Here is a 288,358-nt window from a genome sequence, read left to right on the forward strand (position 1 = left end):
TCTGTTCCATGAGGCCTGTTCCTGTGGCAGCAGAGATTGGGCAGCAGGTGGTGGGCTTGGGCACTGGTTAATGGCACCGGAGGAGTAAAGCCCATGTATTAATATCCCCATGCAGAGGGTGCTCAGTACCCCAGCAGCTGTCCCGGAGACAGACTGCTGTGTCTCGGCAGCACAGCTCCCTGGTCAGGACTGATCACTGAGCCAGAGGAACATAGGACAGACCAGATAGGACCTGCAGGGCTTGGGGCTGGGACATGCACAACAGTGGGAAAGGACTCTGGCAGCATGGGCTGGACTGCTGCAGGCGTAACATGGTCACAAATGGCTGGGTGCTCCAAGAAAGGAAAGTGGTCTAACGAGGCTCATTATCTCCACTATTATAATCAGCTGCGCACAGGGGGAAGAGTAAGTGCCATGACTACATTTTGTTACACACCTGACTGGAGGCTTGTCCAGCTCAAGCGTGATAATGGAACTAGGACAGCATTTATCCCACTCACCCTTCAGACATCTGCCAGCTACTTCCTAGTCACAGCGAGAAGAAAACACACGCACCAGCCCTGTTCACACAGCAGGGGCTGTACTGTGCTGTGGAAAAGGACACACCGTCTTCTGCACCTTTATTTGAGCACAAAAGGTTAAAGGAAGAGCTACTGAAAAGAACCTCCTTGTCTGCTCTGCGTGATGCTAAGAGAACAGCAGTAAAGCTTTTAGCACTGGGGAGCACCAAGGGAAGGCTTTAAAGCTCCTCTGGATTCAATTTTGGTCCAGGAGTAACATAGTCTTAACGCAGCTTTGTCGTTTCATCAGCACAGATCAGTCTGTAAAAGCCCCCATCTGGCTTTCATTCGACAGGAGGCCCGGCTGGAGCTGGTGTCCCCTGGGTCTGCATTAGACATAAAGAGGTCACTGTGCGATGGTCCCTTACGTAGGCCACAGTAAATAATGCAATGCTCACAAACACTGTCCCGTCTCACAGGCAGCGCTCCCCGTCAGCCGGGCACTTGTGCAGCCACTGGGGAGAGATTCCAGTGCCGGCCAGCTGACTGGCAGAGCGCCCAGCGCTGGGCTTTTGTTTCAACAGGTGATGCATGTTCACATGTCTCAGTGCAGACTTTGCTCCAGCCGTGTGGGGAATATTGCTCACAAGTGGCGCATTCAGGCTGTAGGGCTGGTGGTGCTGCGCTGCATTGACACTCTGCAGGCACAGGGGGGCTTTCAAGGCAGGCTCTCTACCCTGATGTGAACAGGAAACATATTACCCCGTCTTGCTGTGGCATGGTGAAGCAACATGCCTAGCCCGAACTCACACAGACAGTGAGTTGGCTGCAGAGTGGCAGGCAGCTTTCTCTAACCACTAGCCCACACTCTCTGAGGTGAGAGGCAGTGTAAAGTTCCTGGAGCAGCCGGGTAGAGGTGTGGGAGCCCTGCAGCCAACGGGATGGACACCCCCTTGTATGGGACTCTGGGGTGCCCGCTTCACTAGCTGCTGCCCCATCACTGAAAGGCAGCCCTGCCCCCAGCAGGCAGCCTAGTCCTCCGGGATGGGCGTGTTGCAGTTCCCGTGGTAGATTCTGACCTGGCCGTCACAGCGGAAGTACTGATCGAACACGTCGCTGTACCCGTGGTCCCTCCACCAGGTGCAGAGCTGCCGGTTCCAGGTGCAGTCCAGCACATGGAACAGCTCGGGATGCTCCATGCCAATCATGGTGAAGAAATCCTGGTCCCCCAGGTGGCCCTTGAAGTGGTACTTCTCTGTGAGCTGCCGCACCATGTCTGGCTCCAGCAACTGGTTGTAGAGCTGGGACTGGCGCATGGCTTCCAAGTTGAGCAGCATGACCCCGCTGTTAAAGCCGGGCAGCCCATCAGGCGGGGGTTCACCCACGTTGGTCTGGGGGTTCTCACGGCGGAACTGCCAGAATGTGTGCCTGAAGAAGGGAGAAAAGCACAGCATGCACAGGTTATGGACCATACAGCAGGTGAGCTTAGCACAAGCTCAGCAAGAAGCTACAACTCCACCCTCTACAATCACATGCTCTGCCCTTGGGAAACTCACTCCCCCTTGGTATTGCCACCTGCAGGCATGACACAAAACACCACAGCTGGCACATTGCTTGCAACCCACCCTTTGCTGGGCTCCATGGGCACAAGGAATACAAGCCTGAGCTCACACCTACCTCCAAAGGCTTTAGACTTTAAGGCCAGAAGGGACTCTGGGAATGCTGGGCTGGAACGGACCCTGAGAATTGATCAAGCTCAGCCCCTGGTACAGAGCAGAGCCAAGTAAAACTGGACCATCCCCGACAGGGTTTGTCCGGCCTGTTCTCAAACACCCCCAGTGCCAGGAGCCCAGAAACCCCCTTGGACGCCCTGCCAGAGCTCAGCCAGCCTGACATCTAACCAAAACCTCCCTGGCTGCTGAGCGATCCCATCACTCCTTGTCCTGCCTTCAGTGAACACGGAGACTGGGATGTTACGGCCATTTAGTCAGACCGTGAGGAGACAGGCCAGAAAGCCTCCCCCAGTAATCTCTCTGTCAAACCCATACACCTTGGCTAAGGCAGAGCAGGACTTTTGGGAAGACATGCTGTCTTTGTTCAAACCAGTGGGTGATGAGGAATCCACCCCTGCCCTGGGTCAGTCACGCCAACCATTAATTACCCTCACACCATTTAAAAACGTCCATCTTGTTTGTAGTTATAACGTATCTAGCCTCAACTTCCAACCAGGGATTACATTAAGCCCTGTGCCAACCAAGTACAGAGCCCTCTGCTATCAGAAATCACTTGTGTCAAGCACCTGGCCCTCTGCCACCCTGGGATGCTCTCACACACCCAGGTGTTTCCCAAGATGTGGGTCTCAATGCCCGGTGCCTAACTTGAGCCACCAAAGCTTAAGCATCCAAATTCACTAGGTGCGTTTGGACTCGGCAAATGTCTTTGTGCCACAGCATCCCCAGCTGTCAGCATAATGCCCCTCTGATGGGGGTGGCGTGGTGTGGCACAGGCTGATTAGGAATCTTGTGGCAGAAGACTGCTATAGTACAGAGATGCTCTCTGAGCAGAGTTGGGTGCACCTGACAAAAGCCCTAAGAGGAGAAGCTAAACCCATTCTGCTGCCAGCACTTTATTAAATCACTGTAGCGTTTGCCTGTGGGTCTGTGCAGTGGGGGCCGCCGAGATGACCCCAGAACAATAACAGCCAGTGCACCCAAACTCAATGCAAGTCGAAAAAGCAAGCAGGATGCTAGGGAATCACTAAAAAAAGAGGATAGAGAATAAGATGGAGAACATCTTATTGCCCTCGCATATAGCCACGGCAGCCCCACATCTCTAATGCTGCGTACAGATGCGCTCACTGCATCTCAAAAAAGAAATACTGGCATTAGAAAAGATTCAGAAAAGGGCAACTAAGGGGATTAGGGTTTGGAACGGGTCCCCTATGGAGAGAGATGAAAGCGGCTAGGACTTTTCAGCTTAGAAAAGAGGATACTAAGGGGGGACATGATAGAGGTATATAAAATTACGAGCGGTGTGGAGAAAGTGAACAAGGACAAACTATTTACTTGTTCCCATAATATCAGAACTAGAGGACACCAAATGAAATTAATAGGCAGCAGGTTTAAAACAAATAAAGGCAAATCTTCATACAGCGCACAGTCAAAATGTGGAACTCCTTGCCAGAGGCAGCTGTGAAGGGCAGAACTATGATACGGTTTAAAGAAGAGCTAGATAAGGTCATGGAGGTTAGGTCCGTCAATGGCTATTAGTCAGGATGGGTAAGCAATGGTGTCCCAGCCTCTGTCTGTCAGAAGCTGGAGATGGTTGGCAGGAGAGAGATCGTTACCTGATCAGTTCACTCCTTCTGGGGCACCTACCACTGTTGGCAGACAGGATACTGCACTAGATGGACCTTTGGTGTGACCCAGTGTGGCTGTTCTTAACTGCCCTGGGAAATTTTCACACTGTTAGGAGTTTTTATTTTGGAAGGTTGTCAAAATGTCTACACGTTTGTCAACTGAAAGCCACAGATAAGCCCTGTGGCTGGTCAAACCAAACCTCGGGTCTCAGGGTGACAAGGGCTCACTGTTGACAGGGGGAGGGGCTTGCTGAAAAAAAAAAAAAATCACACGTTTGACAAATGTTTGTCACATGGGGAAACTGGGCCACTTTCAGCAGCACCAGCAGTTATGGAGCAGGATCACGCTGGAGATACACAAAGAGAATGAGGTCTTATTCTCTGCAGAGGGTCAGATCATGGCAAATGGGGACCAAACACCTGTCTGTGCAAGAGTGCCTATGCAATTCCACATGCAAGGGGAGGTGACGGCTCCGCACACAAGCCAGCCTGGCCGGCCGGCGAATAACACACACACTTGTTTTATGACAGGATTATGAATGATGTAACTCTTCCTGCTCCCACTGATGGGCATGAAGGAAACATCACCATTGCTCACAGCCAAATCAGACAGCAGCTTTCCCACGTAACCACGGCCCTGGGCACCCGTCCTGCACGGCACAAGAGTGGGGCCACACCTACCTCAAGGTGCCAGGGCTAGATCTGTTCTCGCAGACACCCCTGCCTGCCTGCCGGGGGGCCACGTAGCCCTGCTCTGCTATCCAGCTGCAGGTGGCCACCGCGCTCACCGCCACCATCAGCAGTGACCGAAAAACTGGTTTCCCTCCCCTGCGCAGCCGAAATGCTGGCGCTGCCCTGGAGACGGCCCTTCGGAAGCTTCCCTTCCCCGGCGTGTGGTTGGTCTGTGCAGGGGATAGCAGCAGTGCCAGCGTGGGAGCGCTGCACAGGGCCTGGGCTGCCACCATGCTCAGCCTTGTGGGGCAGAGCTCAGGCCTGCTCAGCGGAAGGGGCCGCTCGGACAAACAGAAGGGATGAGGTTCTCTCTCCACCTGCGCTGTGGAATCGGCAAAATGCCACTTTAAAAGACGTCACCTCCAGTGAGCTGCTTTTGTTTTCCAAGAGCCTCTTCCCCCACGACTGAGAGCTCCCCTGCATTCACCCCGCCCAAGACTAATGATGTGCACACAGAACGGGCCCTGTGAGGTAGCACTGAAAGCAAAGAGCGCGCTGGCTGGTAGTACTGCGAGGGAATTAGTGGGGCACCACCACGTATGAAGTTGTGATTTCCCACATGACATTACAGCGCGCGTTCAAGCTGGGCAGCCCCTCTGTGGCACACGCTGTTAAACAGCCCGTTCTCAACACAGGAACATGGGCCCATGTTAGTGGCAAAAAGGGACCTCAAGACAGCAGAGGAAGAGGGGGCAGGAGACAGAACAATTTGCACTTCAGCAAACAAGCAGAGGAAGCATGGAGCCTCCTTCACCAGCAGATCCCAAGTAGCCTGCCTCACATCTTGAATTACCCTTTCCTTGGGGAGCAGCCTTCAGGGGAATCCACTTCCTGGTTCAACCAAGGGGCCAGAGGAGCCCAAATTCTCAATTTCACCAAAGGAGAAAAAGGCACCAGCTCCTGTGGGGTGTTGGGAGAGACCCAGCTGAGACAGGAGTCCACCACCAGTGTGGTGGCAGCACAGCCAGCTAAGCTTTGAACCAAACTTACCAGATTAAGTTTTAGATATATAGACGTTTCTCCCTTGTATTGCAGGAGCCATTTCTAACTTGCTCTCTTACCCCAGAACTCACTCAGAAGTTCAACCTTCCTTTATTAATGAACTTGTTTTATTTTTATTCTAAACCCACAGTGCATCGTTTGAACTGACTGGTTTGGTAACTCCTGTTATCGCAGCAAACTGTTGAATATTGACTCCTTAAAGGGGCAGCAAAGTGTAACACACCTGTTTGTTCCAGGGCAGGGCCGAACATTTCAGAACACAGAACATTTTGGGGAAATTCAGGGCTGGGGAGCGTGGTGTCATCTCAACAAGTGTAACTAAGGCTGGTGGAAGCCCATGGAAGACTGGTAGTGTGAGCAGGCTTCAGGGTCCAAAGCACTGGAGCCCAGGACACGGCATGATGGTTGCTGACAGGGGTATCCCAGGCAGAGCTGTTGTAGCCAGGCATCATGCTGTATCCCAGGTTATAGGGCAAGAGGGAACAACTCTTCCCTGACGTGTATCCAGAACGTGACAACCACCACGCTGCCCCGCCCTCTCTCTGTGGCATGCGGGGTTGGACACTAAGTCCTGTGTTTCACAGGTCTTTTCCATCTCTAATTTCTATTTGGTCCTCCAGCCAACCCTCTGCTGGAGCCAAGAGGAGGGGATGGGGAATTTGGGATGCTAGAGCATAAGGGCATGACAGAGGTTTATGAAATCACGGCTGGTGCAGAGAAAGCCAATGAAGAAGTGTTATTTACCACTTCACTTAACACAGGAACCAAAAGTCACCCAATGAAATCAACCTGCCATGGTTTACAACAAACAGAAGGGAGTGTTTTATCACACAATTCACAGTCACTTGGAAACTCCTTGCCAGGGGATGCTGTGAAGGCCAAAAGCATCTAACAGGATTCATAAAATAATCAGGTACGTTCCTGGAGGTCAGAGCCACCAATGGCTCTTAGCCAGGATGGGCAGGGATGCAACCCCACACTCCGTGGTCCCTAAGCCCCTGACGGGCAGATGCTTGGGAGGGGGTGACGGGCTGCATAGCATGATACTCACCCAGTGTGCTGGCAGACAAGGGTGCACTGACAGGCACCCCGGTGCTTGCAGAGCAATGCTGAGGGGCCCATCTATTGTGCTGGCATCAAGAAACACTCCTGCTTCACCTGGACTCAATGGGGAACTAAGGGTGTCCCAAGGTGCCCAGGCCTAAAACACCCTGTAGATTTAGGACTCCCCTCAGGAGGGTGTCAGGACCACGCTGACTGTAGGCTGCTCCACAGGGCAGCTCTACTGATCTGCTGCTCTGGGTCCCTGTATGCTGCTGTCAAAGGGTGCTTCAAGTCACACTGGATCTCAGATAAAAGGAGGCCACAAATATGGCCCAAAAGTAGCTGCTCATTCAGGACAACAGCACTTCACATGGAGAGGCTGATGCCCAGTGAGTGGGACAGGTGAGGACTCTCTCTGGAACAGGGAGCAGAGTTGCCGGTTAACACTCCCACAGCTAACGCACAGACCTTTCCTCTGACAGAGCACGAGAAATACCCAGCTTTGCTCTCACCAGGCCCTTCCCAGGAGTCCAGCGTGGGTCAAACATGGCACTTACACTTCACGGACACTGGGAGTCATTGCTTCTTGCCTCCCTTCCCAAACCCCGAGACACTGCCTGCAGGAGAGTGCGGGGTGTCAGCCCCCAGGGGACCACCAAGGGCTAGGAACTGACCTGAGACTGTCCCAGGCATCCCCAGGCACCCCTGGAAAGGCACCAGGAAGGGAACAATTGTGACTGCTGTTGGCTGGGGCTGACAGCCAGTGAACCTGGTGGTGACTGAAGATAGAGAAGTTACTCACCGTAGTAACGGTGGTTCTTCGAGATGTGTCCCCGTGGGTGCTCCACAATAGGTGACGGCTTGGCCGGCGCCGCAGATCGGATCTTCCAAGCAGTTTCTGCCGGACCGCGCATGCGCCGGCGCGCGCCGCTCCCTGGCGCGCTCCTGGCCATGTGCGCGATCCGGTCCCCGCCAGTTCCTCGACCAACCGCCTCGGGTGCCCCTGCAAAACACTAACAGAGATCCGAAGCGGGGAGGATGGGCGGGAAGTGGAGCACCCACGGGGACACATCTCGAAGAACCACCGTTACTATGGTGAGTAACTTCTCTTTCTTCTTCGAGTGTCCCCGTGGGTGCTCCACAATAGGTGACTACCCAGCAGTAACCCAAGATAGGTGGTGGGTAATCGGATTAAGTGCAGCTGGTCCCCGAGAGGACCGCTGCGGAGAGACGGGTATCCTCTTGGAATACCCTGTAAAGGGCGTAATGTTTGGCGAAGGTGTCGTAGGATGACCAGGTCGCCGCTCTGCAAATGTCTTTCAATGCAACGCCCTTGAAAAAGGCTGTTGATGCTGCCACCGCCCTGGTGGAATGAGCCCTGGGAGTGGCCGACAAAGGAGTCTTTTTGAGCTCGTAGCACATTTTTATGCAGGATACAATGTGCTTTGAAATTCTCTGCGATGAGAGACCTTCTCCTTTTGATTTGGGAGCGAGGGAGACCAGGAGTCTATCCGTTTTCCGGAAGGACTTGGTCCTGTCTACGTAGAAGGCTAGCGCCCTCCTCACGTCCAGGAGGTGTAGGCGCGCCTCTTCACTGGAGGTATGAGGCTTTGGATAAAACGAGGGTAGAACAATAGGTTCATTGATGTGAAACTCGGAAGAAACTTTGGGAACAAAGGCTGGATGCAGCCGTATGGTTACCGCCTCCTTGGAAAAGACAGTGCAGGGTGGCTTTGCCATGACTGCCACAAGCTCGCTCACCCGACGAGCCGATGTAATTGCAAGAAGAAAGGTCGTCTTTATCGTAAGGAGGCGAAGGGGAACCGTGGCCAAGGGCTCAAACGGTGGTCCCATGAGTGTGGTAAGCACCAGGTCCAAGCTCCACGAGGGTGGAATCGGTTTCCGAGGGGGGTAGAGGTTTACCAACCCTTTGAGGAACCTGGTAACCATAGGGTGGGCGAACACCGTGTGCCCCCCATCCTCATGTCTGAACGCCGAGATGGCGGCAAGGTGGACCTTTAACGAGGATAGCGAGAGTCCTGCTCTCTTGAGGTCCAGTAAATACTCTAGAATTGTAGGTATAGGCACCGAAAGGGGGGCCAGCTGCTTGGTAGAACACCAAGCCATGAAGCGAGTCCATTTTTGTTTGTAGATTTTCCTAGTGGAAGTCCTCCTGCTACTTTCTAGGACTTGCTGTACTTCCACTGTGCATGTGCTCTCTAGGGAGCTGAGCCATGGATTAGCCACGCTTGCAGTCGCAGGCTTTCGGGGTGCGGATGCACTATGGACCCTTGGGCTTGCGTGAGCAGATCCGGCGCCACCGGAAGAGGCATCGGTGGGCAGTCCGACATGCGCAGGAGTAGGGGGAACCATTGTTGGCGATCCCACGTTGGGACTATCAGGATCATCCGAGCCTTTTCTCTCCTGGCTTTTTGCAGAACCTTGTGGATCAGCACTGCGGGGGGAAACGCGCAAAGCAGGGGGCCCCCCCCACGGGATCGCGAACGCGTCCCCCAGGGACCCCCGGCCCAGCCCTGCTCTGGAGGAGAATCATGGGCACTGTTTGTTGTGCTGAGTGGCAAACAGATCTATTTGGGGAAACCCCCATGCGTGGAAAATCGGCCGTAGTAGATCGGGATGGATCTGCCACTCGTGGGTGAGCGCAAAACGCCTGCTCAACTGGTCTGCCTTCACGTTGTGCGCGCCCGGCAAGTATGAGGCTCTCAGGATTATATCGTGGGCGATGCACCAGTTCCATAGGCGGATTGCTTCCGCGCATAAGGTATGGGATCGAGCTCCTCCTTGCCTGTTTATGTAAAACATGGTGGAGGTATTGTCCGTACTGATCCCGACGGCTTTGCCTCGTATAAGGTCTCGAAAGTGTTTGCAGGTGTTGAACACTGCTCTGAGCTCCAGTACATTGATATGTGGAGACTGTTCCGTGGGTGACCACAGTCCTTGAGCCACCTCTTCGCCCATGTGCGCTCCCCACCCTATGAGGGAGGCATCCGTAGTGAGGAAAACCGATATTTGCGGCTGATGGAAGGGTACCCCTGTTAGCAAGTTCCCGGGGTTTACCCACCATTGCAGGGATTCGCGCACCCCAGGTGAGGGCGACACCACCCTGTGAACGGTGTGTACTGCCGGCTTCTATACACTTGCCAGCCAGTGTTGCATGCTGCGCATGTGCAACCTGGCGTTCTGTACCACAAACGTCGCCGCTGCCATGTGGCCCAGCAGCTGCAAGCACGTCAAGACCGGCACTGTAGGGCTGAAGGTGATGACCTGCACGAGGGAACCGATGGCTCGAAAGCGAGCCTCTGGTAGGTATACTCTCGCCGAGACCGAGTTTATGCGAGCCCCTATGAACTCTATGTCCTGTGAGGGGTCTATCTTTGATTTTGCCAGATTGATAACCAGGCCAAGTGAGGAGAACGTGTTTGCTGTGACGCGTATCATGCGGAGGACCTCCCTTTTCGAGGTCCCTTTGAGCAGGCAGTCGTCCAGATACGGGAAGATAAACACCCCGTCTGTGCAGGTAGGCTGACACCACTGCCAAGGTCTTGGTGAAGACTCTGGGGGCCGAGGAAAGGCCAAACGGTAGGACCTTGTATTGGAAGTGTTCGTTGCCCACCATGAACCGGAGAAAACGCCGGTGAGCCGGATGGATGGTTATGTGGAAGTACGCGTCTTGTAGATCGAGGGCTGCGAACCAGTCTCCATCGTCCAGTGCTGTAAGGATGGAGGCAATCGTGATCATCCGAAAACGTTGCTTGCATAGATACCTGTTGAGGCCACGAAGGTCTAAGATGGGCCTCCAGCCTCCTGTCTTTTTCTCCGTCAGGAAATACCGAGAGTAGAACCCTTTCCCTTGCAGTTGCTCCGGCACCTTCTCCACCGCCCCTAAGAACTCGAGGTGGGCCACCTCCTGCCTGAGCCTGGCTACATGGGAGGCCTCCTGAGGGTGGGGCTTGGGCGGGGGTCGCGGCGGCGGGAGCGACTGGAAGGGGATGGCGTACCCCGTGGCTATGATCTCCAGCACCCATTTGTCTGTGGTGATCCTTTGCCACTGGTCGTAGAATGGTCGGAGGCGATGGTGAAAAAGCCGTTTCGGATGATCTTGTGCAATGGTGGTGATGGCGCAGCCCTGGATCTGTATGTCAAACTTGTGGCCTTTGGCCCCGCCCCGAGGACGGACGGCCCTGTTGTGAGCGTCGCCTGGGGGTTCTGTACTGCTGGTGCTGCTGATGCCGCCCTTGCTTGTAACCCCTGTGATACTGGGGGCGCTGTTGCTGGTACTGGTACCGCCTTTGCTGTGGGTAGTACCTTTTCTTTGAGTATGGAGGGGTGTAAATCCCCAGGGTCCTGAGTGTGGCTCTTGAATCTTTACTGGAATGAAGGACCGAGTCAGTTGATTCAGCAAACAGCTTCTGCAAGTCGAAGGGAAGGTCGACTATCTTCGCTTGCAGATCTCTCGGTATACCCGAGGTCTGGAGCCAGGACTCCCGTCGCATCACCACTGCAGTTGCTGTGGAACGTGCTGCCGTGTCCGCAACATCCAAAGCAATCTGAACTTCCATCCTCGCAGCCGCGTAGCCCTCTTGCACTATGGCCTTGAGGACCGGCTTTTTGTCCTCTGGAAGCGAGTCCATGAGGGAGGTTAACCTAGTGTAGTTGTCGAAATTGTGGTTCGCTAGATGCGCTGCGTAATTTGCCATGCGCAACGTTAAGGTGGAGGAGGAGTAGACTTTTCTGCCGAACAGCTCTAGTTTCTTGGCATCTCTGTCCGTTCCCCCTGTTTTAAATTGAGATATTTTTAGTCTTTGTTGCGAGGACTCCACCACCAAGGAGTTTGGCTGGGGGTGGCTAAACAAGAACTCCATGCCCTTCGCCGGCACGAAGTATTTCTTCTCCGCTCTCTTTTGAACAGGCGGAATAGTTGCAGGGGTCTGCCATATGGTAGTGGCGGACTCCAAGATCGCTTCATCAAGCGGTATTGCTACTCTGGAGGAGGCCGGGGAGCTCAAATTTTTAAGGAGCTTATGATGTTTCTCTTGCACTTGTGCTGTCTGGATGCCTTGCGTGAAAGCTACCCTCTTAAACAGCTCCTGAAACTGTTTGAGATCGTCCTTAGGATGGACGTCCCCTAAGGCCGTGGCCTCATCCGGGGAGGAAAACGAGGAACCGCTGGGGTACATTTCTTTGGACCCTTCCGGTTCTTGATGGTGATGGTGCGCCCTCTCGCTGGAGGTATGCGAGGGAAAATCTCGTGGGTCTACGGCCAGTCCCCCCTGGGACGTTTGAGTCTCTGTCCCCGATCGCGATTGCCCTCGGGGGTACGAGGTAGTATGTGGGGATCTTTCCCTGGTAGATTGCCGATGGTGTCCATGCCCCACGTGGTAGGGACGACCATGGCAGTATAGGCACTGTTCCTGGGAAGGTGACCTTGACCATTCCCTTTGCACGTACCCCCTGTGTCTGGGAGAGGGGGATCGTCGAGACACTGGAGAGAGCGATTTTGCATAATAGTCCAGCGTTTCAAAACCCAGGAAGGGTGAGGGTGGTGCCAGCCATGGGGAGGCTGATTGCAGGAAAGGAGAAGGGGGCTCCGGGTAGGCTAGGGGGGACCCCTGCCTTCTGGTTGGAGTCTGCAACATGAGCGGAGGGCTGTGAGAAAAGAGCTCCACAGCCCTGTCTGGAGAGGGGCTGCAGTGCCTCCTCTTGTGTGCAGCCTTTCCCCTCCCTAAGGGAGGTAACTCCGCCCCCTGATGGGCGGGGGATCCCGGCCCCGTCCGCACCGTGCTCGGCACGCTCGAAGGCGGTGCCGCACGTGCGGAGTGCTTCTGTGCCTGCAGGCTACGTGCCTGCGCGCTCTGCACCACCGGTTCCCCGGGGGTTGGTGCCGCTGCCTGCGGTGCTGCCGGTACCGGCGCTTGCTTAGCCGCCGCCCTACCTGCGGTGCGGGGCGGCTGGCTGATCATCGGAGGCTGAGCCGCTTCCACGTGGCTCTCCGTGCCGCCGCCGATCAGCTGTTGCTGCGGCTGGGGGCTGCTTGCTCCTCCCGTCCCGCTCACCGTTGCTGCCGGCAGGGATCGGGTTGGAGAAACTCTGCTCCGTTTTTGCGCTGATGGAGCGAGGGAGGCAGCTTTTCTTCTAAGGGCCCCGGAGGGTCCCTCCTGCTGCGGCCGCTCCGGCACGTCTGGCTGGAGGGCCTTGTCAAGAAGCAGCAGTTTAATCCTCATCTCCCTGTCTCTCTGTGCTCTTGTTGTTAATTTTGCACAGAAGGCGCATTTTTGTGCCACATGGGACTCCCCCAGGCACCTTATGCAGAGACTGTGCCCATCGGACACTGGCATCGCCTCTCGGCAGGACTCACATTTTTTAAAGCCTGAGGAGGACATTGTTGGTGAGTCTTTGAGTTTGTTTATGGGTACTTAGCACCCTCTTTGTGCTGTTTCCCCGTCCGATGGCCTGCCTCAGCAGGAGGGCTGATGGCCCTAGCTCCCGGCCTCCGGCGCTTGTTACTGGGACTGGCTTGAGCTGTCCCCCCGTAGCTTGTTTTTTTTTTTTTTTTTTTTCCCCACAAAATAACAACCGGCTACTTATGGTAGCCTAAATAACTGAAAACTTTAAAGAGAAAACAATTAAAGTCGTTGAATACGCTATGTGGCTTTAGCCTAGTCGGATTCCGTCTGCAGCCGACGGCGGTTGAGAGGAACTGGCGGGGACCGGATCGCGCACATGGCCAGGAGCGCGCCAGGGAGCGGCGCGCGCCGGCGCATGCGCGGTCCGGCAGAAACTGCTTGGAAGATCCGATCTGCGGCGCCGGCCAAGCCATCACCTATTGTGGAGCACCCACGGGGACACTCGAAGAAGAACTGCCATGATTCAGCTTCCTCCAGGACTAATCACACGGAGAAGAGGGCAATGGGCTGGACCAACCCAAGCTGTTGATCAGGTATGAACAGCAGTGTGAGGAAGGGAGGCTGCGCTGAATAATGACCGTAGCCCAACCTGGTGTAGAAAGGTGCTGGGACATTGACAAGATTCCCTAGCACTGAAGAGAAAGTCTGGGCAGCCTACAGGGAAAGAATCTATTAGAAATGTGTTGACTGAAGGTGCCTGAAATTCACCTACAGCACGTAAGCGTCACAACATACTCTAGCTGGCTGTGTGGTGTGTTGTAAAGCTCGCTTCACACAGCCAAAAAAGTATTAGTGCACAAAACTGTCAGGCAATTGGAGCAGTACAAACGCATTCCTGCAATTCAGTTCAGACACTACCCAGGCCTGGACATTCGACCTGCTGCAAGCTTGGGTGCATGCCCCATTGGAGCAAAGGTATATCCAGCTCTCTTATGGCCAGATGTCGGGCCTCATGCAGCAGCTCCACAATGCTGCACTGCACCGGGTCAGGTCAGCGTGTGGATGAAAACTCAAAGCGAAATCCCAAGAGTGGGGCTGGTGCTTCGGTCAGGGAGGGGCAGAGGGTGTTAATGCAGCTTCAAGTTAGCAGTGCTGTCCTGCTGAGCAGACAGCCTTGGGATGCAATGTCAGACTGAGGGGCTGGTGCTGGGCTTCCTAGCCGTAAGAGGGCCCCTCTGCCCCATCCCAACGGGCTGAGCCCACACCCACAGCTGAGCCATTGGACAATTTAGGGGTTCAATGACACCTCTGGGGGTATGTGGCTAAAGCAACAGGTGTGTGCTCTGCCTGAGCCCTGGGAGCTCTGGATTTCTGCCCTATTCATCAAAGCGTGTGAAGTCTGATCAGAGAGCTGACCCCTCGGAGCCGCGCACTGCCGGCAGTACGCCCTAGCCCGGCTCTCCTCCCCGTGCGCCGGAGGCTATGAGAGAAGACCCAGACTCCACAGAAGAGGCTGGAGACTAACACCACGTGGGCATCCTTCAGGGCCATGCTCCATCCAACGAGTGAAGCCCAGTGAAACCAGGATCCTTTCCCAGAGGGCCTTGCCAGCTTGGCCCACCCCACCAGCTGAGAGCTGTTCCCTGTGTCCCTTCCCCAGCTTGCTCAAAAGCACACGCTATCAACTGCTAATTGGAGATTAGGGTCATTTGGCATTTCAGCTGGAGCTGGCCCCCAGCCGCCAAAGCTCTCCAGCCAGTCTGGCTGACAGTTCCGGGCTGCCAGCCAAGGGAACGCAGCAGCAGCTTGTGTGTGAGCTGCAGGAAGCTCGAGGGTGGGACTCTTTCCCCGCCCTTGGATCACTGCTCTGGTTAAGGGAACAGATCAGACTGCCCAAGGACCATTGTAAGGAACACGAGCCCCATCCACTGCACCCCCTGACAACCCTGGCAGCAGCACCTCCAACCTCTGCCTCCTTGGACTGTCGCTCTTCAGCTCCAGGCCCTGCCTGACACATGCTCCCTGCTAGATCACTATGCCACAAGCGCTGTACATTACTCCATCCCAGCAGGAACCCCGTCCACAGCTGACCGCCCCTGCGCCCGCACAGACGACGCCCCCGACAAGCGGCAAGTGCTGGCACAATGCCACTCCTGAGAGAGGGGCCTTGCTGCCGTTAGCAGCAGCATCCATGGCGGCAGGTGCACAAGGGTTACCATGCATCTTGGCACACTGCACATACGACAGGTACCCAAGAACCTCCTGGAGTCCAGAAAGGGGGAGATACCTCCTGTCCCCAAAGCAATCCCACCTCTTGTGAGCCGCCAGCGAGGCTCTGAGCGCCAGGCAGGGCAGCAGGGGGTCAGCGCTCCCTCTGGTGACAGCAGCAGTGCAAGGGTCAGTGACGGGGTGTGTGTGTATTGAGGGGGTGACAAAGAATGCGCGCGTCACAGACTGTGGGGATGCGTGAAACAGCCAAGTTTCGTGTGTGTGGTGCGCACACCCCACACGTGCTGGGTAAGTTTCTGAGAAACCCCACGCACTGTCTAAAAACTCCCTGCTGTGCCCCGGAGCTTCGCTTTCTGCCCTCCCTGCTCTGCAGAGATAGGTGCGTGGGCAGGAGGGGCTGGAGAGGGTGCGTGATACAAAGAGCGGGGTTGTGAATACACGTGTGTGAAACAGTGCACTAGTGGTCTCTAAGAAAGGCAGCAGTCACCCACTGATCAGACTGCGCCAGCTTGGAGTTCTCCTGCGCCAGGCTGCATCCCCCGCTCCATGAAGAGGGGGGGACAGGTGCAAAGGGACACCCTGCCATCAGTCTTCGCCTGCCCCCCATACAGCTAGCAGGAGGGAGTAAGGTGCGCGAGGGGGAACTGAACACATGCTGCAGGTGGGGCACTCTGCTAATTGGCTGGGCAGCCAGACGTGCGTGCAGCTTACAGGGAACACAGGTGTGGGCTGGTAACAGGCATCCGTACAGATTTGTACTGCTATTATCAGTGGTGCCAGAGCACAGGCCAAAATCACACCAGGGCAACTGTACTGAAGTCAACGGAGAAGATGTAAAACCCAGCACCCTGCTAGAAATACTGAGAGCCACAGCCCTTCTGCAGCTCAGCTGGTGGGGGCCCCGGGCTGGTGCTGAGCATTCAGCACCATTTTGTGAGCAGCATTACAGCTCTGCCGACCAGATCTCCAGGACAGCTGCATGCGTGACAGCCCACTGGAATCCCCACAGCAGCTATTTCGATCGGGCTGCATGTGCCTGCATACGCACACCTGGACTTGCACTAACTTAAAAGCAAACAGAGCTGAGCTGCAGAACACACAGCCGCCGGGCGAAGCGCGCTCCTTCAGGCTCTGGGGCACTCAGCCAAGGCTGCGGGGCTGGCGAGGGAGAGACACACACCTCCAACAGCTGGAGAACTGGCAAAGGTGCTGAGCTGAGCTCTCCCACGCTGCTCTGGCTCCTCTCCTTGGACTGTGCACCCACCGTAAGTAACCCCCTGCTCCCTCCCACGCAGCATCTTCCCTTTGTCACAGGAGGGCTGGTTTCCAGGACTGGTCCCTGGGTAGCCCCCCCACCCCCTTGCTCTGTGCAGGGGATGAGCGAGGCCCAGGCTGTAAACATTCCTAATTAGCCAGGGTGCAAACCGCCCAGCCTGCACCCCAGCAGCAGCGCCCGCCAGGAGCCCTAGGAGAACACACCAAGAGCTGTCACACACCTGCTTACTCCCAGCACACGCAGGCAGTGGAGAAGCGCGGTGTACCCAGCCACGCACTGCACCCTGCTGTCCCGGGGCACTCCCACTCCGGGGTGGGGGGGCTGCAAGCCCCGATATCAAGCAGAAACCAGCCACCCCGGCACCCTTCCGTGGGAAGTGCGACACGCTGGGGAAAGATACAAATCACTCCCCATCCGCACCTAAAGGGTGAGGGGCTGCACCGTAACAGCCACTTCACTAGCACCCCTGCCGGCCCCCGGCGCTCCAGCAGCTCTCCCACCTGCTCGCGTGTGCAGGCCACTCCGCTGCCCCTGCCTGCCCCGTACACGAGTGGTCCAATGCCCAGGCGCACAGCAGAGCTGACCTCAGGCAGCAACATGGCAAAGCAACAGCACAATCTTGTCCCTGCAGCTAATTAGCATGAGGAGTGAGAAGCACTGAACGGGACCGAGCAATGACCGCCCAGATCCCCACCCTCGCAGAGGTGGGCGGGGGCAGCCCCAGAGAGAGGAGATGATGATGTCCTGAACTGCTGAGAAAAGCAGAGACCTTCGTGCCTGTGTGTTCAACCTGGCCTGTGGCTCTAGGCTGTGACTGGGAACGTACAAGATCCGGCCAGGCCTCGCACCCTCACAACCCAACCCAACCCGGCAAAGCGTCTGCGTGCAGGATCACAGCCCCCGTCTAAAACAGCAGCTCGACTTGCCCAAGCTCTGGCGCACACCCACCCATCCTCTGGAGCTCTCAGCCGGGGGAAGTTTCAGCGTGTACCACCTGGGATCTCCAAAACGGGTCACTGCAATTTTGCCAGAACTGATGGACTCAAACACAGAACATCCTGGCCAGCAGCTCAGACGTGTCCAGGAAGCAATGCCTTGTGGAGAACAGCCCTGGTGCCGGCCACCAGGCACACTTATCACAACCCCAGACCAAGTGTGCATGAGAAGACGTGCACAGCCTGGGCAGGGGGTACATGCAGCTGTGGATTACAAAACAGTCCTAATCCAGGGCCATTGTCAATCAGGAGCTTACAGTCCATCTCCTGCTGCTCTCTGCCAATCAGAGCAGCTCCTGCCAGTTCCCAAAAGCACCGGCTGTTTGTAATTCTGGCTGTCAGTTCTCAGGAGCAAGTGCCCAACAATTCCCAGGCTCCGTTCTGCCCGGCCCACAGAACAGCCACACTGATGGCAAACTGAGCTGCAGCCTTGTGGTAGCTGCTCTCCCTGTCTCTCTCAGGCATGCAGTGAGCTCGTGCAGCCTGTCACGAACCGCCACCCACTCCTGGCAGTGCTCCACAGGAGAAACGGTTGGGAAGTGGGGCTGGCCGCACTCAGACAGGTCGCGGGAGCCGCAGCTGCAGAGGGTCTGTGGCCAGTGCCTGGTGAGAATGCACAACACTGAATACTCCCCGGCAGTGGCACTACCCTGGCCAAACAGTCTGCCAGAGCCCCAGGGGGTTCGCCAGCCCCAAGGTGCACCCTTGAACTGGCTCTGAAGCAATGCCAGAGGAGCCACAATAGCGTGGGTCCCCCGGTCTGCCTCCTGCACAGTCAGAGGGCCCAGCGAAGCGCACACCCCTTACTCCAGCTGCACACTGAATTCAGAGCTGCCAGCTCTCAGGGTTCACACCTGACTGGGGTGAGGGCAGATTTGCCTGTGAAAGGAGCAAGTCACAGAGTGAAATCGGGGCAGGATAAAGGGCAGGAAAGGAAAGGTAGGAACAAGCAGTCAGGTTTCAGAACAGACGGAGGTAAACGGAAGTGTCCTCCGTGGCTCAGTGCAGGGACCAGGGTAGCACCACGGCTTGTTTCAGTCCGGCAGGGTCCCTTTGCTGCTGTGCATTCCCAGCGGACGCTCCTCCACTGCCGTTCAACACAGTCACCAACCAGCTGGAAAAAGGAGCAAACGGTGAGGGGGAAAATGTGCAGCCGATACAAAACTGCTCCAGACAGTTAAGTCCCACACAGACTGAGGAGTTACAAAGGGATCTCGCTGCACTCGGTGACTGGGCAACAAAATGGCAGGTGGGAAATCAATCTTGGCACATGCAAAGTAATCCCCACAGGAAAACACAATCCCTCCTATACCCACAAAATGACGGGGTTTAAATTACTTGTTGCCATTCAAGGAAAAGATCTCTGAAAACAGCCACTGCATGTGCAGTACCAGTTAAAGTGACTAGACTGGTAGGAACCATTAGGAAAGGGATAGAAAAGAGAACGGACATAAAATCTTTAAAAAAAAAAAAAGGGGGGAAGAAGGCAAATCCAGGGAACTCTAGACCTGTCAGTCCCACCTCAGTCCCCAGAAAAACCATGGAGGGGATCACCAAAGCCTCCGTTTTGAAGTACTTGGAAGAGGGCAAAGTGATCAGGATTCACCAAGGGCAAATCATCCCTGACCAATCTGATTGCCTTGACAGGCTCTGTGGATACAGGGAAGGTGGTAGACATGATATACCTTGATGTTAGCAAAGCCTTTGATATGGTCTCCCCCAGTATTCTTGCCAGCAAGTTACAATGGTATGAACTGGACAAACGGACTGTCAGGTGAGTAGAAAGCTGGCTAGATCATTTGGCTCAACAGACAGTGGTCAATGAATCATTGCCTAGTTGACTGTTGGTATCAGAGTGCCCCAACGGCTGGTTCTGGGGCTAGCTTTGCTCAACATCTTTATTAACGAACTGCACGAGATAATGAATTACACCCTCAGCAAATTCACATGACTCTAAGCTAGGGAGAGAGGTAGCTATGTTGGAGGGTAGAGAGAGTTTCCAGAGTGACTTGGACAAATTGGAGGATTGGACCAAAAGAAATCTGAGGGGGCTCAACACAGACAAGTGCGGAGTCCTGCACCTCGGACGGAAAAATCCCAAGCACTGTTATAGTCTGAGGACTGACTGGCTACGTGGCAGTGCAGCAGAAAAGGACCTGGGGATTACAGTGGATGAGAAGCTGGATGTGAGCCAACAGTATACTCTGGTAGCCAAAAAGGCTAACGGCATCTTGGGGTGCATTAGTAGGAGCACTGCCAGCAGAACTCGGGTAGTGATTACTCCCCTTTATTCAGCACTGGAATGAAGCTGCATCTAAAATACCGTGTCCAGTTTAGAAAGCACGTAGATGCATTGGAGAGCGTTCAGGAGAGGGGAATGAAAATGATGAGGGGGCTGGAGCACATGACTTATGAGGAGAGGCTGAGGGATTTGGGCCTTTGGGCTTATTTAGTGTAGAGCAGAGAAGAGCGAGGGGCGATTTGATAGCAGCCTTCAACTTCCTGAAGAAAGGTTCCAAAGAGGATGGAGAGAGGCTGTTCTCAGTAGTGAGGAATGACAGAACAAGGAGCAATGGGCTCAAGCTGTGGTGGAGGTGGTCTAGGTTGGATATTACGAGAAACACTTTTACCAGGAGGTGGTGAAGCACTGGAATGTGTTACCTAGAGAGGTGGTGGAATTCCAACCCCAGAGGTTTTTAAATCCAGGCTTGACAAAGCCCTGGCTGGGATGATTTAGTTGGGATTGGCCCTGCTTCGAGCAGGGGACTGGACTTGATGACCTCGAGTTCTCTTCCTACCCTGTCATTCTGTGATTCTAGGAAAATATCAGAATGCCACATCTTGAGTGCATTCCTGGTCCTTCTCAAGAAGATATATTAGAAATGGGAAACCTACACAGAAGAGGGCACAAATGATTAGAGGCATGGAACAGCTTCCATATGAGAACAGATTAAAAAAGGCAGACTATTCCACTTGGAAGAGATGATTCGGGGGGACAAGACAGAGGTCTGTATGTTCATGACAGGTGTGGAGACAGTGTTTACTCCTTCCCAACACAAGAACCATGAGCTCTCCTCATGGCACTAATAGGCAGTGGATTTAATCAAACCAAAGGAAGTATTTCTTCACAAAATGCACAGTTAACCTGTGGAACTCACTGCCAGGGGATCTCATGACAGCCACAAGTATAACTGGGCTCAAAAAAGGCAATGTTGTGGTCCATCACTGGCTATTAGACAGGCTAGGCAGGGATGCAATGCCATGCTTTGAGTCTCCTAACCCTCTGACAGAAACTGGGACTGAAGGACAGGGGTTGGGTTACTCAATAAGGGCCCTAGTCAGTCCGTCAGAGGCACCTGCCACTGGCTACTGTCACTAGACAGGACTAAGCACGTATGGCCATTCATAATCCCTGCAGACGTGCTCTTAGCCTTCTGCAGGGCACCTCATGCCCTCGCTGAGAGGCCCCGAGGGAAATCTTAACGCCTGGGACTGCAACCAAACATTCCAGACACACCCAGGTCAGATGCTGCCTACCATGCTGCTACAGGGGCCAGCAAAGGCCCACACTCCGAGTCCCCGACTCCAACAGGACATGGGCAGGTCACTGCAGACGTGCTGAGGGCTGGCAGTGTGGGGGTGAACACAAATCACGGGCACAGCCAGCCTGCGTCCAACCCCGGCTCTACCTGGCTCAGGCTCCTCCATCGCATGGGGCCAGTGCCCGCTGCCCCATAGGAGCCACTTGGAGCCTGCACATGCTGTGATGGGACAGCCTGTGCTGGTTGGCTGCAGCCATGCTAATGGCCTTGGCACTGTTCCAGCTTCACAGTTACAAGCCCATCTGTGTATGACTCCACCACAGCCTGGCACTGCTACGCTGGGCCCCCTTCTGTGGCCTGAAGATGCTGGGTGTTTTGTTTGTACCTCCATCCAGACCACGTCACTGGGAGGAAGCTCGTGCAGGGGTAGGGTGCTAGGATCAGCTGGAGCAGGTGACCTATGAAATCAAGGGAGGATCATCACCTTTGAGCCATGAATTGCATTACTCAGCCAGCTCCTGTTACCAGCCTCATGCAGAGCCCCTTGGAACTGTCCACTGGCTTCCAAAGAGCTCCAGCCACATCTTCCTGCTGGAGGCCATGTGATCCAGATCCTGAGAGAGATCCGGAGGGAGCCGTGACATGCAGCAGTTTCTCCAGACAGTCCTGCAGAGCAAGCGGCAGCACAGGCTGCATGCAAGCACCGAGGTCCTGGCAGAGAGAGGACTTCCCACTAGCAGACCCACAAGGTGGCTCTGGAACTCACCCAACTCTTGCCTGTGCTTGAGATTCAGCCAGTGGCGAGCAGCTGCCCCCTAGCAGGCAGGAGCCCTGCTGCCGGTCGCTTTGCCAAGGCTGTCAGTGGGGCGTGCGCCTCACCCCCATCCTTGCCAGAGCCTTCCCACTGCCGAGGTGCAGGTGTCACGTCCCACAGTTGTGCACAGAAGGCTCATCATTGCCTGGGACAGGAATCGCAGCCCACAGACCCATTGCCCCCCCGGCCCTCGTTTGGCAGACACGAGACATGCCAACAGACCAGCTGCGCTACCCCTTGTCCATGGGCTGCCTGCAAAGCAGCACGTCCAGCACAGGGCTCCACGAGCAATTAGCAAGTGTGCTGACACAGGAAGTCGTGCTCTGACCTCTGACTGCTCCATCCCCTCCTCTCCTGGCAGGCTGGGTGCTCCTGACAGAGACGCAGGGCTGGTACTTAACAAAGGAAGCCTTCCGAGGGGAGGGGCGGGGCAGGGCAGGGCAGGGCAGGGCGGGATCCGGGACAGCAGTGCTGGCACAGTGGCTAAGAGCAGCCCCAGCTCTTCCTCAGGGCTGGACGTTTCCCACTCGTGCATCTTTCAGCTCAGCCACGCGGGTGTGGCTCTAACCTGTGCACCAGCAGGAAGAGGTCCCCTCCCCTGCCCCCTTAGCAACGTAATCTCACTGCACAGGGCAGGCTGTGCAGAGACGGCACGGACAGCTCTCTGGGGCTATGCAGAACAGGACATAGCTTATGGAGAAGGGGCCAGGACTGGGCGGTAGCTGAGTCCATGCAGCATGGCCTGGAGAAGCAATATGGCTCCCAGCTCAGTGTAACGCCCTGTTTGGGACGTCCAGGCAGGGGGCAGGGTGTAGCTGCCTCTCAGAGCCTCGCCCGCTCACTACCAGCTGCACGCCTGCAGCCCGTGGCATTTGCCTGCACGTTCACGCTCAAAGCTGTTGATGCAGCCACCTGGACGGACGGTGAGAGGATTTGGAATGATCAGGCTGCTGCCAGCTGAGACCACGGACTCTTGGAGTGACCAGTGTCTCATCGTTTCCCTGGCAGTCTGCCGCTGCAGCCCAGGGCAGCTGAGCATGCTCAGCATCTGGATGGATCAGGGCCTTCCTGTGGCTGGTCTTGCAGGGATATCTGTAATCCCCCACAGTATGTATCTGACCCAAGTGGAGCAGGAAGTGCAGCATGTCTGAGGCATGAGAACAACATGGGTGGACACACGGCAGCTGTGGAAAAGGGTGAGCACAGCCCAGGACACATTTGGCTCTCTCTGTCAATGGTATTTAATACCTTGCTACAGGAGGGACTTGTGCAGTCTCCCCAGACTCTCTCCCATCTGCCGAGGACCCACGCCACACAGAGCAGCATCTGCCCTCCCACTGAGCGCACTGGTGCTGGGCTGGCCACACTATTGCCAAAGCAAAACCTGCCGGGCTACAATGGAGGGACCCCAAGGAGAGCTAAACATGCAGCACTTCCGCTATGAGTAACTAGCTGCAGACGACGGCCCAGGAGAGGTGCTATCCCCAGCCAACACAACAGACCGCTGTACCAGCCCTGGACTCCAGCTATGACAAGGACTCTCCCTTCCCAGGCTGCACCAGAACCCTCAGCAGGTCGCTTGCAGAGGCTGCGAGACTGTCATGCTCTGGGAAAGGCGCCTGTCCAACATAAACATCACCCAGCATTGTTTCAGCCTGAGTCAGGGGCTGGAAACACTCCCGCACCATCCTGTTTTGCTGTTTGGAGGCTTCCCCCCACGCTCTGCAGGATATGAGCCCTGGCTCTGGCCATTTCCTATCTGCTTCTCTCTTACTATCACACTTCCTGCAAGCATGTGCCCTGATACTGCCCAGCTCCGCATCCCAGCTTCTGCACCCAAAGCATTCTACGGTTAGAAAGTCAAAAACCCCAGAGAACAAACATGCAAGAGGCAGGAGTGAGCGGGACACGCGCCCTAGACCATAGGGGGCAAGCAGGGAACATCAGCTTTTCACGTCCCCGTCAAACAAATGTTTCTGATCAACCACCACTCATCTCTTCCGAGGGCGGCTCTGCGTGTAGGCGCATAAATCCCAAGGCCAGAGGGCGTCTAGTGCTGTCAGACCGATCTCTTGTAGAACTCAGGCCAGGGAACTACCCAACACAGAGATGGTCCAGTAGAAAAACAGCCAGTCCTGATCTGTAAACAGTCAGCGGTGGAGGAGCCACCACAGCCCTTGGCAGGCTGTCCCCAGGGTCAATTGCTGTCCTGGTAGAAATGAACAACTTATTTCCAGTCTGCCTTTGTCTAGCTTCCAATTGCAGTTCCTGGATGGTGTTAGACCTGTCCTGGCCAGACTGAAGAGTGCGTATCAAACGTGCTCCCCAGGCTGAGAGCTACAGACTGTGACCAGGTCACTCCTCCCCGCGCTCTTTGTTTAGCAGAACAGATTGAGCTCTTTAGTCTGCTGCTACCTGGCAGCTCGTCTAACTCTTTTCTCACTGACCCCCTCCCCAATTCATCACCACCCTTCTTAACTGTGAGCCCCGGAACTGGAACCAAGTTCCAGCAGCGGGTAGACCAGAGCCACACACAAAGGTAGAACACCCTCTACTTCGATTCGAGATTCTCATCATCCCATGAGCTCCTTGGGTCTCCGCATCACATGGAGTGCTCTGGTTCTGCTGATTATCCACCATGAGCACCAAACTGCTGCCCAGGAGGGTCCCACATCTTGTCCGCTTGGCCCAGAGTCTTTGTTGTTAGAGTTACACTTGCCTTTGGCTGCAGTAAATCACACTGGTTCTCTGCACCCGGATACCAAGTGGTCAGGTGGCTCTGAATCAGTGACCTGGCCCCATCATCATTTATTTATCCTTCAGCTTTAGTAACACTTGCAGACTATCAGTGATGATTTATTGAAAATAAAGTTATACAGCACAGAGCCAAGAATCAGTCTGTGGGATCCCACTAGAACAGAGTCACTCAATGATGATTCCCCATTTATAGCCACAACCTGAGACTTATAAGTTGGCCAGTTTTAAATCCATTTATTGTGTGCCATGTTAATTAACTTAGTTCAGTCAAAATGCTGTGTGGTACCCAAACACCTTACAGAAGTTTAAGAACTTTACATCACCCCTGGAACCTTAATTATCAATTTTTCTGTACATCCACGCTGATTTGCATAAGTCACATCACCTTGCTTTAATTCTGTACTGAGTCTCATATTAGCCATTCTGTCACCTTGCTGACAATCTGTGTCAGACAACAGAGGCAGAACTATCCAGATCATGCAGTTTACTCTGTTTAACTATTCTAGTCTTGTGGAAGTTCCCTCAGGCAGCAAGATTTACGTTAATCTAGTGAACTTGACAGCCAGCTCTTTAAAAATTCTTGGGTGCAAATCACCTGCTGATTGTAAAATGTCTAACTTTAGTGGTGTTGGCTTAACATCCTCTAGAAATACTGGTGAAAAGAAAGACTGTTATCATATATATGATGAGACATACATAATCTCTCATTTTCCCCAAACAAAGAAATTTTGATACATTTTTATATTTCCCACACCATTACTGAAAATTCTACCATTTCCATCTACTAATGGCCAAATACCTTTATTGGGATTCTTTGTTTTTAAATTTTAAAAACTACTTTCTATTGTGATTAACTCTGCTTGCCAGAGGTTTCCCCCTTGCTTCCCTTATCAATTTTCTACTTTGATTTATTTTCATTACTAACAAGTTCCACATTTTTCTATTTGTTGCATAATATTATTTTTATAATTGCCTTCACTTCCCCTCTAAAACAGGCCATTTGTTTAACCAGCATGGCCTTCTTCCTCAACTGCGTGGTTGAGCCTTTGGTGGGGATCTAGTCTGTACTCTTTTATGATTCCCAATTATCATTAGATTTTTTTTTTCTGATAAAAGTATTTCTCCCTGCTAATTTAGCTCAAAACTGTTTTCAGCTTTGTGGTACTGGTCCTATAAACACCATATATCACTGGGCTGGACTTTACTTTGTTTGTACATAATAAATGATAATAAATCCCTCAATCACCTAAGCTACCATTTTAACAAGCTACAGATAACACAGTGATAGCCCACAGGGCACTGGGAACATCACAGACATTGTGGCAGGGGTGATTTAATTCCAGGTGGGTGTGGAGAATGGAGTCAGGGAAAATCTGACAAATATATAGGTAAGGGAAACCCCAGACCCACTAATGGTACAAACTCAGGTATCAGAGGCCTGTCTGTACTAATCATAGAATCTGAGGGCTGGAAGGGACCTCAGAAGGTCATCTACTCCAGCCCCCTGCTTCAAGCAGGATCACCCCAACTAAATCATCCCAGCCAGGACCTTGTCCAGCCAGGATTAAAAACCTCCAGGGATGGAGAATCCACCACCTCTCTAGGCAACACATTCCAGTGCTTCACCACCCTCCTGGTGAAGTAGTTTTTCTTAATATCTAATCTACACCTCTCCCTCTTCAACTTCAGACCATTACTCCTTGTTCTGCCATTTGACACCACTGAGAACAGTTTCTCACCCTCCTCTTTAGAGCTCCCCTTCAGGAAGTTGAAGGCTGCTATTAAATCACCCCTCAGTCTTCTCTTCTGTCAACTAAACAAGCCCAAATCCCTCAGCCTCTCCTCACAGGTCTTGTGCTCCAGCCCCTTTATCATTTTTGCTGCCCTTCACTGAACCTGCTCCAACACATCTGCATCCTTTTTATACTGGGGGGCCCCACAACTGGACACAATATTCCAGATGTGGCCTCACCAGTGCCGAATAGAGGGGAATAACTACTTCTCTAGATCTGCTCGAAATGCTCCTCCTAATGCACCCCAGTATGCCGTTAGCCTTCTTAGCTACAAGGGCACACTGCTTACTCATATCCAGCCTTTCATCCACCATAACCCCTAGGTCCCTTTCCATCGTACTGCTGCTGAGCCAGTCGGTCCCCAGCCTGTAACAATGTTTGGGATTCTTCTGCCCCAGGTGCAGGACTCTACACTCCTCCTTGCTGAACCATATCAGATTTCTTTTGGCTCAGTCCTCCAATTTATCCAGGTCACTCTGGATTCTCTCTCTACCCTCCAACGTATCCACCTCTCTCTCTAGTTTTGTGTCACCCACAAACTTGCTGAGGGTGCAACCCAGTCCCTCATCCAGGTCATTAATAAAGATGTTGAACAACACCGGCCCCAGAACCGAGCCTTGTGGCACTCCGCTTGAAACAGACCACCACCCAGATACCAAGCCACTGACCACTAACCACTGGGCCCGACCCTCAAGCCGTACGAAGGGATTCTGTGTGCTTTTCTGCACAGCTGGGCGTATTCTCGCTTTATTTAGCCTGGCCCAGTGCAGGTTTTTATGATCTGCTGTAAAGATGCCCATGTCCTGTTTGCAATTGTGCTGCCACCCCTGCGAGCACAAGTGCAGCCTACACAAGCAGCACTGCATTTCCTAGCAGCCAGAGCCACAGCACATCATCCTGTGCATGGCCAGCTGCTTGCAAAGTGCTCTGACTCAATGTGAATGTGCACGTTGTTGCAGGACAAGGATCACAGAACTCTGGTGCACACCTGGGGACCATTCTGTGAAATGCATCTCTATCAGCTTTGTTCTGAGGCTGCAGCAGCAGCACAACCACAAGGGCAACATTTCATGGGGAAAGGGGTGTATCATGTGGACCTGTCAAAACTGCAAGGGGGACAAGGAGGGAACCACAAGGAAAAAGTAGAGCCCCTGCAGGCCTCTAGCAAGCTCAGCCTCTGGCACTGCAAGCAGCACTTCCAATCCATCCCTGGGTCACGAGTAAGGACCTGGCTGCCATTCTGATGCCTTGTTTTTCTGTATAGATAATGCACCCTTTTTATCTTGCTCAGAAATGGTTGCAATGACATCAGGCTCCAAGCTACTGCTGTTGTGTGGTTTGTGCATCTGTTTGCCAAAGGGGGTTTCAGTGCTAATGAGTGAGGGGGGTTTGCAGGAGTGGGTTCCTGGTTACCCCAGAGCTCTCCGCACCCTGGATCATTTGAGAATAGGGAGTCAGGCGTTTTAATACAGATAAAAAAGACAATTCAAACCAAACCCAAGAGAATTGGTCAGAAGAGAAAACTGATCTGAAAACATCAAACAGAGAAATAAACGCGCACCAGAGCAGTTACTACTGGTCAGGGCAGCTGCTGCCCTGAATATCTGCTGGGCACCACTCCCCAGTCTGCTGCCATGCTAGGGCTTTCCTCTGCCAGCAGAGAAATGCAAAGCACTACGCCCCTATCCAGCACCCCAAGGAATGGCTCAGCATTCCTGGGCTTGCCCTGGGAATCACAACATTGCACTCACCGGATCACTTGCAGAGAGGGGTAAGCAGGCTGCATCTTCCAGAGCTGCCCCAAAATTCTGCTCCAGCCCAGTCACCATACATCATCTTTTCTCCTGCTGAGGCTTTAATGAGAAACAGTCGCATTTTCTTCCTTGCACATGGACTCGGAGTCTCCTCTGCTCACATGCCAGGACCTCAGTCCGACATTACCCTTGAAATCTGATGCTGTCACTCTGTGGCACTTCTCTGGGCTGGTGGCTGTGGCCTATTACTACGCCTTGATGGGTGGATCTGGATTCACTGCTTTGGACACAGGAATCCCCCACATGCGCCCAGACTGGGTGCAGGAGCACAGCAAGCTCCTCGCACCCCTGATGAGGAGGGGCCCCCAGGGTCTAGGTCCCTATCTGCAGAAACTCCAGATGCAGGGGTGAGAAGTGTTGCACTCAGAATCCAACCCAGAAGGTGCCCTGGGTCATTCACTCTGGCCAGCTCCCTCTCCCAGTGACTCCCATAGCCAGACCAATAGCTAGGGCCTACCACATTCACAGTCCAGATGGATAAATTTCACACTCATCGGCTTTTACGAACTGTACATTTCACGACTGCAGCTATTTACATGTGAAATGCTGGCATGTCCTAATTGTTGGGGTCTTGACACAAGGAGGAGCTGAGGGGCTACCCCTCTGGGGTCAGGACCCCCAGTTTAAGAAATCCCCACGACATCGGTATAGCTCAGGGTAAAAGCATGCAGGAGACTAGATCTCACAGCCCATGACACCTTTTCCATAGCCCGAATGTGGCAGTGTCCTACCTATGGCACATGCAGAAGTGGCTGGGGAGTACCTGCTCACAAGGCCATCGCCATTCCTCTCCCTGAGCTATGAACCCGCTGCACTTCAGTGCCACTCACAAAACTGGTAACAAGCCCAAGGGCATTACAGGGGAACCCTGGCAAGCACAGTGGGTTGTGAACAGTGAGGGGCCCCGGTCCCAAGGCGGGGAGAGATTCGACTGTAGGCAGAGAATAAGTAACACTGTATCTCCACATTCAGACTGTCTCTCACAAGCAGACCCAATTGGCTCGAACTACAACTAACGTATTTTCTCACTGCCTGCCCAGCAAACACGGCCAGGGCCTTGAAAGCCAAGACTGGTCATTCCTGGCCTGTGCATTCTCCCTGGGAACCAGGGCCTGCAGCAGGCACCTGGGTACAGTCTGGTGATCTGCCAGGCAAGCTGTGTGCAGTTCACTCTCCCACGGCTCGTCTCACATCCAGGAGGGTGCAAGCGGGACTTGGCCTTGCACAGTGAAAACGCCCCTTCCTCCACTGAAAGTCACTGTTCAGACTATCCAGCAAAGCTAGCGCCTGCCCTCCGTTCCCATGCCACCCCCAGCACAGGCGTAGGGGAGGAGGTGGGGCCACGCACTCTACCCTCCAGCTAGCCCCCAATGTGCACAGTCCTCACTGGCGAAAGCAGTTCCAGGCCTGGGGGTGGCATGGCTGTGTCCTGACTACTAGGAAGCCCACAGCCTCCTGCCTGCTGCACAGAGACGCGGAGTACGAGAGAATCAGTGTCTTAAATTTCCTACATCAAGAAAAACAGGGTTACCCTTATAAATAACACAACAGTAGCATCAGCACTTTTTCTCTGGGCACAAGCCTGCACCGCCTGCCTGTTGTGCAGCCAGGGCATGGGAACAGAAACCAAACCATGCTGTGCACCCAGGACTGAGTTTATCATGGCTCTGGCCAGCCAGCCGCACATAGAATACAGCTGCACTCTGCTCAGAGGAAGACTTATTTTTTAACACCCATTGCAAACAGTTCGAAGGGCAAGAGGATGAGCCAGGAGGAGCTGTTATTTTTTTATCTAAGCACACAGTAAAACCAGCAACCCCAATTGGGGCAGCTCAGCTCGAGAACCCCCATGCAAGCAGAACGGGCGCAAACAATTCAAGGCATCTTGCTGTGATGATCCGGCTCAGCTGGGATGACAACAAAATGTGAGATTCATCTTTTGAGCAGACAAAGACAAATTAAATAAATTTCCTTCGGTGCATCAGAAGACTCCAGCTCCTCAGAAAACACAAACTCCAAGCAGCCTGGTATTGGCATGAATGTTACTCTAAAGAGGACAGCTTCCAAGGTGCTGGGCAAAGGGCAGCGCAGCAACCTGCTTTCCTAACGTAATCTGAGCGCCTTCTGCAGCCAGTCGGCCAGATGCGTCACCGGCACAAAGGCAATAATGACACTGACCCACTTTGTAAAGCGTTTTGCTTGACACTAGTGTGCAAGAGCCAGGCAGTACTTATTAAAGGCAGGAAGTTAAGGCTGAAATAGATGACACACTTGTGCTCTCCTGCTGTCATCTGCCCCCAGAGCTGCTGTGTGTGTGTGTGTGTGTGGGGGGGGGGAGACACAAACGCCCCAGCTCAAAGCCACTGGCTGGCGCATTTCTTCCCTCCCTCTGCTCTAGGCCTCCCGCAGTCACCAGAAGAGAGCGAGCTTTGTGCTAGCAGCTTGGCTACCATGTGCCTCATGTGTACAGTGGTGCCCTGTGTCCGAGTGGCCAGCCAGCCTCCCCAGGAGGGGCTGGGTCTGAAGTAAGAGAATTTGTAACCCAGAACCTCAGCAGGATGGGGAGGGGCTGGAAGGGACAGGGACAGACCAAGACACATCCACTCCTCTTAAAAAATGGATTAGGTTCCAGTTATACTGGACGGTCACGCACTAACCCTGATGCTGTACCAGTCAGAGCTCCCATGGCTACAGGCCCACGTCACCCTGACCACGCACGGCCAAGCTGCCAGAGGGGCTCAGCTACCAGCATACTGGGCTCTTTGAAAACGTGGCTCGGGGCACTCAGCCCCAGTGAAGCTCTGAGCCTATGGCATGCACACATGGCTCTGGCTGTGATGAGGGGGCCAGAACTCTGCTATGTTCACTTGCGGCCAGCTGGGATTTGTCAAGCTGAAAGGACAGCCCTGGAAAAACCCAGCACCTCCTTATCTACCAGCTTGGCTCAGTCCAAGGAGCGATAACCTCCGTTTCCTATGCCTCACTACTGGCCTGCAACCCAACCCACACTTGTGTCTTGGAAGAGGAAACAGGCCCTCAGGCTGGGCTTCCATCTGAGCACAATCTACTGCCAGTGCTAGAGACCCCCACACCAGACAAATACTTTGTCCTGAGTTCGCTAGAGAGTGAACCCAGATTACAAACCCACTGAGCTCGTGTTGCAAGGAGCTCCAGTGTGATTCCCAGGTGGGAGCTTTGGCACAGCTTGGAGATGGCCCCTGAACACATAGAACAGCCCTGCAGGCGAGTTACAGCTTTCCAGCAAGTGGGCCAACTCCCAGGCAGCGACTTGCCCTGGAAGCAGCCATGTCTCCTCGGAGAAAGCCCAGTGCTTTTGGAAGCTGCCGGCTGTGCTGGAAGCCATGTGACCGTGCCTAGCTCTGGGAAGCAGAGGGGATGTGCACTGGGGACATATAGAAGGGAAAACAGTTTCTCTCCTTCGCTGTGCAGTCGGGGCCTCTGAGTCACCAGCCAGCCAGGGTCCCCACTGATTATGTGGCACAGGGAGAGAAGCCAGTGCACAGACTCTGGAAATGCAGCTCTCTTGCCCCCTTGCAACTGTTTGGGAACATTTCAGCACCGCTGGAGAAGGCTCTAACCTGAACTCCTGGGTTCTGGCCTGGGGAGAGCTGGCAGAGCTGGATTATTGAGGATTTCAGCAATGTACAGGCCTCCCACATTCAAACAAACGTGTCTCAGAGCAAAGAGCATTTTGTAGTACAGTAAACCCTTGAGTTATGCGGGGACTGCATTCCTGCAACCCCCGTGCAACTCAAATTTTCATGCAAGTCGAGGGGAGATGGGAAACTGACCAGCCCCCAAGGGATAGTCAGTTCCTGGCTCTCGGAGTGGCAGGGAGCTTGGAACAAGGGTTCAGCCTGGTTCCTGTCTCCCCACCACTTGTGGGACCCAGAAAACTGACAAACTCATCATGGCTGGTCAGTTTTCCGGTTACTGCCAGAGCAGGGCAGCTGGGAACCAGGCTACTGCTTGGTTTCAAGCTCCCTACCACCTAGGGGATCGGGAAACTGCCAGTCAGTGGAGGGAAGCTGAGAACCAGGGGCAACCTGGCTCTAGCTCTCCTCCACTCCTTGGATCCAGGAAACTGACCAGGGCTGCTGCCCTGGTCAGTTTCCCAGCTCTGCAAGTGGAGGGGAGCCGGGAACCAGGCTCCTGCCTGGTTCCCAGCTCCCCACTGCTCCTGTCAGGGACAGCAGCCTGACACTCACTGCCACCCCTGATAGAAGCGGAGACACCGGTTTCCCCACTCCTGTCAGGGACAGCGGCCTGACCCTCGGCTGCCACCCCTGACAGGTTTTCCACGGTTTCTCCTGTCGGGGCAGCAGTCGTGTTAACCCGAGACGTGCACTATCGAAGATTTACTGTACAAAAATCATCCACTGCAACTGCCAACAGCACCTGCAAGAGCAGCAGCCGGCAGCCCAGGTGGGAAATCCACATGCACCCAACATGCTAGTCAGTATCCACCCAACTCTACGCTCAGCTCTACGTGGCAGCTGGCACCCTTTGGGCAACTCAAAGCCTCACTCTTGCTTGGTGCCAGCAGTGAAAGAAAGGGACTAATCGCACAAGGAGCCACAAGCTGCCCCTCAGAAGGACGTGCTCACAGTGTATACTTCTTCCTCCCTGAGGCTGACATCAGTGATTCCCTGGCTGGGGTGCTTTGCTAGCCCTGGATGGAGTGGATTCAGTGGAGGTATGATGGTGAGTGGGCAGGACAGAATGTGACCCATTTACACCTAGTGTTACCAGGACAGCACGCTCCCCGCCCCAGAGACGCGCAGAGAGGCTGGGGGAGAATGCCTTGCACAAGGCCCGCTGATGACCCTGCTCCTGGGGCTAGCTCTTGGCTCTGCTCTGTAATCGGACTACAAAGCGCGCAGCACCCACTGCAGTCTGAAGGAATGGAAACATCACTGGTCTAATTGGCAGAACTGAAACTTTGCGCCCAAAGTTTTTGGCCATGGATACCCAGAGCTGGGCTCCTAAATTGAGCCTCAGGCACCTAAACAGGAGCAGCCTCAGCACCAAGTCACAGCAACTGCTCTGGGAGCAGCATGGCAGGGAGACAGACAGACCATCGCTGGGGAGCCTAGGTATGGCATTAGATGCCACTCTCGGGAATGCAGCTCTGAAAGTTCTGGCAATTCTGTCCAATGCAATGTGTAGAGCTACGGTCCTAGGCACAGATCAGCCTACTACATGCTTCTCCTCACACAGACATCCGGGCATTCAATGCACTCAGCCACAGACCACAGGACTCCGGGGATCTCTGTGCTCCACTCAGTTAGGCTGCACACGAGCAAAGCCTGTGACCCCAGTGCTGAGTGCCACGTACACACCCTACCTGTAGACGGGCTGCATCTCTCTGGCTATCCCAATGACAGCACCTGGCAGGAAGTGGTCAAACTCCTCAAACAGCTCTCGGATGTTGGTCTTGAATTTCAGGTCCAAGTCCAGCTGGATTATGCGCGTGATCTCTAGAAGAGACAGGAAAATTCAGCAATGCCAGGTGGCAAACTCGAGAGGCTATAGCTCAATGGGGACGTCAGTGGGGCTAGGTAGATTCATTCCACCACTGTAACAGCACCTTGGGGACCAATCTCCCTGGGACAAGCTAGCCACAGCAGTCAGGAAGGTATAAACTAACAGCACAGGGCAGGACAGAGGTGGGGGTAAAAAGTACGAAAACACGAACCTTCAAGGCCACACAAAACCAAGATGTTGAGAAAAGTAATAAAGGAGCCAAAGGCCATTAAGAGAAGCAGCTCTCAAATGGCCCACACAGCAGGCCAGGAGCTGGGTAGCCACCAGAGGAACTGGAAATGCTCATCATAAGCCTAAGTGCCACCAGCTGGCACTGGATGGGTGATGCCCACAACTGGACTGTTCCTGCAACTGCTATCACCTACCGAGGACCAGCTGAGTAGGCAAAAGTGGGATGAGGGGCACTCGGTCAGAAATAGCACCCGGTACAACTGGGCCACTGTTCACTCCGAAGGCAATGCTCCTGAATGCTTACGGATCAGTGGTCAACACAAGATGCAGGGTTAGTTGGTGTCTCTGTTAGCCGGTGGCTTGTAAGGGGGAGACTCTGTCTGGCTACAGTCTCCTATGGACAGTGAGCCACACTGGTAACAACCCACTTCTTATGCACCTCTCTTACAGTGTGGCGGGACTTCACTTTGGCAGACATATGCTGGGGTCTCCTGCTGCCAGGGCTAAAACACCTTTAGACTCTCGACAAGTTAGAGATGACCATTTAACACAAGAGCAGCAGACCAGGTCAGACCAAGTCCATCTGCGTCCTGTCCCCAACAGTGGCCAACGTCAGATGCCCCAAACTCAGTATGAGAGAATTCCTAACGCAACATGGGGGGAAATTCTTTATCAGACTTTGTCCTAACTGATCACAGAACCAAAGGGGAGGCATAGCTCAATGGTTTGAGCATTGGCCTGCTAAAGCAACGCTTCTGAGTTCAGCCCTTGAGGGGGCCATTTAGGGATCTGGGGGAACCAATTAAAAAAAGCTGTCAGGGATGGTGATAAGTTCTGCTATGAGTTCAGGGGACTGGATTCAATGACCTCCCAAGGTCCCTTCCAGCTCTATGAGATAGAAGTTACTGGTAACTTAGGCACAAGTCATTATGACCAGGTCACATTTATAACATCCAAGGCACAATGAAGTGCAAACCAATTAAATATATTAGGTATTCCAATGTGGCCATTTTGATAGAGCTGACAATGATTATGATCCAGATCACAAGGAAGGGAGAATTTCATCAGAAAAATGTGACTGATAATTGGCAATTGTTTAAGAACACCTTAAAAAGCCACAATCCCACAACTGAGGAAGAAGGTTGCGCTGGTTAAAAAAAAAACAACTAGCAGTCATGTAACACTTTAAAGATTAGCAAAATAATCTATTAGGTGATGAGCCTTCATGGGGCAGACCCACTTCTTCAGATCTGGAAATACAGCCTCCTCTGGTTAAAAAAAAGTCCTTTGCTAGAGGGGAAGTGGAGGCAGCTATAAAAATAGTCGATATGTACATTCATACACAGTGAAACAAATGGCAGAAAGGGGAAACTGATAGCAAAGAATATAAATCCGATGTTAGGAACCACAGAAACTGATAAGCAAAGCAAAGGTCCTTAAAAAGTCATCTATGGACAGCGGAGTTAAGAACAAGCTGAAAGAGTTTTTTAAAACATATTATAAACAAAAAGACTCCTGACTGTCATTTTGGTCATTACTAGATGGAAATAGTGGAATTAAGGCAGGAGAGTTCAATAAATATTTCTATTCTGTATTTAGAGAAAAACAGATTTATGCAGTCTCATTGTATGGTGACAACAGCTTTTCCATTCCACCAGCGTATCTGAATGATGTTACACGGAAACTCCTAGGCTGTGTCTATACTTGCATTCCTCTTTCGAAAGAGGCATACAAATGAGGAAAAATGCAAATGAGGTGCAAATTTACATATCTGGCACCTCATTTGCACATTATTCTTTCAAAAGAAGATAAGCAGTACAGATGCAGCTCTTTTGAAAGCAAACCCCACCTTTGAAAGAAGCCTTCTTCCCATTAAAAAAAAAGTTTTTTTTCCAAGATGGGGCTTACTTTCGAAAGAGCTGCATCTACACTGCTTTTCTTCTTTCAAAAGAATATGCAAATGAAGTCTCAGGTATGTAAATATGCACCTCATTTGCATTTTCAATTACTTCATTTGCATGCCACTTTCAAAAGAGGAAAGCTAGTGTAGACACAGGCCAAAGGAAAACATTTTAAATTTAGCAGGTCCAGATAACTTGCATACAAGAGAGTTTTAAAAGAGGCAACTGAGGATATCGTGGAACTGTTTATGCTGATTTTAAATACATCTTGCAAATTTCCATGGGATGGGAAAAAACTAACGTTGTCCTAATTTTTAAAAAGAGTAATTGGATGGCTTGTATAATTATAGGACAATCCCTCTGACATCGATCCTGGGTAAGATCATGGAGTGGTTGATGCAGAACTCGATTAAAAATTAAAGTAGGGCAATGCAAGCAATTCAAATTGACATGGACTTATGAAAAATGGATCTCTCTTTTTCTGATGAGATTACTAGTCCGTCTGATAAATAATAGTATCTACATAATATACATACACAACAAGAAGTCCTGTGGCACCTTATAGACTAACAGATATTTTGGAACAGAAGCTTTCGTGGGCAAAGACCCGCTTTGCCAGAGGCAGATACATAAGGCTTGTCTACACTAGCTCCCTACTTCGAAGGGAGGATGATAATTAGGGTGTTCGGAGTTTATTAATGAAGTACTGCGGTGTATATGCAGCACCTCATTAACCAAATTCCTCCCCACAGCAACTCCAAAGTGTTAGACGTCAAAGTGCCGGCTGGCACGTAGCCGCGACTCACCCGCTGGTACTTCAAAGTCCCTTTACTCCTCAAAACTTTGAAAAGGGAGTAAAGGGACTTTGAAGTTGCCCAGGCACTTTGAAGTACCGGCGGGTGAGCTTTGGAGTTGTCAGGGGAAAAAATTTGCTTAATGAGGTGCTGAATATGCACTGCAGCACTTTATTAATAAACGCCCAACACCCTACTTACCATCCTCTCTTCGAAGTAGGGAGGTAGTGTAGACAAGCCCACAGACTTCTGTAAGGCACTGGACTAGTACTACACAATGCTTTAATTAAAAAGCTAGAATAATACATAAAAGTCAACACTGGGTACATTACATGGATTAAAACTGGCGAATTGACAGATTTGAAAGTATAACTGTAGATGTAGAATGGTTACTGAGTAGGCCTGTTTCACCCCAGGACTGGTTCTTGGTCCTATGCTATTTAATGTTTATTAATGACTTGAAAGCAAACATATCATAACTAGTGAAACTTGCAGACATAAAAACAGGTGGAGTGCGAAACTACAGAGGACACATCACTGATTCAGTACAATTTGAATCATTTGGTAACCAGGGTACAAGCAAGCCCTGTGGGTTGTAATATGGCCCAGTATCCAGTGAGGAACAAAGAAAGCAGCATCCATCACCTGTGCACCCAGTGGGCATGGAGAGCTAGCTCAAGTCACAGCACTGACGGGGCTGCAGCGGAGCTGCCTAATTTTGCAGGGCTGGCGGCTGAAGAACTCTCTCTGCTGGCAGGATGAGCTGATGTGCTCTAGACATCCAAGAAACGAGAGATGCTATTTTCTAGACCTGCGCCGATGACTGCCTGGGGTAGGTTTTGCTCCTCCATGTGAAACACTCCAATCCTGTCAGAAACCATGTGCACTGAGCCACTCAAACCTGGCGACTCACTAAGGCCAGCGGGTGCAGGGTGAAAGCCAGAGGCTGACAGTGTTGAGTGAGGGAGGCTGCCACTTAACCATAGAGGAAGTGCAGGGACAAGTATCTTCCCCTAACTCAGCTACAAGCCCACCCTGACTGGGCTCTAGGCAACCGAGACAGCTGAGTCCCCATGGGCTGCCCAGGCCTTGCCTCCCCTCCTCAGTGACCACTGTGGGGTCCTGTGCCCTTGGAATCGGCCTGAGATCCACCACATCAGCCCTGCAGTGCTCTGCACAGCCACACTGCCAAGAAGGAGAAGAAAAGCTCCCTGGCTCATCCACGATACCAGGACACCAGCTTTCTCACACATGGCCTCACAGAAGGGCACCAGCTGCCCAGCCAGGGAAGAGGGAATGGGAGGGGAGACGGGACTCAGGAGCCTACATGTGTGAGACTGTTCATTGTCCAGCTCTGGGATGACACCATTCAGGGCAAACAGGGAGAAACCCCTTTTCCAGAACATTTGTCCCCTGTATCGGGGGTAGCCGCATTAGCCTGTATCCTCAGAAATAACGAGAAGTCCTGTGGCACCAATGCTCCAAACATGTATTAGTCGATAAGGTGCCACAGGACTTCTCTTTGTTTCGTTTCCTGGGGATTTCATTCCCTGCACTTACACTGCAGCAGACTAAGGGAAACATGGCAAATGCAAACTCAGACAAGACAGAAAGACAGCCTTTCCACTGCCACAGCTGTTTACTGCCCACCTTTAATGCCAGCAGAGCCCTGAAAGGTTCCATGATCCCATGACCATGTGCAGTCACCCTGTAGCTATACCAAATGCTTTGCAGTGGTTGCTTGGTTATGTAACATCACAGCTGCTTAGATTTTAATATAAAGCCAACAACCAACCAGCTGAGCTGCTGAGTGTTCACCACTACCTGGATTAAAAGGACTCTGCTGACTGGTTTCCATATCTACATTTTATGTACAGGTGCCATCATGGAGCAACAAACTGGACCTTAAGAATCCAAGCACCATCTTCAGCATCCCCCAGCTCTACTACCATGGGTCTAGTCACACTTAGCAACCACGGGGGCTCCATCGCAGAATCTACTGTGATAAGCACCAGTACTTTGCACAAGCAATAGTTCAGCACAGCCGGCGGGTGCCAACGCACCAGTCTTTCCCACTATACAGTGGGAAATGGCTCCATGTGCTGGTGAATGACAAGGTCACACACTCAGTCTGTGGCACAGCCAGGGTTAGGATGCAGGTGTTCCTGACTCCCAATCCAGTGCTCACCCCTGCGGCTGTAACATGCTTGCTTCTGTGGCACTGGCCAAGTTACCACCTCTTGTATCTTTTGCCCCACCTATACCCGGGGAGTGGCACACACAAGCCAGCTCCTACCTCACAGGGGACTGCCGGCTCTATTACTTAATGGCCAACGGGGCAAGTGTGCTGATATTGATGACCAGGGAGGGGTGTGTGTGGCGGGGGGTGGACATGTGTAAGCAAAAGGGAGCAGCATCTGCTGCTGCGTTGGTGAACCACATGCAACCCACTGACCAAATGGCCCCCAAGCGCAGAGGGAACGAAATCGCCTGTTTGTTCTCCGAGATCATCTAAATGCCAGTTTAAAAACCAGGAATCAGCGAATTTGGTGCAAGTGCCCTGCCACTGTCGTTTTACCAACTCACAAGGAAGGCATCAGGTCACGGCACTGCCCACTTGTGGCCGACTGCCAACACCCCCCTCTGTACTGACTGTGTCCCTACGAACAGCGTGCAGAGAACACACAACGCCCGCCCAGTGCCTGGCAATGCCTGCGCTGCCGACAAACACCTGCAACTGGTGATGTCTCTCTCTGCATGCCAGGCCCCTCTGCGGGAGCCACCCGCTGCCGTCCACAACTCCTCTAGGCCCCGTCTGACACAGTCCCCAGCACATGGGAACGAGTGACCAGTCCCGCTGCCTCCCCGCCACTCAGGCAGTCTGTGATGGGAACCAGGGTTGGGAGAGTGCTTTGAGAGTCACGTGTTGGGCGAAGAGTGAACACAGCCTCTCCCCCGGGACATGGGGCTAGTCCCTGCTCAGTGCGCTGCTGCAGCACGCCACTGGCACCTGGGGATGGTGTAGGCTTCTCCCAGACCCACAAGCACGCTGCCATGCCCAGCTTGCACCAAGGAGAGAGAAAAGCCAACTGAGCTCAGGCCTCGCTTTCAGCTCCACCCTTCTCAGGGCCACTAGCATCTTCCCGGATCTGCCCATCTCTGCCCCTGCTTCTGGGCAGCAGCCTCAGGGGAGGCTCCCAAGCACCCACCCCATGCTCCAGGGAGTCAGCTCCCCTGCCCTGCTGTATATTCTCCCCCGGTATCGCCTGTCCCAGCCCCCAGAAGCCCTTTCCACGCCCAGGGGTAGTCTATGCCCAGTAACTGGCTGGCTGGGACCCAGCTCCTCTGCACAGGGAGTCCAGGTACCCTGTGGCACAGAGTATGCAGAGAGGAGCTAGGCCCTACGGGCACAGCTGCCGTGAGTTAGCAGAGGGAGCAGAGCTGGCAGCCCCATGGCACACTACAAAGGCTGCAGCCAGGGAGCGAGATGAGCCTAAAGGAAGACAGATCTCATCCCATGTACAAGAATCTCGTTTCAGCATCCAGCAGACCCCAGGGAAGACAGGTCACAGCTGAGCTCTGTTCCTGGAGAGGGCTGAGCTGGGGTCTGCCCCCGTCCTGTCTCTGGCTCTTCGCTCCAGGGCAGACGCCCAGCGCTGTTCTGCTTTCACAACCTGCAGCGTGGGATGCATGGCGCTCACAGCTGGGGTGGCAGAGCCAAACCCAGCACGCTGCACAAAGGGCACCCCAGACTAGCCAGGCCAGGCCAAGCCCTCTACATACACTTGTGACCCCAGCACCTGTGGGTAAAGCCTGAGCTTGCCTTACTGCTTGCCTGCCACGTGGGGCCCTGCACTCCTGCCATGGCCTGATGCTACTTCCAGCACCAACGAGTGCCTATTGGGTCAGGCTGGGTAGCGGTCAGGGCCCCCAGGGGCATGTGGGCTCCACCACGTCTCATTTCATCACTGGGATCCGCAGCCCAGGGCACTGTGTGGGTTAATTATTGCCAAACACGTGCAAACAACATGAGTAACGTGAACGCTCTGGACTCACAGCTCTTCACGCCCCATGTTCATCCTTCTTACATGGCCAGGTGTTCGCTGGCCTGCTGCACGTGGGTCACACCACCACCAGTTACCAGAGCGCTGAGGACAGGAGGAAATCACTGCGGGAAATGAAAGAGGATGCAGGCCGGAGAGGCGGAGAACGTATGGCTCAGGTACATGGTTTTCCCATTTCCAATGCATCCCGCCCCTTCTATCCACATGTCCCCTGCACACCTGGCTCTGTAGCCACACTAATCCCAGCACCTGCCCTGCCCAACACACTAGCCTCACTGTGAAAAAGACTAACAAAAACCTCTCACGCCAGACGAGATCTGCACTTTGCTTGCTGAAGCCCTCAAGGTATCGGTAAATCAGTGCGAAATACCATCAGCCTGCCTGGTGCTGCAGGCTTGTCCAGCCTGCTCTGTCTGCAGGGGAGCGATGTCGTCACTTCAGGCAGCAGCAATGTGATGCCAAGACGCAGCTAGCATGTGCCATCGTCAGAACCCTCTGTTGGCAGAGACTCAAAGTGGGATGCAGTCACCACCCACAGGTCTCAGCTTTCCTGAGTGTGTTAGCATGAAGCAAACAGTGTGTCAAGAGCTGACTCCCTAGAACGGGAACACAAGACACAGACATGAACACCCCACCTGTGGTCAAAAAGCTACTAGACGGGAGCACCTGCAAGACTCTAGCCTACCTCCACCGCCCTCCCACTAAATGACATGGATATTTGCAACAAATCCAGGGTGGCAACCTCACAACTCCACGTTTGCCGCCACACATCAAGCAAGGCGGCTGCAGAAATGGCACTTGGACCTTCTGATCTGAAAGAACAGGCCTCAGTAACTCGTGTGGTTTCCTGTACAGGTGCTATGACGCAGAGTGGGTAATTCCATGCAGCAGAGGACAGTGACTGTTTGTCAGAGAACTTGAGCCATTAATGAGCTTCACCTCCCACGTGCCAGGGGACAGAGGTGCCACTAGCCCTGTGTTACACATGGGGAAACAAAGTGCTTTCCTCAAGGGCACCCAAAGAGTCCTGCTGCACTCAGGATGGAGCCCACAGCCCTGGAGCCCCAGGTCTCTCCTTTAACTATGAGACATTTAAGCAGAATCTCCAAACTGCCTCCAAGGAGATAGGACCGGAGCAAAGATGGGAAATTTCCACCTCTGTCTCTGTGGCAAGTGTACAATCTGCACCACAGCCAACTTTCTTACCCAAGTTACCTTCATGGACCAAGTGAAACCCTGGCATATGGGAGGAACTTGCAGGACCATCTGCCAATGGCCTCCAGCGACACTTGGTCTCCCTTGCCCCAACTAGGGGGCAGAGGCTGGTGTGAAGACTGAATGCAACATGGCTCAGGCCACACAGCCAGCATGAGGCTGCAGAACCAGCTGCACAGGGAAGTGCACCGCCTGCAGCCAGCAGGGATCTGCCTTGCTACGGGCATGAGCAGTCCTGAGCTGTACCCATCCTGCAGACTGTAAATGAGAGAGTCCCATGCTTGGCCGTCACTGTGCCGCCCACCAACCGTGCAAGGGAAAGTGTGGTGCGAGTGTGCGCACTGCCATGCACATTCCCCACCAGCTCACACGCTGGTGCTCCAGCACCTGGGGAGCACTAGGCATAGAAACCAGACGTGTCCACGGGAGCCAGGTGTCAGCAGCTCTTTAGCAGGACACCTCACACCAAAAGTGCACAGCAACAAGAACCCTGGCAGCCGCAGCGCACAGCTCTGCTCCCTCCCCAGTGCAAGAGCTCTTCGCTATCTGTCTGACAGCCCTGACCCGAGGGAAGCTGTCTGCCGGTGCGGGAGGGGCTACCGTGGCTGTGTGACTCTGAGAATGTCCATCGGCCTCTCCATGTCTGTTCTCCTCTGTGCAGTGGGTAGAGGCTCCCCAAGAACTCAGCTCCTGCCATGACATTCTCCAGTGCTCGGTGTCTGCCTGACCCCTGGGCGCCTGGTCTCTGCTCTATGGGACCTGTGGCCACAGGCTGGAAACTCAGAGTTGAATTTAAGACAGGAAGAGAAATGCCTCGTAGTCCCAGATTTCGTCTCCTTCCCTTTCCTGCCTGCAGCCCCTGCCTGGCCACAGTTCCAACTCATCTCCTGCCTCAGGAGTGTGTGGAGAGAGCTGGGGCCTGGGGGAGCAGCCAAAGCCCCGTAGCAACCAGGCAGGCATTACAATCTGTGCAGAGCAAAGCTGCAAACAGCTGTGACCTGCTCCCTGCGTTCCTGGGACTGCGGCAGAGGCAGCAGCAGCCTCCCCTGGTGACGGGGGTCGCTTCTTGCAGGAGATAACTGCCTGGTCTGTAGGGCAGGGTAATGGCGAGCTGCAAAGTCACTCACAGGAGGGGAGAGACCACCACTTGCAGGCTACAGGTGCGCTGCCGGCCAGCCGCCTCCTGTGTGCAGCGGAGAGGGGGTTAGGAACTGGCGTTAAACCACCTGACGAAACAAAGCCCTTTGACTGGGGCTGGGAGCTGCTTCTGTGTCAGCACCAGAGAGTGGGGGAGAACGCTCAGCGCAGAGGTAACACGGCCCCTGAGCTGAGTGGCGCCAGCGTGTGTGCTGGCCAGAAGGCCAGGCAGCCAGCACATGTGGCAGACACACGCTGGGCTGCCTGCTCATGGCCCTATTGTTTATTGACTCCCGACTCCTTTGATGAGTTCTGCTACCTAGGAATTACTGTCCCGACGGGCGAGCAGCAGGTGCTGCGAGTTGAACCTCCAGTCCAGGGCAGATGCCGCCCACAAGAGACAAGCCCCAGGCACCTCCATATGCCACTGCTCATCCTCTTGGCCTTGCGCAATCTCCCACCAGGGTTTGAACCTGGAGGATAGTCCCTTATCTCCACTGGACCCAGAGAAGGGAGCATGCCCAGGCTTTGGTAAGGCCTCACCCTGGTGGGCAGCCATGGTCTGTCGCTGGCTACATGGTGTATGGGCTGTCCTAGAGCCCGCTCTGCACTGCTTGGGTGACTCAGCCTGTGCCTGCAGTGTGCCTGTAACGTAGGTTCACTCCTTCCAGGTCAGTGTGTGATCGTGCGGTGCTGACTACTCCCATCTGCCAGGGAGACCATTGGAAGCACAGCACCACCTCCCAGGATCAAGGCGCCAACTGCACATATCCCGTGCTCCTGCCAGGATGGCCCGATGGACTTCAATGTGTGCCAGAGCGTGCACCCTGGTGGCACACTGCACCGTCCATTTGCACTGGTCAGCCAGCAGGGTGTGAGCACCAGCCCCGGCGACCTGCAGAGAGACCCAGAGAAGAGCACCACCTACGAACCACGCCAGCACACCGCTGCCTGAAGGGAGAAGCGAAGTGGCTGAGGCAGGAGCTCAGTGCAGGGGACAGACGCCATCTTTACCGCACCCAGTGACTCACAAAGGGCCCAGAACATTTTGCAGCACATGTGCGATGCCAACGGCAGTGGGTGGCAGGACACAGGCAAGCAGCCTGAGCCAGCATGGAGCTCCTCAGATCCCCGGGCCCACGGCAAACTCCACACAGCTCTGTGGGTTATTTATGCAAACATGCTCGGTTCCCTGGTCTGCCTTTTGTTCCTCGCTTCCTTTGTTTTTCTAACCTCAGCATTCCTGGCTGTTCCCAGCAGTTTTCCCCTGAGCTTCCCTGAGGGCCATGAGCAGTTTCCTGTTTTGTTGTGTGTTTCCCGGCTCGGGTCCTGTTTTCTCCACGGATAAATTCTCTCCTTCTGCCCTAGGACAAATCCTGCTTCCCATGGGGCAGAGTCCTGCCCACGTCTGAGCCAGGCCAAGAGCCACTGGGAGGCTGCCACCACAGGCAGAAGTGTGAGCAGGCGCAAACACAACTCAGTTCACAGGCCCTGCGGCCAGTGTGAACAGCACACCACGGACAGCCGGCCGAGGAGCTCAAAACACAGTATCACCTCGGGAGCTGCACGCTCCTGGTGCCCCCACGAGGCACGTGCCTTTGGAAAACGCCCACTTCGCAGGGCGGCTGGTGAGATACCACCTGCAAGCCCCGAATGCGCACACAAGGCCTCGGGCCAGGCCCACTGCCACAGCTGAGCTGCACTTGCCTAGAGGAGACCCCTGCAAAGGCCCATGACGGTCCTGAGGTGCTCAGTTCCCAAGCCTGGTGTCAAACAGCCCTCTCGCAGCAGGGCCCCCCAGTCTCCATCTTGGGCTGCACCAAGCCCATCAGTTGAAACTGAATGACCACTCTGGGGCCCTCTGCCTCAGGCCAGAGCACAGGGCTCTGCTGCCCCTGGGGAGAGGCGGGAGGGGCGATGCGTGAAGAGCGACAGGCAGGCAGGCACGTGGGAAATGTGCTGTCCCTCCTTTTGGCCTTGAGGCTGATGCTGCAGTGCCCCCTCCACACCTGGACCAGCAGGGTGTGCGGCGAAGGAGCTGCCCCTCACGCACCTCTGCGCGACAGGCTCTCGTGCCAGACGTGCAATGAGCTGAGGCCTTGGCGTGCTTTCAGCCTCTCACAATCTGGCCCTTCAAGGTTCCTTGCAACCCAGCCTGTTATCCACAGGCACAACCACCCCCTACCCTCAACGGTGCCCACACATACAGTCCCCTGATCCATACACTCCTCAGGCCCCTTGTTCTGCTGTAGTGGTCCTTGCAACGGTCTCTGCCCACGCGCCTGCCTCAGAACCGCCTGCCGCGGGAGCTGAACTCCATCCAGACATGGGTGCACCACGGGAAGGAGCCCTGCCAGCCAGCCGCCACTTCCCCCGCCCCCTCCGCCACAGAGACAGGACTTGCAGCACGCGGCGGGGGCAAGACAAGGGCGTGCCCAGGCACTTCCAGAGTGCCCTGACCCCAGCAGCTGCACTGTGGACACTGCCCAGCACTAGCCCCAGCCTTTCTTTCCTTGCTAGGGGGCAGCAGGTTGGACAGCTCGCAGCCCTGCTCCAGGTTTTATCCCTGTTCCCACAGCACTTTCCAAAGTCAACTAAGAAAACCAGCCCCCAACCCACAGGTTCTGCGTAGTTCACAGCAGTCTCTTAACAGCAGCCCTGGTTCTCCTGTTCTACAGGCAGCCCAGAGCAGTCAGTTAACACCAGCCCCCATCCTCCTGTTCTGCACAGCCCAAGCAGTTAGTCAACACCAGCTCCCTGTCTGCCTGTTCTGAGAACAGCCCAGAGCAGTCAGTTAACACCAGCCCCCATCCGCCTGTTCTGCACAGTCCAAGCAGTTGGCTAACACCAACCCCGAACCATCTGTTCTGCACAGCCCAAAGCAGTTAGTTAACACCAGCCACCGTGCGCCGGTTCTACACAGTTCAGAGCAGTTGATTAACACCAGCACCCGTCCGCCTGTTCTGCACAGTCCAAACAGTCAACACCAGTCCCCGTTCACCTGTTCTGCACAATCCAAATAGTTAACACCAGCTCCCTGTCTGCCTGTTCTGCACAGCCCAGAGCAGTCAGATAACACCATCTGTTCAATAAGCAGAATCCCAGCGTGCTCTTGGCCCCACTAGAGGCATCTGCTGGCCTGCCAGGGAAACGCCTCCAGCAGCACAGAGGAAGGGAAGGGAAGGACGCTCCATAGAGGCAGAACAAGCTCTCCGGGTTAATGTGCCAGCAAACAAATTGCACAAAGCCCCCATGCCCCCAACACAGTAGAGCAGCAGCTCCCACAATGCGATTCCAGCCCATCAGCTAATTAACAAATTAGGGTATGTGCCACCCACTGATGAGAAACTATCAACAGCCCCTGCACCTGGCAGCTTCCTCATGGTTTTATTTCCCAGCTGCACGGCATGATCTCACCTGGCTCGCGCTCAGACCTGCCTGTCTCCTTGGTGCTGCCCTAGTCCCTTAACTGACCAAATGGGAGCAGATGCTCTGGCCCAGGGATGCTGGACCCAGTCTGTGTGGGACAATGCTGCACCCTCTCTTTGCTTGTCCCTAGGCACTGCCACAGACACCAGTGTGGGGCACCCTCCTCGGCTAGGCCAGTGAGACACAGTGGGGTTTGCAGGGATTTTACTCCCTTTGTCATGTTGCACCTGTTTCCTTCTGTCCTGTAGTAACTCCAGGTGGGTGCCTGAAGTACCCTGGCGCTTGTCTGATGGCTCCCCCTCGGGATGGGACCCAGCTCCACAGATCAATCATTCCCTTCCACTGCGGAAATGAGCTGGACTTTGGTGGATTTGCCACAGGGCAGCCCTCTTTTGCACAGCTCGACAATGTCCATTACAGGTCATCTTCCTGTTGTTTCCAGGGACTGCAGGCTCACAAGCTGATGCTTGCAGCTCCCCAGAATTGCCTGGAAGAATCCCTTAAGTGTGCCAGCCCTTAAACTGAGGCCCGGTCTCAGGAGTGCCCTCCATGACAGACCCAGGTAACACCAGCCCCAAACAGAGGGCTGAGAGACAGACATGCTTGTTTAAAACTGCAGCTGAGGAGTGCCTGGCTAGCAGGGGGCTCGTCAGTGAATTGCGTAACTGCAACCAGGCCTAGAGGGTCCTTTCCATCAATCCAACAGAGACGGCTAGACCCCCCTACTCAGTAACCTGGGAAATACTGCACCGCCCCCCCCCCCCCCCCTCCCCCGAGTGCTGGCTTCTGAGGGGCGAACGCTTCCCCTGATGAGTACAGAGTCAGGGCGTAGCATGAACACTTAAAAGAAGAGAGATATGCACCATTCCTCTGTGTGTGTGGGGGGGGGTCCATACTCACTGTACCAGAGCACCAGGCTGCTTGGGAAGGGATTACACATCCCTGAGGCACAACCCTTTCCGTGAACTCATCACTGTCCTGCGACGTGACCCGTGACAGCCACCCCAGGCTGACCCAAACCTAAGACTCCCACCCTGCAATGTCCAGCCAGAGAGCAGCACTGCCCGCCAGAAGCAAACCTCTCTGAGCACACTGCTGGAAGGCACTGCTGTCTTCAGAGCTGACCCTGGCAGCTGCAGCTGCTCTCTGCTCAGCCTGCTGCCCAGCAGGCAGCTCTGAAGGCAGTGCTGCCTGCACAAAGGACTGTGGGCACCTGGCTGCCTGGCACGTTGGTCCATCTTGCACACGACACGCAGTCTGTTCCTCACCTTCCCTGCTCCCTGCCTCTGCCCACCCCACCATCACTGACCACTCCCTCCTTCCAGGGCACGTCTGCAGAACCCTGCCCTGGGGTCAGCCACTCAAACCTCGACATGCTCAAAGCGACAAGAGAACCTGCCCATTTCAGAGCCTCGTGGACGTGACTTTCCGCAGTCTGCATTCTTCCTTCTCGTCTCTTAATGGCAAATGCCAAGTCCATTCTTAGCTGCCCCAGGTGCCCACAGGAAGGATGCTCAGGCTCCAAGAACCTAACAAGTGACTGACCTGTTTGGCCACAGCAGGCAGCTGGGACATACCTGTTTCTCTGATGGAGGAGGACACAGCTGGATGGCAAGAAACACAAGACAGCAGCCTGCTGACCTGCAGAAGAGCAGGACTTTGCCATTTTGGAAATTAACAACTATCAGGGACAGACTGCTGAACAGTGCCCCATCGACTCTCCTGTTCTGCCCCACACTGGGTGCCTGGCCAGGCCAATATAAACACACTCACAACCCGAGGCATTAGGCAGATTCACTTACACCTGGGTGAGTGTTCAACCAATGGAAAAGTCATCACAAACTAACCCGAGACAGCCTTTTTCCTCCGGAGAGCACCCCCTGCAAACCATGCTGTATGCTCATGTGCCAGGGGGCCAACCTCGTCAGGTCACCCGCCTGCCCGATGCTCTGACCATCCTCCAGAAGGTGTCCAGAACAACAGAAGGATGTCAGCGTCTCTCCATTTCCTGCTTGTCTGGAAAGTAACAAGTGCATGTAAATGCTGGTGCTGCAGGACGTACGGTGGGTTTGGGCCAGCCCTTCCCCTTGTGTTAACTCAGCCACAAGGGGCTTTATGGCCGCTCAGAAGCCTCCCGAGCACATTTCAGAATGCCTGCTGAGCCCTGGCAGATACGGCGACGCTGCCATCAGAGGTGTGGCTGTAGCACATGCAGACACACCCAACTCAGCTTCGATCTCAGCAGAGGCAGGGACACCCTAGCAGAATCGGTGTGCAACCTGACCCAGAGCATGGGCAGGCAGATGAGCATCTACTGCCAGTCGATTTGGGGCCCATGGACACTGGGTGCCCAAATCCCTTAGCCAACTTTGGACATCTCAGTCCTGCCCCAGCAGAATGCAGCTTCCCCGTGAGAAGCTCTGGGAGCTTGTCATGGGGGACACTGGCTAGCCAGTTCAGCTCCCAGCCAGCCACTCTGCAATGGCGGGCAGCTGGGCTGGATGGCCTATCAGGCCTTCCCCTTCTCAAATGCAGGGCCTGATTCCCAGCCCCATTCTCACCACTGCAATGCACTTGCCTGCAGAGCAGAGCACAGCCTGAGGGCCCCGCTCAGCAAGGCATACTGCTTGGGGAGCCTCCCCCTTGAAGCCAGCGGGCTCGGCAAATGCAGGTACCTTGTTGAATCAGGGACACAAGACACACAACACCCACGTACTGTGACCAATGTTCCCTCTAATTTTTTCCATTCATGTGCAGAATAAATTGTAGACATGCACCAAGGCCTGGGCCAATGTGCACAGCCAGTAGAAACACAAACCTGGCTATGGGTACCCTATCTATCAATCAGCTGGGTGCCACGGGAATCTCTTCTGAGCAGCTGCACAAGCGTCCAGCGTACAGGGAACACTGCCTCTGACCATCCACCTAACCCAAACATTTCTCAGCCTGTCAGCAGCCCAGCCACTCACTGCAGCCTGGCCCCGCGTGAGATAGAAGAGTTTTAGCACAAAGGGAGAACAGAGCAGGGACGAATCACAGGGCTGGAAAAGACCTTAGGAGGTCATCTAGTCCAGTCCCCTGCCTGAGGCTGGACAAGGACATTTACAGGCTGAGCCCATGGAGAAGACAGGTCCCAGGAGAATGACCCATGGGCTGCAGGAAGGAAAAGGCTGCAGCTTACTGAGCCAAGCCTCTTTTCCACACTTGCTTTGTTTTCCTAGAGATTTATTGCTGTCCGCTGGTCACACAATAAAGGAGAGAGCCAGGCAGGAGAACAACAGATAAAGACAAAATCAATGACCATCAACCAGCAGTGCTTTCCTAGGGGAAAGGCATGCACTAATTGATACACAGCCCTGCTCCCGGCGTCTGCTCATACCGCCAGCCAGCTAGCTGGGGCCGCCAGCTACGGCAGTGCAGTGCATCGCCAGCCGGGCAGGGGTGGAACAGCAGGAAGTTAACGTAACCGGAGAAGTTCCGATGTTGCTGGGTGCAGAGACGAGGCCAGGCAGCCTCCTGCTCCATGCATCTCTGCAGCTCAGGGCTGCTGTCTACTGTCCTTCAGGTCCTCTCAGTGAGCTGCAGGTGCACTATGGACTCTCTGACATCACATGGCAGAGTCCTGGTGTGCTCACTCAACCCGCAACATCACCAGCGGTCCAGCCACACCTCCCAGCTGCTGGCCCATCCACACAACTGAGGCCATCTCTAGCAACACCCCTTTGAACCTGAGTTATGGGGCAGGCTGGCAGGACACAGAGCTCACCCTGGCCTGGGCCCACCCCAGGGCTTGTGTGGACCGTCGGACAGGTCTGTGTCTTTAAAGGCAGGCTCACACAGCTCTCCCTTGCAGGGCCATGGGGACAGCTTCAGCCAACGTGGCCTTTGCCAGGCTCCTGGAGAGCACAGAGCAGAAATCAGGCTCCAAGCCCATCACAGAGAATTACCTCCTCTGGGGACCCTACGAACACATTACAAAGCCTGACTAAGGGGCTCAGCGCTGCTGCGGATGAGCCCAGGCAGTCCCCAGCCACCACCTGGCAAGAACAGCTGCAGCATCGCTCCCTCCAGCTCCTCCCCTGCAATGGGCCGCGGAGCCCAGTCCAGGGCACACGCAGCGGAGGGCGTGCCAGTGATACAGTGCTGGGCGCCAGGCTGCACTGACAGCTCTTGCACTCTACGCTCGGTCAGCGGCTCGCAGCTCGTGGAGGTCAAACCTGATTTCTGCAGGACTAGACACACTCCTGTCAGGGACGGTCTAGAGCAAGGGAGGGCAAATGTTCTGTCCTGGAGGCCACATCAGGTACTTACTGGGGTGGGGGGCTGGGCAGGGAAGGCTAGGAGGGGCTGTGCCTCCCCAGACAGCGAGACATGGCCCAGCCCCTGCCTCCCACCCTAACCCCAGCTGCGCCTCCCGGAGCACCAGGGCCAGTGGCACTGCAGCCCTGCCACCTGCCAGAGCTGCAGCCACAACACCTTTGAGTGCCAGGGCAGGTGGCAAGTGTGCTGCCCTGGCACGGGGGCAGCTGAGGCTTCAGGGCGGGCTGCCCACTCTCACCGCACACCCAGGATCTGGGCTGACTCCTGGGCAAAGCTGTCCTGACCCACTCCTGGGTGGGAGCTCGGGGGCCAGACGGGCTGCACGTGGCCCCTGGACCAGTCTGCCCCCCTCTGAGCTATATGGTGCTTGGGCCTGTTGCGAGCAGGGGCTGGACTCAGTGCGTTCTCAAGGATCCCTCCCAGGCTAACGATCCTCTGGGATCGCGCTCACAGTTCCCATTACAGCAGCCTCTGTGCACGGCACTGACCCGGGTGAAACTGACTGCGTCTCTCCAGCCGCCGCCACCCCACCGCGCTCACCTGGGGGCATGATGCGGTGCATGGCCACCGAGAGGAAGAAGATGGAGTCGCTGTAGTAGGCCCCCGACCCTGCACTGAAGTGTTTCTGCATGGCCTCAACCACTGGGAACAGCTGTTGCGTCAGCTCGTCCACGTCATGGAACGTCACCTGAGGAGACAAACCACCGTCGGGCTCACTGTACAGCAGATAACACCCGCCATCTGCAAGCGGCACGCAAGAGCTGCTACACCGGCAGTCTCCCACACCACGAGGTGGAATAACGGGAGGGATTTAACGGGACGGGACCGGCCGCCAGAGATGGCGCAATGGTGACTTGCAGCTGGAGGAGTTCTCAGTCAGTCAGTCACGTTACAAGTCTGTCAGACTCTTCTTCGGGCAAATGGAAACCCATAGTGCTACCGAAAGCTCAGGAACAAGCAGACCAGTGCAGATAACTACACAAGCCAGGTCTTTCTGTAGCAATGTGCGCCAATGCTGCGTACCGGCCTCTCTGCAACAACCCTCCCTCGAGCCGGGGTTCGCACGGCTGTGGCTGCTGGTGGGGCTCTGCATACCAGCCGGCTCCCAGCCATAGGACTGCTGGAGCTCCTGCCAGCCCTGCAGCAGAGGGGGGGCTGGGTGCAGGAGCCCCAACCATGGGAACCCAGGTGAGCCTACCAAAGAGCTAAAGGCCGATCTGGAGTGGCACAGTCCCTGGCTCCCTCTGTTAAGGAGATTATTAGCAATGACAAGCATCTAAGTGAAGCGAACACACACTAATTAGGTCACACTCTGGAAAACAAAAGTCCTCGCGTCCAAGAAACATAGGTGCAGGGAGCTGAGGCAAGGGAACGCTGCAGTGCGGAGTGGTAAATCCGTCTTGTCTGAGGCTTCAGACCACAGGGCTTCAGGCAGCAACAAGTAGCTCCTACAGACTCACGAGCCCCCTGGCATGATTCTGCCTTCTGCCCTACCCAGGGCGCTCTCCCCAAGTGGGATGGCCCTGCAGTCTACATGGCATCCTTGAAAATAAAAGGCTACCACAACAAAGCATTGGCATAGGACTTAAAATCATAGACTCACAGAACAATCGAACTGGAAGACCCTCAAGAGGTGATGAAGTCCAGTCCCCTGCCCTCATATCAGGATCAAGCACCATCTAGATCATCCCCGTTAGATATTTATCCAACCTGATCTGAAATCTCGCCAATGATGGAGATTCTACAACCTTCCCAGGCAATTTATTCCAGTGGTTAAACACTTTGAGAGTTGGGAAATTTTTCCTCATGTCCAACCTAAACCTCCCTTGCTGCAATTTAAGCCCATTGATTCTTGTCCTATTTTCAGAGGCTATGGAGAATATTTTTCTCCCTCTTCCTCATAACACCCTTTTATGTACCTGTAAATCACTGTCACGCCCCCTCTCAGTTTTCTGTTTTCTAAACTAAACAAGCCCAATTCTTTTAATCTTCTCTCACTGGTCAGATTTTCTAGCCCTTTAATCATTTTAGTTGCTCTTCTCTGAACCCTCTCCAATTTCTCCAGATCTTTCCTAAAATGTGGCACCCAGAACTGGACACAATACTCCAACTGAAGCCTAATCAGCACAAAGTAGAGCAGAAGAATGACTTTGCATGTCTTGCTCAGAATACTCCTGTTAATGTGTCCCAGAATCATGTTTGTTTTTTTCCCCAACAGGGTCACACTGTTGACTCGCACTCAGTTTGTGGTCCACTGTGACCTCTAAATCCCTTTCGGCAGTACTCCTTCCTAGGGAGTCACATCCCATTCTCTACAGGAAAATGAGCGTTCCTCCTTAAGCGCAGCACTTTGCATTTGTCCTTATTAAACTTCATTTTATTTGTCTCAGACCATTCTCCAGTTTGCCCAGATCTTTTTGACTTCTGACCACACTGACTATTACCTACTACCATATGATCTTTCAGATGCTTGCAGATGGATTCCTTAACTGTTTCTTCCATCATCTTTCCTGGTACTGAAGTTAGGCTGACTGGTTTTTAATTCCCTAGGTTACCCTTGTTTCCCTTTTTATAGACGGGCACTACATTTGCCCCAATTTAGTTGGGCTTGTTTCTGCTTTTAGCAAAGGGCTGGAGTCAACGACCTTCTGAAGTCTCTCCCAGCCCAGTGATTCTAAGTCATCCCAGCCAGGGCTTTGTCCAGCTGGGACTTAAAAACCTCAAGGGATGAAAATTCCACCACGTCTCTAGGCAACGCATTCCAGTGCTTCACCACCCTCCTGCAGCCCTGACGGAGCCACCTAGCCCGGGTGTAAAGCATTGCTCTGGGGTAAGAGCTTTAGGTGTTGATGGGTGCTGGGTTAGGGACATTTAAATGAAGTCTGCAAGCACTGCAGGTGAATGGGAGCATGGTAGGAAGCTGGCTGGGTGCTGAGATGACAAGATCAGACAGGAATCCTGGTACCCCGGAGCGGAGCTGCCTCTGTCCTTGGGGTACTCCCTAGCAGTGTCATCACCAGCCTCTGCTTCCTGAATGACTGGCACTCTCCTCTGCACACTGCAGTGCAGCTCTGCTCAGAGGTTTGCGTGTCAGTGCCAGACCTCCACTCCGAAGTCCTGGGAACCAAGCTTTGGTGGGGCAGTAACATGGACAAACCACACCTCCGGGAATGCAGAAACCACCTTCCATTGGCTGCAGCACACCAATGGCAGCGCAGCTGGTCTGAGCCCTGGCTGCTCTGGGGGCCAGTGGGATGCAGGGCAATATGGTTGTCTCCCTGGCTCCAGGGACCTGGCTTCCAGGGCAAGTGTCGGTCCTGCCCTGGAAGGGCAGGGAGAGCTCAGTGCTCTGCCCCCACTTTCCATCCACCAGGGCTAGGATCAGCTCCCTGTCCCACTGGCACTATCCCCCTACCTTGCAGCTTGGAAATGCACCCTCCCCGGCCTGTAAGGGTAGAGCTATGCCTGCCTTCTGCTGGAGGCACACCGAGACCCTGCTCCTGGGCGCGGCGGCGCAGCCAGCACAGCACAGCACCGCACCAAAGGAAGAGGGGGACCGCGGCGGAAGGAGAACGGGGCAGCCGAGGAGAGGCAGGAGGGGTTAGCAAGCAGAAGTGGGGGAAGAGTAAAGCAAGGAAGGCAGCGCTGCCCCTGCCTGCATGGGACTATCCCCCAACACAAGCCTAGCACATGCCCCGCTGCAATCCTCGCCCACCTGCAGGGCTGGCTGCCTGGCTTCCTACCCGCCCCGGCTCAGAGCACAGCCTGGGAGAGGCAAAACCAGAGCCCCCGCTGCTTCTGGTGCCCTGCATGTGCATGGAATGCCTCACCTCTGGGGACAGGCTGCACCACCAGCGAGGAGTCAGCCAACGGCCGGGCAGCTGCATGGGAGCAGTGAGGGACGCCGGACAAGGGTGTGGAGCAGGCCCTGGCAGACCCTCGCACAGCAGAGACACCCAGCCTGCCTGCAGCTGGGTGAGAGAGTCCCTGCAGCACAAGGAGGGCGACAGAGCCAGCACAGCCCACAGCTAGGTGCACCCCAAAGGCAGGGGCAGCTGCAGTCCCCTTGGCAGGGCGGCGGTGCGCGTATCAGAGCCCGGCAGGCAGGAAACACACACCCTGAAGAGCTTCAAGAGAAACATGCTCGAACCCAGCACAGTTTCCAAACACAGAGCCAGGCACCGAGCTAGAGACACTCGCCAGGCCCGTCCACTCAGCCACTTGCCGACCTCCGGCAACACGTTCCTCCGCCACCTCTCCGGCTGCTCTGCCGCTTGGCCACGCAGACTCAGGGTGCAGCAGCAGCGCCACCTGCTGACAGGCTGCAAGGACGACGCCTTCCCGGCCACTAGGCATCCAGGGGCACACCCCCACTTCCTGAGCATCCGGCACCCAGCCAGCGCAGCAACTGATCCGGCCCTGTGCCGCATTCCAGCCCCCACGAATCACCCAGGAGCCCAGCGCCTGCCACAAAGAGCCCCCCAGACACAACCACAGCATGACCAGGGCCCCACCTTGCTCCGGTGAACCCCCTCTGTGCGCTAGTCAGCTCAACTTTACACCTCTTCTGCTAGTTCCATCCCCCACCCATGCCTTCAGACCCACAACTGGTTCAGCACAGTCCCTACTGCCTACCTCCACTGGGTCCCCACTGGGACCCTTTCCCCTTTGCCAGAGCGATAGGTTACCTGGGCTTTCACAGGGTTTCTTCAGCTGTGCTTCAAACGCCTCTCCCAGGCCCACCAGCCTCTGCACTGGCACCTCACACACAACTGCCATGTTTTCACCTCTGGGGGCTGGGCCAAGCGACGGCCAACATAACCTGGCACCAGCCTCACAGCACCCGACCTGGATTGACCCAGCTGAGCACAGAAGCGACCCACGTGGCACAAAGCCAATGACCCAGGCCCCCTGCTGCTCCACAGCCTGCACCATCGCTGCCTGTCAAAGCTCGGGGGGCGGGGGGTATTTCCAGCTTTGGGGCCCAGCCTTGCACCACAGTATATTTACCAACGACCTGGAAGAAAGCATAAGCAAGTCAGGAGAAGCCACACTTCCACTCTACTCTGCGTTCGTTACTTCTCAGCTGGTGTCTTGGGTCCAGTTCAGGGTGCTGCACTGCAGGGAAGCTGTGGACAAATGGGATAAGGCCCAGAGAAAAGCAGCACAAATGATTAAGGGTGTAGACAAGATGACTTCTGAGGTTCAACTGAAAAAAACTGGAGCACAAGGTTTCTTGGGCAAAGAGCCGCTTTGGCAGACGCATCTGGGCCTTTGCCCAGGAAAGCTTATGCTCCAAAAAATATCTGTCTGCCTACAAGGTGCCACAGGACTTCTTGTTGTTTGTGCAGATACAAACTAACATGGCCACCTCTCTAGTCCTGGGGCTTATTTACTCTGGGGAACGGAACGTGAAACTGTGGGGGACACAACAACGGTTTTCAAACCCACAAAAGGTTGTTAGGGGGAGGAGGAGGAAGAAAGATCGCTCTCTTCAACCTCAGAGGACAGGATAAGCAGCAATGGGTGCAAACTGCAATAAGGGAGGTTGAGGTTGGACATTAGGAAAGGTTCCTGTCTGGGCAGCTAAGCACTGGAATACGTTGCCTTGGGAGGCTGGGGAATCCAGGAAGTTCCAGGAGGTTTCAAGAGCAGGCCAGAAAAACACCTATCGGGCGGTTTAGATCAGAGGCAGGGAAACTTCTCCCTATTGCAGCCAATGACAGCACACCCCACTCCCTGAAAAATTCAGTTAGACCACATACAGCCTCCCGGGGGAGGGTGCAGAGGCTCGGGGGCAGGAGGGGGCTCCAATCTGGAGCAGAGAATTGGGATGTGGGCTCTGACTGGGGGTGCTGGGAATGAGGAGTTTGGGGCACAAGAGGGGGCTCCAAGCAAAAGGCTGAGGTGGGGGAGTCTAGGTGGGAGTCAAACTCCTCTCCCCCCCTGCCCCCGGAGCTGGCAGTGCCACCAGGAATAAAGTGCCCACAGCCTGGCTGCATGCCCTGGGCTGGGCTAGCTGTACTGACGAGGGAGGCCCCAGCTAGCGAGACGAGCGACTGCATTACAAGGAGAGCCTGGCACCCTGACAGGACAGCTCCTCAGGCCACTGCGGAAAAGTTAAATGAATTCTTTGCACCTGTATTCCCTGGAGAGGGCAAGGGAGGCGCCCACATGGGAGCCTTTCACTTTGGCAGCAAGTTGGAGGAACCGTCCCAGATGTAGGTGTCAGCAGGGGCAGACTGGGGGTCTGTCTGGCCCTGGGCCACAGGAAGTGGAGGCCCCTCCGCCACACCCCGCAGTCTCTTGCCTCACCCACTACACACACATGTTAGAAAGCAGGGCCTGTGCATGGGGCCTGGCCCTGCACCCCGGGCACTTCTGCTTGGAGCAGTGTCTTCCCCTTTTCCTTGGCAGGAGCACAGGGTGGGTGGGCAGAGCATGGGGCACCCAACTGGCCCCACTGGCTAATCTGCCACTGAAGACAGGTGGTTTTGAAACAAACTGATGAATTAACTGGTAAAAGTGTGACCAGATACATTCACCCAAGAGTTCTAGCAGCACTCCGCTATGGAAGTGCAGAGCCATTCACTGGTATGGTGCTTGTCACTTCAATCAGGCTTGGTACCACATGGCTGGAAGGCAGCCAAGCAACCTTGAGTTTTTAAAAAAGGCACCAGAGAAGATCCTGACAATTACAGGTCAGGAAGCCTTATTCCAGGGCCAAGCAAACAGAGACAACAGCAACGACAGAATGGCCAGACACAGCAAAGAGCACCTCGTAAAGGGAAATTGTGCCTCAGCGATCACTGGGAATTCTCACAGGACGCCAACAAGTATACGCACCGGGAGAGCCAGTGGACGTATGGCACCTGGGCTTTCAGAACGCCTTACACAAGGTCACTCCTGAAAGGCTCTTCAGCAAGGTAAGCAGTCACGGGACCCAAAGTGACAGGGATCGGTAACGGGTTAAAAGACAGGAAGTGAGAGGTAGGAATGGTCAGTTTTCACAATGTAGAGATGTAAACAGTGGGGTCCCCCAAAGGTCTGTACTGGGACCAGCATTCTTCCATGTTTTCCAAAAGGATCTGGATGAGGGAGTGAATAGTAAGGATAGGAAGTGCACAGATGATAATAAACTCTACTAGACTTGACTACCCTGAGTAGGCCACGGAGATATACAAATGGATCTCACAAAACAGTGACTGGGCAACAACAGGGCAGATTAAATTCAATGTTGATAAATGCAAAGTTCTCCGCACTGGAGAAAAACCCCAATCATACATACAAAGTGATGGTGTCTAGAACCAGACCTTGAAGTCATCGTGAACAGTTCTCTGAAAACATTCACCCAATGTGCAGAGGCCATCAGAAATGTACCAGACTGTTAGCAAGGAGCAGTTCTGGTCAACCCACCTCATAAAGGAGACACTAAAATTCGTGAAGGCACAGGGGAAAAGCAACACAAATGCTTGGGGGATGGAACAGCTTCCGTCTGAGGAGAGATTTAAAGACTGGGACTAATCAGCTTGTGATGGAGGACAGTAAAATCAGGAGGGGTTAGGAAGTGAATGGAAAATGTGATTTGTCCCTTCTGGTAACACAGGAACCAGGGCTCACCCACTGAAATTGACACGCAGATGTTTTAAACCAATCCAAAGGATGTGCTTCTTCGCTCTGCGCATGATCAGTCTGTGCAACTCACTGTCAGGAGACATGGTAAAGGCCAAAACCAGAACTGGGTTACCGAACGAATAAGCTCAGCTCACAGAACACAGGTCCACCGGTGATCTTGGCTAAGGTGGTCAAAGACACAACCCCAAGCTTTGGGTGACTCTAAACTTCTGACAGCTGGAAGCTGGGACTGGCTGACAGGGACAGTTTATTTGATATTTGCCCTCTGCTGTTCATTCCTTCTGAAGCACCTGGCACCAGCAGCTGCAAGACGGACCAGTGATCTGACCCCGTGTGGCCAAACTTATGGCGGGGAAGGGGCTAAACCTCACTTCCTGCCTTTTTTAACACCACTAGCCACATGCAGCCCAAGGAAAGGTGCTTAAAGGGACCCCGTGCGCCCCATGTCAGGGCAGAGTTCTGTGTCACTAGCAAGGTGCAGAGGGTCTCCTTGCAATGGGCCCCACCAGTGGTGAGAAGGGATAGAATTGTGGGGGGGGGGGGGGGGGGGTTACTGTTAGGTGAGTAAAAGTATGTTGCTAGATAGAAGCCAGTGCATTGGTGGTGAAAATACAATGCAGAGAGTGGGGCGCTGACTGTACGGGACAGGCTCAGTGTTTGAGTGCTGGCAAAAGTGGTTAGCTCCTGTTTTACACCTCACCTAAACATAAGTGTTTCCCTCGCAAACAGGTGCTGTTAAATGCTGTCCTACGGTGGTCATGTGGCCTGTTCCCAGCGGTTGTGTGGGCATGTACCTTAACTCCATATCTGCTGGATGTGAGAGGTCTGTGTTTTACAGAACTCAGGATTGTGGACGGGCACTGCTGGCCAAGCCGGTCTCTGTACTAACACAACTAAGAGGTGGGGGAAAGCCGACTGGTGCAGAGGAGCACGTGGCTCGGACAGGAACTCCTCTTAGAGGCAAATCCTTCGATAGAGAGACTCTGGGCTTTAGTAAGAAAGAGAGGAGGGGAGATATCAAACTATGGGCTAGATCAGACAAACAATCACGTATAAAAGAATCTGATAGATCTGGGATGGGAAGACAAATAAGCAGAGGCAAATCTTTGAAACGCTTCTACACAAATGCTAGAAGTCTGACTAATAAGATGGGTGAACTAGAGTACCTTGTATTAAAAGGAGGAAACTGACATAATAGGCACCACGGAAACCTGGTGGAATGAAGACAATGTATGGGACACAAATCATACCAGTAAGAGAGGAAGCCGTGCTAGTCTATACACCATTAAAACAAAAAGCAGTCAAGTAGCACTTTAAAGACTAGCAAAATAGTTTACTTTGCTAGTCTTTAAAGTGCTACTTGACTGCTTTTTGTTTTAAAGATATAAAATATATCAGAAAGATAGAATGGGCCGTGTGGGTGGTGGAGTGGCACTGTATGCGAAAGATAATGAGGAATCACATGAAATAAGAATTTTAAATTAATCAAAATGTTCCCTAGAATCACTGTGGATAGTAATTCCAAGCTCTACTAAGAATATAGCAGTAGGGATGTATTATCGACCTCCTGATCAGGACAGTGATAGTGATGTTGAACTGCTAAGGGAGATTAGAGAGGCTACCAAAATAAAACACTCAACAGTAACGGGGGATTTCAATTATCCCCATATTGACTAGGTACATGTCACATCACGAGGAGCTGCAGAAATAAGATTTCTCAATGCCGTTAATGACTGCTTCTTGGAGCAGCTGGTACAGGAACCCACAAGGGGAGAGGCAGTTCTCGATTTAGTATTGAGTGGAGCGCAGGATCTCGTCCACGAGGTCACTGTTACAGGACCGCTTGGGAATAGTGATCATAATGTAACAATATTTAATATTCTTGCGGTGGGAAGAACACCTCAGCAGTCCAACACTCCGGCATTTAATTTCAAAAGCAGGAATTATGCAAAAATGAGGAGGTTAATTGAACAGAAATTAAAAACCAGAGTGACTACAACAAAAACCCTGCAAGCTGCATGGAAGCTTCTCAGAGACACTATAATAGAGGCCCAACTTAAATGTATACCCCAAATTAAAAAACATAGTAAGAGACCAAAAAAAGAGCCACCATGGGTTAACACTGATGTAAAACAAGCAGTGAGGGATAAAAGGCATCTTTCAAAAAGTGGAAGGCAAATCACAGTGAGGTAACTAGAAAGGAACAAACACTACCAAATTAAGGGTAAAACTGTAATAAGGAAAGCCAAAAAAGATTGAGGAACAGCTAGCCAAAAGCTCAAAATGTAATAACAAAATGCTTTTTCAATACATTAGATGCAGGAAGCCTGCTAAAAAAACACTGGGTCCCTTAGACAAGACAAATACAAAAAGAGCAATCAAGGTGACAAAGCCATTGCAGAGACACTAAATGATTTTTTTTGTTTCAGTCTTCACACCTGAGGATGTTGGGGAGATTCCCAAACCTGCACCCTTTTTTTTTTTTGTGGGAAATGAAACTGAGGAGCTGTCCCAGATTGAAGCGTCATTAGAGGTGGCTTTGGAACAAATGGATAAACTTAATGTTAACAAATCACTGGGACCGGATGGCATTCATCCAAGGGTTCTGGAAGAACTCAGATGGGAAATTGCAGAACTATTAACACTGGTTTGTAACCTGTCCTTTGGATCAGCTTCCTTACCTAATGACTGAAAAAGATAGCTAATGTGACACTAATATTTAAAAAGGGCCTAGAGGTGACCTTGGCAATTACAGACTGGTAAGTTTAACTTCAGGTCTGGGCAAGTTAGTTGACACAATAGTACACAATAAAATTGTCAGGCAAAAGTCAATGTGGTTTCTGCAGAGGGAAATCATGTCTTACTAATCTGTTAGAGTTCTTTGAAGGGGTTAACAAACATGCAGACAGGTGAGATGCAGGGGATACAGTATACTTGGATTTCCAGAAAGCCTTTAACAAGGTACCTCACCAAAGGTTCTTATGTAAATTAAGTTGTCATGGGATAAGAGGGAAGGTCCTTTCATAGACTGAGAACTGGTTAAGACAGGAAACAGAGGGTAGGTATAAATGGTAAATTTTCCGAATGGAGAGGGGTAACTAGCGGTGTTCCCCAATGGTCAGTCCTAGGACCAATCCTGTTCAATTTATTCATAAATGATCTGGAGAAAGGGGTGAGCAGTGAGGTGGCAAAGTTTGCAGATGACACTAAACTGTTCAAGATAATCAAGACAAAGGTAGACTGTGAAGAACTTCAAAAAGATCTCATCAAACTGAATGATTAGGCAACAAAATGGCAAATTAAATTTAATGTGGATAACTGTAAGGTAATGCACATTGGAAAAAACAGCCCCAACTATACTTACAATACGATGGGGGCTAATTTACCTATAACTAATCAGTAGAGAGATCTTGGAGTTATCGTGGATCTTTCCTTGAAAACATCCACGCAGTGCGCAGAGGCTGTCAAAAAGGCAAATAGGATGCTAGGTATTATTAAAAAAGGGATAGAAAATAAATCTAGGAGTAGCTTACTGCCCCTATATAAATCTATGGTACGCCCACCTCTTGAATACTGTGTACAGATGTGGTCTCCTCACCTAAAAAGTATATCCTGGCACCGGAAATGATTCAGAAAAGGGCAAGTAAAATGACTAGGGGTGTGGAACAGGTCCCATATGAGGAGAGGCTAACAAGATTGGGACTTCTTGGTTTAGAAAAGAGGAGGCTGAGGGGGGACATGATAGAGGTATATAAAATTATGACAGCTGTGGAAAGGGTGAATAAAAAGTTATTTACTTGCGCCCATAATACAAGAACTAGAGCACACCAAATGAAATTAATGAGTAGCAGGTTTAAAACTAACAAAAAAGAGTTCTTCTTCACTTAAGCACATAGTTAACCTGTGGAACTCCTTGCCAGAGGAGACTGTGAAGGCTAGGACTACAACAGAATTTAAGAAAGAACTAGATAAATTCATGGAGGTTAGGTCCATAAAAGGTTATTAGCCAAGACCTGGCCTCTGATTGTCGGAGGCTGGAGATGGATGGCAGGAGACAAATCGCTTGATCATTGTCTTTGGTCCCCCCACCACCCCAGGGCACCTGGGACTGGCCACTGTCGGCAGACAGGCTGCTGGGCTGGATGGGCCTTTGGTCTGACCAAGTAGGGCCATTCTTATGTTCTTAAAAGTGGTGTCAGAAAATTTCAGCATACCAGGGAGCAGAAAATGTTTCTCTGGCAGCCTGCGGTCTCTATGTACATAGGCTACTGACAGTGTTCTCTGTAATGTGTGCATTTGCGTGCCCGCTCAGAAGAAAGTCAAATGCTGCCCAGCTGATTAGCAGAGAGCCCACAACTAGGTTTTGTGTTCCTACTGGGAAAAGCACAATTGCACAAACCTTGGTGCACATAAAAAAATTATTCTGCACATGGATGGAAAGGATTAAAGGGAACATCAGCTACAGACTAGCCTGAGATAAACCTTAGACCCTATGAGGAGAGGCTGAGAGATTTGGGCTTATTTAAGTTGAAGAAAACTGAGGGGCGATTTGACAGCAGTCTTCAACTTTCCTGAAAGGAAGCTCTAATCAGGATGGAGAGAGACTGTTCTCAGTGGTGACAGGTGGCAGAAAAAGGAGCAATGAATGGTCTGATGTTACAGAGGAAGAGGTGTAGGTTGGCTATTAGGAAAAACTTTCACCAGAAGGGTGACGCTACAGTACAAATCAATGATGGCCTGATCAATACCACACTGACCACTACACTTACCTACACACTTCTAGCTTCCATGCTGCACACACAACATGCTCCCTCATTTACAGTCAAGCCCTTAGGTATGATCGTATCTGCTCTGAACCTACTGACAGAGACCAAAAGCTATAAGATCTCCACAAAACATTCATAAACCTGAATTACCCACTGGGAGAAGTAAAAAAAACAAACTGACAGGGCCAGACGAATACCCAGAAACCAACTATTCCAAGATAGGCCCCAAAAAAGTCAACAACAGAAAACAACTCAAACCGCTGCAATGCATCATTAAAGACCCCCATCCTAAATCAGGATGCCACACTCCAGAAGGCCCAAGCTGACAGGCCTGTTCTCTCCTATAGACAACCTCCCAACCTTAAGTAGTCTCACCAGCAAAAAGAGAAGTTACTCACCGTAGTAACGGTGGTTCTTCGAGATGTGTCCCCACGGGTGCTCCACGTTAGGTGTTGGGCTCGCCCCAGCGCCGCAGGTCGGATCTTCCAAGCAGTTTCTGCCGGACCGCGCATGCGCCGGTGCGCACCGCTCCCTTGCGCGCTCCCGGCCAAGTGCGCAATCTGGTCCCCGCCAGTTCCTTGACCAACCGCCTCGGATGCTCCTGCAAAACACTAAACAGGGATCTGAAGCGGGGAGGATGGACGGGTGGTGGAGCACCCACGGGGACACATCTCGAAGAACCACCGTTACTATGGTGAGTAACTTCTCTTTCTTCTTCGAGTGTCCCCGTGGGTGCTCCACAATAGGTGACTACCCAGCAGTAACCCAAAATAGGAGGTGGGTAATCGGATCATGTGCAGCTTGTCCCCGAGAGGACCGCTGTCGAGAGCTGGGTATCCTCTTGGAATACCCTGTGAAGGGCGTAGTGCTTGGCGAAGGCGTCATAGGATGACCAGGTCGCCGCTCTGCAAATGTCTTTTAGTGCAACGCCCTTGAAAAAGGCTGTTGATGCCGCCACCGCCCCAGTGGAGTGAGCCCTGGGCGGGGCCAGTAAAGGAGTTCGTAGCACATTTTTATGCAGAATACGATGTGCTTTTTGAGTTCGTAGCACATTTTTATGCAGGATACGATGTGCTTCGAGATTCTCTGCGAAGAGAGACCTTCTCCTTTTGATTTGGGAGCGAGAGAGACTAGGAGTCTATCCGTTTTATGGAAGGACTTAGTCCTGTCTCTATAGAAAGCCAGCGCCTGCCTCACGTCCAGGAGGTGTAGGTGCGCCTCTTTGTTAGTTATGAGGCTTTGGATAACGAGGGTAAAACTATAGGTTCGTTAATATGAAACTCTGAAGAAACTTTGGGAACAAAGGCTGGATGCAGCCGTAAGGTTACCACCTCCTTGGAAATTACTGTGCAGGGTGGCGTTGCCATGACTGCCGCAAGCTCGCTCACCCTGCGAGCTGACGTGAATGCAAGAAGGAAGGTCGTCTTTATCGTAAGGAGACGGAGGGAAACCGTGGCTAAGGGTTCAAACGGTGGTCCCGTTAGCGCATTAAGCACCAGGTCCAAGCTCCACGAAGGTGGAAGCGGTTTCAGAGGGGGGTATAGGTTTACCAGCCCTTTGAGGAACCTGGTAACCATGGGATGGGCAACCACTGTGTGCCCTTCCTCTTCATGTCTGAAAGCCGATATAGCGGCAAGGTGGACCCTTCAACGAGGATAGGGAGAGTCCGCCTCTCTTGAGGTCCAGTAAATACTTTAGTATTACAGGTATATGCGCAGCAAGGGGGGCTAATTGCTTGGTAGAACACCATGCAGTGAATCGAGTCCATTTTTGCTTATAGGGCTTCCTGGTGGAAGTCCTCCTGCTACTTTCTAGGACTTGTTGCACTCCCTCCGTACGTGTGCTCTCTAGGGAGCTGAGCCATGGATTAACCATGCTTGCAGTCGCAGGCCTCGGGGGTGTGAATGCACTATGGACCCCTGGGCTACATGATCAGATCCGGCGCCACTGGGAGGGGCATCGGTGGACGGTCCGACATGCACAGGAGTAGGGGGAACCATTGCTGTCGATCCCACGTTGGGACTACTAGGATCATTCAGGCTCCCTCTCTCCTGGCTTTCTGCGAGAGTTTGTGGATCAGCACTGTGGGAGGAAACGCATAAAGCAGGGGGCCTATCCATGGGATCGCGAATGCGTCCCCCAGGGACCCCCGTCCCAGTCCTGCCCTGGAGCAGAATCATGGGCACTTCTTGTCGTGTTGAGTGGCAAACAGGTCTACCTGGGGAAAACCCCATGCACAAAAAAATCAGTCGTAGGAGATCAGAATGGATCTGCTACTCGTGTGTGAGTGCGAAGCGCCTCCTCAGCTGGTCTGCCTTCACATTGTGAGCGCCTGGTAAATACGAGGCTTTCAAGGTTATATTGCTGGCGATGCACCAGTTCCACAACCGGACTGCTTCCGCACATAAGGCACGGGACCGAGCTCTTCCTTGCCGATTTATATAAAACATGGCAGAGGTACTGTCTGTACTGATCCCGACTACTTGCCTCATATATAGTCTCGAAAGTGTTTGCAGGCGTTGAACACTGCTCTGAGCTCCAGTATATTTACGTGCAGTGACTGTTCCGTGGAGGACCACAGTCCTTGCATCACCTTTTCGCCCATGTGTGCTCCCCACCCTATGTGGGAGGCATCGGTAGTGAGAAAAACAGATATTTGTGGTTGGTGAAAGGGCACCCCTGTTAGCATGTACTTGGGGTTCACCCACTATTGCAGGGATCTGCGCACTTCTGTCGTGGGCGACACCACCCTGTGGACAGTGTGTGCTGCCGGTTTGTAGACGCTCACCAGCCAGTGCTGCATGCTGCGCCTAAGCAATCGGGCATTCTGTACCACAAACGTTGCTCCTGCCATGTGGCCCAGCAGCTGTAAGCACGTCAGAACCGGCACCCTAGGGCTGAAGGTGATGACTTGCACGAGGGAACCAATGGCGTGAAAGCGGGCATCTGGTAGATAAACCCTTGCTGTGATGGAATTTATACGTGCCCCTATGAACTCTATGTCCTGTGCGGGGTCTATCTGATTTGCCAGATTGATGACCAGGCCCAGCGAAGAGAACGTGCCTGCTGTGACGCGTATCATGCGAAGTACCTCCTCCTTCGAGGCCCCTTTCAGTAGGCAGTCTTTTTTTTTTTTTTTTTTCCAGATATGGGAATATAAACACCTCCTGTCTGAGCAGGTCGGCTGACACCACTGCCAAGGTCATGGTGAAGACTCTGGGGGCCGAGGAGAGGCCGAACGGCAGAACCTTGTACTGAAAATGTTCTTTGCCTACCATAACCCGAAGAAAACGCCTGTGAGCCGGGTGAATAGTTATGTGGAAATACGCGTCTTGTAAGTCGAGGGCTGTGAACCAATCTCCATCGTCCAGTGCCGTAAGTATAGAGGCGACTGTGATCATCTGAAAGCGTTGCTTGCGCAAGTACCGGTTGAGGCCTCGAAGATCTAGGATGGGCCTCCAGCCTCCTGTCTTTTTCTCTGTGAGGAAGTATCTTGAGTAGAACCCTTTCCCTCGGAGTTGCTCCGGCACTCTTTCCACTGCCCCTATAAGCATAAGATGGCCTACCTCCCGCTTGAGTCTCGCTTCGTGGGAAGCGTCCTTTAGGTGGGGTCTGGGTGGAGGTTGTGATGGTGGGAGCGACTGGAAGGGAATCGCGTAACCCGTGGCCATGATCTCCAGTACGCATTTGTCTGTGGTGATCTTTTGCCACTGGTCGTAGCATGGTCAGAGGCGATGGTGGACCAGTAGCTTTGGATGACATTGCGCGATGGTAGCGATAGTGCAGCCCTCGATCTGTGTGTCAAACTTGTGGCCTTTGGCTCTGCCCCGAGGACGCACGGCGCTGTTGAGAACGTCGCCTGGGAGTTCTGTACTGTTGGTGCTGTTGATGTCGCCCTTGCTCGTAGCCCCTGTGGTACTGGGGACGCTGTGGTTGATACTGCAAACAGCTTCTGCTTGTCAAAGGGGAGATCAACAATCTTCGCCTGCATATCCCTCGGGATACCCGATGTCCAGAGCCAGGACTCCCTGCTCATGACCACTGCCGTAGCTGTTGAGCATGCTCCCGTATCCGCTACGTCTAGGGCGATCTGAACTCCCGTCCTCGAGGCCGTGTAGCCTTCTTGCTCGACAGCCTTGAGCACCGGCTTCTCGTCCTCTGGAAGCGAGTCCATGAGGGAGGTTAAGCTAGAGTAGTTGTTGAAATTGTGGTTCGCTAGATGCGCTGCGTAATTCGCCATTCTCAACAGTAGAGTGGAGGAGAAGTAGACCTTTCTGCCGAACAGCTCTAGTTTCTTGGCATCTTTGTCCGTTCCCCCTGTTTTGTACTGAGACGTTTTTGATCTCTGTTGAGACGATTCTACCACCAGAGAATTTGGTTGTGGGTGGCTGAACAGGAGCTCCATGCCCTTCGCCGGCACGAAGTATTTCTTGTCCGCTCTCTTGTGGACAGGTGGATAGTCGCAGGGGTCTGCCATATCGTGGTGGCGGACTCCAAGATTGCTTCGTCAAGCGGTATGGCTATTTTAGAGGAGGCCGGAGGTCTCAGATTTTTAAGGAGCTTATGGTGCTTCTCTTGCACCTCTGCTGTCTGGATGTCTTGCGTGGAGGCCACCCTTTTAAACAGCTCTTGGAACTGTTTGAGATTGTCCGGAGGATGGACGTCCCCCGAGGCCGTAGCCTCATCCGGGGAGGACAACGAGGAACCGCTAGGGTACGCCTCTCTGGACCCCTCCGGGTCCTGTTGACGGTGGTACATCCGCTCGCTAGAAGCTTGCGAGGGAAAATATCGGGGTTCCAGAACCAACTCCCCCTGAGATATCTGAGTCTCCGTCCTCGTTCGCGATTGCCCTCGGGGATACGGAACCGTCTGTGGGGATCTGTCCCTGGTCGTATGCCTATGGTGTCTATGCCCCGCATGACAGGGGCGACCATGGCAACACAGGCACTGCTCCTGGGGTGGTGACCTGGACCACTCCCTTGGTGCAGACCCCCTACGTCTGGGGGAGCGAGATCTTCTGGAGACCTGGGACGCTGGAGAGACCGATTTGTGATAGTACTCAAGTGGCTCGAAGCCCAAGAAGGGCGAAGGTGGTCCAAGCCATGGGGAGGCTGGCTGTAGAAATGGAGATGGGGGCTCCGGATAGGCTAGGGGTGACCCCTGCCTTCTCGTTGGAGTCCGCAGCACGAGTGGAGGGCTCAGAGAAAGCAGCTCTGCAGCCCTGTCTGGAGAGGGACTGTGGTGCCATGTTTTCTATGATGCCTTTCCCCTCCCCTGTGGGGGTGGGTCCACGCCCTGACGCGTCCGGGATCTCGGCCCCGTAGTCTGCACCACGCTCGGCACGCTCCTCAGCGGTGCCGCGCGGGCCGTCTCCCCCGGTGCCTGCAGGCCGCATGCCTGTGCACTCTGCACTGCCGGTTCCCCAGGGGTCGGTGCCGCTGTTTGCGGTGCCGCCGGTTCCGGCGCTTGCTTGGCCGCCGCCCTGCCCACGGTGCGGGGCGGCTGTTTGATCATCGGAGGCTGAACCTCCGCCACGTGCGTCTCCGCGCCGCCGCCGATCAGCTGTAGCTGCGTCTGGGGGCTGTGCGCTCCACCCGTCCCGCTCGTTGCTGCTGCCGGCAGGGATCGGGTTGGGGAGATTTTCCTCCGTTTTTGCGCTGATGCGGTTAGGGACGCGGCTTTCCTTTTATGGGTCCCGGAGGGTCCCTCCTGCTGCGGCCGCTCTGGCACGTCTGGCTGGAGGGCCTTGTCAAACAGCAGCATTTCCCTGTCCTTCCTTGCTCTGGCTGTTAACTTGGCGCAGAAGGAACATTTCTGAGTGACATGGGATTCCCCCAAGCACCTTATGCACTGACCGTGCCCATCAGACGCTGGCATCGCCTCGCGGCACGACTCACATTTCTTGAATCCTGAAGAGGACATTGTGGTGAGTCTTTGAGTTGTTAATAGGGTACTTAGCACCTTCTCTGTGCTTGTTCCCCTCTCAGATAAAGCCTGCCGTGGCAAGAGGGCTAATGGCCCTAGGCTCCTGGCCTCCGGTGCTCCGCTTGTTCCTAGGATTGGAAGCTTTGAATTCCTTTCCTTTCTTTGTGGTTTTTTTTTTTTTTTTGAAAACAGCCGACTAACTAAATCTAAGACTGAAGAAACTTTAAAACAATTAAAAACGTTAAATACGCTAACTCTGGCTGTAGCCTGAGCGGATTCCGTCTGCAGCTGATGGCGGTTAAAGAGGAACTGGCGGGGACCGGATCGCGCACGTGGCCGGGCGCACGCAAGGGAGCGGCGCACACCAGCGCATGCGCGGTCCGGCAGAAACTGCTTGGAAGATCCGACCTGCGGCGCCGGGGCGAGCCTGACACCTAATGTGGAGCACCCACGGGGATACTCGAAGAACCACCACAGGTTATACCACAATAATACCAGCCCTGGAACTTTTCCTTGAACAAGCCCTGCTGCCAACTTTGTCCACATATCTATTCTGGAAATACCATCATTGGACCTAACCATGTTAATCACAGAATCACAGGGAACATTCTTCTGTTCCTCAACTAACATCATACACGCCATCACGTGCCAACAACGCCCACACACCATGTATATAGGACAGACTGTAAACACTCTTCGACAAAAAACAGACACAAAACAGACAACAAAAAAGTCCAGACACACAAACCTGTCAGTCAGCACTCTAATGGAGTTGGCCATCCTGTTAATGACCTGAAAGTCTGTGTTTTACTGAAAAAGAACTTTAACAACCGTTTGCAGAGCAAATGCTCAGAACTGCCATATATATTCCAATTCAGCACATTAACACATGGTTTGAACCAGGACAGCCATATCCTGACCCATTACTGGGACTCTTTTACATACTTTGTTTTATCTAACTTCTCCACCCCACACCCTCCTCCTGCCACCCCTCTGCTCTTCTAATTTGCCAACCTTGATAACAATTTTTCTGATTTGTCACCTTGATAACAATTTTTGGACCTCTGTGCTTTACATATTGAGTCTGTTCTGATAAGGCTGTGATCTGAAAAAGTGGGTCTGTCCCATGAAAGCTCATCACCTAATAAATTATTTTGTTAGTCTTAGAAGTGCTACATGACTGCTGTTTGGTTTTGATAGACTACAGACTAGCATGGCTATCTCTCTGTCACCAGAAGGGTGGTGAAGCACTGGAACGTATTACCGAGAGAGGGGGTGAAATCTCCGTCCCTAGAGGTTTTTTAAGTCCGGGCTTCATGAAGTCCTGGCTAGGAGGATTTAGTTGGGGTTGATCCTGCTTTAGGCAGGGAGCTGGATTTGATGACCTCCTGAGGTCCCTTCCAGCCCTAAGATTCTACAATTTCCCCAGTGCCAGTTCTGCTCTTAGTCCTTCTCCCCAAAGCTGACAACTCACTAACAGATACCCTGGGCTCAGCACAAGGAAGCTTCCAACAGGAGAGCCAGGCAGCTCTGGCAGCCCCAGGGGCAGCGTTCCCTTTCGGCTGAGCACTGGAGCAGCCACCCAGGAGATTTAGGTGCTGCCCAGCTGGTTAGCAGCATGCCCCCAGCCAGCACAGTGTGAGTTTCTGTTGGTGGTGCACATCGGCACATGCCTTAATGCACAGAACAAAGTTCAACCTGCCCATGGATGGAAACAATTGGAGGAGCCCTGCGCAGGAGTCAGCAGTCCCTCACCCGCTGCAGAGGAGGGGCAATGACCATGTGGACCTGGCCTGGTGTGGAGGTGCCCACTGGCTGTGTTCCAATAAGGGAAAGCGCCCAAGGACACCGACAGCTGACACAGGTGGAGCTCAGACCCAGCTTCAGGCAGCACAGCCTTTGCCGCAGCAATGCGCCCCGGCCCAGAGCATCACAGGGTTCAGCGGGGTCAGCCTTTACGCCCACAAGGCGAAGCTCCACGGCCACGCGAAGGAGGAGGAGGAGGAGGAGGAGGAGGAGGAGGAATGGCGCCTTCCACTCCACCGGCCCTTCGCTCCCGGGAGGGTATCTGAAGACTATTCCCTAGGGGCACGGTCGCTCCCCCGCCCCTCCTCAGTGGAGGTGCTGCAGGGTCCCCTCAAGCAGCAGCACCGCTCCCTTTGGGCCGGGGCTAAGCCCTGGGCAGGGAGCGCAGCACAGAGCTGCCCTGGGCACCTGCCACGAGGGAAACAGCGGGACCAGCCCTGGGGCTTCCAGCCCAGCTGCCCGAGCCCTGGGCCACCCAGCCCACTGCAACCCCAGTGCTACCATGCAGGCTCGGGCCCAGCCCCAGGCTGCCCTGCGCCCCCCTCCAGGGCGGCGCCCCAGGGCCCGGCGCAGACACCCCGCGCCCCCCTCCCAGGGCGGCGCCCCAGGGCCCGGCGCAGACACCCCGCGCCCCCCTCCCAGGGCGGCGCCCCAGGGCCCGGCGCAGACACCCCGCGCCCCCCTCCCAGGGCGGCGCCCCAGGGCCCGGCGCAGACACCCCGCGCCCCCCTCCCAGGGCGGCGCCCCAGGGCCCGGCGCAGACACCCCGCGCCCCCCTCCCAGGGCGGCGCCCCAGGGCCCGGCGCAGACACCCCGCGCCCCCCTCCCAGGGCGGCGCCCCAGGGCCCGGCGCAGACACCCCGCGCCCCCCTCCCAGGGCCGCGCCCCAGGGCCCGGCGCAGACACCCCGCGCCCCCCTCCCAGGGCGGCGCCCCAGGGCCCGGCGCAGACACCCCGCGCCCCCCTCCAGGGCGGCGCCCCAGGGCCCGGCGCAGACACCCCGCGCCCCCCTCCCAGGGCCGCGCCCCAGGGCCCGGCGCAGACACCCCGCGCCCCCCTCCAGGGCCGCGCGCCAGGGCCCGGCGCAGACACCCCGCGCCCCCCTCCCAGGGCCGCGCGCCAGGGCCCGGCGCAGACACCCCGCGCCCCCCTCCAGGGCCGCGCGCCAGGGCCCGGCGCAGACACCCCGCGCCCCCCTCCAGGGCCGCGCGCCAGGGCCCGGCGCAGACACCCCGCGCCCCCCTCCCAGGGCCGCGCCCCAGACACCCGCCCCGGTACCTGGCAGGCGAAGCGCAGCTCCGGCAGCAGCGGGCGCAGCAGCGCGCGGGCGATCTCGCGGCTGGCCGGCTCGCTGACGAAGTGCAGGCGCAGGGCCTGGCCGGGCGGGAGGCGCGCGCCGCGCAGCAGGGAGCTCAGCGCCGCTCGGGCCCGCGCCTGCAGCGCCGGGCTGCGCGCCGCGCGCGTGAACATGAGCAGCAGGTGCAGCGCGGGCGCGGGCGGGGCCGGGGGCGCGCGCGTGGCGCGCAGGCGGCGCGTGGCGCTGGAGAAGGTCTCGCGCCCCCCGCCCAGGTAGTAGAAGGCGCAGACGCCCAGCGCGGCGCCCAACAGCAGCAGCGGGGACCCCGGGCGGGCCATGGCGGCGCGCGGGCAGCGCAGCGGAGACCCCGCCCCACCCCGGTCACGTGGGGAGACGCGGCCCCGCCCCCAGCGTCCCGTGGGATGAGCGCCAAGCGAGACCCCGCCCCGCCCCGGTCACGTGGGGAGACGCGGCCCCGGCCCCGGCGACGAGCGCCAAGCGAGGAGGGGGCGGGGCGCGGCGCGCTCCCGGCGGACGCACGTGCGGAGCAGGGGCCCGGCCTGTGCGAGCCACCCGTGTGCGCCGTTACCGCGGGTCACTGGCGGCCTCCGCCTCCCCGCAGGCTCCGCCGCTGGGTGAATGACGGGATAACCGGGGCACAGCCCAACGGCACCTCCCCCCACAAACAGCCGCCGCGCCCCGCCCCCAGGCCGCCCCGGGGCACCGCTCCCAGCCGCGCCCCAGCAGCTGCCAAGTGTCCGGGCTGAGGGCATTGAAGGCAGCGGCCTAAGCCGGGAAAAGGGGGAAAAAAACCGGGAGAGGAATTCTCCCAAAGCGGCCCGGCGCTCGCCCTTGCACGGCCTGAGAACGTAACCCGGGGAAGTGCAGGCAGAGCCGCCCTCCGTCTTTCCCCCCGGGAACTGAAGTGGTTAAGGAGAAATACAAAAGTAAAGGTCTTAACTGAAACGAACTACGAGGGTTTATTTAGGTAGCGTTTCTTTTACATACAACAGCATACAAAGCAACAACATAAAAAGGAAATAAAACTCATTATATAGTTACTAATTGACTTACAATTAGTTGGTACATTTTGATTACCTTAATCAGGCAGGCTTAATTGCCCTTAGATTTGTCAAGCTGGATTGCCCTTAATAAATAGGACCGCAAGGGGCCACAGCTCTAATGCTTAGAGCCCTTGCACCAGTTGACTGCACTACTTCCGCTGCTGGAGGGTTTGGTGAGGGTGTTCCCTAGCCCCAGGCAGTTATACTTTAAGCACTTTTTAAGCTTAGGCAAATATAGCTCGCTAGCTAGCAAAACATTAACTAACAATAACTACATTAACATTACGTTTAAAAGGGTATTAGCACCTCCAGCTGATTAGCCCAGGAACAGGGCCAATGGCCTTTATTGTTCTGGAAAGTTGTTGTCATCGTGGCCGGCCGCACAGGCGCGAAGACACGCTGCATCAGGCAATGCCGCTCGGTAAAAAGAATAATGCCTCGGGGACATCGGTCAGCGATGTCGGTCGACGCCAGCCGGTGGCAGCGCTCAGCGTCAGGAAGAGGCGTCGTCGTGTGGCGGCGCTAGTCTCCTCCGTTCTCCTCAGCGGCTGTGATGATAGCAGTAGAATGGCGAAGTTGCAGCAGTTAAGGCTCTTCCTAGTGATTTTCAACTTAAGTGATCAGCTCAATTGCCTTCAGCAGGGCATGCACAGAGAGGAAAAGCCAAGTCAAAAGCCAGGCAAGCCTTCCTCCCCTTTTACCAAAGGGTGGCCTTTTATGGCCACATCTCATTAGTATGCAGAAAGGTCGGGAAGGTTGTCCATATATGGTTATTATGTTAGTCCATTTTTTAAAGTATGTGTCCTTATAAATGGTACAATCCAGTGCTGCTTAGGCCAGACCTGATTGAGAACTTCAGATCACTTTACAATTTGAATTTCATGTGGCAGTTATAGCGTCGATAGTGGCTGTGCATTGAGACTAATAGAGCAGTGACTGCATATGATTTAAAATGATTGATAAGGGAAATATTTGCTCAATTTAAATGGTTTCTGTGCTCATGCAATTACATAAAGGATCAGGGACCATCACTTACACCTAGAGTAAACACATTACGCCATTAAGTGATGAGCGTGGTCGGGTTGGAGGAACAGCTCAGCTTAGTTTGACACGAAGGAAAGGGAGGGAGGCCAGCTCAGGCCAATTCATCGGTAAGAAAATCATGCTCAGCTTCTACATATGCACAGGAGTCAATGCACGATCCCTCCTGTGCACCTATACACAGCTCCTGCCTGTATATACCAGTGTAGATGCACACAGAGGTGCATGTATATGCTACATGAATGGTGGCCTAAGTGTAAGCCTCCAGTGCCTAGGCTTTGAAGTGGTGTACTATAACTGGGCTGACTTTGTATGTACTACTCTGGCCCCTCTTCGTTTAGAGAGTGTGGTGAGGATCTAGAGGCAGTGTTTGAGTCTGCAGCTTTTCTCCCGGATTATCCATCTTATATTGAATTTGCAGTTGACTGCACTAACCGCATGTCAGTCTATGTCCAAATTCTGGAGGCAGAGTTTTTCATCTAAGACAAAGCTCTTTTGTGTGCCTTGCACATATGCTATTGAAAGACGATGTGCTCTCTTGTAGCAATCATTGCCAGATATTTTGATCTGATGATGTAGATTTCCAGTATTTTGGATTGATGTTGAACTTTTTCATGGCATTTTTGCATGTATCCTTGACTCTTAGCTTTGGTCTCTCTTTTTCTCAGCCCACATGACAGTTCACTAAAGAGGATTTCTTTGAGAAGACATTAGTCATCCATTCTTCTCACATGACGAAGCCATCGTAGTCTTCTGCTGTTGAGGATTGCTATGAGGATGGGTATGCCAGATCTTGACAGGACATCTGCATTTGAAACTACATCTTGCCAGTTGATAGTCATAATTTTGCGAAGGCAGCAAAGATGGAAACTGTTCAGTTTTTTCTCCTGGTTCAAGAAGGTGGTCTGTGCCTCAGAACCATATAGCAAGGTACACAATACACATGCCTGGTAGATTAGCATCTTAGTTTTCACTGTCTGCTTAGGATTGTTCCATGCTCATTTTGTAAATGTGCCCAAAATCGTAGCTGCCTTCCTGATTCTGATGTTCAGTTCTTCATCCACGGATAGGTTTGTGTTGACAGTAGATCCAAGGTAACAGAATTGCTGAACCACATCTAATGGGCCACGGCTACCTCTCTGATACATATCTAACGGGCTATTATCCAGAATGACATTAGGTCGCTGAGGTATACCTTGAACGAATACAACAGTTTTCTTTATGCTTATGTCAAGGGAAAACAACTTGCAGGCTTTGGATAGAGAATCCGTCAGCGACTGTAGCATGTCTTCATTATAAGCGACAAGAGCTGCATCATCTGTGAAGAGGAGTTCCCTAGTGAGGACTTTTCTTGACCTTAGTTTTGGCCTTGAGTCTTGCCAGGTTGTGGAGAGAGCCATCTAACTGTGTGTGGAGAAATACATCGCTGTGTGAGTTTTGAAATGAGCAATTTAGTAAAACTGAGAAGAATATGCCGAAGAGGGTAGGGACAAGAACAAACCCTTGTCTGACTCTGCTGTTCATTGCAAATGGTTCCTATGTAGATCCATCACATTGTACTGTTGCTTTCAGGTTTTCATGAAAGGATGTTATGAGCTTGAGTAGGGTTGGTGGGCAGCCAATCTTGGTTAACACTCTGTATTGTCCTGATCTACTAACTGTATCAAACACCTTTGTTAAGTCCACAAATGCTATGAATAGCAGCTTTCCTTGTTCTGTACATTTTTCTGTAGTTGTCAAAGTGAGAAAATCAGGTCTGCTGTTGACCTGTCTGCCTTGAAGCCACACTGTGTTTCTGGATAGACTCAATCTGCGAGTTTTTGCAGGCGTTTGAGAATGACATGGGCAAATGTTTTGCTTGTGATGATCACTAATGAGATGCCTCTGTAGTTGTTGCAGTCACCCTTGTCGCCTTTGTTTTTATAGAGGGTGATGTCCCACATGACACAAAGGATGCAAACACCTCCTGCTCTCCAACATTTTAGGAGTAAATCATGGAGGAAGGGGAAGAGCGCAGCCTTATTTGCTTTCAGGACTTCAGCTGGACTTCTGTCGTCATCTGGTGCTTTTCCATTGGAGAGAGCATCAAGACCTTGAGAAAGTTCCTCCTCGGTAGGCTCTGCATGTAGCTCAGATATTTCTGAAAGAGTTGGGGCTTCTTGTCTGTGATCACCTGTCCATTTAAATACTTCAGTGGTGTGACTTTGGTAATGTTTGGTCTTAGTGCTTTCTTCAGTCCATCACACATGATTTTCAGGTCACCCAAATCATGTCATGCCTTTTGAACATTAGAACATAGATCGGCCCAATATTTGTTCGCCCACCACCTGGATTCTCTCTGAAGAACCGATCTTGTGTGTTGATCTCTTGTGCTTTGAGATGGGTTCTTTATGTTACTCAGACATGCCTTGTGTTTTTCTTCAAGAAGAGTCCTAAGAATGTCAGCATTATGTAAAGTGTGCATATGCTCACAATAGTCTTTATGCGTTCCTGAGTGTTGGAGATGTTATTTGCAAGCGTTATGCATATCCCTAGTTTTATTCACTTTTACAGAGCTCAGCATGGATGTGAGTAAGAAAACAGAAGACATTCAACTTGATCCCAGTGCTGAAGGGAGCAGCACAACTCATCAAGCATCCAGGGGAATAAAAAACAACCCGAGGGATTTCAAGAAGACATACAGCACTTTAGTTTTGAATGGAGGGAATTTCCAAGTCTAAGAGGGATTTTTGCATGCAAAAAGTGGGGAATTTCACACTTGTGAGTTGGCTGAACACAGGCTGACCACATTGCCCTATGGCAAATATGGGACACTGGCCTCCAGGGATGGGGGAGCTGCTGTTCCATGCCAGGGCTTCTCAGTGATGGTGGAAGCTTCCCCACGGTGAGGCGCCAGGGATTGGGGCTTCGCAGTCTCCTGATGATCTGGAGTGGGAGAATGGGGATCCACAACCTCCCAGGAGGGTGGTGACAAGGAATGAAGAGGCCACCCTGGGGCAGAGCAGTGGGGGCTGCCTCTGTGGGGCACCAGGGAATGGGGAAGCCAGCCAGTGGAGCAGCTATCTGGCAGTTGAGGCTGCCACTTCGAGACACCAGCTGCCAGGGAACAGGACCTCACAAAAATATGGGACAATTAGCCCATTTTCTTAAAGTCAGGAAGCCTGAGAAACAGCTTAAGTAAGGGATTGTCTCACGAAAATCAGGACAGATGGTCACCCTAACTGAATGCAGCTCATTCCACCCCAACAGGCCCCCCAGAGAGCTCACCCTGGGGTAGCGTTCCTTTCACTTCTGGAAAGCACAGACCACTGAACATTAACATTTTTTTGTGAAACACCAATGACAATTTTCTTCAAAAATTGTCAGACCAAAAAAACCAAACCAAAGCAAACAACTCAATCACACAGCAACACCCAAATGAAGTACTGTACTTTATTCAGGTATCCGAGCACTGATGCAGTAATGCTATCTGGTTTTAACAGCAGAAAATCCAGACCCTCAGTACATGATCTCACAGTGTCTGAAGCTGGAAACCCACCTGCGTGTTGTTCACGGAACAAGTTAAGAGCCCCGACCTACTGTATGCAGTTGTCAGACTGTAAGGTGCTCCAGACCAGCTGGGTTTCCGTGCCGCCACAGTCAAAAAGGCATTCCACAGCTCAGTGGTTAGGGCATTGGCCTTGTAAACCCAGGTTTGTGAGCTCAATCCCTGAGGGAGCCATGTAGTGGTCTTGGGGCAAAGAAAAATATCCATCAGGGATGGTGATAGGTCCTGCTGTGAGTGCAGGGGACTGGACTCAATGACATCTCGAAGTCCCTTCCAGCTCTATAAGACACGTACATCTAGACCAGCCCAAAGGTTCCCCTCATGGCCAGAAGTGCAGGCAGAGCCCTGCCTGCCTCATATTGCCAGAACCAGCCTTTCCCCCCTCTGCTGCCCCTTCCTCCCAGGCTCACCAACCCCTTGTACCAATCCACTCTTGACTTCTCGGCTGGCTTACAGACTGCTTACTCCTCCATGCTGTACAGACACCAGCAAGGAGCTCATGGAGCAGACGAAAGAGAGGGGCTCCCACTGCCCTACCGCACCCTGGTTCAGAGAAGCCGGAACAAAGTCCTTTTGGCCCCATGTCCTACCCCAGGCCACAGCATAATCAGCGACCTCTGACAATGGAGCAGACACATTGTGGTCAGCACTAAGAACTGAGATACTCCAGCATGCTCAGCAAGGAGACAACCTTCAGAGGGCGCAGCTGTCAGAAATCAAAGAGGTCTCCCCCGAACACATGACTTGCTATTTTTTCAAACCCTTATAACTTGCCCAAATTTGGGTGGATTTTCATGGCGAAGGCAAGAGGTACATCCCTCACACAAGCAAAGACCCTCTCCCCCACCATATTCCTACTCGCTAATCCAAAGTATCAGGGATACAAGGGCACTTCAAACAAAAGATCAAGAATATTGTAACACTGGCAAAAAAAATTTCCTTCTGCAAAATTCCTGAGCTCTGCAGGAGAGGCTCCCTCCTGATGCAGCAAGCGACAGCCTAACTGCCACAGCGCCTGCCAGTGCTCAACTCTGACCTGAATGCAATACACCAAGGGTAGGTATAATACACAGGCAAGCTAGCAAGAGAAGGCTGCTTGCTTGTATTATTAGCATATAGTTCCAAGACTCTAGAAGAGCCTTAACAGCTGTACGCATTTCATCACAGTTTGCAGCATACAAAGTTTTTATTCAAGTGTAGTATTCACAATTCTTACATCATGTACATAAAGTAACTATAAAGATAAGGTATTTTTCTCCATTTACAATGAAGCTACAATAAAACTACATTCAAGTTTTTGATATAAAGTCTATAGACTTATTAAATGCAAAGTAGGGCTGATTATACATTCTTTACAATTATGCCTTCAGGAAACAAAAAAAAAAAATCACAAGTGAATATAAGCATTTTCTACTGGAATGGTTCAGAAACACTGTCTCGTACAGAGAGTTACTCAGGGATAGGTACAAAAAGTCATGTATCACTCCAAACAGCCTATCCATCCAGCCTGAGGAAATACAGGTTGATTCCTCAATAGTTACTATTATAACATGGGAAACATTCTGATCTTCTGTTAAAAACCAGGGGGAATTTTCCTCCCTTACCATCTCCTTCCACAGGAGGAGTGAGAAGTAACACAGTATACAAAAAAGTAAAGAAAGAAAAGGGAAGGGGAAAAATGCAAATAAGTACATTCATCTCTTTCCCCCCATCCTATCTATCAATACATAGTTGGGTGACTGTTTTCAAAGGGTCCTTTTGTACAGATATCTATACGAAGACTTGTGCGTGTCAGGCAGAATTCTGCAAAGGGGTATCAACCATGGCATTGTATTTAACTGAAGAAAATATTCTTTATTTATGTTCAAGCAGCTGGATAAGTGGATATTTTCAGAATTGACTTTTAAAATGCTTTCAGTGTCAATCATCAGTTCTGATCTTTTTGATGATGTAAAAATATTTATGCCTTGGACTCAAGGCACTTGTACAGTACTTGGAATTCTATGAAATGGTCCCTTTATGTTCTTGGCACCATTCAAAGCTATTATTAAAATGCATATTTCCCATGTACATTTTTTAGAAAACAGAGTTTCAGTGCATCCCAGCAGCTGTCAATACCCTCTGAGATATTATAACAAATACCATGTTTTTCTAGTTCTCATGTATTTCTTTCATCAGCACTTACAAGTAACTGCTACACATCAAGGGAATTTCTAATAATTCAAACAACATGCTGTCAGTAAAAGACATTTTGCGGAGAGAGACAGACTCCATTTAATATGGAGAATTTACTGATAAACCAACAGCGCTTGGAGGGGGTTTACATGTCAACAGTGTGCACAAGTGAAAGATACAGAAAGTATCTTCCAACAAACTCCCAACAGTATAAATCATTAAGAGCATAATCTGAATCCCAGCAAAGTCAATGGGAAGGCTCCTGTTGATTTCAGTGAGGTTGAGATTAGGTCCCAACCATACAGGAGAGGAAATTAAATTCTACCATGCATCAGTGAACAGAACTGCATGTTCCAATGCAACAAAACGAAAGTAAAGCAAGACTTCTACCATGTACAGGATTCATTCAAACTTAAGAAAAGGATAATAATTTTAATGTGTCAAATAGGAGAGAATTCAGCAGAAAACAGAAATACCTGAATATACAAGCATAGTACCAACTGTTTTAACCAGCAGGTAACATAAGTAAATGATAACAAAAAGTGTGCTAAAATGTATTGTGTGCTTTTCAAATTTATGCATTCCGCAGATCCTCCTACACATCTGGCCTAATGTGATTTGGGTCAAGATGATAACCTTCAGTGGGGTAGCCAGTAAGTCCTAGGTTTCACATCATTTTATAGTGATTCATGTATTTAAACTGTTAAGAAAACAATGCTGCCTTCTCCACAAATTAAGGTCACTTGTATTCCATATCTATATGAAAGCATGGATCAGAATGAAAAACTTCCCTATTACTTGGCACATGATTCAGAAGATACCAAAATGCAATGGAATCTTACTGCATGTGCACAATTCAAGTTATATTCAGAGTCACCTCACAGCCTAAGAGAGAATTTCCTAATACTACTAGCAGACAAGCTGCACGAGTTATAGATTTGCCCATCAAACACAATCTCAAGCTATAGCTCAGCTGCACTTTGTCTTGCTAACCGAAGACTTGACCTTGCAATACACCAGAAATTTTCACAGCATACCCTTTTTTGCCAGCGCGTCACCACAACAATGCTCTTCTGGTGAATGCACATTACACTGCACATCTCAGCATATCCACCAGGCCAAAGAACAAAACTGTATAGCCTGGGCTGCCAAAGCCACAGCCCAAATTTTTACAAATTCTAGGGCGTCTGAGCACACTGACAGGATCTCAAGTTTAGCATAAACACAGTATCAAAAGCTAGGTCACTCACTCCTCTGACTGGTGAGAGCAGGGAATGCAACAGAGGCTCCATACAGCCACAGAAAACTTGCGCAAACTTGAGCAGCAGCCCCGAGTAACTGGTAAGGAAATGCTGGCAGTGGCCACAAAGGTGGAGAGATAGCATGGAGCATCTTAGAACGAAGGCTTCCATTATCTTTCTACCTGTCGTATGGAATGAAGACAGTGATTGCGCCTTGCTGCACAGTCAGTCACTCACTGTGCACTGAGCATTACTTGTAATATAAGAGGACAAGGCATCTCTTGACAAAACGGTATTAGACACATCTTACTCAATATCCCAACTGTACACCTGGATGCGTCTACTCTCTAGGGTCTTCTAATTTACTCAAGATACAATGCTATTTAAATGACATCAGGGCACATGCAATCATTCTACAGGAAACCATTCCTGTTTAAAAAGCTTACAAGACTCATTTGTAAGCAGTAATGTCAAACTTGTTACTGTCCAAAACAAAAGCAGTCAAAATGGGCCCAATTTACCTTGCTTAAAGTAACTGGGCTACAAATCAGTTAATAATGAGACTGTAAAATTCACCCATTTACCACAGTAATCTATTGAACACTTTCTATAGCTTGAAGATCTTGTTCTGGTATCAAAGATCTTCCACCTATTTTATTTTTGATTACATATTTAATGCACAAGAATAACTACCTAAAATATGAAATTCAATATGCCAGGAAAAGCCTGATTTTATCACATATCTACATAAACGTAATAAACCCTTTCTGCATTTGCACAATAGCAAGCTAATTTTTTGAAATCTAACTTATGTCCAATGTAAATATTAGCAGCAGTACAGCATATTATCCTGAATACTTGAGGCAGATTACAGGAACTCAGCAGAAGTTTGGAAGAACTATCTCAAAATCCTTCTTACTCTGTAAGAAGTGCCAGCTAAGGGAGGATCAGTAACAAAGTAAGGCTGCAGTGCTATTGGGGCTCAGTTTGGTATTATCTAGTTCTGTGCTATGAACTGTACATGCGTAGACAAATCTGTACTTCTGCACAGCATGTACATGTGCACAGATAGAATGCAGTGGGAAGCCCAATAAAAAGTTCTTGTTGCTGTTACGGAATACCATTGCAGATTATACTCCTTTTTTTAGAGCAGCAGTACAGTAACACTTTTGTTTTTTCTACAACATGCTCTATTTTAGAGAGGGTAGGTACACATTATGGCAAGTTTTGGTAAAAAGGACCGATTGCAGAGAAAACATTGGCATGTGATGCCAATATTTTTATTGGGAGCAGTACTGACATCTGCTTGGTGAGCAAAATAACCTCCATTTGTGTGGCTGTCTATATTAATGCTCTATGTGGCTCACTTATTTCCTATTCTGTAATTCTAGCTTTTGAGATGCATTTTGATGTGAGTTTAATGCATTAATTTACTCCTAAGGGAAGATTTCACAGAGAATCAGATAAGCAACTTTATTCACAGCAAGTATTATAGTAAGAGAGGAAAGCAGCTGTACTTCTGACATTAGGTCCTCTAGAATACATACCACTGGCCTAATGACCTGCACTGATTAGAAGTTGTCATCTGGGGAAGATCTTGCAACAATGTTGTTTCCTGTTAGTGGCATATAGAAGCAGAGGGGATGGAAGATCATGTGTGTCGTGGGGCAGACGTACAGAAGGGAAGTTCAGGCAGACGAGCATCAGTTTCCCCATCCCCAGACACCGGAGAGAGGAAGGGCAAGCTGGTTTTTGCTCGCCTTCAAGATATATACACTGAAGGGTTATAACAAGGCAGAAGGGGAGATATGGGGCAACTGTGCTGCTAGGGACTGGCTCATAAGCAATGGTGGTTTGGGTTATCCTACAACACTTCTAGGTTCCCAGTCTCTGCAGGCTAGTTTGACTTAAGCAATTCCTGCTTCCACCTGGCAAAACAACACTCTCCACATGGACCCAGTATCTCTTTCGTCTCCAGCTGCTGGGCTATTCACACACAGCAATTCTTTACACTTCCTGCCCAGCCTCAGCTACAGCAGTCACTCAACCCAGACTCCCAAACTGCTAACAACAGGCATATATAGAAAGTAGATTAAAAATAGAAACTGCTGCTTTATATGCATTAGAGAAGGACCAGTTTTACTACTTTTTCTTCTTAGGCACTCAAGACTTCTGTGAATCTGATTGCTGGAAACGGTTTAGCTTCTCTGGATTATTGGATGCCATTTGTGAAAAATCACGAAAAATGTCCTGGTAAGTTTCATCTCCTGGTAGAAGAAACAAAAATTAGGAAAACATATCTAAAATCTCTTATGATGGCTAACACGATGCATCATCTCACAAATGGCCCGGTCACTACAGTATAACATTTATATGTTTGTACAACAGATTGTTCATTATAAGTGACTGGTGACATGAATGCTGACAGAGACTGGTTAACTACATGCACATTCTGTAAAAGTAAATTAAACAAAACCAAACTATACCTGAAAATAGTACCTCAAAGGCAGCCACACAGAGGAAAGTTCAAAGTTAGAGAGAGAGAGAGACGCAAAAAATTTAAAGAAATGTAAAAAAAAAAAAAAAAAGAATAAAATTATTTTAAAAGGGAAATCTAATCAGAGGCTCTCTTGAAAATAGATCTACAGGAGAAAAAGGGGGTGAGAAAAACATCGTAAGCAGCTATTATATGCCAATTATTAGCAAGGAACAGTGTAAATAGGGCCCTACCAAATTTACACCATGAAAATGCATCAGACCATGACATTTCTGATTTAAATAGATGAAATCATAAAATTGATGATTTTTAACATCCTATGACTGAAATTGTTAGGGTCCTAAATATAGGAATAGAGCGCATTCCTATTTTATTGAAGAAACTAAAGTTTGCAAGTGCTTTAGTATTTTAATAGGTAAACTGACATTTTGTTTTATTTTTGAATGCAGTAGTTAGCATGTGTTAGTCTTATATTTGGGAGTCTCACTATGCTAAGACCGTGACCCATTGCCGACAGTATTTTTTCCCCCATCAGTGTCATCCAGGCCCCTTCACTGGGTGCTGAAAATGATTTCACTGATAGGAGATTTGTTTCAAATCTATTCCTGTCCTTTCTATATTAGCAGCTCAGCAGTTTTCAGCCATGGAATGTATGCACATGCTGGACTGCTTTGCAGGAGCAGGGAATATGCTGCCCTCCAAAACTCACCATTTCCCAGCCAGGAAAGGAGTGTGCAGGGCCCAAACAGAGCTACTCCCCGTCTGACACAGCTCCATTGCATGTTGCATGTCACAAAAGAAGGCGGAAACTACATATTTACCTCTCTCACTAACTACACTGCTGTGCAACACACCTTGCTTTCTTTGATTTGGTTTGGTGAGGGGAAGCAGATATTCCCTCTGTTCTCTGCCACATGGCAAGAGTTGAAATAACTTCACAGAGCCTTGAAGGCACAGGGAGTAGGACGTTTCATTGTCATTATGTCTTTTTGACATTTTTATGTATATCTCCAGTGCCAAACCTATTTCACTCCTGTAACTGTGTATTTGTGGTTAGCATGTTAATAATTTGAACAGAGATTCACAGAAACAATAGCTGGCACACAAAACTGTAACCATGCAGAAATCCTCCCTAGTTCTAAAAAATAAGTATAATCACTGGCACATTTATAAAAGGGAACCTGCTTTCTACTGAAATTCCCTTTTCGTTTTTAGGGTTCATTCCAAGCCATTTCTGAGACCCAACCAGACATACAGCAAGTGTTTGCTTGTTACAGCTTCCAATAATTACTTTTCCTGAGAGGCAAGCAGACAATGAAATTGGATTCATGATCATTCACTGGGAGAATTACACTAAAGAATATAAGTCAGAGCTGCCCATGTTTAAAGAGAAGTTACTCACCGTAGTAACGGTGGTTCTTCGAGATGTGTCCCCGTGGGTGCTCCACGTTAGGTGTCGGGCTCGCCCTGGCGCCGCAGGTCGGATCTTTCCAGCAGTTTCTGCCGGACCGCGCATGCGCCGGCGCGCACCGCTCCCTTGCGCGCTCCCGGCCACATGCACGATCTGGTCCCCGCCAGTTCCTTGACCAACCGCCTCGGATACTCCTGCAAAACACTAAACAGAGATCCGAAGCAGGGAGGATGGGCGGGTGGTGGAGCACCCACGGGGACACATCTCGAAGAACCACCGTTATTACGGTGAGTAAGAGTGTCCCCGTGGGTGCTCCACGTTAGGTGACTACCCAGCAGTAACCCAAGATAGGAGGTGGGTAATCGGATTACGTGCAGCTTGTCCCCGAGAGGACCGCTGTCGAGAGATGGGTATCCTCTTGGAATGCCCTGTGAAGGACGTAATGTTTGGCGAAGGTGTCATAGGATGACCAGGTCGCCGCTCTGCAAATGTCTTTTAGCGCAACGCCCTTGAAAAAGGCTGTTGATGCCGCCACTGCCCTAGTGGAATGAGCCCTGGGCGGGGCCAGTAAAGGAGACTTTTTGAGTTCGTAGCACATTTTTATGCAGGATACGATGTGCTTCGATATTCTCTGCGAAGAGAGACCTTCTCCTTTTGATTTGGGAGCAAGAGAGACTAGGAGTCTATCTGTTTTACGGAAGGACTTAGTCCCGTCTCTATACAAAGCCAGCGCCCGCCTCACGTCCAGGAGGTGCAGGCGCGCCTCTTTGTTAGAGTTATGAGGCTGTGGATAAAACAAGGGTAAAACTATAGGTTCGTTAATATGAAACTCTGAAGAAACTTTGGGAACAAAGGCTGAATGCAGCCGTAAGGTTACCGCCTCCTTGGAAAATACTGTGCAGGGTGGCGTTGCCATAACTGCTGCAAGCTCGCTCACCCTGCGAGCTGACGTGATTGCAAGAAGAAAGGTTGTCTTTATCGTAAGGAGACGGAGGGAAACTGTGGCTAAAGGTTCAAACGGTGGTCCCGTTAGCGCACTAAGCACCAGGTCCAAGCTCCACGAAGGTGGAAGCGGTTTCCGAGGGGGGGTATAGGTTTACCAGCCCTTTGAGGAACCTGGTAACCATGGGATGAGCAAACACCGTGTGCCCTTCCTCTTCATGTCTGAAAGCCGAAATAACGAGGATAGGGAGAGTCCTCCTCTCTTGAGGTCCAGTAAATACTCTAATATTACAGGTATAGGCACAGCAAGGGGGGCTAACTGTTTGGTAGAACACCATGCAGTGAAGCGAGTCCATTTCTGCTTGTAGGTCTTCCTGGTGGAAGTCCTCCTGCTACTTTCTAGGACTTGTTGCACTTCCTCCGTACATGTGCTCTCTAGGGAGCTGAGCCATGGATTAACCATGCCTGTAGTCGTAGGCCTCAGGGGTGTGGATGCACTATGGACCCCTGAGCTTGCGTGAGCAGATCCGGCGCCACCGGGAGGGGCATCAGTGGACGGTCCGAGATGCGCAGGAGTAAGGGGAACCATTGCTGTCGATCCCACGTTGGGATTACTAGGATCATTCGGGCTCCCTCTCTCCTGGCTTTCTGCAAGACTTTGTGGATAAGCACTGTGGGAGGAAATGCGTAAAGCAGGGGGCCCCTCCACAAGATCGCGAATGCGTCCCCCAGGGATCCCCGCCCCAGTCCTGCCCTGGAGCAGTGTCGTGGGCACTTCTTGTTGTGTTGAGTGGCAAACAGGTCTATCTGGGGAAAACCCCATGCGTGAAAGATCGGTCGTAGCAGATCGGAACGGATCTGCCACTCATGCGTGAGTGCGAAGCGCCTGCTCAGCTGTTCTGCCTTCACATTGTGAGTGCCTGGTAAGTACGAGGCTTTCAAGGTTATATTGTTGGCGATGCACCAGTTCCACAATCGGACTGCTTCCGCACGTAAGGCACGGGACCGAGCTCCTCCTTGCCTGTTTATATAAAACATGGTGGAGGTATTGTCTGTACTGATCCCGACTACTTTGCCTTGTATATGGTCTCGAAAGTGTCTGCAGGCGTTGAACACTGTTCTGAGCTCCAGTATATTTATGTGCAGTGACTGTTCCGTGGAGGACCACAGTCCTTGCATCACCTCTTCACCCATGTGTGCTCCCCACCCTATGTGGGAGGCGTCGGTAGTGAGAAAAACAGATATTTGTGGTTGGTGAAAGGGCACCCCTGTTAGCATGTACTTGGGGTTCACCCCCTATTGCAGGGATCTGCGCACCTCTGTCGTGGGCGACACCACCCTGTGAACGGTATGTGCTGCCGGTTTGTAGATGCTCGCCAGCCAGTGCTGCATGCTGCGCATGTGTAACCTGGCATTTTGTACTACAAATGTCGCTGCTGCCATGTGGCCCAGCAGCTGTAAGCACGTCAGAACTGGCACCGTAGGGCTGAAGGTGATGACCTGCACGAGGGAACCGATGTCTCGAAAGCGTGTCTTTGGTAGATAAACCCTTGCTGTGATAGAGTTTATGCGTGCCCCTATGAACTCTATGTCCTGTGTGGGGTCTATCTTTGATTTTGCCAGATTGATGACCAGGCCCAGCGAAGAGAACGTGCCTGCTGTGACGCGTATCATGCGAAGTACCTCCTCCTTCGGGGCCCCTTTCAGTAGGCAGTCGTCCAGATATGGGAATATAAACACCCCCTGTCTGTGCAGGTAGGCTGACACCACTGCCAAGGTCTTGGTGAAGACTCTGGGGGCCGAGGAGAGGCCGAACAGTAGGACCTTGTATTGAAAATGTTCTTTGCCTACCATAAACCGGAGAAAGCGTCTGTGAGCCGGGTGGATAGTTATGTGGAAATATGCATCCTGTAAGTCGAGGGCTGCGAACCAATCTCCATCGTCCAGTGCCGTAAGTATAGAGGCGACTGTAATCATCCGAAAGCGTTGCTTGCGCAGGCACCGGTTGAGGCCCCGAAGATCTAGGATGGGCCTCCAGCCTCCTGTCTTTTTCCGTGAGGAAATATCTGGAGTATAACCCTTTCCCTCGAAGTTGCTCCGGCACTCTTTCCACTGCCCCTATGAGTATGAGATGGTCTACCTCCTGCTTGAGTCTCGCTTCGTGGGAGGCATCCTTTAGGTGGGGCCTGGGTGGAGGTTGTGGCGGTGGGAGCGACTGGAAGGGGATCGCGTACCCAGTGGCTGTGATCTCCAGTACCCATTTGTCTGTGGTGATCCTTTGCCACTGGTCGCAGAATGGTCGGAGGCGATGGTGGAATAATAGCTTCGGATGACATTGCGCAATGGTAGTGATGGTGCAGCCCTGGATCTGTGTGTCAAACTTGTGGCCTTTGGCCCTGCCCCGAGGACGCACGGCTCTATTGGGAACGTCGCCTGGGAGTTCTGTACTGCTGGTGCTGTTGATGTTGCCCTTGCTCGTAACCCCTGTGGTACTGGGGACGCTGTGGTTGATACTGGTACCGTCTTTGCTGAGGGTAATACTTTTTCTTCCTGTATGGAGAGGTGTAAATCGCCAAGATCCTAAGAGTAGCTCTTGAATCTTTACTGGAACGAAGGACCGAGTCGGTTGATTCAGCAAACAGCTTCTGCGTGTCAAAGGGGAGATCGACGATCTTCGCCTGCAAATCCCTCAGGATACCCGATGTTTGGAGCCAGGACTCCCTGCGCATGACCACTGCCGTAGCTGTTGAGCGTGCTGCCGTGTCCGCTACGTCTAGGGCGATCTGAACTCCCGTCCTCAAGGCTGCGTAGCCTTCCTGCACAATGGCCTTGAGCACCGGCTTCTTGTCCTCTGGAAGTGAGTCCATGAGGGAAGTCAGCCTGGAGTAGCTGTCAAAATTATGGTTCGCTAGATGCGCTGCATAATTTGCCATTCTCAACAGTAGGGTAGAGGAGGAGTAGACCTTTCTGCCGAACAACTCTAGTTTCTTGGCGTCTTTGTCTGTTCCCCCTGTCTTGAACTGAGAAGTTTTCGACCTCTGTTGAGACGATTCCACCACCAGAGAATTTGGTTGCAGGTGGCTGAACAGGAACTCCATGCCCTTCGCCGGGACGAAGTATTTCTTGTCCGCTCTCTTGTTTATAGGCAGAACGGACGCACGGGTCTGCCATATCGTGGTGGCGGACTCCATGATTGCTTCGTCGAGCGGTATAGCTATTTTGGAGGAGGCTGGAGGTCTCAGGTTTTTAAGGAGCTTATGGTGCTTCTCCTGCACCTCTGCTATTTGGATGCCTTGCATGAAGGCCACCCCTTTAAACAGCTCTTGGAACTGTTTCAGATCGTCCGGAGGATGGACGTCCCCTGGGGCCGTGGCCTCGTCAGGGGAAGATAGCGAGGAACCACTAGGGTAAGCCTCTCTGGACCCCTCTGGGTCCTGTTGACGGTGATACATCTGCTTGCTGGAAGCTTGCGAGGGAAAATCTCGGGGTTCCAGAATCACCTCCCCTTGAGATGTCTGTGTCTCTGTCCCCGTTTGCGATTGCCCTCGGGGATATGGACCATCTGGGGGGATCTGTCCCTGGGAGTATGCCTATGGTGTCTATGCCCCGCGTGATAGGGGTGACCATGGCAACACGGGCACTGCTCCTGAGATGGGGACCTGGACCACTCTCGAGGCGCATACCCCCTGCACCTGGGGGAGCGAGATCGTCTGGATAATTGAGATACTGGAGAGACTGACTTTTGGTAGTACTCCAAAGGTTCAAAGCCCAAAAAGGGTGAAGTTGGTCCGAGCCATGGTGAGGCTGGCTGTAGGAACGGGGATGGGGGCTCAGGATAGGCTGGGGGTTACCCCTGCCTTCTTGTTGTGGTCCGCAGCATGAGCGGAGGGCTCAGAGCGAGCAGCCCTGCAGCCCTGTCTGGAGAAGGGCTGCGGTGCCGGGTTTTCTGTGCTGCCTCTCCCCTCCCCTGTGGGGCTGGCTCCGCCCCCTTTCATGTCAGGGATCTCGGCCCCGTTGTCTGCGCCGCGCTCGGCACGCTCCGCTTCGGTGCCGCTGCCTGCGGTGCCGCTGGTTCCGGCACTTGCCTGGCCGCCGCCCTGCCTGCGGTGCGGGGCGGCTGTTTGATTATCGGAGGCTCAGGCTCTGCCACGGGCGTCTCCGCGCCACCGCTGCTCAGCTGTAACTGCAGCTGGGGGCTATGCACTCCACCCGTCCCGCTCGCTGTGGCTGCCGGCAGGGATCGGGTTGGTGAGAGTTTCCTCCATTTTTGTGCTCACGGGGTGAGGGAGGCAGCTTTCCTTTTATGGGCCCCTGCGGGTCCCTCCTGCTGTGGCCGCTCCGGCACGTCTGGCTGGAGGGCCTTGTCGAAGAGCAGCATTTTGAGCCGCATCTCCCTGTCCTTCCTTGCTCTGGCTGTGAGCTTAGCGCAGAAGGAACATTTCTGGTGACATGAGATTCCCCAAGGCACCTTATAGACTGACTGTGCCCGTCGGAGGCCGGCATCGCTTCGCGACATGACTCACACTTTTTGAATCCTGAAGAGGACATTATGGTGAGTCTTTGAGATGTTAATAGGGTACTTAGCACCTTCTCTGTGCCTGTTCCCCTCTCTGACTCAGCCTGCCGGGGCAGGAGGCCTAATGGCCCTACGTCCCCGGGCCTCCGGTGCTCCGCTTGTTACTAAGATTGGAAGCTTTACTCCTTCCTCTTCTTTTTTTTTTTTTTTTTTTTTTTTTTGGAAAACAATAACAAACTAACAATCTAAAAGACTGAAAAAGAAACTCTAAAAGACTTGAAGAACGTTAAATACGCTGACTCTGGCCGTAGCCTGAGCGGATTCCGTCTGCAGCCGATGGCGGTTAAAGAGGAACTGGCGGGGACCGGATCGCGCACGTGGCCGGGAGAGCGCAAGGGAGTGGTGTGCGCCGGCGCATGCGCGGTCCAGCAGAAACTGCTGGAAAGATCCGACCTGCGGTGCTGGGGCGAGCCCAACACCTAACGTGGAGCACCCACGGGGACACTCGTAGAAGAATGCATGTTATTAAATTAACACAGTAGCAATTTAAGAAAATTGATTCCATTGAGAACTAATGCTGCATTTCAGTTAACACATTTGGTTCCCTGATGTTTCCTCTTAAAAAAAAACAAAAAAAAAAAACCCAAACAGTTTTTGCAAGATATATTTTTGGCTATTTTGGTTGATAACATACAAAAATAGACAAGTAAAATAAAGTGTCCCTTAAACTGGTAAGCTGCAGGAAAATACTTAATACTGTCTATCTTGTATGTATTTTAAAATGCCATTTAAAACTGAATTCTGGAAAGCCCATTTCCAAGCAATGTGCAGCTAAAGTGCAGATTTTTAATATAAAAATACTTTATCACTGCTTAAACATTCAACAGCAAAATAAAAAGGCACACTGAACATTTCAGAAGAGACAGGAAAACGGGTAGCAGGCACCCAGTAACAGACTTCCTGTAGCACCAATAGGTAAGCATTCTCAAGTGTTATACAAGGAGTGGAACCATGGGGTATATGGCTTCCACCACCCACAGTGCCTATTTTGTAGAATGGGCTGTTTAAATCAGCTAATACCCGTTACATGAAGCACACTTTGGAAGACCCTTTGGCCCTTGGAAAGCAACGTATATGTTCCTTCAACAATTCACACCAACTTTATTTTCACACTAGAAATATTAATGCTACTTAGCTAAACTAGTCATTGGTTTCTTCATTCACTTCATAGATGGGGTAAGTGGGAATTGCAACTGGAGGTGTGACTGCAGCTCAGATCAGCAGACTTACAGTAAATTTAAGCTTGCTAGTGCAACTAAAACAGCAGTGAAAACCTGGCAACATGGATCTTTGGTGCAGTCCAGCAACCCCAGTATGTACCCCCGGTGGGTTTGTACAGTCTGTGTTGAAGCTAGTGCCACCAAGCCTTCCTTAATGTTTTTAGAAATTTGGCCTCATTAAAGCTTTCACAGCTACACCTCCCTGAGCTGCAATCATGCCCCCAAGTGTAGTGTGGGCATACCCACTGCATGTGACTCCATGCTTACATCAAAACTTTCTTACACCACCCTTATCCTCAGCCATCTCCCAATTCCAGGAAAATTAACAAAGAATCTAGTTTTATGCCATCACCTTTTTCAAAGCCATCTCTGAAGAGCAGTGTTAGGATAAGGGTGGCTAGGGTATTTTAAGATACATCTGTCTTGAAAAGCTGTTGCCTTTATTACCAGAGAAAGGAGGGTGCTCAGGCTGGTATATCACATGACAATTTGTCAGGGTAACACATTAGTGTTTAAAACATTCAAGATCATTAGTTATAATCTGTACATGTTTTGAGTCAATCATGTACAGCTTGTCACAAAGTGCCCAGGGAGGCAGCATGACCCTGTGACTGAGGCACTAGGACCACAAGGCAGAAAGACCAAGTTCTTCCACTGGCTTTGCCAATGGTCTCCTGCATAACTTGAGGCAAGTCACTTCCCCTCTCTGCCCTTTTATTTTCCCTGTATCAGTCTTGCAGATTTACATTGACTGGGAACTGCTCCCCACTCTAGGTAGCATGCCCAATGGGGTCTCCAATCTCAGCTGGGGCTTCTAGATGTGACTGTAACACAAATAGATCATCCTCAAATTTTTTTTTATGCAAAAAATTGTGACTTTTTTGAGTTTTCCATCTGGCTGAAAAAATGATCTAAAAACCCACTGAATGCAAAGCTGAGGAAGACATTTCCCATTTTCAGTCACCTCAAGTTGGAATTCAGACATTCAATGCACTTTATGTAAATAACATTTGCCCATGATTATTATGAATGAAAGCCAGCATAAGCTTTGGAGTGTTCAGCAACAAGACTCACTTTTCTATACACTATAGAAATACAAATATTGATTTCTAACACTTTTGCTAGTTAATTTATCCAAATTGCTTATAAAATATTTTACTTTGGAGTTACCAAATTCAAGCATTTTGCCTCAAAGCAAAAGCATTTCACCCTTTGAAATTAAATGGCCATTTCTCTCTTTTACTTTAAAATTCACATGAAACTGAGAACTACATAATTCAGTTTCCTGTTGCCTGTAGCCTGTCAATGAAATAGCACCTATCTTTTTAGCAGTTAATGTCTCTGGCTAAATGTTAGACAGCTGAAAACAGGGATGGACTTTCCTTTACTCAGCAGAAGAGCCTACATTATTTGTGACTTGTGGTTTCTTCCAAGTTTAATATCAAAGCCGTTAATACTAAAACCACAACTCCCAGAAAATTCAGTTAGGTTTCAAAATCCACTCCTAAGGAGGTCTATTAAGAAATACACAACTTTAGGTTTCTAAATCCTGGAATACTGTGCAGTACTTAAGTGCACATCTATGGAATACTGGTATAGGGCTTGATCTGTTGGCAAAGCACTTATGCAGAAGCAGTTGAACTCTGAAGACAACTGTACATGCTTAAACGCTTTGTTAGATCAAAGCCAGAGTGCTCAGCACTTTGCAGGAACAGGCCCTTGAAGCAGGCTGACTTTCCTTTAATTCAGTTTCATGACTGGTGCCCATTTAAGCTCAATTTATCAATAACTAGCCAACTGACAATTTCCATTATTGCTTCCCTTTAGCATTAGTTTAAATAAATCTCCTGTAATAAAAGTGGTTTATATAAATACAAGTTCAGACATTTAGGTGTAAATGGTATTGTTTGCGCAGCAATTATTTGTACATACATACCAAGTGGGACTTTTTGCTTTTTAATAGCAATTGGACCAAGAGCCTGCAAGTTTTTTGATGTATAGGTTTAGTTCCATAGTACAAAAATGTCTCTAAAAGTAAATGTTTTGTCTAATATCTGTACAACTTAAAAACTTTTTAAAAATTATTTCTGCAAAAGATGTCCTCCTGTTTCCGCCTATAGTAATTCTGTATGAGCGTTGTGTGCAGGCCTCAGCTAAAGGGGTTATAATGCTAAAGACAGACTTCCCTCCTGTAATAAGGTTAACTCTTTGACTGCTGCTGAACCACTCATTGAGAAGACAGCAATTGAATATTGCCTGGTTTTCAACAGAACATTATTAGATGGCTGCATAGCAGATGGTGTAGTGAGTTGACAGCCAAGAGTTGCATACACTGGTGCTACAACTATGAATTTCAAACAAACACTCTCACTCTTCAGTCTATGAACACTTGACTTTTAGCATATACAGCTGTCCACATCAATCAAGCATCATACATATATATGTTGCTTATGAAAACACTATGGTATGAAGTTACTTTAGTATTGTTTTGGTGAAAAATTATGAATCATCTAGCTGTAAACTAATAAATTCCTGAATGCACTTCTTATATTGCATTTCAGTATGGTTATTACTAGAGTATTGACCTGGCTGTCCATAAAGGCCTTCTGATTCACGCATTTCTTCATTCATTCTTGCCAAACGTAACCTACAATTTGGAAAAGACAAGAATGTCATTTTGACTACATTGAAAACAACTTAGTACAAAACTTTAAAGAATTTATGGGGTTCATCAGTGAAAAATACACTGGGTTTATTTCAGTTTATCCAGTGAACACTATGACTTCTATCTGGATTGTCTTAAGTTTGTCCTTTCTGGTATACATCCCTTTAAATATTTCTTAAATGCTTCCAGGACTCAGAGTACAACAATACAGGAACAAATCTGAAATTCAATTTAATCAATTCAAACACACTTACAGTGTTACAATATCCGCATTTGCAGCTTCTACAGCTATACTCAAAGGGTCTTTTCCTTCTTCATCAGTGGCATGCTGATTTGCTCCTCGTTTTAGAAATAAACACACTTGCCTATTAAAGAAACAGTATTATTGCATAATTTCCATCAAGGAAAAAGAAATCAAACATTTTTAAAGACAAATAAGATGGATCCAATACAGTTTAGTTTAAAATAACCTGAACATCTCAAATGCTTTGCAAGTGTATTTTACACAAATCCTAGCTACACAGCTTCTATCCATCAGATCTATTAATGTGAATCACACGAAGGTTTCAGTAGTGAAGAAAGTCATTAGTCAAAACCAGGCTGGAGGTGTGGGATAACTATAATATCAGAGGTGTAACTTTCAGATTAGATTGAAGGAATGGGAGCTGTTACAATCTCTCCTCCCTTTGGATATCACTCTCAATATGACCTAAGGCAAGACCTAGCAAAAACAAGAGAATGACCATGTGGGTGATACTAGGCCAAAGCTCAATGGTTAGAGCATTGGCCTTGTAAACTGAGGGTTAAGAGTTCAGTCCTAGAGGGGGGCCTTCCAAGGGTCCGGGGCTGGTTAAATTAAAAAAAAAAATCTGCCAGGAACAGTGATAGGTCCTGCTGTGAGTGCAAGGGACTGGACTCCATGAGCTCTTGAGGTCCCTTCCAGTTCTGTGATGTAAGTCCATTTAACTCAGGATCCTGTCTTCTTACACTGGCTGCTGCCAGATGCATTAGGGCAGGGGTGGGGAAACTTGCAGTTTGGGGGCCAAGTGACCCGTAGACAAATCAGTTGGGGACTTACACAAGTGAGAAGCAAAACGCAAACAAAAATCAACTACCCTCACTGATGTGGTCCCCATCATGGGGTTTGGGCAGGAGAAGGCTGGGGATGGGCCATCTGAAGAGGAGTGGGGTGCAGAAGTGGGCTGAGATTGGGGGGTCTTGTCAGGGGGAGGTGTAGAAGGAGGTTGGGGGTGTGAGTATAAGTGGGAGGAAAGGTGCAGGAGGGCTTGGAGTGCAGGGTCTGGGTGGGAGGCATCAGTGTGAGACTGAAGGGTCTGGGAGGGAGGAGCAGGAGCAGGGTGAGGGTGTAGAGTCAGGGTGGGAGGGTGCAGGAAAATGGTGGGAGGGGGCACAGGATACAGGTGACGGGTGCAGCTTAACTACTCACCCATAGATGCACATAGCTCTGAATCCCCTCCCTCTGCTCCCAGGCACCATCCCTCCACTGCTCTGATTGGCTAGAATTCTGGCCAATCAGAGCAGCAATATGAAGCCTCTGGGCAGGCTGATGAGGCTGCTGCTCCTCCCTTCCAGCAGCAAGCAGCAACAGAGCCCAGAGTCACTTCCTGCAACCAGCTCCCGCCCTCTGGCAGAGCCAGTGGTCTGGTGGCTTGCTTGATCCAACCCATGTGGCTCAGGGCTCCAAACCCTCCACCCCACACTGGGCTGGAGGGGAGCCCCGAGCCTTGGGGTCTGGATCCAGAAAAGCCACGGTCTGGATCCGAAACACATACCAGGGATCTCCCACCCCTGCTTTAGAGGGAAAAAGCAGAACAGCAATGATCAAGTGATTCATCTCCTCTTGTCCACTCCCAATTTCTGGCAGTCAAAGCTTAGGGAAACCCAGAGAATGGGATCACACTTCTGCCCATCCTGGCAAACAGCCATTGATGGGCTTGTGGTCCAAGAACTTCTCTACAGTAAACTCTTGCATATCTGGCAGCCCTGGAACTCAGATGTTGCAGGATATTCAAATACTCTGGATGATACAGAGAGGTATACCCAGCAACGTATAACACTACAGAAAAACAAGGTTAGATATTAAGGCTACGTCTACGCTAGCCCAAAACTTCGAAATGGCCATGCAAATAGCCATTTTGAAGTTTACTAATGAAGCGCTGAAATACATATTCAGTGCCTCATTACCATGCCGGCAGCCACGGCACTTCAAAATTGCCACGGCTCGCCGCCACGCGGCTTGTCCAGACGGGCCTCCTTTTTGAAAGGACCCTTGCAACTTCGAAACCCCCTTATACCTATCTGCTGTTAGGTATTTCAGTGCTTCATTAATAAACTTCAAAATGGTCATTTGTATGGCCATTTCGAAGTTCTGGGCTAGTGCAGACATGGCCTAAGAAATAAACAAAAACATATACAGAGTACTTTATTTACCAACATCAGTAGTATTGTACACTGTAAACTCATACTGTATTTGCTGTACTGATTTGTATTGACTTTTACTGTACTGTACTTTTAGGAAACTTAACTAAAATTTACTTGTGGTTAAAGTGCCAGTTATTTGAGAGTTCTGGATAACAGAATGCCAGATATGGTAGAGTTTACTGTAGTTGTGTTTCAAGGTTTTGGCCATCATGACAACCCCAGCAACAAGTTGCACAGTGACAAGGCATTGTGTGAAGAAGAAATTCCTTATGTTTGTTTGAAACTTGCAATCTGCTGATTTCTCCCTTCTCATCAGTTCTGTGGTGCAAAGGGATAAATAACACTTCTTTATTCAATCCCTTCATGATTTTACAGATCTCTCTCAAATATGACCGCCTGCCCTCTCTCTTCTAAGCTAAAAACAGTCCCAGTCTTTCTACTTTCTCTACATATGAAAGCTGTTCTATACCCCTAATAATTTTGTCGCCCTTCTCCCAATTCCAATGCATTTTTTGCAATGGGCAACCAGAACTGCACCCAGTATTCAAGCATACGACTATCATGGATTTATATGCGGCATTAAAGGTATTTTCTATCTTATTATCTATCCTGGTCCACTTCTGCAAAAACTACAAGGAGTGGCACCTTAAAGATGAACAATTTTATTATAGCAACTCACAAAAGTTTATGCCATGATAAAATTGTTAGTTTTAAAGGTGCCACTGCACTCTTTGTTGTTTCTACTTAAAACAAACTTTTGCCATTAATTTTTGTCTTTTCCTAGCTGTCCTTCAAATTCTTTTTGGCTTGGCTAATTATACTTTATACTTTAATCACTATAGTTTATGTTCCTTTTTCTTTCTCAGTACAATTTTACTTCCAATTCAGAAGGGTTCCTCTTTGCTTCCCAACTGCCTCTTTTACTCGCTTGCTTAGACATGCTGGCTTTTTATTTATTTATTTATTTATTTATTTAAATCGTCTTGTTTTGCTTTGTTCCAGATAGCCATAAAGTTTGTACCTCTATCTGGTGTGTTTAAAACATTTCCATGCAGTTTGCAGACATTTCACTCTTGTGATTCCTTAATTTCAATTTAATTAGCCTCATAATTTTTGTGTCATTCCCTTTCTCGGTTGAACGCTGTGGTATTTCTTGGACGTTTTCTGCTCTACAACGATGCTACGTTTAACATTATCGTTGCTGTCATCGAGCGTTCAGCACCAGTTAGCACTAAATCAAAACTGTTTCTCCTCTAGTGAATTTCAGGAACAGCTACTCCAAAAAGCAGTCATTAATGGTGTAGCTATTTTATCTCTGCATGCTGCCTTGAGCTGACATACTCTTCAACAATGTGGAGATACTTGTAATCCCACCATTGTTATAAGGCTTTTTGCTTTGTAGCCTGAATAATCTCCCAGAATATTTCAAAACGGGCAGTCAGGTGCTCTGCAGTATATTCCTACTGCTATATTCTCATTGCTGAAGCCTGGAATTTCTACCCAAAGAGCCTCTCGTAGAATTTGATTAGTTTAAGCCAGGGGTGACCAACATGTGGACCATGGGCAAGAATCTGGCTCACTGAGACTTTTCATCCAGCCCGGGGAGCCGGCAGCGGCATTATTTCAGAAGTTGGCTGGGTGGCTCTGAGCTGCGTGTCGCTTTGTAAAAAACCATTTGTGGCTCCTGCCACTGCCGCCATTCACTCCTCCTCTGGCTCCCTGCCCTGCTGAACTGAAAGGGTAAAACTTGATTTAATTGGTTTAATGGACAGAAGGAGGGATGTGACCATTAAACCAATTAAATTGAGTCACATTATTTCAGCGCAGCAATGGTGAGAGCCACAAGTGCTGCAGATGAGGGAGTAGGAGAGCTGGGAGGGAGCCACACAGTCTCGCTGAGGAGGAGGCAGTGGCCCGGTGTAGCTGGGGGAGGCAGTTCCCGGAGCTCCTGTGTAAGGTAAGTTAATCCTGTGTTTGGGTCTGCGAGGGGTTAAACATGGGAGTGGAGGGGCAGTCTGGGGCCGTGAGGAGTTTAAGCCTGGGAGCGGCAGGGGGTGATTTGGGACTGACAGGGGTTTAAGCCTGGAGGTGGAAGTGGGGACAGGTTTGGGACTATTATGTGTTCAGCCCCTGGAACATATAAAAAATTGCCATGTGCCCCCCAGCCCCGATGAAAGAAGGTTGGCCACCCCCGAGCTAAACCTTTTACTTTATTTGACTCTACAGCCTTTCACATATAGTGCCACTTCACAACAGTGCAATCTACCCACTGTTTCTATACAGCGCAACCTCAGATCCACTCTGAGGTTCTCCTATACATTTTGTACCCTGGTATTGCTGCAACTCACTGATTATCATGATCCCACCAAGCTTCTGTGATGTCTATTACATCTCAGTTTCCCAAACTGGGGGGGTGCCCTCCTGGGGGTGTGTGAAGAAATTCCAGAGGGGGTGTGAGATGACCCAACCCTCTCCCCATCATTTCCCCCACTTCAAGAAAGAGCCGTCCTTTGCTTCCAGCTCTCAGACCCTGCCATTTTATCTGGGTGACCCAGCACAGCTGCTATACACAGAGACAGCTGGCGTGGAGCTAGCTGCCTCCTGCAAAGGAGTGTGGGTTGTGAGGAGGAGGAGGATGGGGTTATATGGGGGCGGGGGCTGGGGGAGCCTGGCTTGGGAGAAAGGGAAGCAGGGGAGTAAGAGTGGGGGGCTGGTGGTGCCTGGCTTTGGGGGAGGGTAGGGGCTCGGGTGGGCAGCTTGTGGGGCTTGGGTTGCTTAGGCTGGCAGGTGGGTGGGTGGGCGGCCAGCCTTGGCAGTGCAGGGCTCTGGTGGCTGACCCATGGATTGGGTAGCTGGCTCGTGGGCAGGCAGCTGGCCCTGTTGTTTGGCAGGTGGCTCCGGCAGAGCAGGGCTTGTGCAGGTGGGCAGATGCCATGGGCAGCTCTGGGGCTCGGGCAGCTCTGGGGCTCAGGCAGCTGGCCAGGTGGGGGCTGTGCTGTTAGCCTGGGTGGTCCACAGTCAGCCTCCGGGCTGAGACAGGTACAGCACAGGACCCGGTACTCCGGTCAGGGCTGCAGCTGGTCTCTGCAGGGCCCGCGCTGCGCCTGCAGCTCTGGGGCCACGCCAGCAGCCTATTTGGGTTTGAGCTGGAGCTCAAGGGGCCATTGCCATGTCCAGCATGGGGCTGGAATCAGCCTTTGCAGCCAATGGCTGGGCTGGTGTTGGCCCAGAAGGGGTCAAGGTCTGGCAGGGGGTAAGGGGGCCCCGGATGCACTAATGCTCCAGAAGTTGGCACGCAGCGCAGGGTGCGGCAGCATGGCTCCACTGAGTCTGCTATCCGCTATTTTCCAGACAACTTTCATAAATTAGTACGCAATCTATTCGGTGTTGATGTCGATACATTGCCAGAAATACTGCAAAAACAAGCACTCAAAATAAAATATGATTCAACTGCAAAAGATAATTTCGAAAACTCAAGCTTGGAGGAATTTAGGATAAAATATTTCCCAATGTACGTGAAAGTTGATAAAATTGCTATGTATTATTCTTTCATTTTTTGTCAACGTACCTCCGGGGAAAAAAGCTTTTCAAGTTTAGTCACATTAAAAATGAAACAAAGAAATTGACTGGATGTCAGAAATGATTTATGTTGCGCATTTTCATCTTTTAAACCTAGGATTTTCCAACTTGTGAAGAAAATGGAGCATCATCTTTCACATTAAATTCATTTAGTTTCTGCTGTTAAATTACATTTTTATTAAATTTTTGGGACAAAAGAACTATTTGTGCTTATTTTAAATTTTAAATAACATTTTTATATCAAGTTTTTGTGTTTAAATTACGACTTGAATTTTTTGTTAAAAGGGGGGTTGGGTGATGGTAAAGAAGAGACGGGGTGGCATGAGGGTCTATCAAAAATCAAAAGGGGGAACATGATGCCGAAAAGTTCGGGAACGGCTGTATTATATCAGTAGCCTCATTTAATATCAGACACTCAAGTCACCCCCTTAGAATATAGGCTTCTTGCTTTTGCACCCAAGCACTGACAAAACTGATCATATTTTGTTGTCTGCCTTCACCTAATGTAATGGAATGGGCATCTTTTTTCCGCTGTCTCTCTTCATTTCCTGCCTGTACTTTATCAAATTCTATCCTCTCCTCTTATCTTTACTAGGTTATAGAATATCCCCTTTATTAAAGCCTCCCCTAAGGTATGTCTGTCAGAACGAGGTGCTCCTCCACACCACTCAGCTTCCCTCTGACCTTGGGTTAAAAGTCTGTCTGTGATCTTTCTAATTTTACATACCCGCTGTCTGGCCACCCATCTCCACCATGCTGCAGAACCGTCACTGAGCAAGCACAGAATGCATATGCTGAGCAGTCCTGAGAGTCATGCACCTGCTTGCACCAGCTGATTTTCAAACCCTGTTCAGTTGCCTGGCACTGAACCTACTCTACCAAAGGAACTTGGCTTTTCTTCCCTTCGTCAAAGCTCTCCCACGCTGAAGTGACATTCTGGCAAGGCCGGCAGCCTCTCACCAAGAGAATGTTCAAGCATGTGTCTAGCAGGGACACTGCAGATCAGATTATTATTTTGTACTACTCTTTACTGTAGTTGCATGTCAGGGCCTCCCCCACGGATGTGCCACCTCCCACTGTGCTTGGTGATGTCTGACCTCGTGAGAGGCGCACTGGCAGTGCAGCAGATACTGGCAGAAAGGAATCAGGGACTGTTCTGCCTTCTCTATACCAGTTCTAACCATTTGTCATTTTCATAAGAAGCAGTGTCCCTTAGGTGTCAGCAGCAATGGGTAATAGAAGAATGTGAGAGGACATAATTCAAAATATTATTTAAAACATATTATGTAAAGGACTCTGGGCTTTTCAATCTAGCTGTGAATGAAAATGTTACTTTGAAAAGAAGCTGTGCATCACCAGTCAGATTAGTTTTAAGACTAACAATTCAATTATTTAACATGTATTACAATGCTAGGAAATGCTGGGAATGTAAGAAGTATATTTGCAAATAAACTAATATAGTGAAGAATGGGTGCTCAGTATGTACTGCAACCGTGTGTTACCCAGTGTGCCCCAGGACTGTGGCATGGTGCAGTGGTCCTCTTCCTTTCGCATCCTTATGGTTCACATTGGCACCATTCTGCAGTAAGAACTCACAAGTAACCAATGAGCCCTAAGGAATGAAGACAAAAGACCAATTCAATGCTTAACACTTTAGAACCTAGGCCAAATCCTGCTTTCTGGAAGATTTTCTGGAGGATTTGGACTCAAATATCATATTTAAGTACCGGCAGTGTGTATTGTCTGGTTAATACAGAGGAATAACAGAGAAATGTTCAGAGATAACTTCATGAGAAAGAAAAGTAACGTTATGGTCAATGTTACTACCACAAGTCAAAAGCCATAGACAGACAGCAAGACAAGTACTTGGCCGTTATCACCTATCCAATCCAGAGATATTTCTACCATCTCTCCCGCACCCACTCCCCAGCAATCAAGACAGTATGTCACATACCCCTAAGACTGCCTGAATCAAAGGTGTTGCTTTGTTTTCTTCTGTGTTGACCCAGTTCACTTCAGCTCCACGGGCCAGTGCTTCTGCCATATCAGGAAGACTCTTCTCATAGGCAGCTCGATAGAGCTGCAGTCCTGGATGAAGCTGTTTAGAATCATGAAACACAGAAGAATTTCGCTTTTCTCCTTCTGAAAGAAAGAGGGTTAATGACCTGTAATTCTTGCTCTCGGAAGGTAATGAATACACTTAGAATACTGGGACTGATCACACCATGCAGCAAATCTGTGCAGCTGACACACTGCAGGTCAGACTTTGCAGAAGAGTGCTCTAAGCCACCGAACCAGCTAAATTCCATCAGCCAGTAAAAGTCACTTTGTGATTCCACTAAAAGCTATTAATAACCAATAAGTTAACAGTAATTACAGAACATGGCTCAGAGAATCATAGAATGCTAGGACTAGAAGGGACCTCGAGAGGCCATCGAGTTCAGCCCCCTGCCCCAATGGCAGGACCAAGTACTGTCTAAACCATCCCTGACAGACACTTATCTAACCTGTTCTTAAATATCTCCAGCGATGGAGATTCCACAACCTCCCTTGGCAATTTATTCCACTGTTTGACCACCCTGACAGCTAGGAACTTTTTCCTAATGTCCAACCTAAACCTCCCTTGCTGCAGTTTAAGCCCATTGCTTCTTGTTCTACCCTCAGAGGCCAAGAAGAACAAGTTTCCTCCCTCCTCCTTATGACATCCTGGCTTCAGATAACAAGAATTGCAGCCAAGAAATTTTATTTTCTTTCTCCAGCACAACTTGTAAGGGAAACTAAAGACCTCCAGGTATGCAGCCACATGAGGTCTCTTAACTAGTAACAGAGAAAGTTGCTATTTAACTAACCTAGTAGAAATAAGTATCAAAGTAACCCCTAACATCAATACAACACAAAGGCCATGTCTACACTAGCCAAAAACTTCGAAATGGCCATGCAAATGGCCGTTTCGAAGTTTACTAATGAAGTGCTGAAATACATATTCAGCACTTCATTAGCATGCGAGCGGCCGCGGCACTTCAAAATTGACGTGGCTCGTCCAGACGGGGCTCCTTTTCGGAAGGACCCCAGCTACTTCGAAGTCCCCTTATTCCTATGAGCAGATAGGAATAAGGGGACTTCGAAGTAGCCGGTGTCCTTCCGAAAAGGAGCCCCGTCTGGACGAGCCACGCGGCGGCGAGTCGCATCAATTTCGAAGTGCCGTGGCCGCCCACATGCTAATGAGGCGCTGAATATGTATTTCAGCACTTCATTAGTAAACTTCAAAACGGCCATTTGCATGGCCATTTCAAAGTTTTTGGCTAGCATAGACGTAGCCAAACAATAATGCAAAGATTTAAATGGAGAGGTGAGATTGCTCTGAATGTGGAAGCAGAGTTTGGTACCCACCCCAGAAAATGGCTGTTGATCAGAGGGCACAAACCAGGATGTGTGCTCTGATAGTGAGCCCATGCAATGCTGCTTTGTAAACATACACAGAGAACAGCATGTAGCTGCCCTGCCACTCCACTGCACAGGCGCTAATCTAGCAACTGTTGCACAGTGGCCCTCTGACTGAATGTACTCTCCAAGCTTTCACAGGCTGTTAGCCTGTTTGGGGTAACAGTGAAAAATAACAGAAAGCTCTTCAATGAGACCATGAATTTGTAATAAATTAAAGAAATGGGAAAAAGATTCCAGATAGCTTGGTGTAACCACCCTAGGTACCCAGCCATGTTGACACAGACCCACCAGGCGGAACCAAAGGAGCTGCAGACAGATTCACGGATTCCAAGAAAAAACGAGAAGTCCTGTGGCACCTTACAGACTAACAGATATGTTGGAGCATAAGCTTTCGTGAGCAAAGACCTGCTTCATCAGATGTAATGTCAGATTCCAAGGTGAGAGAGGAGCACTGATCATTTGGTCTGACTTCCTGAATAGCACTGGCTACAGAACTTCCCCAAACAACTCCCAGAGCAGACCAGAGCAGTGGTTCTCAAACTGGGGTGGGGAGTCAGGACCCCAAATGGGATTGGACCTTGTTTTAATAGGGTCATCATGGCTAGCTTTAAATTTGCTAGGGCTAAAGCCAAAGCCCAAGAGTCTACCCATAGGTGTCAGGGCTCATGTTACAGGCCCCACATGTAGGGCTGAAGTCTTTGGCGTTTGCCCCTCCCCACCTGGGGATGCGGGGCTCAGATGGGCTCAGGCTTTAGCTCTCCCTTACAGTGTCATGCAGTAATGTTTCCTGTCAGAAGGTCAAGTTACAATGAAGTTGGAGAACCCGTGATCTAAGCCATGCCTTGAGAATTCCCCATCCCACTGGGGCTGAACTGCCTGACTTGCATTTTAAATTTCATTCAGAATATTTCTTTAACATACAGTTTTGCATTTAAGTTAATACTTCCAGCCTTGCGGGACAGAGGCAGGGAAGCCTTCACACATTGTCCTGCTCCAAGCAAAACCTTGCAGCTTCCATTGGCAGGGAACCCAGAGCTCCCTTCTGTACTCAACATTCATTCTAGGCCCTGCACCTCCTCCATTAACATCATGGGAGAGTGTGGCCCTTGACCACTTACCAATTCTTGGAGTGGCCCCTTATCAAAAATTACTGCCCACCCCGATCTAAGGGGATTGCTTTATGACTTCTGGCTAGCCAGCATGGTAAACAGAAGTGCTATTTGTGACTGGTTTGGTGAGCCTGATTGTAGAGGACCCCCAGACTTTGGCTGTAAATAGCCCTGTCTCCAAGCAATTTGCCCCAAATTGATAATCTCAGGAGGTTTCTGGGGGCACTGCTATATTACAGACAGCCAAAACAGCACTGCTGTAAATGCTGTAAAAAGAAATTCCAGCTTGGTATTATCTGAAGCTAAAAACATCTTCCAGCTTGATTTAGATGGATTCAACTACCTTCCTGTTACCACGCTTGAGAGGGGAAAAAGGAAGGCAGACAGAACAGGTAAAAGACTATGTTCCTGATGACTCATAGGAATTTTTAGCCATATTGAAATGACACTTGAACAGAAGAGGTAGAAGAGGAAACACTTAGTAATACACAGTATTTACTACAACCAACAAATGGCAGTCTGCTTTTTGCTAGCATGGTTTTAATCAGGAAAAGAAATAACTAGAATTCCATCTTTAAGTGCAAAATCAACCCGACCTGGCTCATACAAGCTGTTTGTGGAGATGGTGGAGGCAAGGTGTTCTCTGCTGTCATCAGCACTGTGTTGGATCCCACTGTCATTGCTTCTCACTGGGTTTAGGGGAAAAAACGCATTAGAGTTCTGCTGCCAAGGCACACTCCTTTCACAGACAACACAAAAATACAGCAAGCTCTGACCCTGAGTCCTGAACTCATTGCCAGTTACGCAGTATTTCTAAAATATTCAGAGAAACAATCTGAAATTGCAGTTTTGATCCAGACACAGTGGGTCATGCTCCAACAATTTTATAGAAGGAAAGAGGTCAGGATAAGTCAAGAGCTTAAATTATCTCCTGAAAACATGAAGCAATGCAGTATTTTGGAGACAATGAACTACAGGTAGCGAGATGGCCACACCACACAACGGACCACCAGTGCAGATGCCAAATCCATGAGAGTAGTACTTACTACTACGCAGTTTTGAAGAGGTATCAAAGTAGGAGAAGAGTGAATCTAGCTCATCAGGGCAGAACAGAGACTCCCGCCTCACCTCGTCGCTACTTACAGCAACCACTGGGGACATGCAAGTTAGCAAAGCACAAAGCAGGCGGCAAGGAGGAGAAAGGGCAGGAAAAAGTTATTGGGAAAGTTTAGGAGGAAAGACTCTGGTTAGTACATTTCTGAATTTAAGATGTACTTCCCTCTTAAAAATCAAACAGTGCAAGTCTCATTAATTTTTTTTTCCTCTTGCGCCTCTGAAATAGACTTAACAATGAAGACCCAGTTCTGGCTTTTTACGGAGATAGCAATTCAGTAAATAAAAAATACCCACACCACATAGTAAAAGAACATGAGAAGAGATACAAAGAGAACCAGTGACATGTTCACCTGCTAAAGGGGATTTTTCAGGACTGCTGTGCCTCTTTTCCTCCTGAATTTCAGGCTGAGCTTTTGGTCTATGCTCAGGAGAAGATACTGATGCAGACTGTCTCTCCACAAATTTTCTTTCCACATATTTTGCTCTGATATAAGCCTCTTTTTCCTGCCTGCCATAGACAAATGTTAGTGAAGTTACATTAGCGGTACTGAACATAGTAAGTGGTGCACACATTCATATGAAAGCCATTATCAAAGTGTTGCAGTTCAGCCTCTGAAATGCAAAATTCTTGAACAGATTTCAAGTCCACTTTGGAAGTAAGCCTCGATCTGTTTCAGCCCCAGTGAAGAGTTTTTGAGAATGCTGAATGAATGAGCAAATGGTTATAAGAAAACCAAGCTCAGTATTGACAACAGCTTACAGGCTCATGATAGTGCATCGTACTTTAGAAACATCTGTGCACTATATCTTTATGTATGCAACAGAAATGCAATATTTAAATTTTTATGTAAATGTTGAAGTTATGCCTGGCAAAGCTAAGAGATTTTAAGAACTGGACACGTGAGTTAGATGCAAGACAGGTGACTGCAGCATAACCTACAGGTAGTTTATTTCAGGTGTGAACTAAAACAGCAATCAAATCAAGTACAGAAATAAACATATGAAAAGGATGATGGTCCCCTCATCACTGGAGTTACTGAAGAATAGCTAAGACATTAGTGGAAATGACGACAAGTATCCCGCATCAGTAGCTTTCTAGTGCTCTTGCACCCAGAGTGATCTGCAAAGCTTGGCGAACCCCAAAGCATGACACTGGGAAAGAGCAAGCTGAAGGGAATGGGGAACTTGAGCAGGGAAGTGTTTTACAAAGACCTCTCTTATAAGGGGCCCACAGAAAGAAAGATTAGAGACTGGTTCTTATAAATGATTGGGGACAGCTTGACCGTGAAGCATAAAAATTAAGAGGATAGACAGAGGCAGAATCCAAAATACCTACCTGAAGGCTGTTGAGGGGTAGTCAGCAGAAAAGAGGACAGATGGGAAGTACTGTCTGGGTCCAGGAACAAAGCAGCATTGAACAAAGGATGAACTCACAGTAAGAAATTTTCCATGAGACTTCCACAAGTAGCACTCTGCAGAGCGAGTGCAGAAGCACAAAGACAGGAACAGTGAAGAAAGATCCAGGACTGGTGTTTGGTTTGGCAGCCAATCTAGCAATTGGATCTAGCAATCAAGAAGCCAGGTCTAGATGTGGTGGAGCTGAGGGCCACAGCCATAGAGTCAAGAGAGGGGAGGGAGATCTGAGAAGGAAATAGAGGGCAAGAGCAGCAGAGAGCAGTCACCACCCTGGAGGAGTGACTGACAAGGTGCAAGGAGGAAGGAGACCAGCACTGAATGCAGTAAGGTGGTGATCAGAGAGGGAGCCCTGACACTGAGTGCACAAAACAAAGCACTGTTTTGTGAAAAGGAGTGGAAGAAACCGAGATATTCGGAAGAGGTGTATTTCTTATCTACAGATAGACAGCCAAGTAGTGGAGTAGCCTTGGGGTCAGATTGTCATCTACACAGAAGTTGAATTCACTCAGGTTAAGGACTGGGGACTGAGAAAAAGGGAAAAACCAGGGAATCAGCATCCATGTAGGACAGGGATTGCCAACCAAAAGAGCAAGAACAGTCATTTTTTTCTAATTTGGTAAAAAACTGAATAATTCAAGAGCTGCAATGCATGTGAATACCAGATGGTCCTTAATAAAAAGCATCAAACCATACTTTTTGTAATCCCTATTTTAAGAACAGCACACACACATCTCACAATGCACTATTACTGCACATATTGAAGGGGGGGAATTATCCAACGTTTCAACATCACATCTCATTGTTATTTCAACATTAGTTGTTCACTGTTCAGCTTTTAGATGGTCACTGAAATATTGAAAATAAATCAGGAGAGGGTTTTGGCATTTTTTTTTTTGTTTTTTTCACACTTTGAAATTATATCATTGGGAGCCACAAAGTCCCTAAAGAGCTGCATGTGGCTCCAGACCTGCAGGTTGCAGACCCCCTGTTGAAGGAGAAGGATGGCCTAATGGAGGAGAAAGGAGAGGACTGGACAAGGCAGAGAGCTAAAGAAAACCTGAAAGGGACAACAAAAGACAATGTACTTGGTGGGGGAAGAGTAAGAAAGGACACCCAGAGGAATATTTGCAAGGTGCATCCAACAGACCCATTACTTACTCACAAGTGCAGAAGAAGGTGTGATGAGACAATGGTAACTTTGCTAGAGACTGAATGAAAGCTCCAGAAGAGAACACTTCACACACCACAAAGCCAACCTGTGGAACTCCTTGCCAGAGGATGTTGTCAAGACAAGAAGGTGGTTCAAAAAGGAGCTAGATAAACTCATCGAGGACAGGTCTATCAATGGCTATTAGCCAGCACAGGGAGGATGGTGCCCCTCGCCTCTGTTTGTCAGAAGCTGGGAACAGGTGATGGGTTGAATCACTTGACGATTACCTGTTGTGCCCATTTTCTCCGGGACACCTTGCATTAGCCACAGTCTGAAGACAGGACAGTGGGCTAGCTGGACTTTTGGTCTGATCCACTATGTCTGTTCTTATGTTCTAATAAGGGAAGAGATGTTGGGAGGGGGAAGCAGGTAGAATAAGGCTGGTGGGAGATAAGATATGTCATTAGTGCTAAGGTCGTAACAGATGCTGCAGCAGCAAAGAGACAGTGGCAGAGAACGAGCTGAAGAAGAAATGAAGGCACATTAGAACTGATGGGCAATGAAGGTGCACAGAAGCAGCTGAAGAACAGGAAGAGGCAGACATTACAGACTGAGGCGGCTAAATTAAGGCTGTGTCTACATTAGCACTTTTGTTGGCAAAACTTTTGTTGATGAGGGATGTGAAACCCCACTCCCCCAACAGACATCAGTTTCACCAAGAAAAACACCCCTGTGGACAGTGCCATGGTAGTGGCAGATGCTCTCCCAATGATACAGCTATGCTCATTGGGTGATTCAATTATGCCGGAGGAGATCTCTATCCCAACAGCATAGAACAGCTACACAGAACATCTTACAGGAGCTGCAGTAGTACAGCTATGTTGTTGTAAGATCTGTAATGGAGAGAGAGCCTACAGCTGGAGAAGATAGAGAGAATGACAGGGGAGATGGGTCATCTGGAGAAAGGTAAAAGGAGCTAAGTAGAAGACCAAAAGGGAGGAACTGGTTGAATGTTGCTGTGAACACAGAAGTTTCATTCACTTGCACAAGCAGCTTCTATGATCCAGGAAAGCTTTGAGAATTTCCTGGCAAAAATGTGTTAACGAAAAGGAGATTCTCCCTTCCTTGCTTCAGTCAATGCTTGGCTGCTGAACAGTAACACAGAGAAAAAGGCTGTTCCAGTGGTGTCACATGAGCACATATCAGCAAGATAACAGCAAAATTAAGTTAGCTGTGTTAAGTGACAATGAAGAGAGTTTAAATGGAAAACATTTATGGCATTAATTAAAGGAATATGAGCAAAACCAAACTAAAAAATTACCTTTCGCTTCCTGGTTGTGGCTTCTTAACTCCCATTCTTTCAACTTTTGCTTCATATATTCTATTGATGACATCATTACCCAATTCACACATGAGCTACAAGACAAGAAAACATCAGCATAGCTATAAAAGGCATTCTCTCTCAGTGATATTTATACCTCACCCCTCACCATAGTATTTGGGTCTCAAAATCTTTCCTTTACAATAGTTTGTTGACAAGCCTTGTAACGGTAGGGCTAATTTTATGCAGATGAAATGAGTGCTGAATAAGAGGGAACAGATTTCTGAATGAAGCAATGAAAAAAATTGTTTGGCGTGGTAGATAAGTATAACAAGAGCATTAGTCTATCAGGGGTCTAGCAACACCGCACCGCCTTCCTGCTCAGCCATTCGTCTCCTTTTATTCTCTGCTACACCTAATTAACTAAAGCATCGTTGACTGATTATAGTACTGTCAGACCTACAGAACCTGTATGCTAGTCCACCTCATACACCATCAGAATCAGCACCAATCACTTGCACTTGTGCCAAACCCAGACGGCACAGGAGCTCCACAGGCATCACTGAAGCCAAATTGCATTTACATAACTGTTATTAGCAGGGGGACACCACAATGAATGAAAGCACTTAACTCTCAAGACCTAGATTGCAAGCTTGGCTTTTAAAGGGACAGGGAGCATTTAACTACAAAACAAACATATATGATGTTGAAATTAGAGACAAACACAATGAAATCCACACCCTCACCCCTGCTGCCATTTTCACAGGGTTATGCTTTAGGAGTAGAAAAGCAGTAAACCCAATAACTTGTGAACCATCTTCCCTAAAAACAAATGCATCAAACCAACTATCCAATTGTACAAAAGCATAAAGTGTTTCTTATATTCACGTCTTATGACACTGATTCTTAATAATCACATCATTCTGATAAACACGTACATAACCATAACTTGTTTTTGAAAATGATATTGGATTTGGTTTGTTACCCACATTTCATTAGCTAAACAAAAAACACAGTCCTGTAGCACCTTAAAGACTAGCAATTTTATTTATTAGGTCACGAGTGTTCATGGGAAGGACCCAGCTCTTGGGAAGCGACCGTCTACTAAGGCGTACTACAGAAAGGGATCTAGGGGTCATAGTAAACCACAAACTAAATACAAGTGAACAGTTTGATGCTCATGGGAAAGAAAAAAAATGCAAACATGATTCTGGGATGCTTTAACAGGAGTGTTGTGAGCAAGACATGAGACGTCATTCTGCTCTACTCTCCACTGATTAGGCCTCAACTGGGATAGTGTGGCCAGTTCTGAGCACCACATTTCAAGAGGGATGTGGAGAAATTGGAGACAGTCCAGTGAAGAGCAACAAGAATGACTAAAGGTCTAGACAGCGTGAGCTAAGAGGAAAGGCAGAAAGAATTGGGCTTGTTTAGTTTAGGGAACAGAAAACACAGGGGATGTGATAGCATTTTACAAGTACCTAAAAGAGTGTTAAAAGGAGGAGGGAGGACAAGAAGCAATGGGCTTAAACTGCAGCAAGGGAGGTTTGGATTATCAGGGTGGTTAGCATTGGAGTACATTGCCTAAGGCAGCTGTGGAATCTCCACCACTGGAGATATTTAAGAGCAGGTTAGACACACATCAGGGATGGTCTAGCTGTTAGGGACTGGACATGATGACCCCTCAAGGCCCCTTCCAGTTATAGAGTTCTATGATTCTCCAGATTCTGGAGCACTGAAGAAGTGGGTCTTTCCCATTGAAGTTCATTACCTAATAAATAAAACTGTTAGTCTTTAAGGTGCTACAGAACTGCTTGTTTTGTTTCATGAACAAACAGATTAACATGGCTACCCCCGAGACTATTTCATTAGCTATTATGTTTAAATCAGTTTGAAAATGCCATGAAAGAAAATATGAACAATCCTCTTTCACTTTCCAAGGCTACTTGGCCCACTACTAATTTGTTCAGTGCCAATAGTCTTTCCCAAGCACTAGTTCTAGTCCAAAAATTAGATGAATAATTCAAGTCCAGCTACAAGCTATTATTATTTTTAGAAAATCTCTTCTCATAAAGGATTACCATACCTTTAGCAGTTCAGGCTCCCATGTATCTAGTGTTAAGGATCTAACTTTTGAAAAGTGGACTCCTAGACTCCTGAACAGAAAAAAAACAATCCTGCATTAATACAAAATTACTGTATGCTAACAGTTTCTTATGTCTGATAGACTTACTAGTCCCTCTTGCAGATCAAGCTGTTATCCTAATTAATATCTGTATGTGGAGCTCTCTCACCATGCTTCAGAGCATATTACAAGATGGAAAAACACTTCACAATGGAGTAATGCCTTGGCCATGCTGCATGAAATGAAGCACATGCAAAGGGTTTTCTTACCTGTGTATCCCAGAACATTCAATACACAGTGTGATTCCTAAGTTGATACTGGCCCAACGAGGATCTGCCAGGCCACAATCACAGCAGGCAATGTTACCAGCAATACACTGAACCTGTTGCAGAGCACTTTCTCCTTTTAACAACTTCTCTTTTGACTCACTGCTAGGTTCTAGGCTTCCTGTAGAAGGGGATGATGATTTCTTCTCTAGTTTCTAGGAAGCAAAAAATGAACACTTTAGAGGCACAGCAGTTAATGTTGCTATGACCCTGTAGAAAACTTCCACATTTATCGCTGAACAACTGAAAAGAAAGATGAGTAAATGCAAAAAAGTCCTTATCAACTCAGTAGCAACCTGGGGCCCAAACGTAGTAGGAGCCAGTATGCTGGACAGTTCAATCACAGTTACAAAAATTTAAGTTACTTTTCTGTAACTGGAGGTTCTTAGAGATGTCTGGTCCATACCTATATTCCACATACAACATGCATGTGCATCAGGCACCTGCGATCAGAAAGCCTGCAGAGTGTCTGTTGGCCTGCGCTTGTGTCCTGGGACATCCTGTGCTCAGCACCAAGGGTTGTAATGAGAGCTGTGAACCACCTGCCTCTCCAGTTCCCTCACTTCTGTGAATCCAGGCCAAAGCAGAGGGGAAGCAGGCAGGTGGCTCAACACGGAGAGGGGCCACATATCTCAAAGAGCCACCAGTTTCCAGTAATCAACCAACATTTCTTCTTGAGCACTGATCCTTTTGTATTCCACACACTGGCGACTAATAGCAGGAGTCAAACAGGAGGGGCAGAGAGATGCAGGTGGTACAGATGTCTGTAACACGTGTTCCAGAAGATGCATCTGCAGAAGAGACTTGGGCTAAAGTGATACTTCTCGAAAGTGTGGCTGAAATACCATGCTGCCTTACAAACTTCCACCACAGGTGGTTCTCAAAGAGATGCTTCTGAAGTAGCTTGTGCTCTGGTGGAATAGGTCCACCCTCAGGAGAGAGATAAGTATTAAGAGCACAAGACTGAAGCCCCAGTTAGCTATTTGCTTCACTTCTGGTGGAAAGGTCCTAGTGTGACCTTTCAGGACTGTGACTATCATGTGGTGAGTCAAAATAGACTAGACCTCTACGTACGGGTACAAAGCATGGACGCTCGATAGACCCAAAGCAAGTTAATAGGAAGGTCTAACTTCAAAAGTGAGGAAGTAGTCTAGACTAGCAGGAATACCTGCTGTCTCTGGAAGATTTTGTTGCACCCAGAGAGAGAAGTTCCTCCATTTAGCACTGAACTATGAATCTCCCAGGTCAGTAGAGTAGTTCTTTCTTCTTGAAGTGGCTTCCTTTTCTGGTGTTGCAACATTCCTCAAAAGGGCTGGCCCTGAAAGCCCAAATGATTATGGGTACAGGAGGGCAAAGATATTCTCCAGGGAGGTATAAGCCTCAATATATAAAACTTCAGCTCCATCTTACAGCAGTGATAGAGAAGCATCTCCCAGCCAGTGATTGACATTGAACCAACTTCAAGTATGTATGCACTATCCAATCCAAGAACTGACAATGGCGGACCAAGGATAATAATGGAACGACACCCTGAATTGAGAAAAAATCTCCACATTCTGCATGACCATGAATCACCATGTACTATGAGGTGGAAAAGACCTTGAAAAAAGTGGCCTTTCTTGGCTGGTCTCCAAAATCTACGAGGCAGTGTTTAAGCTGAAGCTGTCTGCGAACACTTGACCCTCCTAAGCTGGGAGTATGTGGGAAACCATGGCAACAGGTAACTCATACAAGAAAAGGGATTTTAGCTAATATAGAAGATTTGGTGTTCATATGTATCTTCCATGTAAACTGTATAGGTGCTTTCCCTTACTATTTCCATTTTTCTATTAAGTAAACCCCCCCTCTTTTTTTTTCTTTTTTTTTTACTTTCCTGTAAGTAGCCTTACATTTGCAAACCACATTGCATGCAGGAGCCAGCATGAGTGGATTGACAAGGGGCTGACAAACCAGAGGGGAATGGATAGAGCACCAGGAACGTAAGAACTCAAGAATGACAGGCATGTGATGATGAGGGACTGAAAAAGCTGTCGGAATTACCCTGCAACAAGTGGACTGGTGGAGACCATGAGTTTGTAGGTAAGTGTCACCACTGACCTGTGTACAGTTGAGCCCAGCGGTTAAAATGCGAAAGCAGAACTAGGTCAGTGTAGAAAGAGGGCAGAAACAGGCCAAGGTTCAGAGCCAGAGGGTCAATCAGATCTGTAGGCCAGAGATGGAGCCTACAGACTATTTGTCTTCTTAAGTACACTGCCTCAATCACAGGGACCTTGGGGTGTACAGACCAAGGGGATGGACCGAGTACTGGAGAGCAGGATGTTCATATCATGACCATAGAAGTATGCACATGCCAGGACTATTTGCATATGGAAATAAGCATACTTTAGATTAAGACCTGCAAACAAGTCCACAGGATCCAATGGGGGTTGAGGGAAACTAAGCTGACCATTCAGAACTTGAAACATTGAGTGAAGTCATTCAGCCATCGCAGATATAGGATGGGTCTCCACCCACTATTCCTTTTTTGGGATCAAGAGGTAGTGGAAGTAGAAGCATTTTCCTCTGAATTATGGAGGAACTTTCTCTACGATTCCCTGCTGCAGTAGGGAGCCAACTCCTAGTTGCAAAAGTGGAGGAGGAGTACTTGAAGAGGGCCAGGAGGTGTAGGGTGGGTGCAGATGAAGTGAAATAGTTTGAAATGGGGAGAGCTAACCTTTCTTCATAACTTCTGCAACCCACCAGGCCAAAAGCCTCTTAATTCAGACTTTGAAACAATAAAGGTGAACGTCAAACAGACACCACAGTGATGCCAATTTAGATGAGTGTTCCTTTGTCCCCTCCAACAGTCTACTTGGTGCTTGTCCCTGCTCCAGGGCTACCAAGGATGAAACTGAGGGGCACTGCTGGCAGAACCACAGCCATTTCCTCAACAATTCCAAGGACACCGTTGGAACTGTTGCTAGGACTCGTGTTTGAATGAGGACCAAGATCTTTGTAGCTGCTGGTAATTTCCCTCCAGGATGCTGGGACAAATGTTGGTGCTCTGAAGGTGGGTGAGATCACTATGCTCCTTATTCTCTCATTTAAGGGTTTTGCTGCCACTTATCTGTGCACTGGGAGCCCTCAACAGACACTGCCAGTGAAAATAACCTAATCTGTGCACGCAGGGTGCGTGCACTCCAACAGAGAACTATTTGGACATAACTGCTCACAGAAGTGACTGATTCAAAACAATGCAAAATAACCTCCACCAGATGAAAAGTTCATTCAGTCGATGCACAATAGAGAAGACCTCACAAATAATTAAATTTCCTCTACAACTCAACACTTGAAGAAAAAAAGAGGCAGAAATGGTTAACGGTATTACTGGCTCCTAAGGGAAAATGTACTTACCTCAGATTCATCCCCCTTCTCTCTATATGCTGTAGCAATACTGGTCTGAACAGCTTTAATCCATGCCTGACGCAGCTTTTCAGAATCAGCCTGGAGTATGCAGCTTCTTTAAGAAATAAGAGACAGACTCTTGAGATTCAAGCAAACTGACCAACTGGTTCAAAGAACAGACTCACTCATTAAAAGCCAGATTCTCAAGCAAGTTTCATGTTAGTAACTTTAGTGCTTCCTTGTATACATACTACACTGCAGTTACTATTACTGTGAACAGCAGATATGTGCTTGGCCCGCTACAAACACAGAATGAAGACCCGCCCTGTCTCAAAGATACTCAAATCTAAGTGATGGCCATCATAGTAGGACACCCTAAGAAATCCAAAGGGTGTTTTAATTTCCACGTGGTTATCTGTACATTTCTGCTTTGTATCCCCATCTCCTATTCATGACACAACTAAATGGGAAATGGATGTCACTCCCACAAAAAGCATAGACTTCTGCTGTATAACATATGGAACAGAATTCAAAGACCAGAGACTTCAGGGATCTGATGAGGAGAAAAACTGCTTCCCACACTAGCACTCGATGGTAACAGGTCATCAAGTGTGATACTGAAAGGCTAAGAAAGAGTGGACAGGCAGAAGCCAAATAAAGGTGAAATCTGGCACCAGGGTAGGGGGAGCAGGAAACAGACAAATTATAAAATGAGTAGAGAAAAGCCAAGTACAGTAAACCCTCAAAATGCGTGATTTCAAGTTGCGCTTAACTCCCCACACCCCGGTTCAAATCCCCCATGGGCTCACCATCCCCATGTATGGCTCCAGCTAAAACCTCCCCCTCACACAGCCCTGGTTCAAATCTCTCTGGCCTCAATTCAAGACCCCCATGGCCCAGCCGACCACCCAAGAATGTGGCTCTCGCTCAACCCCCCGCACCTGCCCTGGTTCAACCCCCAACCAGCACGGTCCCGGGTCAACTCCACCCCCCACACCCCCTGCAGCCCTAACCCACCCCAGGCTCAACCCCCCTGCTCTCTTCCCACAGCCCCAACCCACAACCAGGCTTAACCCTCCCCAGCTGCCCCTTGCAAGCCCAGGACATGCCTTTCAAAAGGAGCTCTAGGTGCTCCTGCTGCTTCTCTTCCAGCTGCAGAACATGCGTTCCGCCAGGGAAAAAGCCACCCCTCAACATGTGCGAAATTCAAGTTATGCGAGCGTGTGTGGGACTGGAACCCTCACATAGCTCGAGGGACTACTGTATAACATCAGGAGGATGTGGTGCAGGGCTGTGCCTGTGTGCACACAAGAGCAGCTGGCCTTATACCACAGGACACTTATCTGACATGACCACCTTCCCTCTCTAAACTCACCAGCAAGTATGTGAGAAGTCCCGTGGTACCTTATAGACTAAAAGACAATTTTATTGTCTGTTATCTATAAGGTGCCACAGGACTTCTTGTTTTTGCAGATACAGACTAACACAGCTATCCCTCTGCTACTTATCACCAGGAAGTATTTTTATACTACATTGTGCTACTTGGGGTAGGAGTGATTTTTTAAAAATTAAATATTTTCCTTTTTTTCACTGGGACCTGATACAGAACTAATCACTGCAGAAGCAGCTCTTACATCTATGTTGCTCTTTTTCTTGAATTTATTACAGGTTGCACCTCCCTGGTCCAGCACCTTCAGGACCAGTGGTCACCAGATGACGGCCTGTGCTGGACCAGGGATGATGAACACACCCTGGTCCCTAGCTGCCACTGCTGGGCTGCCAGGGGACAGCGGCATGGGCCCTGCTGCCTTCTGCAAGGCTGCCAGGAGGACAGCTCAGCTTCCAGGAGCATCTGTCATTCTGCTGGATGAGTGATGCTGTCAAATCAGAGAATGCCAGTTTTCGGAGGTGCAACCTGTATCTCAAGTAATTGGGAGTTATCTTCTGTACTACTAAGCAGCAGACAGACAGTACTGCCTGCAACTGATCCATATAGCAGCAATCTCCCTACCAAGTGCAAAAAGCTGCCTGAATAGTCATTACTGCTGCCCAGAACATCACATACACAAGGTTCCAGAATTTACAGAACAAAAGTTAGAGATTCTTGTCCCACTCCCATTGCTACCAAAAATATAGAATCACAGGACTGGAAGACTTCAAGAGATCCTGTAATCCAGTCCCCTATATGCCCTTCTTGAGTTTCATGTCTCAAGCTGACATGTAAAACATGTTATATATGAACTTTTTTAAAAGTTACCACTTACTTTGTTGGAGAGACCACCTCGAAGCAGAAACGTCTTTCTATGTCTTCACAATGCTTAACAGTACAAAGCCTCAAGTCTTCAACAACTACTGTGGGATTATCCTACAAAAAGGTAAAATGAACAAAACAAGTCAAGTGTATGGGAAGGGGAGAAACTTACTGAAGCCACTGCTAGTCTCAACTGCGCTCTAATTTTTCCACTACATCAAAAGAGATTGCATGTGATAGCCAAACATGCAGTTAAGCATTAATGTACACAAAAAGTTAAAACAGGCTTCAAAGAGCCTCCTGCTGTCTACAAAAACTGACTGGCTTATCAACATGTGAAATTTAAGAAGTACAGTGGCTCAACTATTTTTTCCAAGGAAAGAATAATTAACTTGCAAATCAGACAGAGAGGTTACAAGTAAAACGTGCCCACATTGCACTGCAAGTGCAAAATCAGATGCTAGGTGGAAGCTGCTTTAAAATTTTGGTCCATTAAAAAAAAACTGATGCCAGTTAAAGGATTTTGTTGAGTATTTGTTAATGGTACTGGACTCAATGACGTTCTGAGGTCCCTTCCAGCCCAAGGATTCTATGAAGGTACTACACTGTGATTGTGGAAGAACAAAAATACTACTATTGTACACAGTACCTTGTCATGAAGCTGTTAGAATTGCCACACACTCCGTACCCCTAAGGGAGAGGGAGGGGTTAAGATACCTAATCAGGGCCTCCATTCTGATCCACTATGGCGATTTCTAACTTTAACTGCACTCCTCCCCCACCACTTCGACCCTTCTTCACACATCCATTATTAGACTTTTCTTCCCCAACACCAGTAACTGTGGGCACTTTGTGTAGATGTTAGTTGGGCAGGGAGCAAATAATTTGATACAGGCATATTTGCTGACAGGGATGAAGAAGGCTGGCCTCCCTGGGCTACAAGTGGGGCAGAGTTAAGGATGCTCTGTGTGATCTGTAGTATTCGGTAGCTGTGACAATATAGGTTGAACCTCTCTAATCTGGCACCCTTGACACCTGCCTGGTGTTGGAGGAGAGAATTTGTCAAACCACAAGAGGTCAATATTGTCTAGCAGCATTACCAACACTTCCAGGGCTTACCTGGCTCCTAGAAGACATTTAGGGTAAATTACAGCTATGTAACATCACAGAAGACTGAAAGCCAGGACTGGTGACTGGAAACAATTTTACGGGACCACAGACACTTGGCCATGCCCATGATAAGTGATCATACCGCTAACTAAAAATCATACCGGACTAAAGATGTTGCCAGATAAAAGTTTTGGATCTGAGACGTTCAACCTGTAGTAAATTGTGTGCCTGTTGGTAGCAGACAAAAGGATATGTATATTAAGTATCTTAACTTTTCATAACCTTGCGTTTGTGGGTTTGTGTCAGGTATCTTGTCTGTAGCAACCTTATGTGGCTCCCAACAAAGGTTTGCATGTATTCATTTCCTAGGATTTTTTTTAAATTAAGCGTGGAATGTGGATAAATAGGCAGGGAGCAAACCAGCAGGGGGAATAATGAGGCTGTTGAAGGAGTAGCATAAAATACTTGGCTCAGCAACAAGGGAAACCCAGTTCTCATGTATATTGTCATGTAGGATAAAATATGACCCAAGCGTAGCTCTTGATAAAGATATTTTTATGTGGAGCTGCTCGCCTGCACCTCCCAATCAACCAAAGAGGACTGCATGTTCCTGACCCCAATCACACTTGCATGCACTCATACAAATTTTCAGTCATATTCAGGAATATTACTTAATACTACCTATTGCACTAGATTTGGCCACGTGCCACATCTCACCCAACTTCTGTGAACCCAGACAAGGTTTTAAAACCATTATCAGCCAAGAATGAAAAACAAACTGCCAGTGACAAAACTAAAACCCAATGATCATAGAATCCTAGGGCTGGAAGGGACCACAGGAGGTCATCTAGTCCAGCCCCCTGCTTCAAGCAAGATCAACCCCAACTAAGTCATCCCAGCCAGGACTATGTCAAGCTAGGACTTAAAAACCTCTAGGGATAGAGAATCCACAACCTCTCTGGGCAATGCATTCCAGTGCTTCACCACCCTCCTGGTGAAGTAGTTTTTCTTAATATCCAACCTACTCCTCTCCTTCTGTAACTTCAGACCATAAGTCCTTGTTCTGCTATCTGTCACTACTGAGAACAGTTTCTCTCCAACCTCTTTAGAGCTCCCCTTCAGGAAGTTGAAGGCTGCTATTAAATCACCCCTCATTCTTCTCTTCTGTAAACTAAATAAGCCAAAATCCCTCAGCCGCTCTTCATAGGTCATGTGCTCCAGTCCCTTAATTATTTCTGTTGCCCTCCGCTGAACCTGCTCCAGCACATCCACATCCTTTCTTTCCTGGGGGGGGGGGGGGTGAAGCAAAACTGGATGCAGTACTCCAGATGTGGCCTCACCAGTGCCCAACAGAGGGGAATAACAACTTCTCTAGATCTGCTGGAAATGCTTCTCCTAATGCACCCCAACATCCTGTTAGCCTTCTTGCCTACAAGGGCACACTGTTGACCCATATCCAGCCTCTCATCCACCATAATCCCTAGGTCCCTTTCTGTGGTACTGCTGCTTAGCCAGTCAGTCCCCAGCCTATAACACTTGGGATTCTTCCATCCCAAGTGCAGGACTCAGCACATGTCCTTGTTGAACCACATGAGATTTCTTTTGGCCAAATCCTCCAATTTTATCCAGGTCACTCTGAATCCTATCTCTACCCTCTGACATATCTACCTGTCCCCGTAGCTTGATGTCATCCACAGACTTGCTGAGGATGCAATCCAGTCTCTCATGCAGGTCATTAATGAAGATGTTGAACAATAACAGCCCCAGAGCCGAGCCTTGGGGAACTTCACTTGAAACTAACCACCAACCAGACATTGAGCCATCGACCACCACCTGTTGGGCCCGACCATCTAGCCAGCTTTCTATACATCTTAGTCCTTGTATCCAATCCATACTTTTTACTTATGCGCAAGAATGTTGTGGGAGACTGCATGAAAAGCTTTGGTGAAGTCAAGGAATATCACATCCACTGACTTGCCCATTCCACAGAGCCAGTTACCTCATTGCAGAAGCTAGTCAGATTGGTCAGGCATGACTTGCCCGTGGTGAATCCATGTTGACTACTTTTGATCACTTTCCCCTCTTCCAATGGCTCCAGAATGGATTCTTTGAGGAGCCTCTCCATGATTTTCCCATGGACTGAGGTAAGGCTGACTAGTCTATAGTTCCCTGGATTGTCCTACTTTCCTTTTTTAAAGATGGGCACTACATTTGCCTTTTTCCAATCATCTGTGATTTCTCCCAGTCTCCAAGAGTTTTCAAAGATAGCGGCCAAAGGCCTAATTTAAAATGATATCTGTCAATCCCCTCAGTACCCTTGGGAGCTTTAATCCTGGCCCATGGATCTGTGTTCATCTAGTTTTTCTAAGTAGCTCTTAACTGGTTCCTTCCCCACCAAGGGCTGCCCTCCACCTTCCCATATTGTATTGTATTGACTTCCTATTACAAATTCCTGAACACAAGGAAGACAAAAACTGTACATACGAAGTGGGTCTTTGCCCACAAAAGCTTATACTCCAAAATATCTGTTAGTCTATAACGTGCCACAGGACTTCTTGTTGTTTTTGAAGATAGACTAACTCAGCTACCCCTCCGATACTAAAAAGCATACTCGAAGGCCACAAAAACTAACAGAAATGTAACCGTGATCAGATGCTTATTTTCAAAGAAAAACAGAAGTTTATGCTCATTTTAGACTGCAGCCTTACCCAAAGAATCACTACCAGAAGCCTCAATGATAACAACGTCCACTTACAAATCACCTATCATTTGGGGATCTTGGAGATTTATAAACCTGATATTGTCCCCATTTTACAGGTTGGAAAACTGAGACACGGCAACTAAATGGGTTTATCACAGTCATGGTGCAAGTTAAAGGCTTTCAATTTTCATCTCTCTGCTTTCGTCAACAGACCACCCTAATTCCCATTAATAACATTCTCAAGTATTAGAAGTACAGTACCTACCTTAAATTTTTTCTGGTAAACAAGCTGATTATTCTGTATCGAAAACCAGCGTCTATACAATAAAAAGACACCCAAACATATAAGAGGTTTCACAGTGCTTACCAGCTATAATAGACAAATGTAATATCTATGGAATCACACTGAACAGAAGAGTTCACAAAAGTTATGCTTCAGTAAGTCTTGATAAGTTTTCACAAGGTGTGCTTTGATTAATACAATGACAAAAGAAAAAAGACAAAAGAAATAAAGCAAGGTTAACGTAAGTTAAATCTTACAGAACTGCATGCATATTATGAGTCGTTAGTTAAGCTAACAATTTCAAAATGTTTATATTCCAGCATTTAATAAATAAAAATCATAAAAAAGTGATAAATCTATTTTAGCTTGTTTACAAGTAAACACATACTACGGAGTGGCTGGAGGTTAGACATTCAGAGTGAAATCAAGGAGTGAATTTTTAACAAAGAGAAACAATACACCAAGGATTGTGATGGACTTCCCATTTCTGGCAATTTTAAAATCAAGATTTGATGTGTTGCTAAAGATTAGTTCATCAAGCAGGGAATTATTTTGGAGAAGTTCCGGGAACTATGTTAGGCATGAGTTTGGACCACATAACCTCCACGGTCACTTCCAGACTTAGAAACTCTGAATTCTTGACGCAGATACCTTTAAAAGAAAGGTTTTAGGAAGTAATTTACGTGTTCACTAAAACTACTGTGTTGCCAGCTCTTGCTATTTTATTGCAAGTCTTCTAGTGTCCAGTGTTCGTTAAAGCCCTGGGTGCTAGAATCATGAGACTGCATGAGAATCAGCATTTTTTTAAATCTAAAATAAAAAAAGAAAAGGAAAAAAAAAAAAGCAAGTTCCCAGCCCCTATTTGTGGAGAGAAAAACTTGAAAACATTAAGTACATGCACGCTGTAAACTCAAATGCCAGACGGCAAATTAAGAGACTCCCAAATTGCCAATCTTATTGTGGAGGCCCTGACTCATGGTTTTTGAGTGTTTGGGGTTGGAAATACTGCTACTACCCCGGAAAAAACTCTGCACACGTCTCTGGTTCAGAACATCTGATTCATTATCAGATCAGGTGACTACAGACGAACTACGACAAATATAAATGATTAATTCTTGTTCAATTTTCATGGAATGCAATCACAAACTGGAATCGCTGTGAGTAACTGGCTAAAGATTGTAGGAAAAAACCCTAATTCAGTACCATAATCAAAGCTGGGTATACGTCTTTGCATATTTTAATACAAGGTTGTGTTTTATAGCCTATGATTTTGAAATGGTTATCACAAACATACTCATAGCATGTCAGTTATTTTTTGCTACCTGTTAAGATGAGAAACAATGTCGTGTAAAGTACCAACAAAACATTGTCACATTATGCTTAAAGTTGTTTAATACTGAACCCTACTTCACTAAAAATACTAACAAAACACTTGTATTTATTCAACCATCACAACCAATTTATAAAAAAAGAGGCACAAAATACTTAAACAAGAATGAAGAGGGATATAAGATATAAAAAGAACTAGATTCATGCGAAGAAATTTTATTGTGAGTTAGTACTCAGCCAGTAGACAGAAGAGATTCTACCTTTGCAATTATTATATTTCCAAATATTGTAGGAATAATATTTAATTTCAAAAAGCCAGATAATAAAAATGAAGGTTAATTCTATATGTGGCTGAAATACATCACATATGGAATGTGTTTTTTAAAGTTATTAACTAGTGTATTTCAGTTACTGCAATGTAAAAGGTATTACCCATACCATCTAAAAGGAACACATTAATCAAGAATGTAATATAACCATGGCATAGATTATGTCTAGGTTTAAAAATAACATACTTCAATTACAAAGGAAAAGGAAGATAAACTCAGGCTTATTCTTTCCTTTTGTACATACAATCAGATACATGAAAAGCAACCCCTACAAGCATAGGGAAGTGCAACACTATCACAAAAGGTAACAGGTAATGGAGCAAATTTCTAATCATCTCCATTAAGAAAGCGTGGTGAGTTTTGTGAATCCAAAAGAGTCCACTTGTGCAGTTGACATTTAGTGAATCTCCACACTGAATAAATGCCAGTATGGCAACTGTGGTATATCTGGCAGTATAAAATGTTTACATTTATGACATTTCTGAGGTATTCACACTACTTGATCTAGCTTTTACAGAAGTCAAATTAAAGAAGTCCACTCAAATTTTTAGAGATGGTCAAGGTTTTCACCAAAAATTTAACCATTTGGTATTTGGTACAAGCTATAACGAATACATATTGATTTCTGACTTGACTTTACCTACAGATCTATGCCAAATGAGTTAGTGACAGTGTAATATTTTTTTTTTAAAAGGACAGCTACAAATTACAGGGCATCAAGGGCACCAGTAGTACTACAGAGATTTAATTAATAGAGACTATCAAGCCTTTTAAAGCCCAAATTTTGGCCTACCTTAAAATGGTTATATACAAGGAGGGAAGTTCTCTGATGTCTAATCCATGTGGAGAATGGTGTGGTCTGAAGACAAAAAACTGAGGCATAATACCCTCATGCCTCTGTTTCTAAATTATTTGGATGTAACATCCCTACTGCGTTCTTGGGACTGACTGTAAGCAGTCTGAAGATGACTGGTTTTTTAAGTGCTGATCATTACCAACTATTTCTAAATATACCACTATCACCAGAAAATAGAGGGGAAGGAAGATTTTGTGAAGGCCTAAAAATGAGTTTTGTTCCTGTTGCACTTCTAGAAGCACATAACTGAAATTATGCTGGTCCACAAGGCATATAGTTTAACATTAAATGCTTCTAGAGCATTCAAAATTGCTATTACACAACAGAGCTAATTTCACTTCAACTTTATCAAAAGTAAGGAAAAGTAAATTAATTTTGCCAGTTAGAAGAGAACAAAAATGATTGAAAAACATTTTCAAACTTCTATCTTACAACAGAAAAAAATTCAAGAGCATCAAGAACATTTTTAAATGACTTTTGTATCTGTATGCAAACTTTAAATTGCTTTATTAGCATGCAAGAGGGAGTCAGTCATTCTGTTTATAGTTCGACAGGCATGCAGCACACTGAATCATCTAGACCCAAAGGAATTAACTGGTATGATTAAAACAGAAAGACTTCAAGGCCCAGTCCTGCTCCCACTGAAGTCAGTAGCATAATGGCCATTGACTGGAATGGGAGCAAGGTAGTTTTTATATTCTGGAAAAATCTGACAGTGGAGACTAAGTGGTTTTGGGTTTTTTTGTTTTTGTTTTTTTGGGGCGATGGGGGAAATTAAACTCCTCTGACTATAAATGCATCAGCCTTCTTATTGACTTAAAAGGTGTAGAAAAGTAGATGTGCTTTCAATACATGGCAAATCCTTCTGTTTTCATAGACTAAGACACTTTATATCCATTGCAAGTAGTCAAAATAAAATGCAGGGTTAATAATGAGCTTCTGCGTGCCAAAGAACATGGGGAAGGTGTAAGAAACTGGTTGGTACCTGATGTGATCTGGCTTTTTCCTGTCATGTGAAAAAATGGGGTAGGATTAAAACTTAAGGGAAAGGAGGAAGAGGAATAGAAGTGCAAAATGAGCAAAACAAGTGAAGAATTAGCATGATATGAAAACCCAGCAGAGTTCAAGGATAAGGCCTACAGTGCCATATTTGACAAAATGCTCAGAATATATACAGAGTACTACTTCCTACAAGTTTCCCCCCCACTTTCCTACTCACACAAAAAGCAAAGTTTTATAAAGCACAGAATTTCCAGGAACCCAAATGTGTTTTCTTTTAATGAACCACCACCGAGACCCATGTGTATTCTGCAGTATATATACCCACAACAATCCAGGAGTAATCTGCATACCCCTCTTTGCAAGCTTTTGATAATAAAAGTATTACATTTGAGCTCCCATCATCACTGAAGTCCACCACCACATACAGGAATATTCATAGTAAGTACTATACAAGATTCCAAAATGTTTAACTCCTAATACCTAAAAGGAACACTGTGTGCCACCCCGACTTTCCCCACACACACACACACACACACACTTGCAGAATGTACAATTACACAAAAATTACATAAAGGTAAGAACACACAACAATACAAGTAACGTCAAGAGGATGACACCTAGCTGTTTTGTCTTAATCGATACAATAAAGTTACAAGGCAACAATGTCACACTACACATAGTTTCCAAGATTCACTTGGTAACCTGTTCACAAGTTTATTTACAAATTTTATACACTGAGACATGTACCACCATCAGTATTTGTCAGCTTGCATTGACTGATTTGCTTCATACCCAATGAAAACTTGGGCCATGTTTACATTATAGCATAAAGACGATTTTAAGGCAGTTAGCTTGATTTTTACAAAGTGACTGTCTTCAGTGTAAATACCATTAGACTGATTTTAAATGGCTCTAAAGTCAACTTACTCGCCTTGACCCTCCGATGCAGCGTAACGCCAAGTTCAAATTTAAAAGGTTGAATTAATGCTAGTGTGGAAACAACATTATTTTAAATCGATTTTATCAGCCTCCAGAGGTATGCCACTATGTCCAGCATGTGCCCTAAACGTAGTCCATCTCAACCCCCTGACTGGATAACCACCTCCAGTGCGTTCACCTCCATGCGGTTGAAATCGAAGAGTAAACTCTTTGGAACATGGAATATTCAGACTAACAGACAACCCAGACAGCAAGCCACCCAAAAGATGCAGAGCAATTATCGGCTGTGAGCTGCAAACGATTCAACATCGATATTGCAGCCCTGGAAGAAGCATGTAGACCAGAAGGACACCTAATAGAAGAAAGCAGAGGGTATACATTTTTCTGGAAAGGAACCCCAAAGGGAGAAAAGCATTAATGGAGTAGTAGCTGCAATCAAGAACAAACTGACAAAGATCCTATCTGAAGTCCCTGTCAGCATCAATGAGTCTCTTGACTCTCTGCTTAAAGCTTGCCAAAAACCAACACGCAACTGTCATCAGTGCTTATGCATCAACTCTAGACTCCAAAGATGACGAAAAAGATAAATTCTACAACCAACTGGACGCAGTCCTGAAAGACACATCCAAAGAAGACAAGATTGTTCTCTTGAGGGATTTCAACGCCAGAGTGAGAAGAGACGCAGCTCTCCGGCAGACTGCCATTGGGAAAGAAGGGGTTGGTAATAGCTACTCCATTGGAATGCTCCTCCTCATAAAATGTGTGGAACATGAGCTAGTCATCACGAACACCCTCTTCTGCCAGAAAAACAAATTTAAGACCTCATGGCAACATCCTGAATCGAAGCATTAGCACCTTATCGACTATGTCCTTGTCTGCACTCAGGATCGGCGTGATGTCCTCCTCACACATGCAATGACTAGTGCTGATCACTGTTGGACTGATCAATGGCTTCTTCAATCCACAGTGGTCATTAGGATTGTCACCAAATGGAGACCTCTGAACAAACAGATCTGTCAAAAGACCAGTATACAAGGCTCGAAGGACCTCATCACACCAAGTGACTTCCAGATAGCGCTCCAAAGGAAGCTGCTGACAATACACCCTGATGATGTGGAAGAGCACTGGTGTCAACTGAAAAATGCCATCGTTGGAGCCTGTGCATAAACCATTGGCTACCAGACCAGGAAACATCAGGAATGGTTTGATGAGACTGATGTGGACATTGAATGACTGGTTGAGGCAAAAAGGAAAGCCAGCTGCATGACAAAAGGAGAGAAGCACATGCCCAGAACAAGGCAGAAGTACAATGTAAAACAAGGACTCTGGAAAACCAGTGTTGGACTGAGAAGGCACGAGAACGCCAGCACCTTGCAGACATCAACCATACAAGAGGTTTCTTCAATGCTACCAAAGCTGTTTAGGGACCTAGAAACCACAGAATCAACCCCTGAGAACAAAGGATGGTACCCAACTCTTCAAAGACAATGAAGTCATTGCTTCTCACTGGAGGGAGGACTATAATGACCTCCTGAACCACTCCTCCACTGTGGTCCTAGAATCCCTTGACCAAATCCCTCAGCAATCACCTAGAGATCATACTGCAACATTTCCTACCTGGAGTGAGGTACAAGCTGACATCGAAGCAATGAAGTGTAACAAGGCAACTGGACTAGATAGAATCCCCACCAAAGTCTTCAAAGAAGGCAGGCGAGAGCTCCATAAACAACTTCACCTCCTGATTCTCAAGATCTAGGATACGGAGTAGATGCCACAAGATTTCAGAGACACACTGATTGTCAGTCTTTTGAAGAAGGGCAACAAGTCAGACTGGAAAAACTATTGTGGTATCTCCCTCCTGGCAACAGAAGGGAAAATCTTAGCTCGTATCATTGCAAATTGACTCCTGCCACTCTCAGAAGAAATTCTCCCAGAATCCCAATGTGGCTTCAGACCATTCCGAGGAACAGCAGATATGATCTTCGCCACCCAGCAACTGCAAGAAAAATGTTGTTAACACAACCAAGCCTTACATAGGCACTTCATTGACCTGACCAAAGCCTTTAACTCAGTCAATCGTACCGTCTTGTGGACCATCCTCTCAAGACTACAAGGCTAGCCCCCCCCTCCCAGTGCCATGCAGCTGGTGGGCCAGTCCCTGTCCCACCACACCTGCATAGCTATGGGGATCATGGTTGCAGACAGCGGCATGCCCTGCCCTGTGTGGGGTGAAGGCTTCTTTCCTGAAATAAACTATTTTTCTATGCTTCACATTTTCTGGATGGGGCTTACCAAGTGCTGTGGGCTGGCCCCCACCAGCAAATTTTTTCTGAGATTGGCCCCTCAAAGGGTAGCGGATATTTTTGGGGCTGGCCCTCCCACCTAGGCACATAACTGATTGAATTATATCAACAGGTTACTCAGATGGCCCCTGCCAGCTGAGTTTTTCGGGGGTCAGCCCCTCAGAAGCAACACGTGCTGGGGGACTGGTCCCTGGCAAATGAGCCATGGGTATCTGCACCTGTGGATGTAGATGTGGATATCCATGGATCATTTCTGTGGATACAGATAAAAAATTTGTATCTAGAACCCTGCAGGTTTGCAGATATCCATGGGGATCCACACCCACAGTTATGAATGTGGATATCCACAGATCACTTTGCAGATGAAGATACAAAAATCAGTAACCATACAGGGCTCCACTCAGATGCATGCCACAACAGCAGACTTCTAAGTACTACCCACCTCCAAGGGTGCATGAGATTATTGACAAGTAGATTGCAGACCAGTTCTACTAAGCCTAGTGTCATCGCTAGTGTGGGTAATGATGGCATAGTGCATTGTGAAAGTGTGCACTGATGATCACGCAGCAGCGCAAGACATGTCCTAGATTGGGATGTGTGCCAGGAACACTGAGGAAGAGTTCTGTGACCTGGTTAAATGCCCCCAACAATCGGAGGCAGGGGCACCCCAGCTGGGTTACAGCAGGTGTGGATGCATGAGGTGATCCAGTTTGAAATTCTCTTTATGGAGACAAGATGGCCCCTTACCTGCTCTGCCACAGATAGGAAAACCTAGGTAGATCTCCAGAATGGCTTAGTTCAGTGTAGGTAAAAGACCAGGGCCCACCTTGTGTTTAACATGAGAAGTGTGTCTCCTCACTCAGCGTGCTGGCTTTGGGACAAAGGAATGCCAGGCTCATGTGAAAAGCAGACACCAACCTGTGGAGAAATGCCAGGTGTAGCCAGAGCACCATGGCTGGTGCTGCAGCTCAGAGCACATTGATCAGGGGGCCTGAGGGTTCTTCCAGCTCTCCCACCTTCAGGCTGAGGCTGGAAGCCACCCTCAATGTGGCCCTCAGGGGCATAGTTACAATATGAGATAAATCCAAATTTAGGGCAGTTAGGTCAATAGTGAAACATTACTGTCTTCACTGTAAATACCATTAGCTCAATTAGGCCGCGTCTACACGTGCACACTACTTCGAAGTACGGCACCAACTTCGAAATAGCACCCATCACGGCTACACGTGTTGGGCGCTATTTCGAAGTTGAAATCAAGGTTAGGCGGCGAGACGTCGAAGTCGCTAACCCCATGAGGGGATGGGAATAGCGCCCTACTTCGAAGTTGAACGTCGAAGTAGGGACCGTGTAGACGATCCGTGTCCCGCAACATCGAAATAGCGGGGTCCGCCATGGTGGCCATCAGCTGAGGGGTTGAGAGATGCTCTCTCTCCAGCCCCTGCAGGGCTCTATGGTCACCGTGGGCAGCAGCCCTTAGCCCAGGGTTTCTGGCTGCTGCTGCGGCAGCTGGGGATCCATGCTGCATGCACAGGGTCTGCAACCAGTTGTCGGCTCTGTGGATCTTGTGTTGTTTAGTGCAACTGTGTCTGGGAGGGGCCCTTTAAGGGAGCGGCTTGCTGTTGAGTCCGCCCTGTGACCCTGTCTGCAGCTGTTCCTGGCACCCTTATTTCCATGTGTGCTACTTTGGCGTGTAGATGTTCCCTCGCAGCGCCTATTTCGATGTGGTGCTGCCCAACGTTGAAGTTGAACGTCAACGTTGCCAGCCCTGGAGCACGTGTAGACGTTATTCATCGAAATAGACTATTTCGATGTAGTGTGCACGTGTAGACGTAGCCTTAAGGGAGCACTAATGTTGATATCACAATGTCATCAGAACTGGCTGGATGTAGCGTCAAGTTCAAATTTAAAAGTTTGAATAAAGGCCAGTGTGGAAGTGCCATGTCTTAAAATCGAATTTATTAGCCTTCAGAAGCGTCCCGTATGCATCCCACAAAGCTAAGCAGTTACCCGCCAGGTATGGCCACTTCCTTTTCCACTGCTGTCCAGGTGCACAGGAAGGTCACAGGAAGCCCGCAAATTTGATTTTGATTTCATCAGCACCCAGGCCTGGAAATATAAAGGGTGCCCACAACGAAAACACACTGGCAGCCATCACACTGCATCGGTAGCCACCTCCTGCAATCATAAGCGTTCAGGGCAGTGATAAGCCTAGTATTCTCAGGCTTGCAAGAAACCTCCAGCATGAAGTCATCAGGAGATTCTGAATCTTCTTGCAGTTTGGGGAGATGAATTACTGGCAAGCAGACTTCGGATGTGCAAGAGAAACATGAACATATATGATAAGATCTCACAGTTGATGATTGCCAGAGGTCACTCCTGGGACTCTACACAATGCAAGGTGAAGGTAAAAGAATTCCAGCAAGCCTATCAGAGTCCTGGAAGCCAATCGGCAGTCTGGGTCATCACACTGCCATTATTAGGAACAAATACACGTGCTTCTTGGGGTGGACCCCAACACGTTGCCCACTCCTCATTATGACACTTCTGAAGGCCCTGCTCTGGAGTCCCGGGTGAGTCAAGAGGAGCAGGGCAGGGCAAGGGGGGTGGGGGAGGAGCAAGAGGCCAATGAAGAGGAGGATGGGAGCAACCAGTAGGGGGGTCTGAGGAAGTTCTTCCCGACAACCCAGACCTCTTCACCCTACAGCAGGAACCAGTCCCCTCTACGCAGGTCCCCAAGACCAAGCTGTTCTGGTAAGTTTTTTTTTTTTGGAAAGCTACAAGTGGGTTGCGGGCAGCTATGGATACAGATTTTCTATGGATCTGTGCCCCTCAGAACAGCATGTTAATATTTCTGCGGACGGAGTGCTTCTTTTTGCAGATCTCCTCAAAGACTTCATCCAGGCACTCTTGTATTCCTTGCACAAGGTTTTTGGGCAGGTCTGACTTATTGCAGCTTTCATGGTACCACACCTTGCCATGCCAGGCAACCAGATAGCGATCTGGTGTCATGGCACCACACAGCATTTTGGCAAGTTTTCCAGGCTTGTGGTCACACAGCATGAGCAGGTCTTCTTTGTTGATATGTTAATTTTAGGAGGGTGATGTCTTCTCTGGCAACCTGAAGTAGTACGGGAATTTGGACTGGATTGCTTCCTGCCCTTTTACATTTCCCTGAAGCACACTGCCACACCACATGGCTGGCGGGTGCTCCATCTCCCCCTGCTCCTTGCAGGTGGCAGGCTTCCTCCCCTCCCTTGTCCCTTTCCCCCTGCGTTTCCTTTCACTGTACAGGGATCCTTCCCCACCCAGCTGTCCCTGCAGCTGGACTCAAACCCTTTCCCACCCTTCCCCCTCACCAGGCAGCTGCTGGGCTCTCCAGACCCTGCGACCAGAAACCAGGATGTGCAGCACAGGCGGGTTTACCCTTCTTTACAAGGCCTTTTTTCCCTGATGAGGGCGGGCCCGGTAACCACTGAGAAACATTTTTCCGCACCCAGCAGATGGCTGGAAAACTGCCCCTCCGTCCCCGTGGGCATTTCTTTTCGCTTTACATGGATTCCTCCACAACCAGCCATCCATGTCGCTGGAATGGAGCCCCTCACCACCCTTCCTTTCTTGCGAAGCGGCTACCAGGCTCTGCAGGCCTTACTCCTTGTTGAGGATTGCTCCAGGAATGCCCAAAATAACCCCTTCCCCCCTACTTCAGGGCACCAGATGGCTTCCCCTTCTTTGCACCCAACCTCCGCCAGAAAGCAGACACTAGCTTACTATGTCCGCAATGAAATGTTCTGGATAAATGATGGTAAATGATGGCTTGTGCAATGTACACTTTGAATCCCATCCTTAATAAGCCTTAAGCAGCCTTGCAAAAAGAAGTTCTCTCTGATAGTAGAGACAGAAACCCATTCATTCCATGGGTAAGCGCTTAGTGTGAACTGTATCTCAGTTTTGACCTTCACTTTCCAGCTGGCATCCCCAGCATGGGAGACAGGGCAAGGACGCACAAAAGGTCCAAGCAGTATCTGATCCTGCAGCACATGGAGCAGTCTGAAGCAGAAACCAGTGACAAGAAAAGACACAGCACAGTGGCAGCAGAGTATGCTTGAGTTCCAGAGAGAGCAAGCAGCAAAGCAGAGAGAGGATGCAGCAAAGCTCATAATGGCAGTGAGTGACCAAATGGAGGCCCTGAACTCCATGCTGGAGACGCAGAGGGCCTCCAAAAGCAGCAGTTGGGAGTCCCCTGAAGACAGGTCCCCCACCCTGTGTCATCACAGTCCCCAAACACAGGGAGGGAGGGCAGGCAAGGACAGCCTCCCACTATAGCCCCAAGGGCCACTGCAAAGGGCTATTCCACCACCCTCGACAATGCTTTTTTTCCAGCTGCTTAAACCTCTCCTATCCCCAAAATAAACTTATTCTTTTAAGATTAGAGTGATTTTTTGATTGAAGTTTTTCTTGCTGCAGTCCTAGGCTCCTGTGTAGGGATTCATAAGGCAAGGGAGCAGAGAGTAAGTAGAGTCACCCAACATTACAATAGGCATCTCCACGTTGCCAGTCTTGATTTTCCAGTCTGGGAAAAAAGTCCCATCCACGAGCTTTCTGTATGGCCCAGAATTTCTGAAGATATGCACGTCGTGATCCTTCCCTGACCATCCCCCGTTGATGTTGGTGAAGTGACCTTTGTGATCTACCAACACCTGCAAAACCATGGAGCAGTACCCCTTTCTGTTTATATATTCAGAGGCCAGGTGGTCCAGGGTCACGATGGAGACATGCGTGCCATTTATTTCCCTATGGCAGTTCAGAAACCCCATGGCAGCAAAGTCATCCACTATGGCCTGTACGTCTCCCAGGGTCATGGTCTTTTTGAGGAGGCACCAAAGGCACTGAATCACCACTGGCCCTCACTGCCTATTTGCCACTGACCGGTAACAGTCAGGCACTTAACTTCCACAAAGCAATTGCCACTCACTTCTGAACTGTTGAAGCAGGCCTCATTCTTGTGTTGCTGCGCTTCAGGGTGGGAGCCAGCAAATCACAAAGGTCCATAAAAGTGGACTTACACATGCGAAAGTTCTGCACCCACTGCCGGTCATCACAGGACTCCAAAACGATGTGGTCCCACCAGAGCATGCTGGTTTCATGAGTCCAAAACCGCAACTCCACTGTCAGGAATGGATTCAGGGCACCAGCATTTGAGAGTTCTTGGACCGCAGTTCAAAGATTTCCTCTTCCAAACCACCATCATCACCCTTAACCACCATCGCCCTTTTCAATTGACAGAAAAATTGCATTACAGTCCAGAAAGTTGCTGTAACAGTATGTGCAATGAGTTGATGCATTTGGGGACCAATGTTTGCTCTACTACTGAGATGGAAAAAATGGTGCAATCTCCCGTTCGTTTTCGCACGGTAACGGGGTAATCTGAATTCTGGGACAGTGCTTTGCATTCTGAGATAGTGGCATCAAACACCCACCAGCAAGCGCGGCTAAGGCACTGTGGGATGGGTACCCACAATGTATTGCTCATGCAGTCGAATTTGGATGAGGCAATGGGGATGTGAAAAATCAACATGGAGAAACGGTGGGTCAAATTTCCAAAAGATCTGTGGAGACAAATTCGAATTCATGAGAACGAGGTTAAAAAAAATCCAATTTATTAAAAGTTGGATTTATCTCGTAGCATAGACATAGCCTTAGGGTCCTCAGGAGGGATGGTTGGAGAAAGTGCCACAATGGCCTCATCTGGCAATGAGGACAAAGAAGGCATGGTAACCAGCATCTCTAATGGCACCGGAGGTGCCGGGGGGCTTGCTCATCCTCACTTAGTGGGGCTTGGAGTCACCTGCACTGATGCTTCTTGCCAGGGTGGAGAGCAAGAAGTGGTCAATTCAAACCCTCTGATATCCCAGTGCTGACCATGCACCTGGTGACTCTTTGCTGGCTGTAGTACCACTAGCATTACAGGTCCTGCTGCGAAAAACTGATCTGTAGGTGACTGTGAACCCTAGACTGAAGTCACGCTGCCACACAATCGAGGACTCCAAATCTGGCCTCAAAGATATGGATTGTCACTTGGAATGGCCACCCCTAGAGCAGCTACAGCGGGCAGATCCATGATCATCGGCAGCCAGCAATCTCTGCCACTGGTCACGTCAGGCTGTGAGATGGAATGATTCCAGCATCTGCGCGCGCCCATCCGGAACAGCGGAAAGAGACATATATACGGGGATCCAGGCCATTTTCATGAGCAGTTGTGCGGACAGTAGCAGGGACATGGGGATCTTTGGTACTGATTTCCCTGGTCCTGAGGGGAGGCACATGTCCCCCTCAGTCTGTGCTCCTCCATCTGAGAGCTGTGCCATGAATCCCTCCATCTAGACTCCGAACCCAACAGTTAGATATGAGACAACAGGGCACGCTTTTCACCAGTGCCACCAGGACGGGGACCTCAAAGGCTCAAGTGCAGGTTTCCCCATGACTGGGGAACTGTGGTTGCCTGGCTGGCTGCTATCAACAAATGTCTGTGTCTTTCACCACCTGAAGGGCTTTACACACAGATGGCAACTTAACCAGATAAGGGTTCTGCTAATATCCAGGAATGCTGGCACGGAGCACACTGGGCTACTCCACTCCTAGAACTGGGGTCCGAGAGCCCAAGGTGGACTGAGATCTGCCCAAGACAGGTTTTAGTTCACCCCCAGATTATCTTGCTCTTTATGGGAGGGCTGTGAACAGGTCCACACTGACCTCTAGGGCTTCTTCACAAGAGCGACCAATGAGGAGTGTTGCTTGTTGGTAGATGGCACTACTGAGGTGCTACGTACCAAGGTCATAGTACTCAGCATTGAATCAGATCAGCTCACCAGTGCCGGAGTTTGGGCCAGCTCCATAAGGGGGGAGGGGAGCAAAGTCAAATGTCCCTCTGCTTTCTGGTCCCTGGCTTCAAGGACTTGCAAATCTTACACTTGTCATTTACATGACCTTTATTAAGGCAGCACAAGCAACTCCTGTGAGGACCTCTCATTGACATGGGTTGTTTGCAGCTGTCATGTGATTTGAAGCTCAGGGATACCCTGGCCTGGGCAAAGTCCCTCAAGGGACAACAGTCATTAACTATCTAGGCACCAGGGAACCATGCACATGAAAGCAAGGACAACTAGTTACTGTGTGAATGAAGAGCTACAGCAATTAGATGGAGGAAAGGCAATTCCATGTACTATGACTAGTGGCAAGAAGGAACTGAAGGGTAAGGGGAACACACAGAGCCCCTTGTACTGTGCCAAGGAGATGCCAATCCAGGAGCCACTAGGAGGTGCTACAGGTACTGCTACAAGAAAAAAGAAAAGAAAAGAAACATTTGGCACTGGTGCACATGGGGAAGCACACACACCTCTTGTGGAATGTCCATGAGAAATCACTTGAAGAACAACTTGCTGTGTCGGGCTTACTATACATCTAGAGGAGGACTGAAAGTGAGAAACTATAAAACAAATCTAAGATTTAATCATCCACTGAAACCAAGAATTTCAGGCTCGCTGCAGAGCTGTTTATTTCACCTTTCTCTAAAAGGGAGTATTTTCACAGTTGCCATTGTTTGAGAATGTTTATTCCTTTGACTTCACTAGCCATTGGATCAGGACCAAAGCATCCAGATGCCATACCCTAATTCCCCCCTCCCAGGCCTGTGATGCAGTAACCATGACAATGACCTTTCCGAGAGAGGAAGAGAAGCCAGATCCTCTCTGGACCACTGATGCTCTCCTTAAGCACCAGGGGTCATCTTAAAAACAGCCATGAAGCTCTAGAGTCTCTCCTCCCCAGTCTTCTAGGATTAACAGGATGAGGCTCTCAGGGATATCTGAGCTCTAGTTTGCTGTCTGGTAGTGCAATGTGAAGCTCTCAACACTGAAATGGGCCAAACCCAGCTCAATACAAGCATTAAATGTGCTAATGTGATTAATCCCAAGAAATCAAGACAGAAAAAGCAACTGTATTAACTACAGTGAAGCTACTGTAATTACACTAATGTAGGCCCAATCAAAACACACAAAGATCTAATACTGTTTAACGCTTTACACTGAAACAGTATTAATAACCCACTTTTAGAAAGAGCTCTAGATACCTGGCACTTACATTTTACATCAATGTAAATGACCAGTAACAATTATAAAACAAAAACACACACACACACACACACACACACACACACACGGAACAAACCACCACCAAACAATTAGGCCTCATTGACATAGTACTAAGTTACTTATACTGAAAAAGCCTTTCAATTCAAAATTTCATAGGTTTTTACACAAACAATTTTTAGAGAAATGAATCAAAAGAAAAGTAGCACTTTAAAGACTAACAAAATGATTTATTTGGTGATGAGCTTTCATGGGACAGACCCACTTCTTCAGATCAGTCTCGTTCCCAAAACAGACTGACATTTATAAGTAGAGAGGACAAAAAAATTGCAATCAAAACTGATTAATCAAGTATATAAGACCAAAGGAGGGGGATGAGGGCAGATTATGTGTCATGCCTGAGTTAATTACGAGTACTTGATTTGTCAGTTTTGATTGCAATTTTTTTTTGTCCTACGTAATTATAAATGTCAGTCTGTATTGGAAAGGAGATTGATCTGATGAAGCGGTTCTGTCCCATGAAAGCTCATCACCGAATAAATCATTTTAAGTCAAGTCTTTAAAGTGCTGCATTTCTGCTGTTTTGTTTTGCTGGAGTACAGACTAACATGGTGCCTCTCTGTTACTATTCAAAAGAAAAGTGCCTTTTAAACTCGAATAAAAAGATTTTTATTGATGGCATTTTATCCTTCTTTCTGCTTTTGAAGGGCAATACTGAGGAGGAAGTGGAAAAACAAAAGTGTTCTATTCGAAACCAAATAAGTTCGTTTTTATTTTTCCATTGAAAAAACAAAAAAATGTCGAAAGAAAAAAGTTAAAAAAATGTCACTGAAAAAAACCTGATAAAAATTCTGACTATCAACAAAAACCCAATAACCAGTTAACATTGCCATCCAGTAAATCAAAGTATGGAACTACGCTCCCATCCATACTATCACCTCTGGAAACCTACCCTAAAGCAGTCAGTCAGTCAATCTGAAGCTATTTGAAGCTCAGGAAGAGCAAATTCTAAAATACTGGGTCCCCTTACGGAGAAAACCCTACAGAAATCCCCTTTCATAAGGGGACAGATTCAGACAATGTCAATAAATGTTTGAGTCATAGAATCATAGAATACTAGGACTGGAAGAGACCTCGAGAGGCCATCGAGTCCAGCCCCCTGTCCCAATAGCAGGACCAAGTACTGTCTAAACTATCCCTGAGAGACATCTATCTAATCTGTTCTTAAATATCTCCAGCGATGGAGATTCCATAACCTCCGTTGGCAATTTATTCCACTGTTTGACCACCCTGACAGTTCGGAACTTTTTCCTAACATCCAACCTAAACCTTCCTTGTTGCAGTTTAAGTCCATTGCCACTTGTCCTATCCTCAGAGGCCAAGAACAACAAGTTTTCCCCCTCCTCCTTATGACACCCTTTTAGATACCTGAAAACCGCTATCATGTCTCCTCTCAATCTTCTCTTTTCCAAACTGAACAAGCCCAGTTTCTTCAGCCTTTCTTCATAGGTCACATTCTCTTGATCTATAATCATTGTCGCTCTTTTCTGGACCCTCTCTAATTTCTCCACATCTTTTTTGAACTGCGGTGCCCAGAACTGGACACAGTACTCCATCATGTAAGCACAGAGGAGCACTTGAATGGTCAGGAACATTATTCAAAACTGCAGAGCTGTAGTCTGTAGATTAATGTGCATTCTGGAGGTTTTATCCTTTCCTTCTAAAACTGCACTCTTTTGAAATCACAACTGAGGAGCACCAACAGCTGCGAAGAGTTTGTAAACAGTGCAAAATATTAAGAACAAGATTTAATTTACACTTTAATCAGAGAAAGATTAAGTTCAGCAAACTAAATCCACTTTACTTCTTAGTGAGAGCATGGGCAAGGCAGGATAAAACACTCATTTGTGTGCACTGACTTCAAATCCTTCATTGATTTGCCTTAGCTTTCGACTGACCCCATGCAGACTTGGACATTAGAATCACTCATTGCATCCCATCCTTACCTGTATATTTTCATTTAATCATGGTCTTTATAGACTTTTATTCCCCAGGGTTTATACTTATAACGACTTTGTGTACACAATCACAAGTTACTTTACAGTGTTCACGCAAAGAGCAAGGCAAAGTTTGTGTGAGGTCACTGCCCATGGGCCCATTCCAGCACCTATCATAGGTGCCAACTCAGTGGATGCTCCATGGCTGGAGCACTCACAATGAAAAACCAGCAGGTGCTTAGCACCCACTGGCAACCAAGCTCCCCTCCCTTTCCCACTCCAACACACACTTCTACCTGCCAGAAGATCCTGCCAATCACCTCCCTGCACCCTCCATCCCAGGACCTCCTGCACATGGCAGAACAACTATTCAGCAGCACGGTGGTGGTGTTTGGAGGAAGAGGAAGGCGTATGGATGGGGTGCACTCAGGAGAGGGGCCAGGGAGAGGTGGAGCAAGAGCAGCGTGGAGGTAGGAAAAAGGAGGGCAGGGGCATGGGCCTGAGGAAAGGGGGCAGGTGGGGCAGTGCCTGAGGCAGAGCAGAGGTTGAGCACCACAAGGGAAAATTAGAAGCCAGCACCTGACCTGCAGCATCTATGGATTTCAACTGGAGCTCTGAGGAAGAGCAAAGATCAGGGTCTGTGCTTACAAACAAGCCAGGATGAAAACAAGAATTTCCTTGAATTCCATATAGTCATTGTAGTAAATATAAAAGGCCAAAAGGTGCACCAATTTACATCTCAAATAACTCTGTGGAATTAATGGGTTTTCCAGGATTACAAATCAGCCCAGAATTTAGCCCAATAAGCAGTATGGTTACAACCCACAAAAAGAGGAGAGGTGCTCAAGTCTCTTACCTGTTCCAAGTTTTGAAGGCATTGCTGGCTCGCTTAAATAGATATCCTTCCATAAAAATGCCATTGGCTGCATCCACATTGTATTCTAGCTTAGTATCATCACTGGCGAAATCCTGGTATTTAAAAAGAGTTTAAATTTCAAATGCAGTTCAGAATATTCACTGTGCAGATATATGGCAATGGCATTGTGTTTGCAATTGCTTATTCTGCGAGTATCAGGTCCACACACTACATTCAGATCTCCCTTAAAAACTTCTAGATCTTCAACACGTCTACTGGGCTGACGTCTGCCACGGATTTACATGCACACAGTATGACACTGTATATATACATGGAAACTTAAACCATGGCCCAAAAGACACAAAATGCATTTAGAGCTTAGCTACATGGGCCATCAACTCAAGAAAGTTCACCTGAATTCATTTTCAAAGTTGCAGTATGAAACCACTGGGTGGCCACGCTTAATGAGAATTAAAGCAAACATAATTCAGCATCATCTTAATTCATTTTGTAAGTAAAATAAACTAAGGCCTTTTCCACTGGAACATTTAGTTCATGAGAAAGTAGGGCAGGGCTGTGTAGACAAGTGTTAAGTTCAAAGAGCCTTGGGTCACATTTGAGGAGCAGTTCATTGCTGAGGACAGGGAAACATGACAAACTTGCAGACACTTTTCCCAGAGAGCAATGTGGTCAGATCATACACTTTTTTACCAGTTATTTTACAGTTAGAGGGATCTCCATTTAATGCTCAGAGTTAAGCTTTACTCCATAAGGCTCATTTACCAGCACTTTTTGTATTTCTTTTAATTATGTCAGATATGAGTGTAGCTACAGCATTACAACCTCCTAGTATGGAGACAGTAACAGTTATAAAGATGCTTGTTGGAGCACAGCTTATTCACTGAAATGTGGAGAAATACCCTATACCTGAACAACAAGAAGTCCTGTGGCACCTTATAGACTAACATATTTTGGAGCATAAGCTTTTGTGGGCAAAGACCCACTTCATCAGATACTTGAATAAGGCATTTTTGTACTCATATATATCTGTCTACACTAGAGGTTTTGCTAACCTGGTTTTAAAAAAAAAACAAAAAAAACACCACACATCCTTAACTTACGTAGCTGAATGAAAACAAACTGTGTAGAGACCTGACCTAGGGTAAGAAGAAAACAGAAGGCAGCAAAAACTACATAATTTGGTCCCACTGATAAACATCATACCATATTACCAGAACTCTAAAAAGACCCCAAAAGGGAACATTGTTCTGCACTCTGATTAGAAAAAAAAATGTCATAACGTAGCAGATGATCAGCCAAGCATGGTAAAGGGATGCCTACAATTGCTACCACAGGCCTTTTATTAATGGATGCAGGCAATAAAGACTGCGTGTACCTGGACCCAGGATTGTTCAATAAAATGACCGAAGAGCTTAAACACAGGATATTGTCAGCCATTCCTCAATTTATTTTAATAGATAAGTATATAATATACATTAATCCTGGCTAATAATTGTTGAAAACTGTGGAATGGACTAAAGTTTAAAGACCTCAGGATCTGACAGCAGGCACTCAGTATAAAAGTAAAAAAACTGTTCAAATTTTAGCAGTAACCAGTTATTGTATGGGCTTATATATTATGACACAAAAACACGGCAGTTTATAATCCAATGCTCTTAAAATCCCTAATTCAGACACACATACTCTTCTTTACTCCTCAACACTTCAGAAGCCTTAATACTTTGATATCTGGTCTTCAATTGAGAAGATGCTAAAAATTCTAAAGATTTCAAATTAAAATGCATGCTCAGTATAAATACAGTACTATTGTAGTATAATATAAGAATATGTACATTATAGACCTTTTTAAAAATATGTATGTTCTACAAAGTAGTTTTAGGCCTTCTTTTTCCACACTGTGCCCTTTTGAAAATTGCTAAAACCATAGGTAATTTTTTCTTACAATAGATACTTAATGTTTTAATTTCTTAAACTTACCAACTCCCAAACATAATGAAACCTGCTAAAGACTTGCATCTTACTGTCTCTAATGATTTCTGATACGAAGAAAAAGGATATATCCCTAGACTCCATCCAAGCAAGTGTCATGCAAACACATTCTCCACTAGATTTACAAAGTTGTTTCTGATACTGCAATAGTCTTGTTAAAAGAAACACTATCTATTTGTTAAAGCTTTCCTTGTAGTCTGTTGCAAACATGCAGCTCCTGCTTCAATTCAACTTGACTGAACCCATGATCTTCTCTTAAGCACAGACAATATGGCTAATCTTAATTCAACTCACTTGCAACCTTACTACATTAAAACTTGAGAATCAGTAGTTTCATCCTTTCCTGATTACATGCAGCTCACAGCTGACTATTTTTAATGTTTGTACTGTACAGCACATCAATTTGCATATGAGTCAAAGCTCAAACTGGAAGAGAAAGCCAAATACAATTAAAGGCCTCCAACTCTTCTACACTGGTGACATTTTGGTGGGGAGGCAATTTGCCTATAATGGCAACAAAACAGTTGTTGAAGAAGAAGCGGACAAAAGGAGTATGATCTTTTGCATCTTTGTATTTCATTTCATAATATAAATAAGAGGGGCAAAGTAGTCATTATTGTAACATTTTTATCCTGGCATATGGAAAAAGGGTTAATGAATCACAAAAATAATCAGAAGGGAAAAAAGTACTTCCAGTTCTTTCCAGAGAATTCTAATTACAGGAAATAAACCTAGTCATTTCACATGACTCAATTTTATATTCCTTTAGCATAAGCATATTTATTCAAGGCTTAATTTCTTTACAAATTAAAACAAAAAGCAGTCAAGTAGCACTTTAAAGACTAGCAAAATAGTTTATTAGGTGAGCTTTCGTGGGACAGACCCACTTCTTCAGACTATAGACAGACCAGAACAGACTCAATATTTAAGGCACAGAGAACCAAAAACAGTAAGCAAGGAGGACAAATCAGAAAAAGATAATCAAGGTAAACAAATCAGAGAGTGCAGAGGTGGGGGGGGAGGTCAAGAATTAGATTAAGCCAAGTATGCAGACGAGCCCCCTAATTAATATAATTAATTGAATTAATGACCTAAAGGTCTGTGTGTTACTGAAAAAGAACTTTTCCCACCGTTCTTCAAAGAGAAGCAACCAAGCTGGCTTTTATATTCAAATTCAGCACATTAACACGTGGTTTAAACTGGGACGGGAACTTTGAGTCGCTATAGGGGCTCGTCTGCATACTTGGCTTAATCTAATTCTTGACCTCCCCCCCCAACCTCTGCACTCTCTGATTCGTTCACCTTGATTATCTTTTTCTGATTTGTCCTCCTTGCTTACTGTTTTTGGTTCTCTGTGCCTTAAATATTGAGTCTGTTCTGGTCTGGCTATAGTCTGAAGAAGTGGGTCTGTCCCACGAAAGCTCACCTAATAAACTATTTTGCTAGTCTTTAAAGTGCTACTTGACTGCTTTTTGTTTTGATAGTGTATAGACTAGCATACCTTCCTCTCTGTTACTTTAAAAATTAAGTTTCATTAAACAGAAACTATGTTTAAGCTAATCTGCATAGACAAAATTGAAGTGCTCCAACATTATATTTCTTTCCAATTCAAACTGTTTGGTTTTTTTTTCATTTTGGTGTTCATTCATTTCTTGTAATTTGCCATTAATTGAGGGAGGACATGTAGCAGTGAACCCAGACTCTCAACTGACATGTATAGTATGCTCTTCTACTTTTTCTTACCTGAAAGACAGGGATTCCTTTAATAATGTTACTGCAAGGCTACTTTACAATTTAGCAGGTCACAGCACAGTTGCTGACTCCATAGGCACGCCAGGGCTCAATTACCCAGTGGAAAAATAACAAGCGCTCAGCACCCACCAGCCTCAGCCAATTGGCAGCTGGGGAAGGCAGTTTGAGGGTTCAGAGTAAAATGAGCAGTGGGAGCCTCAAGGGAGGCTCTGGAGCAGAGCAAGAAAAGGTAGAGTGAATGCAGAATAAGCACAGGAAAAGGGTGCAGCAAGGCAGGCCTTCAGGGAAGAGACAGAATGGGGCATACTGTAGGGGCAAGATAAAAGTTAGCCTTTATGCAACATCACTGTACATCTCACCAAACTTGACTGTGTAACATAAATGACCTTATTTTCTCAGAAATTCTTTTCAAATGTCACTGGTATTTTAGACATGCTGGATTTATTTTGTAGCCTTCTGTACATGCATTTTTCTCCACTTTCACCATAATTTTCCTGCAACTATTTAAAATAATCCTATTCTTCCAGAACTGCAGTTCTAGAGCCCTCCTACAATATCTAAAATTAGTGACTTGTTATATGATCTTCATTCAAGTCTATAGAAACTCACTTGGCCTGACTCTGAAGGCAAACACTGGGCCTGTGTTTTAAGTGAAACTATGAAAACAAGGGCAGAGAGGAAAAAAAATCCAATAAAATAGGGTGGAAGATGGGACGACAATGAACAGAGTGTGAGATAAAAGCAGAGATGTGGAGAGGAAAGGAGTACAGATTCTGCATACCCAATTTTTAAGATATCGATTGTACAAACACAGCTTTCGAAAGAGGATCTTTTATTCCCATCGCAATACCAGCATCACAGAAAGATATCTGTGATTTTGAAACAACTGGGGGGGGCAACACATGTTTAAAGCACACAGGGAATTTCATAAACTTGAGATATTTTAGCAGAAACCAAAAGCATTTGAGAGAATAGAAAAAGCAGAGGCAACACAAGGCTGGCTTACTTACTGGCCCTAAAACATTGTGAACTCTTATTTTTCTACCAGTAGTGCTGCCTCTCACAGTTAAGATGCTCGCCCTCCTTCTGCAACAAATGACCAGAACGCATGTTCTCCAGCAAAAGGAGCAAAGGAATCCATTCCTAATTTATAGATATGGCAGCATCAGGCCTCTTATCTTGGCTGGATTAGACTTCTTTAACTTTTCTCATCTATCTCCCTTCACTCCAACTCCCTCCTGAGCATTATTCTAGAAAGTTACTTTTTACAAGAAGGAATAGTGTTTGACTACAATAAATAACAGTTTATATACAGAACACACACATTTTACCACACTATTGCCGATGTTCACAGCATGACACAAGCTATGTTACAAAATCAAGTCATTATGGCCTTGACAGAACGGGATTATCTGAGTGATTTCAAAGTTACTAAATAATTCAACAAGTTGTTACTGTAACAGAGGGCTGCATCACACTTGTAAGAAAACAAGACCTCTGGCAGTCTCACATTAGGCTGACAATATTATTCACTGAAGGCTTCCTATCCCCCCTTTTGGCAAAGGGTAACAGAGAAGTTGCCATGTTAGTCTATATTCTAACGAAACAAACCAGTGGTCATGTAGCACTTTTAAGTCTAACAAAATAATTGATTAGATGATGGATGAGCTTTCCTGGGGCAGACACATTTCTTCAGATCAGGAGATAGGAAAATAAGTACTTTAATCTGTAAACATATAGCAAAATGGGCCCTAGAATATACCTGGTGTTATTTTATGCCACCCGACAGGGCTTTTTTTTCCGGCGGAATGCAGTGAAACTGCGTTCTGCTACCTTTTTTCCTGGTGCCATTTTTAAAAGGCGTCATTTTTAAAAGCTCAGCCTCCAGGTCCCTGCCTGCCGAGAAAAGAGCAGGACTCTATTTAAGTGGCTTAATGGCCAGCCAGACCATTAAATTAGTTAAACTGACTCCTGCTCTTCCAGCATGCAGGTCAGAGAGCTGCTCCTGCACCATACATGGGGGGAGCGGCACAGCAGGGGAAGCAGCACAAGCATGTGGAGCTCCTTTTGAAATGTAAGACCTGAGTTTTGGGGGAGCGGCAGGTGGGGAAGGTTAAGCCTAGCAGTGGGTTGAGGCTGAGGGCAGGGGTGGGTTAAGCAAGGGGAGGGTAGCTGTGGGGTGCTCAACCACAGCTGTGAGGAGGATTGAGCTGGGGGAGGAGGGAGGACCTATTACAGCTCTTTGAAATGGGTTGCTCTCATCTGTTCTATGTTAGTTGCATACGCTCTGTGCGCAACGCTGCTGGAAATGTCTCCCTGCAGTGGCATCCTTCAGGGAGGCTCTCACACTTGCTGGAGCCTCGCACTTATGCATGAGTTTAAGGGGTGCCACTGGCCCATACCCTTTCATTTACTTCCTACCAGAAAAGTCTGATGGGGTAGCAGGTAGGTAGGTCACAGAATGGAGATGAGCAGCACGTATCATGGAATCAGAATATTAGAAATGAAAGGGACCTGGAGAGGATACAGAGTCCAGTCCCCAGCCCTCACAGCAGGACCAACCACCACCTAAATCAGTGTTTCTTAAACTCTTCGAGACCTTGGAACACCAAACAATTTTTTTTTAAATGTGGACCACGTTTGAATTTTTTAATTTAAGAAAAGTCAAACAAAAATAAACACAAAACCAAGAAGCAACATATACAGCAAAATCAAAATGAAGTAATTTAATCAGGTATCATTTCAATGAAAAACTAAAGAGAAGTTACTCACCGTAGTAACGATGGTTCTTCGAGATCTGTCCCCGTGGGTGCTCCACAATAGGTGTCGGGCTCGCCCGGCGCCACAGATCAGAATTCTTCCAGCAGTTTCTCCTGGATCACGCATGCGCCGGCGCGCGCCGCTCCCTTGCGCGTCCCCGGCCACGTACGCGATCCGGTCCCCGCCAGTTCCTTGACCAACCGCCTCGGATGCTCCTGAAAAACACCAGACAGAGATCCGAAGCGGGGAGGATGGGCGGGTGGTGGAACACCCACGGGAACACATCTCGAAGAACCATCGTTACTACAATGAGTAACTTCTCTTTCTTCATCGAGTGTCCCCGTGGGTGCTCCACAATAGGTGACTACCCAGCAGTAACCCAAGAAAGGAGGTGGGTAATCGGTTTATGTGCAGCTTGCTTCCAAAAGGACTGCTGTCGAGAGGCGGGTATCCTCTTGGAATACCCGATGTAGGGCATAATGCTTGGCGAAGGTGTCACAGGATGACCAGGTCGCCGCTCTACAGATGTCCTTCAATGTAATGCCCTTAAAGAAGGCTGTTGACGCCACCACCGCCCTGGTGGCGTGAGCCCTGGGTGGGGCCAACAAAGGAGTCTTTCGAAGTTCGTAGAACATTTTTATACAGGATACAATGTGCTTCCAGATTCTCTGTGAAGAGAGACCTTCTCCTTTTGACCTGGGAGCGAGAGAGACTAGAAGCCTGTCCATTTTCCGGAAGGACTTAGTTCTGTCTATGTAGAAGGCCAACGCCCTTCTCACATCCAGGAGATGCAGGCCTACCTCCTTGCTGGAGCTGTGAGGCTTCGGGTAAAACGAGAGTAAAACTATTGGCTCGTTAAGATGGAATTCTGATGAAACTTTTGGAACAAAGGCTGGGTGCAGCCGTAAGGTTACCGCCTCCTTTGAGAACACTGTACAGGGCAGCGTTGCCATAACTGCTGCGAGCTCACTCACCCTGCGAGCTGATGTAATTGCAAGGAGGAAGGTTGTTTTTATCGTAAGGAGACGTAAGGGAACCGTGGCTAATGGTTCAAAAGGTGGACCCATGAGCGTGCTGAGCACCAGGTCCAGGTTCCACGATGGCGGAAGTGGTTTCCGAGGGGGGTACAGGTTTACTAACCCCTTCAAGAACCTGGTAACAATAGGATGGGCAAATACCGTGGGCCCCTCCTCTGTATGCCGAAAGGCTGACATAGCGGCGAGGTGGACTTTTAGCGAGGATAATGAAAGTCCGTCCCTCTTGAGGTCCAATAAGTATTCAAGTATTACTGGTATAGGAATGGCAAGAGGAGCTAACTGTTTGGCGGAACACCAGGCTGTGAATTGAGTCCATTTCTGCCTATAAGTCTTCCGGGTGGAGGTCCTTCGGCTACTTTCCAGGACTTGTTGTACTCCCTCCGTGCATGTACTTTCTAAGGAGCTGAGCCATGGATTAGCCATGCTTGTAGGCGCAGGCTCTGAGGGTTCAGGTGCACTATGGACCCCTGGGCTTGCGTGAGTAGGTCCAGCGCCACCGGTAGGGGGAGCGGTGGGCGGTCCGACATGCGCAGAAGCAAGGGAAACCATTGCTGCCGATCCCACGTTGGGACTACTAGTATCATGCGAGCTCTCTCCCTTCTGGCTTTCTGCAAGACCTTGTGGATAAGCGCTGTGGGGGGGAACGCGTAAAGTAGGGGGCCCTTCCATAGAATCATGAATGCATCCCCCAGGGACCACCGCCCCACTCCTGCCCTGGAGCAGTACTGGGGACACTTCTTGTTGTGCTGTCTGGCAAACAGATCGATCTGGGGAAACCCCCATGTATGAAAGATCGGTCGTAGCAGATCGGCGCGGATCTGCTATTCATGTGTGAGTGCGAAGCGCCTGCTCAGCTGATCTGCTTTCACGTTGTGAGCACCCGGCAAGTACGAGGCTTTTAACGTAATTTGTTGGCAATGCACCAGTTCCACAGTCGGACTGCTTCCGCACATAGGGCACGGGATCGGGCTCCTCCTTGTCGATTTACGTAAAACATAGTGGAGGTATTGTCCGTATTGATCCCAACTACTTTGCCACATATGTGGTCTCGGAAATGCTTGCAGGCGTTGAACACTGCTCTGAGCTCTAGTATGTTTATGTGCAGTGACTGTTCCGCAGGGGACCATAGCCCTTGCGTCACCTTGTCGCTGATGTGCGCTCCCCATCCTATGTAGGAGGCGTCGGTAGTAAGAAAAATAGAAATTTGTGGTTGGTGAAAGGGCACCCCTGCTAGCAAGTTCTTGGGTTTTACCCACCATGCCAGGGATCTGCGCACCTCTGTCGTGGGCGACACCACCCTGTGAACGGTGTGGGATGCCGGTTTGTAGACACTCAGCAGCCAATGCTGTAGGCTTCGCATGTGCAATCTGGCATTCTGTACCACAAATGTTGCTGCCGCCATATGGCCCAGCAGCTGTAAGCACGTCAAAACCAGCACCATGGGGCTGTATGTAATGACTTGCACCAGCGTACTGATGGTGCGAAAGCGGGCGACGGGCAGATACACCCTTGCCGTGATAGAGTTTATACGTGCCCCTATGAACTCTATGTCCTGTGTGGGGTCGGTCTTTGACTTCGCAAGGTTGATGACTAGACCCAGCGAAGAAAACGTGTCCGCTGTGACGTGTAACATGCGTAGGACCTCTGTCTTCGAGGTTCCTTTCCGTAGGCAGTCGTCCAGGTATGGAAATATGAATACCCCCCGTCTGTGCAGGTAGGCTGATACCACTGCCAAGGTTTTGGTAAAGACTCTGGGGGCCGAGGAGAGGCCGAACGGAAGAACCCTGTACTGGAAGTGTTCCTTGCCGACCATGAAGCGGAGGAAGCGCCTGTGCGCCGGGTGGATCGTTATATGAAAGTAAGCATCTTGTAAGTCGAGGGCTGCAAACCAATCTCCATCGTCCAGTGCCGTAAGTATGGAGGCTACGGTAATCATCCGAGACCGTTGCTTGCGCAAGTGGCGGTTGAGGCCCCGAAGATCTAAGATGGGCCTCCAGCCTCCTGTTTTCTTCTCTGTGAGGAAGTAGCATGAATAAAACCCTTTCCCCTGGAGTTGTTCTGGCACTCTTTCCACCACCCCTATGAACATAAGGTGGTCCACCTCCTGTTTGAGCCACGCCTCATGGGCAGCGTCCCGGAGGTGGGGCCTGGAGGGAGACTTCGTCGGTGGGAGCGACTGGAAAGGGATCGCGTAACCCGTGGCTATGATCTCCAGCACCCATTTGTCTGCAGTGATCTTTTGCCATTGGGAGTGAAACGGTCTGAGGTGATGATGGAACATGAGATGAGAGTGGTATTGCGCGATGGTGGTGATAGTGCAGCCCTTGACATGCCTGTCAAACTTGTTGCCTTTGGGCCTGTCCCGAGGGTGTACGGCTTTGTTGGGAACGTCGCCTGGGAGTTCTGTACTGTTGCTACTGTTGATGTCGCCCTTGGTCATAGCCCCGCTGATACTGCGCACGCTGTGGTTGGTACGGGTAGCGTCTTTGCTGAGGGTACTATTTTTTCTTCCTATATGGAGGGGTATAAATACCCAGGGTTCTAAGTGTAGCTCTCGAGTCCTTACTGGAGTGGAGGACCGAGTCAGTTGAGTCTGCAAACAACTTTTGCGTGTCGAAGGGAAGATCCACGATCTTTGCCTGTAGATCCCTCGGGATGCCCGATGTCTGGAGCCAGGATTCTCTACGCACGACCACTGCTGTAGCCGTTGAGCGTGCCGCCGTATCTGCCACATCCAGGGCGATCTGGACTCCCGTCCTCGAAGCGGCGTAGCCCTCTTGCACAATTGCCTTTAACACCGGCTTCTTATCCTCCGGAAGTGAATCCATGTGAGAAGTAAGCCCGGAGTAATTATCGAAGTTATGGTTTGCTAGGTGTGCCGCATAATTTGCCACTCTCAATAGCAGGGTTGAAGAGGAATATACCTTCCTGCCAAACAGCTCTAGCTTCTTGGCATCTTTGTCCGATCCCCCCGATTTGTACTGAGAAGTCTTTGACCTCTGCTGGGACGATTTGACCACCAGTGAGTTCGGCTGTGGGTGACTGAAGAGGAACTCCATGCCCTTTGCCGGGACGAAGTACTTCTTGTCCGCTCCTTTATTCATAGGTGGAACAGAGGCCGGAGTCTGCCATATGGTAGTGGCTGACTCCATAATGGCTTCGTCCAGCGGGATAGCAATTTTGGATGAAGCTGGGGGTCTCAAATTTTTCAGAAGTTTGTGATGTTTCTCCTGCACTTCTGCCGTTTGAATGCCTTGCGTGAAAGCCACCCTTTTAAACAGCTCCTGAAACTGTTTAAGGTCATCCGGGGGAGCGACATCCCCGGGGGCCATGGCTTCATCTGGGGAGGATGAGGAGGAACCACTAGGGTAAACCTCCCTCGAACTCTCAGGTTCCTGCGGTCAATGGTGTACCTGCTCGCTGGAGGATTGCGAAGGAAAGTCTCGGGGTTCTAAAATTAACTCCCCTTGAGATAACTGAGTTTCCATCCCCGGCCGGGAGCGCCCACGGGGACATTGGCTGGCCGGGGGGGGACCTACCCCTGGGCGTAGGCCTGGGGTGTCTGTGTCCAGCATGATAGAAACGACCATGGCAGCATGGGCACGGGTCCGGAGACGGAGACCTGGACCACTCTTGGGGTGTGTACCCCCGATGTCTGGGAGAGCGAGACCTCCGCGATGACACAGATAGTGGTGACACTGGTTTGTGATAGTACTCCAGCGGATCCAATCCCAGAAAGGGCGAAGGTGGCCCCAGCCATGGTGACATTGGTTGGAGGAACAGAGGAGGTGGTTCTGGATAGGCCAGTGGAGACCCAGGCCTTCTGGGCGGTGTGTGTAGCACAGGGGGAGAGCTTGTTGTTAGCCGCAGCGCAGCCCTGTTCAGAGAAGGGCTGCGGTGCCGGGTTTTTGCTCTTGCCTTTCCCCTCCCCTACGGGGCTGGCACTGCCCCCTGCCGCGCCGGGGATCTCGGCCCCGCTGTCGGCGCCGCGCTCTGCCCGCTCAGCTGTGGTGCCGCGCGGATAACACCCTCTGGTGCCTGCGGGCTCCATGCCTGCTGGCTCTGCACCGTTGGTGCCGCGAGGGTCGGTGCCGCCTGTGGCAGTGCCCCCGGTTCCTGCGCTGGCCTGGCCTCTGCTCTAGGCGCTGCGCATGCCAGCTGTTTTGTAATCGGAGGCTCAGCCTCTGCCACGTGTGCTGCCACGGTGCCGCTTGCCTAAATATGCGGCTGGGGGCTGTGTGCTCCGCCCGTCCCGCTCGCTGAGACCGCTGGCAGGGATCGAGCTGGGGAGAGCTTCCTCCGTTTTTGCACCGAGGCGGTCAGAGAAGCTGCCTTCCTTTTGTGGAACCCAGAGGGCCCTTCTGATTGCCTCTCCAGAGCGTCTGGCTGGAGGGCCTTATTAAACAAGAGCATTTTAAGATGCATTTCTCTGTCTTTTCTTGCCCTGGCTGTGAGCTTAGCACAGTGGGAACACTTCTGGGTAACATGTGCATTCACTATGCCCATCGGAGGCCGGCATAGCTTCACAGCAGGACTCACACTTTTTAAAGCCTGAAGAAGCCATCTCGGTGAGTCTTTTACTGTTAATAGGGTACTCAGCACCTTATCCGTGCCTGTTTACCTGAATCGCGGACCCCGGCATGCAGGGCAGCAGGCGGCCTACTGGCCTTCACGTCCACTCTTCTTCTCCGCTCCTCTCTCACTTTTTCAAAAAAAAAGAAACAACAATTTACACGTAGAAACACTGTCTAATCTGACTCCGGACGTAGCCTGAGGGGATTCCGTCTGCAGCCGATGGCGGTTGAGAAGGAACTGGCGGGGACCAGATCGCGCACGTGGCCGGGGACGCGCAAGGGAGTGGCGCGCGCCGGCGCATGCGCGATCCAGGAGAAACTGCTGGAAGAATTCCGATCTGCGGCGCTGGGCGAGCCCGACACCTATTGTGGAGCACCCACGGGGACACTCGATGAAGAACATTGTTTCTGGTTTTAACAACAGAAAATACATCAGTGTATTTTTCCAAATGCTTGCGGCACACCTGCGACTTGTTCACAGAACACCAGTGTTCTGTGGAATAAACACTGATCTAGACCAGGCCTGACAGATGTTTATCTAATGTGCTCTTCAATATCTTCAATGATGGAGAATCTACAACCTTCCTAGGCAATTTATTTCAGTGTTTAACTACACTCAAAGGACAGGAAGTTTTTCTTAATGTCCAAACTAAACCTCTCTTGCTGAAACTTAAGTTTCTTGCTTCTTGTCCTATCCTGAGATGTTTAGGAGAATATTCTTCCTCCCTCCTCATTATAGCCTTTTAGGTATTTAAAAACTTATATCCCCTCTCAGTCTTCTCTTCTCTAAACTAAACCTAATTTTTTCATTCATCCCTCATGGGTCATGTTTTCAAAGAACAGATCCACAAAGTCAGCAACCATTTTTTCTTCAAGTGCTTGCTTGTGTCCATTCAACATTAGATGGCTCAGATTTCCTGGGCATGCATACTACGAACACCTCTCTTCTGAATCTGGAGTCATCTCAAGCCTATTGGCAGATGGTGTAGTGGGATAAACAGGTATGCACTGACGACCAAATTACAGCCCTGCAGAGGTCTTCGATCAGAATATAGGCTAGAAATGCTGTGGAAGAGGCCTGAGCTCAGGTGGACAAGATGGCAGAACCATTCGCCTCTTCACACAGAATGTCCAAATGAGAGGGTTACTCATCTGGTGCAGTAACTGAGATTTTTCAAGAAGGATATCCCCAGTATTCTGCTGTCCTGGAAGGGACAGTGAAGGAATGTCTATGTAGTTGGCTATGCTCCATTGCCATAGGCGTATGCCTTCTGTGCACCAGAGGTAGGACTGCACCCAACTGGGTGGTCTGTATAAAGCACGCACGCCATATTGTCTGTGAAGACCTTGACAATTTTGTGGGGTGGTAATGGTAGAAAGTATTATTATACGCTCATGTCATCGCTCTAGGCTCCAGTACATTGATGTGCAATGGTGTTTCTGATATTGTGGAATTGTATGGCATGACGTGTCAGCTTCCTAGCCTTTGAGGAACACGTCCATAGCAAGTACGACTGAAGCAATTGGTTAAATGAATGGGGATCCCATACCAACAACTGGCTGAAGCCATTATTGCAGCGAATATTTGACTTTGGAGGGCATGTTAAGTAATCTGTGTAAAGGCTGTTTGAGATTTGTATAAGTTCTGGAACCACCCCGTAAGCATCACATGTGTAGTCTAATGTGCTTGATTACAGATGTGGTGGTGGTCATACGCCACAGCAATTAGAGGCATCATCTGGCTGTTATCTGTGGACTTTGTGAGAGGGTCACAACAAAGGTTTGCTAACTTGTGCAAGCATGGTTGGGGAGTTTTGCCCTGGCTTGTATACAGTCGAGATGGGCCCTCATGAATTCTAGCTGTTGGGCTGGGGTGAGACGAGACTTTGCGTAATTTATCTGGAAACCCATAGTCGTAAGTTGACTGCAACGTTGGTGGCATTTGTCATCACCTGAAGGAACAATGCTGTTATCAGGCAATTATCCAGGTATGGGAATATTTTGATCCCTGGCTTGTGGAGGTGGGCTGAAGTAACCATAAAGACCTTTGAGAAGACTCTCAGTGTTATGGAAAGGCCATATGGGAGAACTCAGTATTGGTAATGTTCATTGCCAAATGTGCAATGGAAGAAATTCTCATGTCCTGGGTGTATAGTACTATGAAAAGAGAATTATAGAATCATATGGTTGGAAGAGACCTCAAAGGTTCATCAAGTCCAATCCCCTTCTCAAAGCAGGACCAATACCAACTAAATCATCCCAACTAGGGCTTTGTCAGGTGGGGACTTAAAAACCTCTAGGGATGGAGATTCCATCACCTCTCTCAGTGCTTCACCACTCTCCTGGTGAGATAGTGTTTCCCAATATCCAAACTACTCTTCTCCTTCTGTAACTTCAGACCATTGCTCCTTGTTCTGCCACCCATCACTACGGAGACCAGCCTCTCTCCATTCTCTTTAGAGCTCCCCTTCAGGAAGCTGAAGGCTGCTATCAAATCACCACTCACACTTCTCTTCTGAAAACTAAATAAGCCAAAATCCCATAGCCTCTCCTCATAGGTCTTTTGCTCCAGCCCCCTGATCATTTTTGTTTCCCTCCACTGGACCCTCTCCAATGCATCCACATCCTTTCTATATTGGGGGACCCGGAACTGGACGCAACACTCCAGATGTGGCCTCACCAGTGCCGAATAGAGGGGAATAACAACTTCTCTAGATCTGCTGGAAATGCTTCTCCTAATGCACCCCAATATCCTGTTAGTCTTCTTGACTACAAGGGCACACTGTTGACTCATATCCAGCCTCTCACCCAGTGTAATGCTTAGGTCCTTTTCTACTGCACTGCCATTTAGCCAGTAAAATGCCTGCCAAAATGCTTGGGATTCTTCCATCCCAACTGCAGAACCCTGCATTTGTCCTTGTTGAACTTCATCAGATTTCTTTTGGCCCAATACTCCAATTTGTCTAGGTCGCTCAGGACCCTATCCCTACCACCAACATAGCTACCTCTCCCCCTAGCTTAGTGTCATCTGCAAATTTGCTCAGGGTGCAATCCATCCCCTCATACAGGTCATTAATAAAGATGTTGAATACCAGCCCTAGAACCAATCCTTGAGGCACTCCACTTGAAACCAACCTCCAACCAGATATTGAGCCATTGATTACTACCCATTGGTCCCAATAATCTAGCCAGCTTTCTATCCACCGTACATTCTATGTATCCAAGCCATACTTCCTTAACTTATGGGCAAGGATATTGTGGGAGACTGTAGCAAAAGCTTTGCTAAAGTCAAAGTATATCACATCCATTGACTTTCCCATGTCCACAGAGCCTGTTACCTCATCCTAGAAGCCAATCAGATTGGTCAGGCATGATTTGCCCTTGGTGAGTTCATGTTGACTGCTTCTGATCACTTTCCCTTCTTCCAAGTGCTTCAATATGGCTTCCTTGAGGATCCCCCTCCATGATTTTTCCAGGGACTGAGGTAAGGCTGACTGGTCAATGGTTCTCTGGATTGTCCTCCTTTCCTTTTTTAAAGATGGGCACTGCGTTTGCCTTTTTCCAGTCATCCGGGACCTCTCCCACACTCCATGAGTTTTCAAAGATTATGGCCAAAGGTTCTGCAGTGATATTTGCTAATTCCCTCAGTACCCTTGGATGCATTAAATCCAGACCCATGGATGTGTGTGCGTCTGGCTTTTCTTAATAGCTCTTAACCTGTTCTTCCCCCAAGGAGGGCTGCAGACCTCCTTCCCATATTGCACTGCCTAGTGCAGTAATCTGGGAGATGACCTTGTCTGGAAAGACAGAAGCAAAAAAAGCACAGAGTACTTCAGCTTTTCCCACATCATCTGTCAAGATTACCTCCCTCATCCAGTAACAGCCCCACACCCTCCCTGATCACTCTCTTATTTTTAACATGCCTATAGAAACCTCTCATTATCTCATTCTTCTGTAGACTAAATAAGCCTAAGTCACTCACTGTCTCCTCATGAGTCATGTGCTCCAGCCCCCTAATCATTTTTGTTGCCTGAAGGAAAGATGCTGTTATCAGGAAACTATATAAGTACAAGTTCTGAAAGTCAGGTGTCATGACATCTCTATCAGGTGCACCTTCTGGTTCATTCAGGTCATCCTGCTGTTTTAACTGAAAGGAGCAACAGGTGAAGTAGGTCATGTAATGAGAGAGGTTGTGGTATTGGGTGGACCCTTGGTTTGGGTTCTATAATGCACCCATGGGTGCCAAGAAGGCCCCATTGGAGTGCAGCGGAGAGGAGGGCATCCATGGGTATGATTGCAAAACATAATTTCACTGGTGTTAGGATGAGTTCTTGGTATCAGCTTGTGGTCCAGTAGCAAATTCAATGTTCTGGGAGGAAACAATGGTGTCCAGGGGTGACAAAGTGGTCTGACGCAGGTCACTCCCTTGCCTTTCTTTCCCTCTCTCAGGGCACTGCTGTTTGTTTCTTCCTCTGTGGCTGAGAAGGAGAATGGTGCCAGGATAAGTGCAGTGCTGGAGGAGCACTTCACATTAAGGCCAAAGTGCTCAGTGCCAAATACGAGCAGCTTCTCTCCAAAGCAAGTCTAAGAGTGACTTCTATTAGCCTATATTGATGTCTGTCCTTTCTTCATACAAAGCTTGAACTCCCAACAAATTTGACGGCACTCTTGTACACAAGCCTAACCCAGATAATAGACTGGAGTGTGAGTCAACCACAGGCAGGAGGCACAGAGAGGTTTGAACTATCCGCACTAGTATTATTTACAATACTTACACTATAACTATACCAAGACTAAAACTAAAACACAGAGAAGAAACAGCTGAAAAACACCTTGCTGAAGCAAGAGTTGTCATTCCAGCAAACATCACAGGCAATAAGAAGCAACTGAGAAGAAAGGGATGGGGCCCCTTATACTATCGCATAAGCATGCTACACCTGACCATGCTAGGGCCATCCTGATGGATATCACTGAGGGAAACATCTCTGGAAACAGTATAGATGGTGCTAATCCAACTGGGAATGGGCATGAGCAAGTACTCCAAGAAGAACATACAAACACACACACTGGAAATCCTAAATAAGGTACCAAGTTAAAACTTTGAATTCTCTGTGTTCATACACACTTTGTACTGATGGTTATTGTTTGTGCAAATAAATGCATCTTCAGGAGGGATGTAAATACCAGAGGGAGGAGGGTAGTGCTTGGCTTCCCAGCACCGTGAGGACTCATGCCTATGGGACAGCATAGGAGCAGGCAGGGTGATGGAAAGAGGAAAAGCAACGAAATTGGACATGAAGGCTGGCAACCTAGACAGAGTGAAATGGCAATGGAGTTTGCTAACTTAACTCAAGTGTAATACTTCAATAGCACAGAAAGGAAGATCCAGTAAGTGTTTTGAAATTCTAACTGATCAGGGTTTTTCTAAGTACTGAATTTCATTACAAAAGCCCCATAATAGTCAGCTTATTAGAAATAGTGTACCTGTAATGCAGCCTTACACAGCATTTAAGGAAAAGACAAAACAAATAAGGACAATAGACCTACAATAATTATAGCAGCTCATCGTAAGAAGTCACCTAAATTATTCATTCAGAGGTCAGCGTATAGCATGTAATCCAAGAGTGGTTTTAACCCTGAGCCAAATGTTGCTGTTTTCTAACAGCCTATTACTTTTCACCCAAAATAGAACCACTGCCCTCTTCCCAAATTCATTTTGCTACTGAATTTTCTTTTTATTGAATTCCAGTATTACAATAGAGAAATTAATATTGATCCAGATCTTTATAATTATCCTTGGCACTAAAGATATTTTGTTCCACTTGAGATGGCTGAATCTTCCCAAAACGCACTTTATCAACAAATTTAAACATGTATTGTTTAGCTTTCATATTTACATACATTTGTATATGGCATAAGCCAAGTTTCCCCATAGCTTCTCTTTCACATTTTGTCTACAAGGAGAACAGGAATGTTCAAACCCCAAAACACTGCAGACAAATAGGAGTACAATTTAGGAAGAAAGTAAATAGAATATACCTACAAGGCCACATGGAGGAACCCTTTCTATAGATATTGTTCAATTACAGCAAGCAAGAGATTAATGTCAGGGGAAGGAAGACTTCAAGCTACCATATTCACAGTCAGCTCTCTCAGCAAATATTTTCATTCAGTAGAACAGAGAAATTGATATTTTAGCTAGCGCACAGAAATACCGTGACCTTATTTTGGCAACACAGTCTCAATGTCTGCAACCCATCTCTCCATTTAATGACTTGTAATTCTATTTCACTGCACTGCAAGGACACTGTTCCTAGCAATTCTAATACACTGATGTCCAGTTCCTGAGACACACCAAAGAGATGTATAAAATGGGAGTGCAGTTTCTATTTTACATTCTTCAATTACCTTTTGTTGAATAGTGGAGTGTTTTTGCTCCATATCGCTCTTCTCCTTTGCAGCATCTACACCCAACCGATCCAACTGTAGAGAGAAAAATAAATTTGGCTCTTTAGGCTTTATAATGCACATTACAAAGTATATTATGTCTAGGCACTGCATGGCTTTTGTCTTATTTACACTGGAAAATCACTTCCTTGATCAAAGAGCTTTTACCTTTACAATGAACTAAAGTCGTGGTTATAGCATTTAACTACCATTCTGAATTAACAAGACAAATTTTCCTGACAAAACCTCTTTGAGAGGTGTATGTTCCCTTTAGGCTCTAAAGAAAACGTGTCCAAGAATAGTATGGTGCCAGGGATATGCGACTGGTATACTGCGCTTATGACATGCTCAGCCTCTGAAGAAAGGAATGACTCATGCTTTAGCTGCTCTTGCTGGCTGGTCTGTTCAGCACCAGTGGCATTAGCAAAGAAAGCCAGACAGAGAGGAGGTTGGTGCCTTTCCCCCCGAAAGAGAAAGTGCGGGCCCCAGCTGAGCTTTGTCTACCTAGATCCCATGCTCTACCTGAAGCAGCATTAAATTGAGGCAAGGTTCTATCGCTCTTCAGGCTGTTTGCAGCTTCCAAGAGGATGTAAAAAAAGTGATTATTGCAAAAATCTGGCACACAGGAGATACTTCTTAACAAAACGTTCAGAATGTCTTGAGATTAAAGACACCACCATTTAAAACTTGTCTTGTACTAAAGTATCACTATAACTATAATACTGTTACTGATCTCAGCACTTCTGAGAGACCTGTGGCTGTATGACTGATTAAAGGTGTTCTGATAAGGTGGAGATGGAAACTGATTGATAAGCATTTGATATGATACTGCATATACCTTTGTAACCTTTACTCTTTGTCCACTTCCTATAAAAATTAAGTATGGTAATTTGGTCCTTTATCACATATTTCCCCCAGCCCCAATCATTGTTACAAGATTACTGAATATAACTACCAACAGAAAAGTTATGACTAGAGGACTAACAGAATTGGCATTAAACAAACTTATTTGCATGTGACAACTAGGGCTGTCCACTATTTAATCTCAAAAACCGAAATACCCTTGCACCACTCCCTGACCTACCCTCCTGTGAGGCCCTGCTCCACTCACTCCACCCTGCAGCAAGTCACTTGCTCTGCCCATGCTTTCAACTGGCTGGGGCAGAGGGATTGGGAGAAAGAGGAGTGTGGGTTCTAGGCTGCCTGCTCAACTGTTGGGGAAGAGGGAGGCAGGGAAGATAGATCCTGAGGAATTCAGAGTCTGGGAGGGGATTCCAGGTGAGCCTGGGGAAGGGGCTGGGGTGTAGTAAGGGGTGTAATGTCTGGGAGAGGATTATGCTGCTGGGGTGGCTCAGGTCTGGGGCATGACATGGGGTCAGGTGACTGGCATGCACAAAGACTCTCCAGGTAGGGGCAGGAGATTGGAGTGCATGAGGCAGTGCAGACTATGGGAGGGAGTTTGGGTGCAGGAGGTGATCTGTGGTACAGGCTCTGGGAAGGAGTTGGGACGCAGGAGGGGGCTTGGCTCCAGGATAGGGCTCATGACTGGGGTAAGGTGATGGCTCCAAATGGATAACAATTACCTCAGACATCTCCCAATCAGTGACACAGCGAGCTAAGGCAGACTCCCTGCCTGCCCTGGCCCTGTACTGCTCCCAGGAGCAGCTGGCACATGCGAGGCCCTTGGAGCGCAGGGCCAGGGGGTGCTGTATGCTGCTCCTGCCTGAAGTCACTGCCCCATAGCTCCCACTCACTGTAGTTCCTGGCCAATGGGAGCTGCAGAGTGAGCACTCAGGGTGGGGACAGCACATGGAACCTCCCTGTCACCCAAAGCTCTCTCCCCAGGAGATGCAGTGAGAAACCAGCTGCTTTCAGGAGGGGCTTGGTGCCAGGGCAGGTTGGGAGCCTGCCTTAATCCCTCTGTGCCACCAGACATCTAGCAACCTAAAATCTCCTAGTTTGGCTTCAGTAGCTGCAGGAGACAAAGCCCAATTCCAGGAGACTCCCAGCAAAACCAGGAGGGTTGGCAACCCTAATGACAGCCTTCGCCCTTCTTCAGCACTGGGGTAGCAAAGCTCTATGTATCAGAACAAAACTTCCCTGTTTCTCTACACGTCAGTTGTGGAGAGGGGCTCAGTATCTGACCCACAGAATCCCTACCTGAGAAAGTCAGTACATAAGACAACAACTGTGGGTGAGACATTTTGCCCTGCCCTAGTCATTTCTACTGCTACAGCAATGTGAAAGGCATGGAGACTGTTCACATTTCCCCATCTGCCATTTCCCCAGGAGGAAGACACACACAAAACAAAAAAGGACAACAAAACTATTGGGTTTTGGAATGGATGTCGTCGGAAGAGTGACTAAAAAGACTGACTTTTCAGATTAAAGAAGAGGGGACTGTGTGTGTTGGGGGGGGGGGGGGGGGGATATAATAGAAGTCTATAAAATCATGACTGTTGTGGAAAAACTGAGTAAAGTGCCCTTGCTCCCATAACGCAAGAACTAGGGGTCACCAAACAAAAACAAAGGTTAGCTGGTCTAACACCAAGAAAAGGAAGTTTTTCTTCATACAGTACACAATATGCCTGTGGAACTCCTTGCCAGAGAATGTTGTGAAGACCAGGACTTTAACAGGGTACAAAAAAGAGATAGATAAATACATGGAGGATAGGGTCCATCAATGGTTATTAGCCAGGATGGGTAGGAATCGTGTTCCTAGCCTCCGTCTCTCAGAGCCTGGAAATGGATGACAAGGGACCGATGACCTGGATGATTACCTGTTCTGTTAACTTCCTCTGGGGCATCTGGCATTGGTCACTGTGGCTATGGCTACGCTACAGTTGCTATTTCAGCATACAAGCGTATCCCGAAATAGCAGCTCCGCAGCTAAACACCACACTCAAAATAGCAGTGCTATTTCAAGCTCAGTATTCTGGTTCTGGTACCCCTTGGTGTACAATGGGTAGCAGAAACTTTGAAATAGCTGCTTATTTCAAACTTCGGTGCCATGTGGGCAGCACCAATTTCGAAATATGTTAACTCAAAATGAATTACAATGCAAATTGTGTAGGTTATTGTGTGTTACAGCTATAGTATAGCTCTAGCGGTCAGAAAACAGGATACTGGGCTAGGTAGACTTTTGGTCTGATCCTGTATGGCTGTTCTTATGTAGGTAGATCCTATGATATTGCCCCAAACGCTCTAGAACAGTGGGTTCCCAGAGCACGCCTCAAGCAAGCTATCCCTGGGGTACCATTACTACCTGGCTGTATTTAGAAAAAGCCTTCGGCTACTGTAAACTTCACAGGGTCAGAGCTAGCACAAAACTGGCCTCAATCTTCTTGCAACCACACAGTGGAAGAGGACAGCAGTACTACATCCAGACCTACATCATTATCCTGACTTTTTCTACAAGCGTTTGGTAAGATGTCCACTGTTAGTACTAGACACATGGCAAGATGATGAAAGCTTTGAATGGCATTTGTTCAAAAAAAGGCACAAAATCAGAAGCTCATTTTTTGCAAATGAATCCTTTCATATTGCTGTCTGAGCCTGCAAAGGCCTTATACTCAACAGCACTTCTTTGTTTGTGTCTAACACGACCACTTCCTAAAACTGTATCTGATCAATTTCAAAATTTTAGGGAGTGTTGTAGAGATTAAAAGGCAGAATCCTATTTATCTGGGGAGTATTCAGAAAGACAAAAGGGGAAAATGGGGGACACAAGCAGCTGCTGCCTCCTGATTTGCAAAGTCCTAAACACCTCTGAAATTAACTAGTGATCCTACACTCATTCAGACCTTCCAACCAATACTATCCCTGCTCATCCTCCCTATGGAGTTTACCATGTTGACATCCTGAATGACTTACATCCCAGGAGACAGGAGAAATTGCTGCTCTCCTTCTGGGAGCCATGGGGCGGATGTCAGTCAGCAGAGATAGCTGAAAGGAAAGGCGAGAATGATGCTTCATTCCTCCCATCCTCCTAGCATCCTATCTGCTCCGCTGTGGGGGGGAGGGGGGGGGAGCTGTACCTGTAGGAAGGAAAGGATGGTAGATATTGAGTGCCTGGCATGATAATGGGGAAACCTGTTATAGGATGCAGTGGAAACAGGAAGCAGAGACCCTGGCATGCAAGGGAAAAGCAATAAAGGGATGTGCACGTAGCCCCTGCCATAGTGGAACACTCAAACAGCAGAAGGGCAATATGGGATACCCAGAACTACTGGTAAGAGTGAATTAGAGGACCATGGTATAGCGGAGGTGGGAAAGGGGGCACACAGAGCCAGCAGCATGAGGGGAACATGTTTGTGATGAAGGGAGAATATAATCCTTTCCTAGACATTTCAGCAATTCAATTACCTTTAAGGGTTAAAATCAGACAGTGGGCCCCACAGAGTCTCCAGCAATGCAAGAGGAGGACTTAATGTCGAATAGAGGAGAATAACAGCTTCTCTAGATCTGCTGGAAATGCTCCTACTAAAGTACCCCAATATTCCATTAGCCTTCTTGGTTAAAAGGGCACACTGCTGACTCATATCCAAGACTCTCATCCACCATAATCCCAAGGTCCTTTTGTGCTGCACTGCTACCTAGCCAATTGGCACCCAACCTGTAACACCACTTGGGATTCTACTGTCCCAAGTGCAGGACTCTGCACCACTTCTTGTTGAACCTCATCAGATTTCTTTTGGCCCAATACTCCAATTTGTCTAGGTCACTCAGGATCCTATCCCTACCACCAACATAGCTACCTCTCCCCCTAGCTTAGTGCCATACACAAATTTGCTGAGGGTGCAACCCATACCCTCATACATGTCATTAATAAAGATGTTGAACAATAAAAGCCCTAGAACCAATCCTGGGGGCACCCCACTTGAAAATGACCACCAGCCAGATGCTGAGCCATTGATCACTACCAGTTGGGCCCAACCAGCCAGCCACAGCTTTCTATCCATCTTACAGTCCATGTATCCAATCCATACTTCCTTAACTTATGAATAAGAATGTTGTGGGAAACTGTAACAAAAGTTCTGCTAAAGTCAAGGTGTATTACATCCATTTACTTCCCCATGTTCACAGAGCCTGTTACCTCATTATAGAATCTAATTAGATTGGCCAGGCATGACTTGCCCTTGATTAATCAATGTTGACTACTCTTGATCACTTTCCTCTCTTCCAAGTGCTCCAAAATGGATTCCTTGAGGATCCTCTCCATGATTTTTCCGGGGACTAAGGTCAGGCTGACTGGTCTATAGTTCCCTTGATTGTACTTCTTTTCTTTTTTTAAAGACGGGCACTACATTTCCCTTTTTCCAATCATTCGGGAGCTCTCCTAATCTCCACAAGTTTTCAAAGACAACAGCCAAAGGCTCTGCAATGACAACTGCCAATTCCCTGAGTACCCTTATATGCATTAAATCCGGACTCATGCATTTGTGTGAGTCTACCTTTTCTAAACAGCTCTTAACCTGTTCTTTCCCCACTGAGGACTACCCACCTTCTTCACCACACTGCATTGCCTAGTGCTGTAGTCTGGGAGCTGATTTTGTCCATGAAGACTGAAGCAGAAAAAGCATTGAATATTTCAACCCTTCCCACATAGGCCGTGTCTACACGTGCCCCAAACTTCGAAATGGCCACGCAAATGGACATTTTGAAGTTTACTAATGAAGTGCTGAAATGCATATTCAGCGCTTCATTAGCATGCGGGCAGCAGCTGCGCTTCGAAATTGACGTGGCTCGCCACCGTGCGGCTCGTCCAGACGGGGCTCCTTTTCGAAAGGACCCCACCTACTTCGAAGTCCCCTTATTCCCATGAGCTCATGGGAATAAGGGGACTTCAAAGTAGGTGGGGTCCTTTCGAAAAGGAGCCCCGTCTGGATGAGATGCACGGCGGCGAGCCACATCAATTTTGAAGTGCCACTGCCGCCCGCATGCTAATGAAATGCTGACTATATATTTCAGCGCTTCATTAGTAAACTTCAAAATGGCCATTTGCGTGGCCATTTCGAAGTTTGGGGCATGTGTAGACGAAGCCATAATCTGTCACTAGGTTACCTCCCTCCGCCAGTAACGGTCCCACACCCTCCCTGATAACCCTCTTACTGTTAACATGCCTGTAGAAACCCTTCTTGTTGCCCTTCACATCCCTTGCTCACTGCAATTCCAAACATGCTTTCGCTTTCCTGACTACCCACCATCATTCTCCAGCCACATATTTATACTCCTCCTTAGCCATCTGTTCAAGTGTACCTTCTGTTTCCAGCAGTAATATTGACTGACACATTGCATAACCTGTATATATTATATAATGTAATGCACAGCATAAATACACTTAAAATAGGGACAGATTTTACTATATGTACAACACAAATTAATTTTGCTGTGGAAAACAAAAAATTCCAGGAAATATAAAATTTGTGTGTTGCCTACATATTGCATTAACTTTTTTGCATTTAAATTAGTAAGACGTTTTTAAATGTATGATTTTTATGCTGATAATATGCTTTAATCATGGCTAACCCCAAATTTTCCACTTTTATTGAATAAGGCCATGTCTACACTAGCCCCAAACTTCAAAATGGCCACGCAAATGGCCATTTCGAAGTTTACTAATGAAGCACTGAAATGCATATTCAGCGTTTCATTAGCATGCGGGTGGCTGCGGCGCTTCGAAATTGATGCAGCTCGCCGCCACGCGGCTCATCCCAACGGGGCTCCATTTTGAAAGGACCCCGCCTACTTCAAAGTCCCCTTATTCCCATCTGCTCATGGGAATAAGGGGACTTCGAAGTAGATGGGGTCCTTTCAAAAAGGAGCCCTGTCGGGACGAGCTGCATCAATTTCAAAGCGCTGCGGCCGCCCACATGCTAATGAAGCGCTGAATATGCATTTCAGCACTTCATTAGTAATCTTCGACATTTGCATGGCCATTTCGAAGTTTGGGGCTAGTGTAGACATGGCCTAAATCACCAATGATTCTGGTACAGACATACTTCTCCCCAACAGTTTTCCCAAATGCTCAACAGGATATATATTTTAATTCAGGAGTTGTATTGTAATATTACCTGTGCTCCAAGATCATGCATGTATGGCCTAAGCTCACTAAATAGATCATAGCCTTGATGAAAGAACGTCAGATGGGCATACATAAAGGATAACATCTAGAATGATGAATAAAAATATATATTAGAAAGGAGATTTAATTAGAGCATAAATCAGATCTGTCACACAACTCGTACTGAATGAACTCTCACACAAACTTGAAGTGCAGGACGTAATCCTCCACTGCCCTACACCTCCTGGAAATACAGATGACTAAAAACCAAGTGCAAGGGGGGAGTGTAAAAAACTACCATTCTGACTTATTGGTTTGCCACATCTGCTCTGTGGTCACTGTGCACAGTTCTGAATGACCATTCAATGGTCAAAGTATAAAAGAATCACCCCACCATGTCAAATCTTTCATAAATGGGCTAGAAAAATTAACCTGTAAGCCCTGATTGACAAGTGAAGTTATGTTTTAGTCAGACTGTTTAAAAACTTTTGTTTAAAACTATGCAGCTCAAACACTTAAACCAGCTGGAAGGTACAGTCTGTTGATTATGGGTTCACAATGTCTAAGGTGAAATAGCTCACTATCTCCTGCCATGACTTCCAAAAAGACTCACCAAAAGTAAGCAAATAAACCATTGAACAGTATGCATACATTGTTGGAAAAAAGAAGGGAAGATACCCAGCATTCCAAGTGGCATAGCGAAAAGCCCTCACAGTTTAAGTGAACGGTACAATCTCTCAAAAAAAGAATGTGAAGGAATGGAATGGAAAAGGGAGTGCAAAAGAAAAAGACAATTACCTGTCCGTAACTGGTGTTCTTTGAGGTGTTGCTCATGTCCACTCCAATTTGGGTGTGCGCTGACGCATGCCCAGCTGCCGGAAGCTTTCTGCCCTAGCTGGTAGCCCGAGGGTCAGTGCGGTGCCCCATGGAGTGGCACCTCTATGGCCGCCCATATATGCGCTGCCCGCCCCGCCCCCCCACTCAGTTCCTTCTTGCCGGCTACTGCTACAGAGAGGAAGGCAGGAGGGTTTTGGAATGGACATGAACACCACATCTTGAAGAACACCAGTTACAGACAGGTAACTGTCTTTTCTTCTTCGAGTGATTGCTCATGTGCATTCCCATTGGGTGAATGCAAGCCAATGCCTAGGAGGCAGGGTCGGAGCCCCAAAAGGAGTGCACGACAGCCCTGCGCACTGCAGCGTCTTCACGTGTGTGCTGCATAACGCGCTGCAAAAGTGCAAATGGAGGACCAAGTGGCTGCCCTGCAGATGTCCTAGATAGGGACCTTGCCAAGAACGCCACAGAGGACGCCTGTGCCGTAGTGGAATGAGACTTGATCGGGGAGGGGGAACTCCCGCCAGTTTGTAGCACTCTCTGATACAGGCCACTATCCAGGAGGAGATCCACTGAGAGGAGACTGGATGCCCCTTCATCCTGTCTGCCACCGCAACAAACAGCTGCTGCGACTTCCGGATGGGTTTAGTCGTGTCCACATAGAAGGCCAGCGCCCTCCGGACATCCAAAGTGTGTAAGCTCTGCTCCCTAGGGGAGGCATGGGGCTTTGGATAAAACACTGGTTAGGTGATGTCTTGGTTAATGTGGAAGGGGGAGACCACCTCAGGCAGAAACAGCGGGTGGGGTCTCAGCCTGACCTTATCTTTGTGGAACACCGTATAAAGTGGGTCCACTGTCAGGGCTCTGAGCTCTGACACCCTTCTGGCTGAGGTAATGGCCACCAAGAATGCCACCTTGTAGGTAAGGAACAACATGGAACAGGAAGTGAGAGGTTCAAATGGGGAAGCCATAAGCTTAGACAAAACCAAATTAAGAACCTATGTTGGCAGGGGGGCCCGAACCTGCGGTTTGACCCTTTCTATTCCCTTCATGAACCTTTTCACCACTGGGTCTGAGAAAACCGATGACCTCCCGGCCCCTGGGTGAAACGCCAAAATGGCTGCCAAGTGCACTTTTAGGGAGGACAGTGACAGTCCCGTCTGGCTTAGAGCCAGCAAGTAGCCTAGGATACATGGTATTGAGGCCACTCCTGGGGACATCCCCTTTTGAGTGGCCCATATGGTAAACCTCTTCCATTTGGCTACACGTTACCCTCATGAAGGGTTTCCTGCTGTTCAATAACACTTCCCTGACAGGTTCAGAGCAGGCCAGCTTGATCAGGGTCAGCTGTGGAGCCTCCATGCTGTGAGATGCAGCGCCTGGAGACTGGGATGCTGCAGTCTCTCCTCCTCCTGTGTCAGGAGGCCTGGGCACAGCAGAAGCACCTCCGGGGCGTGAGTGGACATCTCCAAGAGGGTCGAGTACCAGTGTTGCTGAGCCCAGGCTGGGGCCACCAGGATAACTGATTCTCGGTCCGACTGAATTTTCGGCAGTCTTTGGTGGATGAGTGGCATCAGTGGGAAGGCGTACAGCAATGGGCCCGACCAACGGATGCTGAAGGCATTTGCCCAAGAGCCCGGGCTCCGGTTCTGGTAAAAGCAGAAAGTCCTGCACTTCATTTTCAGATGAGTGGCAAAGAGGTCTACCTGGGGATTTCCCCACCTCTGGAAAATTAAACTCAGTACTTCGGTGTGTAATGACCACTCGTGGTCCGTGAAGGACCTGCTGAGGCGGTCTGCAGGGAGTTGTGAGCCCCAGGCAGGTAGAACGCCCTCAGGAGAATCTGGTGCTGAAAGCAGAAGTCCCAAAGCACGAGGGCCTCAAGACAGAGGGGCAACGAGCATGCACCTCCTTCTTTATTTATATAGTACATTGCTGTAGTATCGTCTGTGCTGACTGAGACATGCTGCCCCTTCAGTTCGATCTGAAACACTTTGCATGCCAGCCGAACCGCTCTGAGCGCCTGCACGTTTATGTGGAGCTGAGCATCAGTTTTGCTCCACAGAGCCTCAGTCTGTCGGCCACCCAAGTGTGCTCCCCAGCCCAGGTCCCAGGTGTCTGACCAGGGAGAGGGAGGGTTGCGGGGGATGGAAGGGAACTCCCATGCAGACCGACCGGGCCTCTAGCCACGAGTGTAATGCCGTTAACACTCTTGGGGGGGACTGTGACTAACTTGTCTATGTTGCCCTGACAGGTCTGTATACTGAGGCAAACCACAGCTGAAAGAGGCGCATTCGTAACCTGCCATGCTGGACTATGACATGCATGCCGCCATGTGGCCTAACAGTCTGAGGCATCCCCTGGCTGTTGTGGTTGGGAACCTGATCAGGCCTTGGATGAAAGATGCCAGGGCTTGGACCCTGCTCTGGGGCAGAAAGGCCCTGGCTTGTTCTGCATCTAGTCGGGCACCCACAAACTCCATGACCTGAGTTGGGGCTAGCATGGACTTTGCCTCATTCACCAGGAGGCCTAATGTGTTGAACGTTTCTTATATCGGCTGGACATGCCTTGCCACCTGTCTCTGTGACCAACCTCAGATCAGCCAGTCGTCTAGGTAGGGGAACAGGTGCACTCCCTGCCTGTGTAAGAAGGCTACCACTACTGACATACATTTGGTAAAGGCTCTCGGGGCTGAGGAGAGGCTGAACGGAAGGACTGAACTGTTAATGGTCCTTCCCCAGCACAAACCGGAGGAATTTCCTGTGAGGTAGATAGATTGCTATATGGAAATACGCGTCCTGTAAGTCGAGAGCGGCAAACCAGTCCCCTCGTTCCAGCATTGGGATAATTATGCCCATGGATATCGTACAAAACTTTTACCTTTTTCACAAATTTGATCAGGTTTCGTAGGTCCATGATTGGCCGTAGCCCAGCTTTTGCTTTCGGGATTAGGAAATAACAGGAATAAAATCCCTGCTCCCACAATTCCTGGGGAAACTCCTCTATAGCCCCCTTTTGTCGGAGGGCCCCCACCTCCTGCCTGAGAACCATCTCGTGAGAGGGGCCCCTGAAGAGGGACAGGGAAGAGGGGTGCGAAGTGGGGCAGGAAGAAAACTGGATAACATATCTCTTTTCCACCGTGCGCAGGACCCACTGGTCCAACATTATGCTGCACTATGCATGGTAGAATGGGGATAGGCGGGATGAAAATAAATTCTGAGCTGGAACTGTGGGGATGCCCAGTGTATCGCTCCCGACCACTCCATCAAAACTGGTGTTTAGACCCCAGTGGGGATTTCTGGTGGCTCTAGTCCTGTGTCTGGTGGCCCTGACATCTCCTATTTGGCAGCCCCTTCTGTTCCCATCCCATTGTTGTTGTGGGAACTGTCTGAACTGGGGCCTCGGGGTAGAGTGTCTTCTCTGGTTCGCCAGCGTATAGAGACCCAGTGAGCGTAGGGTGGTCCATGAGTCCTTCATACTATGAAGCCTCTTGTCAGTTTTTCCTGCAAATAGGGAGGGGCCCTCGAGGTGAGGTCCTGAATGGACTGCTGCACCTCCTGTGACAGTCCCGAGATGTGAAGCCATGCCCCCCTTCTCATGGCTATACCCGAGGCCATGAACCTGGTGGCTGCATCAGCTGCATCCAGGGCGGCCTGCAGTGCTGCTCTAGATATGAGTCTCTGTTCCTCCACCAGGGCCAGGAAGTCCAACTTGGTCTCTGGCAGGAGCAGCTCAGTGAAATGGTCCATGGAGCTGGCCACATTGTATGCATACCTGCTAACCATGGTTTGCTGGTTAGCAATTCTCAACTGGAGGCCACCTGTAGAATAAACTTTCCTACCGTACAGGTCTAATCGTCTGGCCTCTATTTTTAAGGGAGGGCCCTTGGACCCCCTGCCTCTCCCTGCTGTCCACAGCATCCACAACTAGGGAATTACCGGGAGTATAGGTAAACACGTTTATTTCCCTGGGCTGGGACAAAATACCAGCGCTCATTTTTCCTAGCCGTGGGCAAGGCTGAGGCCAGGGTCTGCCACACTGTCTTTGCTGTGTTGGCAATCGTCTTTATAATGGGCAGTGCCACCCTGGTCGACCCAGACGTTGAGAGGATGTTTGTAACAGGGTCTATTTCGTCCCTGACCTCTTCAGCCTGCACCTCCAGAATCGGCCACCCTCCTCAACAATTGCTGGTACGCTCCTCCATCCTCCAGCATTGGGGATGCAGATGATCCAGCCACCACCTCATCTGGGGACAAGGGGAGGATGAGGACAAGGGTATCATGTCCTCCAAGCCCACCTGTGAAGGGGGTTGTAGCACTTCCATTTGAGGCCCAGGCACCACAGTTTGCGGTGCCGGTGCCTGGGGTGAAGGGCCCCCTAGTGGTCTCTGGTATGGTGCCACGAAGATGGGGGCACTCTGCACCTGGGACGGCACCGGTTCTGTCGGTTCCAGCACCCACTGCACAACAGTGCCTGCAGGGCCGGTGCCCACACTTGGGCCATCGCTGACTGCACTAGTGCCGGTACCGATGACTCCGCCTACTTTCTTGGTGGGGCTCCCAAAGCAGTGGTCAGTGCCGATCTCGGCACCTGAGGAGTGCCAGGTGCCCGATACAGGAGTCCTGCATCCCACCCCTGTGCTTCATGGATCGCCCACAGAGTCCAGAAGGGCCAGTGTGGGGCACCTTTGGGGGGGGGGCCTTTGCCACTCCCTCCTCTGGGGGCGTTGGGAGTGGTGTCGATGCCCGCTGCATTGAGATGACCTTGTACTCCCCACTCTGAGCTGAGCTGGAGTAAAACGAGTCCGACTCTGACGCCGATGATCATGGCAATGCCAAGGGCCCCGTAGCGCCCATCGGTTTTTGCACATGCTGGACTGTCTGCACAGCACTGAGGGAGGCCACCACTTGCAGAGGTCTCACTGGCATCAGGAAACATGCCAGGCTCCCTAGAGCCTGTTCAGGTGCCTGACGCTCCCTGGCTCCCAGTGCAGCGTCTGCAGCAGCATTGTAATTTGCAGAAGGCCTTGCGCAGTGCTAAAGGCCTCCAGAGTTGAGGGCAGTCTGGGCAAGCAAGGGCTCCCACCTTGCGCTGGAGTTGACGCCCACACTTCATGACACTGGTCACGGTGCGATCTGGCGTACTCCCCCAAAGCTTGCCTTCGCCTCCTTCTCTCTTCGGATTGACCCCGGTCCCATCTTCTCTTCTTGTGAGGGACCAGGGACTAAACTATTTACAACAATAAAGGCTACCAGTGAACGCTCAACAATGAGGGAGCTCCAGCAACCGACAGCATGGCAAGAAGGAACTGAGCAGGGGGCGGGGTGGGCGCTGAATATATGGGTGACTATATGGGGGTGCAGCACCGACCCCAGGGCTACCAGCTAGGGCAAAAAGCTTCTGGCAACTGGGCATGCACCTGGCGCACACCCAAATTGGAATGTATGTGAGCAATCACTCGAAGAAGTCAAGACTACTGACACTCAAAGAAATGAGATTTGAAGCACAAGTGTCCTGAGTATTAGATTACAATGGTCCCAACCTATTTTCATACAAAAACGCCATTTTAAGAAAATGAGAGTCAATTTTGAAAACAGATTAGGACATGTACCAATTTTTAAGCGAATGCAGCGCCTTCCCAAATGGCACCTTACTCAAAGAACCGGGAGGCCAAACTACTCAAATTTCATTACAAAACATGTACAGCATGCACAATAATCGTAAAATCATTAGTGATATTCCTCCACCCTGACATGAAGGGATATGCTGTAGTCAGAGATGTGACTGCAGCGCAGGTGGGAATACCTGGACATGCTTTAATTTAGATAGCTCAACTAAAAGCACCACGGAAGATGAGGTGGCATGGATCTTGGCATAGGCTAGCACAATAAATACATATCCACCTGGCTTCTGGGAACATTTGAACAGTCTGTGTTGAAGCCCAAGGCCTTGGTCTTTACCTAAGTCCCCTACAAGCACATGATCTGGGGCCATAGAGGCACCCCCTCCCTTCCCACCCCGCCTTGGCCACCAAAGGGAGGCACCTCTCACCTGGCCCCAAGCTGCTATGGGGCAAAGATAGGTGGCAGACAGGGTCAGCCCCATGGCTTTGTGAATAATCTGAGCAGTAGCCCAGGGCAATCTGCCAAATGGAGAGCCATGTGCAAGGTATGCCCGATTCCTACCTCACCTACTGAGAGACACCTGGGCTGAGGGAGGTATCTGGAGGAGGCACTTAGAGAATTAGCCAAGGCAGGTTGATTTTGCCAGACCAAGGGTGCCTCTCCATCCCCCTTCTCCCCTTACCATGTGCAGGCACAGCTGCTCCTGTTCCCCTCTGCCTTGGAACCCCTTGCCACCCCAGACCAGGAGTATCCACCTGTCTTCTGTGTGAAGAGGGGCTGATGTCAGTATACCACCCTCAATTCCCCATCCACGTACTCAGTCTCCACTAAGCCAGGGTGTCAGTATGGGGGAATCTGTGGGTGCTGCTGCTTCTCTGGGACTGGAGGCAGCTGATTGTGTCTAAGCTGACACAAACCTTCAGGCTTCTGAACCAGCATGCTTTCTCAAAGAGACACCGTGCTGATGCGCTCAGGCACGCCTTCACTCCCCTCAAGAGAGTACAGGCTGTCACACACTTCCCCAATACATACACCATAGTTCCTTGCAACCAGGTCACTTCCCTCTAGGCTGGGCTGCCAGCTACGTATTAGGAGCTGTTGCTCTCATGCCCTCTCCATAGGCAGCCCAGATAGTGAAAGTGACCTGGATACAGGGAGCCCTGATGTTTCTCCTCGCTCCCCCACAACCTCACCTATAGCCCGTCAGGGTCGCACAGAGGAGCAGCAATCCAGTGGCAGAGCGCAAAAATCCTAGCTGCTCCATCTGCATCCAGGTTGGTTTTCCCATGTGCAGGAAGGAAATAGAAAGGTTACTCACCGTCATAACGGTAGTTCTTCGAGATGTGTCCCCGTGGGTGCTCCACATTAGGTGTCAGGCTCGCCTGGCGCCGCAGATAGGACCTTCCAAGCAGTTTCTGCCGGACCGCGCATGCGCCGGCGCGCGCCGCTCCCTTGTGCGCTCCTGGCCACGTGCGCGATCCGGTCCCCGCCAGTTCCTTGACCAACCGCCTCGGATGCTCCTGCAAAACACTAAACAGATATCCGAAGCGGGGAGGATGGGCAGGTGGTGGAGCACCCACGGGGACACATCTCGAAGAACCACCGTTACTACGGTGAGTAACTTTTCTTTCTTCTTCGAGTGTCCCCGTGGGTGCTCCACATTAGGTGACTACTCAGCAGTAACCCAAGATAGGAGGTGGGTAATCGGATTATGTGCAGCTTGTCCCCGAGAAGACCGCTGTCGAGAGCTGGGTATCCTCTTGGAATACCCTGTGAAGGGTGTAATGTTTGGCAAAGGTGTCATAGGATGACCAGGTAGCCGCTCTGCAAACGTCTTTTAGCGCAACGCCCTTGAAAAAGGCTGTTGAAGCCGCCACCGCCCTAGTGGAATGAGCCCTGGGAGTGGCCAGTAAAGGAGTCTTTTTGAGTTCGTAGCACATTTTTATGCAGGATAAGATGTGCTTCGAGATTCTCTGCGAAGAGAGACCTTCTCCTTTCGATTTGGGAGCGAGAGAGACTAGGAGTCTATCCGTTTTCCGGAAGGACTTAGTCCTGTCTATATAGAAGGCTAGCGCCCTCCTCACGTCCAGGAGGTGCAGGCGCGCCTCTTTGTTAGAGTTATGAGGCTTTGGATAAAACGAGGGTAAAACAATAGGTTCGTTAATATGAAACTCAGAAGAAACTTTAGGAACAAAGGCTGGATGCAGCCGTATGGTTACCACCTCCTTGGAAAAAACAGTGCAGGGTGGCGTTGCCATAACGCCGCAAGCTCGCTCACCCTGCGAGCTGACGTGATTCCAAGAAGAAAGGTCGTCTTTATCGTAAGGAGGCGGAGGGAAATCGTGGCCAAAGGCTCGAACGGTGGTCCCGTTAGCACATTAACCACCAGGTCCAAGTTCCATGAAGATGGAAGCGGTTTCCGAGGGGGGTATAGGTTTACCAACCCTTTGAGGAACCTGGTAACCATGGGATGGGCGAACACCGTGTGCCCTTCCTCTTCGTGTCTGAATGCCGAAATGGCGGCAAGGTGGACCTTTAACGAGGATAGTGAGAGTCCTCCTCTCTTGAGGTCCAGTAAATACTCTAATATTACAGGTATAGGCACCGAAAGGGGGGCTAGCTGTTTGGTAGAACACCATGCCGTGAAGCAAGTCCATTTCTGCTTGTAGGTATTCCTGGTGGAAGTCCTCCTGCTACTTTCTAGGACTTGCTGCACTTCCTCTGTACATGTGCTCTCTGGGGAGCTGAGCCGTGGATTAACCACGCTTGTAGTCGCAGGCCTGGGGGGTGTGGATGCACTATGGACCCCTGGGCTTGCATAAGCAGATCCGGCGCCACCGGAAGGGGCATCGGTGGACGGTCCGACATGCGCAGGAGTAGGGGGAACCATTGCTGTCGATCCCACGTTGGGACTATCAGGATCATTCGGGCTCCTTCCCTCCTGGCTTTCTGCAAGACTTTGTGGATCAGCATTGTGGGAGGAAAAGCGTAAAGCAGGGGGCCCCTCCACGAGATCGCGAATGCGTCCCCCAGGGACCCCCGTCCCAGTCCTGCCCTGGAGCAGAATCGTGGGCACTTCTTGTTGTGTTGAGTGGAAAACAGGTCTATCTGGGGAAAACCCCATGCGTGAAAGAACGGTCGTAGCAGATCGGGACGGATCTGCCACTCATGCGTGAGTGCAGAACGCCTGCTCAGCTGGTCTGCCTCCACATTGTGAGCACCTGGTAAGTACGAGGCTTTCAAGATTATATTGTTGGCGATGCACCAGTTCCACAACCGGACTGCTTCCGCACATAAGGCACGGGACCGAGCTCCTCCTTGCCGATTTATATAAAATATGGTGGAGGTATTGTCTGTACTGATCCCGACAACTTTGCCTTGTATATGGTCTCGAAAGTGTCTGCAGGAGTTGAACGCTGCTCTGAGCTCCAGTATATTTATGTGCAGTGACTGCTCCGTGGAGGACCGCAGCCCTTGAGTCACCTCTTCGCCCATGTGTGCTCCCCACCCTATGAGGGAGGCATCTGTAGTAAGAAAAACCGATATTTGTGTTTGGTGGAAGGGTAACCCTGTTAGCAAGTTCTTGGGGTTTACCCACCATTGCAGGGATTTGCGCACCTCTGCTGTGGGCGACACCACCCTGTGAACGGTGTGTGCTGCCGGTTTGTATACGCTCGCCAGCCAGTGCTGCATGCTGCGCATGTGTAACCTGGCGTTCTGTACTACGAACGTACCTGCTGCCATGTGGCCCAGCAGCTGTAAGCACGTCAGGACCGGCACCGTAGGGCTGAAGGTGATGACTTGCACGAGGGAGCCGATGGCCCGAAAGCGAGTCTCTGGAAGATACACTCTCCGTGTAATAGAGTTTATGCGTGCCCCTATGAACTCTATGTCCTGTGTGGGGTCTATCTTTGATTTTGCCAGATTGATAACCAGGCCCAGCGAAGAGAACGTGCCTGCTGTGACGCGTATCATGCGTAGTACCTCCTCCTTCGAGGCCCCTTTCAGTAGGCAGTTGTCTAGATACGGGAATATAAATACCTCCTGTCTGTGCAGGTAGGCTGACACCACTGCCAAGGTCTTGGTGAAGACTCTGGGGGCTGAGGAGAGGCCAAATGGTAGGACCTTGGATTGAAAATTTTCTTTGCCTACCATGAACCGGAGGAATCGTCGGTGAGCCGGATGGATAGTTATGTGAAAATACGCGTCTTATAAGTTGAGGGCTGCGAACCAATCTCCGTCATCCAGTGCCGTAAGGATGGAGGCGATTGTGATCATCCGAAAGTGTTGCTTGCGCAGGTACCGGTTGAGGCCTCGAAGATCTAAGATGGACCTCCAGCCTCCTGTCTTTTTCTCCGTGAGGAAGTACCTCGAGTAGAACCCTTTTCCTTGCAGTTGCTCCGGCACTCTTTCCACTGCCCCTACGAGCATGAGATGGTCTACCTCCTGCTTGAGCCTCGCTAAGTGGGAGGCCTCCTGGATGTGGGGCCTGGGTGGAGGTCGTGGCGGTGGGAGCGACTGGAAGGGGATGGCGTACCCCATGGCTATGATCTCCAGCACCCATTTGTCTGTGGTGATCCTTTGCCACTGGTCGTAGAATGGTCGGAGGCGATGGTGGAATAGCAGCTTCAGATGACCTTGTGCGATGGTAGTGATGGCGCAGCCCTGGATCTGTGTGTCAAACTTGTGGCCTTTGGCCCTTCCCCGAGGACGCACGGCTCTGTTGGGAACGTCGCCTGGGAGTTCTGTACTGCTGGTGCTGTTGATGTCGCCCTTGCTCGTAACCCCTGTGCTACTGGGGACCCTGTGGCTGGTACTGGTACCGTCTTTGTTGAGGGTAGTACTTTTTCTTTCTGTATGGAGGGGTGTAAATCCCCAGGGTTCTAAGTGTGGCTCTTGAATCTTTACTGGAATGAAGGACCAAGTCAGTTGATTCAGCAAACAGCTTCTGCGAGTCGAAGGGAAGATCGACGATCTTCACCTGCAGATCCCTCGGTATATCCGAAGTCTGGAGCCAGGACTCCCTTCGCATCAAAACTGCCGTAGCTGTGGAGCGTGCTGCTGTGTCCGCAACATCCAGGGCGATCTGAACTCCCGTCCTCGAGGCCACGTAGCCTTCTTGCACGATGGCCTTGAGCACCGGTTTCTTGTCCTCTGGAAGCGAGTCCATGAGGGAGGTTAACCTAGTGTAGTTGTCGAAATTATGGTTCGCTAAATGCGCTGAGTAATTTGCCATTCGCAACAGTAGTGTGGAGGAAGAATAGACCTTTCTGCCGAACAGCTCCAGCTTCTTGGCATCTTTGTCTGTTCCCCCTGTCTTGAATTGAGATGTCTTTGATCTTTGTTGCGACGACTCCACCACCAAGGAATTTGGTTGTGGGTGGCTGAACAGGAGCTCCATGCCCTTCGCCGGCACGAAGTATTTCTTATCCGCTCTCTTGTGGACAGGTGGAATAGTCGCAGGGGTCTGCCATATCATAGTGGCGGACTCCAAGATTGCTTCGTCAAGCGGTATTGCTATTTTGGAGGAGGCCGGAGGTCTCAGATTTTGAGGAGCTTATGGTGTTTCTCTTGCGCCTCTGCTGTCTGGATGCCTTGCGTGAAGGCCACCCTCTTAAACTGCTCTTGAAACTGTTTGAGATCGTCCGGAGGATGGACGTCCCCCGGGGAGGAGAGTGAGGAACCACTAGGGTACGCCTCTCTGGACCCTTCCGGTTCCTGTTGGTGATGGTACATCCGCTCGCTGGAAGCTTGCAAGGGAAAATCTCGGGGTTCCATAACCAGTTCCCCCTGAGATACTTGAGTCTCTGTCCCCGTTCGCGATTGCCCTCGGGGATACGGGACCGTCTGTGGGGATCTTTCCCTGGTAGATTGCCGGTGGTGTCTATGCCCCGCGTGATAGGGGCGACCATGGCAGCATGGGCACTGTTCCTGAGAAGGTAACTTGGACCACTCCCTTGGTGCGTACCCCCTGCGTCTGGGGGAGCGAGATCGTCGAGAGACATGGGACACTGGAGAAAGCGATTTGTGATAGTATTCCAGCGCCTCAAACCCCAGGAAGGGTGAAGGTGGTCCCAGCCAGGGCGAGGCTGGTTGTAAAAATGGAAACGGGGGCTCCGAGTAGGCTAGGGGGGACCCCTGACTTCTGGTTGGAGTCTGCAGCATAAGCAGAGGGCTGAAAGAAAGCAACTCTGCAGCCCTGTCTGGAGAGGGGCTGCGGTGCCTTGTTTTGTGTGCTGCCTTCCCCCTCCCTTGAGGGGGTAGCTCCGCCCCCTGACGTGTAGGGGATCTCGGCCCCATCCGCGCCGTGCTCAGCACGCTCATGGGCGGTGCCGCACGGGCGGTGTCCTCCGGTGCCTGCAGGCTGCATGCCTGCGCGCTCTGCACCGCCGGTTCCCCGGGGGTCGGTGCCGCTGCTTGCGGTGCCGCCGGTACCAGTGCTTGTTTAGCCGCCACCCTGCCTGTGGTGCGGAGCAGCTGTTTGATTATCGGAGGCTGAGCCGCCTCCACGTGGCTCTCTGTGCCACCTCCAATCAGCTGTTGCTGCGGCTGGGGGCTGTGCGCTCCTCCCGTCCCGCTCGCTGTTGCTGCTGGCAGGGATCGGGTTGGGGAGACTTTCCTCCGTTTTTGCACTGATGGGGTGAGGGAGGCGGCTTTCCTTTTATGGGCCCCAGAGGGTCCCTCCTGCTGCGGCCGCTCCAGCATGTCTGGCTGGAGGGGCCTTGTTGAAGAGCAGCATTTTAAGCCGCATCTCCCTGTCCTTCCTTGCTCTGGCTGTTAATTTTGCACAGAAGGAGCATTTCTGCGTGACATGGGACTCCCCAAGGCACCTTATGCAGAGACTGTGCCCATCAGACGCTGGCATTGCCTCTCGGCAGGACTCACATTTCTTGAACCTGAAGAGGACATTGTTGGTGAGTCTTTCAGTTGTTAATGGGTACTTAGCACCTTCTCTGTGCGGTTTTTCCCCCTCTCCGATAGCCTGTCGCGGCAGGAGGGCTAATGGCCCTAGGCTCCTGGCCTCCGGTGCTCCGCTTGTTACTAGGACTGGACTGAATGCCGTCCCGCTTGTTTTTTTTTTTTTTTTTTTTTTTTGAAAATAACAACTGGCTAACTTAACAGTAGCCTAAGAACTTGAAAACTTTAAAGAAAAACAGTTAAAACCATTGAATACGCTAACTTGGCCGTAGCTTAGTCGGATTCCGTCTGCAGCCGACGGCGGTTAAGAGGAACTGGCGGGGACCGGATCGCGCACATGGCCAGGAGCGCGCAAGGGAGCGGCGCGCACCGGCGCATGCGCGATCCGGCAGAAATTCCTTGGAAGATCTGATCTGCGGCGCCGGGCGAGCCCAACACCTAATGTGGAGCACCCATGGGGACACTCGAAGAAGAAGCAGCGGTTAGGGGCACAGGAAGGAGGAAGGAAATAGGTACACACGGAGGGAGTGCAGGGATTGCAATGAAGGAGATTAGTGTAGGGATTAGTGTGCAGGAGGGGACACAGTGCAGAGGACAAGGTGAAGGAAGGGTGGGGAGCCTGGGGCTACAGGGGGACATGCCACACCCATGGGGGCTGGGACACTAAAATGTAAGTTTGCCCAAGGTGCCCTTTTCCCTATCACCATCCCTGGTGAGGGGGGTTCTCTTTCCCCACTGCTTCCCCTGAGCAGCCTACACTCCAAACCCCTCATCCCCAGCCCCAGCCCAGAGCCTGAACCTCCAACTGCAGCACTCAGTCCACCCCACAAACCCTGACTCCTGGCCCAAGCCCTGAGTTCCCTCCTGCAGCCCAAACCCTCATTCCCAGCCCCAGACCCCCAACTGCAGCAGTCATTCCACCCTCCCCCCACACCCTAAACCTCTGCCCCAGCCCTAAGCTCTCTCCTGCACCCCAAACTCATCTCTGGTCCCAGCCCAGCACCTTCACCCACAGCTGGAACCTGCACAAACACACATTGATATATACTGCCCCATTCTGAACCCCATTATGGTGGCCCCGCCACACACCACCATCATATTAGTGCACATAGTAAAATTACTTCCACACATGGATATAAAAATTTAGAGCGATGCTGATATTCACTATTTTTAACTGTGCCAGCTAAATTCAAGTTAGCATAGGCATGCCTACATGAGTTGTAATCCCACCTCCAAATGCAGTGCAAGTTGAACCACTCTAAACCAGAACTCGATTGTTCAGCAACATCTGTAATCTGGTATGATTTTAGTTAGCCGAATGAACACTTATCAAGGGTGTGGCCAAATTTCCCACAATCCCATAAAGTTTGTTTCTAGCCACCAGTTCCAGCTCTCAGTGTTCTGTGCTGTTATTTAGTTGTAATTAACCCCAAATGTATTCTAAGAACCCAGTAGGCAGCGGAAGTGTTGGTAAGACTGCTAGACAGTATGACATCCGGTGGTCCGGCAAATTCTCTTATCCAGCACTAGTCAGGTCTCATGGGTGCTGGATTAGAGAGGTTCAACCCGTATAGGCATATTGATAGAGTGTAGTTCACACGCCCATTCAGCCTTGGCTTCTCATGCTACCATCACCCTGTGTGTCAGTTGTGATGGTGGTTTTATGACCTGGAAACCAAGAAACAAGTCATTGAAAATACGTAACTCATCAGAAGGTAACAACGTGCAGTCTCAATTTTATATACTTGTATTTCAAATGTAATCAGACATCTTATGTATAAACATGTAAACTTTTTACCGATTTTAAGATCTCTGATCTCCTCTTAGACTGAAGAACGTTAATCTATGAGGGGGGAAAAAAAAACATCGTTTTATTCACCAATCCAGATGCAAATTATTGCACAAGCAAATTGCAACACTCCAGGTTATGTCTAAATGTAAATAAAAGCAACCTTAAAATATGGGGAAGCTCTGAATTCAAACACATGACTCTTCACAGCCATTTTTTCTAGTATTTCAGAAGACCGCAACTGTATTTACCATTACCATTTACTATTAGAGAAAAAAATTTGCAATGCTAGAATTCCCAGAACATGCTGACCAAAGTTCTAATATTTATTTTTAAAAACTACGTATTCATGTATTGCCAAAACATATCAGAGACTTTAAAGTCAAGTAATAAACTAAGTCCCTGCCACACCCCTCCCCCTATGCTTTATGAAAATTGGCTCAGGAATATGAATATGCATAACTCAAAGACACCTTTTTCAAAACAGGTCAAGTAACCAATCATGAAAGAACCTGCGATCCACTGAATGTGTATATCCTAATTTTGTGCACATAGCCTTCTTGTATGTAAAGTTAAAGGCCATGTCTACACTAGCCCAAAACTTTGAAATGGCCATGCAAATGGCCATTTCAAAGTTTACTAATGAAGCGCTGAAATACATATTCAGTGCTTCATTAGAATGCCGGCAGCCGCGGCACTTCGAAATTGACGTGGCTCGCCGCCGCACGGTTCATCCAGACAGGGCTCCTCTTCGAAAGGACCCCGGCAACTTCAAAATCCCCTTATTCCTAACCGCACATAGGAATAAGGGGATTTTGAAGTTGCCGGGGTCCTTTCAAAAAGGAGCCCGTCTGGACGAGCCACGCGGCAGCGAGCCACATCAATTTCAAGGTGCCACGGCTGCCGGCATTCTAATGAGGCACTGAATAGATATTTCAGCACTTCATTAGTAAACTTTGAAATGGCCATTTCAAAGTTTTCGGCTAGTGCAGTCATAGCCAAAGTTACAATTATTAAATGGAAACCTGTTTCATTAGTCCAGATGTTCAAGTAAAAGTCATTAGTGATACTTGAGGAACTTAATGGCTCGGAGATCAAGTCAACAACCTGTGAATGGTTCTGTGCTATCTGTAAGTCCAAACCATGACTGGGCCTACCGAGACATGTGATCATTCCGCCTGAATCTGGAACCCATTTTTGGACCTGGAACTTTTCCATTCATGATGAGGAAAAAAAACTTGAACTGAGCAAAAAGAATTCACACCTTGGTCAAAGGGGATATAATGGGGAAGAGGGAGACCAAACAATAGGGACAGTTGCCTGGATACCTTCCCAATTACCACCTAAGATGTCTGCTGGAAACATCTAAGACTGAACAGGGGGAAGGACTGGGTTCAAGCTAGGAGGCTGCTTAGCTTGTGAAATGGAACAACTGTTACGGTAAGAATTTGCATGTAACAAGTTTGTTGTTAGATTAGAATTAGCTGGAATGTTGTTTATTCTGGGTTAATAACTAACTTTGATCTGTCTGCTTTCACTTACAGCCACTTTAATCTTACTTTTTATACTTAATAAAAACACTTGCTTATTAAACCCAGTGTAAATAACTGTTACATGGGGAGGGGGGAGCAACAACTGTGCATCTGTCTTTCACAGATAAAGCAAGCATACTTACACTCTTTCTCTGTGTAAAAAATTTGTCCCCTTGAGGGGGTTAAGTTCCTGGATGCTGTAAAAAGTCATACAGCTGAGATCTCCCAGAACTGAGATGGATCAGTGGCTATGTTGCTCTGCGGGAGGACAGCTACCCCAACTCTGTGTCCTGGCTGGAGGAGACCAGAAGTTCTGGCCCACCAGAACAGGATGCAGGGGAGCCCCAGAAGACAAGGTAGCATACTCATTGGCTTGATCAACACACCAGGGATAACCCAAAGGGGACTTCTATGATCAAAACTGTCACAAATCCCCACCTCCGAGAGTTAAGTCTAAAAGTCTTCACAAGAATTCTATTTTACAAATTACACTTTATATTCTCCACCTCTATGATCTTACTGGGTTAGCAGAAATCACTAACTACTTGTGTTCACTGGTTGACCAAGAATGTATCATTCATGCCCACTGTCATATTTTATGTATAATACCTGATTTTTTCAAATGCATCTATTTCTCTCTTTTTGCCTTCTGGCAGGTGGCTTTAATTATCTTCCATAACCTAAGAGTTTCTCCAAAAACACCCCTCACAAATGTGGAATTCACTTCCTCAGCATGTCTGTTTAATGCTAACAAGTAAATTAACTTTACAGAAACTAAGTTAAAACAGATAGTATTTTAAACCTATATACTAAATGGTTTGGAAAGCCTTCTGCAACAAACACTTTTAAAAAACTTTTCTGGACAAAAGTATAATAGAAAACTCAGAGAAAAATTAACATACAAATGAAACCCAATTAAATATAACCACAAAGACACTTCAGTAGAATCCTTTTATAATGAAGTCATTTCTTCCTCACAAGAAAAGCTTCACAGTGAAAAGAAAGGTTCATCTGTAACTTGAATTATTTGTATGGCGGATTACATGGAAAAAAAATTGGGAACTTCCTTCATTATAAATGAAGTTTTATTAAGTGAATTGCAGCATACATGAGAACAGACACCAAAGGCACATGAATTCCAATGCAGAAAGTGCAAAACTGGCTTAATAAATGTGATCACTTCTCCTAAGCCTGTCCTAAAATAGTAAAAGCCTGCTACTGACAGCTAAGTTACAGTGGAACCTCAGAGAGTTATGCACACCTTGGGAATGGAGATTCTTCATCATTCAGAAAATCGTTCTCTAAAAGTTTACAATGGGACCTTGACTTAATGCAGCTCTGAAACTTTATTATGCAGAAGGAAAAATAGTGCTTTTAAAGCACCTTAATTTAAAGGAAACAAGCACAGTTTCCTGGCCTTGTCAATGTTTAGCCTTCCCCCTTCCCCTTACTTTTTAGTAGTTTACATTAACACAGCACTGCACTGTCCCGTATTTGCTTTCTTTCGGTAGGCAGGGTAGAATGGGTCTTTGCTACCTGACTCCATATTTCCAGTTAGAACATAAGAATGGCCATACTGGGTCAGACCAAAGGTCCATCCACCCCAGTATCCCATCTGTCGACAGTGGCCAATGCCAGGTGCCCCAGAGAAGGAGAACAGAAGACAATGATCAAGTGATTTATCTCCTGCCATCCATCTCCTGCCCTTGTTATGAAGGCTAGGGCACCATACTTTACCCTGGCTAATAGCCATTTATGGACCTAACCTGCAAACATTTATCGAGCTCTTTTTTAAACCCTAATAGAGTCCTGGCCTTCACAGCCTCCTCCGGCAAGGAGTTCCACAGGTTGACTGTGCGCTGTGTGAAGAAAAATTTCCTTTTATTAGTTTTGAACCTACTACCCATCAATTTCATTTGGTGTCCCCTAGTTCTTGTATTATGGGAAAAGGTAAATAATTTTTCTATATTCACTTTCTCCACACCATTCATGATTTTATATACCTCTATCATATATACCTCATGATTTTATATACCTCAATCACCTCTTTTCCAGACTGAAAAGTCCCAGTCTCTCTAGCCTCTCCCCATATGGGACCCGTTCCAAACCCCTAATCATCTTAGTCGTCCTTTTCTGAACCTTTTCTAATGCCAATATATGTTTTTTGAGGTGAGGAGACCACATCTGCACGTAGTACTCAAGATGTGGGCGTACCATAGTTTTATATAGGGGAAGTATGATATCTTTTGTCTTATTATCTATCCCTTTTTTAATAATTCCTAACATCCTATTTGCTTTACTAACTGCCGCTGCACACTGCGTGGATGTCTTCAGAGAACTATCCACTATAACTCCAAGATCCCTTTCCTGATCTGTCGTAGCTAAATTTGACCCCATCATGTTGTACGTGTAATTTGGGTTATTTTTTCCAATGTGCATTACCTGACACTTACCCACATTAAATTTCATTTGCCATTTTGCTGCCCAATCACTCAGTTTGCTGAGATCTTTTTGTAGTTCTTCACAATCCCTTTTGCTTTTGACTGTCCTGAACAACTTGGTGTCATCTGCAAACTTGGCCACCTCACTGCTTACCTCATTTTCTAGATCATTGATGAACAAGTTGAACAGGATCGGTCCCAGGACTGACCCCTGGGGAACACCACTAGTTACCCCCCTCCATTGTGAAAATTTACCATTTATTCCCACCCTTTGTTTTCTGTCTTTTAACCAATTCCCGATCCATGAAAGGATCTTTCCTCCTATCCCATGACGGCCTACTTTACATAAAAGCCTTTGGTGTGGGACCGTGTCAAAGGCTTTCTGGAAATCTAGGTATATTATGTCCACTGGGTGCCCCTTGTCCGCATGTTTATTAACCCCTTCAAAGAATTCTAATAGATTAGTTAGACATGACTTCCCTCTGCAGAAACCATGCTCACTTTTGCCCAACAATTCGTGCTCTTCTACGTGACTTGCAATTTTATTCTTTACTAGTGTTTCTACTAATTTGCCTGGTACTGATGTTAGACTTATCGGTCTATAATTGCCAGGGTCTCCTCTAGAGCCTTTTTTAAATATTGGCTTTATATTGGCCGTCTTCCAGTCATTGGGTACCGAAGCGGATTTAGAGGATAGGTTACAAACCACTGTTAATAACTCCGCAAATGAAGTATATGGTTGACTGATCAGACTGTAACTCTGGTGTTCATAACTCTACTGTACTGCTTTATCTCGCATGATAAGAACTAAATTCACCCCATATTGACCATTATGAACCACTTATGTACATTTAAACACCTTCTTACAACTCTCCTGTGCCATAATCACCTTGACCAATCAGTCCTTTTGCTCTTGTACAAATTGTGGCAACCACAACACATTTTCCATTTTTCTCATATCCCGCCTTTCCCTCTCCACGGGTACCCATGTCATTTCCCAGTAAAATCTCCCATCTCTTCAGAGATTGGTCATTTCCAGTCCCCTGGATACCATGCAGTGACAGCAATAGCCTATCGATTGTCAGTGAGCCTGCTCTCTTGCCTGCTGCTCACCCAGACTCAAACTTGATTTGTTGTTATTTTGGCACACAACTTCTAGATAGGTTACAGCAGGCATTTTGGATGCTAGTTCTTCAGAGCTTTGCAATGTTTCTTCTCAAACAATAGAATGGTGTAGGACTCCTTGGAGCTAGATATATTGTTTGCATTTTCAAACAACAGCTAAACCTCTAAGCAAGTGTTTCCATCCTTACCTGTGGATTTTCCCTCCATTTGGCAAACTGAAATTTGAATTGTGCTGACAAGGAAAAGGGAGTAAGTGCTTTTTGGTCTGTTGAAGTGTTGGTATTAAGACATCTGAGATACAAACAGTTCAGCATAGAAATCTTTGCAGACTGCTTCTATCCCTGTTCTTCAGCGCTGTTCTTGTTGAACTGTACAAGTTCAATTCCCTTTTACCATTTTTGAGGCTTCTGAGATCTGTCATCTTCAAAAGCCCTTAATTTTGGTACTTCTTCACATTTTCCCTTAGCCTTTTTCTTACCAACTTACAGAGGAAAGACTACTCAAATTGTGACTACCATATCCCTTCACATTCCTCCACTTCTCTAGCAAGTTCAAGGTTTCCTCTAAGAGTCTTCCCTTACCTCTTTTCCATCTTTCTTCCTCAGCTAATTTCACACATTGTCAATTTACCAGTCAAATTTTTATAGTCTGCATTACATTTGTCATGGGGTAAGATGATAGGTCTGCTCAACGACTGATAGTTTGTTAAAAAAAGGAAACTAAGGGTAAGAATAAATGGTCACTATTCTGAATGGAGAGAAGGTAACTAATGGTGACCCGAAGGGGTCCATACTTGAACCTACCCCATTCAACATATTCATACACAATCTGGAGAAAGGGCAATATCTGCAGATGGTACTAACCTGCTCAAGACAGTGAAGTCCAAAGCACACTGTGAACAGCATCAAAAAGATCTCACAAAACTAGGTGACTAAGGCAACAGAATGGCAGATGAATTTTCATCTTCATATATGCAAAGTAATGCATATTGGAAAACATAATCCCAAATATACACACAAAATGATGGGGACTAAATTAGTTATTATCACTCAAGAGAGATCTTGGAGGCATCGTGGATAGTACTCTGCAAACATTCACTCAATGTGCAGCAATAGTATAAAAGCAAATAGAATGCAGTAATTATTTAAAGAGGGACAGAGGAAAAAAAACAGGACATCTTTTTGTCTATATGCTTATTCTTGGTGGTCACTCGATAACAAGTAGGATGTCCTCATGTCACCCTCCTATTTATGAGTCTGTTGATGGCTGGTCAGCCCAGTTCTGGAGCTGCAGATCTTATCACAGAAGAGACAGGTGTTAGTAGCTGTTGTAGAGGCATGGCGCAATTTTTTATGCTCTTTTCTTCTCCACCTGTCCTTGTCTGCACTGCAGCGGGACCTCTCAAATTGTGCCACCCCCTCATGGATTACCATTCTCCCCTGAGGATGGTCCTGGGCAAGGTTCTACCAAGTGTCGATACCGATGCTGCACTTCTTCATGTGCACCTTCAGCATGTCCCTATTTTGCTTCTGTTGGTCCCCGACACTCCTCTGTCCTTCCTCCAACTCAGAAAAAAGAAATCTGTTTTGAGAGGCACTGATCAGACATCTGAACCATGTGACCAGTCCAACCAAGTTGTTGATGAATCATAATGGCTTCAATGCTGGATATGTTCAACTCTTCCAGGATGCTAATGCTCATGCGTTTATCCCCCCAGGAGATATTTAGAATTCTCCTGAGGCAGCGTTATTGATATTGTTCAATTGCCTTCAGATGACGCTTGTATGTCTTCCAGGTTTCCACATGCATAGAGTAGCGTTGGAACAACCACTGCACAGCATACAAGGAGCTTTGTCTTGTGATAGATGTCCCAGTTCTCAAAGACCCTTCGTCTCAGGTGGGTGAAAGCCGAGCTTGCACAGCTCAGACAGACAGTGTTGGATTTCCGCATCCATGTCAACATTAGCGGAAAGATGACTTACAAGGTATGGGAAGTGCTCCACATTCTCCAGCAGTTCTCCACTGACTTCAATAGAAGATGCATGAGATTGTCCTGTCGGTGAAGCACCATGGACTTTTTAATGTTCAGACTGAGGCTGAGATTCTTACAGGCTACGTCTACATGTGCACGCTACATCGAAATAGTCTATTTCGATGAATAATGCCTACACGTCCTCCAGGGCCGGCAACATCGACGTTCAACTTCGACGTTGGGCAGCACCACATCGAAATAGGCTCTGCAAGGGAACGTCTACACGTCAAAGTAGCACACATGGAAATAAGGGTGCCAGGAACAGCTGCAGACAGGGTCACAGGGCGGACTCAACAGCAAGCCGCTCCCTTAAAAGGCCCCTCCCAGACACAGCTGCACTAAACAACACAAGAGCCACAGAGCCGACAACTGGTTGCAGACCCTGTGCATGCAGCATGGATCCCCAGCTGCCGCAGCAGAGCCAGAAGCCCTGGGCTAAGGGCTGCTGCACACGATGACCATAGAGCCCCACAGGGGCTGGAGAGAGAGCATCTCTCAACCCCTCAGCTGATGGCCACCATGGCGGACCCCACTATTTCAATGTTGCAGGACTCAGATCGTCTACACATGCCCTACTTCGACGTTCGACTTCGAAGTAGGGCGCTATTCCCATCCCCTCATGGGGTTAGCGGCTTCGACGTCTCGCCACCTAACATCGATTTCAACTTTGAAATAGCGCCCAACACGTGTAGCCGTGATGGGCGCTATTTCGAAGTTGGCGCCACTACTTCGAAGTAGCGTGCACGTGTAGACGCGGCCATATGCTTCAAGGAAGGCACTTAAGATAGTCTGAAGGAATGTGCGAGAAAGTGCAACAACCATAATGTCATCCGAACACTGGAGCTCCATGACGGAGACTGTGGAGGTCTTGCTTCTAGCCTTCAATCTAAGATTGAAAAGCTCCCCTCTCTTTCTATAGACAATCTTCACACCATCTGGTATGGTAGCTTGCCATCAATCAGGTGAAGGGTCATGGTGATGAAGATGCAGAACAGTGATGGGGCAATGATGCAGCCTTGCTTGACTCCCATTTTGGCCTCAAAGGGGTCCACTGCTGCTCAATACTGTGGCAGTCATGATATCGTGAAGCAGCCTTAATACGTTAATGAATTTTTGGGGGCAGCTGGTATTTGAGAGGATGGTCCACAGGGCAGTATGATTGACTGAGTGAAAGGTTTTGGTCAAGTCGATGGAACTCGTATGGATGGCTTGGTTGTGTTAACAACATTTTTCTTCCAGTTGCTGGGCAGTGAACATCATGTCTGCTGTTCCTCAGAATGCTCCAAAGTCACATTGGGATTCTGGGAGAATTTCTTCTGAGAGTGGCAGGACTCGGTTTGGAGGACTCGAGCTACGATTTTCCCTTTTGTTGCCAGGAGGGAGATGCCACAAGTTTCTCCAGTCTGACTTGTTATCGTTCTTCAAAAGGCTGACAATGAGTGTGTCTCTGAAATCTTGTGGCATCTGCTCCCTGTCCCAGATCTTGAGAATCAGGAGGTGGAGCTGTTTGGGGAGCTCTCGCCTGCCCTTTTTGAAGACTTTGGTGGGGATTCCATCTAGTCCAGTTGCCTTGTTGCACTTCATTGTTTTGATGGCAGCTTGGATCTCACTCAGGTTAGGAAATGTTGCAAGATCACCTCTAGGCAGTTGCTGAGGGATCTGGTCAAGAGATTCTAGGACCACAGGGGAGGGGTGGTTCGAGAGCTCATTTATAGTGCTTCTTATGGTGAGGAGCAATGGCTTCATTATCTTTGAAGGGTTGGGTACCATCCTTTAATCTCAGGGGACTGATTCTGTTGTTTCTCGGTCCATAAACTGCTTTGGTAGCAGTAAGGAAATCTCTTGTATCGTTGATGTCTGCAAGATGCTGGAGTTCTCATGCCGTCTCAGTCCACCACTGGCTTTTCGGAGACTTGTTTTATGTTGCACTTCTGCCTTGGCATGCGCTTCTCTCTTCGTCATGCAATTGATGTTGCATTGTCAGGTCCTGAAGGCTTTCCTTCTTGACTTAAATTGATCATGCAATCGCCACATGGCTCTCAAACCATTCCTCAGGTTTCCTGGTCTGGTAGCCAATGGCTACCACAGGCTCCAATGATGGCATTTTTCAACTGACACCAGTGTTCTTCCACATCTTCAGGGTGTATTGTCAGTGGCTTCCTTTGGAGTGCTATCTGGAAGTCACTTGGTCTGATGGGGTCCTTCAGGCCTTGCACATTGATCTTTGCAGAGATTTGTTTCTCTGAGTTCTCCATTTGGTGACAATCATAATGACCACTGTGGAGCAAATAAGGTGTTGATCAGTCCAGCACTCATCAGCACTAATCATTGAACGTGGGAGAAACGCATCATGCCAACCCCGAGCGTGGACAACAACATTCTATGAGGTGCCAATGCCTCAAATTGTGGATGCTGCCATTAGGTCTTAAATTTGTTTTTCTGGCAGAAGAGGGTGTTCACAATGACTAGCTCATGTTCTGCACATTTCATAAAGAGGAGCATTCCACTGGAGTAGCTATTACCAACTCCTCCTTTCCCAATGGTAGTCTGTCAGAGAGCCGCGTCACTTCTCACCCTGGCATTGAAATCCCCAATAGAAAAATCTTGTCTTCTTTGGTATGTCTTTCAGGACTGCATCCAGTTGGTTATAGAACTTCTCCTTCACATCATCTTCAGTATCTAGAATTGGTGCATAAACACTGACAACAGTTGCCTGTTGGTTTTTGGAAAGCCTGAAGCAGAGAGTCATGAGTCGCTCACTGATGCCGACAGGGACTTCAGATAGGATCTTTGTCAGTTTGTTCTTGATGGCAAATCCTACTCCATTAATTTGTTTTTCTTTCTTTGGGGTTCCTTTCCCGAAAAACGTGTACCCTCAGCATTAGTCTCTTAGCTGTCCTTCTACTGGTCTGTGTGTTTCTGCCAGGGCTGCAATATTGACGTTTAATCGTTGCATCTCATGGGCAATAAATTGCCATGAGTCCTTCACGTAGCTCGCTGTTTGGGCTATCCATTAGTCCTAATATTTCATGTTTCAAAAAGTTTACTGTTCGATTTCGACCACATGAAGGCGAACCCACTGGAGGTGGTTATCCAGTTAGGGGACTGAGGTGGACTATATTTAGGGCATCTTTTCTAGCCCCCTCCCCATGTGGGGTGAACAGAGTGGATCGTAATTAAGGCTGCTCAATCGTGGATGTACCAGCTGGACTGTTCTACCACCTCAGCCCTCAAAATGAAATGGCTGATACATACGTCCACTGCCTACAAGCTGGTTCATGACTAAAAGCTTCCACATTTCACAATCCCGCTCCTGTTGCCACTTGCCAGTCACTGTAGGGCCTAAGTTTTGGGGGAGTAGTACACAGAGGAAGATGCCTGTGTGTGACTTTTTAATGTTGCGGGGGGATGGGGAACTGTTGCACTGCAGCCACCACACAGTTCTTGACAGATAGAAAACTGAGGTCCAATAGCATGGAATCCATGACAACTGTGAGTCTTCTGTCCACAGCAGCTTTCATCCCCCTTCACAGCCCTTGTAGCATCATCTTTGCTATCCTCTGCCTGTTCTGCCACTGAGGACTTTTAAGATTGTTCTTTGTCTGGACACTCCCTCTTGATTTTGCTGCCCTGGTAACCCTGCTGGAAGCACAAGACTCCCCAGCAGCACTTCTCTCAAGTTTACTGGAACACCCAAGCCCACTCACCACAAGGACACAAACCAGAGAGAGTTTTCTCTATATATAATCCATAGTATGCCTACATCTTGAACACTGTATATAGATCTGGTCAACTCCTTTCAAAAAAGATACTTTGGCACTGGGGGGAAAAAAATCAGAAAAAACAACAGAAATAAGGTGTTTGGAATAGCTGACATATTAGGAGAGATTAAAAAGACTGGGACTTTTCATCTTAGAAAGAAAGGTTACTCACCATAGTAACGGTGGATCTTCGAGATGTGTCCCCGTGGGTGCTCCACATTAGGTGTCGGGCTCTCCCGGCACTGCAGATCGGATCTTCCAAGCAGTTTCTGCCAGACCGCGCATACACCGGTGCGCGCCGCTCCCTTGCACGCTCCTGGCCACGTGCGTGATCCAGTCCCCGCCAGTTCCTCAACCAACCGCCTCGGATATTCCTGCAAAACACTAAACAGAGATCCGAAGCGGGGAGGATGGGCGGGTAGTGGAGCACCCACGGGGACACATCTCGAAGAACCACCGTTACTACGGTGAGTAACATTTCTTTCTTCTTCGAGTGTCCCCATGGGTGCTCCACATTAGGTGACTACCCAGCAGTAACCCAAGACAGGAGGTGGGTAATCGGATCATGTACAGCTTGTCCCCGAGAGGACCGCTGTCGAGAGCTGGGTATCCTCTTGGAATACCCTGTGAAGGGCGTAGTGTTTGGCGAAGGCGTCATAGGATGACCAGGTCGCCGCTCTGCAAATGTCTTTTAGCGCAATGCCCTTGAAAAAGGCTGTTGATGCCGCCACCGCCCTAGTGGAATGAGCCCTGGGCGTGGCCAGTAAAGGAGTCTTTTTGAGTTCGTAGCACATTTTTATGCAGGATACGATGTGCTTCGAGATTCTCTGCGAAGAGAGACCTTCTCCTTTCGATTTGGGAGCGAGAGAGACTAGGAGTCTATCCGTTTTCCGGAAGGACTTGGTCCTGTCTATATAGAAGACTAGCGCCCTCCTCACGTCCAGGAGGTGTAGGCGTGCCTCTTTGTTAGAGTTCTGAGGCTTTGGATAAAACGAGGGTAAAACAATAGGTTCGTTAATATGAAACTCAGAAGAAACTTTGGGAACAAAGGCTGGATGAAGCCATATGGTTACCACCTCTTTGGAAAATACTGTGCATGGTGGCGTTGCCATAACTGCCGCAAGCTCGCTCACCCTGCGAGTTGATGTGATTGCGAGATGGAAGGTCGTCTTTATCGTAAGGAGACGGAGGGAAACCGTGGCTAAAGGCTCGAATGGTGGTCCCGTTACCGCATTAAGCACCAGGTCCAAGTTCCACGAAGGTGGAAGCGGTTTCCGAGGGGGGTATAGGTTTACCAACCCTTTAAGGAACCTGGTAACCATGGGATGGGCGAACACCGTGTGCCCTTCCTCTTCGTGTCTGAAGGCCGAAATGGCGGCAAGGCGGACCTTTAACGAGGATAGTGAGAGTCCTCCTCTCTTGAGGTCCAGTAAATACTCTAATATTACAGGTATAGGCACCGAAAGGGGGGCTAGCTGTTTAGTAGAACACCATGCCGTGAAGCGAGTCCATTTCTGCTTGTAGGTCTTCCTGGTGGAAGTCCTCCTGCTACTTTCTAGGACTTGTTGCACTTCCTCTGTACATGTGCTCTCTGGGGAGCTGAGCCATGGACTAACCACGCTTGTAGTCGCAGGCCTTGGGGGTGCGGATGCACTATGGACCCCATGGCTTGCGTGAGCAGATCTGGCGCCACCGGAAGGGGCATCGGTGGACGGTCCGACATGCACAGGAGTAGGGGAAACCATTGCTGTCGATCCCACGTTGGGACTATCAGGATCATTCGGGCTCCTTCCCTCCTGGCTTTCTACAAGACTTTGTGGATCAGTACTGTGGGAGGAAAAGCGTAAAGCGGGGGCCCCTCCACGAGATCGCGAATGCGTCCCCCAGGGACCCCCGTCCCAGTCCTGCCCTGGAGCAGAATCGTGGGCACTTCTTGTTGTGTTGAGTGGCAAACAGGTCTATCTGGGGAAAGCCCCATGCGTGAAAAATCGGTTGTAGCAGATCGGGACGGATCTGCCACTCGTGCGTGAGTGCGAAACGCCTGCTCAGCTGGTCTGCCTTCACATTGTGAGTGCCTGGTAAGTACGAGGCTTTCAAGGTTATATTGTTGGCGATGCACCAGTTCCACAACCGGACTGCTTCCGCACATAAGGCATGGGAACGAGCTCCTCCTTGCCGATTTATATAAAACATGGTGGAGGTATTGTCTGTACTGATCCCGACTACTTTGCCTTGTATATGGTCACGAAAGCGTCTGCAGGCGTTGAACACTGCTCTGAGCTCCAGTATATTTATGTGCAGTGACTGCTCCGTGGAGGACCACAGTCCTTGCGTCACCTCTTCGCCCATGTGTGCTCCCCACCCTATGTGAGAGGCATCTGTAGTAAGAAAAACCGATATCTGTGGTTGGTGGAAGGGTACCCCTGTTAGCATCTTCTTGGGGTTTACCCACCATTGCAGAGATTTGCGCACCTCTGTCGTGGGCGACACCACCCTCTGAACGGTGCGTGCTGCCGGTGTGTATACGCTCGCCAGCCAGTGGTGCATGCTGCGCATGTGTAACCTGGCGTTCTGTACTACGAACGTCGCTGCTGCCATGTGGCCCAGCAGCTGTCAGCACGTCAGAACCGGCACAGTAGGGCTGAAGGTGATGAATTGCACGAGGGAGCCAATGGCCCGAAAGCGTGTCTCTGGTAGATACACTCTCGCTATAATATAATTTATGCGTGCCCCTATGAACTCTATGTCCTGTGTGGGGTCTATCTTTGATTTTGCCAGATTGATAACCAGGCCCAGCGAAGAGAACGTGCCTGCTGTGACGCATATCATGCATAGTACCTCTTCCTTCGAGGCCCCTTTGAGTAGGCAGTCATCCAGATACAGGAATATAAACACCCCCTGTCTGTGCAGGTAGGCTGACACCACTGCCAAGGTCTTGGTGAAGACTCTGGGGGCCGAGGAGAGGCCAAATGGTAGGACCTTGGATTGAAAATGTTCTTTGCCTACCATGCACCGGAGGAATCGTCGGTGAGCCGGATGGATAGTTATGTGAAAATACGCGTCTTGTAAGTCGAGGGCTGCGAACCAATCTCCATCGTCCAGTGCCGTAAGGATGGAGGCGATTGTGATCATCCGAAAGCGTTGCTTGCACAGGTACCGGTTGAGGCCTCGAAGATCTAAGATGAGCCTCCAGCCTCCTGTCTTTTTCTCCGTGAGGAAGTACCTCGAGTAGAACCCTTTCCCTTGCAGTTGCTCCGGCACTCTTTCCACTGCCCCATGAGCATAAGATGGTCTACCTCCTGCTTGAGCCTCGCTAAGTGGGAGGCCTCCTGGAGGTGGGGCCTGGGTGGAGGTCGTGGCGGTGGGAGCGACTGGAAGGGGAAGGCGTACCCCATGGCTATGATCTCCAGCACCCATTTGTCTGTGGTGATCCTTTGCCACTGGTCGTAGAACGGTCGGAGGCGACGGTGGAATAACAGCTTCGGATGACCTTGTGCAATGGTAGTGATGGCGCAGCCCTGGATCTGTGTGTCAAACTTGTGGCCTTTGGCCCTGCCCCAAGGACGCACGGCTCTGTTGGGAACGTCGCCTGAGAGTTCTGTACTGCTGGTGCTGTTGATGTCGCCCTTGCTCGTAACCCCTGTGCTACTGGGGACCCTGTTGCTGGTACTGGTACCGTCTTTGTTGAGGGTAGTACTTTTTCTTTCTGTATGGAGGGGTGTAAATCCCCAGGGTCCTGAGTGTGGCTCTTGAATCTTTACTGGAATGAATGACCAGGTCAGTTGCTTCAGCAAACAGCTTCTGCGTGTCGAAGGGAAGATCGACGATCTTGGCCTGCAGATCCCTCGGTATACCCGAAGTCTGGAGCCAGGACTCCCTTCGCATCACCATTGCCGTAGCTGTGGAGCGTGCTGCTGTGTCCGCAACATCCAGGGCGATCTGAACTCCCGTCCTCGAGGCCGCATAGACTTCTTGCACGATGGCCTTGAGCACTGGTTTCTTGTCCTCTGGAAGCGAGTCCATGAGGGAGGTTAACCTAGTGTAGTTGTCGAAATTGTGGTTCGCTAGATGCGCTGCGTAATTTGCCATTCGCAACAGTAGTGTGGAGGAGGAGTAGACCTTTCTGCCGAACAGCTCTAGCTTCTTGGCATCTTTGTCTGTTCCCCCTGTCTTGAATTGAGATGTCTTTGATCTTTGTTGCGACAACTCTACCACCAAGGAATTTGGTTGTGGGTAGCTGAACAGGAACTCCATGCCCTTCACCGGCACGAAGTATTTCTTATCCGCTCTCTTGTGGACAGGCGGAATAGTCACAGGGGTCTGCCATATCATAGTGGCAGACTCCAAGATTGCTTCGTCAAGCGGTATTGCTATTTTGGAGGAGGCCGGAGGTCTCAGTTTTTTGACGAGCTTATGGTGTTTCTCTTGCACCTCTGCTGTCTGGATGCCTTGTGTGAAGGCCACCCTTTTAAACAGCTCTTGAAACTGTTTGAGATCGTCTGGAGGATGGATGTCCCCTGGGGCCGTAGCCTCGTCCGGGGAGGAGAGAGAGGAACCACTAGGATACGCCTCTCTGGACCCTTCCGGTTCCTGTTGGCGATGGTACATCCGCTCGCTGGAAGCTTGCAAGGGAAAATCTCGGGGTTCCATAACCAGGTCCCCCTGAGATACTTGAGTCTCTGTCCCCGTTCGCGATTGCCCTCAGGGATACGGGACCGTCTGTGGGGATCTTTCCCTGGTAGAATGCCGGTGGTGTCTATGTCCCGCGTGGTAGGGACGACCATGGCAGCATGGGCACTGTTCTTGGGAAGGTGACCTGGACCACTCCCTTGGTGCGTACCCCCTGCGTCTGGGGGAGCGAGATCGTCGAGAGACATGGGACACTGGAGAGAGCGATTTGTGATAGTACTCCAGCGGCTGAAACCCCAAAAAGGGTGAGGCTGGTCCCAGCCAGGGCGAGGCTGGTTGTAAAACTGGAAACGGGGGCTCCGGGTAGGCTAGGGGGGACCCCTGACTTCTAGTTGGAGTCCGCAGCATGAGCGGAGGGCTGAGAGAAAGCAACTCTGCAGCCCTGTCTGGAGAGGGGCTGCGGTGCCTTGTTTTCTGTGCAGCCTTCCCCCTCCCTTGAGGAGGTGGCTCTGCCCCCTGATGTGCAGGGGATCTCGGCCCCGTCCGCGCCGCGCTCGCCACGCTCTTGGGCGGTGCTGCGCAGGCGGTGTCCTCCGGTGCCTGCAGGCTGCGTGCCTGCGCGCTCTGCACCACCGGTTCCCCGGGGGTTGGTGCCACTGCCTGCGGTGCTGCCAGTATTGGCGCTTGTTTAGCTGCCGCCCTGCCTGCGGTGCGGGGCGGCTGTTTGATCATCGGAGGCTGAGCCGCCTGCACGTGGCTCTCCGTGCCGCCTCCGATCAGCTGTTGCTGCGGCTGGGGGCTGTGTGCTCCTCCCGTCCCGCTCGCTGTTGCTGCTGGCAGGGATCGGGGTGGGGAGACTTTCCTCCGTTTTTGCACTGATGGGGTGAGGGAGGCAGCATTCCTTTTATGGGCCCCGGAGGGTCCCTCCTGCTGCGGCCGCTCCGGCACGTCTGGCTGGAGGGCCTTGTCGAATAGCAGCATTTTAAGCCGCATCTCCCTGTCCTTCCTTGCTCTGGCTGTTAATTTTGCACAGAAGGAGCATTTCTGCGTGACATGGGACTCCCCAAGGCACCTTATACAGTGACTGTGCCCATCAGATGCTGGCATTGCCTCTCGGCAAGACTCACATTTCTTGAATCCTCAAGAGGACATTGTTGGTGAGTCTTTTAGTTGTTAATGGGGTACTTAGCACCTTCTCTGTGCTGTTTTCCCCCTCTCCGATAGCCTGTCGCGGCAGGAGGGCTAATGGCCCTAGGCTCCTGGCCTCCGGTGCTCCGCTTGTTACTAGGACTGGACTGAATGCCGTCCCGCTAGTTGTTTCTTGTTGTTTTTTTTTTTAAAATAACAACTGGCTAACTTAACAATAGACTAAGAACTTGAAAACTTTAAAGAAAACAGCTAAAAATCATTTAATACGCTAACTGGGCCGTAGCCTAGTCGGATTCCGTCTGCAGCCGACGGCGGTTAAGAGGAACTGGCAGGGACCGGATCGCGCACATGGCCAGAAGCGCGCAAGGGAGCGGCGCACACCGGCGCATGCGCGGTCCGGCAGAAACTGCTTGGAAGATCCGATCTGCGGCGCCGGGCGAGCCCGACACCTAATGTGGAGGACCCACAGGGACACTCGAAGAAAAGAAGAGTAGGGGGATAGGAGAGAGATGTATAAAAGCATGACTCGTGTGGAGAAAATGAACAAGGAAAAGTTATTTTCTTGCTCCCATAGCACAAGAACTAGGGCTTTCCAAATGAAACTAATAGTTAGCAGGTTTGAAACAGATAAAAGGAAGAATTTCTTCATGCAACGCATAACCTGTGGAACTCCTTGTCAGAGGATGTTGTAAATACTAGGGCTTTAACATGGTTCAAAAACAGATCTACATAGAATTAATGGAGGATAAGTCCATCAATGACTCTTAGCTAGGATGGGTAGGAATAGAGTCCCTAGCCTCTCTTTGTTAGAAACTGGAAATATGTGATAAGGGCGAGAGCACTCAACAACTACGTGTTTTGTTCATTCCCTCTGGCACACCTGGCCACTGTCTGAAGACCAGCTACTGGTCTAGATGGACCTTTGGTCTGACCTAGTCTGGTCATTCTTATGTTATAGGTAAGATTCCAGTATTCCTTGGAAATGTTTGCTTTCAGGATTGCCTCACTGAATATTTTTGGCCACTGCCTCTGATTTACCATCTGTAGCGCTTCTCCTTTTCATTCAAGTTGACCCACATAATGACCACCACAGCTGTTAAATGATGGTACTATTGAGGTGTCTTGTACAATGTGCAACATTTATTGATCATTCTTATTCTTCACATAGGGTATAATCCATATCCACCTCCTGTTCAAGGTCTTCTTCATTGGTAACACCTGGTTTAACATTTCTCTCTCTTTTCGAGCTTTGGCATTGAAATCTCCCATTGCTATCATATGTGGATTTTTGAGAGGGGGTTTCTTCGACCTCCTGATAGAATTCTTCCATATAGTCCTCTTTGCTTCTATTTGTGGGAGCACACATCTGAATATCTTAGGGTGCCATTCTTGATCAGTTGGAGTGGCAGCACTCTGGTGTGCCATGACTTGAACTTGCACCAGATGATTTTTGAAGATCATTCCTTGTTGATAATGAAGCCAATTCCTCCAATGGTGGTTCCACCTTTTCCTTTTCTCAACATGGTAATGCTTTTGTCTCTCCACGTCACTGCCATCTCCTTTTTCACCATGCTTCTCAGAAACCAAGGACATCACAGGCAGTCCTTGCCACCTCTGCCATAATACCAAAAAACAACTTTGACAATGACAAAGCAGCTGGAATGCTGCGATTACTGCTCATGCTATTTTCCACTTTTCATTTATGGACTCAAGCTGTTATTTTCTCTTAGACCGTAAGCAGTTTAGGCAGAAAATACGTTTATTATACCTGTATAGTGTCTACCCTATAGCTGCAGCCTCAGTACTAACAACAAAGTGATTCACAGATCTTTGGCAGGGCCCTGCACAGAAATTAATTTAATCCTCACTGCTGAATGTTTCAGATTCAATCCTGTCAATGACCACACAGTCTATAATCACCCATGGATCCATAAAGAACTGCCATGGCTTTTCATATAATACAATACGAAAAATAAAACTTAGCAAACTAGGGTTCGTATAGCCAGGCTATTTGTTTAATACCATATCCAAAGATTAGGATTTAGGACATTAAAAAAAGAGCTCTGTGTTTCTTTCCATTTAACATTAGGAGCATATTACACTTTCTTTGCCTGAGTAGAGGAGACGTATCTGTAATGGTAACCACAACTCCAGACTGGAGTAAGTTAGATAATTTCCAATTACCAGCCTGATGCTGAACCTTTGATATCGTACAATTGTGTACAACGAATTATACCAAAGTCAAATATACTATACTAAATCCCACATGATTTAACTGATATTAATTCAATTAACTCTGGTTTTTAAACAAATAGTTAAAATGAAAGTAAGCATTAAATTCCACTGTAACAATAGCATAACATTGTAAAGAAACAAGGAGGAAACACACACAGGCTGGCCTAATAAAAATGTAGTCTGGGTAATCAAAACAATTCAAGGACACAATTATATTCTTGTGATGTTCACAAGTTAAAACAACAATAAAACCAAGGATTTCTAAGATGACATCACTCAACCAACCATCAAAACACAGTTATTGAAAGAAGAACAGCGATTATTCCACTTACCTGAAGAACATAATCCAGAGCTATGTGCCGAAAACATTTTCGTGTTGCAGTAAGAATGTTGGTGGCTTCTTCTACCTCATGTTGTTTGTTTCTTTGAACTTGTGCATTTTTTGCTAGTGCATTTTCTTTTTCTTCACTAACTTTTTCAAATTGCTTCTTTGCATCTTTAAATTTTCTAATATCTCTAAAGAAAAGGGGAGATGAATTTTAATATCCTTGGAAGGCTCATTTTGTTGCACATAAAATATTTAAAAATACACAAAGTTTTAAAACTCTTCTCACATTATTCCATTTTCAAGTATCATATTTGATCTTTTTGGTTTCACTTTCCCACACTATGTGGATCAGATGCAAGTTACAGCACAAGGATGATAGAAGTGCGAATTTCCTGGTTGCTCTATTTTTTTAAGCTAGCTAGGCAGTGAAATTTGGAACTTACTTTGTGGACACTGAGGTATTCATCTAGTTCCACCCAGGGTAGACAAAATCATGATTTTAAAAAATTTGATACAAAACAAAAAAGTAATTCTTCTTTGCTTTAAAGAGTTTCTAATCTGTCATCGGTACAGCCTCCATGCTCCGGCAACAAACTAGGGAATTCGCTAGATCCCGGCTACTAACCTGTGGGATACTGCCCAAACCTGTCCCAGTGTTCCACTCCCAGCTATCGGCTCCTGAGGTGCTGCAGCTCTGCTACAAGCCTCTGGAACATGGGGCTTCCTCTCCCCCGTCCCACAAGGGCTCCACTCTCCTCTGATCCTGCAACACACCTGGCCCAGCCTGTCAGTTTTTCCCAGTGTGTGAGCCAACCGCAGAGCACCTGATGGGCCACTGACGACACTGGACTAGGGATGTTGCTGGACTAGGGAAGTCCAGATTAGGGGTGGTTCAACCTGTAGTAGAATTTCAGATTTAATTTTTTTCCTTCTGATTTTCAAATTAAATGTTCATCTATTCTGAAAAAGACAGTCCATGACCTCATTCAAATCTTTACTGTGACATCGTAAACTCAAACCACAAAATTGGTAAGGAAACAATCCATGCTATGTTTGAAACCAGCACTGCCTTCTGATGTATTAAATCTCAAAAGCTAAAGAAAGCTGAAATACTTCAGCCAGGTCATACTCCTATGAGGGTTGGCAATCTGAGTCTTGGATGCCTAAGCAGCTTAGGTGCTCCTAACATCCTAACCTTAGGTGCCTAAATATGAATGTTTGTTGTTAATTCCAAAGTACTATTTTAAAGTGAAGAAGATTTGGTGATGCTGAGGTCCCCATCATTCGAGGGCTTATGCACATGCTTAATTTTATAGGCTGGGAGCACAGTCCCACTGAAGTCACTGAGGCTACTCTGAGTGCACAGAGCTAAGCAGCTGCTCAGTTGTTTGCAGGGTCAGGATATGACAAACACACAAACTTAGAGCATACGGATAGCTCCACTCAAGTCAATGGGATACTTCAGGTAAGCAAAGTAACATATCTGTTTGGGTGTTTACAGAAGGAGAGTAATGGCTGCTGTGAGCCCAGCTCTGCAGACAGCAGTGCAGAAGTAAGGGGGACAATACCACACAATCCCATCCTTAATTCTGTACTGCTGGGAGCAGCTCTGCCCTCAGAGCTGACCATCTGGTCAGCAGCCATTGCTCTCCAACCACCCAGCCCTACAGCGGCCCCACTGCCTGCAGCAGTGCAGAAGTAAGTGTACAGGTACCGCAACCTCCACTAGAATAACCTTGCAAGCCCCCCCACAACTCCCTCAGGAGTCCTATAATTACACCACTATGGAATGTCAGATTTAAATAGCAAAAATCATAAAATTTACAATGTTTAAAATCCCACGATCACAAAATTAACCAACATGGACAATGGATTTGGCAGGGCCCTACTTTAACATACGACAGAGGTTGAACCTCTCTTGTCCAGCACCCACAGGACCTGACCAGTGCCGGATGAGAGAATGTGCTGGACAACAAGAGGTCAATATTGTCTAGCACATTACTAAGAGTTCCTCTGCTTACTGGACTCTTAGAAGACATTAGGGGTAAGTTACAGCTAAACAACAGCATAGAACACAGAGCCATGACTGGTGGCTGTAAACAAACTTGATGGGACCATGGGAAACTTGGCCACACCCATGAGTGGTCATCCTGCTAACTAAAATGATACTAGACAGAGGAGTTTGCTGGACTAGAGAGGTTCAACCTGTATTCCGAACTTAAAATTTGTACTATTGCCAAGTTAGTCTGACAGTCACCCAAGGCATGATTTAAAGTAACCCACTAACTAAAAATCTCTCCATGCTGCTCCTTCCTTTTCTTGGGATGTTTGATTATTTTTTGACAAACTTCATAGGTGCTAGTTAAGCTGGGGTTTCATGATTTCCAAATATCTCCCACCTCTTCAGAAGCTGATTTCACTTCCTAGTTGGGCTTAGTGGAGATAAATCACCTTAGCAAATTGCAAGAAAAAATTCTTTGAAATGAAAATTAACTTACTCTTTAATGAACGTCTGAAGTTGTGCTTTAATTGATCTTTGGGTTTGGTCAAACAGGGTCTGAAAAAGAAAAAACATTAAAAAAAACTTACTTCAATAAAAGGATTTGTAAGTCCTAGACTCCTTTTATTTTAAGCCTAAAGCCTTTAATTCTGCCTAAATCCTGGAGATTTAGGAGAGATGGCATAAGGAGAGCCAGGGCTAACTGCAGGTTTTGCATTTAAACCACATTTCTCACTCTAACTGTCTAAAAGAAAAACTGAAGCATTTCAAATTAAAAGCATCTTTCATCTGAAAAGTCTCAGCAGAATACCACTATGCAGCAACACAAAAGAAAAGTTAGAACTGCACCAGTAATGAACACTGGTTACTTAACTTGTGCTTTTTCCCAGTGACGTGCATATGAGAAAGCTGAAAGCATAAAGATGGGAAAAAAGTTATTCACTATGCACAATTTAAGGTAGTTCTTTGAGACATGGCACACACATGGGGGGGAACATTTCAAGTACACACTTACCCTATGTGCTGCTGACCAGAGATTTTCAAAAACAGTGTCTGTTCAGCCTGCACATGCACCCTGTACAACCTCATGCCCTGCATTAAAACAAGCCCCCCTCAGTTTCTCTTCTATGATGAAGTTCACCAAGAAAACTTCAAAACAGGGAAGAAAAGAGGGCAGGTTGTGGAGCACCCGGGGGACACGCACCTTGAAGAACCAAAGGAACTGCACAAGGTGTATAATCTCTCTCAAGCACCATGCCTATGCTCAACATCAGGCAACTTCCAAGCAGTAACCTCAGAAGAGGAGAGCTTTGGAATACAGTCCAAATAGTTGTAGCTTCCGTTTTATAACATTCTGCAGCAGGTTCTCTTTCAACTGTATCTTCCTATATAATTCCTCATTGGTGACCTTCTGCATCCACCCTATTCTCAGAATCTTTCTATAAAGAGAAGTTACTCACCGTAGTAACGGTGGTTCTTCGAGATGTGTCCCTGTGGGTGCTCCACAATAGGTGTCGGGCTCGCCCTGGCGCCGCAGGTCGGATCTTTCCAGCAGTTTCTGCCGGACCGCGCATGCACCGGCGCGCGCCGCTCCCTTGCGCGATCCTGGCCATGTGCGCGATCCAGTCCCCGACAGTTCCTCAACCAACCGCCTCAGGTGCCCCTGCAAAACACTAACAGAGATCCGAAGCGGGGAGGATGGGCGGGTAGTGGAGCACCCACGGGGACACATCTCGAAGAACCACCATTACTACGGTGAGTAACTTCTCTTTCTTCTTCGAGTGTCCCCGTGGGTGCTCCACAATAGGTGACTACCCAGCAGTAACCCAAGATAGGAGGTGGGTAATCGGATTATGTGCAGCTTGTCCCCGAGAGGACCGCTGCAGAGAGACGGGTATCCTCTTGGAATACCCTGTGAAGGGCGTAATGTTTGGCGAAGGTGTCGTAGGATGACCAGGTCGCCGCTCTGCAAATGTCTTTTAACGCAACGCCCTTGAAAAAGGCTGTTGATGCCGCCACCGCCCTAGTGGAATGAGCCCTGGGAGTGGCCGATAAAGGAGTCTTTTTGAGCTCGTAGCACATTTTTATGCAGGACACAATGTGCTTTGAGATTCTCTGCGAGGAGAGACCTTCTCTTTTCGACTTGGGAGTGAGGGAGACTAGGAGTCTATCCGTTTTCCGGAAGGACTTGGTCCTGTCTACGTAGAAGGCTAGCGCCCTCCTCACGTCCAGGAGGTGTAGGCGCGCCTCTTCGTTGGAGTTATGAGGCTTTGGATAAAACGAGGGTAGAACGATAGGTTCGTTAATGTGAAACTCGGAAGAAACTTTGGGAACAAAGGCTGGATGCAGCCGTATGGTTACCGCCTCCTTGGAAAAAACAGTGCAGGGTGGCGTTGCCATGACTGCCGCAAGCTCGCTCACCCTACGAGCTGATGTAATTGCAAGAAGAAAGGTCGTCTTTATTGTAAGGAGGCGGAGGGGGACCGTGGCCAAGGGCTCGAACGGTGGTCCCATTAGCGTGCTAAGCACCAGGTCCAAGTTCCACGAAGGTGGAATCGGTTTCCGAGGGGGGTATAGGTTTACCAACCCTTTGAGGAACCTGGTAACCATAGGGTGGGCGAACACCGTGTGCCCTTCCTCCTCGTGTCTGAACGCCGAGATGGCGGCAAGGTGGACCTTCAACGAGGATAGCGAGAGTCCTCCTCTCTTGAGGTCCAGTAAATACTCTAGTATTGCAGGTATAGGCATGAAAAGGGGGGCCAGCTGTTTGGTAGAACACCAAGCCGTGAAGCGAGTCCATTTCTGCTTGTAGGTCTTCCTGGTGGAAGTCCTCCTGCTACTTTCTAGGACTTGCTGTACTTCCACTGTGCATGTGCTCTCTAGGGAGCTGAGCCATGGATTAACCACGCTTGCAGTCGCAGGCTTTGGGGGTGCGGGTGCACTATGGACCCCTGGGCTTGCGTGAGCAGATCCGGCGCCACCGGAAGAGGCATCGGTGGACGGTCTGACATGCGCAGAAGTAGGGGGAACCATTGTTGTTGATCCCACGTTGGGACTACCAGGATCATCCGGGCCCTTTCCCTCCTGGCTTTCTGCAAGACTTTGTGGATCAGCACTGTGGGAGGAAACGCATAAAGCAGGGGGCCCCTCCACGGGATCGCGAACGCGTCCCCCAGGGACCCCCATCCCAGTCCTGCCCTGGAGCAGAATCGTGGGCACTTCTTGTTGTGCTGAGTGGCAAACAGGTCTATTTGGGGAAAACCCCATGCGTGGAAGATCGGCCGTAGCAGATCGGGACGGATCTGCCACTTGTGTGTGAGTGCAAAACGCCTGCTCAGCTGGTCTGCCTTCACATTGTGCGCACCTGGCAAGTATGAGGCTTTCAAGAGTATATTGTTGGCGATGCACCAGTTCCATAAGCGGACTGCTTCCGTGCATAAGGCACGGGATCGAGCTCCTCCTTGCCTGTTTATATAAAACATGGTGGAGGTATTGTCTGTACTGATCCCGACTACTTTGCCTTGTATATGGTCTCGAAAGTGTCTGCAGGCGTTGAACACTGCTCTGAGCTCCAGTATATTTATGTGTAGTGACTGTTCCGTGGGTGACCACAGTCCTTGAGTCACCTCTTCGCCCATGTGCGCTCCCCACCCTATGAGGGAGGCATCTGTGGTGAGAAAAACCGATATCTGCGGCTGGTGGAAGGGTACCCCTGTTAGCAGGTTCCTGGGGTTTACCCACCATTGCAGGGATTTGCGCACCCCCGCTGTGGGCGAAACCACCCTGTGAACGGTGTGTACTGCCGGTTTGTATACACTCGCCAGCCAGTGCTGCATGCTGCGCATGTGCAACCTGGCGTTCTGTACTACGAACGTCGCCGCTGCCATGTGGCCCAGCAGCTGTAAGCACGTCAAGACCGGCACCGTAGGGCTGAAGGTGATGACCTGCACGAGGGAGCCGATGGCTCGAAAGCGAGCCTCTGGTAGATATACTCTCGCTGTAACCGAGTTTATGCGAGCCCCTATGAACTCTATGTCCTGTGTGGGGTCTATCTTTGATTTTGCCAGATTGATAACCAGGCCGAGTGAAGAGAACGTGTTTGCTGTGACGCGTATCATGCGCAGAACCTCCCCCTTTGAGGCCCCTTTGAGCAGGCAGTCGTCCAGATACGGGAAAATAAATACCCCCTGTCTGTGCAGGTAGGCTGACACCACTGCCAAGGTCTTGGTGAAGACTCTGGGGGCCAAGGAGAGGCCAAACGGTAGGACCTTGTATTAGAAGTGTTCGTTGCCTACCATGAACCGGAGGAATCGCCGGTGAGCCGGATGGATAGTTATGTGGAAGTACGCGTCTTGTAAATCGAGGGCTGCAAACCAGTCTCCATCGTCCAGTGCCGTAAGGATGGAGGCGATTGTGATCATCCGAAAACGTTGCTTGCGCAGGTACCGGTTGAGGCCGCGAAGGTCTAAGATGGGCCTCCAGCCTCCTGTCTTTTTCTCCGTAAGGAAGTACCTGGAGTAGAACCCTTTCCCTTGCAGTTGCTCTGGTACTCTTTCCACTGCCCCTATGAGCATGAGATGGTCCACCTCCTGCCTGAGCCTCGCTACATGGGAGGCCTCCTGGAGGTGGGGCCTGGGTGGAGGTCGTGACGGTGGGAGCGACTGGAAGGGGATGGCGTACCCCGTGGCTATGATCTCCAGCACCCATTTGTCTGTGGTGATCCTTTGCCACTGGTCGTAGAATGGTCGGAGGCGATGGTGGAATAGTCGGTTCGGATGACCTTGTGCGATGGCAGTGATGGCGCAGCCCTGGATCTGTATGTCAAACTTGTGGCCTTTGGCCCCGCCCCGAGGACGCACGGCTCTGTTGTGAACGTCGCCTGGGAGTTCTGTACTGCTGGTGCTGTTGATGTTGCCCTTGCTCGTAAACCCTGTGGTACTGGGGGCCCTGTTGCTGGTACTGGTACCGTCTTTGTTGAGGGTAGTACCTTTTCTTTCTGTAAGGAGGGGTGTAAATCCCCAGGGTCCTGAGTGTGGCTCTTGAATCTTTACTGGAATGAAGGACCGAGTCAGTTGATTCAGCAGACAGCTTCTGCGAGTCGAAGGGAAGGTCAACTATCTTTGCCTGCAGATCCCTCGGTATACCCGAAGTCTGGAGCCAGGACTCCCTTCGCATCACCACTGCCGTTGCTGTGGAACGTGCTGCTGTGTCCGCAACATCCAGGGCGATCGAACTCCCGTCCTCGAGGCCGCGTAGCCTTCTTGCACTATGGCCTTGAGCACCGGCTTTTTGTCCTCTGGAAGCGAGTCCATAAGGGAGATTAACCTGGAATAGTTGTCGAAATTATGGTTCGCTAAGTGCGCTGCGTAATTTGCCATTCGCAACGTTAAGGTGGAGGAGGAGTAGACCTTTCTGCCGAACAGCTCTAGCTTCTTGGCATCTTTGTCTGCTCCCCCTGTCCTGAATTGAGATGTCTTTGATCTTTGTTGCAACGACTCCACCACCAAGGAATTTGGCTGTGGGTGGCTGAACAGGAACTCCATGCCTTTCGCCGGCACGAAGTATTTCTTATCCGCTCTCTTTTGGACAGGCGGAATAGTCGCAGGGGTCTGCCATATCGTAGTGGCGGACTCTAAGATCGCTTCATCAAGCGGTATTGCTACTCTGGAGGAGGCCGGAGGTCTCAAATTTTTGAGGAGCTTATGGTGTTTCTCTTGCACCTCTGCTGTCTGGATGCCTTGCGTGAAGGCCACCCTCTTAAACAGCTCTTGAAACTGTTTGAGATCGTCCGGAGGATGGACGTCCCGGAGGATGGACGTCCCTTGGGGCCGTAGCCTCATCCGGGGAGGAGAGCGAGGAACCGCTGGGGTACGTCTCTCTGGACCCTTCCGGTTCCTGCTGGTGATGGTACACCCTCTCACTAGAGGTTTGCGAGGGAAAATCTCGGGGTTCCATAACCAGTCCCCCCTGAGATGCTTGAGTCTCTGTCCCTGGTCGCGATTGCCCTCGGGGGTACGAGATCGTCTGTGGGGATCTTTCCCTAGTAGATTGCCGATGGTGTGTATGCCCCGCGTGGTAGGGGCGACCATGGCAGTATAGGCACTGTTCTTGGGAAGGTGACCTAGACCACTCCCTTGGTGCATACCCTGTGCATCTGGGGGAGGGAGATCGTCGAGACACTGGAGAGAGCGATTTTGCATCATAGTCCAGCGGTTCCAACCCCAGGAAGGGTGAAGGTGGTCCCAGCCAGGGTGAGGCCGGTTGCAAAAATGGAGAAGGGGGCTCTGGGGGAGAAGGGGGCTCTGGGTAGGCTAGGGGGGACCCCTGCCTTCTGGTTGGAGTCTGCAACATAAGCGGAGGGCTGTGAGAAAGCAACTCCACAGCCCTGTCCGGAGAGGGGCTGCAATGCCTCCTCTTGTGTGCAGCCTTCCCCCTCCCTTGAGGAGGTAACTCTGTCCCCAACGTACAGGGGATCCCGGCCCCGTCCGCACCGTGCTCGGCACGCTCGAGGGAGGTGCCGCACGTGCGGTGTCCTCTGGTGCCTGCAGGCTGCGTGCCTGCGCTCTCTGCACCGCCGGTTCCCCGGAGGTCGGTGCCGCTGCCTGCGGTGCCGCCGGTACCGGCGCTTGTTTAGCCGCCGCCCTGCCTGCGGTGCGGGGCGGCTGGCTGATTATCGGAGGCTGAGCCGCTTCCACGTGGCTCTCCGTGCCGCCGCCGATCAGCTGTTGCTGCGGCTGGGGGCTGCTCGCTCCTCCCGTCCCGCTCGCTGTTGCTGCCGGCAGGGATCGGGTTGGGGAGACTTTCCTCCGTTTTTGCGCTGATGGGGTGAGGGAGGCAGCTTTCCTTTTATGGGCCCCGGAGGGTCCCTCCTGCTGCGGCCGCTCCGGCACGTCTGGCTGGAGGGCCTTGTCGAAAAGAAGCATTTTAAGCCGAATCTCCCTGTCTCTCCTTGCTCTGGCTGTTAATTTAGCACAGAAGGAGCATTTCTGTGCAACATGGGACTCCCCAAGGTACCTTATGCATAGACTGTGCCCATCGGACGCTGGCATCGCCTCTCGGCAGGACTCACATTTTTTAAATCCTGAAGAGGACGTTGTTGGTGAGTCTTTCAGTTGTTAAAACGGGTACTTAGCACCTTCTCTGTGCTGTTTTCCCCTTCTGATGGCCTGCCGCAGCAGGAGGGCTGATGGCCCTATGCTCCTGGCCTCCGGCGCTTGTTACTGGGACTGGATTGAAGCTGTCCCGCTTGTAATTTGTTTGTTGTTTTTTTTTTTTTTTTTTTGAAAAATAACAACCGGCTAACTTGCAGTAGCCTAAGTGCTTGAAAAAAACTTTAAAGAAAAACAGTTAAAGTCATTGAATACGCTACTTGGCCTTAGCCTAGTTCGGATTCCGTCTGCAGCTGACGGCGGTTAAGAGGAACTGGCGGGGACTGGATCGCGCACATGGCCAGGAGCGCACAAGGGATCGGTGCGCCGGCGCATGCGCGGTCCGGCAGAAACTGCTTGGAAGAGCCGATCTGCGGCGCCGGGCAAGCCCGACACCTATTGTGGAGCACCCACGGGGACACTCGAAGAAGAACAACTCCTTTCAAGCGCCAATATTCTTTTGGAATCTTTCGTTATCACCCATCTCACATCCATACAACATGCTGCTGAATAAATGCGTTTTCAAGATGCCCAGCTTCATTCTTAAGCTAACTGCTTTGCTTTTCCAGATCTTATCTATCGCCTTCAAACTCACTCTTGCTTTCGCTATTCTAGTCGCTGTTTCCTTCTTACAGTCTAGATCATACGTTATGTTGCTCCCCAGATATGTGAGCCTCTCTACATTTTGTAGTTCAATACCAATAGACACTGATCTTCCTTCCTATTTCCTTATCTCCAAATACCATTGTTTTTGTTTTATCGATGTTCATCATCAGTCCGTACCACCTCCCTTCTTCATTTAACACCCGCACCGTTTTTGCTAGCTTCCCCTCATCTTCCTCAATGATAACTATATCATCTGCGAACCTCAAGTTGTTAATTCTTTTCCCGTGCACAGATATCCTTCTACCTCTTTCTTGATCTTGTCCATCGTTCTCTCCAGATGTGCAATGAAGATACTTGGCGATACTGGATCTCCTTGTCTCGTACCTCTACTTGTTTTAAACCAACTTCCCAACTCCCCACATGTTCTCACTGCTGCCTCCGCATTATCACTGATATCCTTCAACACCTGTATCAGTCTGCTATCCACCCCGTATGACTCCACCACCACCCAAGTCACTCTCTCATATATACTGTCAAATGCCTTTTGAAAAATCGACAAAGCAAGTGTATACGTTTTTGTTCTTTCGTCAAGCTTTCTCCGCTAGCAGTCTTAGTGCCAATATCTGCTGTATGGTACTTCTTTTTCTGACCCCTGCTTGCTCGTCTGCTATATGTTCTTCTATCTGCGATCTTAATCTCTCAGTCAGTATCATCATCAGCACCTTATCTAGATGACTCATTAGGGCAAACGGTCTGTAGTTCTTGCATTCCAATGTACGTCCCTTCTTGGGTACTGTCACTAGCACAGATCTTGTCTATTCCTTAGGTGCCTTCCCTTCTTTCCATGCCATATTACATAGTTGGTGTCTTCCCTGAATCGTGCTTTCTCCTCCGTATTTGATCATCTCTCCCATGACCTTATTTCCAGGGCTCGTTGTTCTTTAGTCATTCCACTGCTTTTTCTACTTCCTCGTTTGAAATATCGGTCTCGCTCTTGAGCTCGGGGGAGATCTCTTTCAATTCTTCAATCAGTCTCTCTGAGACATTCGGGTCCAACTGTGCTTTGTATAGATCGGTGCAATAGCTCGTCCATCACTGCACAATTTTCTTCCTGTTCATGAGCACTTCTTTGTTCTCAGCTTTGATCGCCCTCTGCTTCGGTTGCCATTTCCTATCAATATTCTTAATTGTCTTATACACCTCCCTGGTCTTACATTCACCATAATACCTCTCGATAGCTTCACATTGCTCTTCTACCGATCTCTTCTTATCCTTTCTGGCTGCTTTCCTTACCTCATTGCATTTCATTCCATATTGCTGTTCTGCCATCTCAGAAACATCTTTTCTGATCTTCAACACTCTCTTGTCTTGAACCAACTTCAGTGTCTTCTGGGTAATCCACTTCTTATTGATCTTTTCTTCTTCTGTAACAGTCTGCTTAATTGCCTCTTCTATAGCGATGCCTATCCCTGCGACTCCCTTATCTCCCTAAGCGTATTTCTGCTTTCCCTTTCAGCTGCAGTAGAGAAATGGACTCTACACCACTTAGCAGAGGCAAAGTCTGGTCTTCATATGGGTATGTTTACACAGTAAAGTGTGTGCATGGGCTAAACTACCAAACTAGCTCAAATCCTGCTACTTGGGGTAACAGCACAAGCCTGAGAGCAGACTAGTGAACTATTCAGTAAGAATACCCCTCCAGCAGGTCAGGTTCAAGGCAGTAGTTGCCCCAGGGCCCAGAGCTCCCGCCACTGCAGCTACTACTTTGGCAGTGATGGTGGCCAATAGCTCTGGGGTCATTTTAATTTTATGGCTCATCTCAGAACTCTTTCCAATTTATTAACATCCTTCATGAACTGTGAACACAAGACGTGGACACAGTATTCTGACAGTGGTTGTACCCGTGCCAGATATAGAGAAAAGAACATCTCTTTCTTCTCAAGCTCCCAGATAGAGTCCACAATGGTAAAAACTACTGTTGTGTTGAAACTTGGCATTTTCTCCGCTTTCCATTCTTGACCAAATCTGTCACAGCTTCAAAGAAAAAAACTGTTCCAAGAACAGATGTTTCATATTCTGTGCCAGAAAAATTGAGCAAACAGAGAGGAAGCAAGACCCAGTCTGGTAAAGAACTCTGGCTTCAAAATGGCTTTGCTACCCATAAGCCTGCTAAGAAGCAAGGTAAACAGAGTTCCTCTCCATCAGTATCTGCACAATTAAGGCATACACATTACAAATACATTTCAGAATGAAGGGACATAAATATTATTATACACCACTATCAGGTGTAATCTGTTTGTTGAGGTGAAGTGGTCAGAATCATCCACCATTAACAACACTCACTGTGTGATAATTGATCATTTCCTGTAGGCTGTCAGAAAATTTTGTCAAGCTGGTCTGCAAGGAAAAAGAACAAATAATCAAAGTTAAATCACTGCAGAAGTGAACCCAAAAAAAAGTACAGTAGACCCTCGCCTTACGTGGACTCGACTTATGCATTTTTATAACATGAGTCAAGTCCAGGGTGGAGCATTTATAGTTCACCTCTTCCCATGCTTGCTAGGATATAATCTGTAATTTCAGGGATTATTTTCAGCAAGCAGCTTTGCACAGAAGAAGGCCTGCTTAGCACCCTGGGGCAGCAGTGCTGGCAAGCTGCTTCTGCTCTCCTTGGTATAAGGCAGGGCACTGGGTGCAGCCCAGGAGCCGAGGAGGGCTCACCCTGCTCCCCACCTCGCCCTAGCTGAGTGTCTCTTGGAAGGTGGAGAGATTGTGGGGGTTGTTGCTGCTGCTGAGCAACACTACACTACTTCAGACTGAGCCTCAACTTCATGCAGCAGGAATGGTAACACACTCCTCACTTGATTAACCCAGTACACTGCTGCTCAGTTGGGGAAAGTCACTTCTCTCCTAATAACAAAAGCAAGGAACAGAGATCTGCAGCAGCTCATGGACTCAGAGCGTACTTGGCAAAAGCAGATAACAACACGTAAGTGAAAACCCTGGACCCTCCCCCCTTACCTGATACACTTCTGCTGCTGGGTGCACAGCAGAACTAAGGATGGGAAAATCCAGGTGAGAAATTCCACTGTGGTCCCAGGCTTCAGACAGCAGCAAAAACAAACCCTGCACTCCTACTGTCCTGGAAGCTGCAGGGAGGCTGCTGTAATGCCCTGCTTTTGTTATCAAGAGAGGAGCGGCTTTCCCCAACTGAGCAGCAGTAACCTGGGTTAATCAAGTGAGAAGTACCCAAAGAGGCATGTGGGGAGGTTTACATCTGACCAAGGGGGTCTTTACCCACAAAAGCTTATGCTCCAAAATATCTGATAGTCTATAAGGTGCCACAGGATTTCCTGTTGTTTTTCAAGGTAAAGCCTAACACGGCTACCTCTCTGATACATCTCTAGGGTAGTTAAGCTAAATTGGGAGCAATTTGTAAGGTTGTTAATAGTATTTCACAGGCATGTCCCCAGCAGTGGGAAAGCCTGGAAACAGACAAAACCTAGTGGGCCGGTCAATGTTCTGGCTCCTACAGGCCCAGGGATGGTGTTGGAGTGGTACAGAGTGGATAGACAGACACAGCTGTTTGAGGATATCAACGAAATGTGGGGGCAGCAGTAAGAACACACGAAGAGATAGGAAGTTGGTTTAGAACAAGTAGCAGTATGAGACAAGGAAATCCAATATCACCGAGTATCTTCATCGCACACCTAAAGAGAGTAACGGACAAGATCAAGGAAGAGACAGAAGGGATGTCTATGCACAGGATGAGAATCAACAACCTGAGGCTCATGGATGATACAGTTGTAATGAAGGAGGATAAAGAGAAGCTAGGGAGAACAGTGCAGGTGCTAAATGAGGAAGGGAAGCAGTACTGACTGATTATGAACATCAATAAAACAAACAATGGTATTTGGAAATAAGGAAATAGAAAGGAAGATCAATGTAGACAGGATCAAACTAGAGAAGGTCATGTAACTGGGAAGCAACATAACATATGCTCTCTAGACTGTAAGAGGGAAATAGTGACTAGAATAGCAAAAGCATGAGCAAGTTTGAAGGCGATGGATAAGATCTGGAAAAGCAAAGCAATTAGCTTAGGAATCAAGTTCAGCATCTTGAAAACGTGTATTCAGCAGCATGTTGTACGAATGCGAGACATGGGTAATAATGAAAGATTCTTAGAGAATGATATTGGCATTCAAGAATTGTTATAGAAAGATCCTGTGAATAGGATGGCTGCAGGTGGTCACCAACAAGGAGTTATATAGGAATATACAGCCAAAAGAGAACATACTGCAGAAAGTGATACAACGCAAGTTAACAGCTATTCAAGCAGTCTGCAGAATGAAGAAAAAAATCAAGACCCTAGCATTCAGAATAATGTATTGTTTGACTAGGAGAGGCAGACCCCACAGAGGATGGGTATATGATCTAGTAGATTGGTGCAGAGCTAGTATACAGAAACTAAGCCACTCCACTCTGGACAAAGAAAGATGGAAGGAAATAGTGAGGGAAGCATTGGACACCAATGGGTGCTGACCCCATGGCTGTTGATAATGATGCTAGCTGAACAGAACAATCTCTCAGGTGAATTTCTGTACCCTTTAAAATGTGTCCATGAAAAGTGTTATAAAAGAGCAATCCTTAGACTTTTTAGACAGCTGTATCCAGATGTTAGCAAATTAAGAGCTACTTGGAATTCAAACATTTCATATTTCATTATTAACTATAATGGTTCAGATTTTCCATGGGAAGCTTTGCTATTGCATGTGCATTTTTCAGTGAAATCATTTTTAAAACAAAAATGTTTTCAGTTATATGTGAACCTCACACTGAAATAAGAGTCACTTCTTCAAAAGTGTTCAAGAAAAAATACATAGACCAGGCCTCCATTAAAAATGGTACCAGTGTAACAGGGTTACTCAGGAATGTGAAAAAAATCCACACTCCTAATCAACATAGTTATAGGGGCCTAACCCCAATGTAGATAGTGCTAACTTGAAGGGAGAGAGTTTCTCGCACTGATACAAGCACTGCCTTTTGTAAAGATGGATTAAGTACGCCAGCCAGAGATGCTCTCCCATCCACGTAGTAGCTTCTTCACTGAAAGTAACGGAAGGGCAGCTGTCTTAGAGTACAGACTAACAAAACAGCTATCGTGCAGCAATTTAAAGACTAACAAAATGATTTATTAGGTGATGAGCTTTAGTGTGGGTCTGTCCCACAAAAGTTCATCACCTAATGAATTATTTTGTTAGTCTTTAAAGTGCTACATGACTGATGTTTTGTTTTCTTCACTGAAATGTTCCAGCGGCACAGCTGCAACTTTGCTGCTGCAGTATTGTGTGTGTAAACAAGTCCTTCGTTGAAATACCAAGTCAAAATTTAAGGAGGTAGAGGAATAAAAACAAACATCAGACAACAAAAAGTTAATGCAAAATTCCAGAGAACAAAATATGTATATCTTCTGTGACCAATTATACAAATTTACCAGACTAAAGGACTTAATTTCAAATTCAAATGTCTAGTTCATCTGTCTCTACTGAAATGGGCTCAATGCAGCGAAAAGGTAACCAAAAATGCTTTACCTCAAGACCTATGATCATGATCTAAAGTGATGCTACCTATTCTGTGGTTTATTGTAGGCAAACTGCAACCAATGGTTTTCAAGCTTTTCCACACCAGTATCCCAACGCCTACATAGGAAGGGCCACAGTGACTGTGACAGTTATGCCTATTCAGAATCCCTCAAGTTAAAAACCCTGTCCTAGAATATTTTTAGTAGGGATATGGCATAACCCAACCTCCAGTGCATGTCTGAACCCAAAATTGAATGGGAGATTGTGTTATGATCCAGAACAGAAGTTTCTTCTTGAAGACAGGCATGCTAGTCATTGTAAAGTAAATCTGTATAGAAGTAGCAAGAATGATCAATACTATAAATGAAAGATTTCTCCAACACTTGCTCCCATTTAAATTATTATAGGTTTCCACTTTTTCTAGTTTTACAGTTTTCAAATGTTCAAACCTCAAACACTTACCTCAACTAGCACATCCTTATTAGAATACTGTGCAAGGTCTCGAATTCCATTCATGAACTGCTTGTTGGCAGCACAAAAAGCTTTACCAGTATCAATCATTGCAATGCAAAGCTTTACCAGCTGAAGAGAAAATAATTATCATTGTTAATAAAAATTGAAGTTACTTTGTTCCACAGAATTTCAACATTTCCGGTGAAAGGTAAGTCTTAAATAGCCTTTATGTTGCAAGAAATCACATGCAGCAAATAATATTGCAAATAACCATACACGGGTGCAGTGACTGTTTTTTACCCAGTAGGTAAGAAAAGTGGTTATAGCAGTTTTAAGTCCAGAGAACAGAGCCTGAAACAAAACTAACACTTTAGAAAGCAGTGATATGAATCTATTATTTCAGAAAGTGCTGTTTAATTTTGCCATAACCTGTACAAACACACAAGCTGTTACAAACTGATCTCACAAGCCTTCCAAGAGATCGTTTAGAATGCTTACAACATTAAGAGGTTAAGTCTTCTCTCCAACAGTGAGGATAAATTCCCTTTCAGAATGTCAAGGCACAAAAAGCAGAGCCAATAGCCAGGGCCATTCCAGAAACAAGATGGGAGGGGGCCTGGTTCTCCATCCCACAATGCGTGGGGCCAAGGAGCAGGACTTAAATAGTCAGCCCTAGCCCTCCCCCACCAACACTCCCTCAGAACCACACACAGAACGGCAACACAGCACTGCCATAGAGTTGCAAAGGGGCCAGGGCAACTGTCCTCTTTGCCCCCCCCATCAGTGAGCCCACACACACACACACTTCAAAAAGAGACGATAACTCCAAGTCATCACCATCAATATGGTCTAGTGGTAGCACTTTCACTTCCTCGCCACAGGAGTTTGACTTTAGTAATATTCTGTTTTATTGCTGGGACCCTACCAACATCATCCTATTGTTGAAACAATGAACTGTGATACTCTCTCTGGTTCTCTACATTTAAAAAAAGTGTGCTTAACTTCTAAGAGATAGTGGTAACGTCAATGTCTTAATTCATGTACCCTCTCTAAATGAAACATTCTGATTTTCGAGGCAGAATAGAATGTAAGCTAGTGGTTTGTGAAAAATGGTTGTTGTGTTTGTATGAAGAGTCCATGAAATATCAATATCTAACGTATTACTGTATGCACCTAGACATTCTGTATGTTAACTATGAAAAGAACTCTGGAACCAACTGTATTAGTTCACACTCACAATTATCTTCTGCAATTTCAATTGTAGAAAGCAGAGATGGTTAAAAAAAAAAAAACTTAACTCATCAATGCAGGAACAATGAATTTCCAGATATTCTCACACAAAAATGAATCAGCTCTACGACCTGAGCTCCTAATGCATCCCTACACCTCACAGGTAAAAATAAAATAAAAGTTTCTGATGAGCTGGAATTTAAGGGACTTTTACGTAGGACTTCCACTGACTTCAGTGGCAAGTGTGCACAATTCTGAACGTCTGACCTTGTGTGTTCATGGTTTTCTGACAAACCAGTGGCCTCTCAAACTCTTGGGTGCCAGGAGACTTAATGAAGAGGTGGGGCTGTACTAGCCACAATACACAGTTGCAAAGTGAAGTGTTTTTCTTTTTCCCCCTCCCACAAATGCAGGTTTTCTCCTGCCCCATTAACTCAAAAGTTCTAGAATTCATGCTTATCTGTTGCTTTCACATCACCCTGATTTTTGGTTTCTTTGACCTGACTGCAGCTGGAACTTCTACAGTTCTGATTAAGATTAAAAAAAGAAACTATATTTTCACAGTACCGTTATTACAGACAGTTGTTTTTAATTTACAACCATATGTGAATCTCAGACTTGTAACAGATCAGAAGGAAGCAATATGAACCTGATCTAAAGAGTATACTGCACAGAATGCATGCAAGAGGAAAGAATTTCTCCAATTATAAACACCCTCCTATTACTGCAGTAGAGAGAGGCAGAGAATGGAGACATCTTGGAACATGAAAAAAGGAAGTAATGGGAGCTGTTTTAAAAAGTTACAGATTAAAATAATACAAAGAAAAATATCAGAGGAGTAGCTGTGTTAGTCTGCATCTGCAAAAACAATGAGAAGTCCAGTGGCACCTTATACACTAACAGATTTATTGCAGCATAAGCTTTTGTGGGCAGACCCCCACTTTGTCAGGTGCATAGGACAAAAATGTCACTGGTTGCAAGGCTCATATTCAAATAGCACAAAACCTCATAGTAGAATCAGTTAAAAGTTGATAGTGTAGCAAAGGGAGTCAATTTAGTTTGAACATATTTGTAACTGTAAAATGCTCAGTGAAAACAAGCACTGGAATTAAAATGGGTAAATCGCACTTCAAGACAATAGCAGATACAATGGTGTTGAGACCTCGTGGAAAATTCCTTTTGTTTTCGGCATCATCCCATCTTTTGTTTATTAAATAGATGAAGCAACAAGCTCTCTGATACTTTTGATCATAGTTCTATTACTTCTGCAACCACTTACTATACATAAAATGTACAATTTTGCTCATCTGTAGCTGACGCTACTATCCCAAATCTGGTTTAGTATTCAAACCCTGAACTTCTGCCTAATACAAAAAATAGGTCATAGAAAATTAACAACTGTGCCACCGAGTGCATCAGATACATCCTAACACATTGTGACAGAACAACAGCACTGCACTAGTTGCCACTGCGACTCAAAGTGGAAATACTCAGTTTATTTGAGCCTGTTAAAATGAATTTTCTTTTAAGTTTTCGAAGTGTACACAAGTAACTTACCTTATCAAGTTTCAGTTCTAACTCTGCCACATCTCCTTCCACTTCTTCTAAGGCAGCCCTATAAGGTTAAACAACAACATATTCAAAAGTAAGACTACGCAGATAATACTTCATCTTCTATTTTAAAAATTCTCTTGAGTTAATCACAAGGGCTCAAATGTGGATTCATCTGAAAATTCTTAATATTAACAATTCAACACAGACTTCAATGCTTAAAACACACTGTTTAGACTAAAGCATGGGTTATGATGGCAACAAAGAGGCAACATGCTTAATCCCTTGCTGTTGAATCTGCACCACATTATGGAAAAGTAGCAACAAGTTGGCTGGTTTGGAGAAGCTTGGCTGATGAAACTGATTAATGAGAAAATATACATGTCGTGGTAAACCCAGTGGTAGACCCCTACCTGGAAGCTTCCGGAGCCTTCTAGACGGACAGTATACTGGGTCTATTTGGAGACCAGGGAGTGGGCAGGCACAGCCCACCCACAACTAAAAGGCCCCTCTTAATAGAAGAGGGATCCCATTAAAAAAAGCATGGCCCCAACGGAGTGCAGGGGACAACTGAAGAAAAAATGGACGGGAGTGGAGGTCAAAGGTTTAAAATGAGGAACCAGAAGGGGACACCGAGCAGAGAACCCCGGACAGCGCCCACTGCCCCTCAAAGGTGTCGAGAGAGCCAGTGGACGCCGCCCAAAGGAACTGTGCCCGGGGTCGTGAGCGGAGCGGAAATAGGCCCCACAGTCGCAGGCTTCCCCTCCTGCCAGCCTCCTCTCCCGAGTGTTATAAATGGCTACCTTGGCCATAGCCAGGAGAAGGCTGACAAGGAGGTCCCGCGACTTAGTGGGGCCATGGATGGGGTGTGCTAGAATGAGTAGGTGCGGGGAGAAGGGCAGCCAGAACCTCAGCAGGAGGTTCTGGAGGAGCCGGAAGAGGGGCTGCAACCTGATGCACTCAAATGTAAATGTACGCCAGGGTCTCCCTCGTACCACAAAAGAAACAGGTATCCGGGAGGGGGGTGAACTGCACCAGGTACACACCCGTGCTCACCGCCCCATGCAGGATCCTCCAGCTGATGTCCCCGGCGGGCCGCAGGACCAGGGAAGAATAAAGGCTGGCCCACTGGGGCTCCCCACGCTCCGAAGATGGCAGAAGGTCCTGCCACTTGTGGTCTGGGCGGGACATGAGGGTGGGATAGTGGAGCGTGTGAAGCACGAGCGTGTACAGATGACATTGGGACGCGGTTCGAAAGGGGAATGGCTGCAAGGCATGCAGCCGGCTGGGATGATGCAGGGGAGGGGGGCGGGAAGGCTCACAGAGCCGGGGGCCCATGGAGAGATCCGGAGGGCCAGGAGTGAGAGGGGGGCGGGGTGCACCCTCTCACAAGACCTGGCGCAGGTAGATGTGAGCAGTGGGTGGCAAGGCGGCCTTCAACTCCTTGAGTACGCGCCGGGGAGAATGCAGGGTGGAGAGCCCCATGCGCCGGGTGAGCACCGGGGCCTCCATCCAGTCTCCCCGGCCGTAGTCCAGGAGGTCTCCGACCCTGGTGATTCCACCGAGGACCAGCATCCAGCACACCGCGGGGGACTCCGCCGCCTGCACATGGAGGTACAGGTTGCGTAGCAGGGGCTCCGCAAGGTGGTCTTCCTCCGCGGCAGCCCCTAAAGACCTGGAGACTGAGAGCAGCCACCAGGTGCAGAGGAGGTCCTGGTGGAAGGCCGGCAGCTCTGAGAGGTCTCACGGATGGCCTCTCAAAGGTAAATAAAGGAGCTGCCGGTCGTATCGGAGCCCTCGGAAGTGACAGAGGAAAGCGTGCGCCAGCGTGCTCCACGCCGGACTATCTGCACTATTGCTGTTAAGGAGTCCCTGCAGGGAAAGGGAAGCTGGCCCAAGAAAGGGGCCAAAAGACAGTCCCAGAGGGGGCCGAAGCAGCCAAAGGCTGTAATTTTGGGAAATACCAGTGGTTCCCAACCTTTTCACTAACATGGCACACATCAACAAGACAAACTCCTCCACAGCACATCCACTTTTTCAGCTGAAGCGATTGCTCACACACATCACATTTAGTTACATTTACTGTGGTTACAGTCTTACTAGAGAGGTTTGCAACACAGTAGTGCATATGACTACCTAAACAAGAATCCAATGTGCAAATGTTTCCAATCACCACAGAACACACCCTCTTAGCCAGTTCGGAAAAAAAGGCAGGCAAATGAACATGTGCCATGCTAGAGATGTTGAGTAACTGAACTGAGTTACTTGTGGGGCAACTCCAGAGAGCAGGCTCCCCTCCCGGTCAGCACACTGGAGCCGGGATACAGCATTTTTAAATCAAGACCCAGCTCTGACAGGCTCCCACCCTATCTCCCTCCTTGCCACAGCAGAGAGTCGAGGCAGGCTTGTCACCAGCCTCTTCAGGCCAGGAAGCAGCATCTCAGCTGCCTCCTGGCATGAATTGTCTCCTGCAGGGTCCTCATTTCCCCTCACAGCAGCTTGACAAAGAGCCACTGCAGGGGGAACTGACCAATCCTGTGCCAGCTTGGACTCAGGCAGCCTTGCTGCTCGAGTCCCAGCTGGTTCTGGGTCATCAGTTTACTCCTCTCTTCACCCCCCCACCCTCCCAGGATGGCTCAGCAAAGAGGTGTGGTGAGGTGAAACTGACGAAATGTCACAGCACACCAGTGTGTCGCAGCATGTTGCTTGACAACTACTGATACACATTGTTCTTTGCAAGTGAAAGCTGTTGAATCCCACATTAGGTAAAAAAGCAACTCAATCTTTTTGATGGAACTATGATAGGAAGTTCCATAATTACTGCATTTTTACATCAAACTCTGCCTCCGAAAGAGTCCTCACAAACTTCTATTCAAAATTTTTTTCAATCACTAAAATAAGTACAATTCAAGTGTTTAATTAGTATCTTAATACAACTTTCATTTCTAGCTTTGCTAGTTTAAGATTTAAAAAACTGTTTACTAGGAGTTAAATGGAATACAAACACTAAAATGTAGTTACCATAAATACTGAAGAGTTAGGTGACTTAAATCTTTTCTGTGTTAATGATAGGTATATATTGGGAAGCAAAAGTATTGCAGCTGAAAGAGTGGTGCTTTTTCAATCAAGCACAAAAATCAGTGACCACAGAACAATAGCATGAGTAAAGAATAAAAATGCTAAATCAAAAACATATGCTTAGCTAGCCCCTTTTCAATTTATTATCTTTCTATTCTGTCTTCTGATATTTTCCATATTGTCTTGCCAAATAAATCAGTCTTGCCTTTCCATCCAAAACTCAGTGCTGCAAATGCCACAACCCTTGTGGATTTAATAAAACTATCGTACCAAAAAAAGTAATAAATCCAACCGGGGTGTGGGGGGAGAAATCAAGCAAAATCCTTTAGAGAGCTACTGAAATGACAATGTGGTCAAAGAACTGCACAATTTTATTCATTTGTATAAACAAGAACATGGCTGAGTCTAATAAAGATTCTTACATTTACTGCATCTGATAATTGACTTAAACCCTTGTACTCCGGGTGAAGCACAGTCTCCTCCCTCTTCACTCTGTCTTGCGACAAAACTTCTAGCTGACTTCAGGAGTATCCCAGTTGTTGTCCTTCAATCCCAGTAGATCTTCTACACATTGTCTGCGGTCATCTTCTTTTGGGGTTTTCCTTGCAGGTTCCATTTGAAAGCTTGACAGACTGTGCTGAATGATGGTTTTCTGACAGTGTGACCTAGCCATCGCCACTTTCTTCTCTTGATTTGAGCATCAAGTGGTTCTTGCCCTGCTCTGTTTCAAAGCTTCACATTTGTGACAAAGTCTTGCCATCTGATGCAAAGGCTGTACCTCAGGCATCTGGTTATGCATGTGTGTAGCTTGTGATTTGAAGACTTTTTAGCACGCCAGGTCTCACATCCATACAAGAGCACACTCTTGACATTTCTGTTGAAGATCCGCAGTTTCTTCTTCGCAGATATTGTTTGTGAACTCCATATAGGACAAAGAGTCTTGAACATAGCTGTTGCTTTCCCTATCTTGGCACTGATATCCTTGTCTGTTCCTCCATCTCTGCCCATAATACTGCCCAAGTAGGTGAACTGCTCCACATCTTCCAGGTCACCCCTTCCCGGTGGTGGTGTTGGACCGGTTAATCCTCATTGTCTTGGTCTTTCCCTTTGTTAATGATCAGTCCAGTCACTGAGGCAGTTTTGTCTAGTGTTGTGACCTTTTCTTCCATACAAGTGTGAAAAGAGGACAATATCCTCAACAAAATCAATGTTCATTATGTCAGGGATTTTTATCCCTCGGGCATTATCGTCCCTGTGGGCCAGGGGAAACAAGCCTTTGGCCATTAAACATCAATGCAGGTACAGGTAGAATCTAAAGTTACATAGGCTGCCATTTAGCAGCCCCCTGCAACGGTCACTCTGTGTCAGTTGGTTTCCCCGGTAACCTGAACTCATGAATTATTCATAGCAGCAGGTTCAAAAAAGAGCCCTCCAATTGGCCCCAGGTGCAAACTTCTAGCACCTTCGGCCAAGAGGAGGACCTATTTGAAAACCACCTGCACAGAACTCACATGATAATCATGTCATAAATATTCATAAGACTGCTCTATAAATTCAGGTGCTACCCACCATTCTGTGGCCCTGGGAGCTAGCGGTCGTAACAGCTGCTACTGCAGAGAGGAGCGTGGCTAGCAATAGTGTCCGCTGAACTCTCAGGTCAGCTCAATAGAGTGAAGCCTTTGCGAAGAGCTCCTGAGGGAGCAACGGTGGTGCCCACCAGCCGCCGCAGTGCCGTCGCCGCCCGCAGCCTCATTGACAGCACAGCATCTGCGTCGAGGAAGCAGCAAGCGGACCCTGTGGTGGAGCAGCCAGGTGGCGAACTGGCCCCGCCCCAGTGGTGGGGTACTGCGTACCTGGCTGCAAAGCCCAGGGTCTGTCGCCAAGTGGCACCAGCGCTCCCGCCGCCTCCGCCATCTTGCGGCTTCAACACCACCTCGCCGTCGTTGCTCCTCCAACCACTCCACCACCTGTGCATTTGCCTCAACGACATCAGTACCAGACTCGACTGTCGGACACGACCCCTCTTTATCGGCTTTGACAACCAGACGTGACCACTCACCTAATCTTACTCACCAGACAGGACACGTAATAAAACTAGACACTCTCATTTAAAACTACCTGGGATATCAGGGTCCCCACTGGGGAAGCAGAGGGTAGCTTCCTTTGCTGCGCGGCAGGCTGACGACTCGGCCGCAGCCCCTGAGGGTCTGACCCCTTGAGGGTCGGGCTTAAACTCCCAGGCATATTATATATGGTTAAAATTTGATTGTATATAGTTATTACTAATTGTCTGTCTCTTAGTGTTAGCAAAAATGGTTAGGTACTATAGTTAATAGTTAGGTTTGATTACCCTATCCTAGCTTTGTTGTCCACATTCCCATGCTTTCACTGTAACCCGGTAAGTAAGCTTAAGTGCGCCCCGGGTTGCAGGACTGGTGTGGACAGATTACCGGGCACCAGCCAGGGCCGGTTTGGCGAGAAGCACCCGGCCTTTAGGGATAGAGGCAGTGAGTAGCACCGCCACCTCCCCACTGGAAGTCTGGGAATCTGGACACTCATTCCCCGTTTCCTTACTTAATTGATATATATATATATATATATATATATATATATATATATATATATATATATATATATATATATTTGTATACAAATTCTACTATATTTTACTCTGCTAATCTATTTAGTTTTAAGTTATCTTAGTTAATATATACGTATATACATATACCTATTTGGTGTTAAGTTATTTCAGTTAACATACATATATCTATATTGTCCTTCAATAAATTCCCCCGTTTTGCTTCCTTTAAACAGTGTTCACTCTCTCCCTCTCTCTGTCATCTGCCCCTGCACGCCAGGGGGCTAAGTGAGATCTAGGAGGTCACGTGCATTGCCACAGGTTTCCTCACCTGTCTGGGGAGTGGGGCGGGTCTGCAATTTGCACCAAAGTCCCTCCTTGATGGTAGGCTCCCAGGGTTCCGAACAGACAGCGCGGGGGGGCCTCGTCATCCGGTTGGCTACCCGAGGCTGGCTGGAGCCGCCCAGAGTGGGTGGTGAGGCACCTTTAAGTGGTTTTTTCACTTTTTACCCGCGACACTTTAGCTGTTTGAAAAGCGTCCACTGAATGCCTCGTTGATGGCCATCTGTTGTCCTGCTCACAATCCAGCCCACTGATATCAGGAACAGGAGAGGTGGCAACAGGCACCCTTTTTGCACTTCTGAGAGTATACTGAGGGATTTTCCTCCAGACACCATTGTGAACAACTTGGCATGTTGAGGGTTCGTGTTGCAGCAGTTTCCTCAGTCCCTCTATCAACTGTCAAAGGCTTTTTCTACGTCTATGAAGGTTTCATACATGAGGATAATTATTCACCACATAATTTAAAGCAACAAGCATTTTTAATCAAAACACACAAAACGATTACATAGAAAAAACATACGAATGCGCATAATTGATCAGACCAATTGTCCATCAAGCTCAGTATCCTGTCTTTTGATAGTGGCCAATGCCAGGTGTTTCAGAGGGAAAGACCAGAACTGGCAATCATCGGGTGATTGGTTCCCCATTGCCCATTTCCAGCTTCTAGGAAACCAATATTAAGGACATTTAAGAGTTTTGCATTCCTGCCCATCCTGGCTTATAGCTATTACTGAACCTAACTTATTATAGCCTTGGACCTTCATGACATCCTCTGGCAAAAAGTTTCACAGGTTGATTAGGCTACCTCTGCACTACGAGATATATTCGAATTCAAGACACTTAGCTCAATAATTACCATGTGATTGTCTTCACTGTAAAAACCATTAGATCAATTTAGGGAGCACTACTACCAATATCATAGTATTGTCAGAACATGTAGAATGTAGCATCAAGCTCAAATTTAAAAGTTTGAATAAAGGCCAGTGTGGAAGCCCCATGTTTTAAAATCGAATTTATTAGCCTCCAGAGTTGTTTCATATGTAACTCTCAATGCCCCACAGTGCTCTGCTCAGGGCACCGTTCCAGGACTATGTCCACGCTGCAGAGATCTTTCAAAAGAAGCTCTTCCAGAAGATCTCTTCCAAAAGAGCTTCTTTCAAAAGCGTGCACCCACACACATGAAAGCAGATCAAAGAGCGATCTGCTCTTTGGAAAGTGAGCATCCACACAGTCCCCACTCTTTCAAAAGAACAAGCCAGGGATTGAAAATGAAGACTGTTCTTTCAAAATAAGTGCCATGTGGAGCATCTACACACATTTTCTTTTGAAGGATGCTTTCGAAAGGGGAGCACGCTTCCTGAAACGGGAAAGGAAGAGTTATTTTGAAAGGAGCATCACATTCTTTTGATTTACTTTCGAAAGAATGCTGTGTGTGTGTAGACACTCCATGGGCTCTTTTGAAAGAGCCTCCTTCCTTCGAAAAAAATCTTTCGCGAGAACTTGCTGGTGCACAGGAATTAGGTAACAGGAAGACCATGAATTTCAACTCTAGACCAGGAAGCCTGTGGCTGTGTGGTCATATTTGTACAAGAGGCTGTGAAATGTCTGTCTGTCTTTGTTATTAGTGGTGTGGGCAAATCTACCCATTACAAATAGACCCAGCACAGAGCTCATGGTTCTGTCTCTACACTTGGGTTTTTTCCTGTGCTGCCTAGCACCAGCCACTGCCCCATCACACCATGTGTCAGCAAGGCTGTTGTGGGGGCCATGTTTGTGTAAGAAGCCGAGAAACTTCCTCTCAGCAGTTTACATTTGTGCACCCCTCCACCGGTACCATGCAATCAGGGTCTTTCCTGCATTTAACTAAATCGCATGACTAGCCCCTGATTCTATAAAAGGACATGCCTGCCATTTGCTGCTGACCATGCTGCCAGGCAGCACCATGTCCCAGCTTGCACGCAGTTTGGGCTCCAAGGGCTGGAAAGATTTTCAGGGGCTTGCAGCCATCCAGGGCTACTTCTTCAACTGGCCCCCAACCAAAAAATATTTTTGGGGACTTTCTGTCACTGATTCCCCCAGTGGCTAAGATTTTCGGTGACTTTCTGCGGCTGGGGGTAGGAAAGTCTCCCCTGGCAGCTACAAACTGCAGGGTCTTGCAGCCGCCCAGGGGGGACTACTTCAACTAGCTCCCCACTGAAATCCCACCCCTGCCCCAACAAGGGCCTGCGGGGCCACCTGTCACCAGGGGAAAGTCTCCCCCAGCGGCTAAGATTTTCGGGGCCTTTCTGCCACCTGGGGGAACAGTTCAAGTGGCCCTCGAACCAGACCCCACACTCCATAGCCAAAAAAAGATTTTCAGGGACCATGTCAAGTGGCCATTCAGCCTCCCAAATACCAAACTGCCCGACAATGGCAATGAGATTTGGAGAGCCCCATCCCTCGAATTGGCAATGTCTGTGTAGTGAAGACAGAAGACTTTCTTTTTCCCCTAGGCTTTTCTATCCTCTTTCTTCTAACTTTGGATCCCTTCACACAAGGAAGAGTGGGTGGAGGACCCGTTGAGAATGCAGACTAAGCACAGGAGCAGTATAGTGAACTGGGAACCCAAAAACCTTCCCCTTAGCAACTCTCTTTTTTCCATATCTCTACTATCTACTCTTTCTTCATGGTTCTTATGGTCCCTCTATCATCAGGGATCAGATCCAGTCAAGGGTGGGGAGACGGTCAGTGGTGGGCCAGTAGAGAAGATGCACACGTGATTATTTTTATAAAATCTTTCATAATTCAGTTACAGCTTTAAAAAGCAGTTGAGTTATAGAGGAAAGATTTCTGTGCATTTGGAAATCTTTGTTGATGCACTAGTTTTGCTTCCTTCCACCTGGAATAATGGACACTTGCTTACCACGGGAGGGGAAGAAGGGCAACGCAATGTGGGAAGATGATGTCAAATACCAGCGAAAATATCCAGAGTGCTAAGGGGATGAAAGGAACTGTGGGATAAGTTCCTACAACGCACTGGTGCAACAGTCAATGTCTGCCAATTGAATGTGGCAGCAATAAGTCGACTTTGTGAGAGTAGTCAAAGTCAAATTTATAAAATCCAGTGTTACAAAAATCAATATTAATAAATCTGAATGTGTAGACATAGCTTATGTGTTTGTAAAGAAATACTTCAAGGTGAAAAAAAGACTGCTCGTTCACAAGGTTTTTTATTGTACTTTATCTCAAAAAATATTTGTCTTCAATGTCACGAGTATTGTATTACATTCTTATTTTCTCATCACAAAAATACTTTTTGAATCAAGAATACACCAGAATTTTGTATTACACACTTAGAACACATGCAAGTGACTTAAACTGAATACTTTTATGGCATGTATATTAATTTATGTAATGAATCACTAAACTGAGAACATAAACCCAGTGCAGAACATAATCTTGGCACATAATATACACAAAAAATGTTAAACAGCTCTCTTTTTTACGTTACCTGGATTTGAAATTGCCAAATGAGCTCCTCTGACTAAAATAACAGGAAACGCATCAACTAAACTTCGGTTTCAGAGCACTGAAAAAGAGTTTGATGTTCCCAGACAATTTGACAAAGAAAATAAAAAGAGTTTTGAGTAACAGTAACATTTTTGCAAGGTGTTTCCAAAAATGCTTATTTAAAAGAACAATGACCTAGTCCTGAAATGGATTAGAAAGACAAAGAGGCAAATGAACATTTCATGCTCTAATTAAGACAGAAATAAATGCAAATTAAATGGAGGGGATAGAAAAAAAAATCATGTGTTTGCATCTCTGAAACATTACAGTTAACCCAATCACTAGCATCTAATATTGGGGTAGGAGTACCAAAGTCACCATCTACAAAATATTAGGATGCAATGAAACAGCTAAGTATTATTTCCATCTTTTCAGCAGAACATTTGAGAAAATTCAGAGTTCTTGATGGAATACAGTACAAGAACTTAGTATCCTTATGCTGCACCAAGTTTTATATCAATCCCCTAAAATAGGGTCATTTCCTACGCTTATTCGAGAAGAGACAACACTGATTAAATTTTAAATTGCATCACAGAAGATTAAAGTAGACATAGTGATTATGACAATTACAATTATCTTCTGCTGCATGCAAATAAAGTGAGTCAATCTTTCCAAAAAGTAGTAAAATACAAACTCTGATAAATGGATAAAAGAGAACTTCCATATTTTTAAAGGAAAGGAGGCATTCTGAAACTTCAGACAGAGATGAATAGTCTCATCTAGATACAAAAGGGACAATGTTCATTTGAACTCAGGTATACTCAAATTGTAAAAGGCACTGGAACCTCTTATAAGATTAACAGCATGTTGCCCTCCATTCTTTTAGATGATATTTAAATAATTCCTACAGCTAACGTTGAGTTGCCCACTGCTATTCCAGACCTCTCTCAGAAATTCAATAATGGTTCCCAGAAACAATCATTAAAACCAGTAGAGGAGGACAGATCTTAAAAAGAATATATTTGATATTGAGACTACCTGGTACTCCAAAACTAGACACAACATTGTTCTTCTGCTCATCCAAATATATGGATACTGCATTTTTCTTATACCTTGAATTTGATTCCTGTGAAGTTCAGCAGGACACTGTGTTCCTCACACAAGCATTCTTAACTTTTACAGACAGTACAGGGTTCACTGACATCCACAGCTAGAAGCAACAGAAAACAGATGTGTCATCGCTGGATAGCTACGACAGACTAAGGCCTGTCTACACTACTATTTTGTCAATTAGATTTAGCCAACTATCAAAACCTGTTATAATTATGTTTCTTGGGCACATTCACACACTATTCCTTCTGTTCACAGAACACACCCATAGCTGGTGCTCCAACATCAAACAGCCGTGCACCATGGGCACCCATTGTCCTATTCATCACCTTCTACAGCTAGCTGTGTGAAGGCAGGAGGAGGACACAGTACAGAATGGGTGAAGGCTCTACACACCCCATGATGCAGTCCTCTCTGTGCCAGCATTTCATCATTTCCAACTGCATTTCATGGCATTTTTCTAGAGTCCTCATTTACTATGGGCACACAACCTCAGTCTGAAAGGATGGATCCTGTACCGCTCTCTGCCACTGTGGTCAACGTTATGAACGTATGACAGCTGGTCAGACAGCATATCATGAACACCCAATCTGAACAGGAATCAAGAGTTGCCTAGCCACATGTGTGCCATGGGAAGAAACACCAGATTACTTTTGGCATTCATGAAGCAGCTAAACATGGTCATCCATCTCTTTTGGGCTCAGGAAACAAGCACTAAGTAGTGGGATTTCATTGGTATGCAGGTCTGTGATGACTACCAATGACTGCAGAACTTTCAAATGTGGAAAGCCACCTTCCTGGAACTCTGTTCAGAGCTCACCCCAGCACTGTGATGCAAGGATATCCAAATGAGAGAGAAACATAGCAATCACTGTGTGTAAACTAGAAGCTCTGCTACTAGTAGCTCACAAATCAGTCTGGAGGTGAGCAGTAAACCAATGGGGTTGGAGTAATGCAAGTGTGCTCGGCCATTAATTGCATCCTGCTGTGAAGAACTGTGACTCTTGGCAACACGCAAGAAATCTTGGATTGCTTTGCAGAGGTGGTCAGAAAAGGTGCATGGCATATGCATCTTCAGGAAAATTGGCCTGGACAGAAAGCTCCAAGCAGTGACTGCCTTTCCAGACCAGAAGACTGTAATGGACGAAATAGAAATGTTCATAATGATTCTGGAAGACCCAGCCTAGCCCTTAACTCCCATGGGAAATAGGGACAGCAGCAAAGAGCATTTAAACAGTGGTTAAACCAGTGCAGAATGAGCCGTTGGTGGATTAAAAGTACACTGATGTTGCCTTTATGGCAGATGAGACCTAAATGAGGAAAATATTCCTATGATCGTAGCCATAGTGTTTGTGAGGCTATTGGTGAAATGTTTCCTCCAGGGTGGAGCAGAGAGGCAGATCACCTGGCAGCTGAATTTGAGCAGCCAAATACCAGTGTTATCAAAGGAGTACAATGGGGGCCTATCTGCATCAGGGAAGCTTTGAAGCAATATTCTGAAAATGAGCACCAGTGGTTGGTTGGTTTGTTTCTCTATACAACACTGCCATACGGTGTTAACTTACCTCTGCATAAAAACTGATTATTCCTGACCAGAATTTCCAGTCAGCAAGTGTTCAAACTGATGCTATGTACTATTATGAGCAGCAACCAGAGTTCGTTTTTATTGAATACCAATTAACAAACACGTAAGATTTTGTGGGCAGGGAGGTAAGAGTGCAGGTCATTTTACACTCTCACAGTAGTAACAGAGAAGAAGTGGGTCTGTCCCACGAAAGCTCGCCTAATAAATTATTTTGCTGGTCTTTAAAGTGCTGCTTGACTGCTTTTTGTTCTCACAGTAGTGTGTAAATCCAGCTATCATATAGGAAGCACCCAAAGAGCAGTAGGCAATTGCAAGCAATTTGTGGGAGAGGCTTGAGGAGGGCAGAGAAAGCAACTCTGTATTGGATGTTGAGCAGGGGACAGGGAGGAGTGCATGCCTGGAGCACGATTAGGAAATTCCATAATTGTGTCTATCACTTTTATCATTGCACTCCTGCCCCTTAACAACAGGCACTTCATACTCCTTCATGTCCTGCCTTTCTAAATATTCCTTTAGACTCTCTCTGCTCCATGTGTCTTTTTTTTTTTAAAGCCTCTCAGGATGGGGGAACCTTTCAGAACACGTCCTCCTTGGTCGCTTCCTTAACTGGCTGAGGTGCTTGCCAGTGTATAGGCGGTTCTCTAGAGGCCACATCTGCAGAAGCAAAAAGAAACCATACACAGGAGCATGGTAACTCATGCACAGCACAGAATCATTATAGTAAAATACACCTCTTACCATACAAATCACTTTCTCTCTGTCCCTTGGAAAACTCACATCACAGTGAACACCCTAAACATGCTGTGATCAGCCCAGGGAGCCAATTTGATTATTAAGAAGCAAAAAAAAAAAAAATGTAGATGTTTTTTGAAGCAGATTACTGCAGATAATTAAGGACAATATTGTAAATTATATCACCATTTTTCACAGAAGGAGAACACAAGTGGGTATTTCATTCCTAAAGGTAAGCAAGAGTGCAAGGGTGCATGCAGCTTCAGACCCAGTCCGTATGTTTCTTACCAGAGTGCCACTTTGGTCCCTATACAACTGATTGCCAACTGCTGCACTAAAGTTTCCTACAGTGGGGGAAGGAAGAAAGCAGCTTAGCCAAGGAAACTTTGGCACAGGATTTGAGAATACTTCCAGGAAATTTTTCTAGAGATATCTCTGGGAGGATTCCCATGAAACTTTGGTGTGCATTAACACATTGTTCCACTGCATTGCTTAGCTACAAAAGGGAATGTGAAGCACATGCAAAACACAGTCACTCTTGTACACTTTTACCCCTTCATCCACTTCTAAAAGCGTACAAAGGACAGATCTGCCTTATATAACTAGCAGAATCAACCCCCCAAAATATTATTTAGCAGGGCTCTCTGCTCCCGCATCATATGCGCTACATGTGGACTGATAGGACTGGATTGACTCCACCGGAGTGAGGAAAAAGGACCCAACTCACTTTGTCACCAAACACCCTGCTGGGTGCTTCACATCATCCTCCAACTCAATCTCCTTATTTATGACTTCACCCTTAGGGTTGTGTCTGCCAACTTACACCTTCATCTTCAGCCAGGTATCCACAGGGCTATTGGTGGAGGAAGTCAGGTCAAGAAAAGGTGACGTCTTTAGCACATCAGAGCAACAGTGTGCCTCACTTGCCTTCTGGTATGCCTGGCTCAGCTCCTTTATCTTTACCCAGCACTGCACACATCCCATTGACAGCCCATATCCAACAAGCCATGAGAAACTAGATACCTATGGCCAAAAATCCTACAGCTGGAGCAAAGGAGGAGCTGCACAGATGCCTCTAATGACAATTTGATCAAGTCCAACAGCTCAGGTGTGCTCCAAGTGGGAGCATATTTGCTTCATGGAGACATTTTCAGATAGGAAATACAATATGAGTTGTCCATGCAGAGGAAACAGGAAGTAGGATTTCAAGAAAAGGAAAGCTGTGAATGCCTTTGGGCAGGGAAGCAAAGTTTGAATCGCTAACCAGAGCGGTGAGGATGAGCATGAGACACTTCCTGGAGGCCAGTTATAGCAACATAAACAAGCATAGTGTGTACACTGACTCTTAGTTAATATAACTTTACCACGGAAAACACACCTTTCACTTGAGTGTTGGCAGAAGAGTTTTGTCAGCAGATGGAGCACTGCAGTGTGTACATTTTCACTATTTTGTCATGAATGCTCATTTTTGTCAACAAAACTGAGTAGTGAAGACAAAGCTCAAGTCTCTCAAGAGTGTGACCATCCCCAGGGTTGAGTCTGACATCTTAGACCTACAGCTTTGACAACGTATCCACAGGGTTACTGGTGGTGGTGGTGAAGTGAGACGTGACCTCCAAGTTAGAGGTGTCTCTTCCATATTTCTGTGTCCTAAAACATGGGGTGTGTGATACAGCACTTTAGCACCACAAACAGAAAAGACAGATTTTCAAGGCAAAAAACTAGCTTTTGAAACAAATTTAAAATACTTAAAACTGAGACACAGCAATGACCTTAACATCAAAATGTATCATTTACACTGCGGCAGCACTAGAAACCTCTATCACAATCCAGACCCCATGTGCCAGACACTGTAGTAACACACAAAGATACAGCTTGTGTCCGACAGAGGTTGGAAGCTGAAAGCCAATTAAGTTGTTTGCACTGCTTAAGTCCAAAGTTTAAACAGTGTTCTGTAACTTATTAAATTAGATTCTGCCTATGAACCAAACAATATGAAAAATGCATGAACATCAAAACCATTATGATGCAGTAAGTTACTACAAATGCTACTGAAGCAAGCTTCTGCACTACATTCATGCTTTGGATAGAGTATTGTTTTTCAGATTCTCATGAAAAAAGTAATGACACATCATTGCCCCAAAGAGCTTACAATCTATATTTATCATGACACATCAAACAAGTGCCATTAAGAGACAAAAAGAAGATATGAGAAAAGGTAACACTCAACAAAGCGTGGACAAACCCTGAGGGTTCCACTAAAGTGGACAACCAGTGTTCTCTCTCTCTTCCTGTTTCATGATAACAACAGAGAGGAAGCCGTGCTAGTCTATACACTATCAAAACAAAAAAGCAGTCAAGTAGCACTTTAAAGACTAGCAAAATAGTTTATTGGGTGAGCTTTCGTGGGACAGACCCACTTCTTCAGACCACAGCCAGACCAGAACCAGTTTGTTCTGGTCTGGCTGTGGTCTGAAGAAGTGGGTCTGTCCCACGAAAGCTCACCCAATAAACTATTTTGCTAGTCTTTACAGTGCTACTTGACTGCTTTTTGTTTTATTTCATGATAGTGAGGGATAATTGGAGTTTATCCACCCAAGCACTAGTGTGTGCCCAGGGGATGAGGCAGCCCCCGCAATGGGGAAGCGCTGCGTTAGTTGGGCAGGGCGGGCTGCTTTGGCTGGTGCAGAGTCCTGGAGACCCAAGAGCGGCCCCTGTGCCTATGGCAGCCAACAAGCTGAAGCCAGAGGTGGCGATGCAGGCACTGGGGAGCAATGTGCCGACCTCAGGGGAAGTTAAGAGCCCCACCATTTGGGGAAGATGTGACGAGAACAGGAGCGGCATAGCAAGGCTCCACCGCAGGCTGCACCAGTGAAGGGCAACCTGGCTTTACAGCTGGCAGCAGGAGGAGCTGCCGCACTGGCCAAGCTGCAAGCAGGAGAAGCTGCAACCCGCCACAAGGTGGAGAAGGAGGAACTAAGCAAGACCATCATGCTGCAGCATGAGTAGGACAAGAGCCCCCTGTAGGCAGACACAGAACTGCACCAGGGACCAGGGGAAGACACTGTCTATCATTGGGCACATTTGAACACCCGCAGCCTCCCCATCTTTGGGGTGCCAGATATGAAGCATTTACTGTACTTCCGTAATTTCCAGGTGACCTCAATATAAGTGTTTTTGTGTGCTCACACTACAGTGTATCAATCATTCCAATGAATGGCTGCAGGTAATCCTTCAACCAAGGGTGGCCCAGTAGTAGTAGGCATCCTTCAGTCTGCATAGACTATGGATCGCGCCCTTTATAGTTTCAATTGAGGACTTCATTTACAGCGTCTACTGTGACTATGAAGACCCACACGAGAGTGACAGTCCTTGCTGCATCTCTTGCAGATGTGGTGGGTGTCTGGCGAGTCCTTATTGTGCTTTCTGTGCACTCGCTGCTCCTCTGCTAGCTGTCTGATCCTCATCTCGCCCTTCTGAAGGCCCTTGTGTAACCCCTGCCTCCATCTGCTGCGGTCGTCTGCTAGTTCTTCCCAGTTGTCCAGCTCGATGTCTACCTCTCTGAGGTCTCTCTTGCAGACATCTTTGTAGCGCAACTGTGGGCGTCCGTGAGGTCTTTTACCAGCATGTAATCCTACCACACGCCATCCATGGGACAGCTGGGATGGCAGCCGCAAGGGACCGCAAAAGCACAGGTCCTGGGACAGGCACCCCACCTCATCCCATGGATATGACAGCTCCAGCTGGAGTCAATCAACATATCTTAACCTGAATTTCTACTATATCTCCACAGCCAGAGTTCAACGAGAGAAACTCTGCTGTCAACTCACCTTACTCTTCACAACCCCACGAAGAGCTAGAATGCATGGGAACACAATCGCAGGTTGATTTCGCACTTCCCTACTAGCCTCGTCAAATTGACCCCCAAGAGAGCCCTCTCTGGAGCGTCGATTTCCAGGAAGCGTAGACAAGCCCCACAAGTTATCTTTGGTTCTGCAGCTTCTTAATAATCCTTGCGCTTAAAAACATGAACAGACTCTTATGCTCCAAGCGGTCTCTGCTATGTCGTCTAAAAAATCCTGGCCCCACGCTCGTCCCCGACCCGAGACGCGCTGCTCCAGGGCCCCTGCCCAGCACAACTTCTGCATTCGCTGCAAGTTGCTGGCACAGACGGAGAGCGGCGCGGCGTTTCCCTGGGCGGCTGCAGACGCGCGTGCACAAGGCCCCGTGCGGAGAACCGAAATCCCTCTCCCGCGCAGCCGGGGAGAGCCGCAGAGCCCCCCTCCCCAGCCCCACCGCGCCGCCCCTACCGCGCTCCCAACCCCGCCGGCGCGGCCCTCCCGGAAGGCGCTCGGCTCTCCCAGACCCGCGGCTGGCTCGCGAGGAGCCGCACAGCCCGCAGGCGGCGCAGAGCCGGGCGAGGGCTCGCAGCGGCGCCGAACCAGCGAGGGCCCGGCCGGGCGGGCGGGGAGAGGGAGGCGCGCGCTGCTCCCCACGCTGCGGCCAGGAGCACGGCCCTGCGCGTCGGGGCGCTAGGACCCCGCAGCTCCGCGGCCGCCCCGCTCCGTCTGTGGGAGCGAACGGAGCCGCTGCCGAGCCGGGCCCGCCGCGCTCGCCGCGCCTCGCCTGGGACGCCGCGACCCCGACTCCGGCCCCGTCCTCACCTGAAGCGGGGCGAGTCCTTCAGGCACTCCTCGAAGTCCACAGCCACCTTCATCGTGGGCGCGGGGCGGGGCTAGGCGGCCCGGGCGGGGCTCATGGCGGCCGACGCGCGGAGGGCGGGCGGGCGCGCGCCGCCGGGGCTGCTACGCCTACGCGGGAGGAAGCCTGTCCCCGCTCGTTCGCCTCCGGTCCCGTTGGAAGGACTGGCAGCACAGTCAGCCAATCGGAAACCGCACAGCGCAGCTCGGCCAATTCCGGACGAGATAGGCGGGGCCTTCCCCCGCCCTGGCTCCTAGCGTGAGTGACAACCAAATGGTCTAACCCTGTCAGGAGCTGAGCGGCCCTGGGCAATCGCCAAGCGCAGCCTGAGGCGACGCTTCTAGGCCCGCCCTACAGTAGGGAAGCTCAGGAAGCGACGGCTAAGGCCGGCAGGCAAAGGGGCCCGATGGTAGGCCCTTCTCTCTGTGATAGACAGCCAAGGAAGCCAATGGAGAGATAGAACATGCTCGTGTCTCCCAACGGCGCTCTGGCTTCTCTTGCTGATTGACAGTCAGCTGGACAATCAGAGAGAGAAAATCAGTAGGCGGGACTTTGAAGTAGCATTGAGCCCCGCCCACAGGCGCTGAAGCGAGGACGGGTTTAGGGGTCGCTCAGGCCCATCGCGTCCCGGCGGCCCCTAGGCAGCCGGCCCCTGCCCTGGCAGCGGGGCCACGCACGTGACCGGCGCGGCCCGGGCCTAGGCCTGCCCCCAAGCGTGAGGTGAGGCCGGGGCGCCAGAAAGCTCCCGGGGGCTGTCAGTGTTGGGCCATCCGCGGCCACGGCTGGCCTGGGAGCCCCTTCTCGCGCTGCGCCCCCTGCCCCGGCCGGGGACCGGCTGTCCGCTCTCCGTTCACCAGGCCGGCCGCCTGTCAGGCCCTCCGCCCGGCCCGGCGCAGGACGGACGCGGCCCCGCTACCGCCCGCCCGCGGCCTGGAGCCCGCCTCGCAGTGCCTGGGCCCTCGGCTCTTGCCTCGGGACCGGCCCCCACAGCAGCAGGAAGGGGAAGCGGCTGCCCTGGAAACGGGAGCGCAGCCCTTAGTGTGCAGCCTGCCGGGACCGCGACGCGCCCGGGGCGTTCTCCAGCGAGGAGCGCCACACGCTGGGTGCGGGGAGACGTGCGTCCCTCTGGCTGTTTTAACCCTGCGAAACCATCCCCTCCCTGAGCGCCGAGGGGCCGATCCCCTGGGCAGCTGCTGTGTGCAGTGCGGCGGCGGAGCCGGGGGTCATGCTACACGCTGGGCCCGGTGCCCTAGGGCCGCACGGGACGGAGATCCTGGAGGCCAAATTTAGGCTGCTAGAGTAGGAGATTGAGGTCAAGGACCTCCCATGTAGCGTTCTCTGAAACGTTTCCACGTCCACCTGCGGGGCCAGTTAGCCAGGCAGAAGCGCAGGGTCTCACTGCATAGCTGAGATGATGGTGCGGGAGGGAAGGGGAGGGTGTAGATTTATAAGGAACTGGAAAAACTTTTGGGAAAGGGGGAGCCTATACAAGGATGGGGTCCCCCTAAACCAAAATGGAACCAGATTGCTGGCACTTAAAATTAAAAAGGTTGTAGAACAGTTTTTAAAGTAAGGCCTGCGGGAGAGCTGACAGGTGCCGAGGTGCATGTGGTTCAGCTAGTGGTATCCCTTAGGGCAGGATCTCTTCTTGAAGATTTTTTATGTCCCAGTAAGGAGGAGAGGATGAAACATGATAAAACACTGGTAGTATCTGATGAGGAACAGTCACAAGTAAACAGAGTCCCTTTCAATTATATCACATAATGGCAGGCAACTACAGAATGCATGTTTTCGAAGTGCTTATATACAAATGCTAGAAACCTAAAAAGATGGGTGAGCTAGAGTGCCTCATATTAAATGAAGATATCGATATAATAGGTAAAACAGAAACTTGATGGAATGAGGATAATCAATGGGACACTAATAACGGTACAAAATTTATCAGAAGGACAGAACAGATTATCCTGAAGGGGGCACTGTATGTTAAAGAAAGCATAGAGTCAAATGAAGTAAAAATCATAAATGAACCCCACTGTACCATAGAATCTCTCTGGATAGTAATCCCATGCTTGAATAATAAGAATATAATGGTAGGGATATATTTCTGCCCACCTGAGCAGGATGGAGATAGTGAGTGTGAAATGCTCTGGGAGATTAGCGAGGCTATCAAAATAAAAAGCCCCATAATAATGGGGGATTTCAGCTATCCCCATATAGACTGGGTACATGTCATCTCAGGAGGGGAAGCTGAGATAGTTTCATGACATCTTAAATTACTCCTTCTTGGAGCAGCTAGTCGTGGAACCCACAAGAGGAGAGACAATTCTCGATTTAGGCCAAAGTGGAGCACAGGATCTGGTCCAAAAGGTGCATATGTCTGGACCTGTGGGTGATAGTGACCATAATATAATTAAATTCAACATTCCTGTGGCTGGGAAAATAGTACAGTGGCCCAAGGCTGTAGTACTTAATTTCAGAAAGGGGGACTACACAAAAGTGAGGAAGTTAGTTAAACAGAAATTAAAAGGTGCAGTACCTAAAGTGAAAGCCCTGCCAGTTGCATGGAAACTTTTTTTAAAGACACCATAATAGAAGTTCAACTTACACGTATACCCCAGTTTAGGAGACATAGTAAGAGAACCAAAAATGTTTCACCCTGGTTAAACAAAGTAAAAGGGGCAGTGAGAGACAAAAAGGCATTCTTTAAAAAATTGAAGTTAAATCCTAGTGAGGAAAATAGAAAGGAACAAACTCTGCCAAGTGAAGTGTAAAAATATAATTAGGAAGGCAAAAAAAGAACTTGAACAGCTAGTCAAAGAGTCCAAGTAATAGCAACAAACATAAGTACATCAGAAGCAGGAAGCCTGCTAAACAACCAGTGGGGCCACTGCATGATTAAGATGCAAGAGGAGCACTCAAGGATGATAAGGCCATTGCAGAGAAACTAAATTTTTCTTTGCACAGCTCTTCACAGCAGAGGATGTGAGGGAGATTCCCAAACCTGAGCAATTCTTTTCAGGTAACAAATCTGATGAACTGTCTCAAATTGAGGTGTCATTAGAAGAGGTTTTGGAACAAACTGATAAACTAAATAGTGATAGGTCACCAGGACCAGATGGCATTCACCCAATAGTTCTGAAGGAACTCAGATGTGAAATTGCAAAACTACTAACTGTAGTTTGTAACTTGTCATTTAAATCGGCTTCTGTTCCAAATGACTGGAGGATAGCTAATGTGATGCCAATCTTTAAAAAGGGCTCCATAGGTGATCCTGGCAACTACAGACCAGTCAGTCTGACTTCTGTACCAGGCAAACTGGTTGAAACTTTCGTAAAGAACATAATTTGTTGGGGAAGCATCAACACGGCTTTTGTAAAGGGAGGTTGCGCCTCACCAACCTATTAGAATTTTTTGAAAGGGTCAGCAAGCATGTGGACAAGGGGGATCCTGGGGATATATTGTACTTAGATTTTAAGAAAGCCTTTGACAAGGTTCCTTACCAAAGGCTCTTAACCAAAGTTAACTGTCATGGGATAGCAATGGGTGATGGGTAGCAGGTTTAAAAACTAAATAAAAAAGAAAGTTCTTCTTCACTCAGCGCATAGTTAACCCATGGAACTCCTTGCCAGAGGAGACTGTGAAGGCTAGGACTATAACAATTTAAGAAACGGATAGATAAATCCATGGAGGTTAGGTCCATAAAAGGCTATTAGCCAAGGGCAGGAATGGTGTCCCTGGCCTCTGATTGTCAGAGGCTGGAGATGGATGGCAGGAGACAAATCGCTTGATCATTGTCTTCGGTCCCCACCACCACCCCGGGGTGCCTGGGACTGGTAACTGTCGGCAGACAAGTTACTGGGCTGAATGAACCTTTGGTCTGACCCAGTATGGCTGTTCTTATGCTCTTATAAGAGGGAAGGTCCTCCCTTGGACTGGTAACTGGTTAGAAGATTGGAAACATAGTAGGAATAAACAGTCAGTTTTCAAATGGAGAGAGGTAAATAGTGGTGTCCCCCAGTGGTCTGTACTGGGACCAGTCCTATTCAACATATTTTTAAATGATGTAGAAAAAGGATAAACAGTGAGGTGGCAAAATTTGCAGCTGACACAAAACTACTCCTAACAGTTAAGTCCCAAGCAGAGGGTGAAGAGTTACAAAAGGATCTTAAACTGGGTGACTGGGCAACAAAATGGCAGATGAAATTCAATGTTGATAAATATAAAGTAATGTATGCTGGAAAATATAATCCAACTATACATATAAAATGATGGGGTCTGACTTAGCTGTTACCACTCAAGAAAGATCTTGGAGTCATTGTGGGTTGTTCTCTGAAAATATCTACTCAATGTGCAGTGACAGTCAAAAAAGCTAACAAAATGTTGGGAATCATTAAAGGAATAGATAATAAGACAATGTCATATTACCTTTATATCAATCCATGGTACATCCACATCTGGAATACTGTGTACAAATGTGGTCACCCCATCTCAAAAAAGATATATTGGAATTGGAAAAGGTTCAGAAAAGGGCAACAAAAATGATTAAAGGTATGGAACGTCTACCATATGAAGAGAGATTAATAAGACTGACCTTTTAGCTTGGAAAAAAGATAATTAAGGGGGGGGGATATGATAGAGATATATAAAATCATGACTGGTGTGGAGAAAGTAAATGAGGAAATATTATTTACTCTTTCTCACAACAGAAAAATTAGGAGTCACCAAATTAAATTAATAGGCTACAGGTTTAAAACAAACAATAGGAAAATATTTTTCACACAACGCACAATTAACCTGTGGAACTCCTTGCCAGAGGGTGTTGTGAAGACCAAGACTATAATAGAGTTTAAAAAAGAACTAGATAAATTCATGGAGCATAGGTCCATCAATGGCTCTGGAGCACTATGTCCAGTTCTGGAGCCCCCAGTATATGGAGGATGTGGATGCATTGGAGCGAGTCCATCAGATGGAAACAAAAATGATTATGCAGCACTTGACCTATAAGGAGAGGATGAGGGATTTAGGGTTATTTAAGTTTATGGAAAAGAACAGTGAGAGGTGATTTGATAGCAGCCTTCATCTTCCTGAAAGGGGGTCTAAAGAAGATGGAGAGAGGCTGTTCTGTAGTGAGGGGTGGCAGAACAAGGAGCAGTGGTCTGAAGTTACAGAGGGGGAGATGTAGTTTGACTATTTGGAAAAACTATTTCACCAGAAGGGTTGTGTGGTACTGGAATGCTTTACTTAGGGAGGTGGTGGAATCTCCCTCCCCAGAGGTTTTTTAGGTCCTGGCTGGGATGCTTTAGTTGGTTTGATCCTGCTGTAGGCAGGGGCTGGACTAGGTGACCTCCTAAGGCCCTTCCAGCCCTAGGCTTCTATGATTTGGTGACCCCTAGTGAATATGTGGTCTTTAGTCACTTTTTCTACACCCATTATGATTCTTTAGACCTCCATCATATCCCTCATAGTTGTCTCTTCTTCTAATTGAAAAGTCCCAGGCTTGTCAATCTCTCTTCAAATGGCAGCTGTTCCAAACCCCTCATTATTTGGGCTGTCATTTTCTGAACTTGTTCCAATGCTAAGGTATCTTTTTTTCTATGAGACAACCACATCTGCTTGTGTAACCCACACACCTGTGTGGTTGGTTCATTATTCTGTGTAGTGGCACCTAGACCACTTTATAGAGAAATAAGGTGTCCTCTACAGCCTAAGCTGAGAGCCTCCTGGCTTTTAACTCAAACTTTAGAGGTGCTCACACTAAGCTCCAGTGGTCCCAACTTCAAGTCTGCCTGTAGTCAATTACACATGCAGTATTCAAGATATGGGCAAACTATGGATTTATATAGCAACAATAAAATACTATTCTCTACCCTTAATGATTTCTAACATTGTTTGCTTTGTTTGACTGCATATTGAAAACATCCATCCAAAGGACTAGTCTCTGAAGTGGTAACAGCTAATTTTGTCCCCTCATTTTATCAATACATTTGGAATTATGTTTTCCAATATGTATTACTTTAGCATTTATCAATTTTACATTTTGCTCCCAGTCACATAGTTTTGTGAGATCTTTTTGAAGCTCTTCACAGTCTGTCTGCACATCAACAGGAAGAGATGAAATTTTATTAGACTGCAAAGAGAACTGTAAATCAAGATATTGTAAGAATCATTTTTAGTGCAAGCCACCACAAAAACCACTTAAATTTCCTCAAATGTATCCCACTTTATATTTTACAGCAGTCAAGACTATCTACATTCAGCATTTATATGTTACACATGCAAGGATGAACAAAGGACAACTTGGGTTTGACTAGTAACAGAGAGATAGCTGTGCTAGTCTCTATACTATCAAAACAAAAAAGCAGTCCAGTAGCACTTTAAAGACTAACACAATAATTTATTAGGTGATGAGCTTTCGTGGGACAGACCCACTTCTTCAGACTGCTCTCTCATTTGCTCACCTTGATAATATTTTTCTGATTTGTCAACCTTGATTACTATTTTTGGTTCTCTGTGCCTTAAATATTGAGTGTGTTCTGGTATGGCTATGATCTGAAGTGGGTCTGTCCCACGAAAGCTCATCACCTAATAAATTATTTTGTTAGTCTTTAAAGTGCTACTGGACTGCTTTTTTTGTTTTGGGTTTGGCTGACAACTATTATACAAGTCAGACTATGATTTTGGGCAAATTGCTCAATCTGACTCAGTTTCTCCCTCTGAATACTCAGTGTACTCATTACTACCACACATATATATAGAACACATCACAGAGCACTAAAAACACCAAGACAGATGAGCAGGACTGCCAACAAGGAACACAAGGAAGTAGCCCCAATTTTTCTTGACAGGCTATTTTCTAACAGAGAGGCTACCCCCAAAAAACTTACAGACTGAGGGACAATCTCCACCCATTAACATATGTACTTTCAACAACTAACTCTGCAAAGTTTCTGGTGGGTGATGTATTCAAATGCTTACTTCCTACTATCTAAATTTGCACACCTAAATCTGGTTACTGCTGTTTATGTGCCACATGTATCTTGTGACTTTCTAAGCAAGACTTAATTTTCAGTGATCCAAGCATGATCCCACATGTACAGAGCCTTTCCTCGTACCATATGATTCTTCATTTCAAACATTAGCTTTAATAAAATATTGGAATGCTTCCTTAATTTAGAGCATAAGAATGGGCACGACTGGTAAGAATCTAGCCAAGTAACCCATCTTCTGACAGTGCCTGGTGTCAGATGCTTCAGAGGAAATGAACTGACAGGGCAGTTTTCAAATGCTTGATTCTCTGTTGTGCAGTCTCAGGCTGTGGCAGTCAGGCTTAGGATACCCAGACCATGGGATTGCATCCTTGACCATCTTGGTAAATAGCCACGGATGGACCTGTCCTCCATAAACTTATGCATGAGTCCCTTTGGCAACAGTGTCGCATTGATTATGCGCCATAATCTCCAAGGCTAATTTTTAGTCATTGCTTCCCAGAACAGACCTCACCCCACCTGTAAGCACGGTCTACATTCTTCATTCCTACATGTTTAGTCATACTAAAAACATCTGCTAGAGTGGTATTCCATATCACTCTGCATCCGTGATGATCCCCTTCATTATTTACCACTTCCCCCAGTCTGTTTTGTAACTGCAAACTTTATCAATGTTGACTTTGTTTTCCTGTAGGTCAGTGATAAAAATGTTAAATAGCATACGGCCAAGAGCGAATCACTGTGGAATCCCACTAAAACACACTGGCTTGTGAGTCACCGTTCACAGTCCCACTTTTGAGACCAGTTGGCCAGTTCCAATCCATTTAATGTGTTCCCCAAAAACAGAACAAGTTATTTAACATGTCGTTTCCACATTACTGAAAATCATATAATTTCCATTTAGTAATGGATCAATATACCCCTGTGAGGTTTGTTTTGTTCCTAATGCACTTTGAAAAGTCTTCATTGTCTTTAATTTTATTGGCCCTTCTTATGTCATTGTGCACAATTCTAGTTTCTGATATTTATAGCTATCAATTTCTCCCTTTTTGAATAGGTGCTTTCATTTCCCCTATAAGGCTGTGGTTTTATGACAGCTGAGCCTTCTCACTCAGTTGTGGCATTCTCAGCACTTGTTAGTGTATTCTTAAACAGCTCCCCATTATCATTAACATTTTTTAATTTAAATTTTGCTCTCACAAAAACCCTGAGTTTGACATTTGTCACATCAGCAAGTTGGACGCTATCCAGATTTCATCATGCTGCTGTAGGCAGTGCCATGGAATTGAGGGATGGCTGCGAGCTCACTGCTCTCGTCGTACAGCAGAGAAAAGTGAGGCGGTGCAGGATGCCTGACTGGCCCCCGTTGCTGCTATTAAAAAACATTCCAAGCTCTTGCAGAAAAAGCACGTGCACCTGCAGTAGGCTCCCTACTAAGAATTATGGTTGCATGCACTGGTCAGAGCGGCAGGATTTGTATTACTTTGGTACACGTTGCAGGATGAGTAATGGATAGCTGATGCAGCTTTTCTTTATGAGTTCAAAGGGAACCTCTAAAAAGATGGAAGAAGGGGAAATTTGCTCAAGTATGAAAGTAATTTGAAATATACGGAGAGGGGAATTTTTCTTTTTTTTCTTTTTTTTTTTTTTAAACACAAAGCTTTTACATTAGAAATAATCTTTTAAAACACTGCAGCTATATTTAAACAAGCAGACATGTCCAACTACATAAGGAATGGGATGTAGGATAATACAGAAATAATACCAACATATAAATGAATGAATGCTGTGCAGTCACCTCATCTCAAAGTCAGAGGGGGTCAGATAAGGACAAGATGATATATTTAGGGGTATGGGAACAACTCCTTTGAAAAGGTTGTGATTGTAATCTGCAAAAGGAAAGATGGCATGAAGCAAAAAGGAAGGGTTTTCTGTTTGAATGACAGTAACAAGAGCATATTGCTTAATGCATTGTAAGGCAAGAGTGCACAAAATGGGGGCATGAAATTTCATAAGGGTAGGGGGTGCAACCCAATTGGGTCTCAGGCTCATCCATCTCAAAGGTGTTTATGTTACTGTATGTATGTGTATTCACATTGATATTCTGACTGATAGTTTTTACATTCTACATATTTTCTTCACGTGCCGGAATGTTTTTTTTTTCCTTCATATGAACCCAACCAAAATTTCCGTCAGTTTGGATTATGTTAGATGGGTGGGTGGGGACCTGCTAATTAAATTGCAGGGACAAAAAGCGGGGCCTGACATAAAAAGTTTGTCACTCCCATTGTAAGGTAGCAAGGTTCAAAATATGCTAAGAGGAAATGCTTCATCATACAATAACGCATACTGGAATCTATTGTAACATGTCAAGCTCAAGAATTTAGAAATGTTCAGTCACAGAATAGCTGATTATCCCATTTTAATAGCTAGTGCTGAAATATTTTGGAAGGGATTTAAGGCCTCATGTTTCAGGTCTAAATAACTAACTCTTAGGAATTAGGATGACATCTTCATGGGGGAGGGGAGGTTATCCCCAATTCTTTTACTTTCCCCTAAAGAATATAGAGCTGGCCACTGTCAAAGACAGGATATTAGACTACAAGGAGCATGACTCTGATCCAACATTGCAATGTCTGTGGGCCTGTGCAATTCAGAAGCTATTTAGATCCCACAGACAGATGACAACAGAACAGAGGCAGATCAGGAAATAACACAGCCTGCCTAATTGTTCTTGAATCCCAGACCAGCAGCAGTGCTGCGACAGGTAAGACTAGTTATGGGCCAAAACCACAGTGACAGGCTAAGGCAACCAAGTGCAGGTTCTAGGTAGCCCAAGTGTCATTGGCACCCCTAGCCCTGACAGGCACAGGATGACATTCAAAGAAATTATTAGGCTGCAGGGTGCTGACTTCCAATTCCAGAAGCTGCAGCTCCCCAGTTGCTGCCTGTAAAGGAAGTGGGGGTCTGTGCTCATCCCTTCAAAGAATCAAAAAGGTTCCTTCTTACCCTGCTGGATCTGCAGCCTAGAGCCCCAGCCTGTCTGCCAGTCTCCCATTAGGCCCCCTTGCTCCAGAAACCATGGTTAAAATCAGAGTTTGAGCAGCCTAGGGGCCTGTTTAGCCTGGCAGGTAATGGCCTTGCAGCAGGAACCCCTACCATTGAGACATAAGGACACTCCACTGCAGGCAGAAGTCATGGTCAGCAGTGTCTGTGACTAGTTTGATCACAGAGATCCTCTTTGACTGTCACAATATGCTGAAATACAGCTTAGTCAACCTTCCTGGCTGCCCCCTTTTTCACTCTTTTGCTGAGCCAGGCCCTCCAGCGTCTTCCAGCACCAGCAGAGATAGGGGCAGGGGGTGTCACAGCCCACAGCAATGTAATACAGACAGTAAGATCAACTCCGCTCAAGCAGGCTCAGTTAAAGGGTCTTACTTCAACATGCAGGTGCACAGCCCCAATGGGGCCTGAACCCCAAATAAATTCATCTTACTCTGCATGAAAAGTTTTATACAGAGCAAGTTCATATTGTCCACCCTCTCCTCTTATGTAGAGAGAAATGCACAGCTGCTTCCCCCTCAGCCCACTGGTAATATTTATTTACACTGGGTTTATTAATAAACAAAAGTGACTTTATTAAGTGTAAAAAGTAGGATTTAAATGGTTATAATAGTACACAACAAAGTTGGTTTCTAAGCACAATAAAACGATACCAGCTAACCTCAATGCACTGAGAAATCTGTTACCTGGAATATCTCATCCACAGTTACTCTTATAAGCTTCTTTCACAGACTGGACACCTTCCCAGAGGGCTTTTAACTTTGGCCTGTTCCCCTGGTTCGTCTTAGTGTTTTCAGCAGTCATCTTGGGTGGTAGGCAGGCAGGTCCTGATATCTGACCTTAATATATTTAGCAGCCTCCTCTCTGAGGTTGTGCACAAAACAGGAAGGTTGTGTTTGCCAGCAAACCTCCCCACTAACTATGTGGGAAAATACTAAATTGAAGATGGACATCCATATCTGGTGACCCAAACACATGTTCTTGCAGGGATTTTCAGCCCCTCCTACACACTGGTCCATAAGAAAAACAAACTCATTTACAGATCATTGACCTTACCAATGAGCTATCAAAGTTTCTGAAATACCCTTAGCAGCTCTCACTTGGAATGCCTGAATTAATATGGTAGGTTTATACTTCCTATTTCTAACTTCAAACACAGAACTGATAAAATGGGAAAAATCATTCAGCAGATTACAATCTTTCAAATGATACCTTGCACATAGTACTTTGCCTGAAGCATTTCCCAGTTATACATATTCATGAACATATTTTCATAAAGCGCCACAGTAGTATCAACGGGTGTGTTGGCCCATATTGCACACACGCAGAAGCCAGGCTTGCAGCATCTGTTCTACTGTATGAATTTACCTTCAGTTCCATCACAAAAGGACAGTGCACATAGACAGCAGACAGCTGCAGAAACTTCATGGTGGCAGTGTCCTCGCTGAGTGACAGGATTTCCGTCACATTTGGTTACTAGAGATATTTGAGGGAGACTGATTATTGTTGCAGGGTTTATGTATTTGGCCTTCTAATTCTCTTTGGCTTTCCCTTTAACCCCATCCTTATGCTTACCCCCTTGTGTTACTTACCCCTCCTATTTTCTCTAACAACATTTTGTATCTTCTCAAACACTGTCTATTCTGATGAAGCAGGGCTTTGCCCACAAAAGCTTATGCTCTAAAATCCATTAGCCTCTAAGGTGCCACACGACTACTACTTGTCTATTCTCTCTCATTCCTGAGGCCTAGTAGTCAAGAGAGCTGATTTGTTCACCCAACACAGAGTGGACAACAGCCACTGAGAATTCAATTTCAGTCTTAACAACCCAGCAGAGGGCTGACATCTGTGAATAACAGAGGGCACCCAAGGATCCTAGGAGTCACTGGAGGTAGGGTTCATAAAGTTCAGGGAGTCATAAAATCACGAGGAAAAAGTGCCCTCTACCCCACAGGCAGCATTGGTACATTGCATCTAAGCCCCATTTTGGATGGGGGCTGTACAAAGAAGTTTAGGTCCCCACCCTAAGGAAGAAGCAGCTATTCAGCCACCTCTCTGAACACCAAGTACGTACCTATGTTAAGCTGAAAAAATAATCATAGAATCATAGAACTGGAAGGGACCTCAAGAGCTTGTCAAGTCCTGTTCCCTGCCCTCTCAACAAGACCAAGCACCGTCTAGATCATCCTTGGTAGTTGTCTAAGTTGCTCTTAAAAATTTCCAGCAATGGAGATTCCACAACCTCCCTAGGTAATTTATTCCAGTGTTTAACCACTCTGACAAAGTTTTTCCCAATGTCTAATCTAAACCTCCACTGCTGCAGTTTGAGCCCCTTGCTCCTTGTCCTATTCTCAGCAGCCAAGGAGAACAGTTTTTCTTCCTCCTCCTTGTAACCCTCTTTGAGGTACTTGAAAACCGCTATCATGTCCCCTCTAAGTTTTCTCTTTTCTAAATTAAACAAGCCCAGTTCTTTCAGTCTTCCCTCATAGCTCATGTTCTCTAGATCTTTAATCATTTTTGCTGCTCTTTTCTGGACCTTCTCCAATTTCTCCACATCACTCTTGAAATGTGGTGCCCAGAACTGGACACAATACTCCAACTGAGGTCTAATCAGCACTGAGCAGAGCAGAAGAATGACTTCTCATGTCTTGTTCACAACACTCCTGTTAATGTATGCCAGAATCTTCTTTGTTTTTATGCAACATCATCACAATTGACTCATACTTAGCTTGTGGTCCACTATGACCCCTAAATCCCTTTCCCCAGTACTCCTTCCTAGACAGTCACTTCCCAGTCTGTATGTGTGAAGCTGATTGTTCCTTTGTAAGTGGAGCACTTTCCATTTGTCCTTATTAAACTTCACCCTATTTACCTCAAACCATTTCTCCATTCTGTCCAAGTCATTCTGAATTATGACCCTATCCACCAAAGAAGTTGCAACCCCTGCCCAGCCTGGTATCATCTGCAAACTTAGTAAGTGTACTCTCTATGCCAATAGCTAAATTGTTGAAGATATTGAATAGAATTGGTCCCAGAACGGATCCCTGAGAAATCCCAGCTCTTTTGCTCTTTCAGCATGACTGCAAACAAATAATAGCTACTCGGAGTATGGTTATCCAGCCATTTATGCACCCACCTTGTACTGGCCCCATCTGAGTTGTATTTGCTTGGTTTATTGATACGATCATGCGAGAGTGTCCAGTGCCTTACTAAAGTCTAGGTATACCACATCCACAAGACTTTTTTTTTTTTTTGTGGACAGGGTGTCGGATTGGTCTGGCATCATTTGTTCTTTACAAATCCACACTGACTGTTACCTGTCATCTTATTTTCTTCCAGATGGTTGCAGATGAACATTTTGCTCTTTACTGCTTTCCTTTGCGTTGTCCGGACAGCCTTTTGCTGCAGATACAAACCCTCAACAATTTCTCCATTCCCTTTGACACTCCCAACATTTGGGAAGCCCTGGCTGGTGCTCCCACAACTGCAGTGAGTTTCAGTGCAGACTTCCCTGCCCTGGAATGAAAACAGGTGGATACCCATCATCCATACAACATTGTGATTAAAAACATATCACTACCCAATGTACAGAACAGATCCAGCAGAAGAATTAAGAACTGGCTGATGGATGTCACTAAGTGGTTACCCCAAGGGTATTCTGAGGCAGAGCAACCATTTGTCTTGTTTTGAGCAGCACAGTTCCTCATTTCAACCCTCTTTCATGTGTCCTGATGTTTTTAAAAAATAGGCAAATTGCCCTGTGTTTTTTGCTTGGGGAAGTTATACAGGGATCAGAATAGGGTGGCCATATTTCCATTGTGAACGTGATACCTGGTAAAATTGCTGGAATTCAGTAGAAATCAATTAGAATAATGTGGTAACCCCCATCCCCAACTATTCTATAAAAACTCCAGTCTTGAGGTGGGGTGCAAGGGGCCATGAGATCTGGGGAGGGGGTGGGGGCTCAGATCTAGGTGTAGTGTGACTTCTGCAGTACTGCATACAGAGTGGGCAACCTCTCTCAGGAGACTCCCCCTCACCCTTCCTTTCACCCTGGAAAGGAATCAGAGGCAGGAAGGCAGAGCCAGGCAGCATCACGCAGCTACTAGTCTGATTGGTGCCCTGAAGCAAGCAGCCATGGTATACCCCCATCTCCTCCACCTGTTGTTGGTGCCCACAGCTGCAGCTGCTCTTCAGCCCCATGCCTCTGAAAGCTTGCTTGTACAGCCTGTTAAGAGCAACCCAGGCAAAAGAAATTGACTCCTGAACTTGGGGTGGGGGCCATCCCAGCATACAGCCCATAGCTATCCCCTCTCTACGACCTGTGCAATTTTTGAACTTTGCGAGCTGAACCCTCCCCTTGAGTTATAATTTTTTGCTTTCTCCCCCTCTCCTCAGTACAGCCAGGCCAAAAATGGCATGTTGAGATGAGTTGCGGGGTGGAGCAGGTGCTCTTTCCAGGCCCTACCCCAATAGAGGTTAAACTATACCAATGCCTGAGGTGCTTCCACTCAGAGCCCCAGCACCCGACAGTGCAGAAGCTCCAAGGTGTCTCACCCCACCCTCCACCTGGAGGCCTGATAGGCAGAGGCCCTGAGACCCTATCCCACCCCCAGTGGGATCTGGAGGTTTTAACTGTATATTGGAGGGAGGGGCTCAAATAAACAGGTTGAAAACCCTTGATCTAAAAAGTTCTCTTTGGTCTGTTTTTTGTAAATTTAAACCTAAGTCAGAATCTAATACTGTACGCCTAATGTTGGAAGGAATATAAAGGAGCAGCAGCAGGTATAATTTATTTTGCATCTCACATTTAAGACTTGTTGCAAAGTGGGAAAAGCCACAAAATTTGAGAAACTATGAAACTATAAAAACAGATTAAGAATATTTTGAGGAAGAGGGCCAAAGAAATCGCATGGTTTAACACAAGACACTGGGCTATGAAAAGAAATTCAATTTTCAATAAATTCCATCTAGGCAGTAAACCCACAAGAACTTTCTTAATGAACAATTGAAAATGCTATTTGAAAATGAGCCTGCAGTACAAACTTTATTTACAGAAACTTACTTCTCCAGCATGTGGCGTCTTGTGTTTAACAAAAGGCTTAAGAAACAAAATGTATAAAAGAAATGAGCATGCAAAGTTTTGCACAACAGGCTCTTAAGCAACTCAATTCACAGATTTCTAAGGAAACTGGTAATATTCTGCCTCCACTTTTATCTACCACGTTCACTACTCAGCACCTGACAACCATCATGATATTACAAGCCCATAAGCAAACCTGCTACCTTCTTCCTATCAGATGAGCCAAGGATCCTTCTTCCCTCTCTTCGTCTCCTTTTCCCCATCCCTTAAAGGAGGAGCTGTTTTTCAGTATGGTACATTTACAACTTAGTACAGGGAGTACCTTGCACGGTTTTTTGAAAAACTATATACACTGAACTGTAATCATTAGAAGTGTGTTTCAAAACTTACCTAATTTTAGCCTTTGACCAGAGATGATAGGCTCTGGGTGGAAGCACCTCTTAGAGATGTCTAGAGAGAGTAATGTGGATAAAGCCAAGTAATCCCAGCTACCATATTGAAACAACTTTTAAGGTACATCAAGTTACACCCAAAGCAAATGAACTGAACCAACTGCCATCAATAAAACAAAAAAATTATACATACAATTATAGTTAAAGTGATGGCAAGTGTTAAGATGACCTTCCATGCTGTATTTTCGTAACTGATAAAAACCCACTTAAGTAGAAATAGAATATAAATATGTTATCTCTAACTGAGGTATCAGGCAGATCGTTATGCATAGATTGTTTTTAGGGTCAAGAGAGCCATCAAAGTACACAAAGCAACAAGATGCTTAATGTTAATTTGAGATAACCCCTCCAACAAGGTGGTACACTCACCCTACTGTGATGTTTTATGGCTTGCAATAGAAAACATTCTTTTAAAGATCTAAAAATAAACACTGAATAAACACTGAAAAATAAACATTTGAATATAAATAAAATCCTTCCTAGGTAGTACTGAGAATGCTAATAGCAGCACCTCTTTGGGGTATTTCTTGTATAGGAAATAATGTACAAGAAAGCAAGCATAGGTAAGGAGGTGGCAAAAGAGATTTAAGTGGCTTACACGGCTTGCTCTTTGGCTAGGTCTACAGAAATGGCTATGTTTGATGCTAATTGACAGCCAGCACATGCAACATTGAAACTGAAGCTTTACTGTGATGTACTGACAACACTTTGGCAGATGTTTAGCTCTTTTCTTGTAACTGGACAGTCTGTTAAAAAGCACTATCAACTCATCCGGACAGCAGCCCCGTGAAGCTAACAAACCAGCAGTATAAACTGGAAAACTGAAAAAGACAAGCAAAGAACTCCAACAGACATGTCTGGGCTCTTGTTTTGGCAATGAGAGGAGAAGAGAAAGAAAGAAAATTCTGTCTTTTGCAGACATAGATGTCTAGCAGGTATGCTTTCTTATAGAAATGGATGCTAAAAATTCTCTTTTGTCAAGAGAACTGGGAGAGGGTTTAATCGTTGAATGGTAAATATGCTTCAATTCCTGCAATTCATCAAGTCAATGGATGTCAGCTCCCAGTAAAATTACCTCACCTCTCATGGGAGCCCCATCTCCTCTCAGGACACAGCCAAAGGTGACTAGAATCAATTTTCAGTTATAACGATTTAAAAAAAAAAAACTGGAAAAACTGCAGGAAATGAAGCAATTATTTTTATATTCAAGCAACAGATGCATTCTCAACTTCCAATTAATTGAAAAGACAACTTTAGGTAGAAATCAAATCAAGCCTCCAACACAAGCATGAGGTTTTGTTTGCGTTTTCACGTCAAAGCTTTTAGAGGTCATGTTTTCAAATTTTTACTTCACAACCATGAGGGCAAGAACTATTTGTTTATTTTTCAAAAAAACTAAATGAATAATGAATTGAGATTGCCACTAATCACACTGTTCTAGAAGCTGGGACTATGAAAAATACTAAATATTACAAGAGCCACAACACAGATATCTACAAAATGGGATACTAATCAAAATCCACATGTTAACTGGTGCACCTCATCCCCACACTTTTGGCAGAAGAGCGTCTACTAAAACACACCACATGACTATTTTCCAATGACAAATATATCCGCCTGGTGCTACAGAAAGAGTCTCAAGTTCAAAATGATTGTAAAATAACTTTTTCATTCTTTTATTCAGACTTCACAAATACATTAGACAGGAAGTCATTTTAAAATAGGTTTGCATAATTACAGACTTATGCAACCTTTCAAATTTAGTTCAAATTTAAGAGAAATACAGACATAATTGAAAACATATTCCATGACCAAGCCCCAGCATAAAGTGTACTTCATTTGCGTAATACAACCAAGTACTATTTTGAGTACAATTACATTCACACCATAGTCAAGTTCTTTTGAGTGGGATGCTAATGTTTAATCTGCAAATTCAGTGCTTTCTCTCTGTCCATCAGGACTGTAGAACCACCCTGTTAACGGCATATAAACTAAACGTTATATGACTGTCTCCCTTCTAGTCTTCCAAATAACCTTCATCTTACAAAAGCAGCTGTTGCAAGTTACGCTGGATCAGGAAACTTCTATACCAGTGATTTTCTATATACAGATGACAAGTTCCAAAAGGTCACTAGCAGTTACCTAGGCTGGCACAATACAAAGCTATGCAATTCCATTTCCACCACAGTGAAGCAGATTTGCTCAGACAACTACTAATCCTCAGATGCATGAGTTTATATCACTACATGTCAGAAGGTGCAAAGGATTCTCAGGCAGATCTTAATGAAATTAGTTGAAAGTAGTGGCTGGGGCGGCCTGAAGAGGGGAAAAAATGGAGAAAGTTCCAAAGCCAATCCATCCTCAAGGAAGAGCTTATCACAGATCAAAATCAAGGTCTGCACATCTCTAGTATACAAATATCCCATCAGTTGGTAGGGGTGACAGTCAGGAACTAGTAACTAATTCCAAACAGATTTCTTTTTAAACCAGAAAAATAATACAGCTTTTCTCCTATAAAGATTGAGAAGATAGGAGTCATGACATACTGACACCTAGCAGGTTAGAAATATGCTACAAAAGTTACACTATTAAAATAATCCCTTTTTCAACTGCTAAATTCACCTGACAGTAATAGCAGCCTGTTATCCACTGTTTGGCTCTTTAATTCCAAAACCCTTCTTCTACAAGAGATACCACATCTAGAACAGTGCCAAATAAGTCAACAAAACCAAAGATACTGATTTTCTGTATGTTTTAAAGCATGAGAGTGACAATGTGCTATACAAGTTAACTTGTCTCAAATACAGGAAATGCCTCTCGGGTTTCGTGGATTATGAAGCAGCACACTCCATGAAGTATGAGGCACAAGAATAACCAGTTTGGCAGTTTTCTGCCTAATATATGAATTTTTAAAGTTATTAACATTCTTGGCAATATAATACTGTAACTGATATGCTTCTCAATACTTAAAGTTGAAAAAACATGAAGGATTGCATAAGTTTGTATCTTTGACAAGCAGTTACAATTCTGGACAAATTTCTTCTATGCTGTGCACGCTGTTCTCCAGCTGATCATTAGTAGCATGTGCTGTGTAAGAGAAAGAAGAGAGATTATGAAACAGTTTAAATATTCACAGCTTGAATCACATGTATTCATCATCTCCGTTACCACAAAAAACTGAAGTAACATTTAGAAATACTGATGTGTACTTGACTCGAGCAGCTCAGACTCAAGCCTAACTCCCCCATTTTTGGTCTACACACAAAATTGTGCTATCCCAGAGTCTCAGGAGCCCATCACTGTAGGGAGGGGGTCTGAACCCAAATCAAGCCAGGACCATGGTTGAGATTCTACTGCTTATACTGTAGATGTAAAAAAATAACTCTAGAGTATCAAACCCAAGGTTAACAAACCCAGAGTCAGTTAACTTGACTTCTATTAACCCTGGTCTTAAACTGCAGTACAGACATACCATCTGCAACTTGCACGTTTTTCCCTGCGACCTCAGCCATTACTGAAAAACTCCCAAATAGTTCACTTTATTTTCATCCCAAAATGGTGAAAAAACAGCACCTCTCAGAACACACACAACATATGAGAACACAGGACCCTTGCTGCACCATGTGGGACTCTGATATATCCTACAAAAGTTCTGAGATGCTACTCTTTGCAGAGCCCAAAATACACTAATCCTGAAACAGAGGCACACATCGATTTTATGCTCAATCTTTAGTTCTGGGTGGACCTACTACACAGAGTTTTGTAATGAAATAGCATGGTACTATAGTGAAAGGTTACATAAGTACAATAAACCCCTGCTTTACGTGTTTTCAGGATGTGCAGAATTTGCTTTAACAGGAGTTTCACAAGATGCATGGCTGTCAGCCTGCCTAGCTTCCCACAGCTGCAGGCAGCTAGGCAAGCTAAGAACCTCTTCCCCCTGCCTTCCCAGAGCAGCGCGAAGCAGGGCTCTGGGAAGATAAGGAAAAGGCTTTTTTTTTTTTTTAAGCTTGCCTAGCTGCCTGCCCCTGCAATCAGCCAGGCGGACTAAAACCCCTTCCCAGAGCAATGCTGCTGGGAAGGTAGGGAGAATGGCTTTAGCTGAGCTCGCTGATAAACCTTTACAGATAATCCATAGGGAGAGATAAGACCCATTTTGGATAAGAATTCCAAAAGAACATGCCCCCCACTGGATCCTCCACTTCCTTAACATTACCCTCAGAAGCACCTAGCAGACTCCCCAAAGCGGCCAGAAGTAGTTCCTCATCAGAGCCCAAACAAGCACCAAAAGTTACCATCTAAAAATCAACCTGTTGGACAAACAGTTCAAGAGGTAGAAATTCTCTCCTACAGATGACCCAAAGAGGGATTTGTCTCAGGAAGACGACACAAGTTTACTGACTGCCAGAGAACCTTACCTTGTCTGAGGACCTTAACTAGCAAGCAAATCATGTACTGAGTAGACAGGGCAGTTTAGAAAGAACTGAAGTAATACAGTATATAATCCTGAAGCAAGTGTACACAACCTTTAATACCATGCTTTTCCTTTAGTGACAAGGATAATCAGAATACCTGATGTTAAAAAAAAAGTTCACCTGAAGCCAGAAAGGAATGACGTATCAACTGTTTGTCCCATAACCACACAAGAGAATGGAAAGGCACAAATGTACATTAAGTGGTCTGTCTGCGACTGAAATGGATTGCCTGCCTTCATCTCTCTCAAACAGCACATGAGATCTCACATAGCTTGTAACTGACATGGGACACTTAAATTAGCAGGACCCAGGATGGGGCTCGAGGAAGATCAGTATCTCTTTAAAATCTCAGTACTAGCGATACCCTTTTCTCACTGTTTGACGGTGCAGGAAAAGGACAGTGGGCAGAGGATCAAAATTCATGATTATTCGTAGGATAAAACAGAAAGGCAAGAATTTATAAGGGAAGAAGACAGCAAAGGGGGTAGTGATATAAAAAGGATGGAAGGACAGACATGAACAATCACATCTGCCAATGGCCTCTGCCACCTCCTAGAGTTCTACCCAAATGAAAATGCTGAGAACACCCTTTTACTCAGCCTTTTCACAATAGCACATGTGAAGAATCCAGATCTTTGCACCAAAGTATACCTGAATCATCTTCCTAAGATTAGATTTAGGCAGACAAATCATCCCCGCAGGAGAGTAAGATACCCCATATTTATACATTGGAGAAAAGGAAAACAGGAGATTCTACTTGACCAGTATGCTCTCAGAAATATGATGAACAAGAACTCTCAGAACATCACTGGTATCATGTGAATTAAGTAAAGCCCAGGACTCCACAGAAATTTGACTAAAAGCAAAAACAGGAAAAAGTACAAATGGGGTATCAGTTTCCTTGCTAGCCAAAACAGGAGATGCTGTATCAGAAACTTGGGTACAGAGTTATTGTACAGACTCAGATTTTAACCCCATAAACCAAGTTTTGTAGTAACTCCTGATCTCCTACATAAAGGCCACAGAACTTCACCTAGTAAATCCAGCCATGAAAGAAGTTAGCCTTCCTTGCTACGTAAAGCAAATATTTGTACACTAGAAACCCTAACAACTTGAAAGTGAATTAGAGCAGATCTTCCAGAAAGACGTCAAAGTAGGCACGCCTTCCAAATAGCTTCAACCTTATCCAGAAGGGTTATTAACATACTTATGAGCCCAAAGAGGCAATGGAAAAAGACCACCACCAGTACTACTGATCACGAGGACACACAATATTGGTGTAGTCCATGAGGACGTGAACCAAATGGTCACGATGGTGGACATAAATGTCACATAGGCTCAAGCAACAGGTCAGAGCTCCAACCCATTTCTCCCAGTGCCTGGAGATGACAGATGCATCCACCAAATGCTGAGGGGTTCATCTGTTACACGGGTCAGAGTCTGTTCCAGTATCAGGAAGGTACCGAAGACATTGCTGGTCCAACCACCAGCCTGAAGTGCTTGTGCAAGTACACAAATCAACATGGCCAGTTGTCCAGCCTTGCAGACATCTGAAGTAAAGTCCAGCATGCGAAGTCACATGTGCACAAGGTCATGTGCCCCAAATTGTAACAGAGAGGAAGCCGTGCTAGTCTATACGCTATCAAAACAAAAAGCAGTCAAGTAGCACTTTAAAGACTAGCAAAATGGTTTATTAGGTGAGCTTTTGTGGACAAAAGCTCACCTAATAAATCATTTTGCTAGTCTTTAAAGTGCTACTTGACTGCTTTTTGCCCCAAGTTGGTTAGATTTAAGGTTTCCAGGCAGACACTATGGACTGAAACTTGTCTACACAAAGGTAAGTGAAGCAGCCTGAATGTCGAGGGCTGCTCTCAAAAATTATTTACTGTGTTGGCTTTAATGCTCATTTGCCTACATTCAGTTTCCGGTCCACATACACCCATACAAAAAGTGGTCTCATGATAAGGGGAGGGTGTGCCTTCCTGTTGCACCCTGCCAGGTTAGACTAGGTGAGGAAATGGGAGTATGGTGGGACAGACTGGAGTGGAAGCACTGGGATACACTGGGGAGGGACTGGACAGGTTGGATGTGAACAGATATAGCTGACTGAATGGGAAGGGCTACGGGGTCAGCCAGGATCTGCAAGAGGGACACTTCCTAAGAATTTCCCACCACCTCGAAGCCTGTTGAATATTTCTCCCACCCACACCCAAAAGCCCTCTAGGTTCACTCCCAGGATCCTTCCCTCTCCCTCAGCTCCTCCATTACCCCAACCCCTCCAAGCCTTTGATGCTTGAGGAGGGGGGCAGTCAGGGGGAGAGAAATTCAATTAAACTACAATACAGAACCACATTACTTAAAGTTCTGTATTATATACTTAGTTCAGAATCTATTTGTCAAAAAATCCTTTTCTGAATCTTTTTCCTTGTTGACAGGTATCGTAAAATAAATTATCAAAATAATTGAAACTGGTGTCAGTGTTATTTTTACAAATAAAATATGCAGACAAAATACAGTGCACAGAATTTTAGTTTTCTGGTGCAAAATTACTGGAGTATATTTTGCGCATGAGTGCTTGACCTTTCCCAAACCAAATTATCCAGATAAGGAAATATCTGGACACATAGGAAGAACTGATGGGCTACAACCACAATGGAGCCAATGATAACCTAAAGGGAAGCACTGTGTACTGTTAATGGCTATTATTCACTATCAAGCAAATACATCCTGGACAGAAGTAATACTGCCACATTAAAATAAACCTCCTTCAAACATAAGGCAACATATCAATTTGCAGCCTCTAAGAAATAATAGAAGGGTGATGATCATCCTGAACTTGATTATCTTAATGAACTGGTTCAATCGTCATAGATCTGGAATAGGACGAAGACCAAGAAATCGGGAAGTGCCCAGTACAGAAGCCTTTCCCTCTGCATTAATAAGGAACTCTTACTACTGCCTATTCTAAAAGGCTGCATTTCCTGAAGCAACACAGTCTTGTGAGATGGGTCCATGGTAAGGGACAGAGAGGGACCTTTACTGGATGGCAGATGGGCACTTTGCATAGGGAGGGAGGTGAAATATCATGTGCTGTCCTTGATCAGTCCAAAAAGCTGCTTCAAAGCTGAAGCAGTCTGGTGAGAAGGCCCGCTGTGGATGATGCTGACTGAATACTTAGGCTGTCTTTTTAAGGTGTCCTGAGACACTGCTGATACAAGGCTCTGCAGTATGACTGATGTTTAAAAACTGTCTCCCTCTTTATGGGCTAAACTCCAGTAAATGAAGTGAGGCACATAAATCTTTCAAGATGCACATGGAGTTACCTGTTTTCCTGACAAAATAGTATGGACTGCTCAAAGCGTAAAATTTCAGTTGTATTTTGCAGCTCCCTCAGGGAAGAAGAGGCTGCACCCAAGACGAGCCTTCAATGAAGATGGCTGTAACCATGCAGCATAAAGCAGTGCCAGCACTGTCTATGGCCACCTGAAGTGACATTTGGGTAGCAAAGTGTCCTTTAGTAACTATGGCCAGGAGCTCTCCTCCATATTTGGGCAATTCGTCTGCAAATTTGATGACTCCTTTGCAGCGTTCCCTCTAATTTTTTCCATTCATGCATGGAATAAATTTTGTTATATGCACCAAGGCATGAGGAGATGTGTACAATCATTAAAAACATGCTGCTAGCGAAGGGCGCTCTGCTAATCAGCTGCACGGCATTTGAATCTCTCTTAGGTGACTGCCAAAGTGCTCAGCTTAGAGGGAACACTGCTGCAGGCCAATTAGCAAAGGTGTATTTAGACAATAGTGCTGGTAATTTGACATTTCTGAAGACTTGCTCTGGTGCAGGCCTGCTTGCCATTTAAGCCCAACATTTTACAATCCCCATCTTTAGAGCAGACTGGGGTGAGACACCCTGGAATGCTCATTAGCAACAAGGACCCATGGGAAAGTCTGGAATTGTATGGGCAATAAAATTACTGAAATTTTGCTGAGGAACTTGTGGCAGTGGGTGGGACAGAGGTTGATATTTGCTGCAGGGTGTTGGCCAGTCCCAGATAGGCTTCATTAATGGAAGGGCACCAGTGTCCAATAACTTGTGCAAGTTCCACCCGCACTCCCAGAGATGTGGCCATCTTTCTCATAAGGCCCTGGAACACTTAAACATCTCCCAGAAATAGACATGGATTCTTAGGTGATAGCCTCACCTGGGTAGGATAAAATATTTGGAGCATAAACAGACCATTTAGAGGTTCCTCCAGTATTGTCTTGTGTTTTGTAGACTCCAACAAGGAAGGTGGCCATGGGATCATAGTAGGGGCTTCCCTAAGGGTCCCTGATATGAATGAAGGTGACCTAGACTCTAGTGGAGGTCTAGACCCTATCAGGACTTCATTTGAGGTGCCAGTAAATCTTCTCCCTTTGGAGCAGTTTTCCACTCCTCATACTGCCTAACATTATATGTGCCCACCAGGGCATCCTTGAAAAAAGTCAATCACAATGTTTAGATTTGATATTCCTGAAGAGAGGTCTGCAATGTGCCATAAGGAGACACTGGTCTCTTCTGGTCCAAGTGTGAAAAGCAGATGTAACTCTCCTCCACGAACAGAGCAGCAGTCCCAGATGGTGTTTATGAAAGTCTCGGGTACTGTTCTAATGACTCTCACTGGGGTCATTAGGGAACTTACATAAGCAGAAGAGACAGCTGAAATGCAGACATGTAGGCTGGTGCCAGCAGTGCTTAGGGAGAATGAAAAGGTCAATGAAGAGATCCTTGGTGGTCACTCAACAACAAGTATCACGTCTTCATGTCACCCTCCTATTTGTGAGTCCGTTGATGGCTGATCAGCACAATTCTGGAGCCGCAGATCTTACCACAGAAGAGGCAGGTGTTGATAGCTGGTGGAGAGCAGTTTTTGAAGTGAAAGAGATAGAGTCATGCTGGTAAATACTAACTGTACAGAAACTGTCACCATTGGTGATGGATGTTGTAACAAAGGAGAATGCTACCTGCGAAACAAGGGGTCTGCCACTGCAAGGATGGCCTGCAAAGTTGACTGCACCAAAGGTAATTTCTCAGCCATCTGAGCCAACAGTGCCAGAGTCAATGTCAACAGTGATGATACTAATCTTGATGATCTTGGTGAATAATTTCGGCAAACAGACCCCAACTCAAAGGATTTACGTCTGTGAAACGAAAGAGCACCTGTGAGACTCAGATGTTGGAAGCTTAGAGCATTTTGAGAAAGCCACTGGGAATGACGAGGAGTAGCATTTCACTCAGTCTCTAGGTGTCAGAGTCCAATTAAGACAACCATCTCTATTTCTTTGTTGTGGTACTGAAGGATGTCCAAACTAAATGTCTCTTTCACAAGCCACATTAAACCCTGGGTATTTGTTCATATTAAATCCCTCAGTTCTCAAAACAACATACAAGCTAACTCTCCTAAACTCAAATGCACTAAAATTAACGGGAACTATATTCAGTGAGAAGTACTCTTTAGAGAAGCTGGTGAACCAAAGCTACTAGAATGGGGAGAGCCAACTCTCACCACAGGAGGAACTGAGAAAGAAGTGATAACAATGCCCATTTTTTGTGCTCAGCTTAATTCAGAAGGAGAGTCTGGGCACACGTACCACTTCATGGTATTGCTGGCAAAATTGCCAACTCTAGTGCAGTGAGTATATACCTAGAGTTAAATGTGTATGTGCACAGTCGCCTGAAGATCCACCAACAATTGCTGCCTGCTTGTAGACCTCTTAAATCTGAAAGCTTAACTGAGGGCTCTCATTTCTCTTTAACATTAGCCTAATTGCAGACAATTTTCAGAAGACTGGTAAGAATTTAAGACACAGACAAGACATTTACTAACTGTTTCACTTAGTCCATTCCCCTTTTATCATTTCTGCTTGAAAAAAACTATACATATAATTAGTTGCTCAACGGAGAGCTTTCAATCCACGAGCAAAGCTAAAAATGAACAGTTATTGGGTTTTTAACAAAAATAATTAGCAAAATGGAGCAAAAGTGAATGAGATATTCAACCTATTAAACAGATTAAAAGTGATGAAATATTTCATTGATTAGGCAAAGTGATATATATGAAAGAATAAACTAACTGCAGAAAGTTAAGCAACAAATTCACTAAAAGGAATTGAGTAAGTCAGGAAAACAAGCTGAACTAGTTAGGAGAGCTACTAGACTGGTAAGCTGGTAAATAAAAAGTGTTAGAAAAGGGTACAATCAGATGGACATGAGCAGTCAGTCAAGAATTGATAATTACCAGGTGCAGCTCAGAAGTTGGATTATGAAGCAGGATGAGGGGACGTCAAACACCAGAGATGAAAAAAATGCTGCAAAGGTGTGCTCTTCTTTTCCCTGGAGAGCGCAGCTGGGGAGCGGAGCTGCATCCCTGCTTTAAAGCAGGGAGCAGAAAGAAGATGGTATCTTCAAGCCATGGAGAAATGCCACTAAGATGCCTACAGGAGGAGTCCTTTCCCCTGGAGAGTGAAGCTCTAGTAAATAGCCATTTTATGGCTTAGGATTATGCATTACCATAGAAAGCTAAACAATCAGTAGGTCTGGGAAAAATATGACAACTCCCCAGGAGCAATTATTTTGTGCTTTAGACTCCTGGTAACACATATCATATTCACTTCTGCACACAATATTTGAAAATTTTGCAAATACACCCTACTTGTCAAAACAAACAGAACATAATCATACCAGTTTCAATTATTTTGGTAAATTATTTCAAAATATCTTTCAGCAAGTTTGTCTACAAAAATACAAACCAAAAACAAAGATCCTGGTGACATTTTCTAACAAGGCACATTCACACAGACCCTTGAGTAACTCAGTTACCTTATGATGCAAAATTGTATTGCCTGCACCTGTCAGAAGCAGTGTATAAAGGCTTGGGTGAGTCAAGTGAAACAAAGGAGTCTGGTAGTGAACACGTAGATCACTGCTGTGGGTGGGAGGATTTATTTCGGGGGTGGGGGGGGAAGAGAGGAGAAGATTTTTAGGGGGTTGGGAAGTCTCCACCTTGCAGACTCTGGCCGACCCCAAGCCTCTCCCATTCAGTCAGGTATATCTGCCCCTATCACCACACCCCCATGGGCCCCTGCAGCCTGGCTTCCCCAACCCCAAGCTCAATGCTGTCACCCCACTTGCTTCTGATCCCATGCCCGTTTGCGCCTCCGACTAGCCATTCTGAACCCATCTGTGACTGCACAACAGCCCTGCATGGCCCACTCTGGCCCAGCATAGCTCTGCCTGCAAGGTGCTGTGATAAACTTCTTCTAGGGAAGTCTGCAGCACTAGACATAAACACAATTTTTTTCCCCCTGCATAAAAACGCAATAATCCCTCAATTTAATGGACTAGTGGGGGGATGGGTGTCCACTATTCCCAAAGTCCATTAAATGTGAGGGTTTGTGGCCCATCCTCCCCACCAGGCTCCCTCAGCCCCAGATCCCGCCCTCCACCCTCCCCCCCAAAAAAAACCCACACACGCTGCTACTCACCAGAGCCGCTGCCATGGGAGCAGCTGCTAGACCCCATCATGCATGGCTGGAGGGACCACCATGAGGCCTAGAGGAGTCACCACCATGCACTCGTCCCACTGGGGTGGGGCATGTAGGTGAGTGCCAGTGTGCCTGTGTACCCCCCACCCTTGTGGGAGGAGCGCATGGCGGCTCCTCCAGGCCGCAACAGCAGTAAATCTCTTACTTTGGGGGGCAGGGAGGAGGGGGTCCATAAAATTGAGGTTTATTGTACATTGTGGACAAGAAATGCAGCGGTTCAGCATTTTGGCCACCAGAAGCCTATGGTGGTCAAAAGGTGGAACTTCTTGGCCAGTATGTATTTTTATGCAGGAAAAGTCAAAATTATGCAGGGCAGATGAATTCTGTGCACTTGCAGATGTGCAGGAATAATACGGGTACCAAGTTTGTGATTTACAGACAAGAGTTGAAGAGTTGCCTAGTCACCTATCCTAGGGCGGGTGGGAACTTACATCATTGCTGTAGAATTTCTCAAGACTCTAGTTTATACTGTTGTGAAGAAAGCCTTCCAAATAGGCAAACTAACGCAGCATCTTCCAGTCTGCAGATGACCTAATGCTTCTGCTACTCGCAGTTTGCTAAGCAGCAAGCAGCTGAGCAAGGTTATGATTTCTGATTCATGGCTACTACAGTGTTGCACCCAAGACTGACATCAAAAAATGAACATGACAGTTTCATAATTCTCCCCCACACACACACACAATATCCTAACTACTTAGATGCAAAGTTGCAATACTGTAAGTGGACTATTTTGATTACAACAGTAGAGACTTGCTCTGCTCAAACACTAGATTAACACTTCTGAGATGTGGTTCTAGGTCACAAGGTCTACATCTGACAAAGTGGGTCTTTGCCCACAAAAACTTATGCTCCAATAAATATGTTAGTCAATAAGGTGCCACAGGACTCCTCATTGTTTTTGCGGATACAGACTAACACAGCTACTCATCTGATACAGGTCACAAGGTGGTACAAGAACAGAGTGGCAAACTAGTATAAAGATATTGCTCCCTGCCCAGTACCTATTTTAGTTACCAGTATAAGACTTGTTCCCACATCAGTAAAAGTGCTGGCAGCTGCTGCAACAAGAGTTAGCTTACTCAGTGCAAAAAAGGACTGGGATAAAGGCCTCTGAAATCTTTGAAAGACAACGGCTTCCCTGTCCATTGTGTCACACCACAAAGCGGAAACCCAGGGTATGGGAGAGCAACACTACCAATCTGGTTTATTTCCAAAGTTAAGCACCTAGATGTTGAGGTGTCACCTAGACACAATTATAGGTGCCATATAGGGAAGGGGATGCTCTCTGGATTTGGGGCTACAAAACGGAAGAGAAGGATAAACAGCTTTGCTTTTCAGCACATCAGTTCATAATTATGTACTCACCAGATTCTGGGGTTTCTGTACTCATGTTTTCTACATCTACAGCATCATGCATCTCTTGATCTTCATCATCCTCATCCTCCTCTTCACCATGTAGTTCCTTTGCAATTAGCTGCCTAGCCAGTTTAATATTTCGTCCTTCATTGTAATGCATTTTTCTCTTCATTTCAAACTGTTTCCTTTTTTCTGTGGAAAAAAGTAGGGAACATCATGTTCAATACACAGATATATATATTCTTACACTAGTTCTTTTAAACATTCCAACATATCACTTTGCCAGATAGGAGTTACGTACATCATCTTCATGTCATTTAAGCTATTGTATGTTTTGAATTGAGAATGTTTTCTTTAAGTAATTAGTTTTAAAGTATTCTAAGGAAGGATTCTATTAGCACACTATCAAACTGTTAACATGGCATAGATAAAATTTTGCCAAAGGAAAATAATTCATCTCTGTAGAATGGGACACAACTTACTCCTTGAATGCCTTTGCTAGGGGGATCATCTCTGTTTTGGGGAAGATTTAGAGATACAGCACCAGGAAATATGGGAGAAACAATTTAAGAATTAGATTTGTTGCTACTTAATTACCTGTAAATAGTCTCAGAGGGATAGCCCTGTTAATCTGTAGCTTCACCAAAAACAAGCAGTCTGTAGCACCATGAAGATTAACAGATTTAATTGGGTAATGAGCTTTTATGGGTAAAATCCATTTCTTCAGATTCATATAGAAAATAAGAATCCAGAGTTTATATAGTTTATCCAGCAGGTTGTCAAGGGAGGAAGGAAGGAAGCAAGGAGACAAAAAGAATGGGGTCACCTGTCATTAACAGGACCAGTGGAAGAAGAAAATTAAGTTAAGTGGGATGTGTGCCATTCCTGCAAATATCAAAGATTGGGAAACTGCCCTTGTACTGTGTACAATCGAGATCTCTTAAGCCCAAGGTTAAATGTTTAGACTTGCAAATGAATTCCAATTCAGATGTCTCCATCTGTAACCTTATGGTAAAACCCTTTTGTAGACGAATGGGCTACTTTCAAATCCCTTAACTGAATGTCTAGGAAGATTAAAGTGTTCCCCTATAGGTTTATGTGCATGCCAATTCCTGATGTCAGATGTGTCCATTCATCCTTTGGAGAAGAGACTGTCCAGATTGTCCAAGGTACATGGCAGAGTGGCATTGCTAGCACATATCACAATAGTAAATGTGCAGGTGCATATGCCCCGATGGCATGGCTGATGTGGTTAAGTCTCTAGTATAGATGTATGAACAGACATGGCAACAGGGTTTGTTCCTGTTCCAGGGGTGGGTTCCTGGGTTAGTGTTTCTGTGGCATGGAATGTGGTGTATTATCTTGAAGTTGGGTGGCTGTCTGTAGGAGAGAACAGGACTGTCACAATGCCTGTGAGAGTGAGGGACCAGATTCCAGTAAAGACTGCAGATTGTCAGTGATGCACCAGGGGCTTTAAGCTGTGAGCTAAAGGTGATGACAAGTGGTGTTCTGTTATTTTCATTCTTGGTCCTATCATGAAGTACAGTAAGTCTCAGAGTAGGTGAGGGTTCCATCCCGCGTGCCCTTGCGTAACCTGGTTTTCACACAGAGTGGGGGTCCAGCTTTTTCCCCAGAAGAACATACATTCTGCAGCCAGGGGAGCAGCAGAAAGATAAGTCCTGGGGTGGCAAGGAGGAGAGTGGGGAAGGTTAAGCCTGGCAGTGGGTGGGGGCTGTGGGAGGTGGGCAGGGGGGCTAAGCCTGAGGTGGGTTAGGGCTGCAAGGGGGCGAGGGTGGAACTGAGCTGGAGATGTGCACAGGGGTGGTGAGCCAGAGCCCTGCTTGGGTGGTGAGCCAGCAGGGGGGTTGAACCAGAGCCATGCGGTGGGGGGAAGACAAAGAAAGGGGGTACCTTAACCTGAGTCACGCATTGGGGGGTTTAAACTAGGGTGGGGGTAGGCAGGTGAACCGCAGCCATGCGGGAGGGGTGGTGGCGGGGGGTTGAACCAGAGTCGTGCTTGAGGGTTGGGGAGCTAGAACCAGAGTCAGGGAATGTGGGGTGAGCAGAAGCTATGTGCTGGTGGTGAGCAGCGTGGTGGGGGGGGGCTGAGCTGTGGCCATATGGAGCTGAGGGGGGTTGAGCCAGTGCGGGGGGAGCAAGTTAAGCACAATTGGAAATCGTGCATTTCTAGGATTTACTGCATGAACTGGGGTCAGCCACATTAAACTGGGGTCCCGTATTTTGAGTTCACATACGCTGAGACCTTACTGTAGCTGGTTTCTGGGTACTTGTCTGGCAACCTACAATGTGCAATAAAGGATTTGAAGGTACCCATTCTTCTACAAAATGATTTTACCACAAGATTACAGAAGAGACATCTGAATTGGAATAAACTTGAAAGTTTGACACATTTAACCCTGGGCTTAACTGAGATCTTGATTATCTTATGAGTTACATGGGCAATTTTCCCCACCTTTGATATTCACAGGAATGGCACCCATCCCACTTAATTTACTTCTTCCACTGGTCCTATTAGTTAAAGGTGACTCTTCCCTCCCCGCCCTTTTTTTTTTGCTTCTCCTTCTTCCTTTTCCACACCCCCACCCCACCCCCACCCACTGCTATATAAATTCTGGATTCTTATTTTCTACCTTAATCTGAAGTGGGTTTAACCCACGAAAGCTCATTACCTAATACATATATTTGGTAGTCTCTAAGGTGCTACAGGACTGCTTGATTTTAATTACCAGCGAACACTTACATTTGGTAAAGGTGATACTAAGAAAAAGTCCTCAAGGATTTCAGTCAGTTTGTTCCCAAAAGAAGGATATCTGACTAGATTTGAGGGTGTCTTTAAAGACTGACTGGTACTCACCTAATGTAAGTGACTAGATCTGGCCAAACAAAATCATATGGGAACACAAAGGTGTAGCTGCCCACTTAATGATGCAAGACTACCTCCTCCTTAGTCCCATGGACAACTTGAAGAAATCACTGCAGAGGCCAGAAGATCAAGGCCTGAAGCTGACTTAGTGCTTGCAGCTAACTGCTAAGAGGCAGCTACCAGAAACATATTAACTCAATGTAGAAGGAAATCTCTTTCCACACCTCCCTAAGATCCTAGCCCCTGAACATACATCATAGATTTTCCTTATAAAATAGGTGCCTGATTAGACTACAGCAATTCACCACACCATATCAATCTCTGCTCCTTGGGAGACTCAAGTACAGCTTGTTAAGAGTCTGAACTTTCAGTTTCACTTTCAGAATGGGAAAAATGGGACCAGAAAAAACAAGGACCAGCAATATCTACCTGCAGTCAAATATACACCTGGGTTTGAAATCCAAGAAGCACCATTAATTTACCATTCAGTTAAAATGCAACAGGCCAGGTTAATTCAGAATAGTGTCTGCTCTGAAGCTGTACTGAGACAACCTACAGTAATGCCCCAAGATATGCACATTCTTGCATTTACACAAGAGGGATGGAGGGGCAATGCCATGAGGGGAGCAGGGGGAGGCAGACCGCACAGCTCTGCAGCTGGAAGCCAGCTAGGCAGCGCCTAGGCAGCAGAACCAGCCACGGGGTCTCCAGCTGTGGGGGGGGGGGGGGGTCAGGGAGACCCACAGTCCCATGGCTGCGAGCCGGGAACCAAGCAGCAGCCTGGTTCCCACCTCCCCTGAACTGGCAGGACCCAGGAAATTGCCCAGCCATGAGCTGTAACAGAGAGGTAGCCATGTTATTCTGTACTCCAACAAAACAAAACAAAAATTGCAAAAATGTAGCCCTTTAAAGATTAACAAAGTGATTTATTCCCTGACGAGCTTTCATGGGACAGACCCACTTCATCAGATCAATCTCATTTCCAAAAAAGACTGACATTTAAGTACAGAGGACCCCTCTAAAAAAAATTGCAAAAAGAACTGACAAATCAAGTACGTAGGACTGAAGTAGGTGGCAGAGGGATGGGGGGGTGGGAAAATGTTAAGTGTCCTGCCTGAGATAATTACGAGTATCAAGGGAAAGAAGCAGCCCTTGTAATGTGTGAGGTATCTGATGTCTCTGTTCATACCATGTTAATGTGTTGAATGTGAATATGAATTCCAATTCACAACTTGCTTGCTGTAATCTGTTTTTCAATTTTTTGTTCCAGAACACTAATTCTCAGGTCTAACAGAATGGCCCACTCCACTGAAGTGTTCACTGACTGGCTTCTGTGTATTGAGATGCCCAATGTCTGCTCTAAGTCCATTTACTCTTTGGCAAAGGTTTAGCCCAGTCTGTCAGTGTACATACTAGCAGGGCATTGTTGGCACATAATGGCATAAATAATGTTGCTCAAAGTGCATAAGAACGTGCCCTTGATCTTGTAACTAACATGGTTAGGTCCGGTCATGGTATCCCCAGAACAAATATGTGAACAAAACTGGCAGCGGGGTTTGTGGCAAGGAAAAGTTCAAAGATTAGTATTACTGTGATGTAACCTGTGATTGCTAGTGAGAATCTCTTAGGTTAGAAGGTTGTCTGTAGGAGAGGAGAGGCCTGTCACCTAGGGCCATCATGACCTAGAATAGGTTGCTGGTTTTTAAATTATGCATTGTAGGGGACTGAGTTGGGGGCTACAGGTGATGACAAGAGGTGTTCTGTTATTGGCCTTCCGGGCCTATCTTGGAGTACCTGGTTTCTGGGTATTCATATGGCCCTGTCCATCTGTTTTTTTAACTTCTCCTGGTGGGTAATTAAGTTTTATAAATGCTTGATAGAGCTCTTCAAGTTTTCATTCTCTGCCAGTAGGATCAAAACAGATGAGATTGTATCTAAGGGCTTGACTATAATGATGAATCATGTGGTATGTACTGGATGGAAGCTGGAGGCACACAGGTAAGTGTAGCAGTCAGTGGATTTCTGGTACAGAGTGGTGTCGTATCCAGGAAATGTACTTCTCATGTGGAATAGTCCAGGCTCAGACTGATGGTAGGGTGCAGGTGGTTAAAATCTCTGTCGAATTCTTCCAGAGAGTCTCTTTACCGTAGGTCCAAATAATAAAGATGTCATTGATGTAGAGTAAGTAAAGAAGGGATAACAGGGGATGAGAGCTAAAGAACCAGTGTTCTAAGTCAGCCATAAAAATATTAGCACACTGTTGGGCCATGCGAGTGCCCACAGCAGTGTCACTAATCTGGAGTATAAATTGTCCCCAAATTGGAAATAGTTGTGGGTGAGAACAAAGTTACATAGGTCAGGCACCAGATTCAGATTTGCTGTGGTTATTAACACTAGGGATGGTATTCCTCATAGCCTGTAGTCCATCTTCAGGTAGAATATAGGTGTAGAGAGCCTCTACATCCATGGCGACAAGGATGGAAGGGTGTGCAAATTAAGGGGTAACCTTCCAAGATAGAACCGTCTCTGGCTTAATAAACTAGCCCCTCTGGAAACTACTCCCAAACCCTCATTCTACAAAAAGTTCCTCTAAAACAAGTAAGACTGATCTTTATGAATCGGCCCCCAGTCAAGTTTAATATCTGAAATTTAATCTGACCAAACTTGGAAGTATCAAAGGCAATAAGGAATCTAAGTCATCTTTCTCCATTTTCATATCACACATCTTCTACCGGATGGTAACTTCATTTTTCTCAGACATTTCTAATTGACATAAAGTACTTGGAATGAAACATAAAAAAATAAAACATACCTCGTTCTTCAGGTGATAGCTCTTCATCATCATCCTCCTCCTCACTGGACTCCTCTTGCGCTAGAATCTTGGGTCCTTTACCTTCAGCTGCCACTGCTAACCTAACCAAAATGCACATTAAAAAGTGCTGAAGCAGAGAATCAACATTTCACAATTAAGTACTTAGCATGTATGTATTGTGATGGCATCAGGCCAGATGCCTACAAGAAAATAACAAAAAGCCAAGTATATTAGCCCCAGATTAAACCAAACAAGGTACACCCCAGGTTAATTTAACCACCTGGAAGCAATCAATCAATCTGCTAGAACAAGGTGAGACAGTTAGGCTCCAAGTGTCCCAACCAACCTATCAAGGACTGGGTAGAACTGTTTAAAAGTAGTCAGCTCACTAGTGTGCCAGGAGTTGTGGGAGGATGATATGGTGCTGGAGAGCAAGAACAGTAGAGATGCGCTCAGGTACCAAGAAAGAACCCTCCAGGTACAGAGGCAAGGGGCAGGAAGAGCCCTGGCTGAGGGACAAACGCTTCAGGACCCAGAAGTCTGAAAGAAGTAAACCTATGCTAGAAGACACACAATCTTCAAACTCTGCCAACACTCTACAGCCAGCAGCACTTACTTTTTAGCTAATACATCTGCTGTTAGGGGTTCGTTCAATTCCGAATCACTCACTGCATCTTCATCATCCTCTCCTACCATACTAGAAAGGAAGGCAAAAGTCCAACGTATCATTAACCCATCACTTTAAATTCAGATGAGCAATAACACGACAGTCATACAGTCAGCTACAGTGGTACTAGGTAAGGTAGCCTTTATAAGCTTAAGTATGCTGCTAGACCACTACAGCCAAGTATTCAGTTATACTCAAATAATTAACAAAAGGAAGTTTAGCTGGGTTTACCTATGGTAAGGAGTGCTCGGTTCATCTATTTTCATTAAACCATAGTCCTTGCCTGCTGGATGGTACGTAGCTAGGATATTCATTTCATCCCACTTCTGGGATTTTTTACTGAAACAAGAAACAGAGAAAATTAGTCGTGCCATATCCTAAAAATGTTTTATTCTGTTTTGACAAAGCAGCAGAACATGCAGGTCCTTCTTCAGTTTCCTTTCCCTCACATGCACAAATAAGGAAAGGCCAAGACAGATGTGTGTTCCCACCCCAACACTCACCCTTGAAGCAGTTCTTTAGGTCTACTTAAGCCCCAAACATATGTTTTTTTAAAAATATTCTGAACACACAGTAATGGAGTTACATAATATAAATCTCCAGCAGACCTTTCTACTCAAGCCCCAAAACACAATCTAATTTGCACGAGTTATCCCTTCAATTCTGTCTCTTCAGACTGAGGAACCTATCATTCCTTTATTCAAGCACCACCTTAATTATCCATTCACATGATAAAGTTAATAGAAATCTATTTCTCCATCCCCTGTTTACTTAGTAAACACTGCTCACAACATAATTACAAAGACAACTGTTTGTTACTCATCTCTTCATCTCCACAGCCAGCTGCCATCCATCTATCACCCAGGCAGAAATCTGCATACAATAATTCCAACACCCTGCCAACCAGTAGTTAAAAAGTTCCTTTCATCACACTAAGGAGAAGGAATCCCAGCTAGGGTTGCCTAAGTGTTCATACACAGTAATTAGTCTAGCAAAGATTAACGTGGTGAACATCAAGCCTTCATTTAGAATATTCAGTGTGTAAGGAACATACTTTCTGTACATGCTTAACTACACAAGCCCCCAGGAAGACAGGAGTAGGGAAGTGACACCAGATGGTGGACATTTAAAAAAAAAAGAATCCTTCAGCTCTGGTCTATGCGTGGAAGTTTCCTGCCAAAAGCGTCCACTCAAAGAGCTGTACAGTTTAATCATGGTGGTATGATTATACTGGTTCTGACAGAAAATCTCCACATATAGAGAAATACAAGAGAGAGAGTGAACAGTACCTGGGACTTACGTGGGAAGGACAATATTACAATTACAGTCAGTATAGAATGGAAAGGATGAACACAGGCTCCATGCAATGACGCACACTGTTTTCATTTAGAATGGCCCATGATTAGACTTTTGAATGGGTGTTTATATACTTTGATCAGCTGGGTTTAATTGTCAGGAGGAATTAGTTTCATTCTACAGAAGCACATTTTCATTTTCTCCAACTTGAAGTATACCAACCTTGCTAATTCACAATGTGCCTGGGAGATTCCTCGAATTAGTGAGCAAAGAAAAAAAACAAACAAAACATTTTATGCACTGATACAAGCATTGGTTATAAACAACTTCATATTGTTCAAGTGGTTTTCAATATTTTTTCAAAATAGATATCCTTAAAATACATCTCTATAGTGTTCTGCTGTTAAGTATATGCTAAATGGAGAGATTGAGCAAATTATACAACATGGAGGCATCAGCATATGAATTACTGAGTAGCCTTCCTATCAGGATTTTTTACGCAACTTAAGTCATACACATGAATTTTTTTCTTTAGTATCTGTTCTCATTAAGACTACTGTATGAGATAAAGTCTTTGAACCATAGGAGAGGACTTCAAAATTCCAACGAGGAACCCAAGGTAATGGGGTTTTGTTGCAGGATGGCTATGTTTACATCCCCTACCGAGTGTCCATGGAGATTGAAGCATTCTCTGACAGGTTTTTTAGGTTACTGTTCCTGATACAGAGAGGGGGCCATGCTAGTCTATATACTTGTGTCCACTTATTCTTTTACGTAGAGACTGTCCAGTTTAGCCAATGTATATGGCAGAGGAGCACTGCTGGCACATGATGCCATGTGTTAGTAGACGTGCAAGTAAATGAGCCCCTGATGGTGTGGTTAGGTCCTGTGATGGTGTTTCTGAGTTGGCACCAAGGTTTGTTGCAGGGATTGGTTCCTGGTTTAGAGTCACTGTGGCGTGGTCTATAGTTTGCTGGTGAGAATTTGCTTCAGGTTGATGGGCTGTCTGTAGGCGAGGACAGGCCTGCCTCCCAAGTTCTGTGAGACTGAGGGATTGTTGTTGAGGATGCACTGTAGAGGTTTTAGCTAGTGGGACATAGGTGATGACCAGAGGCGTTCCGTTGTTTTCCTTGTTAGGCCTGTCTTGTAGCAGGTGGCTTCTAGAAACATGCAGGACATAGCGGATTGCTTTGCCACAACAGGTTTTTTTTTGTTTGTTTGTTTGTTTTTTTTTAAATTGTGGCAGTATAAGAGACGGAATACATATGCCTAGCTTGACACCAGAACACCTAGCCAGAGAGTCCATAAACAACAAGGAGTACATCTTGGTATTGCAGGAGCTGATGGATCACAAGAGTCATTTCACCGACATCAACATGGAATGGGTCACAAAAGGTACCTGATGCATACCTATTTAGGAACTGTTGAGTGATGGGAGCAAGAAGCAAGTGTGGTTCAGGGAGTGCAGAGATTTCTGCAACCAGGAAAGTTACCCATGTGCAGCCATGCAGAGGAAGAGCAAGCATTGTCCTTCCCAAGCTGTCCAGGACTAAGAGCTAGGACCACTGCCCAAGAGCCCTGCCCAAGTTTGCAACTCCCCCCCCATTCTCATTTTTAGTTGAGACCGCATAGTTAAAATTCTGTAAAATTTCAGATTTAAACAGCTGAAAACATGAAAATTACCAGTTTTCAACTCCTATGATCATGAAATTGGCCATAATGGACCAAGAATTTGGTAGCGCCCCATACATGAGGTTCTGATCAATTCTCCCTCCAGGGCTTTTCAGCATCTGTGTGCAACCACTGAATGAAGAGTTTAGATGACACGGACTCAAGTACCAGCAATATGCTGAAGACACACACTTCTATCTATCCTTCACTACATAATGACCACACCACTACTGCCACCAAGATGGAACAATGCTTGTTGAGATCAGCGGGCTCTGGCAGAACCTGAGCAAAACAGAAGAGATGATGGTGGGCAGAAATATTGTGAGAATTTTGTAGTCACTACACATTCTGACAGAAAGTGCACATTTCCATTTGATCAGTTCAGTCTAATCTAGGGACTATTTTTAAATCACTGCTGACACAGAGCTCTCACATTCCAATATCCATAAGTAATGCTTATTAACATATAGGACCAATGGTTTCCACCCTATCTTGGCCGCTGAGAAGTGATAAAAGGTGTGGATGAAAGGCAATCTTCATCTGGAGTACAATGGGATATATCTGAACACAAAACCCTTAGCACTTAGGAAAATCCAACCACCACAAACAGTTACAGCACTCCTCATCTACACAGAATATCATCACACCTGTGACCTGTTCTCTTCACTGGCTTCTCAGTCAGTTTTGAATCAAGTTCAAGGTCTTAGTCTTTGTCTTCCAGCAGTTCACAGCTTCAACCCAGCACACTTAAAAAATATCTAATGGTTTGGGACAAGGATCATGGTCAACAACTTCACTTCTGTGACACAATGGAACTCTTTTCTGGACGTGGTCCAAGACTGTGGAATAAACTACTTCAGAAATTAAGGACTAACAGAGGCCTCTTCACCTTCCACTCCAACCGCATTTCTTTGACCCTGCCTTCTCTAACACAAACACGTAGCAAAACGTACATTAAAAAAAGAAACCAAACCTCTATGGAAACACAACTCCACATGCTTTCCCGTCTAGAAAGAGGATAAGAGAATGAACACGTGTAACATACATATAGTCATATTGCTTGTTGCACTACAGTCACATGCTAAGGAAATGAGCATTACATGAAAACCTACATAGAACAAGACATCCAATCACAGAGAGACTACTATTGTGATCACAGCCATAACTGAAGATACAGCAATGCAAAAATCACACTATGCTGTCTGCTACATAGCCACAGAACAAACCTATTGCTTTAAGATCTGTACCACTAATCCAGCATGTTGTACAGAACTGTGCACACGATCAAGACCGCAAACTCCACGGGGCACAAAACACGGATGTACAGTACCATGCATGCCACTGGCACTCAGCGCCTTATAAGCCACCGGGATGCGTTCACAGGGCTCCAGAGGCTCTGCTAGTCGCCGGTGTACACACCACCTCCGTCTCCCAGAAGCACGGCGGCTAGGGAGTGCGGGGCTGTGTGGGAGGGACGCGTTCAGAACCGCCACCCCGCGCTGGAAGTGAACCGCTTCCCTGCGCTACTGACGCCACCTGAAGAAACGCTCCTGAAGTTTAACTATTTACGGGGCTCGGTTCCGCACCTCCATCGACAGGGCCGCAAACCCAACGAGATGCACCGCCGCGCGCGGCTGGGCAGGGCAGGGAAGGGGGCCGGCTGCGGGGCGCCCCCCACGGGACAGCAGCCTGCAGCGCCCGCACATCAGCGCCCGGCGGCGAGCCCGCCACGCCCGCCGGCCCTGAGGGAGAAGGAGCTGCTGGGCCTACAGCGCCCTCACGTTCCAGCCACTCCAGCCACGCGGGGCCCGAGTGCGCAGCTCCCGGGGAGGCGGGAGGGGGTCCAGCACAGGCCGCTCCAGCGCGCCCCCCGGCTACGCGCGGCCTCCAGCGCCCAGCACAGGCGGGGCGGGGCTGCCTGGCCGCTGTACGGTGCCCCCGGCTCCCTGATTCCCTCGGCAGCCCGCCCCTCACCTGTGCTCGTCCTCGGCGGGCCCGGGGCTGGGGCGGCGCGGGGGCGGCGCTGGTGGCTGCGCGCTGCCGCTCGCGCTCCGCTTCTTGAGGATGCCTTTGATGGGCCCGCGGCCCGCCGCGCCCGACGTGGAGGGGGCCGGGGCCGCCATGGCCGGGCCGCTCACACGGGGCCGGGCCGCTCCGTGCACCGCACCGCTCAGTCACGGCCCGCCACAGGCCACCCACCACCGCGCATGCGCCACAGGCCGGGCTGTCGCAGCAAGGACGCGCGTGCCGCGGAGCCGGCGACGTCACAACGAGAGGGGCGGGACCGAGCGGGGGTGGGGGGCTATGTGCGCGCTCCTCCATCCGCCCCGCCCCCGTACTGCCCTACACCAGTCACCCCGCCCCCATCTAATGCCCCCACCAGTCACCCCCCTACGTCCGGCCCCCCCGAGTCATTGCACCCCAGGTTCTGCCCCCACCAGTCACCCTACCCCCACCTACTGCCCCGTGAGTCACCCCTGCCCCCGTACTGCTCCGATGAGTCACCGTGCCTCACACACTGCCCCCAGGAGTCACCCCAACTTCCAAGTACTGCTCCCCAACTAGTCATGCTGCCTTCGCTGTATTGCCCCCAGATGAGTTACCCAGCCTTCCATGTACTGCCCCCAATCAGTCACCCCAGCCCCACAGTGCACTCCCGAATATTTCCCTGCCCCCACAATCTGACCCCCAATAAACTACCTCAGCCCCCTCATACTGCCACCCAATGAATCACCCCACATACTATGCCCACAATCAGTCACCCTGCCCTCATGTACAGGCCCCCGATCAGACACCCCAGCCCCATGTATTGCACCCCAGATTGAGTTTTCCTGCCCACACATACTGATCCCCAACAAGTTACCCCAACCCCTCATGCTGCCACCCAATGAGTCACCCTGCCTTCCACATACTATCCCCTGCGCAGTGACTCATTGGAGGCACAGTATGTAGGCATAGGGTGACTCATTGGGTGGCAGTATGAGGGGGCTGGGATAGCTTATTGGGGGTCAGTTTGTGGCAGTGGGGAAACTCATTGTGGGGCACAGTACGTGGGGGCAGGGTATATGATCGGGGCTGGACGTGGGAGTGGGGTGAGTGATTGGGGGCAGTAGGTGGAAGGTGTGCTCCCACATACTGCCTCCAATGAGTTACCCTGCCCCCCTTGTACAGCCCCCAATGAGTCGCCCCACCCCCCACTTGCTTACCTCCCCCGGAATGCCAGCCCCCATGTACAGTCTTCCAGTGAGTCACCCCACCACCACATACTTCCTGCCCCGAATGAGTCACCCTTTCCCCACATGCTGCCCCCCAATGTCACCCCTGCTCCCACATATTGCCCCCAATGAATCACCCACCTGCACATACTGTCTCCTCCACAGAGTCACCCCATGTTCCACATATTGGCCCCCAATGAGTCACCCAGCCCCCTGTACTGCCCCCCAATGAGTCACCCCATCTTCACGGTGACTTGACTTCAATCCTTGTACTTCACGTGAAGCGTAGGTCATGGCTCCTCCACTTCACTCTGCCTTGGGACAGTCTTCTAGCTGACTCCAGGAGAACCCCAGTTGTTTTCCTTCAGTCTCAGTAGATCTTCTCCACATTGTCCAAGGTCTTCCTCTTTTGCATTTTCCTTGCGGGTTCCATGGGAGAGCTTGACAGACTATGCTGGGTGGTGGTTTTCTGAGAAAACAAGAAATCCTGTGGCACCTTACAAACTAACTGATATTTTGGAGCATAAGCTTTCGTGGGCAAAAACCCCCCCTCGTCAGATGCAATGTAATGGAGATTGCAGAGGTCTAATTATACAGGATCACGAAAAGGAGAGAGTCCCAATCAAGAGGAAGTCCCTCCCCCCTTTTCATGAGCCTGTATAATTAGACCTCGGCAATCTCCGCTACAGTGCATCTGACAAAGCAGCTCTCTGCCCATGAAAGCTTAAACTCAAAAGTATCAGTTAGTCTATAAGGTGCCACAGGACTTCTTGTTGTCGTTGAGGATACAGACTAACACGGCCACCTCTCTGATGGTTTTCTGAGAGTGTGGCCTAGCCATCCCCTCTTTCACACTTGTAACTTAGAAGATACAATCTGCCCTGCTTTCCGACCATCTGCCCTACGGTTGGCACTCACAGTCCTGAATCACTGTAGCCAGTGTGACAACAATGATTCCTTGACTTGTCTAAGATTTTCTGCCTGTGTAGCAACAAATGGGCATTACTGCTACTTACATTGCAGGGGGCAGTGCTGAGCAACCTACCCCCCACCCTAGCCTTCTGATTACCTGGTTATCACTCTTTATACATTGTGTACATCACAGTATGTGCCTGGGGCCTCACTGTGCTTAGCACTGTGTAAAAAGCTCACAAGTTAGCTTGATGTGATCTAAGAGGATGATGAAATAAACAAATGGGTGGGAAAAAGCAGGAAGGTAATATTAGCACACAGACTTGCAGTGTGTGACCATGGCCTCTGTACTACCTAGAATGGCTCTCTTACAAAATTGTCATCAGAACTAGGGTAGGAAAAAGCTGCTGCTCTTTTATGCACTGATTAAAGAAAAAGAGAAGCACTAGTGCAGTCAAACCAACAAGTAGGATTTTATAAGCCTGTTCTAGGAATCATTGATAAACTTCTTCCTGAAACCTTTTCTTCTCCATCTCTTGTACAATCTGCGAAGAAATGAGAGACTAGAAACGGTGATTGCACATCATCAGAGCAATAATTTCTGACATTCGCATTTTTAATGTACATTTTCCTGTGAGCAGAGTGGGCTCCAGACTGTTGTGCGAAGGCTTTTCATGCTGTCACACACAGGGCTCCATCATAACTTTAACTCACCTCCCCTCCACTCTACTTAGGGAGGAGACCTGACATTAATATCCAAGCCTGAGGATTCAGTGCTCTCCAAAACCCACTGCTTACCCTAGCAGTAATTCTGTCTCTATTAGCCACTGGGAGTAGACTATAAAGTTTACTTCATCGCTGGTTCACATTGCACCTGAAGTATCTGTTTTTTAACATTCACTCATACAGTAGTGGACAGTCTAGGTGCTTTCTCACATTTTTTCCTGTGCCAGAGAGGTACAATAATTAAGGGTAGACTACAGCTCAGAATCTGCTTTACTCATTCATTAGAGAAAAATGCAGGACAATGATTAGGAATGTTGTAGTACTTTCTTGTGTGGAAGTCTGAACAACTTAAAGTTACATTCTATTTTACAGAACTTGAAAATAAAAGTAATGTAGTTTAAATGAAAATCCATCATTATAACAGAAACGCAAGTCTTGGTTACCAAGTATTTGTAACTTAATTTTTCATGTGTTTAGGTAATGCTGAACAGTTATTATTTTTTCTGTGTGGTAGTTTAAATAAATTACCAAAATTAGTGTAACTGATGTGATTATATTATATTATTCTGATAAATAAAAATGCAGCATTTTGCATTTTGGTGCAGAATTTTGGATTTTTGGTGCAGAATTCCACCAGGAGCAAACAGTCTTCTCTGCAGAGGATATTAGAGTGAATCACATACCTGAGCCATATTTTTAGGTGACAAATCTAAGGAACTGGCCCAAATTGAGGTTTCACTGAACAGATTTTGAAACCAATTGAAACAGTTGAAAGTTAGCAGGACAACATAGTAGTCACCCAAAAATTGTGAAGGAATTCAGATCTGAAACTCCAGAACAACTAATTATGGCATGTAACCTTTTGCTTAAATCACCCTCTGTGCCAAAGAAAAAGTGGGCAACTGACATAACACCAATTTTTTTCCCAGAGGCTCTGGATCTGAGCCTGGTAGTTACAAGCTATAACCTAACTTCATTACCAAGTGCACTGGATGAAATGAGAAAAAAGAACAGAATTATCAGAGGCATTGGAATGATCTGGGGCACCTGGCATCGGCTACTGTCAGCAGACAGGATACTGGGCTAGATGGACCTTTGGTCTGACCCAGTATGGCCGTTCTTATGTTATGTTCTTATATAGAAAAATAATATTTTGGTGAAGAGGCAACATGGCTTTTGTAAAGGGAAATCATGCCTCAGCAATGTACTAGAACTCTTTGAGAAGGTCAATAAGGGGGATCCAGTGGCTATAGTGTACTTAGATTATCAGAAAGTCTTGTGAGCAGCCAGGACATCAGAGGCAAAGTCCTCAAATGGATCTGTAGCTGTTAAAAAGATAGAAAACAAAGGCTAGGATTGAAGAACCACTTTTCTACATGGCAAAAGATGTTGTTCAAGGAATCAGAATCATAAAAGATTAGGTTTGGAAGAGACCTCAGGAGGTCATCTAGTTCAATCGCCTGCTTGGACCAGGACCAACCCTAACTAAGTCATCCCAGCCAGGGCTTTGTAAAGCTGAGACTTAAAAACCTCTAGGGATGGAGTTTCCGCCACCTCTGTAGGTAACACATTCCAATGCTTCACCACTTTCCTGGTGAAAGGGTTTTTCCTAATGTCCAACCTAGATCTCCCCCACTGCAACTTGAGATCTTAGCTCCTCGTTCTGTCATCTGCCACCACTATGAACAGCCTCTCACGATTCTCTTCGGAATCCCACTTCAGATAGTTGAAGGCTGCTATCAAATGGCCCCTCGCTCTTCCCTTCTGCAGACTAAATAAGCCCAGTTCCCTTGGCCTCTCCTCGTAAATCATGCACCCCAGCTCCCTAGTCTTTTCTGTTGCCCTCCACTGGACTCTCCAATTTGTCTACAGCCTTTCTGTAGTATGGGGTGCCATCAAATTGTATGCAATACTCCAGACATGGCCTCATCAGTCATGAATTGAGGGGAATAGTCACTTCTCTAGATCTGCTGGCAATGCGCTTACTAATGCAGCCCAATATGCCATTAGCTTTCTTGACTACTAGGGCACACTGTTGAGTCATAACCAACTTCTTGTCCACTGTAATCCCCAAACCCTTTCCTGCAGAACTGCCGCTTGTCAGTCACAAGCCTGTAACAATGTTTGGGATTCCTCTGTCCTCAGTGCAGGACTCTGCACTTGTCCTTGTTGAATCTCAGATTTCTTTTGGCCCAATCCTCCAATTTGTTTAGGTACCTTTGACTCTATGCCTTTCCTCCAGCATATCAACTTCTCCCCACAGCTTTGTGTCACCCATGAACTTGCTGAGGATGCAATCTCTCCAATCATCCAGATCATTAATGAGTATGTTGAACAAATCCGATCCTGGGACTGACCCCTCAGACACTCTGCTCAATACCAGTTGCCCTCTAGGCCTCAAGCCACAGATCATAGTTAGGTGAACCTGACAATTAAACCAGCTTTCTATCCACCTTACAGTCCATGTATCCAATCCATACTTCCTTAACTTATGGGCAAGAATGTTTGGAAGTCAAGTCAAGGTATGTCACATCCACTGACTTCCCCATGTCCACAGAGTCAGTTATCTCATCACAGAATGCGTTTAGTTTGGTCAGGCATGATTTGCCCTTAGTGAATCCATGTTGACTGTTCCTGATCAGCTTTCTCTCCTTCAAGTGCTTCAAAATGGATGCCTGAAGGACCTGCACCATGATTTTTTTCTGGGCACTGACGTGAGTCTGATCTACCGGTAGTTTCCTGCAAAGATGGCCATTACATTGGCTTTTTCCCAATCATCTATCTTAGAGCACCCCAGCTGACACAGGTTTTCAAAGATAATGGCCAATGGCTCTGCAATCACATCAGTCACTCACTCAACACCACAGATGCATTACATCTGGGCCCATGGACTTGTGCATGTCATGCTTTTCTAAACAGATCCTGTTCAACATACTCATAAATGATCTGGAAAAAGGTGTAAACATTGTGGATAGTTCTCTGAAAATGTTTGTTCAATGTGCAGCAGCAATCAAAAAAGCAAACAGAATGTTAGGAAGCATTATGAAAGGATGTGATGGAGTGGGGGGAGTGCATATGTAAGTCAGGCTGGATGTGAGAGGCAAGTAGAGCAGCTCCCAGTGGCTAAGGATGACCCTGGGGCTACAACTGGCAGGTAACACCTCTGCCCTGAACAAAGAGGAGGGAGGAGCCGGAGCTGGGTTTGAATCGGGGGGCGGCAGTTAGAGGCTAGGGGAAGAGAGAGCTGGAAGGCAGCCAGCCTGAGGAGGGGGAAAGTTACACCCCAGAGGGGCACCCCTCGGGGTCTTCTCCCCAGGACGGGTTGGAAGGACTGTATCTGACTGCTGTACTGACGCTTCTGTGAGAAACTGGGCAGCTGTTGCCTAATAAACCTCCTGTTGTACCTGCTGAGTGAGAGTCACTCCTGCCAGCAGATGGGGTGCAGTGCAGAGGGATCCCTGAACCCCATCACACTGGTGTCAGCCGTGGGATGCACTGCACCCACGGATGAGCTCCCATCAGTGGCTGACTGAGCGCAGGAGAAGGAAGGAGCCTCACAAGAGCCAGAGGTGGAACAGAGCAATTCCTGCAGCTGCTGCTGGTGAGTGGATACCCCAGGAGACGGTGGGGAGATGGATTATACCCGACTCCTGAAGGCAGAGCTAGCGGGGCTGTGCACAGAGAGAGGCCTGACCACGGGAAAGGCGACCAAGGCCCAGCTGATTGCCCAGCTGGAAGAGAATGACCGATCCAGGGGGCCAGAGCCTGTCCTGGCAGGAAGTGGCCGGTCTCCCTCGGGAAGCCTTTTGGATTCTCCGACAGGAGCGGGGGCTCAACGCCGTCAGACACACATGGTGCCTGCCAGGTTGCACTCAGCTAGCGGTAGTCCATCGCGGGCAGAGTCCCCTGCTGCAGAGCTGCGACGGCTGGAGCTCAAGGTGAGATTAAAGGAACTGGAGCACCAGGAACGGGAAAGAGAGCGTGAGCACGAGCGCCAGCTACAAGAGAGACAGCGGGAGGAGAGCGAGCGAGAGCGGAAGGAGAGAGAGCGAGAGCGGAAGCATGAGCGGGCCATGGCAGAGGCGAGACGCCAAGAGGCCCCAGCTGCGGTAAGCAGGGAGAGGGCCAGACGGCTCAGGGTGGCCAGTCACTTGGAGACGCGCATGCTGGCCCAGTGTCAGGACCCAGGGAACATGGATGAGTTCCTTACCGCCTTTGAGCGAGCCTGTGAGATGCACGAGGTTCCCCCAGCTGAGTGGCTCCGGCACCTCACCCCCTTGCTGGGCCAGAAGGACGCAGTGGTGCTCAGCCAGCTGGAGGGGCTGCAGCCTGGGGACTATGAATGGTTCAAACAGGCCTTGCTGCATAAGTTTGGGCTGACTCCGGAGATGTACAAGAAGAAGTTCCAGGAGGCGCAGAAGAGGCCAGAGGAAACCCATGTAGATACGACCTCCCGCCTGAGGCAATACTACCGGAAGTGGGTGTTCGGGATGGGAGTCCAGTCCGTAGAGGACCTGATCGAGCTGGCAGTCCTGGAGCGATTCTACGAGATGTGCTCACCTGACCTGAGGGTGTGGCTCGTGGACCGGAGGCCAGGGGATTCACACAATGCAGGGAAACTGGCAGATGACTTCACAAACAGGCGGGCCAGGTTTGAAAGTGAGCCCCACAAAGAGAGGGAGTCCCGGAGAGAGAGGGAGTCCCGGAGGGAGAGGGAGTCCCGGAGAGACTGAGAATCTCAGAGAGACCGGTTCCTGACTGTACAACAGAGGGGACCACCTCTTGTGCGAACCCAGGAAAGAGAGGCCGGCCACCCACCCCCCAGAGAGCCAAGCAGAGCCTGGACAGAGCAGCCGGCCCGAGGGGCACAACAAGACCCTGGCTGTTATCGCTGTGGGCGAAAGGGGCATAGAGCAGCCCAGTGCCCCAAGCTCCCAGACAGGTTGAGCAGGCCGGGGGGTCATGGAGTCAACTGGGTGGAGTCCCAGAAGCCAGAGGCGCTGGCGGCCAAGGCGGGTGGTGGTGACAGTGGGCACTCGGATTAGGCCGAGTCCGCCCCACAGACCAGCTCCTCAGGGGGACCAAATGCTCAGAGGTCAGTTTACAGAATGGGGGGCGGCACTGCCTGTGCGGAGCAAGCGTCTCAAACACCTCGAGGTAGACGGGAAAAAGGTCACAGAGTTCTGGGACACAGGTGCTGACGTGACGCTGGCCCGACCCGGGGTGGTGGCACCGGGCCACATGATACCCAATTCCCACCTGACGATAACAGGAATTGACGGGACCCCTTTCAAGGTGCCCATGGCGAAGGTGCACCTGAAATGGGGGAACAAGGAAGGCCCCAAGGAGGTGGGCGTGCACAGCCATTTGCCGGCGGATGTACTGATGGGGGCTGACCTGGAGAACTGGCCAGGTGGACGCCCTCGTGCCCTGGTCCTGACCCGTAGCCAAAGAAAACGAGGGGTGCGTTCCCCAGATTCAGGGGTACGGGCCCAGCCAAAGTCACAGGAGCCACAGGGGCCAACCCTGAGAGAAAGGGGGCCCCCAAAGACCAGATCTCACAGGCCAGGGGTGCTGGAGCCAGGCAGGGATGGGGAAGTAGCTTCCGCCCCTGCCCCAGCCGAAGAGTTCCAGGCAGAGCAGCAGAGAGACCCCTCCTTGCAGAAGCTGAGGGAACTGGCCAGTCTCAGCCCAGCTCCACAGCTGGGGGAGGGCTGCAGGGAGAGATTCCTGTGGGAAAAGGGATTCCTGTACCGGGAATGGCTCCCAGATGCAAAGCGGAGCCATGGAAGGTCCAGAGGCAACTGGTGGTTCCCCAAAAGTACAGACGCAGGTTGCTGTACCTAGCCCATGATGTCCCGCTTGCAGGACACCAGGGGATCCACCGCACCAGGAGAAGGTTGTTACAGAACTTTTTTTGGCCAGGGATCTTTGCAGCTGTCCGTCTATATTGCCTGTCCTGCGATCCCTGCCAGAGGGTGGGGAAGACCCGGGACAAGGGGAAAGCTGCCTTGAGGCCACTGCCCATCATAGAGGAGCCTTTCCAGAAAGTGGCTATGGACTTAGTGGGACCCTTCAGCAAGGCAACGCGTTCGGGGAAGAAATATATTTTGGTGGTGGTAGATTTTTTTTGCCACGCGATACCCAGAAGCAGTGGCCTTGACCTCTGTTGACGCTGACACCGTGGCGGATGCACTGCTGTCCATTTTCAGCAGAGTGGGGTTCCCCAAGGAGGTCCTCACAGATCAGGGGTCCAACTTCATGTTGGCCCTGCTGCAAAGCTTGTGGGACAAGTGTGGGGTCCGGCACACCTGGGCCACAGCCTACCACCCACAGACCAATGAACTGGTGGAGAGGTTCAATGGGACTCTGAAGCAGATGCTGAGAACCTTCATGAATCAATACCCCCATGACTGGGACAAGTACTTACCCTACCTGCTGTTTGTGTACAGGGAAGGCCCCCAGGAATCCACAGGGTTCTCCCCGTTTGAGCTGCTGTATGGAAGGAGGGTACGGGGACCGTTGGACTTGCTCAGAGAAGAGTGGGAGGGGACGGCCTCTCCTGAAGGGGAGTCAGTGGTACAGTATGTACTGACCTTCTGGTAAAAACTCACCGAGCTCATGGGCCTGGCCAGGGAGAACCTCTCCATGGCCCAAAGGAAGCAAAAGGTCTGGTATGACCGTAACGCCAGGGCCCGAGCCTATGCCACCGGGGACCAAGTTATGGTCCTTGTACCTGTGCGGCGGAACAAGCTGCAAGCGGCCTGGGGTGGGCCCTTCAAGGTCGTCAAACAGCTAAATGACGTGAATTATGTGGTGGAACTGTCAAACCGGGCCCACAGCCACCGGGTCTATCATGTGAACATGATGAAACCTTACTGGGACAGAAAGAACTTGGTGCTGGCAGTGTGCAGACACTGGGAGGGGCAGGGGGATGATCCCTTGGTGGATTTGCTCACAAGGACTGGAGCCGGCTCCTTGCTGGAGTCTATTCCCCTCTCAGATCAGCTGACCCCTGCCCAGCAGACGGAGATCAAGGAAGTGTTGCATTCACACCAACAGCTGTTTTCTGACAAACCCGGATGCACTGACCTAGCTGTCCACCGAACAGAGACAGGCACCCACGCCCCTATCAAGTGTGTGCCATTCAGAGCCACAGGGAAGATGGCTCAGGACATAGAGCGGGAGGTTGAAGACATGTTGGCTCTGGGGGTGATCCAACCCTCCTTCACCCCCTGGGCCTCTCCCGTGGTGTTAGTCCCTAAAAAAGATGGGTCTGTTCGGTTTTGTGTGGACTATCGCAAACTTAATGCCATCACTGTATCGGACGCCTACCCCATGCCCAGGCCTGATGACCTTTCAGACAAGCTGGGGGTAGCCCGTTACCTCACCACCACAGACCTCACCAAGGGGTACTGGCAAGTGCCATTAGATGAAGATGCCCGGCTCAAGTCAGCTTTCATCACCCCTGTGGGGCTCTACGAGTTCCTGCTCCTGCCCTTTGGCCTCAAGGGGGCACCCGCTACCTTCCAGCGTCTGGTGGACCAGCTACTGAAAGGGATGTTGAGCTTTGCCCTGGCTTACATGGATGACATTTGCATCTTCAGCCAGACGTGGGAGGACCATGTGTCCCAGGTCAAGCAGGTGCTGGACCGACTCCAGAAGGCCGGTCTGACTATCAAGGCAGGGAAGTGCAAGGTGGGAATGGCTGAGGTGACCTACCTGGGCCACAAGGTGGGCAGCGGCTGCTTAAAGCCAGAGCCAGCTAAAGTGGAGACTGTCAGAGATTGGCCAACACCCCAGACTAAGAAGCAGGTCCAGGCCTTCATTGGGATGGCGGGGTACTACCGGAGGTTTGTGCCCCACTTTAGCTCTATCGCAGCCCCCCTCACGGAGCTGTGTAAAAAGGGAAAGCCTGACAAGGTGGTCTGGACTGAGCAGTGCCAAGAGGCCCTTGGTGCACTGAAGGAGGCTCTGGTCAGGGCCCCAGTGCTGGCAAATCCAGATTTCAACAAACCCTTCCTGGTGTTCACCGATGCCTCAGACGTGGGGCTGGGGGCGGTGCTAATGCACGTGAATGACAAAGGGGAGAAACACCCCATCGTGTACCTGAGTAAGAAGCTGCTGCCCTGGGAGCAGAACTACGCAGCCATAGAGAAGGAATGTCTGGCCATGGTGTGGGCGCTGGGGAAGCTGCAGCCGTACCCGTTTGGACGGCGTTTCACCGTGTACACCGATCACTCACCCCTGACCTGGCTGCATCACATGAAAGGGGCCAACGCCAAGCTCCTGCGGTGGAGTCTGCTCCTGCAGGACTACGACATGGAGGTGGTCCATGTGAAGGGGAACAACAACACCATAGCCGATGCCCTGTCACGCAGGGAGGGCCCCGAACTTCCCCAGGTCACTGGCTAAGTCACCCCGCTCAGTTCGGTCTGGAAGTGGGAGAGATGTGATGGAGTTCGGGGAGTGCATGTGTAAGTCAGGCTGGATGTGAGAGGCAAGTAGAGCAGCTCCCAGTGGCTAAGGATGACCTTGGGGCTACAACTGGCAGGTAACACCTCTGCCCTGAACAAAGAGGAGGGAGGAGCCGAGCTGGGTTTGAATCGGGGGGCAGCAGTTAGAGGCTAGGGGAAGAGAGAGCTGGAAGGCAGCCAGCCTGAGGAGGGGGAAAGTTACACCCCAGAGGGGCACCCCTCGGGGTCTTCTCCCCAGGATGGGTTGGAAGGACTGTCTCTGACTGCTGTACTGACGCTTTTGTGAGAAACTGGGCAGCTGTTGCCTAATAAACCTCCTGTTGTACCTG

At 48.1% G+C, this 288,358-nt stretch overlaps 3 protein-coding genes across 6 annotated transcripts; all 3 read right to left on the bottom strand.

Moving 5' to 3' along the window:
- Positions 1-589: 589 nt before the first annotated feature.
- XXYLT1 (xyloside xylosyltransferase 1) lies at positions 590-72,623 on the bottom strand. Of its 2 annotated transcripts, none has more exons than XM_075004471.1 (4): positions 72,231-72,623; positions 51,361-51,508; positions 33,590-33,722; positions 590-1,928 (listed from the first exon to the last, which is right to left on the bottom strand). In XM_075004471.1, exons 1-4 carry the CDS (start codon positions 72,585-72,587, stop codon positions 1,532-1,534), a joined length of 1,035 nt encoding a protein of 344 aa, XP_074860572.1. In that variant the 5' UTR covers positions 72,588-72,623; the 3' UTR covers positions 590-1,531. The 2 variants fall into 2 exon arrangements, with proteins under 2 accessions (XP_074860572.1, XP_074860573.1); XM_075004472.1 differs by lacking the exon at positions 72,231-72,623 and adding an exon at positions 54,651-54,862.
- A 6,445-nt stretch (positions 72,624-79,068) lies between these two features.
- ACAP2 (ArfGAP with coiled-coil, ankyrin repeat and PH domains 2) lies at positions 79,069-236,471 on the bottom strand. Of its 2 annotated transcripts, XM_075003957.1 has the most exons (23): positions 236,331-236,471; positions 218,759-218,816; positions 215,981-216,100; positions 212,280-212,333; positions 202,682-202,740; positions 200,188-200,371; positions 180,961-181,005; positions 165,794-165,889; positions 158,682-158,756; positions 140,141-140,253; positions 122,368-122,419; positions 118,305-118,405; positions 116,050-116,155; positions 112,600-112,811; positions 112,292-112,361; positions 110,206-110,300; positions 106,669-106,826; positions 105,799-105,891; positions 102,604-102,791; positions 102,152-102,261; positions 94,883-94,993; positions 94,549-94,610; positions 79,069-83,584 (listed from the first exon to the last, which is right to left on the bottom strand). In XM_075003957.1, the coding sequence occupies exons 1-23, from the start codon at positions 236,381-236,383 to the stop codon at positions 83,481-83,483; spliced, it is 2,319 nt and encodes a 772-aa protein (XP_074860058.1). In that variant the 5' UTR covers positions 236,384-236,471; the 3' UTR covers positions 79,069-83,480. The 2 variants fall into 2 exon arrangements, with proteins under 2 accessions (XP_074860058.1, XP_074860059.1); XM_075003958.1 differs by lacking the exon at positions 165,794-165,889.
- Positions 236,472-253,600: 17,129 nt separating this feature from the next.
- Positions 253,601-276,916, bottom strand: PPP1R2 (protein phosphatase 1 regulatory inhibitor subunit 2). Of its 2 annotated transcripts, XR_012646840.1 has the most exons (7): positions 276,674-276,916; positions 271,964-272,071; positions 271,682-271,762; positions 271,066-271,166; positions 265,379-265,561; positions 262,708-262,924; positions 253,601-255,038 (listed from the first exon to the last, which is right to left on the bottom strand). XR_012646840.1 is itself a non-coding variant. In XM_075004388.1 (6 exons), the coding sequence occupies exons 1-6, from the start codon at positions 276,820-276,822 to the stop codon at positions 254,971-254,973; spliced, it is 690 nt and encodes a 229-aa protein (XP_074860489.1). In that variant the 5' UTR covers positions 276,823-276,911; the 3' UTR covers positions 253,601-254,970. The 2 variants fall into 2 exon arrangements, 1 of the variants encoding a protein (XP_074860489.1); XM_075004388.1 differs by lacking the exon at positions 262,708-262,924 and having other exon boundaries at positions 276,674-276,911.
- Between the last annotated feature and the right edge of the window lie 11,442 nt (positions 276,917-288,358).

The sequence above is a fragment of the Carettochelys insculpta genome, chromosome 10 (genome assembly GCF_033958435.1).
Source record: "Carettochelys insculpta isolate YL-2023 chromosome 10, ASM3395843v1, whole genome shotgun sequence".
Taxonomy (NCBI): domain Eukaryota; kingdom Metazoa; phylum Chordata; order Testudines; family Carettochelyidae; genus Carettochelys; species Carettochelys insculpta.

Excerpts from the sequence above, each read along its gene's own strand:
- XXYLT1 (XM_075004471.1), bottom strand. The coding sequence starts at position 72,587 with ATGGCCCGCCCGGGGTCCCCGCTGCTGCTGTTGGGCGCCGCGCTGGGC. Across the intron at positions 33,723-51,360 it reads GCACCGCATCATGCCCCCAG|AGATCACGCGCATAATCCAG; the intron begins GTGAGCGCGGTG and ends TGTCTCTTCTAG. Across the intron at positions 1,929-33,589 it reads GAGATGCAGCCCGTCTACAG|GCACACATTCTGGCAGTTCC; the intron begins GTAGGGTGTGTA and ends TCCCTTCTTCAG.
- ACAP2 (XM_075003957.1), bottom strand. The coding sequence starts at position 236,383 with ATGAAGGTGGCTGTGGACTTCGAGGAGTGCCTGAAGGACTCGCCCCGC. Across the intron at positions 158,757-165,793 it reads TGCATGATCTTGGAGCACAG|TTGGATCGGTTGGGTGTAGA; the intron begins GTAATATTACAA and ends TTCTCTCTACAG. Across the intron at positions 106,827-110,205 it reads CCACAACCAGGAAGCGAAAG|GCAGGAAAAAGAGGCTTATA; the intron begins GTAATTTTTTAG and ends TGTCTATGGCAG.
- PPP1R2 (XM_075004388.1), bottom strand. The coding sequence starts at position 276,822 with ATGGCGGCCCCGGCCCCCTCCACGTCGGGCGCGGCGGGCCGCGGGCCC. Across the intron at positions 271,763-271,963 it reads CCGAGCACTCCTTACCATAG|TATGGTAGGAGAGGATGATG; the intron begins GTAAACCCAGCT and ends CTTCCTTTCTAG. Across the intron at positions 265,562-271,065 it reads GCTATCACCTGAAGAACGAG|AAAAAAGGAAACAGTTTGAA; the intron begins GTATGTTTTATT and ends TTTTTTCCACAG.